The 288,358-nt window shown below is 45.7% G+C and overlaps 1 protein-coding gene across 1 annotated transcript; it reads left to right on the top strand.

The window, feature by feature from the left end:
- Nucleotides 1–108,307: 108,307 nt before the first annotated feature.
- On the top strand, nucleotides 108,308–243,221 carry LOC146867705 (glutathione S-transferase omega-1-like). Its single transcript, XM_085607080.1, has 6 exons — nucleotides 108,308–108,606; nucleotides 110,349–110,457; nucleotides 118,237–118,459; nucleotides 191,515–191,616; nucleotides 221,553–221,659; nucleotides 242,914–243,221. Exons 1-6 carry the CDS (start codon nucleotides 108,576–108,578, stop codon nucleotides 243,068–243,070), a joined length of 729 nt encoding a protein of 242 aa, XP_085463206.1. The 5' UTR covers nucleotides 108,308–108,575; the 3' UTR covers nucleotides 243,071–243,221.
- Nucleotides 243,222–288,358: the final 45,137 nt, after the last annotated feature.

The raw sequence follows: 288,358 nt of genomic DNA, 5'->3' as shown, positions 1-288,358 counted from the left end.
CAGTCTGCAGCATGTATAGCCCTATATTCACTTCACAATGGGATGCTGTCTGCAGCATGTATAGGTCTATGTTCACTTCACATAGGGACGCTGTCTGCAGCATGTATAGGCCTTTGTTCACTTCACATAGGGACGCTGTCTACAGCATGTATTGCCCTATGTTCACTGCACAATGGGAGGCTGTCTGCAGCATGTATAGGTCTATGTTCACTTCACAATGGGAAGCTGTCTGCAGCAATTATAGCCCTATGTTTACTTCACAATGGGACGCTGTCTGCAGCTTGTATAGGTCTATGTTCACTTCACATAGGGATGCTGTCTGCAGCATATATAGGGCTTTGTTCACTTCACAATGGGAAGCTGTCTGCAGCAATTATAGCCCTATGTTTACTTCACAATGGGACGCTGTCTGCAGCTTGTATAGGTCTATGTTCACTTCACATAGGGATGCGGTCTGCATCATGAATAGGTTTATGTTCACTTCACATAGAGACGCTGTCTGCAGCAAGGATAGGTCTATGTTCACTCCCAATGGGACGCTGTCTGCAGCATGTATAGGTCTATGTTCACTTCACATAGGGACGCTGTCTGCAGCATGTATAGGTCTATGTTCACTTCACATAGGGACACTGTCTGCAGCATGTATAGGTTTATGTTCACTTCACAATAGGACGCTGTCTGCAGCATGTATAGCCCTATGCTCACTTCACAATGGGACACGGTCTGCAGCATGTATAGGTCTATGTTCACTTCACATAGGGACTCTGTCTGCAGCATGCATAGGTCTATGTTCACTTCACAATGGGACGCTGTCTGCAGCATGTATAGCCCTATTTTCACTTCACAGGGACGCTGTCTGCAGCATGTATAGGTCTTTGTTCACTTCACATAGGGATGCTGTCTGCAGCATGTATAGGTCTGCGTTCACTTCACATAGGGACTCTGTCTGCAGCATTTATAGCCCTGCGTTCACTTCACATTGGGATGCTGTCTGCAGCATGTATAGTCTGTGTTCACATCTCATAAGGACGCTGTCTGCAGCATGTATAGGTCTTTGTTCACTTCACATAGGGACGCTGTCTGCAGCATGTATAGGTCTGTGTTCACTTCACATAGGGACACAGTCTGCAGCATGTATAGCCCTATATTCACTTCAAAATGGGACGCTGTCTGCAGCTTGTATAGGTCTATGTTCACTTCACATAGGGATGCGGTCTGCATCATGAATAGGTTTATGTTCACTTCACATACGGACGCTGTATGCAGCATGTATAGGTCTGTGTTCACTTCGCATAGGGATGCAGTCTGCAGCATGTATAGGTCTGTGTTCACTTCACATAGGGACACAGTCTGCAGCATATATAGCCCTATATTCACTTCACAATGGGACGCTGTCTGCAGCATGTATAGGTCCGTGTTCACTTCACATAGGGAGGATGTGTGCAGCATGTATAGGTCTGTCTTCAATTCACATAGGGACACTGTCTGCCGCATGTATAGGTCTGTGTTCACTTCACATAGGGACGCTGTCTGAAGCATGCATAGGTCTGTGTTCACTTCACAGAGGGACTGTTAGAATTGGGAATCTCTGGTTGGCACAGGTATGCACTTGTGACAAGCAGGGACTCTTACTTCTAAGTCAGAGTAAGGGGATCACCCTTTCAAATAACCCCTGCTCACCCTTTAGGTAGTGTGGCGCAAGCAGTCAAGACTATTCTCAGGGCGTCATAGGTTAAACATTTGTGAACGCATACAGTAATACAATGACACAACACAAATGGACACCAGTCAAGGTTGTATAAAAATAGGTTTCTTTATATAAGGCTTAGCACAAGACCAGAGTAACGAGTAAAAACGACCACAGTATTATTTTAAAGTTCATTGTTCTTGTAGAAAGGCTTAAAATACAATAATAGGCTTCTTAAAACACGCTTCTTTCACATAAGTCCGCTTTCTTTCAAGGCTCTGTACGGTTCGTACCTGGATGTGCGGCTCGTTGGTATTCAAAAATAAAGAAAGTGTGAGTCTAACAATTGCGGCGGACTCCGGGGTCCCTGGTGTGCACACTGCGGGGCGAACAGAACAAAGTACCTTGGTTTCGTGGGGTCCACGACGGACAGTGCGGGACAAGTCGAGGGGTCCGGGTCGTGGCTCGGCAGCGTATTCGAATGCTGGTTGGGTCGCGGCGTAGGTACGCGGCGTTGGTACGGGACCTTCAGGTATACGTGCGGATGGCCCGGATCGGCTTGCAGAGTCCGTGACGTTCGGCGTTCGAGCCGTACCTTCGGTGCGGATAGGCGGCGACACTTCTCGGCGAGCCGTACAGCGTACAGGGAGGATCTGTGTGATGCGGCTTCTCGGCTCTGAGCACGGCACAGTGCAGTACGTCTTAGCAGCGTACGGCCGTACCTGCGGGACAACGAAGCTTGTGTCCACGGTGTACAGGATTAGGCAGCCAGGGCTGTACGACTCAAATCGGCGGGGAAGGTTAGGTGCGATGCGGCCGGGAGGGACACAGTGCGTACTAACGCTTTCAAATCAGCGTAGACCCACGGTGCCGGGCGGCAAAGACACGGCTTCGCGGCGGATGGGGTACGGGTCGTACTGGGGCCAAATCCAGCAGGAAACAAGCAAGAATTGTCCAGGCAACTCAATTTGGGAAGGCAGATGAGTCCAATGGTCCTGGGACTCAGTTCAGGGGGCCAGCTCTTCTTCCAAGCCCTTGGAGATTGGTTGAAACAAAGTGGCAAAGTCTCTTTTAGTCCTTTCCTCTCCTTTCCCAGCAAGGCACCAACTGCATGCCAATCCCCCCAGGTGTAGGGAACGTTACTCCTCCTTCAGCTTCTTCCAGGTCCTTCTGGTCAGGCAGGGTTTCTTCGTGGTTCAATCAGGATCTGATTTCTTAGGAGCAGGGCTCCTACATTTGTACCAAGTTTCTTTTGTCTTTACAGGCCAGGGGGGCCTTTGCCTAATCCCAGCCCAGTTCTTTTCAGTGAGGAGCACTTTGTTGTTGGGACTCTGGCTTCTTCTTTCAGCAGGCAGGGCAGAGACATCAGACGCTCCCCAGGGGGTGGAGCCAGCATTGTGGTGGCCGAGCACAGCCCTATTCAGAGTCAAGGTACACTCCTCCCACCCATCCTGGTGTAATCTCTCTATTCACCACCTGGCAGCCCCAGCCTGTCTCCTGGAACTTCCCAGCCCTGTCACTCAAGCTACACACAAAGAAGACAGCCCCTCCCAGCAGAGGCGGACTGAAATGGTTAGGCACGCAAAGGCTAATTTTCTAAAAGTAGCATTTGCAAACCCAGGATATTAAAATAACCTTTGCTAAAAGATGTATTTTATTATTCTGAGTTCAGGCATACTAAACATAAATTTCTACCATGCTTCCTGAGCCTGCTAGGATTATAGAGTGTTATAATCTAGCAGCCCATTCTGGCCTATGGAGAGCAGGTAGCCTTACAATAGTGAAAAACGAAAATGGCTGTAATTCACTATTAGGACATGCCACACACTTCAGGGCATGTCCTACCTTATCCTTACAATGCACCCTGCCCTAGGGCCTACCTTAGGGGTGACTAACATGAAGGTAAGGGAAGGTTTAGGGACTGGCAAGTGGGGACACTTGCCCAGTCAGCATGACAGTACCAGACTGCATGCAGGTTCTGCAATGGCAGACCTTAGACACATTTTACCAGGTTGCTTCTGTGGGTGGCACAACCAGTGCTGCAAGCCCACTAGCAGCATTTGGATATACAAGCCCTTGGCACCCCTGGTGCACTCTACTAGGGACTGATAGTAAACCAAATAAGCCAAATATGGAAGTCAATTCACATAATACATTTTCCCCTAGGGAGCACTTGCCCTGTGGCACTGGATGGCAGTGGCACAGGGCCCTGAGCGGCTAACACCAGCACAAAAATACATTGAGGCACAGACAAAAATGGAAGGGTGACCCACGCCAATGGTGCCAGGTCTAACAGGGACGCTGTCTGCAGCATGTATAGTTTTGTGTTCAGAAAATTAACAAAAAGAGGGAGTAAAGAGGATTATCGGTAGAACCTTCCTCCTGTCAAGCTTTTTATAAACAATGTGGTTCTACCCTATAGTGATATAGAAATTATTTTTATATATTTTATTACTTTTTGAATTGTGAATAATAAAGCAGTGCCTCATGAAATGTCATGAAAAGCACTAAATGTTTTTAAAATACCCCTCACACACTATGAATCCCATGGTGTCATGCTTCATCATAGGGGTCTTCCCGTCCCTCTACGGAGCGGGGCGTGCTACGACCAATAAATATATGGGAGCACTGTTGTTAGGTGAATGAATTAACTATGTGTAGGCTATGTGCTAAGTAATAGTGAGTGTGGTAGGGTTAGTGAGTGAATACAAAAAATTAAAAATCCTCTGGCTAGTGGAAAAAACAAAATTTTATTCAATTCCCTAGCTGAGAATGTTAAAAATGGGGTTACGTAGGGGGTGTATATCAATTAAATACTCCCTACTGGGTCAACATGTTTTGTAAGCAGTCCCCACTGCTTTACTCATCAGGACCTAAATATGTCCCTACTGCACTCGGAAATTAATTGAATTGTGTGCCTATTTGCTTGAATTCAAGACCTTCAAAAATTGTGGAAGGCGATGAAAGGTACATTGACCTTTATTAATTAGAAATAGCGCTTCTTTGGTATCTGAAAAGATAAAAGCATAAATGAAAATAAAACAACTCGAGGGTCGTTCATGTAAACACATCTCCATACTGTGGAAGTATATTGGCTGGAAAAAAAGGGTGATATATTTTGCTGTTGCCATAACCAAATAGTCCGCATTGCGCGGAATTTACTGGCTTATTGATCAAAAAACCAGCACATGCACTCACACATTTGCATTCCTACTGATTCTTTTGAAAAAGAGCGTGATATATTTTTCTGTAGCTAAATGCTGGGTTTATTAGGCCAACAAAATTATGAGAGACCAGTTCGCAATGTGCGAAATATACTCGCTTTTCAGTTTAAAAATTGCCAACAAACACGTTCATACACATACTTTCATGGGAGCTCATCGTTATTGTACGCGCATGATGATCGTCATCTGAATCGACCGCTTTGTAAATGTTCGGTCTTCTCGCAATGTGGTAGCATATACGAGTAGGTATATAGACATGCCTTTGCTATACTACAAAAGCCAGTGGTAATGTGATGTTAATAACCGTATTCTGAGGAAAAACAACTCGTTACGTGTAATACATTTACGTAACAGAAATTGAATACATACTTTGTTTGGAATGATTATCCGACTTCTTAAGCTCGCATCGGGGAAGGGGGGGGCACCTTATACCAATCACTGTGGGTGAGGTGGAAAGCATTTAGAAATCAGGAATTTCCGATGATGTCATGTTATTGTAGCGTTTGTTGAAAAAGAGGGGGGGGCGTCTCATTCGGTGCCTTCTTTAGAGACTTAGGCTGGTCGTACTTACATTTTGGAAGGTTTCTCCTCACCTCAGCCTACCGCCATGCTGCTCTGTTTAGCACCCGCTTGGTACTGAGGTTTTCAAAAGCGTGTTGCCGGAAGCGGCGTGTCAAAACAAGAAAGTGCTGGTGCGCATTCTTCATCAAGATGGCTACTTGTTTTGTCCATCTCGGGAGTGTTTTACCCAAAGTATACTCACTTCCTGGAGTGTCTCCGTTATCCACACTAATGTACTAAAAAAACTGTGAAACGGGACTAAACTAATCAAATGGAGCTAAAAATTCTCTACCGAATATTGAGGATGTTGCTTTGCTCACGATTAAGGAAAGAGGCTGAAAAATGTTAGAATTTTTGAAACAATAAAGTTCATACGAGATGACTATTGGCAAAAAAACTAGTGTGTGTTCTTTTTCAAAAAGGCCACATGTTTTATCCACATTGGGAGTGTTCATAAAATAACTCTTCTTGGATTGTCTCTGTTGGTTGGCTGGATAATAAAAAAGAGAGAGGGGAGAGGGAAAACCGCATGTTTCTCATGAGGCAAAAAACTGTAATGTGAAAGAGACCAGGCAATTTTCACGAGGTAGCTTATGAAAAAAGGGGGGAAAAAATAGAGAAAGTGATCTTTCTCAAGCCTAAATTGTTTTTATCAGTGGGGGGCGTGGCTTGGACTCCACCAAGCATGGACGCGTGAGCTCTGAGCTCCGTGTCGGCCGTTAGTTTTATCCTGCTTTAACATCCTCCTGGCGGCGTCGGGGTCTCTGGTGTGAACCCCCCCTGACGTGGAGGCACCTGCTGGCGCGGCGGACCTCGCGCTGATCTGGCAGGGGCTGCCTGGATTGACGACGACTGTTGGCCCGGCTGGCGGGGCTCGGCCATCTTGCCTGTGGCCTGAGGAGGGACCCGCATTCCCGGTGTTGTGTGGGAGGCGGCCCGGCCGGAAGTGGACGGAGGCCCGGCTGGAGCAGACTGTAGGCGGCGCTGTGGGCCTCTGGGCTGGAGGTGTGCCGGGTGAGCGGTGCCGGCCTGAGCAGGGCCTTGGAGACCGCGAGTGGAGGACGGCATCGGCGGAGCCCACCTGGATGGAGGGGACTCAGTGGAGGCGATTGCATTGCTGATGGTGGCAGAGCGGGCCCGGTATTGACGCCCAGGGACCGGAAGGAGGAGCGGCCTACAGTCGGCGACGGGGGTGGTGGAGGTGAGGCGGAGGGGGCTCCAGGAGGTTTCGGAGGCGCTGGACACTGTTTCCCTCCCCATAGCGGCCTCGCATTCCCGCCCCCCCGCGTCTTGGAGTGGGGGCCCGCTGGCCCTTGGGAAGATTGGCAAGGCCTGCGAACTTGGTGGCAGCACGGGGGCCGGGGCGTCTCCTTCGCGCACTCGGGGAAGGTGCATAACTGTTGATGTCCAGCTCTGGGGCACTATTGACAGCACAGGCGCAGAGTTGAACGCGCGACCACGGGTGCCCCCCAGCTGCTCGCCCCGTGTTCCGTCCACCGCGTCTGGAGAGCGGGGCACGGAGCGCTTGATTCGCATCCATCCACGGCGGAAACCTTCCTACAGTCTCCCGTGTTCACTGGTGCTATCTGGGGCCCTAGTGGTGACCGGCGCGCCCTGTAGATCGGATCGCTGACGGACGGCGGCGGGGGCCCGCGCAAGCGCGGCTGCTGCGGTGGCCCACCAACCACGGGAGCAGCAGAGGACGTAGCTGGGTCTAGTGGCACGGACCTGAGGGCAGACCGGACTCTGAAGGCGTCTGCCTTGCACCCCTGTGGCGACCTCGGTCACCTGGCACTGGTGCAGCGGCGTGGGGAGATCTGTGCCCGGCCTTCGCTCTCTGGGGAGCACGGAGGAGGACTGTAATCCTTGGCACTGGCCGGTCGTGGTAGGGGCCTGGTCATGGGGAAGCCGCGGCGCGGCCCGGGAGCGGCGCAGTCCGAGTGCAGGGAGGAACCGCCTGACGCTCAGGTCCGGGACCCGGAGGGAACCTTGGCGACGGGACTACAGCAGAGGCAGATGGACCAAATCCTTAAGGCCATATCGGACACGAGGGATGTTCTGTGCCGAGACATAGCGCAGGTGTCCACAAGCCTCGGATTGCTGCGCGCGGATCACGGTAAGCTGGCTGACCGCGTCAAAGACACGGAACTCAAACTTGAGGCGCTGGAACCTGCTCAGAAGGCGACGGGGGCCTCACTGGGAGACTTGGCGTGCAGGGTACAGCTGTTGGAGAGGCGAGCTGAGGAGGCGGAAGGGCGTAATAGACGCAACAATGTACGGGTGGTGGGCCTTCCCGAGAGACTTGAAGGAGATGATATGGTGGCGTTCCTGGAGAAGTGGCTGCGGGAGGTGGTGGCACCGGAGGGCTTATCGCAGTTCTACACGCTTGAGAGGGCCCACCGGGTGCCGTCTTGCCCCCCGGCTCTGGGACATCCCCCTCGGCCAGTGGTCGCGCGCCTGCTGCACTTCAGGGACCGTGACCTTATACTGCGGAATGCTCGGACGTCGGGCCCATACAGAGTGGACAATGCATCGGTCTCCCTCTATCCTGATTACTCCCGGGAGATCCAGCGGAGTCGCTTCTCCTTCATGGCTATCAAGCGGGCATTGCGGGCGGAGGGGATCCAGTATGCTCTGTTTTTCCCGGCACGGCTGAAGGTGATGGCGGACGGGGTCTCTACCTTCTTCGACACGCCAGAGGATGCGGGGCACTGGCTGGAGCAGCACCGTGCAGGCGGAGATGGTGCAGGTCACCGGGAGCCGGGGGCTGGGACCCAGCCGGGGCGTCGTTGGGGCCCCCGCAGCAGGAAACATGTGGCGAGCGCCCGGTCACCGTTGGCTTCTCAGACGGAGATGGAGAGACAGGCGGCCTTGCAGGCGGTTTCCGCCATCTCTGGGGCGGCGGCTGTGGCTTCACCGGCGGCGTCTGAGTCTAGACGGACATCGACAGAGAAGGACTCGGCAGAGGGGGAGGCCTCTGGGGAGGACATTGAGCGGTTGCCGGAGGTCACGCCGGGCACGGCAGATGGCATGCTGGATGAGTGACATCGCCGGCCTACAACTGGTTGCATTGGGGGTTGGTGTTCTGTGGGCTGCTCTGTGGCTCAGCGGGGAGTTGTAGCTCTGCTGACAATACTGGGGGATCTGGTTCCTGGTGGGGCGGGGGTGTGGGGGGGGTTGCCTGACTGGGGGGGGACGCCGGGGACGGGGCGCCGCCGGGAGGTGGGGGACTGTGCTGATAGCGGCCTGACACACTGGCTGAATTGGTGGGATCGCTGTCCGGCTTGTGCTGGTGCTGGGTCACCCCCTCTACCTCACACCTATTGTGAGTCTCTGGTAGCTACCAGGGTATTTTATTTTGTTGGATTTGTGTTTGGATGGGTAACTATGGTTTAGAGCCTGTTCTGGGGGAGGGAGGGAGGGGGGTTTGTTGGGGAAGTTTTGCAAAGGGGGGGTTTGTCAGTGTGCCTGCTAGGCCGTTTTGGTCTGTGCTTTGTTGTATCCTTCTTTATGGCGACCCGACTTGAGTTACGCTGTGTCACTTGGAATGTGCGAGGGCTGAACTCCATGAGAAAGCGTTATAAGGTGCATGCCCATTTGGTCCGTAGGGGGATTCAGGTAGCCTTCTTGCAGGAGACGCACATTGACCGGGCGGAGGGGCAGGCGTTACAGAAGCGATGGAGGGGACAGTTGTTTTACACTACCTATTCAGCTTTTGCTAGAGGGACCTTGATTTGGGTTAGGGCCGGGATCCCTTTCCAACCCTTGACCACACTCATAGACCCAGAGGGGAGGTATGTGTTGGTGTTTGGCCGCTTGGACGGCAGAGATGTGACCTTCTGCAGCGTGTATGCCCCGAACTCCAAGCACTCCGCATTCTTTGCGCGGCTTTCTGGGAAGTTGGCATCGTACTTGGCTGGCACGGTGTTCCTTGGGGGGGACTTTAATTCGGTTACTGATGTGGAGCTGGATCGCTCGCATCCACCGCTGACCCAATCGGTGGTGCGCAGGGTAGCCAAGGTGAGACGGGATTGGCAGGAAGCTTGGGGCCTCCTGGATGCCTGGCGGGTGCAACATCCGTTAGACAAGGATTACCCCTTTTATTCGGCTCCGCATGATTTGCATGTCCGGCTAGACGGCTTTTTGTGTACTCCGGGGGCCCTGGAGCTTACGCGACATAGTGAGTATCTGGCAAGGACGATCTCGGACCACAACCCTTGCCTTATCATGATACTATGGTCGCAGCAACGGCAAGCGATCCCGACGTGGCGTTTGAATCCGGTGACGCTGGAGGACCCGGTGTTTCATGCGGAGTTGGGGGAGGGTGTGGAGCGCTACTTCCTAGGTAACTCGGGGACGGCGACGTGTAGAGCTCAGGAGTGGGACGCGCTTAAGGCGGTGGTGAGAGGGATTTGCATTTCGTCCGTCGTTGGGACGCGTCGGGTGCTGCTGCGGGATGTTGACCGGGCTGAGGTACGGTTGCGACACGCGGAGCTAGAGGGTCATGGGGTTGGGGGTGTGCGGGAGGAGTTGCTGGCGGCGCGCGAGGAGGTGGCTACTCAGGTTGAGCGGCTTCGTTGCTACGACTATAAGGAGTACTTGGTGCGGGCCCATGCTGAACGGGACAAAGTCGGGACCCTCTTGGCCTGGCTGGCTAACCCAGCGGCACGGGGATCCCAGGTGGTGTCACTGCGACGTCGGGGTCCCTGGTGCATTCGCAAAAGGAGATTAATGACCAGTTCCTGGGTTACTATTCTTCGCTGTACCGGAGCAGAATGGGGGGCCTCCCCGACGATCTGGACGCCTATTTAGAGGCTGCGGGGTTGCCCCACCTGGACCCGGAACAGGGTTCTGTGTTGGGAGCAGCTATATCTGTGGGGGAAATCAGGGCGGCGGTTAAACACATGGCCAGAAGAAAGACTCCGGGGGCTGATGGACTTCTGGTGGAGTTCTATGCCGCTTATTTGGATGTGTTGGCACCGCGGCTGCAGGCAGTATATAGCGAGGCGTGGGAGCTGGGCAGGTTGCCGGCCTCCATGAGGGAAGCAATCATAGTGCCGCTGCTGAAGAAGGGCGGGGACCCCACCTCCAGGACGGCGTACCGGCCGCTCTCCATGCTTTCGGTTGACTATAAAATCCTTAGCAAAATCCTGGCCACGCGACTCCTGGGTCACATGTGCTCCCTGGTGCATGCGGACCAGTCGGGGTTCGTCCCTACTAGGAATACAGCGACGTGCATTCGGCAGTTGGTGATGATATTGGGGGTGGATAGGGAGGATATGCCGGAGGCAGTGGCACTATCGGTGGACATCGAAAAAGCATTTGATAGTGTGGAGTGGCCGTATCTGTTCCGAGTGCTGAAGGAGTTCGGACTGGGCGATAACTTTGTGCGGTAGACCAAACTGCTATATAGCTCCGCCACGGCTAGGGTTCGTACGGGGCGCACTATTTCGGCGGCCTGTCCGGTGACGAGGGGCACTCGCCAGGGCTGTTCATTATCCCCGCTGTTGTTCGCGCTGGCAATTGAGCCCCTGGCGGCTTATGCCAGAAGGGGGCAGTGTTACGGGGGCGTCCGGCTGCGGGATGAGCTGCATTACATATCGCTATATGCGGATGACCTCTTGCTGTATCTGGCAGATGCAGGGGGCTCTCTACGGGGCGCCAGAACCCTACTTGGGGAGTTTGGGCGATTGTCGGGGTTGCAGGGGAATTGGGCTAAGACTTGCCTGTTTCCTCTGACCTCTGGCACCCGACCGCCTTTGGAGTCCACCGACTTGCGGTGGGAGCCTGCCTGCTTGCCATACCTGGGCGTCCGTATATTCCACGCCCCAGCTGACCTTTTCGAGGGGAATGTGGGTGCTGAGCTGCGGGGGTTCAAGGGTAGCATGGCATTCTGGCGCACTCTTCCTTTATCGGTGGCTGGGCGGGTCGCGCTGCTGAAGATGATAGCCCTGCCGCGATTACTATACTTTTTCCGTACCTTGTCGATATGGATCCCGGTCACCTTTTTTAAGATGCTTTGGACTTTGCTGACAGGATTTATATGGGGAACGGGGAGGCGGCGGGTGGCCCTGTCCACTTTGATGAGGCAGAGGGAGGAGGGGGGACTGGCGGTCCCGGACTTCGAATGGTACTATCTGGCGGCGCAGCTGCAGTGGCTGACGCAGGCCGTGGCGCGCGAGTTTCGGGGCCCAGAGGGCCCACAGGGTAGGGTCATTCCGCGGCATGTGCTGTCCTTTATTGTGCTTCGGCAGAGTCTCCGGCTGGATCAGCTTACCCTCGAGGAGCGTACAATCCGCTTGTGCTGGATTCGGAGTCAGAAGCGAGCAGGCTTCGTAGCCCCGTATGCCCCGGAGATTCCGCTGGGCATGTGTACGGCCCTCCCTCATGGCGGGGATTGGTCGGCGTTGGCTGGTTGGGAGGAGCGGGGGGTTCACATGATGGGAGATTTATATAGGGATGGCGTATTGTTGCCGTTTCAGGAATTGCACGAGGCGTACGATTTACTGAGGGGGGATTATCTTCTGCACACTGCATTGGTGGCGGCGATCCAGCGACAGTGGAAGATGGGGCTTTCGGAGCCCCCGATTTCTTTGGGGTGTCAGTATGTCTCGATGGCGGCGGGTACGTTCAAGGCTATCACTTGTTTATACAAGCGGCTGTCCACAGAGAGGGTACCACCTCTGGATGCCCTGAGGGGTAAATGGGAAGGGGATCTAGGTAGGCCTATTCCCGAGACGACGTGGGCGCAGCTAGTGCGGCGGGCCTGGAAGGGCATGCGCAATGCCAGATTCCAACTGGTCCAATTTTATACCTTACACAGGGCTTACTTAACTCCGGTCAAACTCCTGCAGTACTTCGGAGGCTCCCAATCGCCGTGCCCGCGGTGCAGAGTGGAGGGTGCTGATTTTGGTCATATGTTTTGGTCTTGGGTGGGACTGGGCTCTTATTGGGCGGATGTGGTGGCGTGCCTGAACCAAGTGATGGAGCGAGAGCTGGAGGCAGAGATGGGGACTTGCCTGTTGTTGTGGTTTCCGCACACCTCCAAAACCAAGATTACCAGCAAGTTTTATGATCTAGGATTGATAATGGCGAAGAGGGAGCTCACTATGCATTGGAAAGCTAGATCTGGGCCGAGCTTTCGGAGATGGCAGGCGAGCTTCTTGTCCTGGGTGGTAAGTGAGGGGACGCTGCGCCTGCAGATAGCCAGACGCGTGGCTAATGACAAAGCGCTGGAGGCGGCAAGGGCGTGGGGGGCTCTGGTGGAAGGGCTTAGATCCTTGGAGGAGCTGAGTACGGAGGATAGGGATCCTGTGGACGGGGATAGGAGTGTGGAACCCGGGGTGGGGCCCCCTGGGCCGACTGGAGAGTCCGCACTGACTAGAGACACTTAGGTACATTTGTGGAGGACTCAGCGTTCGCACAAAGTACTAGTACTTGCCGAATAGTCGTGGTGGGTGTCTGGGGTCTGGATCGGTGGCGCGGGGGGGTGGGGTCACTGGTGTCCTGAGAACAGTGGACATGCTCTTTGGATTGCCTTGGGCTCGGATTTCCCGGACCCCGGGCCACTCCCACCAGAAGTGAAGAAGGGGTTGATGCGGGCACACTAACGGGGGGGGTTGGGGTAGAGAGGGTGGAGGGTTGGGGGCTTAGGGGGTAGCGGGGGACACACGGATTTCTCCTTATATGTGCATTGAGGATTGAGTCCTCTTTATTCTTCTCTGTAGTTGGTTTCACTGCGCTGATGGAAAACTTTAATAAAAATATTTAAACAAAAAAAAAAAAAAATTGTTTTTATCAGTGATGTAATTTCCAGCAAAATTGTATGAAAGTTCCAGATTATTCATGATGTAGAATGGATAGTTTTCATATTGAAAGAGTCATTTCTGAGCCTTGGATGTCGCGCTGACATTGAGTTCCTTTTACAATTGGCCCCAAGGGATGTCGTCATTCAATCCTTTTATATTTGTTTTAAGGCGGAACACCCATCTTTGCTCCTTCTCAAGAAGATATTTTTCATTTGGTATTTGTTCAATCACTGTCCAGGTTATGTCATCTGGTTTGTGGCCTAGTTCAAGAAAATGTGATGCCATTTTCGTGGTTCCTTTCTTGCACTTGATGTTGCTCTTGTGTTCACCAATCCTTATTTTTACTGGTCTGGTCGTCATGCCTATGTATTCAAGCAGACATGGACAGGAAATGAGGTACACTACGTTGTTGCTGTTGCAGGAAGTACATTTTCTCTGTTCCCATTTCTTTCCATTTTGGAAAATGATTTCTTTACTTTTCTTGGTGAGTGGGCACACTTTGCCTTTCCCACACGGATGATGTCCATGTATGTTTGTCATTGCTGTTGATTGGTGTGTATACTCAATTTTACGGGGTCTTGTGTGTATGATCATATCTCGAATGCTCTTTCCTCTTCTATGGGAAAAAACTGGTTTCTGTAGATTCAGATCTGCACTGTTCAAGATGCGCCAATGTTTATTGATGATCTTGTTGACCTGATTGGAATTGGTGTTATATGTTGTGATACAAAATGGTCTTTTTTCATCAGGTTTTGGATTGGTGGGTTCTAGAAGGCTTTCCCTGCAGTTGTTTCGTGCTCTTTTGTAGGCTTTTTCTATGACTCTTTTTGGATATTGTCTTTTCTCGAGTTTTTCAGTAAGATCTTTTGATTGTGTTTTGAAGTCCTTGACTTCTGTACAATTCCGTCTGAGTCGTAGGAATTGTCCGTAAGGAAGGTTGTCACGCAAATGTCTGGGGTGAAAACTTTGGTACAAAAGAAGCCAATTTTTTTATGTAGTTTTGAAATGTGTTGTGGTCATAAGTCTGCCATTCTTTGGTGATATGTTGAGGTCAAGAAATACTAATTCTTTGTTAGAAATGGTGCTGGTAAACTTCAAGAAGTCATCTTGGAAATTTAGCCACGTGATGAAACTGTTGGCGGTACTTTCATCACCATCCCAAATGATCAAAATGTCGTCGATATATCGTTTCCAAGTATTGATTTGTTTGTAAAATGGATTACTTTGATGTAAGATCTTGGTGGTCTCGAGATGGTGTACATAGAGACCAGCTATGCTAGGAGCAAATGTGCTCCCCATGCTGGTCCCGTGCTTCTGGAGATAGAGGGTTTGGTTATATTCAAAGAAATTTTCTCTAAGTGCTAAATTGCAGCACTCCATTACGACATTTCTAGGAGTTTGATACTCCCAATCTACATCAAAAAGGACTTCTTCAATGATGTTAAGCGTCTCGGTGTGGGGAAGACTGGTGAACAAATTCTCAACATCACAACTAATTAATATTCATTATTTTGGTCTTAATCCTTTCCATTAAGACCAAAATAATGAATATGGTAGAAGAAGCTCTTGCCCATGGATGGATAACAAAAAAAGAGGGAGATTTTCTAGTCCAACAATCCCCCATAACACCATACCTGTATACCATCCCAAAGAGACATAAAAAACTGGAAAATCCCCCAGGTCGTCCCATTGTATCAGGAATCGGATCAATTTTAGAACCTGTCTCGAAATTTGCTGATGCATACCTAAGACCAATGGTGCAAAAAACATCCACCTACCTGAAAGACACCAAAGATGTCCTGGTATTATTAGAAGACCTTAGTTTTGATCCACAACAACAACTATTAATTAGTTGTGATGTTGAGAGTTTGTACACCAGTCTTCCCCACACCGGGACGCTTAACATCATTGAAGAAGTCCTTTTTGATGTAGATTGGGAGTATCAAACTCCTAGAAATGTCGTAATGGAGTGCTGCAATTTAGCACTTAGAGAAAATTTCTTTGAATATAACCAAACCCTCTATCTCCAGAAGCACGGGACCAGCATGGGGAGCACATTTGCTCCTAGCATAGCTGGTCTCTATGTACACCATCTCGAGACCACCAAGATCTTACATCAAAGTAATCCATTTTACAAACAAATCAATACTTGGAAACGATATATCGACGATATTTTGATCATTTGGGATGGTGATGAAAGTACCGCCAACAGTTTCATCACGGGCTAAATTTCCAAGATGACTTCTTGAAGTTTACCAGCACCATTTCTAACAAAGAATTAGTATTTCTTGACCTCAACATATCACCAAAAAATGGCAGACTTATGACCACAACACATTTCAAAACTACATCAAAAAATTGTCTTCTTTTGTACCAAAGTTTTCACCCCAGACATTTGCGTGACAACCTTCCTTACGGACAATTCCTACGACTCAGACGGAATTGTACAGAAGTCAATGACTTCAAAACACAATCAAAAGATCTTACTGAAAAACTCGATAAAAGACAATATCAAAAAAGAGTCATAGAAAAAGCATACAAAAGAGCACGAAACAACTGCAGGGAAAGCCTTCTAGAACCCACCAATCCAAAACCTGATGAAAAAAGACCATTTTGTATCACAACATATAACACCAATTCCAATCAGGTCACCAAGATCATCAATAAACATTGGCGCATCTTGAACAGTGCAGATCTGAATCTACCGAAACCAGTTTTTTCCCATAGAAGAGGAAAGAGCATTCGAGATATGATCATACACACAAGACCCCGTAAAATTGAGTATACACACCAATCAACAGCAATGGCAAACATACATGGACATCATCCGTGTGGGAAATGCAAAATGTGCCCACTCACCAAGAAAAGTAAAGAAATCATTTTCCAAAATGGAATGAAATGGGAACAGCGAAAATTTACTTCATGCAACAGCAACAACGTAGTGTACCTCACTTCCTGTCCATGTCTGCTTGAATACATAGGCATGACGACCAGACCAGTAAAAATAAGGATTGGTGAACACAAGAGCAACATCAAGTGCAAGAAAGGAACCACGAAAATGGCATCACATTTTCTTGAACTAGGCCACAAACCAGATGACATAACCTGGACAGTGATTGAACAAATACCAAATGAAAAATATCTTCTTGAAAAGGAACAAAGATGGGTGTTCTGCCTTAAAACAAATATTAAAGGATTGAATGACGAAATCCCTTGGGGCCAATTGTAAAAGGAACTCAATGTCAGCGCGACATCCAAGGCTCAGAAATGACTCTTTCAATATGAAAACTAATCATTCTACATCATGAATAATCTGGAACTTTCATACAATTTTGCTGGAAATTACATCACTGATAAAAACAATTTAGGCTTGAGAAAGATCACTTTCTCTATTTTTTCCCCCCGTTTTTTCATAAGCTACCTCATGAAAATTGCTTGGTCTCTTTCACATTACAGTTTTTTGCCTCATGAGAAACATGCGGTTTTCCCTCTCCCCTCTCTCTTTTTTATTATCCAGCCAACCAACAGAGACAATCCAAGAAGAGTTATTTTATGAACACTCCCAATGTGGATAAAACATGTGGCCTTTTTGAAAAAGAACACGCACTAGTTTTTTTGCCAATAGTCCTCTCGTATGAACTTTATTGTTTCAAAAATTCTAACATTTTTCAGCCTCTTTCCTTAATCGTGAGCAAAGCGACATCCTCAATATTCGGTAGAGAATTTTTAGCTCCATTTGATTAGTTTAGTCCCGTTTCACCGTTTTTAGAGTACATTAGTGTGGATAACGGAGACACTCCAGGAAGTGAGTATACTTTGGGTAAAACACTCCCGAGATGGACAAAACAAGTAGCCATCTTGATGAAGAATGCGCACCAGCACTTTCTTGTTTTGACACGCCGCTTCCGGCAACACGCTTTTGAAAACCTCAGTACCAAGCGGGTGCTAAAAAGAGCAGCACGGCGGTAGGCTGAGGTGAGGAGAAACCTTCCAAAATGTAAGTACGACCAGCCTAAGTCTCTAAAGAAGGCACCGAATGAAACGGCCCCCCTCTTTTTCAACAAACGCTACAATAACATGACATCATCGGAAATTACTGATTTCTAAATGCTTTCCACCTCACCCACAGTGATTGGTATAAGGTGCCCCCCCCTTCCCCGATGCAAGCTTAAGAAGTCGGATAATCATTCCAAACAAAGTATGTATTCAATTTCTGTTACGTAAATGTATTACACGTAATGAGTTGTTTTTCCTCAAAATACGGTTATTAACATCACATTACCACTGACTTTTGTAGTATAGCAAAGGCATGTCTATATACCTACTCGTATATGCTACCACATTGCGAGAAGACCGAACATTTACAAAGCGGTCGATTCAGATGACGATCATCATGCGTGTACAATAACGATGAGCTCCCATGAAAGTATGTGTATGAACGTGTGTGTTGGCAATTTTTAAACTGAAAAGCGAGTATATTTCGCACATTGCGAACTGGTCTCTCATAATTTTGTTGGCCTAATAAACCCAGCATTTAGCTACAGAAAAATATATCACGCTCTTTTTCAAAAGAATCAGTAGGAATGCAAATGTGTGAGTGCATGTGCTGGTTTTTTGATCAATAAGCCAGTAAATTCCGCGCATTTATGCTTTTATCTTTTCAGATACCAAAGAAGCGCTATTTCTAATTAATAAAGGTCAATGTACCTTTCATCGCCTTCCACAATTTTTGAAGGTCTTGAATTCAAGCAAATAGGCATACAATTCAATTAATTTTCGAGTGCAGTAGGGACATATTTAGGTCCTGATGAGTAAAGCAGTGGGGACTGCTTACGAAACATGTTGACCCAGTAGGGAGTATTTAATTGATATACACCCCCTACGTAACCCCATTTTTAACATTCTCAGCTAGGGAATTGAATAAAATTTTATTTTTTCCACTAGCCAGAGGATTTTTAATTTTTTGTATTCACTCACTAACCCTACAACACTCACTATTACTTAGTACATAGCCTACACAGAGTTAATTCCTTCACCTAACAACAGTGCTCTCATATATTTATTGGTCGTAGCACGCCCCGCCCCGTAGAGGGACGGGAAGACTCCTATGATGAAGCATGACACCATGGGATTCATAGTGTGTGAGGGGTATTTTAAAAACATTTAGTGCTTTTCATGACATTTCATGAGGCACTGCTTTATTATTCACAATTCAAAAAGTAATAAAATATATAAAAATAGTTTTGTGTTCACTCTACATAGAGGCAATGCTGCATTACGAAACATTTTCTGTGTCAGCATACTAGCATAATATTGCTACATAATCCACCTAATAACAGATTCCAAAATCCATTTCTTACCTTACTAAGCTATGCCTATTGTAAGCACCTTTGAGTTAATTTAGTCTTTACATGAAGGCCTTTAATTCTTTAAAAGTCCGACAACAATCATGAAACTGAATGGGTAAATTTATAATCGTGAAAATTGTCAATTAACCAAGCCAATTCCCTATTATCTATATTCAGCTGAAAGAGGGGTCGGGGTGTTCTGCAGGTGCAAGAATCTCAGAAAACTCTGAATGTGAATTTACGGCGGCTAAACTTACTTGGATATTTAGGCCTGCAGAGTCTCTATCTCTCAGAATGCATCAGTTTGTTTCATGTATTTATTTATTTTATTTAAGAGTTTTATATAGCGCTGGCCAGACCCGAAGGTATCGGAGTGCTTTCCAACATTTATCATGATGGATCGAACACAAAGTATATCAATAATCAGCATTGTCTCGTGTCAAAAACCTTTTCAGAATGGGGGGGCAAGGAGCGAGTCAAAAGGCGGGTGGTGTAGATGCCTTATTATCGAAGCTTCTATATTCTGTACCGGGCAAGATTCCTGTGACAGAGGGATTGCGGCAGATATCTATTCGAATGGGATCTGTTGAGGAAGAGGTCTTTGAGCTGACATTTGAAGTTTATGAAGGAGGGGTTAGTCCTGATGTGGACTGGGATGGAGTTCCGAATTTTTGGCGCATTTCCAGAGAATGAGCGTGATGAGGTTTTTGTTTGCGAGTTTTCGGGGGGATGAGAAGTAGAGTGTCAGTACTCCTGAGATTCCTTGTCTGGCCTGCCTTATTAAGTTTGGAAGCCAAGTAGGCAGGTTTACCTGTGGAAAGTGCTTTGTGTGTGAAACAAGCAGATCTGAAGTTGGAACGCATTCCAATTGGGAGCCATTTTAGCTCTCTAAGAGAGGGAGAGATGTGGTCGTATTTCTTTACTCCGGTGATCATCCTGGCAGCTGTATTTAGAGTTGTTCTGAGGGCAGCTAAGTGGGATTTTGCCGTGCCTGTGAGGGTTGCATTCCCGTAGTCCAGTCTGGACAGAACCAGGGATTTTGTGGCCAGTTTGAGGTCATTGGGAGGGATTTAGGGTTTTATTTTATAGAGTAGTTTTAGGTTGAAAAAATGTGCTTTTTGCAGTGTTCTTGATGTGTTTGGCCATGTTTAGGTTTGGGTCCAGAGTGATTTCCAGGGATTTTACAGAGTCGGCCAGGGTGAGATTGCAGTTAAGAGCATCAATGGTTTTTAGTCATTCTGTGACTTGGGGGTCTGCTCTTTGTTGGATATGAGGAGGATCTCTGTCTTGTCATAGTTTAGTTTTAGGTGATTGTGGGATAGCCAGTGTTGGACTTCTCTTAGAGTACGACTTCGGCTGTAACGCTGCTGCGATTTTACCTCTAGGAGGTGTCTTCTGCAGACTAACTAGGACAAGGAACTCACCACCAGGACCAATCATGAAAGGGTTCTCTTTATCTACGCGCTTGTGCAAACCCTTCGGAATGGTCTCTGAATGATGTACTGGATAATGAGGCCCACAGGCTCACAAGGCTCTTAGTGCTCTGGAAACAGACAATATTTGCATTAGGGATCCACAGTTCCCACAAGTCTGACAAGCCTGCTTCTCGTTTGCATTCTCAGACTCAAAAGGAAGAAGGAAGATCCCTTATGAGCTGTTGAACTCCATGTGATAGCCGTAGTGCTTTTCACCCAGAACTTTCATTTTAGCGGAAGGTATTTAAGCAGCAGTATAAAAGCACTGCTTTTCTTGATTTGACATTGTTCCACACCAGCTGCTCATCGAACCACATTATGCCAAAACCTGCTTCCTCTTTCACCATGTTTTGCCAAGACCTTCAGCTCTCTACATCCAGCATTTTCTCCCCTCTTTGTGAATTTAGCCTATTGGCTGTAGCCTTTCTTGATATTTAGGTTGAGTATTCAAGACTTCTTGTGCATATATGTGTATACATATATATATATATATTCACTGAAAAAACCATAGGTTTCACACACGTTATAGTTAGGAATTAGCATTTAAAAAACCTTGCAAATTCAGTGAAAAAACCATAGGTTTCACACATGCTATAGTTAGCTGGAGATTTTACTCATAAAAAACCAATGAAATTCCCCCGTTATAGTTAGTGCAGGCAACTATAACTCACGCGACCGCAATCCTCTGCTGATGCTAATACTGTATTTAGACACTTATTTGCCCATGTCTTCTTCCATTAAATTTTAGCTATACATATATTACAAATATTTTTTTTTCATAAAGACACATATGTCATCAGCAGAGGATTGCGGTTGCGTGAGTTATAGTTGCCTGCACTAACTATAACGGGGGAATTTCATTGGTTTTTTATGAGTAAAATCTCCAGCTAACTATAGCATGTGTGAAACCTATGGTTTTTTCACTGAATTTGCAAGGTTTTTTAAATGCTAATTCCTAACTATAACGTGTGTGAAACCTATGGTTTTTTCAGTGAATTTGTACGGTTTTTTAAATGCTAAGTTACTTTACGCCGTTCGTGGCGTGCGCGCCCACTTAACGCAGTTCGTTCCGTGCGCGCACGGTGCGCTTCCCGCACGGTGCGCGCACAGTGAGCACGCGGTGCGCGAAGCGCACCGCGCGCCCACTTTACGCAGTTAGTGCCGTGCACGCACGGTGGGCACGCGGTGCGCTACGCGCACCGCGTGCCCACGTTACGCTGGATGGGCAATGTACGCACGATGCGCTTCGCGCACCGTCCGCTCACGGAGGACATATTATGCGCTTCGTTATGGATGGTAATCAATTAAAAGTTCTTTTGTAATTTATGGCATGCACAAAATGTGCCCTACGGTCACCTTTTGCACACGGGGGTGGGAAAGTGTGGATAATGTTTTTTTTATAATTGATTTTTACCGTACGCGTACGGTAAGCGTAATCGGCGTTTTTTCGAAAAAAAAAAAAATTAAATTTTTGGCCTTGGGGGTTCTTTTGGGACACCATAATCAAGGCTAGGTGGTTGGGAGTTGTCAAACCTGCCTCTTATATGTTTTTACCCTTTGTTTTTCTTCCCCCCTTAGAGTGCGAGAGAGAAAATGGCGGCCGTCGCTTCCTGGTTTCGACCGATTCGAATGTTTACTAAGATCTAACAGCCAATCAGAATCGCGCTCGCGCACGTCACCGTACGCGTACGGTAAGCTTACCGTAAGCGCACGGTAAGCGCACCGTAAGCTGCCACAGATATATATATTGATTTAAATGCTATTTTCTCAGGAACTACTGAACAGATTTACACCAGACCTACAAAAGGCACTTCCTTGACCTGTAGACTACCTCTCTGCCAAATTTCAAGTAACTCTGTTCAGCCGTTCGGGCTGTAGCTGTGTCTAAAGGTCCTATGGAAAAATGCATGGGAAAAACGCGTTTTGGGACCCCCCTTTTTTCTCAGCCCCCGCTTGACGAATCCCCCCGAGACTTTCAGGGTAGGAGCGGAGCGTAGCGCCCCACCTATTTTGAAAATTTCGCGAGGATTCGTCGACCGGCGCCAAAGTTATTCCAAATAGAATGTTGCGGTTTTCCTATGGAAACAGGGTCCTAACTATAACTACCTACTGGCGACCGCCAGTAGGTAATATATACATATATATATATATATATATGTTTATATATATATATATTCACTGAAAAAACCATAGGTTTCACACACGTTATAGTTACGAATTAGCATTTAAAAAACCTTGCAAATTCACTTAAAAAACCATAGGTTTCACACATGTTATAGTTAGCTGGACATTTCACTCGTAAAAAAACAATGAAATTCCCCCGTTATAGTTAGTGCAGGCAACTATAACTCACGCGACCGCAATCCTCTGCTGATGACGTCAGATATTACATCACTGTATTTAGACACTTATTTACCCATGTCTTCTTCCATTAATCTTTAGCTATACATATATTACAAATATTTATTTTTCATAAAGACACATGTCATCAGTGATGTAATATCTGACGTCATCAGCAGAGGATTGCGGTCGCGTGAGTTATAGTTGCCTGCACTAACTATAACGGGGGAATTTCATTGGTTTTTTACGAGTGAAATGTCCAGCTAACTATAACATGTGTAAAACCTATGGTTTTTTAGTGAATTTGCAAGGTTTTTTAAATGCTAATTCGTAACTATAACGTGTGTGAAACCTATGGTTTTTTCAGTGAATTTGTACGTTTTTTTAAATGCTAAGTTATGTATTTATTAAATTTTTTTTTTTTCATGTTTTTCACCGTGCGCACACCGTGCGCTTCGCACACCGTGCGCGCGCTGTGAGCACTCGGTGCGCTTCACGCACCGAGCACCCACGGTTCGCAGTGCGTGGCGTGCACGCGCGGTGCGTGGCATGCGCGCGCGGTGCGCGCACCTCGCGATTTTTGAAAAAAAATTTAAAAAAAATTCTCCCTTGGGGGTCCTTCTGTGACCCCCTGACCAAGGCTAGGGGGTCAGGAACTGTCCACTCTGCCCCCTTTTCACGTTCTCCGCCTTTTTTTTTCACCCCCTCAGACTGCGAGAGACAAAATGGAGGCCGACACTTCCTTGTTTCGACCGATTCGAATGTTTACCGACATCTAACAACCAATCAGAATTGCGCTCGCGCACGCCAGGGTGCGCGCACGGTGCGCGCACGGTGCGCGCATATAGATATTGATATGCTTTTAAATGCTATTTTCTCAGAAAATACTGAACAGATTTACACCAGACCTGCAAAAGGCACTTCCTTGACCTTATGGCTACCTCTCTGCCAAATTTCACGTAATTCTGTTCAGCCGTTCGGGCTGTAGCTGCGACTAAAGGTCCTATGGAAAAATGCATGGAGAAAACGCGTTTTGGGACCCCCCCTTTTTCTCGGCCCCCACTTGACGAATCACCCCGAGACTTTCAGGGTAGGAGCATTTGTTTTGAAAATTTCGCGAGGATTCGTCAACCGGCGCCAAAGTTATTCAAAATAGAATTTTGAGATTTCCTATGGAAACTAGGTTGTAACTATAACTATCTACTGGCGACCACCAGTAGATAATATATATATATATATATATATATATATATATATATATATAGATATATATATCCAGCTCGTTGGGGAGTGTCAACAAATTGAGCCGCACTCAAAAGCAAGGTACTTTACCCACAAAGTCTTTTATTGGTACAGGGGGAGTGCTGTCCGATGATTACAACACCTGACAAACCACCGGACGCGTTTCGATTTACATCTTCCTCATAGGCTAACGTCAGAAGGGTGCAAAAAGCTTCCTCAATCCCGATTTGGCAATATCGTTTGCCCAATGGGCTGCTTTGTAATGTAGCACGTAGCCTTCTGGGAATTAGAGTCCTTGACTTTCCAAATGGAATGCACCCTCAATACGATGTCGAATAAAGGCTCTCCCATGAGCCCCGAACAGCAACGTCCCCATTAATTAATCCTTGCGCTCCACAACTGAAACTCACCGCTTTTGTAAGCTCTGTGGTCCCCTGTCATGGGGTGGTGCAGGCCCAGCGGCAGGATGGCCATTTATACATCCAGCTCGTTGGGGAGTGTCCATAAATTGAGCCGCATTCGAAAGCAAGGTACTTTTCCCCACAAAGTCTTTTATTGGTACAGGGGGCGTGCTGTCCGATGATTACAAAATCTGACAAACCGCCTGATTTTTTTCTATTTACATATTCATCATAGGCTAACGTTGTCAGAAGGGTGCAAAAAGCGTCCTCAATCCCGATTTGGCAATATCATTTGCCCGAATGGGCTGCTTTGTAATGTAGCACGTAGCCTTCTGGGAATTAGAGTCCTTTGACTTTCCAAATGGAATACACCCTCAATACGATGTCAAATAAAGGCTCCCACATTAGGCCTGAACACCAACACCCCCATTAATCCATGCTTGCGCTCCACAACTGAAATTCGCTGCTTTCGCGAGCTCCGTGGCCCCTGTCATGGGGTGGTGCAGGCCCAGCGGCAGGACAGCCGCTTATACATCCAGCTCATTGGGGAGTGTCCACAAATTGAGCCCCAATCGAAAGCAAGGTACTTTTCCGACAAAGTTTTTTATTGGTACAAGGGGCGTGCTGCCCGATGATTACAACACCTGACAAACTGCCTGACGCGTTTCGATTGACATCTTCCTCATAGGCTAACGGTGTCAGAAGGGTGCAAAAAGCGTCCTCAATCCCGATTTGGCAATATCGTTTGCCCGAATGGGCTGCTTTGTAATGTAGCACGTAGCCTTCTGGGAATTAGAGTCCTTTGACTTTCCAAATGGAATGCACCCTCAATACGATGTCGAATAAAGGCTCTCACATGAGCCCCGAACAGCAACGTCCCCGTTAATCCATCCTTGCACTCCACAACTGAAACTCGCGACTTTTGCAAGCTCCATGGCCCCATCATGGGGTGGTGCAGACACAGCGGCAGGACGGCCGCTTATACATCCAGCTCGTTGGGGAGTGTCCACAAATTGGGCCACACTCGAAAGCAAGGTACTTTTCCCCACAAAGTCTTTTATTGGTACTGGGGCCGTGCTGCCCGATGATTACAACACCTGACAAACCGCCTGAGGAAGATGTAAATCAACACGCGTCAGTGAAGGATTGCACAGCCTGGGAGATTGTGTGACAGGGACTGTTACTGATTGAAATGCTGATGCTGGTTCCATTAATAAAAGCTCGTTTGAACTTTCCTCTGCAGGAGTGGCGTCCTTGAAGCTCTGGGGCTTTTTGGAGGAATATGGACACGGCGGCTCCGGCCATGAAGGATTGCACCGCCTGGGAGATTGTGTGACAGGTCTGCAGGGCTGTAAAGGAAATGGCAGCCTATTTGCGGCACAGAAGAACCAAAATTAGGAACCGGACAACATTTCTGAGGCCCACTAGAGGACTCTAAAACATTGTACGAAACATTGGGGGTAACAAATATTTGGCAAAGACACTGACCCCACCAATGGGGAAAACTTTGCACTACAGCGCCCAGCATGCAACGCACTGGAGTGTGCATGCTATTAAGGGAAGATAGGTTGTAGCGCGTTCAGGTACTGCCTCTTTTCCCGCCCTATGATTAAGGTGCAGTGCACCGAAACGCATCAGGGACTGTTATTGATTGGAAATGCTGATGCCGGTTCCATTAATAAAAGCTCGTTTGAACTTTCCTCTGCAGGAGTGGCGTCCTTGAAGCTCTGGGGCTTTTTGGAGGAATATGGACACGGCGGCTCCGGCCGTGAAGGATTGCACCGCCTGGGAGATTATGTGACAGGTCTGCAGGGCTGTGAAGGAAATGGCAGCCTATTTGCGGCACAGAAGACCCAAGATTAGGAACCGGACAACATTTCTGAGGCCCACTGGAGGGCTCTAAAACATTGTATGAAACATTGGGGGTAACAAATATTTGGCAAAGACAATGACCCCACCAATGGGGAAAAATTAGCACTACAGCGCCCAGCATGCAATGCACTGGAGTGTGCATGCTATTAAGGGAAAATAGGTTGTAGCGCGGTCAGGTCCCGCCTCTTTCCCCGCCCTATGATTAAGGTGCAGTCTACCGAAACGCATCAGGGACTGTTATTGATTGGAAATGCTGATGCTGGTTCTATTAATAAACCTTGTTTGAACTTTCCTCTGCAGGAGTGGCGTTCTTGAAGCTCTGGGGCTTTTTGGAGGAAAATATATATATATATATATATATATATATATATATATATATATATATATATATATATATATATATATTCACTGAAAAAACCATAGGTTTCACACACGTTATAGTTAGGAATTATCATTTACAAAACCTTGCAAATTCACTTAAAAAACCATAGGTTTCACACATGTTATAGTTAGCTGTACATTTCACTCGTAAAAAACCAATGAAATTCCACGTTATAGTTAGATCAGGTAACTATAACTTGCGCGCCCACAATAAACTGCTGATGACGTCACATAGTACATCACTCATGACATGGTCAGTGACATCACTCATGACATCAATGATGACATCTGAAATTACACATTGTGGATTGCGGTTGCGCAAGTTATAGTTACCTGATCTAACTATAACGTGGAATTTCATTGGTTTTTTACGAGTGAAATGTACAGCTAACTATAACATGTGTGAAACCTATGGTTTTTTAAGTGAATTTGCAAGGTTTTGTAAATGATAATTCCTAACTATAACGTGTGTGAAACCTATGGTTTTTTCAGTGAATTTGTACGTTTTTTTAAATGCTAAGTTGTGTATTTATTTTTTATTTTTTTTTCTGGTTTTTCACTATGCGCACACCCTGCGCGCACGGTGCGCTTCGCGCACCGAGCACCCACGTTGCGCAGTCCATGCCGTGCGCGCATCGCCTTTTTTTACGCAGTAACATTTGTTTTTTTCTCCCTTGTGGGTCCTTTAATTTATTTAATAAATGTGATTGTTACTTCTTTATTTTTTTTTTTTTATTTTTTTTGCCGTGCGCGTACGGTAAGCTTACCGTACGCGTACCCAGCGATTTTTTTTTTTAATTATTAAATTTATTTTTTGTACTTTTGGGTCCTTCTTGGACCCCCTGACAAACACTAGGGGGTCTGCAACTCTCTTCGTTGCCCCCGTTTCACGTTCCCCACCTTTGTTTCTCAGTGCGAGAGACAGAAAATGGCGGCCGACACTTCCTGATTTCGACCGATTCGAATGTTTACAGTCATGTAACCACCAATCAGAATTGAGCTCGCGCACGGCACCGTACGCGTACGGTAAGCTTACGGTAAGCGCACGGAGCGCGCTTACAGATATATATATTGATTTAAATGCTATTTTCTCAGGACCTACTGAACAGATTTACACCAGACCTATACACCAGATATATATATATATATATATATACCTTTCCACATTTGTCCCCAAACAAGCACACTCCTCGCCAGGACAATGATAATGGCTCAGCAAGGCAAAGGAAAGCATGTTTCTTCATAATAATTCTCTGCCCAATGCGTTTCAAGATTTCCATCCCTTGTTCACGGGCAGCAGCAAGGCATAAACTCTATCAAGAGACTGTGACTGCTTCCGCATTTAAATCCTTTTAATCATACTCAGGTGAGTGTTAATGTCACAATGCATGCCGGTAAACACAGTCCATATTGCTTCAATAGCTTGCAGTGCCTGCTAAATATCATAAAATTATAAGTTCAATACCCTTGATAAGGTGTAAGAAACAAAGCGCCTCTGTCTTGCCACATGAGAGCGTCCTGGCGTTCTGCATGGTTTCTCCTCACAAAGCCGCAGACCCGCCCTTAGTAGCTGGTGGTGGTGCGCTAAACGGCTGGACCCGCCGTAATATATGCCTTTCCACATTTGTCCCCAAACAAGCACACTCCTCGCCAGGACAATGATAATGGCTCAGCAAGGCAAAGGAAAGCATGTTTCTTCATAATAATTCTCTGCCCAAAGCGTTTCAAGATTTCCATCCCTTGTTCACGGGCAGCAGCAAGGCATAAACTCTATCAAGAGACTGTGACTGCTTCCGCATTTCAATCCTTTTAATCATACTCAGGTGAGTGTTAATGTCACAATGCATGCTGGTAAACACAGTCCATATTGCTTCAATAGCTTGATAATGCGGACTGCGAAATGAGTGTTGAACAGTTCCAATGCGTGCATATGTCAAAGGTTTGAAATAGTATTTTGTATCGTTCAACCAAGTGAGCCACATCCTCCCATGATTCATTAGAAACTTTATTTATGTCACTTGGGACATCTTGCTATCGTTTTCACCAAACAGCAAGGTAAATAATAAATATGTTATGCTTTAGCTGCAAAGTGGTATGGGAATGTGAGCCTGCCTTAAATGATCTCATCAATGCCTCCTGGTGCCTTTGCTGCTCTGCCCAGACTCCTCCCTCCGCTCCCGGAGTTCTCCAGATATTGACTCGCTAAAAGCCCAGCTTGCCCAGTGCGGTATGTCTACTGACCTCAGAGACATTCAGTGCCTACCACTAATAGTCCAACCCCAGCACCAGAGCCTAAGCTAGTGTTCTGCACACTTGTGAGTCAGTAGCTCTTTCTTGATCACCAACAAACCACCGTTGCCACCATCAGCACTGACGGAGTCTAAGTCGGGAATGCATAATTTAAAAACCAAGAACTTCACATGCTATCAAAACATTCCCACCACACGAGCCACATTCAGAGAGTAACCCAACTTAAAAGGCAGGGAGCTACTCTGTGCGACAATGTTTGTCTGCACATCTCCAGCACCACTGTGTTAAACATGTTTCTCCACTTCCCCTTCTTATCCCAGTAGGATAGCATTAGAACTAGAATGGTAAGGACGTTTCTAACTAACCCCTTCCTCCCCACGTCTGTTTTTGTTCATTCCTTCCAACTCACCCCCCTCCAAAAACTGTACATTAGCACCATCTGGTACTGTGCTTGGCTACTGGCTGAGAAGTTCCAACTCTCCCCTTTTTGGTTTGGGACTAAGGCCAATATGTTTCCTTCTGCTGGAAGAATGTCCCCTATAAATGTGCTTTGTTCAAGCCCCCGTGGAGTTCATGAACTTAAATGTCGCTGGGAAAGGTTTTGTAAATTTGTGCGCAATCAAAGTTCGCCTTTCTTTGTAATTATGTTTAATCATTTTAAAACTTGGTAACACAAACCACACAATACACTCCACATCATGCCACATAATTCCAGTCAGCATAATTTCACTCAGCTTCACACACTTCTACGCCACACAATTCAACTCTACACATTTTCATTCCACATCACATAATTTGACCAAAAAAACATATTTCAACTCAACAACACAATTACACAAAACACCACATACATCCAATCTACACCACAGAATTTCCCATCATGCCACATAATTCAACAGCATACCACATAATTAAACTCCTCAACATACCACTACACCACACAGAATGCCATTCCACATAATTACACACTGACACACACTCCTACTACACATAATTCCAATACACTCAATACTACATAATCACTATCCACATATTTCCATTACACACCATGCCACATAATTCCACTACACAAATTCACTCCACATAATTCCACCACACACAATTCCACAGCTAACTATTCCAAACCACATAATTACACTCAACACCACATACATCCACTCCAATCCAAAACACATGGGTAAAACGCATTCTCATTTATAGCGCTAATACCTCTAACTCTCACAATTGAGAGACCAATTTGCATTGCAAATGCTTGTCTTTTTAATTTGGCATGTTGCACATTTTAGAAGACCTCGTTTTAGTTATGTTATTTTTACATATTTTGTTAACACAATATTATTTTAAGAAACAATGTACATTCTGTTTTTAGAAAGCCTTTCCTGCATCATAATCTGTACACTTTGTTCAAGGATAAGGAACAGAACAAGACATACTAGTGCTGCTTTGCCCATTCGAAGACAGCTTCTAACATCTAGAGACATTATTACATCAGAACTGTACCTCTAAAACTGTTGTTTTATCATATAAACAGTGCACTGTCCATTTATGGGTCAGAGGGGCACTCCAGCCACAATGGTCCTGGAACTAATGCTATGTTCAACAAGTAGCTCTGCTAACGCTGATCTTTCATCCTGATCCTGCAGAGACGGATTGCCAATCCTACTCCAGACCAAGTCATCCAAGTATGGGGTCTCAGGCTAACCTTAGAAATCAGGGGGAGGGTGCACCCACAATGCTCTGAGTAAGGGTATAGGTAGGGATATAGAAATTAGACTGCCATGTTTGGACAGTTTATTCTTTTCATCATGTTCATAATGTTCTTTCTATAAAAGATTAGGATTGTTCAAATAAATGTATTGAAAACTTCTTTCGTATCTTTCTTATGTTTACCAAGGGATGCATGGGTTAACAACGAAAGGGGTAAGATCTGTTTCCATAATTCCTTTGGGGATCAGAGTGTCATGTTCAAGGTTTCCAAAATCACCTGGCACCCCAGAAAAGTTAGGGGGTTAAGGTAAGGCACTATGAGTTAGCCTGGATATTGGGCAGTTTCTGGTGGTGTAGATGGACTCAGTCCCAGCATTCTGAAGTCCTGTTGTCCTAATATGCAATCCCAACTTCTCCAGTGGGAACTGTATAACATGCCTACTCTGACGGCAGCCTGGCTCAGGCTGAGAAAGGCTGACTAATCAGAAAAGGTTGCTATACAGCTGCTTTAGGTAACTTCAGGATTGTAAACTCTACAACTTATTTCCTGTAATAGTTACAATAAATCCGACCTTGACAAGTTGTTGTAACCATTATTTTGAAACATTGAATGACGCTGCTAGTTAGCTCCAATCAAAAGTTACAATTCATTAAGTTTAAAAAAGCCTTCTCATGCTAACCTATGGGGCTAGCAGCACCACTATGGAAAAAAACTACTTTATCTGTTTTTCCCCACCAGGGCATATACAACATATTTTATAACATCCCTGCTTTTTTATAGCAAGGCGCCCTCCCTTGGAACACCTAGGCCAGACTACGGGGGTGACTTATATGTAATAAAAAGGAAGTTTTGGACTTTGAAAGTACTTCTAATTCGAAAGCAGAATTTGGACACAGTTTTATTTTAACTCCAGCCTGCAAGGCAGGCCTGGCTTTAAAATGACACCAAACACCACAGCAGTGCACACTTAAGTGCACTAAGTCCACTTGGGTCTCTAAGCCTACATGCCTTGTCATATACTAGGAACTTACATGAAACTAAGACAGTGGTTCTGTTGGGAATAACGTAACCTTAGTTTGAAATGTACTTAATACATATAATCAATGTTTCAATCATCGTTCAATAGAAATACAAACACACACATATAACAATTTAAAAGATGCAAGAAACGAATTCTTTTTTTACTGTATATAAATCGAACAAATATTTTTTAGAAGGTTATTTACAGGACTGACCAACAACAACATAAAACAATTAGTGACTGATCGTGCTTAGTGACGTGATATTTGAACACAGATTCACATGTATAACATACATCTATTTACAATGACGAACACAATTTAAACACAATAGTCCAAAATCAGAGGCATAAACCACAACATAATATATTATTCAATATTCTAATGGTGGAATTGTGTGGACAAGTTGAACAGGCAATGTCGACGTTTCGACCCTAAGGAGAAATGCAGCTTTAGAAGCATCTAAAACGGGTCTTCATCAGGACAGACAGGGGGGGATGGCAGCCTGTAAGTGCGAAAATTAAATCACAACTATGTGTGTGTAGTATGGTTTAAAATGAACTAAATATTCCAAACAGTGGCAGAATGCTCACCTGGTAACTAGGAAATATACGATTTAAATTCCTAGGGTCACATATAAGGAGATGTTAGCCGACACCTCTCTCAATCGTCTGTTCTGTAATAAATATGGAAGATTAAAATAATACAAAACCTTCCCTGCAGATCTACTCAATGTAATATGAAGCAAGTGAAACACGTACCTTGAAGGTTATTTACTCCAGTCAAAAAAGTGGTGCCGTCGTAACGATCACCACAAACTGTGAAGGGAACAACATGATTTAGGGCACTTTGCATAAGCGGAGCATATTATATAATTGACTATGAATCCTGCATCTGACAAAGATGGCAGGGAAATAGTTTATTCTCCAAAGGGGAGGTATATGCAAGTTGTTGAGGCACAGGAAAACATAATAAATCGTCCGAGGCAAAATCGATTGTTTGTATGTACATGCTTAAGTTATGATTACATTTAAAGCGTTAAAGAAAACAACGGGTGTATATCCCGAAAGAATCTAGCAAAAGCTGAGATTATTTTGGCAATGCAACGTTCCTCACGAAGAAATTTAAAAATGCGTGTAATAACAAGGACACATCGGGTCCTAGAAGGCCGCCGGTCTTTCTACACCGAAAGCAGGCCGAACAGTTCACAGGACGAATCTAATGGAACGCTTAGCCGGAAAGTGAAAACATGCGTTCGCTACACAAATAGTTGCACGTATAATGGGCGATTATCGTCGTAGTTGGTGTTCTAACGAGTGATTTCAATATCTCATATGGCGATTCCCAAGTTGGAATTAGTCGACAAAACTTACTTAATGCACTCCAGAAAGACATCCGAGTTCGTCAATTATTCCGCAAATAATGACAGCGAGCGGGTTGTAAAGCACGCTATTTAACGTAATCCTGCGTGGCGTGTACAAGCGTGAAACTGACACGCCTCTACCTAGTGCAAAACATGGTTAGGATTCTACCGTCACCATTGTCCTTAACAAGAGAAACCTAAACACCGCAGTCTTTATTCAAAGCCTACGATGTAGGCTAGGCGAAAAAGGGGCTCATGGTGAAGGAATTTTTTTTTAAAACAGTATATAACGGGGATGTCTATCATCGTTAATTGATCACGTACGTGAGAGCCCTAAATAATACATAGATGGTGTACATTTAATATATTACAGTTGTGTAACCTAATCCTATGTTATGCGTTAACATGCTTAAAGACCTTGATTTCACGAGAAAGCATGTAATGCAGTAGTACATAAATTACACAAAAAGAAAAGCCCTTCTTTTTATATATAGAAACGGTTCAACACATCATTATCACTAATGTAGTACATTGGAATAGTATAGCTGAGTGTAGAAATATACAGTAGCCCACATAAGCATATTTTTATCACATTAGTACATAGGCAGCCAATGAATAATTGACGAACTCGGACGTCTTTCTGGAGTGCATTAAGTAAGTTTTGTCGACTAATTCCAACTTGGGAATCGCCATATGAGATATTGAATTCACCCGTTAGAACACCAACTACGACGATAATCTCCCATTATACGTGCAACTATTTGTGTAGCGAACGCATGTTTTCACTTTCCGGCTAAGCGTTCCAATAGATTCGTCCTGTGAACTGTTCGGCCTGCTTTCGGTGTAGAAAGACCGGCGGCCTTCTAGGACCCGATGTGTCCTTGTTATTACACTCATTTTTAAATTTCTTCGTGAGGAACGTTGCATTGCCAAAATAATCTCAGCATTTGCTAGATTCTTTCGGGATATACACCCGTTGTTTTCTTTAACACTTTAAATTTAAACATAACTTAAGGATGTACATACAAACAATCGCTTTTGCCTCGGACGATTTATTTTATTTATTATGTTTTCCTGTGCGTCAACAACTTGCATATACCTCCCCTTTGGAGAATTAACTATTCCCCTGCCATCTTTGTCAGATGCAGGATTCATAGTCAATTATATAATATGCTCCGCTTATGCGAAGTGCCCTAAATCATGTTGTTCCCTTCACAGTTTGGGGTGATTGTTACGACGGCACCACTTTTTTAACTGGAGTAAATAACCGTCAAGGTACGTGTTTCACTTGCTTCATATTACATTGAGTAGATCGGCAGGGAAGATTTTGTATTATTTTAATCTTCCGTATTTATTACAGAACAGACGATTGAGAGAGGTGTCGGCTGACATCTCCTTATATGTGACCCTAGGAATTTAAATCGTATATTTCCTAGTTACCAGGTGAGCATTCTGCCACTGTTTGGAATATTTAGTTCATTTTTTTTTTTTTGTCCTCATCTCACCTTTAAACCTAGGCAGATTTTACAAGCCGAAAATTAAGAACCTGGGCGCCCTTCGACTCACTGCCTTAGTTGCTGCCCCCTTGGGCTTCCCCACGCTGTTGAGGATAGGTGTAATCATTGGACCAGGATTCAGCCTTCATAGCACTAGCGATTAATCAGTTGCAAGCGACCTCCCCACGCTAATAGGGGGGACCAGATGTTTCCGTCTACTTCTGTCTTGTCTTCCTGATTCAAACAAGCCATATTCAGCGCGGCTTTTACCCAGTCTTCTCTATTGGGAGGAGTCGGATCCTTCCACCTTAGGCATATCTCTCTCCTAGCCAAAATAATTAGATATAATAGTAATCCCTTTTCTAATTGGGACAGTGCTTCCTTTATAGAGTCGTTTGAACCAAAGAGTACAAGGTTGACATCAACTTCCAATTCTATATCAAAAATGAGAGTCAAAATATCCCCCACATTCCTCCAAAATGAACACAATTCTTTACATTCAAAAAACATATGTGTATCATCCGCTTTGTCATATTTACATCTGGGGCAATGTGGGGTCGGGACCGGGGCAAACCTAGCAATTCTGGCGGGGGTATAATAAAGCCTGTTCAGCACAAAAAAATGATTTTTTTTCAGCCTAGCAGGCCTTATGTATCTATAGAGTAACTTAAAGGAAGATTCATAACGTGCTTCAAAGGGGTGGACTTGAAGGAGAGGGCTCCACACCGATGCTTGGGACGGGATCTCTCTTTCCTCCGCCTCAAGCAGATTTATATACCATTGGGATATTTCTTTTTTCCTTACGTGAGGGTCCTGAAATAGATGTTCCATGTCCCAATTCCCTTTGATTTCACTCACTTCTGCCTCATACCATGATCTTAACTGAAGGTATTTGAACCTCGAAAGGGTGGAGCCAATCTTGGCCTCTAGCAGCTCCCATGAGAGTACCCCCTCTGAGTCCACCAGGTCGGACCATCTCCCCAAACCCGCCCTTCTTATAGGGATAGCAAGGCCGTCCTTCAGACACTCTGGGGTCCCTGGTGAATCCCAAATTGGTGCAAAGTGGGAGTAATAGCCTATACCCAGAGTTCGCCTTATTTTATACCAGTTTGATAAAGCAGTTTTTAAAACTTTAAGGCGTACACGTTTAAAAAATCTGGGGGCCCCGAATTTATACAGAAACCCACTTTGTCCAAAGTCCCCCTCAGCTGAAATCATTTCCACCAATAGCCCGCCCCATCTAGATTCTACCGGGGTTGTTAATAGCATCCTAGTGCCCTTGAACTGGAATGCAACTAGATACCAATTAATATCTGGTAGGGCCAGGCCACCCTTCAGAAGCTTTCTTCTTAGTTTTTTCCACGAAAGTCTTGCACTCTTCTGTGCCCATATGAAGCTTCCTATTTTGCCCTGAATTTTACTGATACTTTTTGGTGGAAAAGTGAGGGGGATCGTATTGAAGAGGTAGGTCAATTTTGGAAGAACTGACATCTTTACTAGGTTTACTCTTCCATATATCGTCATAGGAAGGTTCTTCCACCTAGCAAAGAGATAATCTATGTCTTTTTCAATTTTGGCTATATTTAGGAGAGGTATTTTCTTCAGGTCTTTCACTATTTTAATTCCGAGATATTTAAACTCCCCACTCTCAGAGCCTAAGCTATATGTAGTATTCCAACACATAATTTCTGTTTTATCCGGATTTGCTGAGTATCCTGACAATGCACCGAACTCTTGCAGCAATATCTCAATCCGGGGAATCGCTATATTGGGGTCACTGGTGTAAATAATAATATCATCGGCGTAGAGTGCAATTTTACTTTCATAATCCTGTGATACAAATGGACTTATATCTTTGTCGTTCCTAATTATTTGCGCCAAAGGTTCAATATATATATTGAACAGGAGAGGGGACAAAGGACATCCCTGCCTTGTTCCTCTCCTTATTTCAAAGCTGGGGATCAGGGAACCATTTAGTAAAATTTTCGCCGATGCCCCAGCATAACAATTTTTTAAAGTCTGGATAAATATCGGGCCTATACCTGCTGTCTCTAACGCTCCCCATAGGAAGTTCCAACATACTCGATCAAAGGCCTTAGCGGCATCTAAGGCCACTACCGCCAAGGGGTCACCTCTGATCTCTACCAAATCTATATTCCCAATCAGAATTTGGGTTTGCTCCTGGATAAATCTCCCGACCATAAAACCCTTCTGATCTATATTTATTAGATTTGGTGCCAGTTTTGCCAATCTCTCTGCTAAAATGCCCACAAAGATTTTATAGTCGGCATTCAGCAGAGAGATTGGACGATAAGAATCTGCCGCTAGAGGATTCTTTCCTGGTTTCAATATTAAAACTATTATGGCTTCTTTCCATGATCTAGGGACCACCCCGGAGGTACTATAAACTGCATTAAAGAGTGTATGGAGAATTGGGAGGAGTTCTTCTACTAACATTTTATAGACCTCATTAGGGAGAGAATCGAGACCTGCCGCTTTCTTATTTTTTGCCCTCTTGATTTGGGCTCTTATCTCGTCAATAGAGATAGGTGCTTCTAAGCGGCCTTTGGCGGCTTCTGTTAACATAGGTAAGGACCTATCCTTTAACCATGCACAGATTGATTCAGCGGAGGGAGTAATGTCTTCACTATACAACTTTGAGAAAAGAGACCGAAGACATTCCTGCATTTCTACTTGTGTGCTAGATTTAGTACCACTACTGTCTATAATAAGTTCATTTATATCGTTTTTTGCCCGATCTAATCTAGCTTTCCAGGCCAGTAGTGCTCCGGCTCTTTCCCCATATTCAAAATTCTCCATATTCCGTACACGCCACTGGGCCTTACATTTCTCATCTAAAAAAATCCTGAGATTCTGTCGAGCGTCCTCAAGTTCTTTCTCTAACTTATCCATATCCCTAATCCTCTCAGGGTTAATACAGTTCCTTTCTTTTTCAAGGGCAGATATTCTTAGCTCTAATGACTGTAATTCCCGGATTTTATTTTTATTTTTGATTCCAATTTGACTACCCAGCACCCCTCTCAGATATGCTTTATATGCCTCCCAAACCTGGTCAATTGGGGCAGAATCAATATTAAAAACAAAAAATTCAGTTGTAGCCTCTTTAGCAGCCTGGATGATCCCTGGATCTGAGAGAAATACTCTATTCAGGGTCCACCTTGATTGCGGGCGTGTGTTACTCATGGAATATTGCAAAAGTAAGGGTGCATGGTCTGAAAGATGACTCGGAAGGATGGAGATATTGAGGACCCTGTCCAGAGCCTCCTTATTTATCAGTACATAATCTATCCTGGCCGAATGACGATACTTTTTACTATAAAAGGTAAAACCCTGAACACTCCCCATCTTGGATCTCCAAACATCCACCATATTGATATTTAATAGGAGGCTTTTCATAACCCTTCGAGATCTTGGAGTGCCGATAGTATGACTCTGATTAGACCTATCCTTAACCGGGTCCAACCGCACATTAAAGTCACCTCCGACGATCAAAGGAGGGGGTACTGAAATAAGATTATCCTGTAGTTTGACCAGAAAAGAGGGATCATCCACGTTGGGACCATAAAAGGAAGAACAAGTCAATTTTTCCCCTCCGAAGTCCAACTGGGCTATAATCCATCTTCCTGTTTGATCTGTTAAGACTGATTTTATTTCACAGGACATTCCCCTCTTAACCAAGATTGCTACCCCGCGGCAGTTCACTGATTGTTGGGAGTGGCAGAAAGATTGTATCCATGGGAGTTTGGAAAAAATACTCTTAGACTCTTCTTGGTTGAGATGAGTTTCCTGTAGTAAACAGACCTGGACTGGTAGCATCTCTAAGTACTTAAAAATCAATCTTTGCCTCCTCGGACATCTTAAACCATTTATATTCCATGAAATGACTTGAATCTTACTACCTCCCTTTTCTTTTATCATTCCGGAGTTGATTCATTACTTAACAGACAGCATTTACAATTTATTCTATATACTCGGTGAATTGAGGATTTTTCATTTTTTTCCTTTTTTTCATTTTTCCTGTTTTTCCTGCCATCCGGTGCTCCCCTTTTCCCACCATCTCCCAGGACCCTCCCCTTCCACCCTTCGTGACCCGCTACCTCCCTTACTCCCTGAGGAACCCTACCTTCCAAAAGGCAAATGCCTATTCGGGCTAATTTCCTCTCCGGGCTACCTATTTGATTAACTTAGCAGCTTGACTTAACTGAGGGACCTCACGGACCTCACAAACCTCCCTGTTTGTCCTGCTGAATTTTTGCAATTAAGGTGTCAACTTCTTGCGATGAACGTATCATATGCATATGGTTGTTCCACATCACCCTCAGTGTAGCTGGAAACCTCAATTGGGCCTTAGCCCCCAATCCATTCAGTTCTGGGAGTCTTTTTCCCAATTCCCATTGTCTTTCCGCTGTTATATGGGAAATATCAGATCTTATAAAGAAGGAGAAGGGGGCTTGTTCTGAGAATGGCGAGGGGATGGCACCTTCTTTTAAAGCGGCGGATAGGATCAGTTCTTTCACAGAGTAAGATAAGAAGTTAACCAAAATTTTCCGGGGTTTTAACCGACCGGGATTTCTTTTAAATGGATCCCTGTGCACTCTCTGGATTTCATAACTTAAATCTATACCAGTATGGTCTTTCAAAACGGTGCACTTCAATAGGGAAATCAAAAAGTTCTTGATATCATCTCCTTCCATTGCCTCAGGCACATTCAAAATTTTCAAATTATTTCTCCTTGAGTGGTTTTCTAACCTCTCCAGATCGTCTTTGAGATCTTTATTCTGGATGGATATTTTCTCCAGTTTTGCTGCCGTGGCCTCCATTGTGTTCTTGATCTTTGGGATCTCCTCCTCAATTACATCTATCCTTGCGGTTGCAAGTTCCAATTTCTGGGCCAGCAACTCGCAAGATGACTGGATAGCAGCCTGATTCGCCTCAGAGATCAAGAATCTATTCGCCAAATCCGCTTGGTTAGCCTCTGAGACTGTGAACCTATTTGCCATTTCATCCTTCAGTGCTAAAAGAATGTCGGCCAACGAATGCGTGCTTGTAACTGGACCGGTCTTGATATCCATAAGGAGGGGTGGAGACCCTTTAGGAGACTGGGTAGTGAAACAGCCCGTATCCTCAGATTGCCCTTTTGGCTTTTCCTTATTTTGACTCTCCGTTAATGCCTCTAATAGTTCTTGATTATCCATTCCTTGCTCTCCTTCCCGACCTTTAGCTAACTGCGTTCCCTGTACCTGCTCTTCCTCATTCTGCGAATTCAAAATGGAGTATCTGTTGTCCAAGGTAATAGCAGGATGTACTTCTAAATGTGCATCTGAGTCTCCTGAGTCTCCTGACGCCGATAAAGTATTTTCACTATTCATACTGTTCTGCTCAGAGTTGATAGCCTCTAATCTTTGCCCTTTGTTCTCTTTTGTGGGAAAGGGGGAAGGAGAGCTAGTAGGTGGATGTAATATAGTGGACTCTAATGATGATACTTTTTTGGAGCCACTACAAATTTGTGTCTGAGGTCGGGGATTCGCTTTTGCAGAAGCTTGAGACATGACCTGATAGTAAGATTTTAAAGAGGGGGTGGTTCTTATCTTGATACCCGCAGGCTTCTTTTCTTTTAATTTCAACTTGCCCCGTTGGGGTTTTGGAAAATAAGCGGATATCTCTGAGGCCTCTGAGGGTCTTTCCTGCTTAAACTGCTTCCCTTTCCTATCCGAAATACTTATCTCGGCCACAGGGGGGGGGTAACTGCTGCGTAAAAATTGAGTGAGTAATTAATTTGTTGGAGTCCAGATGTGCCGCCCTGGCCCTTAATGAATATCTGGTTAGTTTAGGGGGGGAAGCACCCTCCTGCACAGGGATCCTATTCTCCATACATTCGGGGGGAAACTGAACCAATATTACCCCCTCTGTATTCCTCGACGTATGATTCTTATAGGCGGTAATATTAGCAATAGTATTAGCGAGTAATGGCTCACCCCTAACTGAGTCCGAAACAGTCTCCCCCGTACTCAGGGATAATCCTCCCACCAACGAGAAAATCAACCTAGGTGTTACCACAGGAGGCACAGCTCTCACTCTCAGAATCTCCGCGGCATTCCCCCACCTCCAGCTTGGGCGTTCAGCAGCTCCGAGTTCGCCCCTCCCCGCCGGAATTCCGTGCACGATCCAGCCTCCACAACAGCTGAACCAACCGCAGGAATCAGGAAATCGGAGAGAATCTGTCCGTGCTGGGACTGCTGCCGCCGATATCTTCGTTGTTGGGGAGGGCTTCGGTAAGTACAAAAAAGGATTCTGGAGACAGACCATAATTCACGGACAAACAGGGTAGCATTAACACCTCGCTTTCACCTCAGGATCAGCCATTAGCACCGGTAGCACGGAACCCGGAGAGGAGCGCCCGCGGCCGTTCAAACAGCGGCCGCCATGTTCCTCACACCCGGAATATTTAGTTCATTTTAAACCATACTACACACACATAGTTCTGATTTAATTTTTGCACTTACAGGCTGCCATCCCCCCCTGTCTGTCCTGATGAAGACCCGTTTTAGATGCTTCTAAAGCTGCATTTCTCCGTAGGGTCGAAACGTCGACGTAGCCTGTTCAACTTGTCCACGCAATTCCACCATTAGAATATTGAATAATATATTATGTTGTGGTTTATGCCTCTGATTTTGGACTATTGTGTTTAAATTGTGTTCGTCATTGTAAATAGATGTATGTTATACATGTGAATCTGTGTTCAAATATCACGTCACTCAGCACGATCAGTCACTAATTGTTTTATGTTGTTGTTGGTCAGTCCTGTAAATAACCTTCTAAAAAATATTTGTTCGATTTATATACAGTAAAAAAAGAATTTGTTTCTTGCATCTTTTAAATTGTTATATGTGTGTGTTTGTATTTCTATTGAACGATGATTGAAACATTGATTATATGTATTAAGTACATTTCAAACTAAGGTTACGTTATTCCCAACAGAACCACTGTCTTAGTTTCACTTATATACCCAGGTTCTGAGGGTTACTGGGTTACCCCATTATCTTTAATGGCTATCTAGTGCAGGTTCTTTCCTGCGAGGGTTTTTTTGAAACATTTATTGAGATTCTTTAAAGAATTATACTATGTCAGAGAAGGAAACATTGTCCTACAGTGAGGACTACATTAACAAATTAATTCAAGAACAAGCTGAATTTGATTATTTAGGTACTGGCCTAACTCCCATAGACACCACCTTGAATGATAAACTATCACGCTTAGAGAGACTTGAGAAGAAACTTATACGCACACGTTTGCATGGCCACATATTAACCAAATATCTACAGGCGAATATTATTCCGAAAGGACTACAGGTTCGAAACGAACCAGCAATTTTCATTGATTTGCCCAAATTCCGTGAAGGGTTTAGTTTTGTGGCCAATAACTGCTCCTGGCACTGGATGGTGTTGGGTGTTGAAACAGCCCTGAAATACGTAAAAAAAACTGATACAAGAGATAGCGGACCTGAAAAGAGAGATCTTAGAGGACAGAGGTTTAAAAAACGCGAAAGAGGCACTGGAGAGAGCCTATAAAGCCACAGCAGAATTCAATACTACGACATTGAATAGAAAGTTGGAGAAATTGGCTAAAGACATCAAGGCATACGATAAAAAGATCACATACCCTTATATCTGTGACGACTACTATATTCAAGACTCACAAGGATATTTCAGTAATCGTAATAGACAGAACTCGAGGAGATTTGCCACTTTCTCGAACTCCTCCTTTGGTAGTGGGTCTGAGAACGAATCTGAGAGGTCTAGTACAAGCTCTGATCCACGTGCATACCCACAAGGACCAGCTTTCCAACCACAAGAATCAATTTTTCACAAAGGACAGTTATATCAACCGCGGACTTCGTATCAAGACAGTTTTGGACCATCCACCTCTTCGTCTTTTTTAGGGGAACCTATATGGACCAATCGGGATCAGAATTGGGGGAGACCACCCAGATGGAACCAAGGGAAGGGCAATCAACGAGGGAACACAAGAGTTCGATTTCAGACACAGCCACAACAGAATCACGGCGAAATTCAGACCAGACGTCAGACTTACCGATAGTAACTTCCGAGCCCATTAGTGCGTCCACGTCAGGAATGAAACCACGAGCCATAACGCAAGGATTGCCAGCTGGTATCACGGATATGAAAGATCCTATACTCAATATTTCTAAATACACCCTAAATAAGGCTGAACATGATGTCTTGTCGAGAGGATTGTCTTTTGTACCTACCTCCACTCCTAATTCCTTGAACATCAAATTAGAATTGCAGCAATTTTTCAGAAAGATTCGTCTGAAGTATTTCTTCGCGAAGAATGATGGTTATAATAATAAAAAAACAGCAGCAACAGAATTCCGTCTAGCATCCACATTTACACCGGCTGCATACCTTATGAATGAAAAAATTATAGCCTATGAGAAAATAGTGATGAGCGAAGTCATGAAATTGCTGAATAACACCAAATATATTAGACATAACATCACGAAAGAAGAAAGACTAGCTCTGCATACATTGAATGATAACAAATCCATCGTGATCAAGACTGCGGACAAGGGTGGTGCGGTGGTGGTACAAAACACAGAAGACTATATTGAGGAGATTAACCAACAACTCAACTGCACTATCAGCTACACCCGGATCCCATGTGATCCAACCAAGGAAATCGGCAAATTGATTAGAGACCTTACTAGCCATGGAATAGAAGAAGGATTCCTCTCAGAACCCGAATGTAGGTTCCTCAACAAGGTAAACCCAAGGATCCCCACGATCTATACAATTCCGAAAGTACATAAGAATCTACAAAAACCTCCGGGAAGACCAATTGTGTCCGGGTGTGGATCAATTTTGGAACCTTTGAATCAATATTTGGACAGCTTCCTACAGCCATTTGTTCTTGAGACCAGGTCATTCATCCGAGATACAATGCATACTATTCAATTGTTTGAAGATCAACCCTTTGATAGATCCACACAGCTATTTGTCACACTTGATGTGTGCTCATTGTATACGAGTATACCGCAGGAGGAGGCCATTGAGGTCATCAGGAATACATTAGACACTCGTCCCACACCTCATTGGATTCCTACTGAATTTCTTGTACAATTGCTACAAATTGCGATGACAAAGAATTATTTCATTTTTCAAAATGTTTTCTTCTACCAATGCAGAGGAGTAGCCATGGGAGCTGGGTTCGCGCCGTGACTAGCAAATCTATTTATGGATCACTTTGAGGATAAGAATATCTACTCTGATCAAAATCCTTATATCGATAATATATCTGCTTGGAAGCGATATATCAATGATATTCTTATGCTATGGTCGGGCACAGTTGATCAATTGATGTCATTTTTGACGTGGCTGAATTCCCGCAGTGTGGATATCCAATTTACCATAGCTCACAGCAATGACTCAATTCCCTTCCTTGATTTGACACTGGAAGTAGAAGATGGAAGAATAGTGATGAATCTATATAAAAAGCCTACAGACAGGAATACCCTGTTACAATATAATTCTCATCACCCCAGGAATCTTAGGGATAATTTACCGTATGGACAATTCTTGCGATTGCGTCGCAATTGCACTAGAAGAAAGAATTATTTCAAAGAAACTGACATACTCATCACTAAACTAAAGGAAAGGGGGTATCCTAGGGGACTCCTCAAGAGAGCCAGAAAAAGAGCCTGGTATAGACCACGTGAAATGTTACTTGAAGTACAACCGAGAGACCAAAAAATGGACAAACTGATATGTGTAACAACCTTCAATACCCGAAGCAATGAGATCAAAAAGGTTATTAAAAAATATTGGAATTTGGTTGGATCTGAAATCTGCATGACCGAGGCACCTATGTTCTCATTCAAGCGTGCAAAGAATATCAAAGACTTTGTAGTTTCTTCGTACTTAGAATCTTCTTCCAAGCCTGATATTAGATCACAACTCAGTTTGCCACCCATCACTGGACACCATAGATGCAGTCACTTTAAGGCTTGCCAATACACCATATCTGGAACTATGTTTATACACCAGGGAAAGACATATGCCCTTAATCAGTTTACTAATTGTAATAGTCAGAATGTGATTTACGCAATTAGATGCCCATGCCAACTGATCTATGTTGGCCAGACGACCCAGAAAGTTAAGAACAGGATTCTGCAGCATCAAAGTAGACTTAAATGTAAGACGCAGGGAGCTCCCCTAGTAGAACACTACATAGGGGCTGGACACACCCATGAACATCTTGAATGGTGTGTCGTAGAAAAAATTGTAATGCACCGAAGGGGAGGGAATATTGCCACTTCCCTTAACTACAAAGAATGCCATTGGATTCATACCCTTGAGGCTGTTAGTCATGGCCTCAATGAGCATGAAGAGACATATATTCAAATGAGCAAATTGTGATTACTCTAATGTTGGGTTCTCGATACTTGACCTGTAAAAATACAATATTGTCTGTATTCTATGCAAACTGCCAATTAGATGCTGGAGTTGTATTGATCAATCACACGATTTTATAATATGTATATTTCTTTGCATTTTGAATGGTTGCATTATTCATTGGCTGCCTATGTACTAATGTGATATAAATATGCTTATGTGGGCTACTGTATATTTCTACACTCAGCTATACTATTCCAATGTACTACATTAGTGATAATGATGTGTTGAACCGTTTCTATATATAAAAAGAAGGGCTTTTCTTTTTGTGTAATTTATGTACTACTGCATTACATGCTTTCTCGTGAAATCAAGGTCTTTAAGCATGTTAACGCATAACATAGGATTAGGTTACACAACTGTAATATATTAAATGTACACCATCTATGTATTATTTAGGGCTCTCACGTACGTGATCAATTAACGATGATAGACATCCCCGTTATAGACTGTTTTAAAAAAAATTTCCTTCACCATGAGCCCCTTTTTCGCCTAGCCTCCATCGTGGGCTTTGAATAAAGACTGTGGTGTTTAGGTTTCACTTGCTACGGACAATGGTGACGGTAGAATCCTAACCATGTTTTGCACTAAGTAGATGCGTGTCAGTTTCACGCTTGTACACGCCCCGCAGGATTACGTTAAATAGCGTGCTTTACAACCCGCTCGCTATCATTATTTGCGGAATAATTGACGAACTCGGACGTCTTTCTGGAGTGCATTAAGTAAGTTTTGTCGACTAATTCCAACTTGGGAATCGCCATATGAGATATTGAAATCACTCGTTAGAACACCAACTACGACGATAATCTCCAATTATACGTGCAACTATTTGTGTAGCGAACGCATGTTTTCACTTTCCGGCTAAGCGTTCCATTAGATTCGTCCTGTGAACTGTTCGGCCTGCTTTCGGTGTAGAAAGACCGGTGGCCTTCTAGGACCCGATGAGTCCTTGTTATTACACGCATTTTTAAATTTCTTCGTGAGGAGCGTTGCATTGCCAAAATAATCTGAGCTTTTGCTAGATTCTTTCGGGATATACACCCGTTGTTTTCTTTAACGCTTTAAATTTAAACATAACTTAAGCATGTACATACAAACAATCGTTTTTGCCTCGGACGATTTATTTTATTTATTATGTTTTCCTGTGTGTCAACAACTTGCATATACCTCCCCTTTGGAGAATTAACTATTCCCCTGGCACCTTTGTCAAATGCAGGATTCATAGTCAATTATATAATATGCTCCGCTTATGCGAAGTGCCCTAAATCATTTTGTTCCCTTCACAGTTTGGGGTGATCGTTACGACGGCACCACTTTTTTGACTGGAGTAAATAACCTTCAAGGTACGTGTTTCACTTGCTTCATATTACATTGAGTAGATCTGCAGGGAAGATTTTGTATTATTTTAATCTTCCGTATTTATTACAGAACAGACGATTGAGAGAGGTGTCGGCTGACATCTCCTTATATGTGACCCTAGGAATTTAAATCGTATATTTCCTAGTTACCAGGTGAGCATTCTGCCACTGTTTGGAATATTTAGTTCATTTTAAACCATACTACACACACATAGTTCTGATTTAATGTTTGCACTTACAGGCTGCCATCCCCCCTGTCTGTCCTGATGAAGACCCGTTTTAGATGCTTCTAAAGCTGCATTTCTCCGTAGGGTCGAAACGTCGACGTTGCCTGTTCAACTTGTCCACGCAATTCCACCATTAGAATATTGAATAATATATTATGTTGTGGTTTATGCCTCTGATTTTGGACTATTGTGTTTAAATTGTGTTCGTCATTGTAAATATATGTATGTTATACATGTGAATCTGTGTTCAAATATCACGTCACTAAGCACGATCAGTCACTAATTGTTTTATGTTGTTGTTGGTCAGTCCTGTAAATAACCTTCTAAAAAATATTTGTTCGATTTATATACAGTAAAAAAAGAATTTGTTTCTTGCATCTTTTTAATTGTTATATGTGTGTGTTTGTATTTCTATTGAACGATGATTGAAACATTGATTATATGTATTAAGTACATTTCAAACTAAGGTTACGTTATTCCCAACAGAACCACTGTCTTAGTTTCACCTATATACCCAGGTTCAGAGGGTTACTGGGTTACCCCATTATCTTTAATGGCTATACTAGGAACTTACAGGTAGGCTGTCTTGGCCACTTAGAATTATACCAATTACCATATACTTTTAGGGACAGAGCACTGGTCCTGGGCCTGGTTACCAGAGCACAGGGAACTTTCAGAGTCAGTAACCACCAGCCTCAGTCAGAAAATGGGGTGATCAGGAAAAAGAAAGAATGACTTTCCTACAGTGAGTGTGTGTCATAAAAAGTTCAGAAGCAGTTTAAAGTTGGTATTATGAGGAGCTGCGGGTTGCAGGTGAAGCATCGTTGACTTAATGAGTTGAAAGAATTCTAGGGAAACCCAAGGAATTGTATCTCTTCTTTAGACAACCAGATTAACACCCACCAAAGGTGCAGAGAAGGTTCTACCATCCATTTGAGCCACTGGATATCTTTCACGAAATAAACAAATAGGCCTAGAACATAGTCAAGAAACAGCTATCACGAGCTGAATACAAACTGCTGGGTCAGAATAGTGTATGGCTGGAACTCTATGAAGGGCTCTCTGTCAGACTGAGAGGGTCGTTTATTCCACCCCCTAATTTTAAGGCCAAAGGTTTGAGCAGCATAGTGCTTACTCTATCGAGAAGATGACAGAGATTTTCCATTGAGACATCGGTCGATACAAATAAATATGTGCTTCCACGCATAAGTAAAAACACAAAACAGATTTGATGGTTCACAGCCATCTACACACAGTACATCTTTGGTTCTTCCTCGTAGCAAAGTTTCCCTGCTTTGCCCTAACATGAATCAGGAATTTTAAATGGGCAAATGTGAGGAAATAATTGGAGATTTTTTTATTACTTTGCCCTTTAGAAAAAAAACCTCACTCAATTAGATAAATGTATCTTTTTACAAATACATGTTTTTTCCCATTGCATTTTGGTACTTGCAAGTTATCTTCTCTTGCGTTTTGTTTCTGTTAATCACAAAAAGATCTTTAGGAAGTGTCCGTGAAAAGGCAAAATGGTTTGTGCTTAAGCACATTTTAAGCATGGAATACATTTCTTTCCTCTGAGCTTTCCAACTTGGCCACAGGGACTGGGAAAACTATTGGAAGACAAGCAGAAAAGGGAATCTTTTCACCAAACACCAGAAGCTAATATTAAAATCCCTTACAATTTGTGGAAGGTAGTAAAAAGTCTTAGAGAATCTAGGAATAAAAGAATAGGCACGAGGCATGAAATTCATGTTGGAAAGAAAGCATTTATATTTTAAATGGATTTATATCAAGTTGGTGTAAATCGTTCAAAGTGTGAACACCTTTTCTTGAGTTGGACGCCTTGTTGGCCAAATATCTAAATAAGACAACTGAGATAGGGTTCCAAAAAAAAACCAGCCTCATTTTATTAGCTTAAGTGAATCAAAGTACTGCGACTGAGTTCCTTTTTTTCTCAACAGCCCCAACAATGCACACATTAACATGCTCAGGACAACCTTCCCCAATTTTCAGGAAAGACTGTTGTGCTCAAACAAGCCATTGCTACCTATAATTGGTAATGTTCCAGAGAACTTCACATGTTTCGGAGATTGGTATGAACTTGGGTAGAAGGATGAATGTAAGGAAATGGTCCTTTTTGTATGATCACCCCCCAATGTTTTCGACTGATTGTGCAGTTTTTTCGACTCTGAGAGTGCACTGATGCCTGCTAACCAGACCTCAGTGGCAGGGTTCTTACCCCTTACAAAATGTATGTTGAATTGGCTAACCACATTTGGCATTGGCTGGCTTACTTATGAGTCCCTAGTACATAGGGCCATGGGTACCCAGCGCATGTAAGTTGGAGTGTCAGCCCAGAGTTGCAGCACTGCTTGTGCCACCCTGAGTGTATCAAAGTACAAAATGTCTCTCAGCATGCAACTGCAGCATGGAAGAGAAATTGTAAAACTGCTTGTTTGACTTTGCCATTTAAATCTATGGCAAATCCCTCACTTCGCTTAACAATATATATGTCTCCCCAAGGAAGGCCTGTCGGGCCCTAGGGCAGGGAGTAGTATATCATCAAGTAGGACATGTACTTTCTAATGTTCTAACAGTTAAGCTTCCAAATTGTCATTTTTACTATAGAAACATCAATAGCCCCATTGGCTAATGCAGGGTCACAGGCGGGCATTCCATCCCTTCTAACTTCTGAACGGGACTACAGAAATCGGTCCTTCAAGGTATCAAATTAATCATGGCATTAAACCCCAATATATGCCCAAGTGGAATTCAATGCCACTAGTGGGGAAAGGCTACTTTTAGAAAGTTTCCCCTCTGTTGCCCAGTTTATCCAGTGGCCTTTCACAGTTGCTTGCCACCAAAGAGCCTTTTGTCCTTCTGGGTAGATGTGCCAATGACTCCCAGGCATAGCAACAATAGAGGCCTTCCACAGAAACAGGTGTTACCTCCCACTTGCAGGAAGCCACAGAGGATGTTGGCACAAAAGGCGAGCTTCATAGGGGAAGTCATATTTGGTGTCAAATGGTGAACACACTCTGGGAGGGCTACCCCTTTGTTCGGGTAGACCAGCTGGCAGCAGGAACAGAGAGGAGAAACCATTAGTCTGTGGGTAGGTAGTCCACAGGTAGCCACGCTTCTAGGGTGGGGTACCAATCTCTTCACAACCACGTAAGAGTTCAGACATCTTGAGAATGGGCTGAATAGTGCACTCTGTGATTGCTAGATGCCACACATAGCCGTAAGTCTTCAAATGGCGAGAGGAATCCAGGTAGCCCATTGGCTAGTAGCTGCATCATTCCCCAGGGCACTTTCTATCATAAATATGGCACCCCTGGCATTTTGAACTTTAGATCACATCTGGAATGGGGAGAGGACCAAAGAAGGACTGCCCTGCTGCCCTGTGGACCTGGCAAGAGAGGTTGGACCAACAGCTGGACTGTACCTGCTGCTCCTTGGGCTTGTGAAGAGAAGACTGTGTCTGTTGTACCTGGCTCATAAAAAGTTGCTCCAGAACCCAAGAACGAAGTAGTGATTCCAAGGGTCACTGCTGACCTCTCGTTCCAGCACAAGGACCACAAAAGCTGGAGTAGCCTGTTCTGGCTAGTTAGTAACCATCTTTAAGGAATCACCGCTGACCGCCGACGTGCAGCCAAGAAGACCTCCACCCAAGACTCAAAAGTTACACCTGTGTCTGCTGGATCCAGGATAGTTGCCAGAGTGTGGTTTGGTTGCCCAAGACGGACACTAGCCCTCACCAAAAGAAACCACTGGACTCGCTGTGTTCGGAGATCAGTAGCCCAGTTGCTGCTGGACTTCTACTGACCCAAAGAAGATTTCAAGAGACACTGAGTCCGGTGGCCAAAGTCGCCCCACCTTACCCGTGGATCAAGGAATAGCCACAAGGAGACCCCCGTCAACCGCACAGCATTTAGAACATATTTCAGCATCCTCTATCCTCAGCATTAGGACTACTCCATTTAAGTCCATTGCAGTTTTGATGTAAAGTGTGGAACTTGACTTGAGACGGCTATGGTGAACAGGTAACTTTCCAAATATTCCTTACTGGCCTTCCACCTGTCGGAAATAGTCGTTCAGTTCAGGATTTCAAATGTTTTCAAACTTTATGGTTACTAATGCTTGTTTGCGCTTTGGACTATAAACCTGAGATTTACATACTCTCTAAAATCTATATCTACGAAACCATCTAGTGGATTTTTCTCATCTTGGTGTCTAAACATTCAGGAAAATATAATCAATTTTTATAAATTAGTGTCGGATTTCTTTCATGTTGTGTGACTTTCATGTTTATTCTGTTGTTTGGTGCTTCTAATTGCTTAACAATAGTTCCCTTGTCTTGCTGCTTGGAGTTAGGCTACTTAGGGTTGTGCAAGAGGTTTTGAAAACAAGCCTAGCTGGATCCAGGACAGTTTTGTGGGTGTTTTACACTGTGAGGTAGCACAACCAAACCATACAATACACCAGAATCCTCAAAATGAACTTGGGCTTGGCAAGAAGGAGGGATTCCCTACAGAGAAGCTAGAGAGCCATTTATTTACACTTACCAGAAATTAGCACCACCACAAAAAAAAAATCTGATAGATGTTCCGTGGTCTATACATGATCCCAGCTGTATGTCCATTTTGTGTCTTTTCCTCCTTCTCAGAGTGTGGAAATGTACCCAAAAGTGAGCACACTGGTGCAGGGTCACCCTCTCGTCCATGGGTCCAAACACTAACAAAATAGAGATCGGCACTGGAGTTGAAGTAAAATAAATCACGTTTAGTAATCACTCTTGAGTGGGATCACATCAAAACAACACTCTGAACTGCTTCAGAAGTTAGTACACTGAACACACTAACCATCATCCTTATATACTGGTTTTCTGCAATGTAAGCATATGGACAGAAATGGAAAGAACAAGTTTAGAAATAGCTAACAGCAAACAAGGGCAGATGGATGACTACGTGGTCAGCAAATAGGGAGGGGGAGCACGAATGTTTATGGCAGCAGTAAACAGTCAACAGATAACATCTAAGACCAGGTGCACCGGCAGCTACAAACCCCCAGCATGTTCATTGCTCAGCCATGTCAGGAGGTCAACTAAAATAGATGACACAAGCGGAGTGAAAAGGCGAACAGCAGAGGACGAAAGAATTACGAGGGAAATGAAAAGGACACCACAGCCAAAAAATATGCTAATGAAAATATTACACGTTTCCACAAGAGCACTATAGCATCCAAGATTGTAGGGGTTATGATGGTCAAATGTCATGAAGTGATGTTAACCTACCCTTCACTATGAGATCTACACTGCTGAGGCATTGGCATATCTAATCTTACTTGCCTATGAAGTAGATGGTCTCTGTTGTTTATGCTTCTAAGTGCTGCAGGATCCCACAAAGTATTATTTGGTGACCTCTGTATCAATCAATCAATCATGGTATTTGTAAAGCGCACTACATACCCACGAGGGTCTCAAGGCACTAGGTGGGGGAGCTGCTACTGTTCGAAGAGCCAGGTCTTGAGAAGTCTTCTGAAGGTCAGAAGGTCTTTGGTCTTCCGCAGCCAGATGGGGAGGGTGTTCCATGTCTTGGCGGCGAGGTGGGAGAATGATCTGCTGCCGGCGGTCACTCTTAGGAAGCGGGGGACGGTGGTGAGGGCGAGGTCTGCGGAGCGGAGCTGGCGGGTGGGGGTGTAGAGGCTGAGTCGGTTGTTGAGGTACGTTGGTCCGGTGTTGTGGAGTGCCTTGTGTGCATGGGTGAGGAGTTTGAAGGTTATCCTCTTGTTGACAGGGAGCCAGTGTAGGTCTCTCAGGTGGGGTGTGATGTGGCTGCGGCAAGGGATGCCGAGGATCAGGCGTGCAGAGGCGTTCTGGATGCGTTGAAGCCGTTTCAGGAGTTTTTACAGGGGCTCCTGCGTAGAGGGTTTTTCCGTAGTCCAGTCTACTGCTGATGAGGGCCTGGGTGACCGTCCTTCTTGTTTCGGTGGGGAGCCACTTGAAGATCCTGGGAAGCATGCGGAGGGTGTTGAAGCAGGAGGAGGAGATGGCATTGACCTGCTTCGTCATGGAGAGGGTAGAGTCGAGGATGAGCCCTAGGTTGCGTGCGTGGTCGGTGGGTTTTGGGGTGTTCCTAGTGCAGTCGGCCACCAGGAGTCATCCCAGGCCGAGGGGGTGGATCCGAGGATGAGGACCTCCGTCTTGTCAGAGTTCAACTTCAGTCGGCTGTTCCTCATCCAGTCGGTGACGGCCTTCCTTCCTTCGTAGAGGTTGGTTTTGGCGGTGTGGGGGTCCTTGGTGAGGGAGAGGATCAGCTGCGTGTCATCGGCGTAGGAGATGATGTTGAGGTGGTGCAGTCGTGCGATTTGGGCGAGTGGTGCAATGTAGATGTTGAACAACGTTGGGCTGAGGGATGAGCCTTGGGGTACGCCGCAGATGATCTTGGTGGCTTCGGAGCGGAAGGAGGGGAGGCGGACGCTCTGTGTTCTGCCGGAGAAGAAGGAGGAGGTCCAGTCCAGGGCTTTCTCTTGGATTCTGGTGTCGTAGAGGCGTGTTCGTAGTGTGCGGCGGCAGACCGTGTCGAAGGCGGCTGACAGGGCCAGGAGGATGAGGGCGGCGGTTTCTCCGTTGTCTAGCAGGGACCTGATGTCATCGGTGGCGGCGATGAGGGCAGTTTCCGTACTGTGGTTGCTGCGGAACCCGGACTGGGACGGGTCCAGGATGCTGTTCTCCTCAAGGAAGCTGGTCAGTTGTTTGTTGACGGCCTTTTCGATGATCTTCGCCGGGAACGGGAGCAGGGAGATGGGTCAGAAGTTCTTGAGGTCCTTGGGGTCCGCCTTGGGTTTCTTGAGTAAGGCGTTGATCTCTGCGTGCTTCCAGCTCTCTGGGAAGGTCGCTTTATCGAAGGAGATGTTGATGGTTTTCCGGAGATGGGGTGCGATGGTGCTGCTGGCTTTGTTGAAGATGTGGTGTGGGCAGGGGTCATCCGGGGATCCGGAGTGGATGGTGTTCATGATCTTGATGGTGTTGTCGTCGTTGATGGTGGTCCAGGAGATCAGGCGGTTGGTGCGGGTGGTGGTCGTGGGAGCGGGGGTCTCAGTGGTTGCCGGGGTGGTGACGGTGTTGAAGCTGTCGTGGATGTCTGCGATCTTGCGATGGAAGAAGGTGGCCAGCGAGTTGCACAGGTCTTGTGAAGGTGGGATGTCGTTGGTGTTGGAACTGGGGTTGGAGAGTTCCTTCACAATGTTGAAGAGCTCTTTGCTGTTGTGTTCATTGTTGTCTAGGCGGTCTTTGAAGGAGGTCCTTTTGGCGGATCTGATGAGGTGGTGGTGTCTGCAGGTGGCGTTCTTGTGGGCGGCGTAGCTTTCCGGTGTTCGTTCACGGATCCAGGTTTTTTCGAGTTTTTGTCAGGTTCTCTTGGAGGCCTGAAGGTCTTCTGTGAACCAGCTGGCTTTCTTGCTAGTGTGGGTGTTGGAGGGCTTCTTGAGGGGGGCGAGCGTGTTGGTGCAGTCGTTGATCCACTGTTTCAGGTTGCGGGTGGTGGTGGCGGGGTCGGTCGGATCTGCGGGTGGGTTCCGGGCGAGGGAGGTGGAAAGCTGGTCTTCGGTGACTTTGCTCCAGCAGCAGTCCGGCATCTGTTGGGTGCGGTGGTGCGTGGTGGGTTTCCGGAAGGTGAAGTGGATGCAGCGGTGATCGGTCCAGTGGAGCTCGGTGGTGTGGTTGAAGGAGACGTGGGAGCTTGCGGAGAAGATGGGGTCAAGCGTGTGGCCGGCGGAGTGGGTGGATGTAGTTACGAGTTGTCTGAGTCCGAGGTTGGCGAGGTTGTCGATCAGGGTGGAGGAGTTGGTGTAGTTGTTGTTCTCGAGGTGGAAGTTCAGGTCCCCGAGGAGAATGTAGTCCATGGAGGCGAGGGCGTGTGTGCAGATGAGGTCAGTGATGGAGTCTCTGAACTGTGCTCGTGGTCCAGGGGGTCTGTAGATGAGGGTTCCTCTGAGGGTGGTGTTGGGATCGGTGTGGATCTGGAAGTGCAGGTGTTCAGCGGCGCTGAGGGTGTCGTCGGTGTTGGTTGAGACTTTGAGAGAGCTCCTGTGGACGATGGCAATTCCTCCTCCTAGTCCATTGGTGCGGTCCCTGAGGGTAATTTTATAGCCTTCTGGGATGGCTATGGAGATGTCGGGTGCCGAGGAGGGGTTCAGCCAGGTCTCCGTCAGGAAGGCGACGTCTGGGGTGTTGGAGTCCAATAGGTCCCAGAGTTCCACAGCATGTTTGCGTGCAGAGCGGGTGTTGAGAAGGATGCATCTGAGGTGGTTGGGTTCTTTGGTAGGTGGGTTGGCGGGCCGGATGCTGGTGAAGCTGCAGTTCCGGCAGGAGAAGGGTCCTTGGGTGTGCTTCGGGGCGGCCAGGCAGCAGGTGCGTGATCGCCCGGTGTTGAGTGCACGGAGGGTGCTGGAGTCGTAGCGGAGACGGGCGTCGTGGCGTTCAGGGGTCCTGGCGCTGGGCGCGGTCCAGGCGCGGACGGGTGCAGACGGGCTTGCCTTGGGTGCGCCTTTGGCGTGCCAGCGGTACGGCCGCGCAGCAGCCGCCATATATGGAGAGGAGGGAGGGAGGAGCAGCTGGGAGGCGGGAGGAAGGGGCAGCGAATGGACAGTCAGGGGGCGGGGCCGCAGGGGATGCAGCGGCGGGAATGGAAGCGGTGGACGGCACGGGGGCAAGGGCACAGAATCACGGGGCACAGAGGACAAACGGGGCATTGATCAAGGGGGCACAGAAAAAACGGGGCACAGATCACGGGGGCACAGAGAAAAAACGGGGCACAGATCACGGGGGCACAGAGAAAAAACGGGGCACAGAATCACAGGGCACAGAGAAAAAATGGGGCACAGATCACGGGGACACAGAGAAAAAACGGGGCACAGAACGGGGCACAGATCATGGGGGCACAGAGAAAAAACGGGGCACAGATCACGGGGGCACAGAGAAAAAATGGGGCACAGAGATAAAAAAACTGGGCACGGATCAAGGGGGCACAGAACTTACCTCAGCAGCGGCAGCTGGGGCAGGGACAGGACGCACAGGCAGTGCTGTGCGGAGGGGGAGTGACCTACCTAACAAGGTCAAGGGTCGCTGTATCTAATGTTTCATTCTTGTCTCTGTTGATGTCTCCACTTTTTGACCTCGGACACTTATTCTCTCTTAAAGTCTTGACAAGCAAAGTCAACTATGATTAAATCTTTGATCGCACACAGTAGGTAGTACACAAATGCTTCAGGCTCTCCATCTAGCCCCGGGTAACCGTGGAACCTCTTTCTAAGGTCAACAGCTCTTATGTTAAATATTGCTAGGAGTTTCAGGTTTCCCAATCCAAAGTTGCTATTACGAAAATACTAAAAATGTATGAGGTTGGACCAGACAATCTATTAATACTGTCCCCTTACCACATGATTAAAATATATGGATTATCCACATTCAAATCCTTCTTTCCTCAACATGTTCTGAGCTCATCAATTGCTAGAATTAGTCTAATATATTCATCAGGACGTGAAATGGTCTTAGCTCAATTCTGTTGACACTATAGACATTCAGCCACTCAAGAAGAGCAAGCAGAAATGGATATTGGGAGTCAGGGTCGGACTGGGACAGAAAATAGGTCCAGCAACGAAAAAAAAGTGTTCCCCATTAGTTAATTAGAGAGCTAAAAAAAGTGGCCCATGTTTGCGAACGGGGTAGTTTTGAGTTTGTAAAGAAGCTGGATAAATAAATGTATGGAAGGCTGCATGGATTTGAGCTTGCTGCAGGCAATGTTTGTTTTAATATCAGGGAAATCAACATTAAAAACCGGTCCAGCGAACTATAAAAAAAGTCCCATAAACATCGCGTGCTGCCTCATTGCAATATTGGCCCATCCGACCGTGAATGCTATAATTAATCCTCAATCTTTATTCAATTAAATTCTCAAACATTCTGAAATGAGAAGAAACAGAAGTGAGAAAAGCGGTTCCGAAACCTTAGCACCTTGTTCACCTCTCACCCATGCGAACAACAATGAAAGAATTTATCATTTAACAACGCCCAGCACTCTGGAGTTCTATGTGAGAGAGGTTGTTTTTTTAAAGTCGCACACACCATTCATTTTTATTTTTTTGTTATCATTTTCTGGGGCTACAGCCGATAACGAAAGCGTACAAGTTAGACATTGCCTACGCACTCGAGCTTAAATATGTAACTCATTAGCAGTGACGCAGCACAAATGCCCAGCTTGACAAACAGAAAGAGAATTAAGACAATAATCACTTTGTAAGGACCACAATGGAGAAGGGGCAGTCCTGCTGTTAACTTAAACGTGCCCTTTTCTGTCTGGTTAGTGAAATTCATGGTCCCAGTGGGGTAATGCATACCCCGGGAGCCCCTGGGGCGCGGTGGGGGGGGGGGAGGGGGGAAGGTAGGGGGGTGCGCTGGGAGAGGGTAAAGCCACCCGGGAGCCCTAACCGTTCAAAGAGGGCCCCTATTCAGCCAAAGGCCAATAGATATCTCCAAGATATAGGAGACTCAGGGGCACTCATCACGTGCTGGTGGAGGTGGGAGGTTATTTTTTGCTACGTCACTGCATGGTACCTTTTATTTTGCTCTAGTGCTCTAGCTATCGCACTCTGCTTCTACGAGTATGATTTTTGTAATGAAAACTTTTCTTCCCCGTGTTGGCGCAGTATAAGACACAGAAGCGCACAAATAATTACAACGATAAAGAACCTAAAGTGCCAACGGTTTTTGCGAGCGCAAACGGTGCGATTTGCAAAAATCAGCCGTTTGCGCCGGCAAAAAGGCCTTTTGCGATGCATCAAAGAGTAAGGCACTTGCAATTTAAGTAAACACAATTTATTGTGATTACTTAAGTTGCGATTGCTTTAAGGAATCGCAATTTGCGATTCCTTAAATGCAATGCATGTACCCCTTAGAAATAGCGAATTCGCAAAATACAGAGAAATTACTCTGGTCTGTATTTTGCAAAAACCTTGCACTAAAGTGCATTTTTCAAGGTTTCAGGTTACACACACACATGCCCTTGGGGCATGTGTGTGCGCAACATGGGTGCACATCACAATTTTAGGGATGCAACAGGTCGTCATTTTGACACCTTTGCACCCTTAAAATTGATGCGCAAATTGCGCATGCAATTTCCCATTCATTCCTATGGGCCTGTAGGCCCATAGGAATGAATGGGAAGCTATTCCTTAATTGTGACTCGCAATTTGCGAGTCGCAATTAAGGAAGGTTTAGAAATCGCTATATTAATAGCGATTTCTACATGCATAGGCTTTTCAGAGTCCCTAATTGCGATTCCTTAATAATCGCAATTAAGGACTTGCAAAAGCCAACTTTGATGCATGTGCCCCTAAGTTCTGTAAAATAGACAAACACTCTATGGCACCATGTGCAAGAAAACTAGCAGCGCAAGTAGAGAGGTGAAGGAGACAAGGTAAGCAACAACCCAAAGCACATGGATAAACACACGTTCATCAGCATACCAAGAAAGTCTCCCATCTCCTCAGAATCACATGCTTTGATTAAACAAAATACCTACTGAGAACTAAAAGTTAGTATACAATCAACTATTCCATTTATTTCCCACGCAACCAACTTGATAACTAGAGGTCAACACACAGCGCAAACTGTTGGCTGCCCGTGGTCCACGAAGCGGACCCTCATAAGAGGGCGGCCGCCTTAGTGTCACATGAGGGAACACAAGACAGTCCAGCATTGTGGGACCCCCTAGGGGTCCGCGCGGAGCATCACTTATAGTAGGGGGTGGGCGGGGGATGAGGTATAAGTGCCTCTCCCTGCCCACCTGGCGGCCTCTTTGTCGCTGCCTTTGATGCCGTTTGGACAAGTCTCCCTGGAGCTGTACCTCATTGCGGTGAATCGGTGAACTCCGTCCCCCCCACTTTCTTAAATAGGCATGGCATCCTGCGCCCGGCCATTGCCGTGGCTGCGGACCGCCAGGGGGGGTTGGTACAGCTCCACGGGTCCATGTGTGGTGTCCCTGGGCGTGGGTTGCGGCTGGCGAGGTGTCTCACGGGGTTACGAGGTCTCATTTGCCCGGTACTGCGAGCAGGGATTTAACCCTGTTTGTTGGGCCCGGGAGCTCTTCGCTTGCGGTCCCTGGTTTGGCGTCGGTTTTGTTTGCCGCATCCCCCCACACATTCATGGTTTCGGGAATAATTGGAAGAGTGCTCTGCTCCTCGCGGAGGCCCCGTGCATTTGTCTGTACAGTGGGCAGGGATACATACTCTGTCTGGAAGATAGAGCTGTAAATTTATTGTTTGGTTCCAATTTTGAGCCCCTTCGCACGATTGCCGCTAATGTGCAGCATTTTAAAGAGGCAGTCTGGCAAGATCAGTGTCCGGGCAGTGGGGTTGCCATCCCCGGACACGGGCTGGGTTTGCCTGTGCTCCGGTACAGGGTGGGCTCAACGGGTGGCCACTTAGTTCTGCACAGCCCCGCAGCTCCCCCTGCTAGTGCTCTGCTCCTGGTCGCTCAGACCATGGTGATCATTCCTGCGAATGCGTGGTTGGCGCCCCCCATTACCTTTCTTGACAGGCATATTGTTTGTGAGGTGGGGCTGCCTGCTGCGCACATGGAGTGGGGTCGTTGGTTGGCAGGATGGCAGCAGGGCCAGCAGTTCCCCACGTCCGGGTGCCAGGGTGCGTGGTATTGGATAACAATTTGAGAGTGGGTTGACTTGCCGACCAGGGGCGGCCCCCGAGGCAGGGCTCTGCTTGGTTAGCATGGGGTTTCCACTCGCATGCCATTCCGCTTTTGGTTCGCATTCAGCCAATCCTATGCCTAGCACATATGCTAGGAGTGAGTCGCATTGTGTGGGGTCGGCTAGTATTGGAGCACTGTATGTTCCTCAGCCTATCCAAATACTTAATTAATTTCCCGACGTTCTTATTGGCTGTGGTATCCGCACGTAGTTCTTCAGTGTCTGCGATGCTGCTCAGCACCAGTTGCCGGGCGCTGTATGCAGCACGCAGGATGGGAGAGCTGGCAGTCTGAGGTGAGCCAGTCAATGACCCAGTAGTACAAGTTGGGTCGGGTGGGGACAAATGGTCACAGCCTTTAATTTGGTTTGGTTCGTGACATGCATCTCAGCTTCTAGAGGCCACAAGGTGGGGTGAATACTGGAGCGGTCACCATCCGTGGCGCTGCATCGTGATATCGGTGACCTCGTCATGCTGTGGGCTCATCCGGGACGCTGCAAGTCATGTGGAAGGAGCCAGACTCCCTGTTGCTGGCTCTGTTTGGACTGGGCGCCGCATTGTGGTGGTTGCAGCCTGCGCAGGAGCTCCACTGGGGACGGCGGGCGGGTGCGGGTCACCCCGCCATGGTTGGCTCCGGGAACTGAAGGGGTTTCTCGGGTCAGGGGAGGGACCAGACCGAATGCTGCCGTTCACATCCTCTTCGCCGCTGTGGGGCATTCCGCCAGTTGCATGTTGGGCATTGGGCGGGCGGTCAAGTTGGTCGGCCTCTCGGCGCGTGGGGTTTCCTGTAAGGTGCATGCGGCCCTCACCGCTAATGTTGTTTAACCTGTTTAAATGTCAGTTGTGGGGGCAGTCGTGATGACTAGGGGCATGTCTCCTCCCACACACTGTTGCTATCTTTCACCTTGGCACCGGGTTTTCTCTTCTCCTCTGACTTCTTCACGGTCATCCCACGGGGTGACCTGGACAGCGGACAGACGGGGTGCTGGTCTCAGGGTCTGCTTCTGGGGGTTCCTGCTCATTCCCGGCCCTGGTCTGCTCTAGCTGGAGTCAGGATTGCGGCCCATCTCAAGTTGCTGCCTATTTAATCTTGCAACTAATAACAATTGGCAAAGCCATCTGTCCTGACTTGTTATAGGTATGATGTTACTGGTTATAGCATATATCTGGATGCAATGAAAGAAACAGCCCAATACAAGTTGGGCGGCACACTATTTTAAGCACAAATTTTAGCTTGCGTGTTTTAAGCCACGCCCTTACCCACATTGGCCACGCCCCTCGAAGAGACCCCCCAGTTTTCATCTCAAACGATGTGGCATACCCTCCAGAGCTGCTGTCTTTGGTCGAGTTTCGGCATCGGCTCACAAACCTGTAATTCTGGGCAAATCCCTTAATCTCCCCAGGTCTACAATAATTGACCGTGCCCTTGTATAATACAACTGGTCCTAATGTAAGCGCTCCAATACCTGCTGGTCGAGTTTGCGCTATACTAAACTGCAACAACTATTGCACAAAGGAAATTAGGCAGAACACTGATTAAAAGAAAAAGAAGCAAAGTAAAAACATCAAGTTCAACACACCCATGGGGAAAAATGACTCTTTTCAAACCCGTCATGGCGCCTGCCTGACATGTTCCTATTTTCAGTGTAATAATGTGACTGTTCACGACCACGGATGACACTTTCACCATTACAAGATGGGCACGCAGGACTGGTTAGCAGTCCAGGCGTAATCTGCTTTATTTGCTAAAATGGTTCCGCCCAGGGTTTATGACAGGGCTTCCGGTGAAAGGGCAGGTCTCCGGAAGTGACTTTTGATTAGCCATGGAAAGGGTGTCTGGGCATCCTCTGGGGCTTCTAAGCATGGTGGACCAATTTAACAGGTGAGGCCCGGCACATCCTGGCTCAGCGCTGACCCATGGCAGCCATCATTAGGAAACCAGGGAGACAAGCCGGCAAAGCAACACAGCAAACTAGCTAGTGGGTGGATTGTCAGGTAAGACTGGCAGAGCAAGGGGAGACAATTTCATGGCCAGGTAACCGTGTGGAAGAGGAAGTGAGACTAGAAGGTGCTATCATGCCAGGCGCGCTCCCGTCTCAGTGGAGACAGTGCATATGATTGCAAGGGTAATGTTTTGCAGGGTAGGGCTGGCCAGCGCATATGAAACAGATGCACCCATTCTCAGCAGACCAATGTCAGGTAAAGAAAGTATTCACTCCTGTTCGCCACGCAAATTAACCCTTTCGTGTGGGCTGGGGTTTGGTAGAGGTTAGGACCAAGGGGGTTCCTTTGCTGAGGTAATGGGATACATATTTACTTTAGGCAACTTGCAACCATTGACTATATCAAGGGCTCCAGTTTCCTGTAGGTGTAAGGTTATGGGTGGACCAGATATATGGATACAATGACGGAAAAGGGTGAACTAGGCAGCACGCTATGCTAAGCATAAATTTCAGCTCAATATTTTAATTCAATGACCAAGACAGAGCAGGTGTTTGGGTCAGAATCAATAGGCCATAGGGTGGCACGCCAGGATACTTTTAAACCTGCAGGTGGCACATTTGAATAGGTGCATGCTATTTATGCCATCCAACAATGCGGTACCTGGTGTTTCATCCACCCTCCACCCCTCGCTATCCTCGTAAGTGAGTTGCAAGCTAATAGTGAGATAGAACAGAGACGGTTCTGGCTTTCTTTTGTGGAATAACAGCAATACTCTAAAGTAGCATTGTCTAGTTGAATTTGGTAGTCAGGATCGGTTATTTATGACATACGGAGAGCCTTGCACATGGATAGGCACAGGTTGGTGCTGGGCGCGTTGAGAGTATTGTTTCGGTGGATGCCGTGTTGGTTTGTTAGGTGCGAGTGGTTCAATTCACAGCACTGGTGATACTACAAGGGCATCCGACGTCTGATAGGAAGTCTTCCTTTTGAGACATTCTCATTCATCCAAGGAGTTATGCGAGTTGGCAAGTTATTTTGACCAAGCGCTCAATGCAACACGAGGGCAGCATTAAGCTGTGCCTGGTGCACAGTCATTGTGTTTACCCCAGGGGGTGGCAAGCGAAGGCAATGCTCTTTTCAATTCTGGCACCTGAACAGGGACAACTTGACTGTTGGGTGACTTGTGCAGGCAAAGACTCATTACAGCTCTTGCACAGCCCCATCATTTCAGAATTGATAGCAGTGCTATAGGTATATCAAGGCATAAGAGGAAGGCCAGACAAGAACCTAGAGGATACACAGCAGGTACACTCTATTCTGAGCATAGGAGATGCAGGCTAAATAATGTTAGTAGCAGCCAGCGGACATGTGCATCACCACATCAAGAAAGCCGACATGTCCTTAAGTGTTAAGTAGGACCAATACAGGACAGGACTGGAATGGAAGGAATAATTTTACTATGCCAACTTGCCAGTGCAGATGATTATTTTTATTATTCGGGACCAATTGTGCACTGCACCTTAATGCTATTTTGTCGTGGCTCTGTATGTATATCCTCTAACCCCCGCAGGCTCTCGGTGCACACCTTGGGGCATGGGGCTTGATACTGTCCATATGAAGCAACATAGCCGGGCTATGCCGACAGTTTTGTCATTTCACATAGCTGCAGGACAAAGCCATTCTATATGCCCCCCCCCCAGTCTGAGTACGGTTGACAGCATAGAGCAGGGTGCAATAGATTGCATCAGAAACTGCGTAGGCACATATCATATGGGCCCAGCCAAGTAGGTCTACCCAGCCCCTCAGCTTCCCGAGGTCGACAGTGTTAATATCACCTAGTTCAGTAACAGACACCTGCCATCCAGAACCAAGATACCTTCGGGGTGGGGCACGCAAATACAGGTTTGGGTTGGCACAACTAGGGTATACCTCAATGCTTGTGGATGGGATGAACTAACATAGCTCATAATAGACAACACAGGGGAAAGCTTTACACAGTGAATATCCGGTCCACGTGTAGTGCAAGGTGCCCTTAGGTGCGGGGTACACTGGGGATAGGATGCTTGCGGACAAAGTGTAGCAAAGCCACCTGCATTTTCCTCTCCTGCATTCCAGCATTACTTCCAATCTGGGTGCTGGGTAATTCACACCAGGGTGGGGGCGCCGGTCGGCTACACATAGTCCTGCTTCTATCTGTAGTTAGACTAGGATGGGACTCTGTCAGCTGAGCAGGACCTCTTATTGCTGGGTTCTGCGGGCTCAGCGACTACAGAGTCCACTGCGGCGACCTGGGGTCAACCTCCCGATCACGGTCCCCCATGGGGTGTCTCTCAGCCTGGTACCTCCCTCTTCAGCTCCAACATGCCCACAGGTTCAACCACCCGGTTCTTAGGAAAATGCTACTGGCGCTGGGAGTACTACAGCTCAAAGAGCAAAGGCTACAAGTTATTGGACTTTGAGCATTCACATATTTTGAAGGGGCAGGTAAACTGCTTGATTGTTGGCTCCACTCCAGTAGTTTTCCACACACAGGTCTGCATTCTGGTATATTTCAGTAGGAGTCTGGCCATGTGTTAAATGGTAGCGGCAGTTTCAGTCGATAACCTTTCAAGTATTGCCCGGCGGTAATCGCCTCTCATACCATTCGATAATTTACCAATGAAAGAGGCAGGCGCCGGAGACTGGAAGGCAGGAAACAAAGTTTTTATTCCGTCGGAGCAGAACACATCAGATCAGACAGCAAGGTATCGTCACGAGGTGCTCTAACTGCATCTCTGAGGCCTGGCCTCTTATACACAGGTTTATGACTTTATTGCAGGTTTATCATACATGGCACATTCTTGAGATCACTTTGATGCATGAAAGAACGTCTTCAGAATCCTTGGCTCAGATCCGATCCCACGCATAGCTACAGTAGAAGTTCCCACCCCACCCGCAGTAGGAGATGGCTATCACACAGCAGGATATTCCGCCAATTCCCGGGGGGTGTGTGTGACCGGTCGGGTCTCAGGGGGTGGGGGGCCTTGATCTACTGTAATCCCTTTGATGTGGGGCGTTTTCCTTACAGTAGGGACAATAAACTGCATCCGCAGGGCTAGGTGATGGCCTGGGATCGGTTCGGACAATGGGGCGCAGAGGAAGGGGGTTATCAAAGAGATGCATGACCATGTATGGGATGTCGGTCAGGCGTGGGATGCGGTTCCATGGCAGGGTCGCGCAGAAGGAGAGGGTTTATGGCCCGTGTATGAGAGAGCGGGGGTGACCGGCGCGCGGGGGATGCTTGCAGCGCCAGGGGGACGCGCTGGCGATCGGCAATGAGCAGGGAGAGACCAGGGTGCCTAAAATGGCTGCCGTGCGCTTTCCTGTGTGTCGCGCTGGGGAGAGACAAGATGGCGCAGATAATGTTCAGTTTGCAAGCTAAATTTCCACACATGGGCTACTCACGTGAGGGTGGGGACCTGGGCCAGCAAATGGGGACAACTTGCTCGGCATGCTCCATGTAGTCGTTTTCTCTGACCAGGGTGATACAGGGGACAGGTTGCAAGCATGAGCTGAGGGATGGGTCCTTAGACATCATTCATATTTTAACCTGGTTGGTTTCAGGCCAAGGAGCGACTGCATGACCCCCGGATGCCGGGGAAGGTTTTGGGGCGGCAGGCTTTCCCGAAGCTTGCACAGGTTGTTGTTTCCACAGAGTGGGGGCAGGTTAGCAGGCCTCATGTTGTCGGGGTTTGAGGTGTCGGTCGGGTACAAATAGGTTCTATGCAGTCAGCTGGGGCGTGAATTTGCCATTCCCAAAAGGGTGCTGTACCCCAATAGTGTTGGAATAGAGGGTCAGAATCACAAAGACGGACTACTATCAGAGCAAATTTTGCTTTTATAGTTAAGAGGGTACAGGTACATTGCCCATAGGTTTACTCCATGTTCTCAGATCCAAAAGCTGCATGATACAGGCTGCTTCAGTTAAGCAAAATATCCTTGGGAGCGGTCAGCTAACAAGGGGACTACTGTCCCAATTTTGGCCTTGGATTGCAGCCTGGGGTGCTACTTACAAGAGGTAGGGAGAAGGGCACATTCCGACCAGGCTCGGCTGAAGGGTTTTCTGGTTACACCAAGCTGGGAGATAGATGTATGGCCCAGTGGGTCTGGTCGCTGCTTACCTAGCCCTTCGGGAGAGGGGTACTCTCTGGTTCAGCTGACAGCACACCCCTTACCAATTTAGGGTTGAACGGGTATGGAAGGCATGATTAAATGTCAGGCTATGTGGGTCCTGGCAGGCAACTTTCCAATCACTCTTTTGCAGGGGCAGCAAGCCCAGCGTTCTGGGCAGGCTTGTCAGCGGAGCGCATCATGCAGGTGGGACGATGGGAATCCCAATGTGTTAAAAGGTACATTCATCCGCAGCCACCCAGGGGAGCGTGGCCGGAAGACAGGTTAAGTATTTTATGTACAGGCGAATGGTGAGTATACCATAGGCACCCCTGTGAGGCACCTGAGGTTTGTTGGGGTGCAGTGTTATTAGGCAAATTATTTGCAAGCTGGATTAGTTGTATGGAATGGTGTGCAGTGCTCAGCAAAGGGTGTTTAGCAATCTAGCATTTCTTTAATTTGCCAGGATCAATGGTCTGGGAGATGGGCCTTCCGGGCGTTCTGTGAGTGGTTCGACGGGCGGAATTCAAGAAATGGAGGCATTGGTTTTCCACCACTGAGTTAATTTGGTTGGAACAGCTTGCAGAAGAAGTTGTGGCACACTACTGAGATAATTGGGTTGGGGGTCCAGGCATGTGCAGGAACAGCTTGCTATAGAAACTGCGGCACAGACTAGGGGGGTGTCTCCCCTCCCAATATTTTGGCCATACACCTGGGAGGCAATGATTTGTCTTTCCTGGGTTGGAGGGCACGGCTGCCGGACATGAAACCCTCCTGGTGTAAGTTAAGCAACCAATGTGTGTAATGATGGTCAGAGATAACCCCACTGTTAGTGTGGCGAGGGACCAGCCAGGGGTTGCAGCGGAAACCTCTCGCAGGAAAGTTAACAGTACCAGGTGCAGAGTCACTGAACAAGGGGGTTTGGTTGATCAGGCATGGCCTGCTGCATGTTAAAGTCCACAGGGAGTTTTGAAGAGGTTGGGGTGCACTTGTCCAGACATGGCATGGACGTGTTTTGCTGGACCTGGGAGAAGCCCTGGAAAACATGCACCAAATGGACACAATTGCTCAAGCGTTGCACATTGACAGCAGCTATATGGCACTTCACAAGATGGCTGGCTTGGGATATACATAGCGGTCTGCACAAAGAACCATAAAAACATAGGCAACACCCTTTAAGGTCTGTTAAACTTTTTTTTAAAACTGTTCCTCATGCGGGAAGCTGAGCCATCCTGCCCCTGTATAAATCTTTCTGAAAGGCTTATGTTTTTCCTACCACAGACTCCATGTCCCAAATCCACTGGAAGTGATCCACAAGTTTTTGTTAGCTATGCAGAAGAGCACAATGTTCTGTTTTACCAGGACTGTATCAAAGTGGTAGCCCGTCGATGGTGGGTGACTACTAGCCTCTCCCGCAGCTATAGGAAGACTGGTGTTGATAGTGGCTGACTAAATATGCAGGTGTCTATAAACCATACGGGATAAACGTAGGGGTACAGGGCGACCCAGTACCACTAGGAACCCGGGTAGATATATGTTAACTAAAAAAGTAGGTTCCCGTGGGGTAGGCTTCTGCCTTATCTTCCTAGGCAGAAAGAAAAGTGCAAGGTCAAACAAGTGTTGGCAATGGACCATCTATTTAATGCATACTCATATACACATGTACACATTCCTGTGCAGATTTAGGGTATACACATTTGCATATGGTGCAAATAACCACAATTATAACCTGTAACATACTGTAGGTGCTCTTTGTGAATGGCACAGTGTAGGTGATTGATGTGATATTTGGTGAACAACAGGTGAGCAGTGGAACATAATTATTAAAAACACATGTTAACTTCAGATTTGAACACATTTAATGTCATAGAAGCCCTGAATTCAGATTGCTCCAATTGGGTGCGTTTCATCATGTGAGTGCAGTGCTTGTAGGTGCCCTGTCACTCCTAAATCAAGAATATAGCCAGGCTGTTCTATGTACAGTGGTATACTGGAGTTACTACTACTTCCCTAGTCTAATAACGCTCATTAGCAACTCCAAGCTTGGTGGCCCCTGTTCACCTGGCATACCACTGAATCAAGACCTAATGCAATTTCTGTCTGCCAGCCAATAACACACCCTTTCTGTGATTAAGGATTTCCACTTTCTACGATAGGCAATTGGATGTTGGACACAATATCTGCAGCAGTTGTTCAGGCACATTGAGATGTCACGCTTCACTGCTGAGGTACAGAGGAAAATGCAATAAAGTAGGGACAGAGCATACATTATAAACATCAGGGGCAGCTCATCCATAGGAGCATGGGGGTATTGACCCCCTACTGCGAACCACAACACCTCAAACAGACTCCATATCTTGGTGCATGTCTTTCTGTAGGGTAGGGGTGGGGTTACAGAACAATGTGCTGATGATTGACTGAGGCTGTCTTAATGAACTGCGCATGTCAGACTGGCCGTGTTATTGCTGAGGCCAGCCTGACATGCACATTTGTGGCTTCCATATTTAATGCTATGTGAGAGCTGGAAGAGCTATAACACAGCTCCTTCAGTCTCTGACAGAGCGTTGTGTTTCCCCCACCCAGCCAATCCTGCCACTGTTCTCATGCTGTTAAAGCACCATGACAACAGTGCTTGGATTGGCTGGGATTCTATTACCCAGCATGCACAGCTTTGCCTGGCAGCGCAAGTCCGAGGATCAGCTCATCAAGTTAAGGATATTTTTCTTTATGTTTATTTATTTTAATTAAAGTTACATTTGTATTGCAAAAGTGATCCGTGCATATTCTATATGAATGATTTGTACCTATATATAGAATGTGCCCCGATCACCTCTGCAATACAAATGTAAGCATGTCTGTAATTATTTTACTTGTATGTGCTGTACATGCCTCACCGCTTTTAAAAGTCGCCAGCCGCTGCTGATAAACACTTTTATTAAGTGTACATTAATACGTAGGGAAGCAAGTCTGCTGCTTATCTACATATAGAGAACTAAACTGCTAGTCACCAAAATAACTGACTGAGGGGATCAGCGCATATTGTATTAACAGTTATGGAGAAAACATTAGTGCTTGCAGTTAAAACACGCAGTTGCTTCACAGCCAGAGATGTTCTATGTCATAGGCAAAGTGGGCATGTGCCCAGGACCCTCAACTTCCAAGATGTTTTTTTGTAAAGTGATCTGGAAAATCAGAAACAAAGTCCCTGAGAATCAACCTCATTAGCGGCTGCTGGGGGAAGGTTTTCCTCTATGCCAATACCATTCTCTCATGTTAAATAATGTAATTTCTCTTTATGGCCATAATCTGGAAGATTCATGACTGGAATGAGGGGTGGGGCTTAGTTCTTTTAGAGAAGCCAAAAACAGTGATTACGCATGGGAGAGTAGGATAAATAATTAACATTGGATTAGAAACAGAAGTGAGAGAGGCAAATGAAGAGAAAGTGTCATAGAAAGAACTGGATCAAGTAGAACAGATGGATACATCGAAGAAGGAAAGACTGTAAAAGCAGATCACGAAGAAAAAGCTGCAAAGGGATGGAAAAAATAACGATGAAGGAAAGACGAATGGAGTGAAAGATAGAAGGAAAAAGAGCAGACAGACAGAAGGAAAGGAACAAAAATAAGAAATAAGAAAACACAAAACGATGGAAAGATTAAAGGAACCATATAGAGAAAATGGAAACGAAGAACTAAACAAAGGGGGAAGGAAATATATTACGATAGATGTTAAGAAATATTGGAAGAAAGAGAGATGTAAATGTGGAAATGGAACCCCGTACACTAAAATTCAGGATACATCAAAATTTAGACCACCCAAAATCTACCTCTAGCAGTTCCACTCTGGATTGATCTTGTGCTAAAAGGCACCCTCCCCAACATCAGACCCAACATAAATTTAGCAGAGTAGTAAATAAGTAACTGGGACCATTCAATAATTGAGTTCTAAAATTGAAAGACATTAAAGGAATTTATAGCAAAATCTCAAAATCAAGCTTTACAAAGTAATGCAAAGATGTCATGAAGGCTCAACTGAAAAGTACATAAAAATCAGAATTATTCTAAGTCCCAAATGAACAGCAAAATCAAAAGTAATGAGGCAGCCTCCATGGAGGAACAGGAAAGTCTTCAAAAAACTCTCCCCCCCCCAAAAGCAAGGATTTCTTATACACAATTCTTGCATACATAATTAGAGAAACCTGCATATTCATCATGGCATCACTCATCCATCTCTCCATCCACAGTTTCCCTCATCCATCCATCTATCCATTCAGTCATTCATCCACCCATCTATCCCCCTTTCACTCCATCCATCCACCGCCCTTCTCCCTATTCATCCATCCTCCATTTCACTCATCCATCCATCTACACTTTCAGTCAGCCATCCATTCATCCTTTCACTAATCCTTCCATTTACCCTTTCACTCATCTCATCGATCCATCCACTTACTCATCTATCCATCCACTCATTCCTCCATACATGCTCTCACTCATCCATCCATCCATTCACCCTGCCTTTCGCTCATCCATCCATTCTTTCATTCATCCATCAATCCACCCTTTCATCCATCCACCCTTTCATTCATCTATTCTTTCACTCATCCATCAATCCATACACCCTCCCTTTTACTGATCCATCCATTCTTTCACTCATGCATCCAACTTTTCATTCATCCATCCAGTCTTTTTGCTTATCCTTCCATTCACACTTTCAGGTCATCCATCCATCTACCCTTTCACTCTATCCATCTGTCCACCCTCTCTTTCACATATCCCATCCATCCATCCTCCCTTTCACTCAGCCACCCATCCACTTTCACCCACTCATCCATCCATCTAACCTTTATCACAGCATCCATCCACCCTCCCTTATCCCATCCAGCCATCCACTCTACCTTTCACACAGCCATTCATCATTTCACTAGCTCATCCATCCATCCTTTCTCACAACATCCATCCATCTATTCATCCACTCTCCCTTTCACTCAGCCTTCCATCCTTTCACTCACTCATCTCCCATCCATTGTGTCTATTATCATCCATCCACCCTTTAACTCATCCATCCATCATTTTAACCATCGATCCACTCTGCCTTTCACTCATTCATTCATTCTTTTAATCATCCATCCTTACATCCATCCTTTTATTCATTCATCTGCCCATCCATCCATACACCTTTTAACTCACACTCCCATCCAGTCATCCTTTCACTCACTTACCTTTGTCAGCCAAGTTGCAGACAGGAGAGGCCCATCTGGAACTCCACCCCCACTGTAGCTGCTAAATTTGGGGGTTCACAATGCCGCAGCATCCATCCTTTCAATCGTCCATCCATCCTTTCACTCATCCATCCATCCTTTCACTCATCCATCTATCCACCCTTTCATTCTGTCAATCCATCCACCTTTTCACTCCACCCACCTTTTCACTCATCCATCATCCTTTCTCATCATCACCCACCCATGCTCCCTTTCATTCACCCATCCATTCTTTCACTTATCTGTCCATCCATCCCCCTTTCATCCATACATTCACCCTCCCTTTCACTCATCTGCTAATCCATCCATACATCCATCCATTCCTTCACTCATCCATCCTTAACATATTTTCACTCATTCACCCATCCATCTACCCATCCACCCTTTCACTCACCCATTCACCCTTTCACTGACACATCCACCCCTCCGTCCTTTCACTTACAGTGCTGCTGAAGGAGGGGACTAAGGTTATTTATGAGCCTTTGTCTGCCGAGTTGAAGGCAAAGGAGGCCCATCAGGAACTCCACCTCCACTGTGGCTGCTAAAGCGGGGGTTCACCACGCCCCTGAGTGGAAGGACCATGGGCACTTTGCAGCATTAGCAACACTGGAACGTTCATTCGCAATACATGCACATTTAGGAAAACTAGTAGATAATATAATTTTGTCTTTGCTTCGGAGAGCCTGTGAGGAGAGAAGAAGTGCAGGGGAATGGGAGGGGAAGAGACGGGAGTTGGATGGCAATGCAGCATCACAACAGCATCCATTGAAACTCAAAATGGAGTTTTCAGCAACATGTGGCCTAACTCAAATACGTTAATAATCACACTTCTATGCATTATTTTAAAGTTGTTTCAACTTTATTCATATAATTTTATATTTTCGTATTGGATCTGTTCTTAAAAACATTATCTAGCAACATTTATTTTCACAAAAATACAAATCTAAAATATACGAAGGGAGGGAGGAGGGGAGGAAGAGACAGAAGTGAGGGAGCGAGGAAGGATGGAATGAAGGATAAACGAGGGAGCCAATAAGAGTGATAATGTGAGAGAAAATAGAAAGCAGAAGCAAATAAATAAACCTTAATAGGGGAGGCTGTGGTCATTTGCTTCTGTGAGTTTCTTTGATTGCTCACTCAATTGTATTTAGGATATTGTTCAAAGTGGGGGAGTTTTATTTTGATGTCTTCTATCATGGTCAATGGTCCCACAGTAATAAAGATGTGTATAAAGACCAGGTTCATCTACTAATTGCCATCCACTGCCAGACAGCAAGAGGGTTAAGGATGGAATGGATGGTCATGCACAATTCTTGCAGTTCATGTACCTTCCTGCCAAGGTCATCAGCCTGTGCTTTTTAGCCAAAGCACAGCAGCAGGACTATGTGAGTGATTCACTGCCTACGCTTAGTGGCTCGTACACTGTTACATTGTCCAAAATGTGGGGTGTGGTCTGCTGGTCCGTGTGCAAATAGGACGTGGTCAAGCTCACTAGTGGCACTAAGCTTCCTCTCAGGCTGGATAGCTGCTGCAAAAAGATGGCAGGACAGCAGAATAAGGTAATATCTGTTAAATTGTATTTACTATCACTGTGGCCCTGTCAGCACCAAAAGGGCTCTTATTTATTTATTTATTTATGGGTTTGTACCGCGCTGGACTCGACTCCCGAAGGAGTATCTCCGCGCCTTGAGACGGCCATATTACAGCAGAAGAGGAAATCCAAGCAGTATATCTTAATAGTTCTGAAATAGGAAGGTTTTTAATTGTCTCCTAAAAGAAAGATGATCGTCACATAGCCTCAAAGATGTAGGTAGGCTATTCCATAGGGTTGGACCAGCAACTGATAGGGCTCTGTCTCCCTGTCTTGCTTTTTTTACTCTGGGTACACATAACAGAGCCTGCTCACTGGATCTCAGAGAGCGCATGGGTACATAGGGACAGAATTTGCTAGAAAGATATACAGGGCCTCTCCCATGTAAGCATTTATGTATAACACAGCAGATTTTAAACTTCACCCTCTGTTTGATAGATAACCAATGCAGCTTGTTAAGTAAGGGTTTGGAAGGAGTACGAGGGGGCCGATTTAGGACAAGGCGAGCAGCGGTGTTCTGGACTACGTGTAGTCTAGAAGTAACTCCTTCATTTGCTGCCAACAACAGTCCATTACAATAGTCCAGCCTACTTAGTACTAGAGCCTGTATCAAAGTTTTTCTAGTGGAATCTGGCAGCAAAGGGAAGACTCTCCGCAGCAAACCAATAATGTGGAAACAAGAGCCCACCACTTGGTTGCCGTGATGTTTTAGGGAAAGCTCCTGGTCCAATCGGACCCCTAGATTTTTCACAACCTGTCTAGGTTCAGGGACTGGGCCAAGGTCGTGAGGCCACCAGTCAGGAGTCCACAGGAGTTTGGCCTCCCCGAACAGCATCACTTCTGTCTTTGCCACATTGCATTGCAGGAAGTTGGATGCCATCCAGTGAGCCACTTCTTTCATCCCCTGGGCAAAGTCATTCCTAACTTTGGCAGTAAGGGTTTTGAAGGGGAAGAGGAGTTGGGTGTCATCTGCGTATGACACTGGGATGAATCCATGGGATCTCATGATGTCTGCTAGGGGGGCCACATAGATGTTAAAAAGAGGAGGGCTCAAACAGGAGCCCTGTGGTACCCCCTTAGAGATCTTTCTCTCCTCTGATCGATATATCCCCAAAGTGACCCTTTGAGTGCGGTCTGTTAGGAAGCTCCTCAACCAGGCTAAAGCCTTGTCTTCCAAGCCGATGTTAACTAGCCTGGAGGTCATGATGTTATGTGACACTGTGTCGAACGCCGCGGACAGATCCAACAGGACCAGGATAACAGAGTAGCCTTTATCCTGGAACATGTGTAGATCGTCCGCGACAGACAACAAGGTGGTCTCAGTGCTGTGTCTTGGCCTAAAACCTGACTGGGAGGAGTCTAACCCACCTGTCGTTTCGATATAGTTTGACAGGTGTCGGTTTACAAATTTCTCTATTATTTTACCCAAAAGGGGAGAAGTGAAATAGGTCTTAGATTAGACAATTCCGTCCAGGGGATTGCAGTGTTTTTCCTCAGCGGTCTTACCAAAGCCCTTTTCCAATCTAAGGGGACCTTCCCTGTACTGAGAGAAATGTTAACCAGATTCTGAATTTGCGGTCCTAGAACGTCTGCAAGCATGGGCATAATACGTGCAGGAATGGAGTCTAAGGGGCTGCCACTCTTAATTTGAGTAATCAATAAGACTACCTCTTCTAAGGAAATAGGGGGAAAACTTGTAAGGCACTGAATAGGTTGTACCTGTCGTGTGATCTCATGAGAGATATTGTTTCCTCCTGCAGCGCTTATATTTGAAGCCATTATCCTGTCATAGATCCCATCTATCTTCTTCATAAAAAATAGAGAGATCTCATCACAGAGATCCTGGGACGTAACCTCTGCAGTCTCACAGGCCACTGGCTTGGTAAAAGTTTGTAAAATATTATACAACACCCTAGAGTCTTTCCCAGCCGCTGTTAGTTGCGCTGCAATATGATTTTTCCGGGCCGTTCTAATGGCCTTGTGATATATCTTAAGAGAAGTTCTATGCTGTTCTTTATCATGAGGTCTTTGGGACTGCCTCCATAACTTTTCCAATTTTCTGTTTTTTTGTTTCAAAGATCTTAATTCCTCAGAGAACCAAACTTCTTGCTTATTCGCCATGCGCGGTTTATGTACTTTCTCCGGGATAATGGCATTGATTACTGCTCTGACCGTCTCCTCAAATCTGTCAAGGGCAATTACTACGTCCCCTGTGGAATTCTCAAATAGGAAGGTTTTATACTTCTCTCTAAAAGCTTCCATGGTGAGTTTATGCCAAGGTCTCCTCTTACTAGCTAAGGCGGTCTGTGTTCGTGGCTTATACCTGGAAGCAGTATAACATTTTAGAATAAAATGATCAGTCCACTCTACCTGTGTAGGTGTCATGCATTTAATGAAGGATGAGTTCGACAGAACTAAAACCAAAGTGTGACCTGCCTCATGAGTGGGCCCATGGTTAATCTTTTTAAGTCCCAGGGAATCTAAATCCAATAGAAGAGTTTTAGCCTCTGTACATGTCTCGGACTCACTATGTACGTTAAAATCCCCCACCAATAGGAAGTCACTAAGGCACTAAGGCCTCTATGAGTGCAACAGAGAAGTTCCCACTTGGGCCTGGTGGACGATATACCAAAGCTCCCTTCCTCTGTTCCCTGGGTATTGAATTAATTTTAAAGATTAGTACTTCCATCTCGGGTGTACATATTTCATCAAGGATAATGATGTTCACTTCCTCCTTATGAACAATCGCCACTCCCCCTCTTGTTTTATTAGGACGATCTAGCCTGACTATTTTATACCCCACCGGGATACCCAATGTAACAGCTGGAACCGAGTGTGGCTTAAGCCATGTTTCTGTTAAGAAACAGAGATCGGGTTTCTCAGTAGATATAAGGTCCCATACGTGAGTGGCATGCTTCGCTAATGAGCGAATATTACAGAGCAGATTTTTACTACCCCAGGGGGTACTATCCATTTTGTGAATCATCGGGACAGTTTTTTGCACTTTAGAGTGTGAGCCGTCTAGTTCGTTCAATTGGTTACATTCCTCTCCAAAATGTGTCTGACATACCTGACAGGTGAATGGGCCTTCTAACGTTAGTTCCCTGACTACATTACATGTCTTCGGGAGATGATTACGCATATCTCTCAGTACCTGAGAGCTGTAGGTTATCCGGTGACCGGACATGGTCTCTGAGGTGTGTAAGCAATTCTCCATAGCCCCCTGGCCCTGGCCCCGTCCAGTCGCGGACGGGCGCAGACGGGCTAGTCTTTGGCTCGTCTTAGGCGCAGGAATAGGCGCCATGCTGCGCGCCCACGCTGCGCGCGAGGGACGACGAGTGGCTAAATAGCCCTCGAATAAGTGGAAGCTAGAGCGCTAACCGCTCGCCTTCCTGTGTGGGCCTGTCACTGTCCCGCCCTCCGCACCCGTGATTGGCTGATGGGTCGGACCGGGCGAGTAAGCACTTTTTAAACTTTAAAGCAACGTCTGATCCCTCAGTGCGTGCGTGAATGTATTTTAAAACAGCGTGACACTAGATATCTGACAACAGGAGGTCCCTACAACAGATTCACCAAATTACAATTTACAAGATAAAAAATTTTTGTTTTAAAAACGTTTCCTCTTGTCAAAACAAGATACACATCAGACAGTTAATTAATTCCTCTGCAAAGCTGGCGCCAAGCGGGGTCGGGACTAGCTGCCACCTATGCCCTTACCCTTCAAGACAAAGGATGAGGTATACACTGTTGACATGGAATACCATATTCCCCAATGCACTATCAGCCTCAGAAGGATGAACACATGAATTAGCTCTGGTGAGATTTAAGGCTCTGACCTTTATGTTATCAGTCAGTTACGTCTTCTCTAGTTTTGACGCCATACAAATCCATTAGAGGCACTATAACCATTCCATAACTGTACTTAACATTGGGGATAGATTATACCATGGTCACAAGTTTTAACGAGAGCCTGGCTGGAGGTTTTCTTCTGTCGAGCCAGTGTACAAAAATACTTCTTTCTCAGCCAACCATATGTCTATAATTTCATGGTTCACATCTTTCAGCCTATGTAAAATATATATTGATATATCAGTTTATTTTGTATGTAACATTGTTTAAAATTATACTGTACTATGAAGACTTTCCCAACAATTATTTTTAAACTAAAGTCCCATAGTTTCTGTAGGTGATTTCTTTGAAATTTGTTTTGGAGGTGGTATCTTAATTCCTGCAAATGCACCAGCTTTCGCATTTGTAAGAGAAACATGAGTGTTGTGGAATGCAGTTATTGAGTTTCAGTGGGCACGTTTACAGGACCTGTTTCATCTCATTCCATATCAAACCTCTCAATGTCAGAAGCCCCTAGAGCCTAATACATATATTCATTGGAATGGGGAGGCTGGGGAGGAGAAATGACCCCCTGTTTGAATAGTATGGGTCTTTATGAAGTGTCCACTAATGATAACAACTCAATGTCCATCCGTTGGATGTCCATCTGATGAAACTGCCCCGCAACTGAAACAAATATTGTGGAATTACTTTTTACAAATATTAGAAGATAGGACAGAAAATGGCCCAAACTGTCCTTTTTACCTCCTACAATATTATACTCAACAGAACAAAACCTACTTTGTACACGCTGTAACAAAAGGTGTGCCTCGTTTATTATGCTTACACTCTACCTCACTTTTGTTGCTACCTCACCTCTTCCTCTCTCTGAATAAACTCTTTGTCTCTAATTTAGTTTGTCGGTTAAGTTCTCTGCGGGGTTGGGGGGGCGTGGCTAGCCGCCTGTCATGGCGGATGTGATTTGAGGGAGCTCCGGCGTCCGAGCTTGAATATACTGTTTTTCAGGATGAATCCTGGTCCCTCTGTGGCATTCTGTGAGGGCAGGATACCATGAAAACAGAGCAGAATCCATCCTGGTGCTGGAATCGCACCAGCCCATGGCACGGACGAAGATCCAGACTGCGGCCTGCGAGGCGGCCGCGTACTGGGTGCGGCCGCAACACTACGCCAGAGGATTGTGAGGCCTGTGCCGGGACCTGCGTCATCGCTAGGCCGGCTGAGAAGACGGGACCTGTGGGAGCCGGAGGATCGACAGCAGTGGCGTGATTGTGGAGCCATTGTAGGCGCTACCCCCTGGGGCCCGGTCTGTGCTGTTCTGGGCTGCGAGCCACGACTACAGCGGGTTGGGGCCGAACTAGCGTGGCTGAATGGCGGAAGAGGCCAGAGAACTGCCCACGCAGCACAATAACCGTGAGGACGACTCTAACTGCGATCCCCGACGTGGTGAACACTGAGCTGCGTCACCGTTCATCCGTGTTGCTGAGCCCGTGATCCCTGGGTGTTGGTGCTCAGAGTGACACGTACAACAGCAGTGAGGAGTAAACCCCCCCTAGGCCCGATCCTGGACCTATGTTTTTGTGGCCAGTGTATACGGCTGGATAAGCCTGACAGAAAGACACTAGGTGGTGTTGGAGACTAGTGGACCGCCTGAGTGAAACTGTGACATTGGAGGCAAGAGTCTATCCTGGTAGGTTGCTGCTTGGCGTGCCTGTGGCGGGGGGCGGCCGGAGCGCTCGTCTGGCACCGTTGCTGATACGGCCTGAAGCCCAGGTTCAGCGGGGGAGAGCTACGCCATCAATCGCTCAATGGGCAGGCAAAGTTATGGGCACTAGTTCAATATATAGCGGACTGCCTGGGGTGCGATTTGCTTGTTAAGAGCGCTGCATTCGCTGCAGCTTGTTTGAGACCACATATTTCCCCTGTGTTGCTGTTAATGCTGTTGCCTGGGGCCCCTACTCAGCGGGAGCGTACTGCGCCGTTGACCCCTCGTTGGGCCGACAAAGTCAAGGATACCAGGTGATACATTGCGGATTGTCTGACGAATAATTTACTTGGTGAAGTGCCACATAATCAGGCACTGTGCATGGAGTAGATACGGGGAAGAGGTGCTTGCCCTCCGTAGAAGCTCCTATCCTGTGGTTTCACGGCGGGTCTCGGCAACTGCACAATAGGGAACATGTACATTGGGCACTGTGGCATTGAAACACTCCTCACTGGAGCTAGATCACTTGGGCAGCGCAAAGTCCTAGGCACTGAACGGGAGGTGGCCGGTGAGAACGATCAAAGTGAGTAATGGGTCGCCCAAAGGGAAAGACGCAGGAGGCAGCTGCTACTAACTCTCAGGACACGGAGGACAGGGACCCCAACACTAATATGCAATCACTCAATACTGCCCCGCACGTGACTGAAACGGGGGCCCCAGATAAGTTCGATCTGATATTAAGGGAGGTCCGGGAATCCAGGAAAGCTATAGAGCAGCAAATAGGACATCTCACCACTGGCTTTACCCTATCTAAGGCAGATCATGACAAGCTAGCCACTACGGTGAAGGATCATAGCTCCACTCTGGACGACCTAGTGCCCCAACAAAAAGGACACACGAAACAGCTACAGGCACTCCAGAAGCAAGTCACATGTCTGATGGACAGGGTGGAGGATGCAGAGGGAAGAACGAGACGCTATAATATCCACGTCATTGGGGTTCCGGAACGAAGTGAGGGTCCGGAGGTGGCAACCTACATGGAGCAATGGTTACGCACGTATGTGGCCCCCGAGGGCATCTCAGACTTCTTTTGTGTTGAGAGGGCGCACCGTATCCCCACAGGTCAACCGAGGGTGGGTACACAGCCGAGACCCTTGATAGTTTGAATCCTCAACTACAGAGATCTTGACGTTCTGCTCCAGAAGGCGCGAGAGAAGCCACAGATCCAATTTGAGAACTGTCAGGTATCCCGACTACACACTCATGGTCCAGCGTCGTCGCTCTTCTTATCAGGCGGTAAAGAAGAAGTTACGTTCCCTGAATCTCAAATATGCATTGCTCTTCCCGCTCGTTTGAAGATTATCTACGATCAAAAAACATACTTCTTCGAAAGCCCGGAGGACGGAGAGGAGTGGATTGAAGTCACGGACCCAACGCAGTTATCAGGTCAATCTCTCCAGAAGTCGCCGCGCAGCCCTGGGGGCGTACGAGGATGGCGTTCGCAGCGTGTGGTTGGGCCCACACAGGAACAGGTACGGAGGCGCCGGGAGATGGCCCTGGTGGCTGTGAACGCTTTCAGAGACAAATCCTCTTGCCGAGATTCGGACTCATCCGAACATAGCACAGTGCGTTCTGATTCTGAGAACAGTTTAGCACTCTTTCCTACTGTGACGCCTCAAACCGCAGATGATCTACTGGGATTGTAGATACACCATAATCTTCTAGCTGCGCTAACACGCCGCGGAGGGGAGCGATGATAGCACACTCAACCTAGGACACATCTATCCTTTTGTTCTGCTTGTTTGTAACTTACTTTGACACATGCAATGTTGTACATTATCTGCTCGGGCTTGGAGGAGCTCCTGATTATGTGTTATCTTAAATGACAGGTATGGCTACCGGTCCCCACTTTGCGATTGCTACAGTTTATTATGGAATAGTTCCATGTGTGTTTTGTTTGGTTTGGCCTTGTTTAGTTTGTAGGCGAGACCTGGCATTCAGTTTAGTTTGGGGGTTCAAGGGCTCTGGCATGATGCAATCGATATGTCTCACAAGGATGCACGGTCCTTTACCCAGAACAATTCCGTTCCAGTCATCTGATAATGCTCACACCAGACAAGTATAATTTCATTACATGGAACGTCCGTGGGTTGGGCTCAGTATACAAAAGGCACAGGGTACATGCGCAGGTTCTGTGTTGCGGAGCACATGTGGTCTTTCTCCAGGAATCACATCTGACGGAGGCCAAAGTTGCAAAGATGCGGAAGAAGTGGAGAGGGCAGGTAATCTCCACAAACTACTCTTCCTTCGCCAGGGAGATGACGATCTGGATAAGAGGGGGGTTCCTTTTGTTATATTGGAAAAAAGGGTGGACACACAGGATAGGTATATCTTTCTATGTGGCACACTGGATGGAGTCCCGGTTATCCTGGGAAACATTTATGCTCCAAATTTTAACCAACACAAATATTTTATTGGTCTGAACTAGATTTTGGCGGGGTGGGAGGCCTACCCATGGATAGTAGGGGGAGACTGTAATGCGGTTATGGATATTACCCTGGACCGATCGCATCCCCCCCTGAGAGGTACAGTGGCCAGTAAGCAGGCAAAAGCCTTGCGTAACTGGGTAGAGGGCTGGTCCCTATGCGACGCATGGAGGCTTAAGAACCCACAGCACAAGGAATACTCTTTCTTCTCCCCAGTACATCAACTGCATACAAGAATAGATAGACTCCTGTGCTACGCCTCCATTGCAGACCAAGTCACAAGCACCTCTTACCTGGCAAAGACATTCTCTGATCATAATCCCCTGGAGATTGTCTTTACTTGGGGTAGAGTAACCACCCCGATCACCACATGGAAGTTATGGCCCTAACTACTGGAAGACACAGCATTTCATAGTGCGCTTTCCAAAACACTCCAAAATTATTTTACAGAAAATAAAAACACTGCCTCCACAATATTGGTCGAGTTGGATGCATTGAAGTCAGTTATAAGGGGAACAGCAATTAGCGCCACGGTGGGCACGAGGCAGGAGACACACAGGAAACTGAAAGACATTGAGGACAAAATGCTAAAGCTTGAGCAAGAGGCAGTGCACGATCCCACGAAACAAACCCCACTACAGGATGCACGCGTTCAACATGCAGAGTTGCTCGAAACTCTCAGACTAATGGACTACAGGTCTTATACTCAGCTGAGAAACTCTGACACGGACAAATCTGGCACTCTCTTAGCAAAATTAATAAGGAATGATCCACCCACCACCGTCATCAGTCATATTAATCTCCCTGGGGGAGGCACTGCGAACACACAGTATGACATTAATGAAGCCTTTAGTATATACTATGAAAGGTTGTCCAGTAAACCGCCGTTATTAGAAGGGTCCCACACTGACGAATTCCTCGCAAATTTACCATACCCACAAGATCCAGAGGGCATGCAGGACGCCCTGGTAGGACCGTCTGCACCTGGAAAGTATTAAATTTGGGAGGCTCACACTACTAACTGCCCCACACACATTTAAATATTTGGGCATTAATGTCTACTGCTCGCAAGCGGATATGTTGGAGGGTAATCTCAATAAGGCCATTCGAGGTATACGCTCTCAGGTGGCTTTTTGGACCACACTTCCTTTATCGGCTATTGGCCGTGTGGCATTATCTAAAATGGTGGTGCTCCCTCGTCTCTTATATTATTTTACGAGCCTACCATTGCTGGTACCCCCGACCATTTTCACCGTATTCTATTCTGCTAGATCTCACCTGGGGTACAGGTCGTCGTAGAATAAGTCTTAAGAAACTCCAAATTGATATGAGGGGAGTTGGCCTGGGGGCTCCTGACTTTAAGGCTTATATTATGCATGCCAATTGCAGTGGCTGTCCTACTGGATGGCAGGACGCAATTTGCAGGAGATTGGCTACACTACTAGACACATCAAGCAGGGAATGCTCCACACTCTCCTCTTGCCGCACAGTAAGTCTCCCCCGGGAATACCACCTCTCCTACACACCACATTATTATGCTGGAAGAAAGCCTTAAAATATACTTTCGCCGGTGGTCTTTATGCTGGCAATATTCCGCTAATGGGGATACTACAGGTGGGCGATAGGTTGACACAACAGGCACTTGGGCCCTGGCTGGATGTGGGTGTGGAAACTGGCGGAGCACTCTTTGGTGGAGGGACACTAATGGATCACGATAATTTTACACGGGAAACAGGGGCACCCAACACGCTATACATGACACACGCAGCATTACTGCACTATGTTAAAAAACAGTGGTCTCCAAACCAGGAGGAACCCCAAAAGAACGAATTAGTCAAGTCTCTTTACTATATGGGACATGGTAGCCATCTTATTAAGTGGCTATACATTAGTACCCGGACAAATGTAAAACTTTCCTTAGATACTTTCCGAGCGCAATGGGCAATAGATATGGGACGGGACTTCAGCGATAAGGAATGGATTGATATTTTGGAATACCCACGGAAGATATCCCGAAACGCCAAATTCAAGTTTATTCAATGTGTGATTTTACACAGAGCTTACCTGACCCCACATAGGCTACAGAGGATGCACTCGGCCACAGCCCACCAATGTCCCAGATGCAGATTGCCAGAAGCTGATTTACTCCATATGCTGTGGGCGTGCCCGTGCATTGGCGATTTCTGGGGAGGGGTAAAGAGAATGATAGAGGAGACTTACCATATCTCTATAGGGGGCGCAGCGTTGGAGTGCTTATTAGTCATCTGCAGACGTAAAAAGTCACACAAGGTTCAACTGTGCTTTCTGGACTTGGCGCTCATAGTTGCTAAGAGGTCTATCACCATGCTCTGGAAGTCAGCCAAAGCTCCTGCATGACGGATGTGGCACAGCGAACTGACCAGATGGGCGGGGGCCGAAAGCGCAGCTCTGCGTAGGGAAGAGGCCTGTGGTCTACAGAAAAACCTAATCTTCCTGGAATGGGACGTAATGTTAGAAGCCCATAAAAGTATTGATCCTGACGATACCCTTGACGTTCCACATACACACTAGCAGAAGTAGTAATGTTTTTACATACAGTTATTCAGCGATAGATGTGGGCAGGACAATGTGGTAATTTATCATAACAGAAGGGACTTGTTCGGAAAGAGACGAATACTCAGGATTTTGAATCACACAGCCAGAGCCAAGGGAGGGGGCGTGGGTTGTAGGAAGGGAGGAGGGGGGTGTTAATGGGTCATATTCAAATATTATTTAATATACAATTGGTTTATGTCGTGACGCATGGAAAGAATGTTATGATGGGATACTTTCTCTTTGATTGTTCACATTGATGGATACAATATTTTTGTATGGCAAACTTATATGCAGATGCTGCCTACTTTTGTGACAATTCATATTGTATTGTAGATTTAATACATGGAAAAATCCTAATAAAGATTGTTTTGAAAAAAAGAAGTTCTCTGGGGGTTTATGGCTGACCGCGTCAATGCGCAAGTCTAAGGGCATGTCTTTTCTTGCCTTCGGCAATGCACAGGGGGCCGGGGGCTCCGGGCGAAAAAGTGAGTATGTGCGAGTGCCTGGGAGAGCGGGAGCGGGGCGAACGATACGAGGCGGCAGCTGCGATAAGAATGGCAACAGTGGTTGAGGGTGTGGCGGAGAGTATCGCTCACCCGCGATAGCAATTCCTAGGCAATTACTGATGCGGTACCGATGCGTGCAGATCCCGAGTCACTGTGGCCTAGTGGTTAAGTTCTCTGACTCTTACTATGAAGGTTATGAGTTCAATTCCTGGTGTTTCAATGATTGTAGTGATGCATGAAATGAATAATGACAATAAAGTGGAGGTATGTATTCCGGCGCTAGAGGCAACAATCAGCGCGCAAATTTGCGGTGTGGGTAAACAAACCAGCAGAGTATGGGGTCACGCATGGGGGCATTGCATGGTTAGCACATGATAGAGGAGTGGGCCTAACCAGTAGTGCATGGACTGGGGACGAAAACAGTGCATTTACAAAGGCATGGCAACCCGGGGCGCTCGGCTAGTGAGTAGGCTGAGCGCCTCTGGGGGGGATGTAATGCATGATTTGGCGGGCCGCCAGGGGGTACCAAGCTAGATGAGGCACGGGGCACTGGGATAGCGAGTATTTCCAGTGCCCCAGGTAATTTGAGTGAATTGTGGGCAAGCATTTAACTCTCTTTTGCTTTCTTTAGTGAATTGGCACGGAGGTAGGCTTGGTCCATGCGTTAGTTAAGCAAGATGCCACCAAAACGTGCACGAGGCAGCAAGGAGGCCATAGCTACTGTGTAGGAATTTTGATCACTGTGGGAGGTCGCAAAGAAAGGAGGCCTTCAGTGGGCCCCTCTGGAAATTATCACAAGGGGCCGGAGCGAACCTACAGCAGGAGGCCCCATTACCCAAACGCACAAGATGAACTCCGGAATGTTACAGGGGAGCGCAGCAGGAAATGCTCAAACATGTCGCAGAAGCACAGGCAAGCACCACAGGTGAGGCGGTGGCGGCGGGCCAGCCCCTGTTGACCATAGACAATAATCAGGCTCCTGGCACAGTAGCACAGAAGGGTCAGGCGAACATAGAGCCGCTCACAATAGGAGGGCATCCGCAAGGTAATACACCCAATACAGCGAGTGGGGCCTCGCAGAACGCTGCACTCCCTATAACGCCAATCCCAGTAGCAGCAAGTGCACTCCAAGCCCCAGCAGCGCAGGGGGGGGTAGCTGCTGCAGCCCCACTTATTACGCAAGCTCTGCACCTTTAGTAGCGCATCAAGGCAGCGGGGTAGCACAAGTATGGGTGAAATCAGGTGGGGTGGCACAATCTCCCGTGGTGGTCGCCGCTACTTCACAAGGGCCAACCAATAATCCGGGTGTCGCATGGCCGGGGATACTCCCAGCAGCGCCCCTAGCACCTCCGGTGGCAGTGGTATCGGTGCAGGCTCCTCTGTCACAGAGCCCGGTGCTCTATGGTTCTGCCGCATTAGCCCCATCGGCAGGTATCACATGGCACGTACCGGCAGAAACCAGAGAAAAGATTTTCAGGGGGGAATTTATTGATGTTTTCGACCTGATTAATGCCGGCGTGGTCCCAGGGAAGAACAGGGCAGGTAAAGAAGGTGAATTCAAGCAGAAGAAAGTGTGGGTGGAATGGTCTATCAAGAATTGGGTTACTGGGTTTGCTATTTACGCAGCAATCATGGTAGAGAAGATCCCAACTGTGGCGGCCCAGATAATTAGCTACATGTCAATGATCCACGGAGCAGCATCAGAATTCCCAGAAATTGCCTGGCTGCAATTTGACAACAAATTTAGGCAAATAAAGGCAGTAAGGCCAGAGATGGCATGGGATCAGAGAGAGATCAACATATGGCATGCTGAATTCTACTCGGCACCGCCAGTTAACAAGACAGTTCACTCCTTTCATGGGGACAGAGGGGCAGGGAACAAGAAGCAAACTTGCTGGCAGTTTAATAAAACGGCCGTCGCGAGCACTACCTCGGTAGTGCCGCGCACGTCCGTTGGCAGACGCGGCCCCGCCCACTCAATAGAACAACCAGCACCGCGGCGGAAGTACCGCCGCGGTAAACGGGTTAATGCACTGTATTGAAAATCACTTATTTAAAATGTGATAGGCTTTTGCTTCAGTTCTATTGACAGTGAACAGCTAGCACTGGAGAAAGCTTGTGTAAGACGTCACTTCCAGAAACAAAAGCCCTCATGTAATAAAGACGTGTGAAAGTTATGGGCATACAAAGGGGACTGCCTGCTGAGTATGTCACAGTGGAAAAAGTTAATTGTAATGATGGTTTGCAATGAGCAGTGCTCAGGCAAACACGCGCTTAAGCTTCTAGGGGCTTGGCGAGCATGTAACAATCGGTTAGCAGTTTAAGGCGCCTGTGCTCATCACGATATGCGATATTTGGAAATAGTTGTACTACAATTTCCTCTGACTTTACAGAGACATTTGCCATTCTTACCCCGACCATGACTGTGAGGCCAGCACTCCCAGCTGCTGCAGAAAAAGTTATAGAGGCCCTCTAATCCTCCCTCTGCAGTGTAGGCGAAGCAGTGCTGGCTGGGGTAGGAGTTTATAAAGCAAACATTTTGGAGTGTAGTTAGTGTAAAGTAAACAGATCAAAAAGATTCAACCTTAATCAAATTTTACTTCATTTTGACTCGAACAAACAGAACTTTAAACATGTATTGCGACTGTTTTGGTTGATTTTATACAAAGATTAAACTTTCAAATAATTCATATTCTCTGACAAATAATAAAAATATGCTTTAAAATATAACTACGCGGTACAAAAGAGAGTGGTGATGGACGGAGCATCAGAGCCAATCAAACACTCACACCCAGTCAACAGATCCGGGTTTGATCCATCACCGTTCTTTAGCCCACTCTGCCACCCCAGTTCAGACATGGCCATATGCAAATCAGTCTGACCCTGTGCCTCATGGGAACAGTCCAGCCCGAACTGCCAAGCCATGCCTTCCCTGGACCGGAAACAAGCTTCCTAGGACCGGTTTCTGGCATTTCAGCCGTCTTCAGCCAGGCTTGCTTGAATCCAGTGACAAAGTGAGCAAGGGACTCACGTCTGAGCATACCCTGCCAACTTATGGCGAACAAAGCAGTACAAAAGGGGGTGGTGATGGACGGAGCATCAGAGCCAATCAAACACTCACACCCAGTCAACAGATCCGAGTTTGATCCATCACCCTTCTTTAGCCCACTCTGCCACCCCAGTTCAGACATCGCCATATGCAAATCAGTCTGACCCTGTGCCTCATGGGAACAGTCCAGCCCAAACTGCCAAGCCATGCCTTCCCTGGACCGGAAACAAGCTTCCTAGGACCGGTTTCTGGCATTTCAGCCGTCTTCAGCCAGGCTTGCTTGAATCCAGTGGCAAAGTGAGCAAGGGACTCACGTCTGAACATACCCTGCCAACTTATGGCGAACAAAGCGGTACAAAAGGGGGTGGTGATGGATGGAGCATCAGAGCCAATCAAACACTCACACCCAGTCAACAGATCCGGGTTTGATCCATCACCGTTCTTTAGCCCACTCTGCCACCCAGTTCAGACATGGCCATATGCAAATCAGTCTGACCCTGTGCCTCATGGGAACAGTCCAGCCCGAACTGCCAAGCCATGTCTTCCCTGGACCGGAAACAAGCTTCCTAGGACCGGTTTCTGGCATTTCAGCCGTCTTCAGCCAGGCTTGCTTGAATACAGTGGCAAAGTGAGCAAGGGACTCACGTCTGAGCATACCCTGCCAACTTATGGCGAACAAAGCGGTACAAAAGGGGGTGGTGATGGACGGAGCATCAGAGCCAATCAAACACTCACACCCAGTCAACAGATCCGGGTTTGATCCATCACTGTTCTTTAGCCCACTCTGCCACCCCAGTTCAGACATGGCCATATGCAAATCAGTCTGACCCTGTGCCTCATGGGAACAGTCCAGCCTGAACTGCCAAGCCATGCCTTTCCTGGACTGGAAACAAGCTTCCTAGGACCGGTTTCTGGCATTTCAGCCGTCTTCAGCCAGGCTTGCTTGAATCCAGTGGCAAAGTGAACAAGGGACTCACGTCTGAGCATACCCTGCCAACTTATGGCGAACAAAGCGGTACAAAAGGGGGTGGTGATGGATGGAGCATCAGAGCCAATCAAACACTCACACCCAGTAAACAGATCCAGGTTTGATACATCACCGTTCTTTAGCGCACTCTGCCACCCCAGTTCAGACATGGCCATATGCAAATCAGTCTGACCCTGTGCCTCATGGGAACAGTCCAGCCCGAACTGCCAAGCCATGCCTTCCCTGGACCGGAAACAAGCTTCCTAGGACCGGTTTCTGGCATTTCAGCCGTCTTCAGCCAGGCTTGCTTGAATCCAGTGGCAAAGTGAGCAAGGGACTCACGTCTGAGCATACCCTGCCAACTTATGGCGAACAAAGCGGTACAAAATGGGGTGGTGATGGACGGAGCATCAGAGCCAATCAAACACTCACACCAAGTCAACAGATCCGGGTTTGATCCATCACCGTTCTTTAGCCCACTCTGCCACCCCAGTTAAGACATGGCCATATGCAAATCAGTCTGACCCTGTGCCTCATGGGAACAGTCCAGCCCGAACTGCCAAGCCATGCCTTCCCTGGACCGAAAACAAGCTTCCTAGGACAGGTTTCTGGCATTTCAGCTGTCTTCAGGCAGGCTTGCTTGAATCCAGTGGCAAAGTGAGCAAGGGACTCACGTCTGAGCATACCCTGCCAATTTATGGCGAACAAAGCGGTACAAAAGGGGGTGGTGATGGACGGAGCATCAGAGCCAATCAAACACTCACACCCAGTCAACCGATCCGGGTTTGATCCATCACCGTTCTTTAGCCCACTCTGCCACCCCAGTTCAGACATGGCCATATGCAAATCAGTCTGACCCTGTGCCTCATGGGAACAGTCCAGCTCGAACTGCCAAGCCATGCCTTCCCTGGACCGGAAACAAGCTTCCTAGGACCGGTTTCTGGCATTTCAGCCGTCTTCAGCCAGGCTTGCTTGAATCCAGTGGCAAAGTGAGCAAGGGACTCACGTCTGAGCATACCCTGCCAACTAATGGCGAACAAAGCGGTACAAAAGGGGGTGGTGATGGACGGAGCATCAGAGCCAATCAAACACTCACACCCAGTCAACAGATCCGGGTTTGATCCATCACCGTTCTTTAGCCCACTCTGCCACCCAGTTCAGACATGGCCATATGCAAATCAGTCTGACCCTGTGCCTCATGGGAACAGTCCAGCCCGAACTGCCAAGCCATGTCTTCCCTGGACCGGAAACAAGCTTCCTAGGACCGGTTTCTGGCATTTCAGCCGTCTTCAGCCAGGCTTGCTTGAATACAGTGGCAAAGTGAGCAAGGGACTCACGTCTGAGCATACCCTGCCAACTTATGGCGAACAAAGCGGTACAAAAGGGGGTGGTGATGGACGGAGCATCAGAGCCAATCAAACACTCACACCCAGTCAACAGATCCGGGTTTGATCCATCACTGTTCTTTAGCCCACTCTGCCACCCCAGTTCAGACATGGCCATATGCAAATCAGTCTGACCCTGTGCCTCATGGGAACAGTCCAGCCTGAACTGCCAAGCCATGCCTTTCCTGGACTGGAAACAAGCTTCCTAGGACCGGTTTCTGGCATTTCAGCCGTCTTCAGCCAGGCTTGCTTGAATCCAGTGGCAAAGTGAACAAGGGACTCACGTCTGAGCATACCCTGCCAACTTATGGCGAACAAAGCGGTACAAAAGGGGGTGGTGATGGATGGAGCATCAGAGCCAATCAAACACTCACACCCAGTAAACAGATCCAGGTTTGATACATCACCGTTCTTTAGCGCACTCTGCCACCCCAGTTCAGACATGGCCATATGCAAATCAGTCTGACCCTGTGCCTCATGGGAACAGTCCAGCCCGAACTGCCAAGCCATGCCTTCCCTGGACCGGAAACAAGCTTCCTAGGACCGGTTTCTGGCATTTCAGCCGTCTTCAGCCAGGCTTGCTTGAATCCAGTGGCAAAGTGAGCAAGGGACTCACGTCTGAGCATACCCTGCCAACTTATGGCGAACAAAGCGGTACAAAATGGGGTGGTGATGGACGGAGCATCAGAGCCAATCAAACACTCACACCAAGTCAACAGATCCGGGTTTGATCCATCACCGTTCTTTAGCCCACTCTGCCACCCCAGTTAAGACATGGCCATATGCAAATCAGTCTGACCCTGTGCCTCATGGGAACAGTCCAGCCCGAACTGCCAAGCCATGCCTTCCCTGGACCGAAAACAAGCTTCCTAGGACAGGTTTCTGGCATTTCAGCTGTCTTCAGGCAGGCTTGCTTGAATCCAGTGGCAAAGTGAGGAAGGGACTCACGTCTGAGCATACCCTGCCAATTTATGGCGAACAAAGCGGTACAAAAGGGGGTGGTGATGGACGGAGCATCAGAGCCAATCAAACACTCACACCCAGTCAACCGATCCGGGTTTGATCCATCACCGTTCTTTAGCCCACTCTGCCACCCCAGTTCAGACATGGCCATATGCAAATCAGTCTGACCCTGTGCCTCATGGGAACAGTCCAGCTCGAACTGCCAAGCCATGCCTTCCCTGGACCGGAAACAAGCTTCCTAGGACCGGTTTCTGGCATTTCAGCCGTCTTCAGCCAGGCTTGCTTGAATCCAGTGGCAAAGTGAGCAAGGGACTCACGTCTGAGCATACCCTGCCAACTAATGGCGAACAAAGCGGTACAAAAGGGGGTGGTGATGGACGGAGCATCAGAGCCAATCAAACACTCACACCCAGTCAACAGATCCGGGTTTGATCCATCACCGTTCTTTAGCCCACTCTGCCACCCCAGTTCAGACATGGCCATATGCAAATCAGTCTGACCCTGTGCCTCATGGGAACAGTCCAGCCCGAACTACCAAGCCATGCCTTCCCTGGACCGGAAACAAGCTTCCTAGGACCGGTTTCTGGCATTTCAGCCGTCTTCAGCCAGGCTTGCTTGAATCCAGTGGCAAAGTGAGCAAGGGACTCACGTCTGAGCATACCCTGCCAACTTATGGCGTACAAAGCTGTACAAAAGGGGGTGGTGATGGACGGAGCATCAGAGCCAATCAAACACTCACACCCAGTCAACAGATCCGGGTATGATCCATCACCGTTCTTTAGCCCACTCTGCCACCCCAGTTCAGACATGGCCATATGCAAATCAGTCTGACCCTGTGCCTCATGGGAACAGTCCAGCCCGAACTGCCAAGCCTTGCCTTCCCTGGACCGGAAACAAGCTTCCTAGGACCGTTTTCTGGCATTTCAGCCGTCTTCAGCCAGGCTTGCTTGAATCCAGTGGCAAATTGAGTAAGGGACTCACGTCTGAGCATACCCTGCCAACTTATGGCGAACAAAGCTGTACAAAAGGGGGTGGTGATGGACGGAGCATCAGAGCCAATCAAACACTCACACCCAGTCAACAGATCCGGGTTTGATCCATCACCGTTCTTTAGCCCACTCTGCCACCCCAGTTAAGACATGGCCATATGCAAATCAGTCTGACCCTGTGCCTCATGGGAACAGTCCAGCCCGAACTGCCAAGCCATGCCTTCCCTGGACCGAAAACAAGCTTCCTAGGACAGGTTTCTGGCATTTCAGCTGTCTTCAGCCAGGCTTGCTTGAATCCAGTGGTAAAGTGAGCAAGGGACTCACGTCTGAGCATACCCTGCCAATTTATGGCGAACAAAGCGGTACAAAAGGGGGTGGTGATGGACGGAGCATCAGAGCCAATCAAACACTCACACCCAGTCAACCGATCCGGGTTTGATCCATCACCGTTCTTTAGCCCACTCTGCCACCCCAGTTCAGACATGGCCATATGCAAATCAGTCTGACCCTGTGCCTCATGGGAACAGTCCAGCCCGAACTGCCAAGCCATGCCTTCCCTGGACCGGAAACAAGCTTCCTAGGACCGGTTTCTGGCATTTCAGCCGTCTTCAGCCAGGCTTGCTTGAATCCAGTGGCAAAGTGAGCAAGGGACTCACGTCTGAGCATACCCTGCCAACTTATGGCGTACAAAGCGGTACAAAAGGGGGTGGTGATGGACGGAGCATCAGAGCCAATCAAACACTCACACCCAGTCAACAGATCCGGGTATGATCCATCACCGTTCTTTAGCCCACTCTGCCACCCCAGTTCAGACATGGCCATATGCAAATCAGTCTGACCCTGTGCCTCATGGGAACAGTCCAGCCCGAACTGCCAAGCCTTGCCTTCCCTGGACCGGAAACAAGCTTCCTAGGACCGTTTTCTGGCATTTCAGCCGTCTTCAGCCAGGCTTGCTTGAATCCAGTGGCAAATTGAGTAAGGGACTCACGTCTGAGCATACCCTGCCAACTTATGGCGAACAAAGCTGTACAAAAGGGGGTGGTGATGGACGGAGCATCAGAGCCAATCAAACACTCACACCCAGTCAACAGATCCGGGTTTGATCCATCACCGTTCTTTAGCCCACTCTGCCACCCGAGTTTAGACATGGCCATATGCAAATCAGTCTGACCCTGTGCCTCATGGGAACAGTCCAGCCCGAACTGCCAAGCCATGTCTTCCCTGGACCGGAAACAAGCTTCCTAGGACCGGTTTCTGGCATTTCAGCCGTCTTCAGCCAGGCTTGCTTGAATCCAGTGGCAAAGTGAGCAAGGGACTCACGTCTGAGCATACCCTGCCAACTTATGGCGAACAAAGCGGTACAAAAGGGGGCGGTGATGGACGGAGCATCAGAGCCAATCAAACACTCACACCCAGTCAACAGATCCGGGTTTGATCCATCACCGTTCTTTAGCCCACTCTGCCACCCCAGTTCAGACATGGCCATATGCAAATCAGTCTGACCCTGTGCATCATGGGAACAGTCCAGCCCGAACTGCCAAGCCATGCCTTCCCTGGACAAGAAACAAGCGTCCTAGGACCGGTTTCTGGCATTTCAGCCGTCTTCAGCCAGGCTTGCTTGAATCCAGTGGCAAAGTGAGCAAGGGACTCACGTCTGAGCATACCCTGCCAACTTATGGCGAACAAAGAGGTACAAAAGGGGGTGGTGATGGACGGAGCATCAGAGCCAATCAAACACTCACACCCAGTCAACAGATCCGGGTTTGATCCATCACCGTTCTTTAGCCCACTCTGCCACCCCAGTTCAGACATGGCCATATGCAAATCAGTCTGACCCTGTGCCTCATGGGAACAGTCCAGCCCGAACTGCCAAGCCATGCCTTTCCTGGACTGGAAACAAGCTTCCTAGGACCGGTTTCTGGCATTTCAGCCGTCTTCAGCCAGGCTTGCTTGAATCCAGTGGCAAAGTGAACAAGGGACTCACGTCTGAGCATACCCTGCCAACTTATGGCGAACAAAGCGGTGCAAAAGGGGGTGGTGATGGATGGAGCATCAGAGCCAATCAAAAAACACTCACACCCAGTCAACAGATCCAGGTTTGATACATCACCGTTCTTTAGCGCACTCTGCCACCCCAGTTCAGACATGGCCATATGCAAATCAGTCTGACCCTGTGCCTCATGGGAACAGTCCAGCCCGAACTGCCAAGCCATGCCTTCCCTGGACCGGAAACAAGCTTCCTAGGACCGGTTTCTGGCATTTCAGCCGTCTTCAGCCAGGCTTGCTTGAATCCAGTGGCAAAGTGAGCAAGGGACTCACGTCTGAGCATACCCTGCCAACTTATGGCGAACAAAGCGGTACAAAATGGGGTGGTGATGGACGGAGCATCAGAGCCAATCAAACACTCACACCAAGTCAACAGATCCGGGTTTGATCCATCACCGTTCTTTAGCCCACTCTGCCACCCCAGTTAAGACATAGCCATATGCAAATCAGTCTGACCCTGTGCCTCATGGGAACAGTCCAGCCCGAACTGCCAAGCCATGCCTTCCCTGGACCGAAAACAAGCTTCCTAGGACAGGTTTCTGGCATTTCAGCTGTCTTCAGCCAGGCTTGCTTGAATCCAGTGGCAAAGTGAGCAAGGGACTCACGTCTGAGCATACCCTGCCAACTTATGGCGAACAAAGCGGTACAAAAGGGGGTGGTGATGGACGGAGCATCAGAGCCAATCAAAGACTCACACCCAGTCAACCGATCCGGGTTTGATCCATCACCGTTCTTTAGCCCACTCTGCCACCCCAGTTCAGACATGGCCATATGCAAATCAGTCTGACCCTGTGCCTCATGGGAACAGTCCAGCTCGAACTGCCAAGCTAAGCCATGCCTTCCCTGGACCGGAAATAACTTCCTAGGACCGGTTTCTGGCATTTCAGCCGTCTTCAGCCAGGCTTGCTTGAATCCAGTGGCAAAGCGAGCAAGGGACTCACGTCTGAGCATACCCTGCCAACTAATGGCGAACAAAGCGGTACAAAAGGGGGTGGTGATGGACGGAGCATCAGAGCCAATCAAACACTCACACCCAGTCAACAGATCCGGGTTTGATCCATCACCGTTCTTTAGCCCACTCTGCCACCCCAGTTCAGACATGGCCATATGCAAATCAGTCTGACCCTGTGCCTCATGGGAACAGTCCAGCCCGAATTGCCAAGCCATGCCTTCCCTGGACCGGAAACAAGCTTCCTAGGACCGGTTTCTGGCATTTCAGCCGTCTTCAGCCAGGCTTGCTTGAATCCAGTGGCAAAGTGAGCAAGGGACTCACGTCTGAGCATACCCTGCCAACTTATGGCGTACAAAGCGGTACAAAAGGGGGTGGTGATGGACGGAGCATCAGAGCCAATCAAACACTCACACCCAGTCAACAGATCCGGGTATGATCCATCACCGTTCTTTAGCCCACTCTGCCACCCCAGTTCAGACATGGCCATATGCAAATCAGTCTGACCCTGTGCCTCATGGGAACAGTCCAGCCCGAACTGCCAAGCCTTGCCTTCCCTGGACCGGAAACAAGCTTCCTAGGACCGTTTTCTGGCATTTCAGCCGTCTTCAGCCAGGCTTGCTTGAATCCAGTGGCAAATTGAGTAAGGGACTCACGTCTGAGCATACCCTGCCAACTTATGGCGAACAAAGCTGTACAAAAGGGGGTGGTGATGGACGGAGCATCAGAGCCAATCAAACACTCACACCCAGTCAACAGATCCGGGTTTGATCCATCACCGTTCTTTAGCCCACTCTGCCACCCCAGTTCAGACATGGCCATATGCAAATCAGTCTGGCCCTGTGCCTCATGGGAACAGTCCAGCTCGAACTGCCAAGCCATGTCTTCCCTGGACCGGAAACAAGCTTCCTAGGACCGGTTTCTGGCATTTCAGCCGTCTTCAGCCAGGCTTGCTTGAATCCAGTGGCAAAGTGAGCAAGGGACTCACGTCTGAGCATACCCTGCCAACTTATGGCGAACAAAGCGGTACAAAAGGGGGTGGTGATGGACGGAGCATCAGAGCCAATCAAACACTCACACCCAGTCAACAGATCCGGGTTTGATCCATCACCGTTCTTTAGCCCACTCTGCCACCCAAGTTCAGACATGGCCATATGTAAATCAGTTTGACCCTGTGCATCATGGGAACAGTCCAGCCCGAACTGCCAAGCCATGCCTTCCCTGGACAAGAAACAAGCGTCCTAGGACCGGTTTCTGGCATTTCAGCCGTCTTCAGCCAGGCTTGCTTGAATCCAGTGGCAAAGTGAGCAAGGGACTCACGTCTGAGCATACCCTGCCAACTTATGGCGAACAAAGCGGTACAAAAGGGGGTGGTGATGGACGGAGCATCAGAGCCAATCAAACACTCACACCCAGTCAACAGATCCGGGTTTGATCCATCACCGTTCTTTAGCCCACTCTGCCACCCCAGTTCAGACATGGCCATATGCAAATCAGTCTGACCCTGTGCCTCATGGGAACAGTCCAGCACGAACTGCCAAGCCATGCCTTCCCTGGACCGGAAGCAAGCTTCCTAGGACCGGTTTCTGGCATTTAAGCCGTCTTCAGCCAGGCTTGCTTGAATCCAGTGGCAAAGTGAGCAAGGGACTCACGTCTGAGCATACCCTGCCAACTTATGGCGTACAAAGCGGTACAAAAGGGGGTGGTGATGGACGGAGCATCAGAGCCAATAAAACATTCACACCCAGTCAACAGATCCGGGTATGATCCATCACCGTTCTTTAGCCCACTCTGCCACCCCAGTTCAGACATGGCCATATGCAAATCAGTCTGACCCTGTGCCTCATGGGAACAGTCCAGCCCGAACTGCCAAGCCTTGCCTTCCCTGGACCGGAAACAAGCTTCCTAGGACCGGTTTCTGGCATTTCAGCCTTCTTCAGCCAGGCTTGCTTGAATCCAGTGGCAAAGTGAGCAAGGGACTCACGTCTGAGCATACCCTGCCAATTTATGGTGAACAAAGCGGTACAAAAGGGGGTGGTGATGGACGGAGCATCAGAGCCAATCAAACACTCACACCCAGTCAACAGATCCGGGTTTGAACCATCACCGTTCTTTAGCCCACTCTGCCACCCCAGTTCAGACATGGCCATATGCAAATCAGTCTGACCCTGTGCCTCATGGGAACAGTCCAGCCCGAACTTGTAGCCATGCCTTCCCTGGACCTGAAACAAGCTTCCTAGGACCGGTTTCTGGCATTTCAGCCGTCTTCAGCCAGGCTTGCTTGAATCCATTGGCAAAGTGAGCAAGGGACTCACGACTGAGCATACCCTGCCAACTTATGGCGAACAAAGCGGTACAAAAGGGGGTGGTGATGGACGGAGCATCAGAGCCAATCAAACACTCACACCCAGTCAACAGATCCGGGTATGATCCATCACCGTTCTTTAGCCCACTCTGCCACCCCAGTTCAGACATGGCCATATGCAAATCAGTCTGACCCTGTGCCTCATGGGAACAGTCCAGCCCGAACTGCCAAGCCTTGCCTTCCCTGGACCGGAAACAAGCTTCCTAGGACCGTTTTCTGGCATTTCAGCCGTCTTCAGCCAGGCTTGCTTGAATCCAGTGGCAAATTGAGTAAGGGACTCACGTCTGAGCATACCCTGCCAACTTATGGCGAACAAAGCTGTACAAAAGGGGGTGGTGATGGACGGAGCATCAGAGCCAATCAAACACTCACACCCAGTCAACAGATCCGGGTTTGATCCATCACCGTTCTTTAGCCCACTCTGCCACCCCAGTTAAGACATGGCCATATGCAAATCAGTCTGACCCTGTGCCTCATGGGAACAGTCCAGCCCGAACTGCCAAGCCATGCCTTCCCTGGACCGAAAACAAGCTTCCTAGGACAGGTTTCTGGCATTTCAGCTGTCTTCAGCCAGGCTTGCTTGAATCCAGTGGTAAAGTGAGCAAGGGACTCACGTCTGAGCATACCCTGCCAATTTATGGCGAACAAAGCGGTACAAAAGGGGGTGGTGATGGACGGAGCATCAGAGCCAATCAAACACTCACACCCAGTCAACCGATCCGGGTTTGATCCATCACCGTTCTTTAGCCCACTCTGCCACCCCAGTTCAGACATGGCCATATGCAAATCAGTCTGACCCTGTGCCTCATGGGAACAGTCCAGCCCGAACTGCCAAGCCATGCCTTCCCTGGACCGGAAACAAGCTTCCTAGGACCGGTTTCTGGCATTTCAGCCGTCTTCAGCCAGGCTTGCTTGAATCCAGTGGCAAAGTGAGCAAGGGACTCACGTCTGAGCATACCCTGCCAACTTATGGCGTACAAAGCGGTACAAAAGGGGGTGGTGATGGACGGAGCATCAGAGCCAATCAAACACTCACACCCAGTCAACAGATCCGGGTATGATCCATCACCGTTCTTTAGCCCACTCTGCCACCCCAGTTCAGACATGGCCATATGCAAATCAGTCTGACCCTGTGCCTCATGGGAACAGTCCAGCCCGAACTGCCAAGCCTTGCCTTCCCTGGACCGGAAACAAGCTTCCTAGGACCGTTTTCTGGCATTTCAGCCGTCTTCAGCCAGGCTTGCTTGAATCCAGTGGCAAATTGAGTAAGGGACTTACGTCTGAGCATACCCTGCCAACTTATGGCGAACAAAGCTGTACAAAAGGGGGTGGTGATGGACGGAGCATCAGAGCCAATCAAACACTCACACCCAGTCAACAGATCCGGGTTTGATCCATCACGGTTCTTTAGCCCACTCTGCCACCCGAGTTTAGACATGGCCATATGCAAATCAGTCTGACCCTGTGCCTCATGGGAACAGTCCAGCCCGAACTGCCAAGCCATGTCTTCCCTGGACCGGAAACAAGCTTCCTAGGACCGGTTTCTGGCATTTCAGCCGTCTTCAGCCAGGCTTGCTTGAATCCAGTGGCAAAGTGAGCAAGGGACTCACGTCTGAGCATACCCTGCCAACTTATGGCGAACAAAGCGGTACAAAAGGGGGTGGTGATGGACGGAGCATCAGAGCCAATCAAACACTCACACCCAGTCAACAGATCCGGGTTTGATCCATCACCGTTCTTTAGCCCACTCTGCCACCCCAGTTCAGACATGGCCATATGCAAATCAGTCTGACCCTGTGCATCATGGGAACAGTCCAGCCCGAACTGCCAAGCCATGCCTTCCCTGGACAAGAAACAAGCGTCCTAGGACCGGTTTCTGGCATTTCAGCCGTCTTCAGCCAGGCTTGCTTGAATCCAGTGGCAAAGTGAGCAAGGGACTCACGTCTGAGCATACCCTGCCAACTTATGGCGAACAAAGAGGTACAAAAGGGGGTGGTGATGGACGGAGCATCAGAGCCAATCAAACACTCACACCCAGTCAACAGATCCGGGTTTGATCCATCACCGTTCTTTAGCCCACTCTGCCACCCCAGTTCAGACATGGCCATATGCAAATCAGTCTGACCCTGTGCCTCATGGGAACAGTCCAGCCCGAACTGCCAAGCCATGCCTTTCCTGGACTGGAAACAAGCTTCCTAGGACCGGTTTCTGGCATTTCAGCCGTCTTCAGCCAGGCTTGCTTGAATCCAGTGGCAAAGTGAACAAGGGACTCACGTCTGAGCATACCCTGCCAACTTATGGCGAACAAAGCGGTGCAAAAGGGGGTGGTGATGGATGGAGCATCAGAGCCAATCAAAAAACACTCACACCCAGTCAACAGATCCAGGTTTGATACATCACCGTTCTTTAGCGCACTCTGCCACCCCAGTTCAGACATGGCCATATGCAAATCAGTCTGACCCTGTGCCTCATGGGAACAGTCCAGCCCGAACTGCCAAGCCATGCCTTCCCTGGACCGGAAACAAGCTTCCTAGGACCGGTTTCTGGCATTTCAGCCGTCTTCAGCCAGGCTTGCTTGAATCCAGTGGCAAAGTGAGCAAGGGACTCACGTCTGAGCATACCCTGCCAACTTATGGCGAACAAAGCGGTACAAAATGGGGTGGTGATGGACGGAGCATCAGAGCCAATCAAACACTCACACCAAGTCAACAGATCCGGGTTTGATCCATCACCGTTCTTTAGCCCACTCTGCCACCCCAGTTAAGACATAGCCATATGCAAATCAGTCTGACCCTGTGCCTCATGGGAACAGTCCAGCCCGAACTGCCAAGCCATGCCTTCCCTGGACCGAAAACAAGCTTCCTAGGACAGGTTTCTGGCATTTCAGCTGTCTTCAGCCAGGCTTGCTTGAATCCAGTGGCAAAGTGAGCAAGGGACTCACGTCTGAGCATACCCTGCCAACTTATGGCGAACAAAGCGGTACAAAAGGGGGTGGTGATGGACGGAGCATCAGAGCCAATCAAAGACTCACACCCAGTCAACCGATCCGGGTTTGATCCATCACCGTTCTTTAGCCCACTCTGCCACCCCAGTTCAGACATGGCCATATGCAAATCAGTCTGACCCTGTGCCTCATGGGAACAGTCCAGCTCGAACTGCCAAGCTAAGCCATGCCTTCCCTGGACCGGAAATAACTTCCTAGGACCGGTTTCTGGCATTTCAGCCGTCTTCAGCCAGGCTTGCTTGAATCCAGTGGCAAAGCGAGCAAGGGACTCACGTCTGAGCATACCCTGCCAACTAATGGCGAACAAAGCGGTACAAAAGGGGGTGGTGATGGACGGAGCATCAGAGCCAATCAAACACTCACACCCAGTCAACAGATCCGGGTTTGATCCATCACCGTTCTTTAGCCCACTCTGCCACCCCAGTTCAGACATGGCCATATGCAAATCAGTCTGACCCTGTGCCTCATGGGAACAGTCCAGCCCGAATTGCCAAGCCATGCCTTCCCTGGACCGGAAACAAGCTTCCTAGGACCGGTTTCTGGCATTTCAGCCGTCTTCAGCCAGGCTTGCTTGAATCCAGTGGCAAAGTGAGCAAGGGACTCACGTCTGAGCATACCCTGCCAACTTATGGCGTACAAAGCGGTACAAAAGGGGGTGGTGATGGACGGAGCATCAGAGCCAATCAAACACTCACACCCAGTCAACAGATCCGGGTATGATCCATCACCGTTCTTTAGCCCACTCTGCCACCCCAGTTCAGACATGGCCATATGCAAATCAGTCTGACCCTGTGCCTCATGGGAACAGTCCAGCCCGAACTGCCAAGCCTTGCCTTCCCTGGACCGGAAACAAGCTTCCTAGGACCGTTTTCTGGCATTTCAGCCGTCTTCAGCCAGGCTTGCTTGAATCCAGTGGCAAATTGAGTAAGGGACTCACGTCTGAGCATACCCTGCCAACTTATGGCGAACAAAGCTGTACAAAAGGGGGTGGTGATGGACGGAGCATCAGAGCCAATCAAACACTCACACCCAGTCAACAGATCCGGGTTTGATCCATCACCGTTCTTTAGCCCACTCTGCCACCCCAGTTCAGACATGGCCATATGCAAATCAGTCTGGCCCTGTGCCTCATGGGAACAGTCCAGCTCGAACTGCCAAGCCATGTCTTCCCTGGACCGGAAACAAGCTTCCTAGGACCGGTTTCTGGCATTTCAGCCGTCTTCAGCCAGGCTTGCTTGAATCCAGTGGCAAAGTGAGCAAGGGACTCACGTCTGAGCATACCCTGCCAACTTATGGCGAACAAAGCGGTACAAAAGGGGGTGGTGATGGACGGAGCATCAGAGCCAATCAAACACTCACACCCAGTCAACAGATCCGGGTTTGATCCATCACCGTTCTTTAGCCCACTCTGCCACCCCAGTTCAGACATGGCCATATGTAAATCAGTTTGACCCTGTGCATCATGGGAACAGTCCAGCCCGAACTGCCAAGCCATGCCTTCCCTGGACAAGAAACAAGCGTCCTAGGACCGGTTTCTGGCATTTCAGCCGTCTTCAGCCAGGCTTGCTTGAATCCAGTGGCAAAGTGAGCAAGGGACTCACGTCTGAGCATACCCTGCCAACTTATGGCGAACAAAGCGGTACAAAAGGGGGTGGTGATGGACGGAGCATCAGAGCCAATCAAACACTCACACCCAGTCAACAGATCCGGGTTTGATCCATCACCGTTCTTTAGCCCACTCTGCCACCCCAGTTCAGACATGGCCATATGCAAATCAGTCTGACCCTGTGCCTCATGGGAACAGTCCAGCACGAACTGCCAAGCCATGCCTTCCCTGGACCGGAAGCAAGCTTCCTAGGACCGGTTTCTGGCATTTAAGCCGTCTTCAGCCAGGCTTGCTTGAATCCAGTGGCAAAGTGAGCAAGGGACTCACGTCTGAGCATACCCTGCCAACTTATGGCGTACAAAGCGGTACAAAAGGGGGTGGTGATGGACGGAGCATCAGAGCCAATAAAACATTCACACCCAGTCAACAGATCCGGGTATGATCCATCACCGTTCTTTAGCCCACTCTGCCACCCCAGTTCAGACATGGCCATATGCAAATCAGTCTGACCCTGTGCCTCATGGGAACAGTCCAGCCCGAACTGCCAAGCCTTGCCTTCCCTGGACCGGAAACAAGCTTCCTAGGACCGGTTTCTGGCATTTCAGCCTTCTTCAGCCAGGCTTGCTTGAATCCAGTGGCAAAGTGAGCAAGGGACTCACGTCTGAGCATACCCTGCCAATTTATGGTGAACAAAGCGGTACAAAAGGGGGTGGTGATGGACGGAGCATCAGAGCCAATCAAACACTCACACCCAGTCAACAGATCCGGGTTTGAACCATCACCGTTCTTTAGCCCACTCTGCCACCCCAGTTCAGACATGGCCATATGCAAATCAGTCTGACCCTGTGCCTCATGGGAACAGTCCAGCCCGAACTGCCAAGCCATGCCTTCCCTGGACCTGAAACAAGCTTCCTAGGACCGGTTTCTGGCATTTCAGCCGTCTTCAGCCAGGCTTGCTTGAATCCATTGGCAAAGTGAGCAAGGGACTCACGACTGAGCATACCCTGCCAACTTATGGCGAACAAAGCGGTACAAAAGGGGGTGGTGATGGACGGAGCATCAGAGCCAATCAAACACTCACACCCAGTCAACAGATCCGGGTTTGATCCATCACCGTTCTTTAGCCCACTCTGCCACCCCAGTTCAGACATGGCCATATGCAAATCAGTCTGACCCTGTGCCTCATGGGAACAGTCCAGCCCGAACTGCCAAGCCATGCCTTCCCTGGACCGGAAACAAGCTTCCTAGGACCGGTTTCTGGCATTTCAGCCGTCTTCAGCCAGGCTTGCTTGAATCCAGTGGCAAAGTGAGCAAGGGACTCACGTTTGAGCATACCCTGCCAACTTATGGCGAACAAAGCGGTACAAAAGGGGGTGGTGATGGACGGAGCATCAGAGCCAATCAAACACTCACACCCAGTCAACAGATCCGGGTTTGATCCATCACCGTTCTTTAGCCCACTCTGCCACCCCAGTTCAAATATATAACTACATCGGCTTACTTTGGGTTGCTTTTCATTATATTTTGTAATTTCCTAAGAGTCTTTCCAACAATATGATTGCTAAAACAGTCTGAAGATGGAAGTTGGGTGAGGGCAGGGGGGTCTTGTATCGCCCAGTGTCTGGTCTCAGGACCCAGCCCCATGCCTGCCGCCTGACTGCATGAAATGCAGGATATGGCAGGGGCGCAGGGGGTCACAGACGGCTGCCTAGATAGGCGTCAGAAGCACTAGCTGGAGAGCACCTGGGGTGGAGGCGCCTCTGGAGCCCACCGCCGATACTTAACCTGTAGAAAAGGCTTGCACCATGCGAGAAGTGGCGGCAGGGGACTAGAGCTCTGGGCTTGGGGACTGGAACAAACAGGCCGAAGAGGCAACATGTACTTCCTGAGCGGGTGGCCCAAGTGACTGCTGTGCCCACTTAGGAACGTTTAGCAGCCCAACCCACAGCACGCACTCTTCGCCGTGATCCCCTGCAGCCAGCTGAGTGTCTGGAGCAGCCGGGTGAGTGGACAGTCCCGGGGGGACCACAAGCAATAAACGGCAACCAATACAACAAACAGTGCAAGACCAACATCTAAAAAGATGTACGTATTGCCAACGTGTTTATAAACTAAAGATGCCATAAGATGAGTGCATATTAGTCGTAAAGATAAAAATGAAGGTGTATTAGTTGGAAAGACAAAAAGAAACAACGATCCAAAACCACGAGCCAAGCCTAAAAAAAACAAGCGCTGAAAGACAAGCGCAGCCCCAAAAGTTAAAGCGACACGCACTCTGGTCTTTCAGGTACGTTTACGTGCTTCTAGGCAAACCCAAGGGGGTTTAAGTGGAGCGCATCCAGAAACGCCACGGTGGGGAACGGGGCGTGGCTTCCAGGCTCAGTCCATCTACAGTGTTTACCTTACAGGAGCGAACAGCCGCAGGCGCGATAATTGCAAACAGATGGAGTCGCTGCTCGCTCCCACAAGGTAAACGCCATAGATGCGCGAGGGCTCATTGGAAACTGCAGTACATGCACGAGTATCCAAAAAAGTACGGAGTGACTCCAAAAGGTCACTCCAAAGTAGCGCTTGCGCACTGCATAGGCAAGACCTAAAAATCATGAAGGAGGTAGAACTGGGGAGGGTGGCTGGCCCTTTTCAGCAAGCGTCAAGACAAGACCTGATTTGTTTATCACTGGGTTTGGTACCTAAAAAGGAGGCGGGGAAATACCGCCTGATACGTAACCTATCATGTTCTCCTGGGTCGTCAGTCAATGACAGGTTAGATCCGGAACTGTGTTCAGTGTGTTACACCACATTCGATACGGCAATTCATAAGCTACAGAGACTAGGAGAGGGCACTCTGATGGCCAAATCCGACATAGAAGCCGCCTTTCGCCTCTTGCCAGTGCACCCAGAGGACACTAGGTTGCTAGGTTTTACGTTTGAGGGGGGTTTCTTTGTAGCCCTGTGTATACCAATGGGGTGTTCCATTGCGTGTATGGCATTTGAAACATTCAGCCGCTTCTTGGAATGGGCGGGGCAAGATCTGTTCTCATCACGAGATGTGGTGCACTATTTAGATGACTTCCTATTTTTGGGCCCTCCTGGCTCGCCGGCTTGTGGGAAGGCCCTGCTGGGCTTCCAACGGTTAGCGGAGGCATTGGGGGTGTCACTGGTGGAGGAAAAAACCGAGGGTCCAGCTACCTGCCTAACCTTCTTAGGCATCGAAATAGACTCCAGAGCAGGGGTATGCAGGCGCCCACAGGAGAAAGTAAGAACATTTGAAGCCTCCATTGACGAATGTTTATCGGCGAGTATGAGAGTGCATGGCGGTTATACTTGGCGGTCATGAAAAGAGCAGGGTGGACAGAGAAATATACATAATAGGAGGTGCTGTTCTTCATAGTCCAGCAGAAAGGGAACGGGAAATCACTATCCCTTGTTAGGAGACAGCGGTCAGAGATTGCCTTCTTTGCAGGGTTGGAGGGGGTGGCAGACCCTACCAAGGACCCAAGGGCATGATGGGCTTTGAAGGGCTGGTAACGCTTGGCCCGGGGGAGAAAGATGGTAGGAGACCTATAGACGCCAGTAGACTATCAAGGATTTTGGGGATATAACCTCAAGTCTGCATATCCCCTTATGAGACACAGCTGCTGAGGCTAGCATATTCCCCGGCATTCTTTGGGGCGTTCCGAATTTCCGGACTCATACCGGCCTCAAAGGCAGATAGAGAGGGAGGAATTCGCCTAGCGGATGCGATAGTATCAGAAGACATGCTGCAAGTCAGAGTAAGGAGGTCAAAGACAGACCCGTTAGGGATAGGAGCATGGGTGCAGCTAAGAGCCGCTTACTGTCCCGTGACTTTGATGCAGACCTTCAGTTTGATGCACCCTGGGGGGGGGGGGGGTAGATGCTAGGATGTTGTTGCATTCAGATGGTAATCCCTGACAAGATTGCAGTTCTCGCGCATATGCAAGCGTTCCCTGATTCTGCTGGGGGAAGAGACGACCCATTTCACGGCTCATTCGTTTCGCATTGAGGCGGCCACAACAGCAGCTGCGTTAGGCCTCCCAGCTGAAACCATCAAAAGAGTAGGCAGATGGAAGTCATCCTGTTTTGAGCGGTATGTGAGACCACAGTTATCTTAGACAGCTTCTGGGTCACAGTGGCGCGAGGTGTCTCTGGCCTAATGACGTTTTTTCTCTTTCTACTTTTTAACTTCCAGGCAGTGGTCAAGAGGCAATGGACGCAGGTATGCTGGTGTGGCCATTCTTTTACACGCAGAGCAGGGCAGTTTTTTGGCAAGTCCAGGGTGGAGAGATCGCAGAGGGCAAGGGGAATCGACTACCACTGGATAGGGATTGGAGGGCAGCTGTTGAAGGATCTCACTTACAATTTACAGAGTGCATTGGACAAGGGCATGCCCATCCCGGACGTGCTGGTGATTCATTCAGGGGGCAACAACATGATCCCTGTGGGCCAGAGGGGGGTTAAGGAAGCACTCTTCTCTATGCTCTCATGGCTGAGGAGGACACAACGATATTCTGTTCGGAAGTGATTCCACGCCAGGTTTGGGCTAATAACGCTCCCTCAATAGCAGTGAACAGGCCGGTGAAGAAATTAAATCAGGCAGTGGCAAAGTTATTGGCGGGCTCACCCATACGTCCCATCAGGCATAGTTTGATACAGGTCTCAAAGACGGAGTTGTACCTGGCGGATGGAATACATCTGTCCAACACAGGGCTGGAACTATTCATTCAGAACATTTTAGGGGCCATCACATTAGAACTGGAGGGTCAAGCGTTGGTGGGGGGGAGTGCGAGAGTGCCAGTAAGCTCCTCGTCCTGTGGTGGGGTCCCGGGCAAGAGAAATGTTGGGTACTCCTTTTTGGCAGGGACTGTCTGGTCCAGGAACAGAGCGGACAGTCAATGGGGGGTTCCGGGCTGGCGGGAGAGGGGACTGATCTGCTGGTGGTCCTGGACTCTCCTGCCCTACCCAAGATCCCGGCGCATGAAGTAAGCAACTGTGGAGAGGGTATCTGGTGCGCAGGAACCCCCATGGGGGGCAAGGTGTTAAGCAGTGCCCTGTGGTAACGTTTAGGGGATGGACGACTGGTAGTTACCCCAGATGGGGACAGTACAAAATGGTTGTGGCCTGCTGGCACAACCCGCATCAAAGTGTGTCTCTGGAGATCCTGAAATGTAAATACAATCTCAATCTGTGGCTGAAATGTATACTTCACAAGCCTACTTCTTTTATAAAAATATATGTTGGCTTTGGTTTTATCATAAAAGTTTGGTCAAGTGTTGACAGTTAGTCAACAATTAATGATTGCGGTATCTGAAGGTTTAATAAAGACTACGCAGTGAAGACCAACTCTTTGCCTAATGTATTTTTGTGGGGCAAAGGGGAAGGGGGTGGAGGCTGGCAGAATCTGGCTGGGCGAATCGCACATAGTATGCCCACTAAGTGTCATCTTAAGGATTTTGGGAGCCTCAACCCAGACATATTTTAGGGGGCCCCTGTTTGGAACAAATGTGACTTTTATTACACATTCGCTGCTAATCCAGCCTGTGTGATGCCAAACAATACTAAATTATATATTTTAAATTTTATTATTATGCATATGCATCTTAAAACTTTGAGATTTTATTGGGAAATTGTTAATGTAAATTTTGTTGCCGTGTGCACACGACTGTTAGTTGTATTTTGCACTGTATCCTGCATGGAGTTAACTGCACTGATCTTCCTTGTACTGTATCTGCCAAATTGCTGCTCCCAAATTTTCTAGGATGCTGTTATTGATGTAACATCTCACTATGAAATTGGAAATGTGTCTTGTATAGTTTTTTTTATTGATAAGGATATAATTATAATTTTTACGTATACTTCCTTTGGGGAAGGACGAAGTACGCATGAATTGCTATTGTACATTTGATGTTTTTATGTCTTATTTTTATAGTGTCTTTTTATTGTGTGTGTATACTTTGATGGTTTTTGAAAACCGAATAAAGTATTATTATTATTCTTATATATACTAAATTATATGTTAAACTTTAACAGAGTCACAATAAACAATTGAAATATGTATTTCTGGGACCTCAAAAATCCTTAAAATGACATTGGGAAGAGAAACAGTCAGAGGGAGAGAGGTTTAAATAGAGAATTAGACTTGACAGAGGTCTAATAGAGAGAGACGGTTAACTTTCCTAGGTGGGGCCTTAGAAGGTGGGGGCCCTGGGAAATTGCCCACTTTGCTATGCCTTAAAACGTCTCTGCTCTACCCCACTTCTCTATCTCACCTTCTCACTTATCTGCCTGCCTTTCCATTCTCTTTTCCTCATCTATCTAACCCTCATCCATATCTTTTTCTGTCTGGACCTCTTTCCCTCCTGTTGCTTTCCACTGTCTCTGACCCTGTCTCTAATTATCCCTACCTCACACCTCTCTACCCTCTCTCTATCACCACCTCGCCACTCTCTACCTTTCTCTCTCCCATTCTTTCTCTACCTCACCTGCCTCTTGTTATCATCCATCCACCTGACCTGTTTAATATCTCTCGGATTTCTCTATCTATCTCCTTCTAACTTCTCCTTATCCTTCTCTGCCTATCATGGTTCTTCTCTGCCACTTCCCTCTTTCTACACCACCTTCTCTGTTTCACATCTCTTTTCTCTCTATTTATCTTTTTGTACTTCATCTCTCTGCCTTACCAATCACTAAATGTAGCCTTTTGTCTCCCACACTTCTCTATCTACCCCGCCGTCTCTGTCTATGCCTGTCTCCTCTCTCGGCCCTCCTATCTGTCTTACTCATCTCACTGTCTCATGTCTCTCTCCTTACTTCACTTCATCGCTTCTGACTCACTCCGATCAATCTTTCAGTCTCATCTTATATACCTACGCTATCTCCCTATCTCTACATCACAACCTCTTTCACTACCTCGGCACCTTTTTCTTTATCATTACCTTCTCTCTCCTTTCTCTGTACCTCCTTCTCTATTGAAACTAGTCTTTCTTTCGGACTTCTCTCTCTACCTCTCTTTCTTTCTGGCTACCTCGCCTTTTTCTTTTTGCCTTACATGTCTCTGTACATTACACATCCATCTATCTCATCTCTATCACACTCCTCCCCCTTCTTCTCTTCTTTTGCTGTACAACTCTCTTTACCCCATGTCCTTCTCGTGTTTTCTGCCTCTCCGGTTCTCTTACTGAACAAAGCTGTAGGTCACTCCTTAGTCTGAGAAGTGTAGACATAGAAAGAGAAGAGGAGGGAAAAGGCAGGGGAAGAAGAGGACCTGATTTCAAGGAATGGAATGACAAACATCCTTGGCACAGGGTTTGGATTTTCGCTGTTGCTGAGAGAATTCCAGTTGTGAAGGGAGATTTATTTTGGTGATTACAAATGCCCCGTAATTTAAGCTACAAATTACTATTTTGTGCATCACAGAGGAAATACATAATAAATCTCGAATCCGTTCCAAACAGCGGGCCCAAAATAAGTATTGTCCAGGGTCCCAAAAAACCCTTATGGCGTCACTCCTCTTCCCTCCTTGGTCTTCCAAAAAAAGTTCACTTTCTTTTCATTGCTCTTAAATATGGGAGAAGAGTTATCTGGAAAACGTGAGAAGAATGGATGATGGCCGACCTTGTCTGTCGTCCAGGCGTACATATTAGTGAGCAAAAAAAGTTATTTGCTTTATTGCATAAAAAAATGTGAAAATCCAATTTAAAGCAAAAAAAAACCACACGACGCGTGTTATGTCCAAATCCAAATACATAGATAATTTCCATACTGTTAAAATTATACAAAATAATTAAAATTCCCCCTAAAAAGGAGACTTACTTTTATAAATTCTGAAGCTCCTCAGTGACTCAGCAATTTCTGAAGAAGTGTTTGCTCTTTAACCGTAGAGGGCAGGGGAGTGTTTTGTGTGTATGCTTATCTGATAAATGGAGTGTTGCTGAGGGAGGCCCAGCAGTTTACACCAGAAAGGTCTTCAGGGAACTGCAGCCTCAGACTTCAGAGCAGAGCTCCTCCGGGTTCCTGTCGTGAGAGTTAGGAGGCAACTGGCAGTGTGACGTAGCTGGACGATGTTACACCACCAACCCTAATTCCTTCAGAAACTTCACATCACAAGGACTCGCAGTGCAAAGGAGAAGGCTTACAGACCCATTTGCAACATTCGAGAGGGATGGCTGCGTCTGCAAAGACTTTGCGGGAAGGTAAAATGTCCTTCTTTTTATTGTCGTTTCCGCGACCAGTCTTACTTAGAGTCATGGCATTCTCTCATATTAAACCGGATATCACACTGGATGTTCCTTTATTCACTTTGAAAATGTATGACATTACTTTAAAAAGAATAGGCTGTCGAACTGTCAACTCTTGTTTTATGTAGGTCACATGAACCGTAAATAGGGATATATATATATATATATATATATATATATATATATATATATATATATATATATATATATATATATATATATATATATATATATATATATTATATTTTATTTTTTATTTTTTTATTGTACAAGGAGTGGTCAAACTGTGACTAAAAAATGAATTCCTATAATTCATTCCATTTGGTGTAGTCCAACGCCCAAACCCATCTATGCCTCAGTGGCTCGACTACTTCACAGAAGGCAGATTTGAAGTTCGTCGGGGAATGTGTATATTTCTTGCGGTAGACAGGAATGACAAAGCAGAGGAATTATTATTGTACAGATCAAAGGTCGTCAGTGGAAATATCATAGAACAGACCGGGAAAAGCCTCAAAATTCATGGGTAGAGGACAGTGGTTGAAGTGCATTGAAATAAAGTATACGAACTGTGATGCAAAGGCATCACGTTAAAAAACAACATTCTGTAACTTTTTTCACTGTCTTTCATCTTCAGTTAACTACACATAAAAAAGGCGCAGGTTAACTGGTAAATAAACGCGTTATGTTAATCGGTGGGGAATGCACTATTCTACATTAAGAGACCTCTATTAGTTAATGCCCTGGAGAGTTCTGTGTCTCAGACAGCCGAATCTTGGTTGGTGCAGTGGAGAATAGTGACTTGTGTATGATTAGTGCTAGGAGGTCCCAGACTGTGACAGAAAGCACTGTGAATAAGTAAGTGATTTTTTAAAAGTTTAATTACACACTGCATAAGAAAAGCTGCTACGAAATGTACAAAAAGGCTTGAGAAAAAAAGGGCTTCCAAAATATAGAATTTAGTAATGCCCAGACTGTACATAGTACAGTTTTTATAAGCGTCCTTTAAAAGCGCACACTTCACAGCTCAGATGGTAACTCCAATGCAATATCACTCAAAAAGAATAAATCTGTGTCATCAGGAGGCTTAAAGTTATTCCATCCATTAAAGCCAAAACCGGTTCCAAGCACCCTTTACAACTGCAGATTAACCAGTTGTGCATATTTACATTTCTTTCAGGCAAGCAGGCACCCTGGCAAGAAGGCTTGTTTAGCTTTCTGCCCTTTCCTTGGGTTCACGGCATAAGAGACCCCAAGCTTTACACTTCAGCTGAAGCATTTCAATTGTAGGAAATAAACGTCCCCGGGATTGTTGTGTTTTCAAAAAAACGTAGGGGAACTGTTTTTCTTAAATTAAAAAAGTATGGTCACGTCGTGCCCCTCAGATCTCACCCTCGTTGACCACTGGTAGAGGAGAACCAGATCATCACCTGGAGTCTCACTTGTAGGACCAGAGGCCTCAACAAGCTGACCATGAATTACGCAACAGCTGACAACTATACATTTCACAACACAAATATGTAATTATATGTTGATATTTTATTTCAAAATATAACGACTTACAGGTTGTATGTGGAAGATCTTTGTAAATTGTTCTTCATCATTAATGTCTAATCTTGTATTAAGAGAGAATTGTACTGTGAAACATGTTTTTACAAGGCTATTAAACCCTGTTCTCTTGAACCCCATCTTTATTCTAGGAAGCTCTGCTCCTGGTCCAGTTCCGGAGGGACTGATCCGCATCTACAGTATGAGGTTCTGTCCCTATGCCCACAGAGCACGAATCGTCTTGGCAGCCAAAGGAATCAAGTAAGAATTAACACAATTTGAAACCTTTGTATTACTATGGTAATGTGCAGGGTATCAACCCTAGTTATATCCATTTGTAAATATTTTAATAGGTTTTACCTAGTTTAAACTATTCAGTTTTATTTATTTATTTTTTAAAACTAAACTTAATTCTGTTTAAACATAATAAGCAGATTTTGAGTCGGGCAGACTCGCAGTGGCAGTACATCGTATTACAACTTTGAAAGTCATTGTGAAGGAAGACCACCGGCTGTGCCACAATGTAACATGCTCAGTCCCGCTGAACATATTACAAGTTCCTCCACCGCCAGCCATTTCATGGTGGTTGCCCCGCCATGAAAATGTTGACGGTGGAGGAACAAAGGGGGCCCTACAGGGCCCCCATGGTCCACCCCGCCATGAGGATACATTCAGGGGGCACAACATGTTCTCCAGTTTTTAAGGGGAAAGCCAACAAATCTTTAACACAGTTAGGAGTTCCTGGACTATCCCACAAAGGAGCTAGCCTTGCGTAATATTCAAGGCCCATTCGTTTTTTAATTCTGGCCCAAATCTGAGCTGCACTGCTTAGGACTTTCAGTCTAACCTTCTTAAAGAATTTTTTGTCCCCATATTTGAATAGAAAACCTTCATATGGAAGTCCCGATTGTTGTAACATAGCTAAAAACATTTTGCCTCTCCCTGAAGAATCTGGGGATTTTAGCAGCATTCTAGAGTGTACTAGCTGAAAGGCCCAAGCATAATACTGAATATCGGGGAGAGGATTGTTGGCAGTCCCCTTAAAAACAGCTGGGCTATTAGTATGAGGATATCTAGCGGGAGATGGATCGCTTTTACCTTGGGTGGAACTAAATGATAAACTGGAGGATGGTATGTCTAGATTTAAATACTTGCAGCTAGAAAGCTGGTCCCAGAATCTAAAAAGTCAGTTAGGGCTGGGGAACCCCTTGGGAGAACATCTGGTTAATAAACCAGCAGGGAAGAAAGAGATCGCATTCTTTTATTGGGCAATCGAAGAAGCTATTGATGGAGATTTTAAGTTAGCCGGAGAGCTGTGGGGGGAATCCTTCCCAGGGACACACTGGGTGGATCTGTGGCAAACTTCTTATAACACTCTCTTCTCGGTTGTTAAACCAGCTTGGCTGAGGAGGAGCCACTACTTCACCTCACACAGAGCCTAGCTATCCCCGGCGAGGCTCTCCAAAATGTCTAAAGGCCCACCTGCTAGATGTAAAAAATGTAATTTGGAGAGTGTTCCAGATGTACATATGTTTTGGGCTTGCCCATCTCTTTCCGTATTGTGGGAAGGCGTTGGAGACTCCTTAACGTCTATTTTGGGTCACATAATACAAATTTCCCTTAAGCTCATTATCTTTGGCATATTAAGTAACATTACTGGCTGCTGTAATAGAGATTTTCTATTTTTTGCTATACTATTAGCCAGACGGGAAATATGTAAGAGATGGGTCGAGACTATACCCCCCACACATACGGACTGGCTATCCGCCCTGTATAAAACATCAAAGACAGACCTGGCCAGATTGAAGAACTCGAAGAAGAGAGCTATCTGGGACTGTTTGTTAAATTGGACTTTAGTTTAATTTATTTTCTTTTTGTTTTGGTTTTGGTGCACAATACATTATCATTTTTTGTTTTTACTTTTTGTCCTATGATTAAGCCTCAGGGAAGCTCTCAGACTGTGCTGGATTGTGCTATTACCCTAGGGGCCCCAGCTTTCGATAAAAGGTAGGCCAACAGCATCAGCCATCGGTTCTAAGAAACTTGTAGAGAGCATGACCACCCTCTCATTAACAACGCGAGGTCAGTAACTGGAAGGAAGTCGGTACACCACTGGTAGGTGGGGGACAAAAAGGGCGCAAAGGATCACCCCAAGGCCTACTTCTCCTAACAGAGGAACAGTGGCGACCTTCTGATTCCAAGTTAGCTGGGGTCGGAGGCGAATGAGGAAAAAAAAACATGTTCCCCCGTGTCTGTATTCCCCCAAAGTTCCTGCACGGCATGGAGGTCACCGTCCATGTCTTGCTGGAACTTTTTTGCTGTTCCCATTGTGTTGCCTGTTTTTCAGGCATCGCCATGGGAAAGGCGAAAGACCGTCTGCCATACATGAGTTAAACTCCTAATATGGTGGTCGGTCATTGCGCGGGTTTGTTGCAGCTGTGCCGGCGGAAAGCCGAAGCAACTGCACCTAACTCATAATCAGGCCCTTCATTTCCAGGCAAGTTGTATACAGGGCAATATTCGTTGAGAAAAATAATTTTAGCAACGTTACATTGCTTCGCTGTGGAGTTGTAGGCATAATTGGTTTACTGTAGGAAGCATCCATTTTCCTAAAAATTATACTATTAAAATGCATGAAGTCACCGTCCTTTGAGTTGCTCAACCATTGTGCTTCCTTTATTTGGATTGCATTGCTAGCTTCTTACTAGGGCCTGTACAAGTGCCGCACAGCGGGAAGCACAGCCAACCGATATATAAACTTGGTGCTGCTAATCGTCAAACGGGTTTTTGCAATATATTGGAAGGTCCAGACTCTAGCAAGACGTGACTATCCAGTGTGGCAGGGCAGGGGCCACTGCGCCCTGTCGAGAAGTACGGAGATTAACAAAGCACCCCATCGCAACCACGTTGAACTAACTGTTCTCCGTCCTCTAAGGAGCTCCCAATGGCGGTGGCAGCTATAAATAACTTGACAAAGTATGCGCAGGTGAGTAGGTAGGTAGCTCCAGATGGGGGCAGTGGGATTGGGTAAGAAGAAATAGTACCTCAATCACAGCATGAGATGAGCAGCAGATGGGCATTAATTAAATTGAATCAATCTGCTCTCTTACAATGCTCCACAGAAAGGAACAGAAGTGACTCTTGGCATGGACTGGCCAATTAGGAGGTAGCAAAGAAAAGTGAAAATGAAACCAGCAAATGTTAAGCAATGGGCAGGCTCCATGCCCTTTATAGTAAACAAGCAGAGTGCATGCAGTGCATGTGCTGTCATAGGCCCAACCTAAAAAGAGTTGGTTCAGGTGGCCTTTTAAATAAAGTGAACCTGCAGAGTGGGCAAGATCCCCGACCACTCTGAGCCCTGGTCCTGTTGCACCACTGAAGCTACAGCTCTTCTTGGGCAGAGGAATTCCTTTATGGAAATTTGTAACTCTGCTTAAAGTATCCCAGGACTTTTGTTTCTCTAATACATTCAAATGTGTACTGTATTAAATAGTAAATGTGAAATGTAGCCCACAGAGAATTTCTTGCACTGTTCATGAGCGGCTGCAAAACTCTTATTTCCTTAAACATTGATATTATCATATTTTGGAGATTGGAATCCACTCCATAAAGTCACCACTCTGCTGACAAATACTAGAGTACCCTCTCTGTGACAATTAGGCTTCGATTGCTTAGCATCCCATTCTCTTGGTAAACTCTCCCAGGTTACACCCTTTTCTCATGGAATCTCCAGTTGGTATGATCCACCAGCAAACTCCATTTGCTAAACGCCTCTGGGTTCAGCGCCGGACTGAGAACAGAAACCGACCCTGGCAAACTGCTCAGCCGGCGCCCCCTGGGGTGAGGGGGAGTGCAGGTGAGCAGTTTGCGAGGGCCAGTTTCAGCCGTTTTTGTTACCGGGGGCCGATATTGTCGCCCCCGGTAACAAAAACGGCCCCCCAGGGGCCCAAAACCGGCCCCCACCCTAGCAGCCTACTGGGGAAACGCCTGGTGCCTGCTATGGCCAGTCCGGCCCTGTATGGGTTGGATATATCACTTGTGCACCCTCACTATTTAGTGCTTGATTTGTGCTGGGGCACTCATTTACTTTTAACTTGAGCCAACGGTTTCCAGTTCTTGGCACAGGCACTTAATTTTCGGTACTTGCATTTAATTATCAACACCAGTACTTATGACAGCAGCCACATGGTGGTACTGTTTGTATAATTTAGAGATGAGCAGACCAGCAATTATTTATCAATTCAGTTAGCATTAAAAACAACTAATACCTGCTGCCCAAGCTATTTTTATAGCTTTGGGGGCCTGGAAATAGTCTGAAAAGTCACACTTGTGGCAGTGTGCTGGTTAGTAATTGTGTAGGTACTGTAATTGAACAAACGCTAACAGCGGCAATATGGGTCTGGCATGCTGCGGAGGCCTCCCGACTAGAGCCCTGGCACCTATTCTTTTTGCAAAACTGCCGTTCTTGTTCATGAAAGTACACCACATGGTGACTCTGTCAGCCTATTTAATGAGCACAACAGGAGTGTTTAGCAAATCAATGCATCAATAGCACTTCCTGGCCACCCCTACAGCTTGGAATGACCTGCAATAGTCCAAAATGTCACACTTCTCCAAGTCTGATGGTTAGTAGAATAGACCTAGTGGATGGCTAATAGCTGTTTGAAGCTTAATGCTAATAAAACGGGGATCCTCATTCTATTTCTTTCAGTCCCCCCTTTCTCCACTTTACCTCATGACACTCTCTTTTGACACCTTCAGCTCATCTTTTTATTTCTTTAACTCTGAAAATGTAGTGGGCAAGGGAGCCGAACTGTAGGAAAGATAGGGGTGACTGGCAGCATGCTGAATAGGGCTCAGTCAGAATTAAATATCTTATCACGCTAAAGCAGTGGGTGCTGAGGAGGTGTCATCACTGAGCGGGGTGACAAAATGGCAAAAATATGTGTTTTAAACACATATTTTGCCATTTTGTCAAGTCGGGGGTGACAAGAAATTTTCCGCACCGCGTACCACCTGACCTTGCTACGCCACTGCCCAAGAAAGGTCAACAAGTTAACCTCTTCTGGCAACAATCGTGGTCATACATAAAGACGGTAAGCCCAGGAACAGGTGCAGCTCATATAGGCCGATCTCGCTCCTTAATGCCGAGCCGAAGATCCTCGCTAAAATCCTCGCTAACCGTTTGGTCAGGGTGATCGGCGATCTGATCCACCCTGACCAATCCGGTTTCATCCCGCATCGTAACACCGCGTTGAACCTTAGGCGCATCCACGGAGTGATCGCAAGGGTGGGGACGATGCGGGAGCCGGCCATTGTGGCAGCGCTCGACGCAACGATGGCTTTCGATACGGTAGAGTGGGAATACCTGTGGGCTGCGCTTGCGAAATTCGGCTTCGGACCCGGATTTGTGGGCTGGGTGAGACTATTATATGAAGGACCTCTCGCTAAAGTTGCGGTCAACGGTAGGGCGTCCCGTCCCTTCGAGCTGGGGAGGGGTACCAGGCAGGGCTGTCCTCTGTCGCCGCTGTTGTTTGCTCTTGCTCTCGAGCCGCTGGCGGCCTGGATACGATGGCACCCAGATGTGAGGGGGAGTCGCTGGTCACCTGACCACGAGGACCGCATCTCCCTTTATGCCGATGATATCCTGCTCTATCTCACTTCACCCCGGAAGTCCCTCATAGTTGTCTGCGACATTTTGACTTCCTTTGGGAGGAATTCGGGACTAACCATTAACTGGGGGAAGTCATATCTGTATGCCCTGTGTGGAGACGTCCCGGTTCCCCCGCGGAATTGCCCGATCCAGATCGCCCGGGAGGGTTTCATGTATCTTGGGATTTATATCTCTACCGACCCAACGGTACGGTACGAGAGGAACCTGGTCCCTCCGTTGGCGCGCTTGCGGCGGGATGTAGCGGGCTGGCGGCGGCTGCCGCTTTCCCTCCTTGGCCGTGCTGTGCTATTCAAAATGATGTCTCTTCCCCGCTTTCTCTATGCCCTGCAGAACACCCAGGAGCTGGTTCCGGCCAGCTACTTTCGGGAGGTTGAGAGTCTCCAGCGCTCGCTGCTGTGGGACGGCCGTCCGCGTATAGCGATAGCAAAACTAACTCTTCCTTGGTACGATGGGGGTATCGCGCTTCCCGACATCAGAAGATACTATTGGGCCTCACAACTGAGTGCGATCAATCATGGAGTCTACGGCCCGGCGCTTAGCCCTGGCTTTGCTATGGACCGGTGGTTGCTGCGTGGGGGTGGCTACTATAGAGCACTTTACTCGAGGCCCCCGGCTGGGTCCCTCACGGGGCCGACCGGGGTGGCGGTGAATGTGTGGAAGACAGTCACGAACTCGTTGGGCTGGAAAGATAGGCTCACCCTCGCCACTCCGTTGTATGACTCCGATATGCTGGGGAAACTTTGGCACTCTAAGGGATTCGAGAAATGGGATCTGATTGGCATCTCCAGGGTGGGTGACCTGCTGGCCAAGGGGCGGATTAAGTCGTTTGACGAGCTACGGACGGAATATGCGCTGGAGGGCACGGAATATTTCCGGTATGCGCAGGTGCGCCATGCGCTGCGGTCGGTACTCGTTGAGGGGGAAAAGGTGCCTGAGTCCTCTCCCTTGGAGGACCGGATCCTGGACAGCCATATGCCGGAGAGCACAATCTCCCTAATCTACAAAAAGCTTGTGAACGTCCGGACCGACCTCCTCCTGGGGGTGCGGGATCAGTGGACTAGGGACGGCCTTGAGCTGGACGATGAGGATTGGCAATACGCCGTCTCCTCTCCTAAGGAGGTCGCGATCCCCGCCAGACTACGGCTGGTCCAGCTTAAGATACTGCACAGAGTTTATGTCACTGGGCCCCGGCTGGTCCATATGGGTTTTTCCGAGGATGGGCTATGTAAGAGGGGCTGCGGGATGGTGGGCACCTTTCTACATATCATATGGGAGTGTGGTGTGATTGCGGACTTTTGAAAGCGGATTCACGTTGTGATGCAGGAGGTCACGGGTATTGTACTGCACCCAGAGGCGCGGCGGTGTCTTTTGAATGTGTGGGGTCCTACGGATTATGACGCAGCGCAGACTCAATGGGCGACCCTAGGCAATATGGTGGCTAAGCGAGATATAGCACGACTGTGGGGCTCTCATAGCCCGCCCACCCTGGCTGCATGGAAGGACAACATGGACTGGAGCATGTTGCGGGAGAAAACGGTGTATAGTGCACGGGGGAGGCCTAAGAAATGGCATAAGGTATGGGGAAGTTGGAACCAATATAGGGGGGGCATATGTCTGCCTCCTGCCATTGAACCACCAGAGGAGCAACTTTCCCCCTAGCCTCACTTCCGACTTGGGTCTTTCTGATGCACCTCCGTTAGAATGTTAGCGCCTCTGCTTCTCCCTCATCCTCCCGATCGGTGGCTTTGATTTGACGTTGGAAATGGGGCCGCGCCCCCGCTGGGAACTGGCACGAATTTGTGGTGTATACTGCCTTGCTTGTTGTGTTTATTGTAGGTAGTTTTCAAAAATGAAACCTTTGTCTTTATCCTGCATTAGAGCTATGGAGGACTTCATGTGTTGACTGATTAGCTGCCGAACCTCCGGGATGTCGGCTGAATAGCTGTGTATCTGACTTATACGAATAAAGGTTTTAAAAAAAAAAAAAAAAACAAGTTAACCTCTTGTCGCCGAAACTTGCCTGATCTACAGGTCTCGGCTTGACTACCAGGAAGGGCAAAGCAGGTTTACAAACTTAGTACGTTTAAATTAGGCAACAATAACACCAGTCATTTGCGCTCTTTAGGAACAGCAGAGGTGTGGGATACAATGTAATAATTAAGCATAGGGTTTTTGTCTGCTCCAGCAAGTTTCATTCATCACATTCTAACAGTCAAATATACCTGACCATGCCACTATACATGTTGAGAGGTTCTAAGTAACCCTAAATAATAACAATGTAAACATGCCAATCAATTTTCTTAAGTCAGTTCAATTTTAGTATTGTCGTCTTTTTAATTATTTTCTTTCACCCTCCCATCCATTAGGTTTGAAACCATCAATATTAATCTAAGAAGTAAACCAGAATGGTTCTTGAAGAAAGTTTCCTCTGGCCTGGTGCCAGTTTTGGAGACCAGCAAAGGTGACATCATTTCAGAGTCTACAATCATAAGTGACTACCTTGATGACGCATACCCCGGCAAGAAGCTGACGCCTTCCGATCCACTGCAGAAAGCACAGCAGAAGATGCTCCTTGAAAGTTTTTCGAAGGTATGTCTAGCAAAAAAACCTCAGCACTTCAGCAGGGAACCGGATTTGAGATAGACAAAACAATTCACAGAAAAACTATTGGCACTCATATCATAATAAACAAGCATTGGTATAACCAATAGGTCTCGCCTTTGGGGCCTTACAAGTGTTTAACCATGCAGCACATTATCCTGGGTGCTGTGCCGCTAGGCATTGAATGGCTATACAATTACCACACACTGGCTCATGCAGTCTGATTAAGGAATACTGGCTTGGCTGTGCCACCCGCTTCTTCTTCCTTGCTGGCATTAGGGTAGTAAAAGCAACAACAGGAGGGGAGGGGGGGGAGGGGGTAGATTGAAAACAACTAAAGGAGGGTGGGAGAGAACTAAAAGCAAAGTTGAAAGGATGAGGGAAATTGAAAGTAGCAATGGGCAGAGGTGGGAATTATAAAACAATGATGGGAGGGTGGGAAGGGTTGAAAACATGGTTCTCAAAACTAATGTTACCAGCCTGCAGCAGATCACACCTGCATTAAGGCAACCTTGTGATTGGCAGATAATGCTTTACAATTAGCGCAGGGTATATATTATTAACAAAGACGGATGCAATGCAACATATATACTTTTAAAATGTCGTGGCCTACTTATGGAAATCCTCATATGAAACTGCACCTACCAAGTGTTGATATTTATCTACAGTACATGGAATCAGATTTGTGGGTGCACTCAAAATCCATTTAAACTGCACCCATAAGCACACACAAATGCAGTTAAGTGTACAGCACACATGAGATGTTAGATTTTAGCATACAGTCAAATTATAGCATTAATCTGTAGATTATCAAAACTACAATGTTGAGAGGGTACATGTGCATCACTATAAAATATGCAGTTAATATAAAAGGATCACAACCAAATTAAATTAAAACAAGCATATGTGAGTTACAAACCATAAAGCCAATGGTAAGCATTGGGCAGAAGGAATTCCTAGGGTAGTTTTCTGAATGTCCCCAAGATGGTTTTAGCTGTCTGGTAGGCTTTAACCTAAAAAAGGTGTGGAAGACAGAAGTAGAAAAGAGATAAGTGAGTCAGAGGGAGTGAAGAGAATGATATACCGAGAAGCAGAAACCCCAATAGCTGAAAACTAAAAGCTTAACGTTGCAGTGAAACAAAGGCTTTAAAATAAAAAAGTCCTCCTAACCGGAAATAAATGTATTACTAAATTTAGTGCTGGTGCTAGATCTACCTTATTAAAAATGGGACAGCACTGTATAGATGGTTTCAAGTTGTTGACAGATCCAATTAAAACAATTATACTTTTAGGAAGCTTGCCATCACTGTGCAGCCTGAAAGCAAATAACATAAGGAGTAACGTGGTCATATTCTAGAAGAGAAAAAATGCAAGTCCCCCCCAACCCTCCTCCCTATTTGCCTGTAGTCCTTGGCACATAACTGCGCACAAAGCTCATTGGCTTATGACCATAAATTATTTGTGCTGAACACATATTTATCAACCCTTAAAAACAAGTCGTGGAAAAAAACATATTAACATATAAACAAGTTTACAGAGCAGCTGTAGTCAGACTGAAATTAACATACTCGAATCTCCGCAAGTGGTCCTTCCTCCACCACCACTACACATGCAGTTCAATTTTAAACAGGCCTGAAGCCCAAGCCCACGGTACAGAGGTAAGGGAGGCGAGATTTGAGTTATTGCTGCTGTTACATTCAAATAAAAATAAACACCCAAGGTTCACTGCCATGCTGAAATGAAGAAACAATTGAAAGGTTCAGAGGCCAGCAGTGTTAAAGGTAGCTCACTTTACCAAACAATCAACTGAAAATGCATATGAAATGTGTATGCACGAGGGATATCCGGATCTTTGCAGCATTTAAAACGTCTGTGTCTGTTTTTCTATTTTGGGCTGTGCAGGCACGTCAGCTGACTACGAAACACTGCCTAGCCCCTTCGCTGCTAGGCCCTTTCTCCCCCCGTGCTAAGCCTTTTTTGGCTATTTGGGGTAGTTTGCGCTTAGGCCCCTGTAACTTTTTGACCACATAAGGTATCCACGCCAAATTTGCGCCCTTTTCTTCCAAGATCATGGGGATTCTAAAGGTTCCCAGGGTTTGTGGATTCCCCTGGAGGGGATCCAGAACGTAGCCAAAATACAGCAAAATTTAGTTTTTTTGGGGAAAAATGGCGAAAAAAGGGCTACAGATGAAAGCGTCTGTTTTTTTCCCTGCAAATGGTATCAAAAAAGGGGTTGTAGTGCTGAAATCACCATCTTCCCAGCTGTCAGGGACAAGCAGACTTTTGTCAGAAAACCAACAGTTTTTTACACAGTTTTGGCATTTTTCTGGGACATAGCCTATTTTTGCTATTGTTTGTGCTTTCAAACGCCTTGCAGTTAATGGTAGAAATGGGTAGGAAAGCAATAATGGGTCCTGGAAACCTATACATTTTAGTAAAGTAGCCTAAATTCTGAATTTAGCAAGGGGTCATTTGTGTAGATCCTTCAAGGTTTCTTTATAGAAACTAACAGTTAAATATAGGAAAAATTGAAAATTAGTTGAAAAAAACAGCCATTTGTATCAACGTTTTCACCTGTAACTTCTTCTAATTATGACAGTTCTTTGAAAGCAATATACCGTTACATCTGCGGGACCTTACTGGTTGTGGGGATAGAAAGAACTTGTAGGTTCACCAAGAACCCGACGAACCCGGACTGAGCAGCCACTTACAATGTTTTTTTATTATGTACCGGGTATATAGCAATTATTCTGGGAAAATGTATACATGGAAAAATCGGTATGAAAGACACCTATGTATTTCTGAAATGAGAACAAAATATAGAGTTTATAAACAGTAGATATTTGCACATTTCAAAAATTGGGAATACTCATACCAGCATGAGAATTATCTGGCATTTTTCAAAATGACTTCTTTTTTACATATTGTCTTTCATTTGGAAGGCAGAAATGCATTAAAAGTCAATAGGTAATAACAGTTACTTTACAAATCTGAATTACCCTAAGCCTCCCGATAAAAATGGTACCTCACTTGTGTGGGTAGGCATAGTGCCCACGACATCAAACACCTCAAAACGCAACGTGAACACACCACATTTTCACAGTGAAAAATGACCCTTTTTTGTCAAAGTGCCTAGCTGTAGTTTTTTAACCCTAGCTCTGCCGGCTCCTAGAGAAACCTAGCAAACCAAAACATTTTTGAAAACTAAACACCCAGGGGAATCCAGGATGGGGTGACTTGTCTGGCTCTCACCGGGTTCTGTTACCCAGAATCCCTTGCAACCCTAAAAGAATGTAAAAAAACCCACATTTTCCTCACATTTCTGGGGTGGAAAGTTATGGAATCTGTGTGGATCCACAAATTTCCACCCACCCCGTGTTCCCCAAAGTCTTCCGAGAAAAATGGTACCTCACTTGTATGGGTAGGCCTAGTGCCCACGTCAGGAAACGGCGCAAAAGCAACGTGGACACACCACAACTTCACAGTGAAAAACGACCCTTTTTTGGCAAAGTGCCTAGTTGTAGTTTATGAACCCTGGCTCTGCCGGCACCTATGGAAACCTAGCAAACCTAAACATTTTTGAAAACAAGATACCCAGGGGAATCCAGGATGGGGTGACTTGACTGGCTCACACCAGGTTCTGTTACCCAGAATCCCTGCAAACCTAAAAAAATGTCCAAAAAAACACATTTTTGAGGTGGAAAGTTCAGGAATCTGTGTGGATCCACAAATTTCCACCCACCCCATGTTCCCCAAAGTCTTCCGAGAAAATAGTACCTCACTTGCATGGGCCTAGTGCCCGCGACAGGAAATGGCGCAGAACGCAACGTGGACACACCACAACTTCACAGTGAAAAGTGACCCTTTTTTGGCAAAGTGCCTAGCTGTAGTTTTTTAACCCTAGCTCTGCCGGGACCTAGGGAATCCTAGCAATCCTATACATTTTTGAAAACGATACACCCAGTGGAATCCAGGATGGGGTGACTACCAGGTTCTGTTACCCAGAATCCCTTGCAAACCTAAAATTGTCAAAAAACCCACATTTTCCTCACATTTCTGTGGTGGAAAGTTCTGGATTATGCGTGGATCCACAAATTTCCACCCACCCCGCGTTCCCCAAAGTCTTCAGAGAAAAATGTTACCTCACTTGCGTGGGTAGGTCTAATTCCCGTGACATGAAACGGCACAAAACGCAACATGGACACACCACAATTTCACAGTGAAAAATGACCCTTTTTTGGCAAAGTGCCTACCTGTAGTTTTTTAACCCTAGCTCTTCCTGCACCTAGGGAAACCTAGCAAACCTATACATTTTTGAACACTAGACACCCACGGTAATCTAGGATGGGGTGACTTGACTGGCTCCCACCAGGTGCTGTTACCCAAAATCCCTTGCAAACCTAAAGAATTGTCAAAAAAACAAATTTTCCGCACATTTCTGTGGTGGAAAGTTCTGGAATCTGCGTGGATCCACAAATTTCCACCCACCCAGCGTTCCCCAAAGTCTTCCAAGGAAAATGGTACCTCACTAGTGTGGGTAGGCCTAGTGCCCGCGACTGGAAACGGTGCAAAACGCACTGTGGACACACCACAATTTCACAGTGAAAAATGACCCTTTTTTGGCAAAGTGCCGAGCTGTAGTTGCTTAACCCTAGGTCTGCCGGCACCTAGGGAAACCTAGCAAACCAATACATTTTTAAAAACTAGACACCCAGGGGAATCCAGGATGGGGTGACTTGTCTGGATCTCACCAGGTTCTGTTACCCAGAATCCCTTGCAAACCTAAACAATTGTTTAAAAAAACACATTTTCCTCACATTTCTGTGGTGGAAAGTTCTGGAATATGCATGGATCCACAGATGTCCACCCACCCCCCATTCCCCAAAATCTTCCAAGAAAAATGGTACCTCACTTGTGTGGGTAGGCCTAGTGCCCGCAACAGGAAACGGCGCAAAACACAACGTGGACACACCACGATTTCACAGTGAAAAATTACCCTTTTTTGGCAAAGCGCCTAGCTGTAGTTTTTTAACCCTAGCTCTGCCGGCACCTAGGGAAACCTAGCAAACCTATACATTTTTGAACACTAGACACCCACGGTAATCTAGGATGGGGTGACTTGACTGGCTCCCACCAGGTGCTGTTACCCAAAATCCCTTGCAAACCTAAAGAATTGTCAAAAAAACAAATTTTCCGCACATTTCTGTGGTGGAAAGTTCTGGAATCTGCGTGGATCCACAAATTTCCACCCACCCAGCGTTCCCCAAAGTCTTCCAAGAAAAATGGTACCTCACTAGTGTGGGTAGGCCTAGTGCCCGCGACAGGAAACGGTGCAAAACGCAATATGGACACACCACAATTTCACAGTGAAAAATTACCCTTTTTTGGCAAAGTGCCTAGCTGTAGCTTTTGAACCCTAGCTCTGCCAACACCTAGGGAAACTTAGCAAATCTATACATTTTTAAAAACTAGACACCCAGGGGAATCCGGGATGGGGTGACTTGACTGACTCCCACCAGGTACTATTACCCAGAATCCCTTGCAAACCTAAAAAAGTGTCAAAAAACATTTTCCGCACATTTCTGTGGTGGAAAGTTCTGGAATCTGCGTGGATCCACAAATTTCCACCCACCCCGCGTTACTCAAAGTCTTCCGATAAACATGGTACCTCACTTGTGTGGGTAGGACTAGTGCCCGCAACAGGAAACGGCGCAAATCGCAACGTGTATACACCACAATTTCACAGTGTAAAATAACCCTTTTTTGGCAAAGTGTCTAGCTGTAGTTTTTTAACCGTAGCTCTGCCGGCACCTTGGGAAACCTAGCAAACCAATACATTTTTGAAAACTAGACACCCAGGGAAATCCAGGATGAGGTGACTTGTCTGGCTCTCACCAGGTTCAGTTACCCAGAATCCCTTGCAAACCTAAAAAATTGTCCAAAAAAACACATTTTCCTCACATTTTTGTGGTGGAAAGTTCTGGAATCTGCGTGGATCCACAATTTTCCACCCACCCCGCATTCCCCAAGGTGTTCTGAGAAAAATGGCACCTCACTTGCGTGGGTAGGCCTAGTGCCCGTGACATGAAACGGCGCGAAACGCAACGTGGACACACCACAATTTCACAGTGAAAAATGACCCTTTTTTGGCAAAGTGCCTAGCTGCAGTTTTATGAACCCTAGCTCTGCCGGCACCTAGGGAAACCTCGCAAACCTATACATTTTTTAACACTAGACACCTGGGGGATTCCAGAGAGGTATGGCGTGCGTGGATCCACCAACGTTTCCTTACCCAGAATCCCCTGCAAACCTCAAATTTAGCTGAAAAAAACACTTTTTTCGCACATTTTTGTGTGGGAAAGTTGTGGCATCACCAGGCTGACACAAATTTCCTACCACCCAGCATTCCCCTGGGTCTCCCAATAAAAATGGTGCCTCACTTGTGTGGGAGACCCAAGTACCCGCGACAGGCAAGGGCCCAAAATGTATTGAGGCGACCTCAAAATTGCCTATCTCAAAACGACCTGGTTTTGCAAGGGGGTCACCTTAATTTTTGGCCCTGTGCTCGGCGGCCATCTGGGGAAACCTACCAAACCCACACATTTCTGAAAACTAGACACCCAGGGGATTTCTGGGAGGTATGGTTTGCGTGGATCCCCCAAAGTTTCCTTACCCAGAATCCCCTGCAAACCTCAAATTTAGCTGAAAAAATCACTTTTTTCGCACATTTTTGTGTGGGAAAGTTGTGGCATCACCGGGCTGACACAAATGTCCTACCACCCAGTGTTCCTCAGGGTCTCCTAATAAAAATGGTGCCTCACTCGTGTGGGAGGCCCAAGTACCCACGACAGCAAGGGCCCACAATGTATTGAGGTGACCTCAAAATTGCCTATCTCAAAATGACCAGCCAAGCACACGCACACCGACAGCCAAGCGCCAGCTCACTCATTGCCAGCCATGCACTATTCCACGCACACTGCCAGCCAAGCGCCAGTCCACGCATACTTCCAGCCGATCGCCAGTCTACGCACACCGCCAGCCAAGCGCACGCACTTTGCCAGCCAATTGCCAGCTCACTCACCGCCAGCCAAGCACCATTCCACGCACACTGCCAGCCAAGCACTAGTCCACACACACTGCCAGCCAAGCGCCAGTCCACGCACACTGCCAGCCAAGCGCCAGTCCACTCACCACCAGCCAAGCACCAATTATGCAAGCTGCCAGCCAGGCACCAGCCCACGCATACCGCCAGCCAAGCACCAGCCCACGCATACCGGAAGCCAAGCACCAGCCCACGCACACCGCCAGCCAAGCGCCAGCCCACACACACCGCCAGCCAAGCGCCAGCCCATGCACACCGCCAGCCAAGCGCCAGCCCACGCACACAGTCAGCCAAGCACCAGTCCACGCACACTGTCAGCCAAGAGCCAGTTCACGCACACAGTCAGCCAAGCACCAGTCCACGCACACCGTCATTAATTTTTTTTAACTAGAATAAAAACACAAACAAGTTGTAACTAGATACAAAACTATAACTACAAAAACAACAGCAGTAACTAAAGACATCATTCTTATGCCAACAGTGAAACTGAACAACAACTATATAAAACCATACAGACCAGGCAGTACACTATTATACTCATGGTTGCTCCCAAAAACTCTTTCGAGTGTGATACAATCTGAAACATGTGGGCACACACAGCCCAGGATTAGAAGGACAAGCGGCACAGTGCATACGACTCTCCTTCCGCATACCTCTTCGCAAACAGACTCTACATCTCTTACCTGGATTGTTTTTTTGGGGCGTGGGAGGAATTAAATCAGGAAAGTGGCGCTCTTTCAATCTAGCCACATCCTCCACCACTCCAACACTTGCCTGTTCCACAACATCAAGGCTGCCTATCACAGACTCCTGAAACTGAACAAAAGTCATCTTTGACGCAGGCGAACACTCCTTGAACACAACAAAAGCATTAAATTGAAGAGATGGATGGCCAACTTCTTATACCAAATGTAAGCCTTACGAACAGCAGTGTAAGGTTCCAACCTCTGATATACTCTATCGACACCACCCATTTTTTTTTTTGAAAAACCGTTTTTATTGCAGAACAATAGGATAAGCAGCTTACATACATAATGACCCTGCACCGCAAATGCCAGTGCCGTTTCCTTTCTTGGCCATGAGGCTTCCGTACACAGCTTGTGAGCCCACATCCCAGAGGCCGGGCAGCGCTAACATATAGGTCATTATACTTAACCATATTTCAACCTGTACATTTGTTTATATCATTATAGGATGTCTGCGTTCCGCTTTGAAGTTTTCTCCCCCCTTCCCCCCACCCAGTCACTCCCCCTCCCCAGTCCCTATCCCCCTATCCCCGTCCCTCTCCACCCTCCAGTGCCCTCGCCTACGACTGGTCTCGGCCTTAATATGTAGTCTTGGGTACGTATCAGAAGTAAATGACTATCTACTGTGTATGTGTGGTTGGGACGTTCCGGGGATCATCATCAGGATCAGAGGGCTCCTCTTCCTCCTCAACCGCGCTATTGCGCAGGGCCTGCACCAACACCTCCCACTCTGTGGCCGCCTCTAGTGCCCCATCATCAGACCTACGACTCGCCAGTTGGTATCTAAGTGTACTTTCACTCGCCGCCCATTTCTGCAGTTCCTTAATCCACCTCCCATGCGTGGGGCCCACCTTCGACTTCCAGAGTGTCGTCACTTCCCTCTTTGCCAAGAGGAGGCCCATATCTATAAATTTACTTGTGGTCTTGTTCTTGGGCGTGTGAGGAAACCAGTGCAGGACACAGACCGCCTTGCTATATTGCAATTCCCTGTCCGTTACCTCAGCCAGTGTCCCGCCCACTTCCCTCCAGTATTCGCGCAGGTGAGGGCAGTCCCATAGCATATGACCTAGCTCTGCTCCTATTGCGCCGCATCTAGGGCACGCCGCATCCTCCACTCCGAAATATTTTCCAATTTTACCTGGTGTGAGGTAGGCCCTGTGGAGGATATAAAAGTGTATCATCTGGAAGCGTGCGTTCCTTGTGCTCTTCCTGGCCCTCCTCACTATACCCGCCCATGTGGTGTCAGGGATCTCTGTTTGTATATCCAGCTCCCATTTCGCCTTCAGCGCCGCCATCGGCTGTAAGGTTTCGCGCATCATTCTGGAGTACAGACAAGCCACTGCTTTGTAGGTGCCAGCAGACATCATGGTGTATTGGCAAGCCGCAGATGTGGTAGGCTCCAGGAGCCCCTCTCCCCAGTGCGCCTGTATCGCTCCAGTCACTGCCGCGTGCATCAGAAAATCTCCCCTCGGAAGACCAAACCGCTCCTGCAGAGTTTGATAAGGGATCAACGCACCCTCCTCGTACAAGTCGCCCAACATTTGTAGGCCCGCCTCCTCCCACACCTGTAATCCCGACCAATCTCCTCCGTGCGGGAGCGCCGTCACCATTCCCAGCGGTATCTCCGGCGCATACGGGCGCCGCACTCCCGCTCGACGCTGCGATCGGTTCCAGCATTGCCTGAACGTCTGTTCCTCCATGGACAAGTCTCCGACAACCAGCCTCTGCTGCAGCGTGATATACGCCAGCACATGGCGAGGGGTGCCTCCCTCTCTGTCTTGCTCCGGCCCCCGGTATACTCTTGCCACCTCCTGTGTAAAGATCTGTAGCTGCGCCGCCAGATAGTAAAACTCGAAGTCTGGGACCGCTAGGCCCCCCTCGTCCTTTGGCCGGGTCAGAGTCGCCATCGCAATTCTGCGCCGTCCCGTGCCCCAGAGGAACGAGACTAATAACGATCGCAGCTGCCGGAAAATAGAGCCCGGTATCCACACCGGGAGCGTGCGGAAGTAGTATAGGAGACGTGGCAAAGCTATCATTTTTAATAATGAGATTCGTCCTGTTACCGAGAGCGGGAGTGTGGCCCAAAATGACATGCTGCCCTTCAGTGCTCGTATACAGCGTCCCACGTTGCCTTCCAGCGTATCTACAGCAGAATGGTATATATGTACTCCTAGGTATTTAAGGCAACTAGGCTCCCAGTTGAGCAGTGGCCGGATGTCAGGTCGCGGTTCGCCCTGGCGCAGCGGAAACAAACAGGTCTTGGACCAGTTGACTTGTAGCCCAGATATCCTGCCAAATCCCGCAAGAAGCCTCTCCGCGCCTTTCAGCGCATCTGCGGCGTCCTCCAAGAACAAAAGCAGATCATCTGCATATAGTGAGATAAGTTGCGGGGTCCCTCTGTAGTCCAACCCCCTGTAGTAACGGCCTGTTCTGGCCTCCGCCGCGAGGGGCTCTATTGCCAGCGCAAACAACAGCGGGGAAAGTGAGCACCCCTGTCTGGTGCCCCGGCTCACTTGGTACTGGCTCGATATGAGGGATCCTACCCGCACCCTCACCACTGCTGAGGCATATAGGACCTTTGTCCAACCGATGTATCCTTCACCGAGGCCAAAACGCTTCATGGCTCTGTACAGATAATCCCACTCTAGGCTATCGAATGCCTTCTCTATATCGATTGATAAGACGAGTGGCGCTCGTGCGCTCGCCATCGGGTCCCCCAGCAAGCGGATTAGTCGGCGGATATTAGCGGTGGTGTTCCTCGTAGGGATGAACCCCGACTGCTCACCATGAACCAGTCTCGGCATGTGCTGCAGCAGTCTGGTCGCCAGTATGGTGCTCAGGATTTTATAGTCTGTCAGCATTGACAGCGGCCTGTAAGAAGCCGGGTCGGTACCCTCCCTTCCCGGCTTCAGCAGTGGGATCATCAGTGCCTCGCACATAGATTGTGGCAGTCCACCCCTATTCTTGGCCTCTTTATACACCTCCTGGAGCCTCGGGGCCAGTTGATCCAGGTATCTACCATAAAATTCTATGGGCAAACCGTCCAGGCCCGGGGTTTTGTTCCGAGCCATTCGTTTCACTGCCCCCCTGATTTCCGCTAGGTCTATGTCTTTGCCTAAGGCCTCCGCTTCTTCCTGGTCAAGTCGTGGCAGCTGCAGCCCCTCCAGAAAGGCGTCAATGTCCCCCTCCAGCCCCTCCAGCGCGCTTTTGTAAAGCGTCCCATAGTACGAGCAGAAACTATCCAGTATATCCATCTGGGCTGTGACCATGCCGCCTCCCCCCCTCTCTATGGCCAAGATCGGTTGGCTACGTTTAGTGGGATTGGCCAGCCAAGCTAGCAGCATTCCCGCTTTGTCCCCCTCTGCGTGTGCTCTCACCAAATAGTTCTTGTAGTCGAAGCTGCGGAGCCTCTCCACTTCAACCGCCACCGCCTCCCTAGCCTCGCAAACTGCCTCCTGGACCTCGGGGTGACCAGGTCGCGCCACCTCAACCGCCCGTAACTTCCCCTCCGCCTTGTCCAAGTCCTCCAACAGAGTCTTGCGCACTCCGGCATATTTCCCTATACAATGTCCCCTAACAACTATCTTGAAAGCGTCCCACTCCATCGCTCTGGTCGCCGTGGATCCGCTATTCTCGTTAAAGTATTGAGTAATCCTCTCTCCGAGTGCCTCCCGGTATGGTGGGTCATCTAGTGTATCAGGCCTCAGCTGCCACGTTGGGACCCTCGAGATCTCGGTCATCCAGTCTAGCGTCAGTAGTAAAGGGTTGTGGTCGGACAACGTGCGGTTTAAATACTCTGTGTGTGCCACTGACTGGAGCACGGCCGGGGAGCACAAAAAAGCATCTAGCCTGACATGTAGGTCATGCAGTGTTGAGTAATATGAGTAGTCCCTCGTTGTTGGGTGTTGTGCCCTCCAAGCATCCTCCAGGCCCCACCTCCCCTGCCACTCGAGCCTACGCTTCGCTAGCCAGTGTACCGGGGATGTCCCTAATGGCGGATGGGACCTATCTAGTGCAGGGTCTGCTATTGAGTTAAAGTCCCCTCCCAGCAGGATAGGACCTGCCAGGTAACCGGCCAGTACTCCTGAAAGTTTCGTGAAGTAAGGCCCTTGGTCCATATTGGGTGCATACACACTACATAGCACAATGTCCCGGCCCCTGAGTTTGCCCTCAACAGCCACATACCTACCCTCTGGATCTATTGTGTGCCTAACTACTTGGAAGGGGGTCCCCGCTCTTATCCAAATCAGAGTTCCCCTTGCAAAGGCGGAGTATGTGGTGTTAAATATTTGCCCTCTCCACCTACGCAGCAGCGCAATGCCCTCTTGCGTCGTTAAGTGCGTCTCCTGTAATAGCGCAATCTGAACACCCCTGCGCACCAGATAAGCGTGAATCTTATGCCTCCTTGCCATGGTGTGGAGTCCCCGTACATTCCATGTCACACATTTCACCATTCCAGCATTAGCCATAATCCCATGTCAGAGGCCAGGTTGCAACACCCTTCCATGTCCAGTCGCATTCGGTGACACTGTCCCACCCCTCCCCTGAAGAAACTGTTTCCCCCCCTCCAACTTCCCCGCCTCGAGCCCCCCCAACTACTCTCGGCCCCTTCCCCCCCAGAACAGGACCTAACTTCGGAAAAGCAGCTCCCATCCAAACTAAGGAAGAGCAAACTTGCTCAACCGCCCACCTAAGCCGCAGTCTACACTGCGGTGGCCTTACGGGCCTCTAGGGTGTAACCCGGCCCCAAAGGCGGCAACCACAATCCCGTCCCCCCGCTCCCCAATCCCCCATTGTCACTCACGAAAATCCGAACAGTTCTTCTGCATGCGTCATCCTCGGCAGGAGCCGGCTCCCCGGCTCCCTTGCGCTGTCTGCCCGGCAGGACTTCTCCATCAGCCTTCAATAATTTCTCCCAAGGTCTGCGGGGTCACAACCGGGCCGTTGGCCCCATTAAGTTCTGAATGGTCCGTTTTCGAGCTCGTGACGTGGCTTTCCGAGCCCGACCAGCGGGTTGACTGGGTCGCTACAGTTCCTGACAGTTCCACCAGCGCTTGCAGTGCCGCTCTCCTCTCTTCTTCTGCTTGCAGCTTGGCCGGGAAGAGGAGCGACTATTGTATACCCTCAGTTCCCAGCTCTCGTTTGAGTGATAAGAAGGAGGCACGCAATTTCTGGGTTTCAAATGTGTAATCCGGGAACATTGTGACGTTACTGTTATCCACTTGAAATGGACCCGCATCCCTGGCTCGCTGCAGCAGCCAGTCCCTGTCCTTGTAGTGCAGCAGCTTCATCACCACCGGACGCGGTGGTTGTTCTGGTTTGGGGGGCCTTGCCGGCACTCGGTGCGCCCGCTCCAATGTAAAGAAGGGCGAGAGTCCCTCTGGTGCCACTTCTGACCGCAGCCAAGCGTCCAGGTATCCCACCATGTCGTCCCCTTCTTTTTTTTCCGGCAGACCCACTAAGCGAACATTGTTACGCCTACTGCGGTTTTCAGCATCCTCCGCTCGCCGCTCCAGGACCTGTATGCGATCTAACGCATTGACCAGCCGCCCCTCCAGGGATTTGTGTGCCGGCATCAGTTCCTGCAACGTGTCTTCCGTAGTTTTAACCCTGTCCTTTAGTTTCCCATGGTCCGCTTGCAGGATCCCCAAACCCGACGCCACTTGGGCTATGTCCTGCTGCAATGCATCTTTTGTGGCCGCTATGGCCTCCAGGATACAGTCCCGCAACTGCTGCAAGTCTGCGGGGCCCTGGGTGGCTCCGTCTTGTGCCTCCGAGCCGGGTGCTACTTCCCCTCCTTTAGCCCTGGGCTTGCCCATCTTTCAGGCGTGCCAGTTGGTCGCGGTCGTCCCGCAGCCCGGGTATCCTCCTCCAATCAGGGCTCCTCCAGACTCCTCAGGGATGCTCGAGGGCGCCGACCGCCAACCCCCAGTCCCGTTGTGGTGCTGGCCTCTCCCGTCTCGGGGGCTCTACCTACTCGTAGGCCGCTCCGCGTCCCCGTGAAGTGTGTCCTCCAAGCGCGTGGGCAACCGCAGCCCAGCCCCAGCGGCGCACCTCCTCAGAGCCCGCTCCCTAGCGGATGCTTCCTCTCGCTCACCCGGTGCTGGCCTCGTAGCTACATCCAACCGACCTTTCAAGGGCTGTAGGTCGTAGATCTCAGCCGTCAGGATGTTCTTCCTCCGTCCGGCAGACCCCTCTCGCTACTCGCAGCTCGAGCCTACGCTAGGAGCTCCGCCGCTCGTAAAAGGTGCAATCCGGCGCCCCCTCGCCACCGCGCCCAGCCGCTCCCGCGCCTGTCGATTCTCGGCCCAGTAGCTGCAGCGCCGGTAGGGCCCCAGGTCGCATCCTCACTTAGGTCTCCTTCATCCGATTCTCCCGCAAACCCTGTAGGCACTCCCAGGGGTATGGGCAAACTCTTCGAGTCCCCGGGCCTCTCACCTCCTTCGTGCCGCTGATACCGCGGGCCGCCCCTCTCACCATGTATCCATCGGGGCCCTTCACCAGCTCCTTTAGGGTCGCCGCTGCCTGGGTCGTGGATCCTTTGCCCCGTCGCTCGGCTGGCGGAGGCGTCAGTCCCCCCTCGGAGCTTCGGCCAGGGCCCGCCGACTGCCGCTCTCCCAGTCTATCTCCCCGCTGCCTCGTCCTGCAGCGCCGTCAGTCACTGGGCTTCAGGGCGGCCGCCAGTGTAATCCCTGGCCCCCGACGGTCGATCCACCGCCCGTGCAATCCTTGCCCACGGCGTTCAAGATCGTGGCTCCACTCGCCGCCCGTGTTCAGGGCAATCCCGGTAGGGTCTTCTCGCTCTCCGTTTGTTCCTACGAGGGCTCCGCGGTCCAGGCCTCTTTCAGTTGTGCTGGCCCTTGGCCGCGGCCGCCATTTTAGGCCGCGTTACTCGCTGGACACTCTGCTCTCTTCGGCGGGCCGATCTTCATGGAAGCAGTGCTGGTTTACGCCCTGTGTGGTGCCGCCACCCGTCCCACGCACAGCGCTGCTTCAGTGGCACCGGTCGCGTCGGATTCCGTGTATTTTATCAGGATTCTCGTGGGGATCGGGCGCGGAGCTCTGAGCTCACGCCACCATTCCCTTCAGCATCCAAGCCACGCCCCCATCGACACCACCCATGTGCTTATTATAGTCTACAATGCACACAGGTTTGCTCACTTCAGCAACCTGACCCCAAACATTCACAGGTAAAGTACTCTCATCATGGATGGTAGAGGGCATGTACACATCCCTCCTATCCACAAGTTTCACAGCTAGCAGTTCCTCACTACGCAAGGCACTGCACTGTCCCCTCTGAAGCTTTTTGAAAACAAGCTCTTTTGGGTAACCTTTACGGTTAGAGCGGATTGTGCCACAAGCAAAAGTGTCCACTTTTAACAATTCCTTAAACAATGGCACAGCAGTGTAGAAGTTATCAAGGTACAAATGGTGACCTCTGTTAAACAGTCCTCTAGCAAGTTCCCACACAATTTTCTCTGAAACTCCTAAAGTGGACGGACAACCAGGGGGGTCAGTAGTGGAATCCTTACCAGTGTACACCCGGAACTTAAAGACATATCCTGTCCTACTCTCAGGCAACATATACAGCTTAATTCCATAACGTGCCCTCTTGCTAGGAATGTACTGCCTAAAAACCAAACGGCCCTTGAACAGGACCAAAGACTCATCAATAGATATTTCTTTGCCTGGAGTATAGATCTCTGAAAATCGATCTACAAAGTGATCAAGAACAGGCAGAATCTTAAAAAGACGGTCACAGTCAGGGTGATCTCAAGGCTACGCCAAAGCATTATCAACAAAATGCAGCATCCGAAGCAAAAGTAAATACCGATCACAACTCATAATTGCAGAAAATATGGCTGCTCAACTATCTCAGCCAAACACACATCATCCATAAACAACTGAAAAAAATGTATGGGCAAAACAAATTCACTATTCACTCTACACCCTGCATCACCACTAAAGGCAGGCAACACTGGCTGCACCATGTTTGGATCAACCCAGAGTCCAGCACTACCAATGGGAAGCCTTACAGCCCCAGGCTGCAATCCAGATGTCTCTTGCACCATCGGCACATCAGTGCCCCCCTCTAAAACAGGCACTTCATCCACACTAAGAGTAGCTTCATCCACACCGAGAGTAGCTTCATCAGCACTGAGAGTAGCTTCATCCGCACTGAGAGTAGCTTCATCTTCCGATGATTCCACGTGGAGAGAAAACTCACTGCCTGAATCTTCCCCTCCCTCCTCTCCCTCAGACTCACTGTCAGTCTCATAATCATGGTCAGTGGAAGATTGAAAATCATACCAACCACCTGCTGAGCAGTAATTCTACGGCTAGCCATAATCCTTACTAATAAAGGTAACTGGTCAAATAAGTCAACAACGACAAACACTTTGTAAAATAGGTAATAAACAAAATGCATCTTTATCACAAAGACCTATATACCTCAAAAATATACCACTCACTTGCCAGAAGCAGCTAGACTCACCACCACCTACTCTGCACAGACACAGTAAGGATCAACAATATCCCACTAAAAAATGAAAAAGAAAAAAGAAAATTACACATAAGACAATGCAAAACACATCGCAAAGAATTTCATGCTCAAAACACTAAATATGCTGCCATCATCACACCCCTTACAAAAAAATTCATTCATGCATGACAATAATACTCATTTGGAGTAAACACAACAAAAAAGTTTTTCTTACCAAATAAATGCAACTATGCAAAACTGCAGAACAACCACTGCCGAAACTGCAAACAAGTATCAAAAGCTTTACACTAGAATAAAAAGGAGAAAAAACATTACAATCACATATGCAAATATGCACCAGCCAAGCTAAGGGATAGGTGGGCCTAGGAATATAAATAAAATATTCACCCCCGTAAAAAGGGGAGCAACCCTTGCCCAAGGGGCTTACTCCCCACAATTAGTCCCTGGTGGTCTAGTGGGCATCTAAAATAACATTACATGGTGAGATCTGCCCCCCCAGGGGGGCAGACAGCCAAAAACATTGCCCCCAATGGGGAGGGACCCTTGCCCAAGGGGCAACTCCCCACAGTTAGTCCCTGGTGGTCTAGTGGGCGTTTACATTTTTAATTATTGGCAAGAACTGCCCCCCCCCCCCCGGGGAGCAGGCAGCCAAAAACATTGCCCCAATGGGGAGTGACCCTTGCCCAAGGGGTCACTCCCCACAGTTTTTTATTCCCTGGTGGTCTAGTGGGCATCTAAAATAACATTACTGTCGAGATCTGCCCCCGCAGGGGGACAGACCGCCAAAACATATGGGCCCCGAAAGGGGAGCAACCCTTGCCTAAGGGCCCACTCCCCACATGCTGTTTAGGCATTTACATTTAAAAAAACATTGCCCCCAATGGGGAGTGACCCTTACCCAAGGGGCCACTCCCCACAATTAGTCCTTGGTGGTCTAGTGGGCTTTTAAATTTTAAATTATTGGCTAGATCTGCCCCCCCCAGGGGGGCAGACCGCCAAAACATATGGGCCCCAAAAGGGCAGCGACCCTTGCCTAAGGGGCCTCTCCCCGCACGCTGTATTGGCATTTAAATCAAACAAAACCTTGCCCCCAATGGGGAGTTACCCTTGCCCAAGGGGCCACTCCCCACAGTTTGTCCCTGGTGGTCTAGTGGGCTTTAAATTTTTAAATATTGGCAAGACCGCCAAAACATATGAGCCCCAAAAGGGAAGCGACCCTTGCCTAAGGGGCCGCTCCCAGCACGCAGTATTGCCATTTAAATAAAAATATAAAAATCCCTGGCGCTAGTGGGCATTCCTGCTGCACGATCGTGCAGCAGGAATGCACAAAAGAGGCATCGGGGGAAAGGAAAACCCTTTCCTTTCCCCCGATGCTTCTTCTGTTTAAATCGCCCCCCCCTCCCCAGAGTCAAAACTCACCTTTTTTCCCCGACACGATGGAAGCAAATGGCTTCCAGCGCGTTGGGAAACAAAAGGCAAACCTCCAATGACGTCAGCACGCCTCGCGCACTGACGTAATTGATGACGAGGAGGGGTGGTGCGGGGGAGGCAGGGGAAGGGCTTCCCCTGCCTTCCCCGGTAGAATCACGTAGGAGGGCGGCCCACGGGGGAAGCGCCAGCACTTCCCCCGTGGGTGGGTGCTTGGATGGCTGGGTGCCGTCCGACGCACACGCCCACTGTGACGTCAGACGGCTCCCAGCCGTCCGACCCACGGAAGGAGTTAAGGATTCATCAACAAATAGTTACTGTTTTTAAAAAGACCCAATACACACTATCGAGCAGCAGGAACGTGGGATCATGTAACTCAAAGCACTTAAAGCTGAAATAGGCGTGCCTTTCAGCTGTTCGAAGGAAAGCGGAACTGTCAATGAACTGTGGAAAAGAGTAAAATGAATAAATTTAACGTAACTACAAATTGAAACAGTGGAAACGGTGCAGAGTAGTGACCGAAGCTTACCCATATGTACGAAATCCGATACAAAACGCTATGTCCCAACCTCGGAAGGAAAAGTGGATGAAGAATCCGAGTGTTTTTAATTGAAGACACCAGGACACACAGTGCATTCAAAATGGTAGTAACAGAAAACAGACTACCGAACTTTGAAAACGGTGCACTAGAATTCAGACTGAAACTGAAATGTGTAACGTAGCTGGTGCTTTTGGAAAGCACTTCGGAATGAAACAAAAAGCCTGAGAGCGAGCTGCTGCTAATGCGTGGCTTGAGGCAAACAGAGAGCGACTCCAGTAGGGATCCCCAGAGCTTGAGGACATGGCTCAGCAGTCAGAGCTGCAAGACTTCGGAGCTGGGGATCCGTGTTCGATCCTCGGCAGTGGGTTTAACATCCTGTGAATGATCTTGGAAATGTTCTATGCACTAAATAAAATAAACTTTTAAAGCTAACACGCATCTCCAAACAGCTTAAATAATTTAAAAAGGCTGCCGGTCCAAGCACCCTGGCTGAGAGGGAGTGGCAAGTACCTTAAACAAAACCAGGCAGGCCTCCTCCTGCAGGTCAACCAAAGGAAACCATTAGTGAAATCGCCATGGGAGGAAGGAGCCACACAAAGGAGGGCCAATTGCCTTAATAGACCAACAAGAAACCAGCATTTCTGAATGCTGCAGCTAACAGTCAATAATAATGGGTGGGTTTGCCAAAGCCACACAGAGAGATACAACAGGTCATTGCTGATGCTCGACCTAAAAAGACCAAAGAGCAGAAAATCACCGGAACCTTCAGGAAAGCTTGCTTCAATCACTGTGTTTCAGGCAATTCATGAAAGTAAATATGTAAGACATGGAACTGCAAGTACATTTGGAATCTGTTGTGTAGAGAAGGATCTGAAAGAAAATGGCTTCACCTCTCTGTGAGGAAGTTGCAAACACTGGAACATGTATTAAAAGCAGTGAAACTAAATGGATGTTCCTGCTTTCATGTAGGTGACTATGAAGATAAATCTGGATGAAAAAGGGACCACTTTCTACCAAGTCCATCCCCCCACCTGGCTCACAATTCAAATACTGCTGACAGTCACGGCCACAGCTGCAGTTCCTCCGTTAGGGTGGAGGAGCACCCCCCAAACACACACACACACTGCTGCAAGCATATCAAATGTGAAAGTAAAATGGTAATAAAATGATTTTATTAAAATATACTTTTTTATGCTGTCAGACCGAGCTGACCCTGAGGACAAGGAGAAGCCATTGCTGATTATTGGCAGCTGAGAGGAGTGGTGGCGAATTCAGTTTGAAGAGTTCATGCCACTTTAGCCAGCTGTTGTGCAATGAGCACTTAAAACCTCTCCAGCGTGATTTGTGTTACACAGCTGGGTGGAGAGCAGACACAGGCCCTCCAGGGTTGCACAGAGCAGCGAGCCACCGGCTCCAACCAATTCCGGTGCTTCTCTCATACTGGTTAATAGTATTAAAAGCTTGAGAGCAGCATCTGGATCATTAGGGGAGTTGACTCTCGGAGCCAAGGACTGCCGGGACTTGAGAGGAACACCGAGACAGTGCGTAGGTACACTTTCGAACTACCTTCAGCCTCAACTCCAGAGCTCTCAATCATGCCCAGTTATAAACACTGTTTAAAACGGACCGCGTTGAGAGCTTTGACGTTGAGCCTAAGAGCATTGCCAGTTTCTAACAGTGCCTGTCAGTGGGTCAAAATATTTGACCCACCACTTTCATTTGTCCACAGTCGCCTCAGCCTTTTAATAAATATTTAAAATAATGTAGTCAAACTGTTACACCAAACTAAAAAGTAATCAAGAAAATCCTGTTTAGGTTACCACTTAGTCAAACATATTCCACAACAACCTGTTCCCAACTTGTCAATAGTACACAAAAGAGCGTCATCCTTGAAAATCATTCAATTTCAATAATATCATCATAAGCAAATATCCCATACATCCACTTCCACAAATAAATATACCCATGGTCAGTGCAATGGATCAATTAACTACAGGTTTTCTCAATAAAATGCTTACGTTCATGTCTGGACACACTTCAGGTCCTAAGAAAGGAAGCACCCTAAATCTATCCCCCTTCTCATGTCACATCTTTCACAATGAAACAACATATAAAACAATAGCAACACACTTTTCCGTGAAGTCTTTTCATGTTTGCAGAACCACCGCATCAGGACTGAAAACCGCATTTTCTTTGGCAACAAGAAATGTAGTACATCATCAAATATTCGGTGTCTCTGTTATAAAGGATGAACATAATAACCATCCTTTATAAACACATTCTAAAAACAGACAAGAGGTTCTGAGATATGTCTAAGATCATTAACTCGAAAACGTATTCAAAAATAGCACATCAGTTCAGATACTTATAATAACCTACCAGGAATTTCAAAAACTAAGGGGCTGATTATGATGGTGGACGGACTTCAGGGTAATTGGGACCACCAGTCTACAAGGCGGCGGTCTCACAGGGCTAATTATAATGTAACGACCACAGTGGCGGTCGCATTGACCATGTTTTGTATTGCGGCGAGTGCTGCGCTCTGCAGCACCCGCTGAAATACTAAACAGAGACCCCACACATATCCCTGCACTACGTGGCAGGCACCATGTGGTGCCTTCCACATAGTGTAGGGATATGTAGGGGGGCACCATAGGTGCCCCCAGGTCCCTTCTCTGTGGGCCAGGGAGGAAGGGGGGCCCACTACGGGCTCCCAATGTTCCTTTCTGCCAGCCTTTTCATGGCGAGTAACCCGCCATGAAACAGCTGGCGGAAATGGACATCGTAATCCTAATAACCAGCTTTGTAGAGACTACGAGCCCCTCTGCCACACCGGCGGGCTCAAGGTGCCCGTCGGATGCATGTCGGTTGGTCTTTACGGCCGCCACACGTCCGTCCGCCATCATAATATGGCGGCCGGTAAAGTTGGTTATGATGGCGGGTAGAACGCCACCGAAAGCCTGTCGGTGGTGGTCTCCCCGCCATTGTGATCAGTCCCTAAGATACACAGATAGCACAATTAAACTCTCTCTCTCTCTCTCTCTCTGTATCGCTCTCTCTCTCTCTCTCTCTCTCACTCTCTCATTTCGTTATATACATTGGGCCACCAATCAGATACAGAACATATAGACATGCTAGATTGCAAATTATAAATTATTGTATCAATGTGTTAGTTCTAAGGATTAAAAATACAAAATGTTACTCTATCCTGACACTATTTCAGTTCACTGAGTATAATAAATCCTTGTTTAAAATCTAACTTATTTCTGAGTAAGAGTGTCAGTGATCCTAATTTGAAGAAGTACAAAGTTAAAGTAAAATTATTCCTTCACAGTTTCATCATTGTGTGAAAATGTCTGGGGCCAAAACGGTGGTTTCTTCAGCTAGGGGGGCTTAAGTCACCTAATAGTGAGAATACCAGTGACATGAATATCGCTATTGCCTTAGTTTGCTTTGTGAATATAGAAGCCCAAAGCGCATTAAACAAATGTAATTAAAAATACTATAACATACTATACCTCTCTTCTCATTCGCAGAATGTGGCTGAAAAATGATAATGTATACATTTCTGCTTGTGTGAAATACTAGCTTCCAGGCACTTAATTTGGAGACAGATAATAAAAGACAGGAAATATGGTGTAAGCCTTAAATCTATTTCAGTGCTGACCGTATGGAGCTCTAGAATTATGCGGTATTTAACCTACCAAAATGGCTCAGAATGATACATCATTAAATAAGTAGTATTGCATGAGCACAATATAAAAGAGTCTTTTACTCCATCTGAAAGATGTGAAAAACGAGTTTAGGTATTGTGTGCATCTTACAAAGGTAAAATAGACCTATAAACGGCATTTTAGCAGCTAAGCATTGACAGCAGCCATGATGGAAATATACTAACGGTCTGCTGTACCAACATACATTCACATGATAAAAAGTAAGCATCTTAGAGAGGCAAAACAGACATATATGCATCAACACATCAAAATAAATGGATGGGGTGGCCATGTTCGAAGCACCTTCAAATAGATGAAAACTACCATAAAACAGTGTCTGCACGTAAATGTCCTACAAGCAAACCATATGCATAAGGGCCATAAATGGACTACAATTCTTCTCTATGTGTCAATAAAGGAAGCTTTAGTTGCCTCAGTAGTGATCACATTCAAGGCAGCCATAATCCAGCCATGTATTGACAGTAATAAAGTATATTACCATAGAGCATTAGAAGATAGCCATTCACATTGAATTCTACCTATGATCAGCTTTTATAAGGTATGGATATGCCATACAGGTCTAAATGATTATAACTAAATGATAATGTATATTATTATTGTTTGACCTGGCCCTCTCTGCAGGGTCACCCCCAAATGTTTTGTCTATGCCCCTCCTGTTTGAATCCGTGTTTCTTTGCTTTTCGGACTCCGTTCACTTTACCATTGATAATCAGTGCTAAAGTGCTTGTGCTCTCTTCTTTAAACATGGTGACACTGGCTTTCACCCAGGTGGCACATTTACTTTACTTATAGGTCCCTAATAAAGTGGTACTACTTATACCCAGGTCTGTAAATTAAATGCTACTAGTGGGCCAGCAGCACTTATTGTGCCACCCTTTTTCTTATTTAAAGCCCTTTTAAACCATGTCTCAGGCCTGCCACTGCAGACTGTAGTGCAGTTTTAAACTGCTGCTTTGACCTGGCAAAATTTGCCAGGCCTAAACCTTCCTTTTTAATACATATAATACATGTAAGTAAACCCTAGGGTAAGCCCTAAACAGCCCATACAGCAAGGTGCATTGTATTTAAAAAACTGGACATGAACTTTTAAGTTTTACATGTCCTGGTGGTGAAAAACTCTTACATTTGTTTTCACTACTGCAAGGCCTACTTCTCCCATAGAATATTGAGTTCCCTTATTACATTTAATAAGCAATACCTTTTGATTGGGAGCAGGTAGAAATGTCATGTTTGGTGTCTCTGGAATAGTCATTTAAAACCTTCTTTAATGGCTACGTTGGATTGTAAGTCACAATTCTGAAAATGCCACTTTTAGAAAGTTGCTATTTTCGTATCCTAGCTATTTGGTGCCTGCAGGCTGGTTCTTGGGTCACATGACTAGGTGTAGTTGGCAGTTGGACTTTGTGTATTCCACCTCAACAGTATCAAAAGGGGTACTGAGTGTTTGCAGGATGGGCTACCTTGACCCGATGGGAGTGGCAGAGCTGTCCCCTATCACACATGCACGTCAAAGGAGCTGTCTCAGCACACACACAAATAACGTCACATTAGCCTTTTGGGACTCCAGACATCCTAGGACCAGGACAGGGAAGAAGACATTCCAGAACCAGATGTGGATGGAAGTCTAAAAGTTTATCTCACTTCAAAGCTGGCACTAGGCATAAATACAGGACCCTCAGACCAACTCTTTAGTACCCTTCTGGACCTGTGGATACTGTAGAAGGGCGGCCCTGTGGCCAGAGGACTGTCCTGCTGCCTGAAGCCTGCCTTACTGTCTGAGAAGGAACATTGGACCTGTTCCCTTCATTCCAAGCTACCTGAAGTGACTGACACCGTGTTTAGAGCCACAGGGATACAACCTACTCCAGAAACCTCCATGCAACTGCCCAGCTGACATGATACCACTTGACCTGACTGGACCTTCAATCAGACCTGCCTGAGCCCACTGGCCTCTGCATGAGTGAGTCCCTGATATCTTAGAGGTGCCTCCCCAGGTCTTGGGCCCTCGGTTGACATCAGAGTGCACTCTTGGGAACACAAAGGAGAAATCCTGAAGATGTGTGCTCTTTGCAACTGCAAACGTGCTTGTTTGCATCAAGATCTTGCTGCCCACGCTGACTGCCAAGGTGAAGCCCCGGTGAGCCCAACTCTTCACAATACAGCCAGCGACAACTGGCAATGCGAGATCTGCACTTTGCGCTACAGCATTGACATCCCTCGGTGTTGAATGCCAACGAGAAGCTCCAGCAACAACGGTCTCTGGCGCCCAACAGGATCTTCACACTACAGTGATGACTATGCCTGGCCTGCACTTTGCACAACAGCGATGACCATCCATTATGCTCTCACTGCTCCTCGTGACCTCCTGCACCGTGACCTGGACTCTTCATGCCATACTTTGAGTAGGTAACTCTTTCAGCGGGACAAACCTGGTCCCTGTATTCAGCCTACATTCCACTGTGGTCAGCATGAACTTGTGACTTTCCCCCAATCTCACATGACCAGGTACTGCAAGTGGCACTTTGTGCTTTTAGGCGCTATACTTAACTAAATTATTTTTTTAATTGTATATCAACGGTTCTACCAATTGGATTTTGGTTGTTTTGGTGCCAAATAATTTGTTACATTTTAGTCTATTTTCTAAATTAGTGTGGGATTTTTCTTGCGTTGTGTTTTCATTTTATTACTGTGAAAGTGTTGCATAAATACTTTGATAATTGCCTCTAAATTAAGCCTAACTGGGGTCAAGCAATGGTTAATTTAGTGACTTTTGTGGCTTACCCTAACAAGGATTATGGCTGTTGTCTGAGTAGGGCTCACATCTTCCTTTACCAACAATCCCATTTCCCACAATTGCATATCTATTAACTTTAAAAACCAAAGGCTACAGGGACATTATAGTTAGAAAATAGAGTTTAAAAAAACGTAGAAATGTGAGTGGGTGTGTGAGTGGTTCTGTGGATGATGTCATCAGTGATGTCATTTAAGATGTCATCAGAGATGTCATCAGTGATGTCACTCACCATGTCATGAGTGATGTAATATGTGAGGTCATAAGCAGTGCATTGCAGAGGCGTAAGTTATAGTTAGCTCAGGTAACTATTACTGCTGAATTTCTATGGTTTTGTATGAGTAAAATCGGAGCCTATAACTTCTCTGTAACCTTTGTTTTTTTCAGTGATTTTCTAAGGTTTTAAAAAAGAAATTCTGTTTCCTAACTATAACGTCCCAATAACCTTTGTTTTTTTCAGTGAATTTCTATGGTTTTTCAAATTCTATTTCCTATCTATAACGTTCCTATAACCTTTGGTTTTTTAAAGTGAATTTCTATATTTTTTGAACTAGTAGTCATGTTTGCAGAGTCGGGGAGAAAGGGGGCTGGCCTCCAATGAGCTCACAGCAATCCCGCTGTGTGTGACTTATTGGAGGTAACAGGAGGGGTTCTTGGCCCCCAAGGACCCTCAGCATCCAGGGGGACTTCATTCCCCAACCAGTTGTGTGCCAGGAGGCGTGTTTGAAGAGTGGTGCAGAAAGGGGGCGGGCCTCCGAAGCCCTCTCAGCAATCCCACTGTGTGGGACTAACTGGAGGTAAGAGGAGGGCTTGGTGGCCCCAAAGAACGATCAACAGCCAAGGGGACTTCATCCCTCAACCAGCAGTGCACCAGGAGGTGCATTTGCAAAGTGGTGGAGAAAGGGCGCATGGCCTCAGAAGACCTCTCAGTAATACCACTGAGTGGGACTTAATTGAGGTAACAGGAGGGCTTGTTGGCCTCCAAGGACCCTCAGCAGCCAAGAGGGCTTCATCCCCCAATTAGTAGTGTGCTAGGAGATGTGTTCGTAGAGCGGTGGAGGAAAGGGGTGTGGCCTCTGATGACCTCACACCAGTTCCACTGTGTGAGACCTACTGGAGGTGACAGGAAGGCTTGTTGGCACCCAAGGACCCTCTGCAGTCAAGAGGGTTTCATCCCCTAAACAGTAGTGGACCAGGAGTCGTGTTTGCAGAGTGGTGCAGAAATGGTGTGTGGCCTCTGACGACCTCAGCAAAACTGCAGTGTGGGACTTACTGGAGGTAACAGGAGGGCTTGTTGGCCCCCAAGTACACTCAGCAGCCAAGGGAACTTCATCCCCAACCAATAGTGCATCATGAGGTGATTTGCGTAGTAATAAAGAAAGGTCACGGGGCCTCCGGCAACTTGCTGGCTAGCTTTTAAGAAAAAAAATATCTTTAATTAGGGGAGGGAGGCCCCCCTTCCCTTGGCCAATTTATGCCCGGGCCTTTCTCAAATGGCAGAGGTGGCTATGTGAATCTGCACCTTCTACTGATTTTGCCCCCGTGGAGCCTATCTCCTAGGGCCCAGCCATTTCTGCTAGGTGCCCCAGGGCACCCAGTCTCCAGCGAGACTGCGGGGGGAGCCTGAAGGCCTCCATGGCCCTTGTCGGCTCCTCACCTCCTTTGTGAGCCGGCATTGCTTACACAGACATGGAGCTGCTGAACATTCAGCTCCCTCTCTGTGAAATCAATTCTGCTTCATTTCCAGCAAGCGAGAGCTTTTTCAATGCCCAAGGGAGATGGTGGTCCTGGGGCAAGGGGTGGTCCAGGAGGCCCCTTGATTTTATTTATAGGCATGTGGCCACAGGGAGGTGGTGGTCCCCGGGGTCTGAGGAGCTGGAGAGACCCCCCTTTTAAAATGACTAAGCCCCGGGGAGGTGGTGGTCCCTGGGGAATTAAGAAGCTCCAAGAGGGGGGCCCATGTGACCCCCTTCCTTTATTAGCTACTTGTCCTGGGACCTGGCCCACCGGGGGGGGGAGGGCAATTGTTAGCAAAGCTTATTTTAAAAAAAAGTTCGGCGGTATCCGTAGGATCCAATGCAACTCCCACCTCAATTGTTTTTGTTTTTAAAAAAAAATGCTTTTTTGACCCCTCAAAGTCCCAATGGGACCCCCCAAGAAGCCTAGGGGGTCAGGGTATTTCTACCCTGCCCACTTTGTTGTTTTTAACGTTTGTTCTGGGACTCGGCTCAAGCTGAGTCCCAAGATAGCTGCCAACTCTTCCTGTTTTGAAGTGTTGCCAGCCAATCAGATCTCAGCATGAGATCTGAATGGGTCACAGATGCTCTGCGTCCCTATATATACAATTGAAAATGTCTTTAAATAACTCCACAAATACGTAAACAGGCGAGCTTGACAGTGGAGCCCTGTGATTGACAGCACCTAACCTGCTATCCCTCCACTAATATTAGCCCCTCTGTCCTTACTGGGGTCTGTGTGTACACTGAATCGCACCCACTGTCACAGTGCTAGCTCCCGTAGGAACCTGACAATTTAAAACAAAAGCATAGGTGCACCACATATGAATTTCAAAACAAGAAGAACAATTATATGGTCCAAATCCAATACTGATGTTCTTCAAGATTTTCTTTTTATTCCATTTTCAATGGTTTAAAAGCGAAGTCAAAATATAGCTTTTCGCAACGATACAGCCGACGCGTTTCGTCCTAATACAGGACTTCTTCAGGGCACTAGGAATTGAGTGGGTTAATCTCATCCAGAAAGAGGCCAGTGAATAGCAGGCTTCATTGCTTGTGGGATATTCCCCGTCAATGTTATTCAGTATCACATGTGTGCAACTTCTTTATCATGACTGAAGAAATAAGAGGATGTGCCATTCAAGCCTAGTATGAAGATCCCGAAGAAAGGCTCCGATAGAAAAGGTGACCCAAGCAGGGTCACTTGTTTTTTAAGAGAAGTGAAATCAATTCCGTAGGGAGCAGGAGACAAAGTACATAAAGGGTCATGTAGGTCAAAAGAAAACAGGTATTTATTTAAACAAAGTCAATTTTAGAATGCTCACATAATAAGAAAGCGTGATGTGAAATAGTGATAGTAGTTTTAAAAAGACATCGCATTGACAACAATAAAGTAGTTGAATTCCATAATTGATCTTGACAACTTATAAGGAATTCATGTTGTGGGGTGGTCGACGGCGTTTCGAACCCAATTATTGGGGTTCATCTTCAGGACAGTGGTGAGCATGTATTTTGAAGTTAAACTGCCCATAAAGTTCCTAGAGTCTCCAAAGTGGGAGGCAGGGGCTTCAAAGGTTAATGATTTGAAAACAAGCAGCTTGGCAGTACATAGATCCCCCTGGAGAATATAATTTTCTTTAGAGGGGCGACAGGGCAGTGAATGGGAGCCTGAGACCGAGCAGTCAGAGACGTCCTGCAGCTGTTGGGGCTGGCTGATCCATTCATCAGCCAGCCCCAACAGCTGCAGGACGTCTCTGACTGCTCGGTCTCAGGCTCCCATTCACTGCCCTGTCGCCCCTCTAAAGAAAATTATATTCTCCAGGCGGATCTATGTACTGCCAAGCTGCTTGTTTTCAAATCATTACCTTTGAAGCCCCTGCCTCCCACTTTCGAGACTCTAGGAACTTTACGGGCAGTTTAACTTCAAAATACATGCTCACCACTGTCCTGAAGATGAACCCCAATAATTGGGTTCGAAACGCCGTCGACCACCCCACAACATGAATTCCTTATAAGTTGTCAAGATCAATTATGGAATTCAACTACTTTATTGTTGTCAATGCGATGTCTTTTTAAAACTACTATCACTATTTCACATCACGCTTTCTTATTATGTGAGCATTCTAAAATTGACTTTGTTTAAATAAATACCTGTTTTCTTTTGACCTACATGACCCTTTATGTACTTTGTCTCCTGCTCCCTACGGAATTGATTTCACTTCTCTTAAAAAACAAGTGACCCTGCTTGGGTCACCTTTTCTATCGGACCCTTTTGGGCCATACTTGAACCATTGTTCTTAACTCTTCATTATCACCCCAGGTTCACATATCGGGGTACCCTTGTCTCCTAAAACCTAGTATGAAGATCCCAACATCAAGACTTTCAGGACAGCAGCTGAAGTGAGTAGTAAACTCGTTTTTAAATTTGTGCAAGGATTCTTCAAACAATGCCAAAGTTGTTGCCAAATGAAAAAAAGGAAATTTGTAGGATGTGTAAATCAGAAGCCCTCCGACTTTTGCCGAATGTTTAAAGAAAATCATTTACACTAGCAAATCAGATATGGCTTGTGATCAAAGAAGTAAAGTTAAGATCTGGGCTGCTTTGTTGAACTGGAGGGAGAAGGAGCGTGGGTCCAATGATTAAGCCACTTTACCATTGGGCCTGGCCTCCTTAGTAACATACCGGGGCCCCAAGAAAGGTGAACAGGAGTTGGAGAAGGTAACTGTATCATCTTGGAGGGAAAGCTCCCTTTCTCTCCCTTTGCTTCTCCCAAGGGCCGGTAAACGTTGGCATGGAGAGATAGGAGGAATCCCAATAAGAGTCTTGGCAGTATGAGGACAATAATAAAAATAATTAAAAAAATAAATAATCTGGTGTAATTCCGTTCAGCAGTTCGGGCTGTAGCCGTGTCTAAAGTTCCTATGGAAATTGACATGGGGAAACGTGTTTTGGAACCTCCCCTTTTTCTCATCCCTCGCTTGTCGAATCACCCCGAAACTTTCAGTACAGCAGCTGAAGTGAGTAGCAAACTAGTTTTTACATTTGTGCGAGGATTCTATAAACAATGCCAAAGTTGTTGCCAAATAAAAAAAGGCTCTTCTTATAGAAACTACATCCTGACTATAACCACCTACTAGCGACCGGCAGTAGGTAATATATTACCTACTGGAGGTCTCCAGTAGGTAGTTATAGTTACAACCTAGCTTCCAGAGAAAAAGCATTTTTTTGATTTGCTAATAACGTTGCCGTCGTTTGATGAATCATCGCGAAACTCTCCCAAACAAATGTCTATCCAGGTCAGCTCCCATCCTGAAAGTTTGGGGGTGATTCATCAAGCGGGGGCTGAGAAAAAAGGGGGGTCCCAAAACACGTTTTCCCCATGTTAATTTCCATAGAAAAGTTTGCGACGAGGTACAGCCCAAATTGCTGAACGGAATTACCCCAAATGTGGCAGAAAAGTAGAGCTTGGTTCAGAAAGCGACCTACTCACATATTGTTATGCTTTTCACTTAAAAAATTTCAGGATGTTGGCTAATAAAACAGATTCCTCATCATTAGGCTTATTGTTCGAGGTTATGTTAAAAGATGTGGCGCAAGGGCAGGAACACTTTCTATATAAATATGGAGACCTGAAGTTCTACAAAAAATTCAGGCTAAACATTTCGGGGGCAGCCTTAAAGATCTGGATGCATATAAGAAAAAGAATGAACATTCCATATTATGCAGCGCAGGCCCCAATTTGGGATTCCCCCGGCACCCCGGAATGCCTACAAGATCAACTTAGTCAGCCTCTAAAAATGGGAGGTATAAGGTGCTGGGGTGATCTGCAAGAGGAATCTAATTTAATAAGTTGGGAAGCGCTCAGCAGATTAACTGGAGGAACATTGACGAGGTTTAAGTTTTACCAGATATCCTCTTGGTGGGCAACACAGAATTGGCATAAGGAGGAGGAAAACTGGAAATTGGATTTAGTTACTAGGACGGACACATGGAAAAAGGAAGTTTCGTTCTGGTATTGGGCCTTACTGGATGCTGAGGATGATGGGGAAACTGAAGTTATAAGTCTGTGGGGCAAAGAGTATGGAGAAAATGATACTGATATATATAAAATATGGTCTGACTCTTTTGGTATGTTGCAGGCTATAGTAAAACCAGCTGCACTTAGAAGAAACCATTTGTACACTACCTACAGAGTTTACTGGTCTCCAAAAAATTTATTCAAGGTGACAGGAAACACGTATAGTTGTCCTAGGTGCAAGTATCCTGCAGCAGACGATATACATATGGTCATGGAGTGTTCAAGAATTAAATCTTATTGGATGGAGGTATGTGAATTTTTGGAAACTGTGCTGGAGAAACCAATAGAAGTAAGTACCAGCTTGATTTTCTTCGGTCTATTGAATGACTATCACGTGAATGCACCTGGATCTAACTTCGTGTTTTATGTGGTGATTTTAGCTTGGAGAGAAATTTGTAGGATTTGGAAATCAGAAGCCCCTCCGACTTTTGCCGAATGTTTAAAGAATATCATTTACACTAGCAAATCAGATATGGCTTGTGATCAAAGAAGTAAAGTTAAGATTTGGGCTGCTTTGTTAAACTGGAGGGAGAAGGAGAGTGGGTCCAATGATTAAGCCAATTTACCGTTGGTCCTGGCCTCCTTAGTAACATCCCGGGGGCCCAAAGAAAGGTGAACAGGAGTTGGAGAAGGTAACGGTTTCATCTTGGAGGGAAAGCTCCCTTTCTCTCCCTTTGCTTCTCCCAAGGGCCGATAAACGTTGGTATGGAGAGATAGGAGGAATCCCAATAAGAGTCTTGGCAGTATGAGGACGATAAAAAAAAAATATATGGTGCAATTCCGTTCAGCAGTTCGGGCTGTAGCCGTGTCTAAAGTTCCTATGGAAATTGACATGGGAAAACATGTTTTGGAACCACCCCTTTTTCTCAGCCCTCGCTTGTCGAATCACCCCGAAACATTCAGAACAGCAGCTAAAGTGAGTAGCAAACTAGTTTTTAAATTTGTGCGAGGATTCTTTAAACAATGCCGAAGTTGTTGCCAAATGAAAAAAAGGCTCTTCTTATAGAAACTACATCCTGACTATAACCACCTACTAGCGACCGGCAGTAGGTAATATATTACCTACTGGCGGTCGCCAGTAGGTAGTTATAGTTACAACCTAGTTTCCATAGGAAAAGCATTTTTTGATTTGCTAATAACTTTGCCGTCGTTTGACGAATCTTCACAAAACTCTCCCAAAAAAAAAGTCTATCCAGGTAAGCTCCTATCCTGAAAGGTTGGGGGTGATTCGTCAAGCAGGGGCTGAGAAAAAAGAGGGAGCCCAAAACACGTTTTCCCCATGTTAATTTTCATAGGAAATTTTGCGACGAGCTACAGCCACAACCGCTGAACAGAATTACCCCAAATGTGGCAGAAAGGTAGAGCTTGGTTCAGAAAGCGACCTTTTTTTTTAAATGGTGTAAATCCGTTTAGTAGTTTTTGAGAAATTAAAAAAATAAGAGTCAAAAAATCAATTTCCCATAGGAAACTTTGTGCAAGGCTACAGCCAAAACTACTGAACGGAATTACCCCAAATTTGGCAGAAAGGTAGAGCTTGGTTCAGAACGCGTCCTTTTTTTAAAATGGTGTAAATCCATTCAGTAGTTGCTGAGAAATTAGAAAAATAAAAGTTTTGATATCTGGGTGGAGCCTAAGTCCTGTGCACAAGCTTCATTGTGAATGGCTGCCAGCACTCCAAATCAGGAAGTGTTGGCAGCCATCTTGTGGCTCGGTAGAAGCGAGTCACTATAAAACAGAGAAACAAAGGTATAAAATAAGAGAAGGGGGCAGGGTAGAAACACCTTGACCCCCTAGGCCTACTCAGGGTGTCCCAGAAGGACCACAGGGCCCCAAAAAGTATTTAAAACAATTAATAAATCGGTGCAATTCGCGCGGGGGTCGCGGGTTCCAGCGTTTTATTTTAATGAGGCCCCTGGGTGGGCTAGGTCCCGGGGGGCATTTCTTAAAAAATAAAAGCGGGGGCTCGCTGGGGCTGCGGGGGCCCGCTGGGGTCCCCGCAGCCCCGGGGCTTCACTCATGTTGGGAGGGTAGTTGAGTGGCCCCTCTTCTGGAGCCCTCCATGTGCTTATAACTTTGGCGTAGTTTGATGAATCTTTACGAAATTTTCCCAAAAGTTTCTCTTTTTCAATCAGCTCCTATCTTGAAAGTTTGGGGGTGATTGGTAAAGGGGGGACTGAGGAAAAAGGGGAGTCCCAAAATGTGTTTTCTCAATGCATTTTCCATAGGAAACTTTAGAGAAGGCTCAGGTCAAACTTCTGTACGGAATTACGTCAAATTTGGCAGGGAGAAATGTTGTGGTTTAGAAAGCGCGCTTTTATTGAAATGGTGTACATCCGTTCAGTAGTTTTTGAGAAATATCAAATTTTACAGATATCGATATTTAAGAATTCTGACATCTGATTGGCTGAGGGGTTACGAACACGAGCTTGCGGCTCATTGGCTGTGAACGGTTGAAACTAGGAAGTGTTGGCAGGTATTTTGTGACTTAGCTCGCATCTCTCCTTGTAGAAGCCATAGGGTGTGTAGTTTTACCTCTGCGAGGCAACACTGGCATCTGTGTCTGTGTGAGATACCCGTTTCACGCTGCCTCTAGCGACATCACCAGGTCGCGGCTATGCTTTTAGAGGCCAGTCAGTTGGCTTCAAGCTCTGTGAGTCAGTCTGTCGGCATGACCCTCTACACTACCCAAACACCACTGCACTACCTAACTAAACACTAAACCACTACTGCCAGCACGACCTCCTACACTACAGAAACACCACTGTACTACCTTAAACCCTAAAATACTACCCCCAGCACAACCCCCTACATTTCACAAACACCACTGCACTACCCTAAAACCCTAAAACACTACCCCCAGCACAACCCCCTACACTACCCAAACACCACTGCACTACCCTAAAACCTAAAACACTACCCCAGCACGACCTCCTACACTACCGAAACACCACTGCGCTACCCTAAACCGTCAAACACTACATCCAGCACAACCCCCTACACTACACTAACACCACTGCAATACCCTAAACCCTAAATCTACCCCCAGCATGACTTTCTACACTACCCAAACATCACTACACTATCGTAAACCCTAACTCTACCCCAGCACGACCCTCTATATTTTCCAAACACCACTGCACTACCCTAGACCCTAAAACACTACCACCAGCACGACTCCCTACACTACCCAAACACCACTGCACTACCCTAAACCCTAAAACACTACCCCCAGCATGACCCCCTACACTACCCAAACATCACTGCACTACCCTAAACCCTACAACACTACCCCCAGCACGACCCCCTACACTACCCAAACATCACTGCACTACCCTAAACACGGCCCCCTATACTACACAAACACCACTGCACTACCCTAAACCCTAAATCTACCCCAGCATGACTTCCTACACTACCCAAACACCGCTACACTATTGTAAACCCTAAATCTACCCCCAGCACGACCCCCTATACTATCCAAACACCACTGCACTACCCTACACCCTAAAACACTACCGCCAGCATGACTCCCTACAGTACCCACACACCATTGCACTACCCTAAACCCTAAAACACTACCCCAGCATGACCCCCTACAGTACCCAAACACCACTGCACTACCCTAAACCGTAAAACGCTACCCCCAGCACGACCTCCTACACTACCCAAACACCATTGTACTACCCTAAACCATAAAACACTACCAGTCCGTTGGCTCACAGCTCTGCGTTTGCGAGTCGACAGCCCGTAGTTCTCTCTGTGCAAGCCGAGCCCAGGGGCTGAAGCTCTCCCTCTGCGAGGCTGCTCGACGGCCCGCAGGTCTCCGTGTGCTAGCCCGATCGCAGATGTCACTCTGAGAACCGATATTGGAAATATAAGGCGGCTCTAAAAAGAGCCTTTGTGTTTATTAGTTGGAGTTACATATAAGTGCGGATGCACAGTTTCAGGTTATTCAGAAAAACTTGATTTCCCTGATCTGTGAAGTGTATTCCATCACTTCTGTAGATATCAGCCATATCAAAACGTATGTTGTTGTTGTAGATCGACCCCATTCTATGGTCTCTGAGGTATGCAGACACAGCTTTGTTGACATTTTTCCTAGATTTTTCAATCTGAGGAAAAAGTTGGTTTGACCATTTCCACTTCTGTCTTTGGCATATATTGGAATATACAAGGACAGTTTGAGGCAAACGCAACATCAATTGTCTAAAGGTGTCCTTCATTAGCATTTCCAAACCTACCCCAGTCAATGTTCCTAGGTCGTTACCACCACAGTGCCCAATCATGAGGTCAGGGTGTTGGAGATGCAAGCAGGTTTTAACCAAAGGGAGCAATTGGTGCCACTTCGGTCCTCTCTGTCCAAACCATTTAATGTCCACATTTTGTAAATCTAGGTCTAAGTCAATACGTCTCTGTTCTGCATACCTCTTGCACCAGAAAACATAGCTATGTCCTACGATCCACACTATCATTTTGAAGGTCTAGCTGGAAGATATGGATAGATGTCTGTAGCTCATGCAGGCCGTTCGTAGAATAAGAGATATGTTTAAAGATGGGGAACTGCTTTTTTTTTTCATACAAAACGATAACTGATTGGGAGAGGAGAATCATTGTTTACTTAAATGTAGGGTGCATATTAGTTTGTCAAAAAGCATCTTTGTCATTGGTTAATAAAAAGCAATTTGAACGTGGAGTACATATGATAGGATAAAATTTGCTCAGTTCAACCACACCTGCTACTTGCATTTGGAAGGCACTGTTCGAACTTAAAACAATGGTGAACTTTTAACCTGCACGTGTCGTAGAATGTTCTAGAAAGTGTGTTGCTAGAATACGTTGAAATTCTCACCTGTATGTGTTCTTAAATTTTTTAAAAAACTGTTTATATGGAAAGTTCCAAAATAACCAATAGAGAGAAGTTTTGCAATTTGAAAAAATCAAGGAACTATTCTGATTTGTTCTTTACATGTATTTATGTGTGGAGCAACAGGGAAATTGTGCCATTACTGGTTCCATTCTTGATGAGAGCGGTGCATTACATGTACTGTGTGAAAAAGATAGATTTACATGCGTTTGTGACATTTGGAATCTGCATACCAACTACGAAGGTAAGTTAAATTATGCTTAGTGTGGACATAGTGGGGAAGGGGTAAGAATAGAAAATTCATGTGTTATTAACTTAACAGAGATGGAACAAAAACCAGAAATGTTATGTGGACAATTTGTGGTATTTTTTATAGTGAGAGGTAGATTTCAATATCAGTGAAGACTGGTGTGTTACTGGGAGGCTTTGGATTTTGGTGTTGTTATCAAATGGAAGTTGTTGGGGAGCATTTCTTCAGAACACATTTTTTATAAATATGTGAGAGATAAAAAACAAATGAAAATGTTCTGTGTATATTTTCTGTATGATTTTGTTCACAGTGGTAAAGTAAATGTGATTATTAGTGAAGGTAATTGTCAGAGTGTGTTTGTCTGCCGAATATACGCAGGCCTTTAAGTGGTCAGGGTCTTGTTGGTACTGAGCTCCGCCACCCGTTTAAGACAGTTGCCAAATTTTTCATTCCACTTAAAGCTATTAATATATGTATAGTAAAGGGACGATACATAAAAAGTTTGGAAATTACACCTTTATTTACTCTGTCCAGCCCTCTCCACCATTTTGTGCCCCCAGCGGTACTGTTTATAAAAATAATCTAATACAGCTCTTTGTATTATAAAAATAGCACTTCTAAGTTTATTGCCATATTGGTAGGATATGTACTATATAGAGAATGGTGTAATCAGTTTCATTGGTATAAAACTGCACTGTGTTATGTTGGAAATATTACATATGCATTGGTTGCGATATATTTCACACTGTGAGGTATATTTGAATATAAGTGAAGACAGGTGTTATACTGCGAACCTGTTGAAAATGTGCACAGATTACATGGAGAGTAAATGGACAAAGTAAACGTACATTTTGCTTTCTGTATGCATGCATGGTTAGAATCATTTGATGATGTTTTAAGATATAATCTAAATAGTGTTTGTGCTTTACAATTGGGTGTACTGCACCGTGTTAGTAGTTAGTGACTAGATGCTGCTAAAGGGATTATTTATTGCTCGTTCTTACGAAATAAAGGTGGAGAGGAGCATTTCTTTACAAGAGATATTTTATCAATGTGTGATAGATAAAAAAGATTTTTGTTTTTTTGAATATACGTGTATTAAAGGAATGGTATAACTAAAGTTTAGGAATTACACCTCCGTTTACTCTCCTCATCTCATATTCTTTATTTTGTGCACCCTATAGTAGTGTTTATAAAAATTAAGTAATAGAGCTTTATTTAGTATAAAAATAGCACTTATACTTTTTTTGGCATGTTCATGGGATCTGTAGTGTATAGAGAAGGTGGTTATTAGTTTCAATTGTAGGAAACGGACATGACATATGTTTGAAAGATTACATGGTTTTAGGAATAAGCTCTTGCTCTGTGAGTTTTTGAGCCTGCAGTTGTACCTCTGCAAGCCAACACTAGAAATATACCACAGCTCTCTCTCTGCGAGATACCCCCTTCACGCTCCTTCTCCCTACATAACTGTCCCGCAGCTATCCCTTTGCAAGTCGACGGCGCACAGCTCTCCCAATACTACTTAGCCCGCAGTTGTTCCTCTGTGAGCTGGGTCGCAGCTCTTCTTCTGCAAGCCAGCCAGTCAGCAGGCAGGTCTTCCTCTACGAGCAAGCCCGCTGGCATGCAACTGTTCCTTTGTGAGGCAGCCTGTAGCTCTCTCTCTATGAGATAGCCAGTCGGCTCGCAGGTCTTTCTCTACGAGTCAGCCCACTGGCTCGCAGCTCTCCCTCTGCAAACCACTGGTGAGCTCGCAGCTCTTTGTCTGCGAGGCAGTTCGTAGTTGTATCTCTGCAAACCAACATTGGAAATATACCGCAGTTGTCTCTCTATGAGATACCCCCTTCACGCTCCCTCTGTTCACATCATTGTCCCGCACCTATGAGTTGCAAGCGGATGGCCCCCACCTTTCCGTATAGCAGTTGGCCCGCCGCTACTTCTGTGCGAGCCGGCCGCAGCTCTCTTTCTATGAGCCCACGGGCCGCAGCTGTTCCTCTATGAGGCAGCCAGTCAGAGAACAGCTCTTCCTCTATGAGCCAGCCCGCCGGCCTGCACTTCTCCCTCTGCAAACTATCGTTCAGCTCGCAGCTCTTCCTCTGCTTGCTAGCTCGCAGTTTTACTTCTGCAAGCCACACTGGAAATATACCGCAGTTCTCTCTCTACAAGATACCCCCTTCATGCTCCCTCTCCCCACATCACCGTCCTGCATCTATGCCTTTGTAAGCCGACGGCCCGCACCTTTCCCTATTGCAGTCGGCCCGGAGCTGTTACTGTGCGAGCCAGCCCGCAGCTCTCCCTCTTCGAGCCGACGGGCCGCAGCTGTTCCTTTACGAGCCAGCCAGTCGGCTCGCAGGTCTTCCTCAACAAGCCAGCTCGATGGCCCGTAGGTCTCCCTCTGTAAACCACAGGTGGGCTTGCAGCTCTTTCTCTGCGAGGCAGTCTGCAGTTGTACATCTGCAAGACAACACTGGAAATATACCGCAACTGTCACTCTACGAGATAGGTGTTGGCATGCAGCTTTTCATGTGTGAGTCGGCTCGCAGCTCTCCTTCTGCGAGCCCACGGGCTGCAGCTGTCCCTCTACGAGCCAGTCAGTCGGCTCGCAGTTCTTCCTCTACGAGCCAGCCCGCTAGCTCGCAGCTCTCCCTCTGCAAACCATCGTTCGGCTCGCAACTCATCATCTGAGAGCCGTCGGGCCCGCAGTTGTACCTCTGCAAGCCAACTCTACAAATATAGCGCAGTTCTCTCTGCGAGATATCCCCTTCATGCTCCCTCTTCCGACATTACCAGTCGTACCTATCTGTTTGCAAGGCGACGGCCTGTACTTTTTACTGTAGTATTTAGCCCGCAGCTGTTTCTCTGCTAGCCGACCTGCAGGTGTCCCTCTACGTGCCATGTAGTTTAGCAGTCATGCTGCCAGTGTCATGCACTTCTCCAATCATCCATCCAGCACTATCTACTTACCCTATTACTCCGCCAATACCTAAGCACTTATAAATTCACCCTGCACTCTGTTTGCAGCACTGTAATCATTCCAGTTAGTAGTTATGTACTTATGGAATGGCCTAGCCACTAACACAAGTAGAACCACAATATTCTGTGCACTATCCATGCAGACCTTTAATCAGCTACATAGTATTGGTACACTTCTCTAAATATCCAGTTAGTACCTATGCAGTGTAGGAATCCTCCTGTCAGTCCTATGCACTTCTCCAATCACCCATCCAGCACTATTTACTTATCCTATCACTCCGCTAATACCTAAGCACTTATAAATGCACTCAGGCACTCTCCTTGTAGTATTGTAATCTTTTAGTCACTAACGATGTATTCATGGAATGATACAGGTTGTAACCATGCAGTTCTACAATTAGATATGTACTACTAATGCTGTGCTCTAGTATTTTTCACACTACTCATATACTACTACAATTATGCAGGTAGCACTGTTCCATTGCTGAAATTATTTATCTAGTTTCATTGTATGTATTTTTATAGATATACATGTGAATATTTATATATAATTATTTTAATTATAATAAATTGTTTTCAAAACTTTTCTTATTTTACAGATATTTTGCATAATTATTAAGAAAGAGTAAAACTGACAAGAAAAGAGCAAAGAAAAAGAGAACAAAGAGGTTTATTTTTAAAAAAAGGAGAAGAGGAATTAGATCAACTACAACATGGATCTTTAAAGAAAAAGTGTTCTGGTAAGAGAAGTAAAGATTTTTTTTTAAACTTGCTAAAACAGTTTCCAATTTTAAAAATAATGAACAGACAGAAACAACAAGGGCAGTGAAACAAAAGGAAAAGAAAAATGTACAAAAAAGTGGAAAATTGGATTTTCAGAAAAAGAATTATGTTGGAAGCAGGAAGAAACAATTTTCAGAAATTCGAAAAAGAATCTATAAATGTAGAGTACTCAAAAATGTACTAAAAAAATGTAAAATATATAAAAGGAGATCAGCATTTTACAGACAAAAAAGGAGATTCTAAGTGTAATTGAAAATGCATTTCAATTGAAAAGAAAATTGTTTATCTTAATTTTAAAAAGATTGAAGACTTTAAATACAATAATGCAGCGTATGAAGGACAAATGTAAAAGAAAAAGAATTGTAAGTAGAACACATTTTTGTAAAATATTTTCCAGGGAATGGAAGTATACTTCTAGTACAGAACCTTTTTTTAATGTAGAAAGTTATTTTCAACAAAATAGATTACTGCATGCAGTTGATACCTGTGGTCGTTGCTATGAAGTGAAAAATGGTTGTTCAATTAAAAAAGAAAAGATAGTTCCTAGAAATGTTGAAGAAGTAATAGCTGAGGAAGTTCTAGGGAGATGTACCCACGCTCCAGTGTTTACATGGGAATGTAGTAGTATTTGTAGTATACGTCAACAATCTATTGATATTTACTAAATTTCTTAAGAGAATATGGAAGAAAAACTGTGAAATAGAAGATTAAGATATTACAAGGACTGGATCCTTGCAAAGTGAGAAAAAATACAGGGTTGCACGATCATTCTCTGGCTTGTCTTTCCAGGAAAGTGTGTCAAAGTCATTTTTAAAATTTAAGAATGTTAGCAGTACATCATTCCGAAATGCAGAAGTTAGTTATTATACTATGTGAAAAGTCCTGCATTATATCTAAACGAAATTAATACAACTCTTTTGCATTGTTCAGTGTTGGATGTAAAAAAAAATTGTGATGATATATAGTTACGTTTCTTTGCTGGTCAAGAGGAGTGCAGAGAAAGTGAGAGTTTGATAAGTGTAGGTGTAGAAGAAAAGATGGAAGATACACTGATGTGAAGTTTGAAAATGAAATAACAAAGATTAAAGTAGTTTCTGGTGAAAATCCCAACTATGTTTGTATTTGTTGTCGACGTACTCACTATAAATTTCAAACTAGGAATGTAGATGTGTTTTTAAAAAGTGAAAAGGAAAATAATGATAAATGGAGAGAATTTACTGCTTATCTGTTTGTGGAAGGTCGTTTTGATTTAAGTATTGTACAATGTATTTCTAAATATTGTTACAATAAATTAGAAGAGAACAAAATGCCAGCTAGAGCTGTCCATAATGACTTAGAATTAGTAGCTATACCTCCTGAACTTAAAGATTTAAATACATATGAGGCCATCCTTATACAATCTGTGCACCCTTTTCAGGCTATAATTCATATGGAGCCTAAAACAGGTAAGCTGCCTCCAACAGGTCTACAAAGAGGTTTAAAAGGAAGAGTTGTGTATTTACCTTTAGGTTTTAAGAAAAATGTTGAAACTGTTGGTGTAGAAAGAGTGGATACTGAACCTGTAGTCGTTCTTGTTAATGGTGTACCCACAAAGAGTCGGAAAATATGGCAAGAGTTAGTAGATGTCACGAAAGTCCAAAAGGCTACATCATATCTGGTGCAAAACAATATTTGCTATAAAAGTGTATATGTAGAAGAAGAAGAAATGAATTTAGAAGACGTGGACAAATAGAAAAAGTAGAGAATTCCAGAAAAGAAGAAATTTATGAACATTATACTATACACCCTCTACATTCAAAAGAACTGATAGGAGATACTATTGAATTGTTCCAGATGAAAAGAGCAAAAGGAACTCCCATGAGTGTGTGGGAAAAAACTTTGGAAGCTCGTTGTTTTCCACAACTGTTCCCTGCTGGAAACGGTGGACAATATGATGAACGACCAGTTCAGATTCCAGCTTCAGAATATCGTACTTTACGACTGTACTCAGAAGAACCAAGATTTTGTCAGTGTATTCCATATTTGTTTCATCTTTTATTTGAGAGTGATCTGTCTGCACTTTCATATGCAGTCAACCATATAATAAAAACTGGAACGCATCTTTCACATGTTTCTGCAAAGGAATTTATGGACAAAGTTGAAGAAAGAGACAAACATTTAGAATCACAGTTAATTAACCCCTTGTGTGCCCATGACGAGCTGGACTCGTCATGGGCCGCGGTTGCGCTGTGCCCATGACGAGTCCAGCTCGTCATAAACCCCGCCCGCTAATGTAACGGCCGGCACAGGGCGGGGAAAGGGCGTGGCACACAAGGGGTTAATTTGATCGCATGTCAACGTGGCACTAATGAATATTGGTATCGACGTCATGGGGAACTAAAGTGTATGTTAAGAAACTTAGGAACCCCTATGTGGTTTGTTACACTTAGCTGTGCTGAGTACGCATGGGATGATTTACTGGATTTTCTACGAGAAGCAAATTCAAATACAGAAAATATTGAATTGAAGACACCTGGAGAACTGTGTTCCCTAGATCCTGTAAATGTCTGCAGATATTTTAATCATAGATTTGAAGCTATGATGTCTTTCATTTGTAATAAAAAAAAGTCCACCTATTGGCGAAGTTATTGATTTTTTGGGGAGAAAAGAATACCAAGCTAGAGGTGCTCCTCATATACATATGCTTTTATGGATCAAAAATGCACCCAAATTTGGAACTGATTCGGATGAGACTGTTTTATTTTTTATTGAAGAGTACTTTGCCTGTGCAATTCTGAAAACAGGAGGTGAAAATATCTTAAGACAGCAAGTTTTCCGGTTTCAGAGTCATCGATGTGGAAAATTATGCAGTCAGAAATATCAGTCAAAGGATAAATTTTACACAAAATGTCGATTTGGCTTTCCACGTCCAGTAATTTCCAAAGGAAGAGTGAACAGTTTTATGTCAGCAGTGAGGCATACTATCACTCGAAAATCACCCCAAAATACTTATAGTATAAAAAGAACAGAAGAATCGAAGTACATTAATGATTACAATCCGGTGATTTTGAAGATGTGGAATGCAAAAATGGACATACAATATGTTGCAGATAACTCAATTGCTGTTGCTCGCTATGTCACGTCCTATATTACCAAGCCTGAGAAGACAGAATTGAAAGACATGTGGGAGGAAATTTCACAGGAGAAGACACTTAGCAAATAATTGTACAGCTTCAGCTTGAAGATGCTTTCACATCGAGAAATTGGATCCTACGAATGTTCAGACCGATTGACATCTGCAAGTTTATATTCAAAGTCAAGAGGAATCATCTGGATAAGTCTAGGCCTTGCTGCAGCATGAAATCGAGTTTTGAAATCTGTACAAGAAATACTTACTGAATGAACCAGAAAGTACAGATATTCTGAAATCAAATATGTTGGATATATACTATCCAAATAGAAGTCCATACCTGGAAAACATATGTCTATATGAAATACTACAACATTATAGTTTTTAAAAAAAGTTACAGAAAAAACAAATGAAAGAAAATACGCTGTAATTGGATCTGAAGGATGTTTGGTAAAGCATGACAAAGGAAATTTGATAAATCACAGGAAATTAAGTTGTGATACTCCAGATAAAAGAGAGTTTTTCTATTTAGCTCTTCTGCAACTCTTCAAGCCTTGGCGGACTGAAATGGAATTACTTGGAGATTTTGACTGCTTTGAAGATTCTTTCAATGCATGTAAAGATAGCATTGAATGTACAATTTTTCCAAATTATCTACAAATGTTGAACGAAGAGATTAATCAAGAAATAACTATTGCAGCTGAAATTGCTAGAGATAGTTCTCAAGATAGTCAGAGTTATGCTCCACAAAGTCAAGATCCACTAGGAGAAGCCACACTTGAAAATGAAGCGGCAATAGCAATGAGTGAAGTGGAAACGGTGATGCAGCAAGCACAGCAGGAGAATATTGATTTGGAAAATTTGGAGGAACGTTTGAATACTGAACAGAAAGAAATATATCACCATGTTCTACAACAGATACAACATAGACTACTGCATGTAAAGAATGATTGCCAATGTACATTCATATTTATTTTGTGTTGTAAATGCTCCAATTGGGTTAGCAGCACACAACATTAAATGGATTACATTACATCGTCTACTTATGTTACCAGTAGAACATGAAAATAAGTTGGAATACCACAAGCTATCTGGAGAAGCTTGTTTCGAAGTTTCAGGAGTACTGAAGAAAATGAAACTTCTGGTAATTGATGAAGTAAGCATGGTCTCAAACTTAATGCTTGCGTTTGTACATTTGAGGATGCAGCAGATTTAAAAAACAAATTGCGATGTTTTATTTGGAGGAAAACATGTAATTGTATTTGGTGAGCTACTACAGCTCACACCTGTGACAGGCCTACCAGTTTTTAAAACCCTTCTTCATAAAGACACTAAAAATCTTTGGGAAGTATTGGAAATGTGAACATTTGGACTTATTTTGAATATAAGGAAAATTATGGAAGTATTCTTCAAAATATAGGAATTGGTGTCTTAACAAAGGATGGAAAAAATGCTTTAGAAAATCGCCTACTAAGAAACTTGTTTCCAAAAGAAAATCTTGCAGCTGAAACAATCCATCGAAGAATTGCAGAAAATAAATCTATAATTTGCCTTATGCCAACACTGAAAGAATGCTCTACATTCAATGAAGAACTGTTGAAACTGGAGAATGAACCGATAATGAATATGGTAGCTATTGATAAAATTGAACATGAAGGAGTAACTATTCTTTTGTCAGAGAAATTGCAGTTAAAATTAGACTCTTTGGAAAAATCAATATCTAAGACTGCTGGTTTGGAAAAGACCTTTTATTTATCTCTAAACTGCCGGGTAATATTACGGCGTAATTTAGATGTTGAGAAAGGATTAGTAAATGGAGCAATGGGGAAAGTTGTTGACTTTGTTAGTTATGCAAATAGAACTGGAATTTTTGAAGATTAAATTTGATTGGATTGAAAAGGTGAAACAGATTGGATGCTGTTCTGTTCGTTTCTTGCTTGTAAAAGATTTGTATGTTCGTAGAAAACAGTTTCCTGTTTGTTTAGCATATGCAGTGACTATTCATAAATCTCAAGGTTTAAGTGTAGACAGTGCTTTGGTAAATATTGGAAGTTCTGTGTTTAAGGAAGGTATGGCATATGTTGCATTATCTCAAGTAAGAACGTTATCTGGATTGTATTTGATTGATTTTGATGAAGAAAAGATTAGAGCAGATGTAAATTGTGTAGAAGAATACAATAGGTTAAGAAGACTCTATGCTCCTAGCTTAGGTGAATATCCTATTTATGAAAAACGTTTAATACGTCCAAAACAAAAATATGATAAAGATTTTACAGAGGTTGCAAAGTAAAAAAGAATTGAAAAGAATGATGAGTCTGGAAAAAAAATAGAAGGGAACACGGTTGGTAATATTGTAGGATATCAGTTTGAAAATAGTTCAGGTATCAACTGCTATGCTAATGTAATCCTCAATGTTGTGTTTTTTTTTAGAAAATCTACAGCATGCAATTATAGAAAATCGAGAAAAAAGATTTTGTTCTTTGTTACATTAATTTTTGAGAAGTTGAAACCTGATAAAACGAAAATCCATACTGCTTTTGATGTGTGGAATCTTCTGGATATATGTTGTGGATCTTCACAATTTACACAGAATGTACAGCAAGATGCTCAGGAATTTCTTATGTTTATGCTTGCAGTATTAGAAAATCTGTTTGGCCTATGTTACAGATGGGTTCATGCATGTGACAGCTGTTCATTTTCATCTACTACTATAATAGACACTGAACGATTCATATATTTGACAATGCCAGATTTGAAAACAGTGTCTTTCAACGATTTAGTAAAATCAGTTAATCAACATATGGAATGTACTCAGTGCAAATCAGAAATGTTGTCAACATTATTTATACAAAGATGTGGTCAATATATTATTTTAATGCTGCAACGTTGTAGAGCAGATGGCTACAAAATTGGAAACCAAAATTAAAAATGTTGTGGCAGGTCAAGTTTCAATTTCAGGAAGAACTTTTAAAACAGTGGCTATTGTTTTCCACGATGGAACTACTTCAACATCTGGACACTATACTGTATATTTAAAATGCAATAAAGGATGGACACTATGTAATGATGCACATTTAGAGTATATGTTTCGGTTGCCTAATGGATTACCGAATTCATATTTAATATTTTTGATGCCAAAATTCTGAGAAGATATCAACATGAATTACTGACTATATTTTGAATATTTCCACTACAAATGATTTTAGATACATCATTCACCTTATTGAAAGCATGTGAATATGATTTTAGAAGTCTATCTGGGATATCCTCATTGCAAGTGTTTTCAGAAACACCATTCGACGATTGGGAAGGTGTGTATATGATTTCAAAAATTTATTTTCGATATACTTAATAGAAATATTTTCAGAAACATCATTCGGCCAGTTGGGAAGATTCAATTATTGATTCTGTTCTTTCATATTGCATTTAGAAAATTGTGTTCAAAAGAAGGTGGTCATATATTTGATCTTTGTATTATATACTATGTTATTAAGGATGTTCATTTGTGAAAATGTAAATAACAAGCTGCGTTTGTTGTAGATATTTTGATGAGAAAGATGTTTTTTTAAACAATCTTATTGATTGTATTTTTTTGCCCGCTGCCATCTGATGATTAACATTGAAATCACTGTTTATGTGAAATTCAATACAATCTGAAGACAGCAAAAAAAGGCAAATTGAATATGTGATGTAATTGTATACCTCTGTTGTGTTGCAAAAACGATAAAATTATATGTAATAACAGAATTTTTCTTCTCTTTTTCAGATCTTATTACTAAAGTTTAAAATATTTTAAATTTGCATTAAAAAAAGTGAATATAATTTACTTTTAATTTGATATCTTCTTGAAAACAAGTAAGATTAATTCACCCAGGTACTACCCTTGCAGTCTATCAAAGACACTGTCATTCCCCATGCCCATCTCCAGTCACCCAGCCAGTACTATATACTAATGCAATCTGTCCACTAATACCCAAGCATTTATAAATACAGTATGCATTCTCTTTACATCACTATGATCATCTAGTTACTAGTCACGTAATTATGGAATGGCCTAATTACTAATGCAAGTACAGCTACAATATTCTGTACACTATCCATGCAGATCTCTAACCACCTATATACTATTAATACACTCCTCTAAATACAAAGTTATTACCTATGCAGTGTAGGAATCCTCCTGTGAGTCCAATGCACTTCTCCAATCACCCATCCAGGCAATACGTAAGCACTTATAAATTCACCATGCACTCTGTTTGCAGCACTGTAAATATTTCAGTTACTAGTCATGTACTGATGGAATGGACTAGTTACTTACACAAGTATCGGCTATTATTATTAATAGTAGCTTTCAGTGAGAATATAGTTAGAAATTACCATTTAAAAAACCTTTGAAATTCACTGAAAAAACCATAGGTTTCAGGGACGTTATAGTTACAAATTAGCATTTAAAAAACCTTTGAAATTCACTGAAAAAACCATAGGTTTCAGAGACGTTATAGTTAGTTGGACATTTCACTCATACAAAACCATAGAAATTCCGCCATTATAGTTACTTGAGCTAACTATAACTCGCGCCACCGCAATGCACTGCTGATGACATCAAACATTACATCATTCCTGACATGGTCAGTGACATCACTGATGACATCTCAAATGACATCACTGATGACATCACTGTGTGACATCATCCACGTGAAAATCTGGTGCACCTCCTCACACCCTAATATAAACTTTGAGACATCCCTGTAAAATACAGACTACCATTTTCAAAACCATCGACCCACCAATACCAGTTACTACAAACGCACTCACTGATTCCTAGGTCTACACACACATCCACTCATTCACCCATACAACCATTCATACATGTAGTCACTGATCAATACAACACTATCATATGCACTCATACACCTATACAGACAATCACACAATCACTGACTCTCACATATAGTCATTTATATACTCCAACTCTCCATTACACTGCCTTTTACTTTTGCACTTACTTGGACATCTACCATTGAGACATCCATTCACTCACCAACACATCCATACACACACTTACTCACCCATACAACTGTTTCCACATGCACTCTTAAAATCATACACCCAGTCAATCAATCACTCACACATCTATGCACAGAGTCATGCACCTACATCCAACCACACATACACAGAGTCTCCCATACAATTACTCAGGCAACTAATCAATAATCCATATAGACACCCGTGGAGCTACTGACCAACTAATGCAGCAGGTTATACAACAACAGACAGACTAATACAGACATTCACACAGTTTAGTCACTAACCCATGTATTCAGTAAGATACATTTAATCACTCACTTAAACAGTGACTCACACACCTACTAAATCCTCCATCAAGACACTTATACATCCACTCATTCTTCAATACAGCTTGGTATATATATAATACATATTTAAATTTTAAAGAAACGCACATTCACTGGATGATGTCATCAGTGATGTCATCAGTGATGTCATTTGAGATGTCATCAGTGATGTCATCAGTGATGTCACTGACCATGTCATGAATGATGTAATATGTGATGTCATCAGCAGTGCATTGCGAGGGCGCGAGTTATAGTGAGCTCAACTAACTATAACGGCGGAATTTCTATGGTTTTATATGAGTGAAATGTCCAACTAACTATAACGTCCCTGAAACCTATGTTTTTTTCAGTGAATATATATATATACAGATATATATATATATATATATATATATATATATATATATATATATATATATATATATATATATATATATGAACAAGGCAGTAGTAACTGCCAAAATGTGTCATAGCCATCAAAATAATAAAACACTTGAGAAAAGACTTCAGTGATGTCTATACCTACTTTGCAGTTTGGAGCAGGAGTGGGACCCTGTTTGTTGGTTTTGTGGAAGCATTAAGGGCAGTTGGCAGCCGCAAAGGATTGAACTTTAGTTAGGACTCCTGCATTCTGAAAAGGGCATGCTATGGAGCCACAGTAACTAGCAGCAAAAAATCAGCATCACCCACTGGAGGGTAACTATTTTGAAACAAAAACGCACCACAAGTACCAGCATTCCTGGGCTTAGCCCATAGGGGTGCCCACCAGGGTGCAAAAACTATAAAATCAGCAATTGTTTGTTTGGTGTGTTTTTCTGTTTCCATGATGCCTTGGCTTCCCTTTGAAAAAGGTCAATGTGACCGAAATTCATCAAGACTGCCAGCGCATATATCAGAGCACAAGTTGTCCGTAAAGCGCCGGTCACATCCACCAGGCGGGGCTGCTGCAGCATCACGGATACGGATCCGTGTTAATAATCAAGCAGGCACGCCTCCCCATGAAAGGAAGCACAGAACCGCACTCAAAGTTTCCAAAGTCAAGTGAACTTATTGTGGCGACGCTACCTAAGGAGGTCTTTGTCACAGCCATTTTTGACTTTGGAAACTTTGAGTGCGGCTCTGTGCTTCCTTTCAAGGGGTTAGGCATGCCTGTTTGATTGATATATATATATATATAATATGATCTGTAATAATAGCTCTTTATTGTTTGATTTTAAAAACCATTTACAACTGAACATGCTAATAATTGAATAATCTGGTTTAACTATAATAAAAATTTAAAAACAATTAATCAATAAAATAAAGTTCAGTGATCGTGAATATCTGGTAATATTCTGATGCAATACGTCACCCTCGGTTTCATGTAGTTTTAGATAAAGCATCTTTTAGGGCAGAATCTCAACTCTAACTGAAATGGAAGTTTGGCTTCAAGAAGTCTTGACGCTTTATGAACAAATTTCGCAAGCCCAATATTTAACTTGGTGTTAACAGGGTTAAGGGCAGCCAATATTGCTTGACGGCAGGAACGTACACCCAAATTAATACATTGGCCTCTCAATAACTGCCGTCTGGCTTGAAGTAGTACTGGGCATGCACAAACAATATGTTCCATTGATTCAGTGTGATAACCGCACAACCTGCATGCAATGCTACAGCCCGACCGGCGCCATGCCGGGAGATTCTTCAAAAAGGGCCATTCTCCCATCCTCAACGCTAAAAACTTGCGTTTCCAATAAAGTGCATATGTGCTAGACAGATAGGGCAACTGGACACCCACTTCGTAGTTGGCAATTACCGCCCAGGCATGTCCCCTCTTCGATAGTGTTGCCCTGTCTGAATGGAAGGACCACAACCTGACAGATTTCTTTATGACAGATTTTAACACTGATGGGGAGAGATTTAAGTCCCATAGGTCTTTTACGCCTAACAGCTGTAAGCTGTGATCCAAGTATTGTCGGTGCTTTTGACTGGTAGGCTTTTTCTGTATTTCCTGCCAGAGTCGGGCCTCCAAAGAACCCTCCCGGGCCTGACGCAGTCTATGGCACAGTTTAACAAAGGCACCTGCCTCCACACCGAGGTGATCTTGGAGTCCCAGTTCTAGTCTCACCTGGGCTGGCGATGCAATAATATGATCAAGACCACAGGCTTGTGGTCAAAACGCGTCATCATGACATGTTAAGGCAATAAACAATTCATTGCATCTTCAACTTGAGTCTGTGTTTGACCCGGCGTGGTCGTTCGTTGGGATCCTGGTTTCATATATATATATATATATATATATATATATATATATATATATATATATATATATATACATATATCTATATATATATATATATATATTCACTGAAAAAACCATAGGTTTCACACACGTTATAGTTAGGAATTAGCATTTAAAAAACCTTGCAAATTCACTGAAAAAACCATAGGTTTCACACATGTTATAGTTAGCTGGACATTTTACTGATAAAAAACCAATGAAATTCCACCGTTATAGTTACTGTAGGCAACTATAACTCACGCGACCGCAATCCTCTGCTGATGCTAATACTGTATTTAGACACTTATTTGCCCATGTCTTCTTCCATTAAATTTTAGCTATACATATATTACAAATATTTTTTTTTCATAAAGACACATATGTCATCAGCAGAGGATTACGGTCCCGTGAGTTATAGTTGCCTACAGTAACTATAACGGTGGAATTTCATTGGTTTTTTATCAGTAAAATGTCCAGCTAACTATAACATGTGTGAAACCTATGGTTTTTTCAGTGAATTTGCAAGGTTTTTTAAATGCTAATTCCTAACTATAACGTGTGTGAAACCTATGGTTTTTTCAGTGAATTTGTACGGTTTTTTAAATGCTAAGTTACTTTACGCCATTTGTGGCGTGCGCGCCCACTTAACGCAGTTCGTTCCGTGCGCGCACGGTGCGCTTCGCGCACCGCGTGCCCACGTTACACTAGATGGGCCATGAACGCACGATGCGCTTCGCGCACCGTGCGCACATGGAGGACATATGATGAGCATCGTTGTGACAGGTAAAATATATGTTTTGTTTAGCTCTAATAAGCCATGCACAAAAGGTGACCTTCGGGCACCTTTTGCACACGGGGTGGGGAGAATGTGGATATTTTTTTTTTTTTTTTATTATTTCTTACCGTACGCGTACGGTAAGCGTAATCGGCGAAATTTTCGAAAAAATTAAAATTGCCTTTTTTCACTTGGGGGATCGTTGGGGACTCCCTCGACATGGCTAGGTGCTTGGGAGCTGTGTAAACAGCCCCTTTACATGTTTTTGAACTTGGTTTTTCAACCCCCTGTCAGAGTGCGAGAGAGAAAATGGCGGCCGCCGCTTCCTGGTTTCGACCGATTCGAATGTTTACTAAGATCTAAGGGCCAATCAGAATCGCGCTCGCGCACGCCACCGTACGCGTACGGTAAGCGCACCGTAAGCGCACCGTACGCTGGCTCAGATATATATATTGATTTAAAGGCTATTTTCTCAGAATCTACTGAACAGATTTACACCAAACCTACAAAAGGCACTTCCTTGACCTGAGGACTACCTCTCTGCCAAATTTCAAGTAATTCTGTTCAGCCGTTCGGGCTGTAGCTGTGTCTAAAGGTCCTATGGAAAAATGCATGGGAAAAACGCATTTTGGGACCCCCCTTTTATCTCAGCCCCCGCTTTACGAATCCCCCCGAGACTTTCAGGGTAGGAGCGGAGCGTAGCGCCCCACCTATTTTGAAAAATTTGCGATGATTCGTCGACCGGCGCCAAAGTTATTCAAAATAGAATGTTGCGGTTTTCCTATGGAAACAGGGTCCTAACTATAACTACCTACTGGCGACCGCCAGTAGGTAATCTATATATATATATATATATGTCAGACACAAAGGTTGCCCCATTGGAAGGCCTCACTCAAGGGGGTTTCACACTCGTTTGCCGCCGGCAGTGGCACCGCAGCCCGTCATGCTTTACTCCATCTCGTGCCAAACGTGTTTCGGGCGTACCTCCCGCCCTTGATCACTGGCTGAAACAACAGGAGACACTGGCTGATTACATGGACATAATTTATTTGGAAATTCAGTCCCGCCCAAATAGGCGTCATCAGGGAGCATTATGGTCTTTGCAGTTCCTTGTTGGTTTAAGTAAAAGGTATGCCTTGTGTGCTAGAGCGCAAAACAATGTTATCTGCACATATTATCCTATGCTAAGTTAAAAACATTCTTATTATCACAACCAAAAATTAGATCAAAATATATTTTTATTGCATTTTTTTCATTAAAAAGCTACTCACATGAACATGTAGTACAATTTTCTTTAAAACCAAAAATTAATTTTTCATTAAAAACACTACATCAATAGTATAAAAACATTACAATATTATTTGATAATCACAATTTTAACACAGAGAAAAACCTATATCAAAAGACACTATAATTTGTCATCAATTTGACAGATCACATGGAATGGTATATACACTCGACCTGGATGAGTTCTATAATTTCAACTGCAGGTCAGAGTGGTTCCACAAATTCTGCCACACAGAAACAAAGGGCGTCGACGCGTTTCGATGGTATTGAATTATTGTTCCATCTTTATCAAGACTAGCAATTTGGATCTCTCTGTTAGTCACTTGATTGATTATTACAGCTACCCTGTAATTATAGTTGTAGCTTTAATTTCTTTATAATAATCGATGTTAATATACACTTGCTTCTCACATTACATAACCTTTCAATGATGCTCCTGAATTTTCGATTTATAGAGAAAATAATTTGGTAATCCATCTATTTGATTGTCTTTTAGTAAACGTACTAATTGTACGCACAAGTATGCCTTTTTATTTTGGGTATGATGGAAAAAAGGAAGGAATGTATCACTTTTCTTGTGGGGACTCTGCAGCTTCTTATGGGGAATCAAACGATACTCATCCCCTTGTTCTCTTGAGTTCATAGTCTTCCAATATGAAGAAAAAGGGCGCAGTGCTGCATGCGTCTCCTCGCGTCCGTACGGACGCGAGGAGACGCATGCAGCACTGCAGGCGGAAAACGAGTGCGAAACCCCCTTGAGTGAGGCCTTCCAATGGGGCAACCTTTGTGTTTGATGTAATATGCGGCTAGTCCGGTCGCGGAAGGCCCCGCCGCTTTAAGAGGAGCGGATCTACATTGCCCGTGATTTTGAGCAGTGAATTGAACGAGCGGGGCCTGAGCCGCAGGTATATATTGGTGTCATTGCGGCTCTCACCGCGCTGTACTCTGCCCACTGGGGTTTGACATTTTTAACAATGGGAAATACTGGCAACCACTGGGTAGTTGCACTTTGTCCAACAAGGAACTGCAAAGACCATAATGCTCCCTGATGACGCCTATTTGGGCGGGACTGAATTTCCAAATAAATTACATGCAAGTAATCAGCCTGTGTCTCCTGTTGTTTCAGCCAGTGATCAAGGGCGGAAGGTACGCCCGAAACGCGTTTGGCACGAGATGGAGTAAAGCATGACGGGCTGCGGTGCCACTGCCGGCGGCAAACGAGTGTGAAACCCCCTTGAGTGAGGCCTTCCAATGGGGCAACCTTTGTGTTTGATGTAATATGCGGCTAGTCCGGTCGCGGAAGGCCCCGCCTGAACGAGGGGGGCCTGAGCCGCAGGTATATATTGGTGTCATTGCTGCTCTCAGCACGCTGTACTCTGCCCACTGGAACTTGACATTTTTAACAATGGGAAATACTGGCAACCACTGGGTAGCTGCACTTTGTCCAACAAGGAACTGCAAAGACCATAATGCTCCCTGATGACGCCTATTTGGGCGGGACTGAATTTCCAAATAAATTACGTGCAAGTAATCAGCCTGTGTCTCCTGTTGTTTCAGCCAGTGATCAAGGGCGGTAGGTACGCCCGAAACGCGTTTGGCACGAGATGGAGTAAAGCATGACGGGCTGCGGTGCCACTGCAGGCGGCAAACGAGTGTGAAACCCCCTTGAGTGAGGCCTTCCAATGGGGCAACCTTTGTGTTTGATGTAATATGCGGCTAGTCCGGTCGCGGAAGGCCCCGCCGCTTTTAGAGGAGCAGATCTACATTGCCCGTGATTTTGAGCAGTGAATTGAACGAGCGGGGCCTGAGCCGCAGGTATATATTGGTGTCATTGCGGCTCTCACCGCGCTGTACTCTGCCCACTGGGGCTTGACATTTTTAACAATGGGAAATACTGGCAACCACTGGGTAGTTGCACTTTGTCCAACAAGGAACTGCAAAGACCATAATGCTCCCTGATGACGCCTATTTGGGCGGGACTGAATTTCCAAATAAATTACATGCAAGTAATCAGCCTGTGTCTCCTGTTGTTTCAGCCAGTGATCAAGGGCGGGAGGTACGCCCAAAACGCGTTTGGCACGAGATGGAGTAAAGCATGACGGGCTGCGGTGCCACTGCCGGCGGCAAACGAGTGTGAAACCCCCTTGAGTGAGGCCTTCCAATGGGGCAACCTTTGTGTTTGATGTAATATGCGGCTAGTCCGGTCGCGGAAGGCCCCGCCGCTTTAAGAGGAGCGGATCTACATTGGCCGTGATTTTGAGCAGTGAATTGAACGAGGGGGGCCTGAGCCGCAGGTATATATTGGTGTCATTGCGGCTCTCAGCACGCTGTACTCTGCCCACTGAAACTTGACATTTTTAACAATGGGAAATACTGGCAACCACTGGGTAGTTGCACTTTGTCCAACAAGGAACTGCAAAGACCATAATGCTCCCTGATGACGCCTATTTGGGTGGGACTGAATTTCCAAATAAATTACGTGCAAGTAATCAGCCTGTGTCTCCTGTTGTTTCAGCCAGTGATCAAGGGCGGGAGGTACGCCCGAAACGCGTTTGGCACGAGATGGAGTAAAGCATGACGGGCTGCGGTGCCACTGCCGGTGGCAAACGAGTGTGAAACCCCCTTGAGTGAGGCCTTCCAATGGGGCAACCTTTGTGTTTGATATATATATATGTATCTATATATATTTATTTATTTTCACTGAAAAAAAACACAGGTTTCAGGGACGTTATAGTTAGTTGGACATTTCACTCGTACAAAACCAGAGAAATTCGGCTGTTATAGTTAGCTCAGCTAACTATAATGCGCGCCCTGCAATGCACTGCTGATGACGTCACATATTACATCATTCATGACATGGTCAGTGACATCACTGATGACACATCCAGTGGCAGTGTGTTTCTGTAAAGTTTAGATATGTTTTTTATATATATGTAAATATATATATGCCAAGGTGTATTGAAGAATGAGTGGGTGTTTAAGTGTCTGAATGGATGATTTAGTAGGTGCGTGACTGACTGTATAAGTGAGTGATTAAATGTGTCTTACTGAATGCATGGGTTAGTGACTGATACTTACATTCACACATTTTAGTTAGTCAGTTAGATTGTAAGCTGTTGAATGGGTTGGTGAGTAGCTACATGACTCTCTATATGGGTTATTGATTGGTTGTCTGAGTATCTGCATGGGTGCCTGAGTGTCTGTGTGGGTGGGTGGGAGTGTGTGACTTTGTGTATAGATGTGTGAGTGGGTGATTCACTGGGTGTATGGGTTCAAGTGTACATCTGTGAAGGGCTGTATGGGTGGGTGAGTGTATGTTTGGGTGTGTTGGTGAGTGTTTAGATGTCTCAGTGGTACATGTGTGAGTAACTACATATGTGAAAGGCAGTATATGTGAGTATTGGAGTATATAAATGACTATATGTGAGAGTGAGTGATTGTGAGAGTGGCTGTATGGATGAGTGTGTGCTTGTATTAGTTATTGTATGAGTGTAAGTATGTGTTAGTATATGTTTGAATAAGTGAGGTGGTGTGTGTATAACTGTATAGGTGAGTAAATGGGAGTGTGATTGATTCTTTGCATGACTGACTAGGTGCGTGAGTAACTCTATGGATGAGTGGCGGTGTGTGATTGTCTGTATAGGTATGTGAGTGCATATGATAGTGCCATATTGATGGTTGACTGCATGTATGAGTGACTGTATGGGTGAATGAGTGGATGTGTGTGTAGACCTAGGAATCGGTGAGTGGGTATGTAGTAACTGGTATTAGTGTGTCTACGGTTTCGAAAATGGTAGTCTGTATTTTAGAGTGGGTGTATCAAAGGTTATATTAGGGGATGAGGAGGTGCATCAGATTATCACGTGGATGATGTCATCAGTGATGTCATTTGAGATGTCATCAGTGATGTCATCAATGATGTCACTGACCATGTCATGAATGATGTAATATGTGACGTCATCAGCGGTGCATTGCGGGGGCGCGAGTTATAGTTAGCTGAACTAACTGTACGAGTGAAATTTCCAACTAACTATAACGCCCCTGAAACCTGTGGTTTTTTCAGTGAATTTCTAATGTTTTTTAAATGCTAATTTCTAACTATAACGTCCCTGAAACCTATGTTTTTTTTCAGTGAATTTCAAAGTTTTTTTAAAGGCTAATTTCTAACTAAAACGTACCTGAAACCTGTGTTTTTTTCAGTGAATTTCAAAGGTTTTTTCAATGCTAATTTCTAACTATGCCTACAGCGGTAGGACATGTGTGGAAAGAGGAAGAAAGGCGCATAAAAAAGCAAGAGAAAGGCAGAAAAAGGCAACAGAAGTCCAGAAAGAAGAAGAAAGGTGCAGAAAGAAGCAAGTGATGTGCACAAAGAACCAACATAGGAGCAGAAAGAGGCCTTGTTGCAAAGTCATCCTGTACCCCCAATGTTTTGCTAATGGGTACAGGTGGTAACTGACTCTGACTAACCAGGCCTAGAGCCAGTGCTATGCTAAAAGACACTTACAATACAGTGAAAACACCTACATACACTAGAGAACACTATGCGTTGGGGTACCCCTGTGATTGGAATGACCTCCTCTGTAAGGCCATAGTACATAATAGGGCAGGGGGATTAATACTACCTCTAATTCAGAGGTGCAGAAAGATGCTTTTTTAATTAAAAGTCACATTTGCAAAGTGGTGGAGAAAGGGTGCTGGGCCTCCGACCAGCGCTCAGGAATTCTGCTGCATAGGACTTAGAGGCGGTACCAAGAGGGCTTCTTGGCCCCCAAAGTCCCTCAGGAGTAAATTGGACTTCATCCCCCATCCCGTAGTCTGCCAGGAGGCGCGTTTGCAGAGTCTTGGAGAAAGGGGGGCATGTCCTCCTTAGACTTCTTAGCAATCCTACTGTGTGGGACTTACTACAGATAACAAGAGAGGTAGTTGGCCCCCAACGACAACCTTGGGGGCCAACTACCCCTCCTGTTACCTCCAGTAAGTCCCACACAGCAGGATTGCTAAGTTGTCATAATAGGCCACGCCCCCTTTCCCCACCACTCTGCAAACACGCTCCCTGGCGCTCTCTTGGATGGCGATTGAAGTCCCCTTCCCTGCTGGGGGTCCTTTAGGGACAACTAGCCTACCTCTTACCTCCAGTAAGCCCCACACAGTGGAATTGCTAAGAGGTGGACACAGGCCACGCCCCCTTTCTCCACCACTCTGCAAATGCACCCCCATGCACATTCTAAGTTGGGGGATTAAGTCCCCTTGAATACTGAGGGTCCCTGGGGGCCAACTATTCCAGAGAGGTGGTCCCAGGCGAAGCCCCTTTTTACACCACTCTGCAAAAGCGCCTCTTGGCGCAGTGTCGGTGGGGCGATGAGGTCCTCTTGTGTCCTGAGTGACCCCATCCCTGGGGCATGGCCTTCTTTTTAAATGTATTCAATGGCTAGGGGGGGCCGCGTGGCCCCCCTTGCCTAGGCCACTGTTGGCCCCTGGGACCCCATCCCCCGGGACCAGTATGCATTTTTTTAAATGTTTTATTTTTATTCATGGGAGGGGGGCCATGTGGCCCCCCTCCCGGGCCACCTTTGGCCCCGGGGACCCTATCCCCCAGGGCCTGGCCTTACTGTTGGGGACCGTGTGGAGAGCCCCAATGCCCCCACGGTCCCACCAGCTCCCCGCCTCCTGCGGGAGCCGGCATTGCTTTTGAGCAAGGGGAGCTGCTGACATGCAGCTCCCCTTGCTCAAAAGCAATCTGCTTTGCTTCATTGAAGCGAGAGCAGGTTTTCCTGCTCTCGCTTCAATGAAGCAAAGCAGAGTTTGCTATTGCAGAGCGGGAGCTGTACTACCGCCCTGTCATAGCAAACGGCAATGTCCCGGGGGTGGTAACCCTGGGACATTGCAGGAGCCGGCCCAGGGGGGTGGCGGTCCCCAGGACCATCAAGGGGGGCCTCGCAGCCCCCTTCCCAATGTTTCTAAAGCCCCGGGGAGGTGGTGGTTCCCGGGGCTTGGGGGGGGTCTGCAAATAATTGTAGAAAGCTCCGGGGAGGTGGCGGTCCCCGGTGCTTAGGGGGGTCCATGAGGCCCCCACACACACATTTTTTAATGGAAATTTTAGCCCTAGGGAGGTGGTGGTTCCCGGGGCAGCCGGGGGGGCCTATGAGCCCCCCTGCATCTTATTAAAACATGCCCCAGGGAGGTGGCATCCCTGGGGCTGCGGGGGGTGTCCTCCGCATATAATTAGTATAGCTCCGGGGAGGTGGCGGTCCACAGGGCTGTGGGAGCCCCTGAGGGCCCCCGCTATATAATTTGGCATTGCCCCCGGGACCTGGCCCACCCGGAGGCTTACAGATAATGAAGCGTGGAGCCCGTGCTTCGTTTTTTAAAATTTTCTTGGCAAGATTCGAGCACCCAGCGCAAATTCTGCTGATTTTTTTTTTAATGGGTTTTTTGGGACTGGGGGTCCCTGTGGGACCCCCTGAGCAGGCCTAGGAGGTCAGGGTGTTTCTACCCTGCCCCCTTCTCTTGTTTTTTAACCTTTTTTTCACTGATTTCTTGTGACTCAGTTACCGAGTCACAAGATGGCTGCCAACACTTCCTGGTTTGGAGTGTTGTCAACCAATTAGAATGAAGCTTGTGCTCGGGAGGGGTCGCGACTCCTTCTAGGTGTTCAGATATCGAAAGTTTTCTTTTTTTAATTTCTCAGGAACTACCAATCAGATTTACACCATTAAAAAAAAGGTCGCTTTCTGAACCAAGAGCTACAGTTTTGCCAAATTTGGTGTAATTCCATTCAGCAGTTCGGGCTGTAGCCTGTTCCAATTTTTCCTATGGAAATTAACATGGGAAAACGCGTTTTGGGACCCCCCTTTTTTCTCAGCCCCTCTTGACGAATCACCCAGAAACTTTCAAGACAGGAGCTGACCGGAGCGCCCCATTAGTTCAGAAAATTTCGTGAAGATTCGTCAAACGGCGCCAAAGATATTGGCAAATCAAAAATCGCTTTTACAATGGAAAATAGGTTCTAAATAGAACTACTTACTGGAGACTGCAGGGTGTGTTGAGTAAAGATGAAATGTTATTTCTCAAAATTGACTGCCCTACCATTCCGGTCTTATACCTTATACCTAAGGTGCACAAAGATATGGCTAATCCCCCTGGCCGTCTGATCATCTCGGCTATAGGGAGTGCTTTTGAGCACACCTCTAAATTTGTTGATTCCTTTCTATGCCCTCTTGTCAAAGCTCTTCCATCGTTCATTTTGGACACCAGTGATTTTTTACGTAAAGTATATGATGTCCCTTGGGAATCGGATTTGTTATTGTTAACTATAGATGCAACGACGTTATACACCAGTATCCGCCATAAAGATGGCATTAACGCTTGCAAACATTTTTTGGGGACTCGTCCGGCAAAATTTTGGCATCATACACAGATGCTACTTAAGATGATCACCATCTGTCTTGAGAGTAATTTCTTTTTGTTCAATGGGGAACTATACCAGCAAATTTGTGGGACGGCGATGGTCACCTGCTTCGCCCCCAGCTATGCTAATTTGCATATGGGCTGGTGGGAGGAGCAGGTGGTCCAGACGCGTTGGCATGCAGAGTGGCACAACAATGTAATGCACTGGAGTCGTTACATTGACGACCTTTTTATAATTTGGAAAGGTACTATGAAAAGTGCTCAGGATTTTGTTAAAGAGCTGCAAATCAACGATCTGAACCTGAAACTCACTAGTACTATTAGTGCTTCTGAAATTAATTTTTTAGATCTAACTGTTTATGTGAGTGATGGCAAACTGCAGACTAAACTGTATCGTAAGCCCACGGATGGGAACACGTTACTACACGCTACGAGCTTCCATCCGACAAAATTAGTCAACAGCATTCCGTATGGGGAATGCCTTAGAGCCAGGCGTAACTGTAGTAATGAGCACGATCTGAATAAAGAACTTACATGCCTAAAATCCCATTTTCGAGCTAGAGGATATTCGCAAGCATGCCTCAACCAAGCTGTCTCTAAAATTGAAAAGACCAACAGAGAACAAATTCTTTTTAATAGAGACAAAAGACCAGCCAATGGCTCGCAACAAGATACCAACCCATGTAGGTTTATCACCACGTACAATAAACAGCAAGATGAACTAAGAACTATTTTTAACAGGCATTGGCACATCATTCGGAGTGATCCGGTGCTTGGTAAACGTGTCCAAAGGAGACCACAATTCACCTTCAGAAAGGCTAGATCTTTGCATCAAGCACTAGTCAGCAATGTGTTATCCAGCAGCACTCAAAAGAAACCATCAGGCTCTTGGTTAAGTAGGAAGGATAGTTTTATTAAATGCCATAAAAGTAAGGCTTATGTGTATGGAAAGAATACCACCTGTTTTCCTGCAGGTTTTTCCCATAAGTCTATACAACAGATCAAGGGCCAATACACGTGTAAGACGGACTATGCAGTCTACATATTGCAGTGCCCATGTGGCCTACAATATGTGGGTTCTACCATCTTGCCTGTACACAAGAGAGTGCTACAGCATTTTTGGCCATTAAAAATGGGGATAAAACCTACCCCGTGGCACGGCATTTTGAGAAATACCACAATAAAAATGCTGAGGGCCTCCTTTACTACGTCATTGATACTATCCCAGTCAGTAGCCGGGGTGGCAACCGGGAGAAGAAATTGCGCAAGCTAGAATCTTGCTATATCATCAGACTTAATACCAAAATACCACATGGTCTTAATATGGAAGAAGACTTACATACTCACCTATAGGTTCCTCTCGCTCTTTATTAACTTGTACTTTAGGTTTTGTTTTATGTTTATTGTTTTGATTTTGTCACTTACTGGGACCATGAATAGTTATAGACAGACCGTTGTACACACATTGTTGATGTATATTTTGGCCCACTTGGGCAGTACTCGTTTGGTGAAGCGGTTGCTCGCTGGTTTGCTATTTTGGCTTACCTGCTAAAATTATATCCAGTAGTTTTGATCACTCGATCAACCCACTATTACATCTATGTTACTCTGGTCAACCGCAATTTGGTTGATCATAATGGGTTAATGATGAAGGCGGTACCACTACGGCAATCTTACTTCGTCATATATTGTTTATGAGCAAACTGCAAACGTGACGCTAATTTCAGATTAACTGAGTTAAACAATGTTTCCATTTTTTGCATCAACTTTAATGAATTGTTGTTTTGTATATTATGTGGCACTTGCCTGAAACTCGTTTGCGTACCACCGCAGTTGGTTGAACTACGAGTCTGTTGTCTATTTCATTTGTTGTAGTTCACCATGTGACTTGATCGTACTCACTGTTTTAAATTGCCATGAAAACTTTACCAAATCGCTAGTGAACAAGCCTGCAGGTCAGGCGAAACGCATCTAGCTTTTCAGCTGGCAATAAAGAATTCTGCACAGACACGGCGTCGATTGCTTTTTCTAGAAGTGCACTTGCACCTTAAAATGTTATCAGCAGAAACTGTTTTGATAAATGTATATAGTTTTTTTATCTAGAATGTATATAATGAAGTGGTTGTTTGTTCTGTTTGAAATATAGGAAAAAAACTATAGTATACTATGTAGACTAGATACCTATATATAACGGAATAGGGATTTGTTGCATAATTTGCACAATAGGCACTAGCACTTTAAATTATTAATAAGTGTGCAGGAAAATTATTCCCTATTTTTTTTTGTATATTATTATTTTTTGTATGATATTTATTTGTGCCAAGTGGGGAATATAAGTAAATTGGCATTTTAGTTGATAAATGCCTGAGTTTACATAAGCACTTGCACTTTAAAAACATTATGATAATTATTATCAGAAGAAACTGTTTTGACAAATCTGTACAGTTTTTCATTTGGAATGAATATAACGTAATGATAGTCTGCTCTATTTTCAATAGAAGACAATCATAATATACTACACAGGCGTAATATTTATTTACAGTAGAATAGGAATATTTTGCACAATTTGCACAATAGGCACTAGCACTTTGAATTATTACAGGGAAAGGTTAATAAAAAGGCACTTGCCGAGTGTACTTGTTGAGAACAAATACCTTCTGCACCAGCACTGTGGGGAAAAAAAACCTCAAATCCTGTATAATTATGGGGATAACCCCGACCGTAATTAGCTATCAAATAATATATGCAAGGATGTTTTCTGCATGATTTATAAATAATAGCCTTAGTTACGGGGTCATGAGCAGGAATATATGCGGAAAAAACGTAATGTACATTGTGTAAACATGTGAAAGGATTAGGAATGAACATGTTAAAAGATGGCGGCCAAAGTGCACTAAACAGAGCTGGGTAATGAATGAATTGAGTCCCTCTTTGTTGTCAATCCCCAAATGAAATGTATTTTATTGAAAAAAAAGTGGTGCACAAAACATCGTGAACAAGGCAGCGCGAGTCTGCTGAAACGCGTTGATGTTACACCTCGTTCATCAAAAATAAAGACCGAGTGCCCATTCTTATTTCGGAGTGCTGGGTGTTTGTTTCGCAACAGAAATACACCTATATTTGTATATATATATATATATATATATATATATATGTATATATATATATATATATATATATATATATATATATATATATATATTTATTTAGTTATGATGAACGTCCATACAGTGTATTAGAAATTGTTTCTATGGGAATACGTTATTGGTGTATATTGGGTACCTTTTTACCTGGGTGCATGTATGAATTTGGGCTATTAGTGAGACATTGTATCATATGGTTAATTGACAATATTATAATCTCACATTGTCGGATAAATTCATAATATAATTGAATGCATAGCATCATAATCAGCAGCATGTTTTAGAAATTACCAGGGTTTGTTGCGAATCTTGCAAACATACCCAATTGAAATGGTGAAATTGTGGAGTTCGATAGTATTTTTTCACTATCTATCATTTAGTGCACTCGGGGTACATGAGTTTGAGTTACCAGTGAGACATTATATGAAAATGTTAATTGATTATTTTCCGTTAATTGATGGACTTGTGAATAACTATATTATCACTAATATAATGCGTTATTTTGATCAAAATTACGAAAATGTACACAAATGAAATGTTTGATCGCGATAGTATTTCCTCACTATTCATTAACTTTGACCTGTATTTCTAAGGGAATTTGGGCAGGGGTCACCAACTTGACAAAGGCTTCGCCGAAACGCGTAGTTCTGTTCGTTTGAAACAATAATAAAACTTATTGTTTTGTCCTGGGTGTGCCGCTGGATTATTTACTGAGATTGCTCGGATTATATCCACACTGAAATACTTAAAACGGAGTTGCGACTGAGGCTGGCACCGGCGTCGATAGGAAGGAGAGCGGAGGTTCGCAACAATCTTCTCGTAAACATATATATATATATATATATATATATATATATATATAATATATATATATATATATATATATATTTCCCAAAGTTGTTCTGCAAGTGAAGACGCACTCACGGCAAATCCGATTCACAAGAATCCTTTATTCAGAGGGTCCGGTACAGTTGTGTTCTCGATTAATGACACCTACGCGTTTCAGAGCCCCCTGCTCCTTCTTCATGGGTGAAAGCAAACATGCAGGCAAACTACAAAGTCTTTTTACAGTTCCATGCTCCAATCATTGCCCTCTGGTGGGTTTTACAGGTGAGTACCTTTGGTGATGCATGACGGTATTTGTAGTATGGCAGCCTGACCAATTCAAACCCTTCGGTGGGTTGCCTGCTAACTGCTTGCTGTTAATTAGTATATTTCACAGCCCTCTGGTGGGCCTCAGGAAAACAATTGTCCGGTAATTTTCAAGGAAATGCCATGCCTTTTGAAGTTAGAACAATCCCAACTCCTGGCCTCATATTCCACACTGCATGACGGTGCGATCTTCCGCGGCCAGAACATGCCGCGTAAACATTTCCCAAAGTTGTTCTGCAAGTGAAGACGCACTCACGGCAAATCCGATTCACAAGAATCCTTTATTCAGAGGGTCCGGTACAGTTGTGTTCTCGATTAATGACACCTACGCGTTTCAGAGCCCCCTGCTCCTTCTTCGTGGGTGAAAGCAAACATGCAGGCAAACTACAAAGTCTTTTTACAGTTCCATGCTCCAATCATTGCCCTCTGGTGGGTTTTACAGGTGAGTACCTTTGGTGATGCATGACGGTATTTGTAGTATGGCAGCCTGACCAATTCAAACCCTTCGGTGGGTTGCCTGCTAACTGCTTGCTGTTAATTAGTATATTTCACAGCCCTCTGGTGGGCCTCAGGAAAACAATTGTCCGGTACTTTTCAAGGAAATGCCATGCCTTTTGAAGTTAGAACAATCCCAACTCCTGGCCTCATATTCCACACTGCATGACGGTGCGATCTTCCGCGGCCAGAACATGCCGCGTAAACATTTCCCAAAGTTGTTCTGCAAGTGAAGACGCACTCACGGCAAATCCGATTCACAAGAATCCTTTATTCAGAGGGTCCGGTACAGTTGTGTTCTCGATTAATGACACCTACGCGTTTCAGAGCCCCCTGCTCCTTCTTCATGGGTGAAAGCAAACATGCAGGCAAACTACAAAGTCTTTTTACAGTTCCATGCTCCAATCATTGCCCTCTGGTGGGTTTTACAGGTGAGTACCTTTGGTGATGCATGACGGTATTTGTAGTATGGCAGCCTGACCAATTCAAACCCTTCGGTGGGTTGCCTGCTAACTGCTTGCTGTTAATTAGTATATTTCACAGCCCTCTGGTGGGCCTCAGGAAAACAATTGTCCGGTAATTTTCAAGGAAATGCCATGCCTTTTGAAGTTAGAACAATCCCAACTCCTGGCCTCATATTCCACACTGCATGACGGTGCGATCTTCCGCGGCCAGAACATGCCGCGTAAACATTTCCCAAAGTTGTTCTGCAAGTGAAGACGCACTCACGGCAAATCCGATTCACAAGAATCCTTTATTCAGAGGGTCCGGTACAGTTGTGTTCTCGATTAATGACACCTACGCGTTTCAGAGCCCCCTGCTCCTTCTTCATGGGTGAAAGCAAACATGCAGGCAAACTACAAAGTCTTTTTACAGTTCCATGCTCCAATCATTGCCCTCTGGTGGGTTTTACAGGTGAGTACCTTTGGTGATGCATGACGGTATTTGTAGTATGGCAGCCTGACCAATTCAAACCCTTCGGTGGGTTGCCTGCTAACTGCTTGCTGTTAATTAGTATATTTCACAGCCCTCTGGTGGGCCTCAGGAAAACAATTGTCCGGTAATTTTCAAGGAAATGCCATGCCTTTTGAAGTTAGAACAATCCCAACTCCTGGCCTCATATTCCACACTGCATGACGGTGCGATCTTCCGCGGCCAGAACATGCCGCGTAAACATATCCCAAAGTTGTTCTGCAAGTGAAGACGCACTCACCGCAAATCCGATTCACAAGAATCCTTTATTCAGAGGGTCCGGTACAGTTGTGTTCTCGATTAATGACACCTACGCGTTTCAGAGCCCCCTGCTCCTTCTTCATGGGTGAAAGCAAACATGCAGGCAAACTACAAAGTCTTTTTACAGTTCCATGCTCCAATCATTGCCCTCTGGTGGGTTTTACAGGTGAGTACCTTTGGTGATGCATGACGGTATTTGTAGTATGGCAGCCTGACCAATTCAAACCCTTCGGTGGGTTGCCTGCTAACTGCTTGCTGTTAATTAGTATATTTCACAGCCCTCTGGTGGGCCTCAGGAAAACAATTGTCCGGTAATTTTCAAGGAAATGCCATGCCTTTTGAAGTTAGAACAATCCCAACTCCTGGCCTCATATTCCACACTGCATGACGGTGCGATCTTCCGCGGCCAGAACATGCCGCGTAAACATTTTTGTTCTAACTTCAAAAGGCATGGCATTTCCTTGAAAATTACCGGACATTTGTTTTCCTGAGGCCCACCAGAGGGCTGTGAAATATACTAATTAACAGCAAGCAGTTAGCAGGCAACCCACCGAAGGGTTTGAATTGGTCAGGCTGCCATACTACAAATACCGTCATGCATCACCAAAGGTACTCACCTGTAAAACCCACCAGAGGGCAATGATTGGAGCATGGAACTGTAAAAAGACTTTGTAGTTTGCCTGCATGTTTGCTTTCACCCATGAAGAAGGAGCAGGGGGCTCTGAAACGCGTAGGTGTCATAAATCGAGAACACAACTGTACCGGACCCTCTGAATAAAGGATTCTTGTGAATCGGATTTGCCGTGAGTGCGTCTTCACTTGCAGAACAACTTTGGGAAATGTTTACGCGACATGTTCTGGCCGCGGAAGATCGCACCGTCATGCAGTGTGGAATATGAGGCCAGGAGTTGGGATTGTTCTAACTTCAAAAGGCATGGCATTTCCTTGAAAATTACCGGACAATTGTTTTCCTGAGGCCCACCAGAGGGCTGTGAAATATACTAATTAACAGCAAGCAGTTAGCAGGCAACCCACCGAAGGGTTTGAATTGGTCAGGCTGCCATACTACAAATACCGTCATGCATCACCAAAGGTACTCACCTGTAAAACCCACCAGAGGGCAATGATTGGAGCATGGAACTGTAAAAAGACTTTGTAGTTTGCCTGCATGTTTGCTTTCACCCATGAAGAAGGAGCAGGGGGCTCTGAAACGCGTAGGTGTCATTAATCGAGAACACAACTGTACCGGACCCTCTGAATAAAGGATTCTTGTGAATCGGATTTGCCGTGAGTGCGTCTTCACTTGCAGAACAACTTTGGGAAATGTTTACGCGGCATGTTCTGGCCGCGGAAGATCGCACCGTCATGCAGTGTGGAATATGAGGCCAGGAGTTGGGATTGTTCTAACTTCAAAAGGCATGGCATTTCCTTGAAAATTACCGGACAATTGTTTTCCTGAGGCCCACCAGAGGGCTGTGAAATATACTAATTAACAGCAAGCAGTTAGCAGGCAACCCACCGAAGGGTTTGAATTGGTCAGGCTGCCATACTACAAATACCGTCATGCATCACCAAAGGTACTCACCTGTAAAACCCACCAGAGGGCAATGATTGGAGCATGGAACTGTAAAAAGACTTTGTAGTTTGCCTGCATGTTTGCTTTCACCCATGAAGAAGGAGCAGGGGGCTCTGAAACGCGTAGGTGTCATTAATCGAGAACACAACTGTACCGGACCCTCTGAATAAAGGATTCTTGTGAATCGGATTTGCCGTGAGTGCGTCTTCACTTGCAGAACAACTTTGGGAAATGTTTACGCGGCATGTTCTGGCCGCGGAAGATCGCACCGTCATGCAGTGTGGAATATGAGGCCAGGAGTTGGGATTGTTCTAACTTCAAAAGGCATGGCATTTCCTTGAAAATTACCGGACAATTATTTTCCTGAGGCCCACCAGAGGGCTGTGAAATATACTAATTAACAGCAAGCAGTTAGCAGGCAACCCACCGAAGGGTTTGAATTGGTCAGGCTGCCATACTACAAATACCGTCATGCATCACCAAAGGTACTCACCTGTAAAACCCACCAGAGGGCAATGATTGGAGCATGGAACTGTAAAAAGACTTTGTAGTTTGCCTGCATGTTTGCTTTCACCCATGAAGAAGGAGCAGGGGGCTCTGAAACGCGTAGGTGTCATTAATCGAGAACACAACTGTACCGGACCCTCTGAATAAAGGATTCTTGTGAATCGGATTTGCCGTGAGTGCGTCTTCACTTGCAGAACAACTTTGGGAAATATATATATATATATATATATATATATATATATATATATATATATATATATACATATATATATATATATATATGAACTTCGCCACATTAATCCAAATGCGCAGAAAAGACGAATACGTACCCAAATCTTTGTGCAAGGTATTTATTAATTCAGACACCCAGCACTACCGCCATGACATGTTTCGGCCTTCGGGAGGCCTTGATCACATGACGCCAAGAGGAGTGACCCTGTTTTTAAAGTAACAGTGTGACAGCACGTGACAATTGAAACAAAGTGCAATGAACATAGAGAAGGTATGTGTAACTGTGTATACCAGTCACGAAGTTACAAGCGTGCAGCAGCAATCAAGTATTATGTACAAATATAGCAATAAATACATTGTAATACTTTCAAAATGTACATTCATTCATGAACATTTAAAATCGTGTTTTTGTTAAAACCAATACCATGTGTAGACAGACTGAATAAAGACCCAATTATCTATAATCATTGTTCATTGGTAATTTGAAAGATGACCCCCAAGTGGGTGTACATACTTGCTGTTTGCCGTGCAATATTAAGCAGCTACTTAAGACCATATTAGATATTGTAAAATGCGCATTAATACATGAACATTAAAAATAACAATATTGAAAGCCTAGTTTGCCGTGCAAATGTACAAATATAAAAACTATTTTTGTGAGTTTAACATCCAGTAGTGAAAATACTAGGCAATATGTCCCAAGTGGGTACAATGTTATAGTAAGTATCCTACAAGCAAATGGGCTAGCCTAAAGTTTTAAAACTCCATAATATTTATTACTTCATAAATAATTAAAATAGTTCATAGTGCAAATAGGCAGATCATGCAGGAAAAAATAAATTTCTGATAGCTGCATGATATCGGCAACCTGTGATGGTTAGAGACTAACCCGATTAGCTAAAATTACCTCACCAATTGGATGCTACTACCAGCATGAGTGCTAAATTGGTCTCTACATTTGACTGTTGCTGCATTTGGAAATGAGGGATATAGCCCTAGTGGGCTACAGTTGCCTCTCTATGTTGGTTAAAACAAAGTGTAAGTGCATATATTAGTGCTACCAGAAATATACAAAAGTGTTAAAAAATGTGTAAAATATTATCGTTGGAGGCAGGATGCGAAATGTTACAAGGGCATCAATAATCAATATAGTTAAAAAGCCTGATTGGAAGCATTATAAACATGTATATAGGTCATCACTGGAGTTGAGCCCATTGGGCGCCTTGGTATCCACCTCCAGGATGTACCTAGTTTCCAATTTTCTAAGAAGAGCATCACGGTTGCCACCGCATTTGAGTGATGGAATCATATCCACCACAAAGTAGCTCAGGATGTCCAGGCAATGGCCATGGACCTCCTTGAAATGTCTCGCAACTGGGTATGATGCGTCATTGTTATTGATTGCCCTTATGTGGTGGAGTATCCTCTTGTGAGCCTGCAACTTGGTACTGCCCACATATTGCAGGCCACATGAACACTCCAGCAAATATACAGCAAATTCTGTTTTGCAGGTGAGCCTCTTTGATATGATGATGGGAACATCATGGAAAGGAATATTGTAAGATGTTCTACTTTTGCCATATTTGCACGCTTTGCACGTGGGGCATCTTTAAAATCCCTTCACTGTTTGTAGCCATGTTTTAGAGGTGACAACCTCTCGACTACTCTTAACCAGCATGTCACTCATAGAGCGTGCTTTTCTGAATGCTATACTAGGAGAATCAGCAAGAGTTACGCCTATTACCAGGTCATTACGTAATACAACCCAATTTTTGTTGATTATTTTGCACAGGGCACAGTGTTGATGATTATAGGTCAAAATTAATCTAAGCGGTTCTACAGTAGAAGCCAACGCGGTGTGCAGCTCCCCTGACTTTTTAGCGGTCAAGGCCATTGATCTAGATATTGATTCAGTTTTTCTGATGGCTTTGTCAATCATGTCTAATGAATAGCCTCTTGCCGGGAACCTTGTCTTGCTTTCATTTTGGGCTTTGGCACAGTCCTCATCCACGCTACAAATGCGTCTGATTCACAGCATTTCCCCATAGGGAACGCTGCGAATCAGGTGCTCAGGATGGTGGCTGGTAGCGTGGAGCACTGTGTTACCTGCATTTGGCTTACGGTGTAATTTAGTCTCCAGTTTCCCCTGGTCAATGTACACTTCTACGTCCAGAATGTTGACTGCTTCTTTACTCAAATGTGCTGTGAATCGCAGATTCAAGTCATTGTCATTAATCCGCTGAATGAACATGAGAGCCTCATTTTCATTACCTTTCCAGATGAGAAATAAATCATCAATATAATGGTACCATAGTATCACATGTTCATCTAACACTTCAGCAAATGTAACATTGAGGACCTACTCCTCCCACATTCCCATGTGGAGACAGGCATAGCTTGGGGAGAAGCAGGCCCCCATAGCTACCCCTCTTATCTGCTGAAAGACTTGATTCTGAAAAAGGAAAAAGTTATTGTTCAGACAGATTGAGATCATGTTCAGTAACATTTTGTTGTGGTTCAACATGCACATTGGTTTCATACTTAGGAAATGATCTACAGCTTTGATACCATCCCAATGGTGTATGCTGGTATACAGCGAAGTGATGTCTAAGGTGATTCATATATAGTCTTTTTGTCACACTACATCCTTAATCTTCCTCAAAAAGTCACTGGTATCCTGTAGGTGGGAGGGCAATTGTTTGACATGATCTTGTAAAAAGTAGTCAACATATATATATATATCTATACACATCACTCAGGCCATTTATATGAGCCAAACTCAAAAATCCAAAACTGCTCTGTAAAAAGTATCTTCTTATTCATATGTCTTGCCCTGCTGTAGACACTGACACAGATCTTTTCCAGATGGTCCTTTTCAGAAGTCGAATATGTCTCACTCTTACTGTGCAATGGTAGATAGAGTACCTTTTGACACCCTATACAGACTTACTTCTATGCCTGCATTTGCTCTAGTCCGTCGCGGCTGGCATTAATCGCGGGTGGGTGGGGCACGCTGGGAGAGGTGGTAAATGTAATAATACATTTAAAAAACGTACCTGTCTGCCAGCCGGCCGTGTCCCATATTTTCTCGGCTCCTGCTTCTGCTCTCCTGCCTCCGGCAGGAATAGGAAGCAGGCCACCTCCCTCCCCTCCCCAAAAGCCAATCACAATGTTGCAATGGCAGCATTGTGATTGGTCGGGATGGCACCCAGCCAGGCGCCTATGGGGAGGCGATTTTCTCCATGTAGGCTGCATTGCATGTATGAGTTAAACTGCAGTGAATTGCAGGAGCGGCTGGTGACCTTTCAGAGTGGTGGGCGGGCTAAGTGCCCACCACATTTACCTATGAAAAAAAAAACACCCTAAAAAGCCCAAATGAAAACATCCCCTCCCTCCAAAATATAACAATCTACATGCATTACATTCATTAAATAATACGAAAATGTACTTACCCGTGGGCTTTGTGTCCTCCTCGCTGTCTTTCGAAGCCTGTAGAATGAAGGACCCCCCCACCCCCAACCAATCCTGGAGCTGAATGAGAGCAGTGCCAGGATTGGATGGAGCAGGTTGGCTAAATACTCTTTCAGGGCCTAGAGGTCTGTGCTTGGCCTTCACCCAGCTGGGTGGAGAGGTTCAAAGAGTGCATGTCACATTGGCCGGCACAATTTTAAGTGCGTGGCCACCACTACTCCAGTCCTCCTGCTGCCAATGGGAAGCAGAGAACATGCCCTCCTGGCTCGGAGGCAGGCTCGTGGCTGTTGCACACCTTGGTTAAAAATAAAATGGCAATGAAATAATTGTATTGCTTTTTTATTTTTAACACTTTGCGCTGTACGCAGAAGTTGGGGGGGCAACGCTACCCCACCTTCATAAAGAAAAAGCTGCTGCTGAATTAGGAATTCAAGGCATTTTACGCCCAAAAAATAGATCCCACCCAGTAATTCTCTAATTAATGGCATTTAACTTGTAAATACACTGTACTGGGGTAGATTTATCACACGGTAACAATACAATTATTTGATTTTACCATACACCTAGTAACGAGCAACTCGTAATGAGGGCCTATCTGGTATGAAACTTATAGAATAAAGAAAACATTTACAAAAGCAAAGATAATGGGTGGTATGTGACAAGCCTCAAACAACTTTTCTGCCAACTTTATTGAATTCAAAGTATCTAAGCTATGTGTTGATGTTTTTTGTCCATTTTTATAAATTGTTTTAGGCATGCAGGATTTCCTTATGTATTAGAATAATATTCCCACTTAGGTGATTAGGATTGGAATAACTCTACATCCGTTGCTTTAGAATTTTCAAGGTTTAACGTAGTGAACAGCAGTAGCATCAAAATGTGCACCGATAACCAAAGCCCTATTGCTATCAATTAAGAGATTTTAACATGTTAATAGCACATACACCAATATTAAACTGAGAATCAAAGACTTGGTTCAAAAAGATTTGTAGAAGACAAAATTAAGAGATATTCATATGTAAATAAAATTCACAAACATTTGCTCAAGGGCATATTAAAGATATGTCAGGCATCTATAGATCTGTCCAGCGCAAATCGGTTTTACTTCAGTATAACATGGAAAATGTACACCTGAGATCACAATTTGTCCCAAAAGAAACCTCTGTGAATCAGGCCAAAACATCCAAATATGCAGTAGCAATGGGGGAAAATCAGGGACTTTCTGCAGTTATGAACATTTGTTTGTCTTTGTAAACCATATTTTCTGTTACAACATGTCTTCTTTTTAAAGCATTTGTATTTTGAGAGCAGTGCATGATGTTTATAGTTGGTGGCTTCTGACACTTCTGTGTATGTGTAGGCAGAAAGAGATCTTTCAAGATACTGCATAGAGGCTATGACTTTAAAGAAACTGATTTTTGGTGTTTTCATTTGTTTAGTCCTAAAACTTTAACAGTTTATCTTCTTCATGGAATGCAATGGATCACCATAACATGAATCTTTCTGTTTGCAGCTAAGCCCTCTGATGTATAGTATACTCTTGGCAACAAAAAGGGGAGAGGATATTTCTGGCTTTAGAGAACAGTTCGACAAAAAGATCCTTGCATTTGAAGAGGTAAGCAACACACCCAAGTGTGAGAGATCTTTATAATGCAATTTATGATAGATTGAAGTTCCTGCCATGTTCACCTTGTGTTAGGATCTTGGAATGCACAGATGCTAGTGGTCTATGTGTGAAATGTGAGAAATATATCCTTAACTTTTTCTATATGTGCCCATGGTGATGATGTCATCAATGGGGGGAATTCAAGTTTTCCATGTAGTAATTAAAATATTTTACAGCACATTTAGTGGCTTTGAAGAATTAAGTATTGGAAGGGAAACGTATATTTTTTATTGTTATACATGTAACTGATGTAAGTGGGTTTGAATGCCATGATTTAAACATTTCTCCATATACCTTGTAACATTAACTGAAAGAAAAGATATTGAAGCTAAATATGAAACATTTGGTTGAAGAGCAAATACTTGTGACTATATTGAATCGCTTAGCTGTTTGGGAGCTGATGGAGTAAGTGTGATGGTGCCTGCAGAAAGAGAATCGGAATATAACCTTGAAAAAAAGATCTTAAGAAGTCCCCTTGCTTGCTATCAGGGAGTCTCTTTGAAATCCTATTGATAGTGACAAGAGAGGAGGATCTTGCTCTCAGAATTATGGTGCCAGAGGAGACCATGGACTCAAGGCTGATGCTAAAAGATGCAAGGCAGAATAAACCATTTTACATCTTTGGGAGTGTTGGTGGACTGGTAGCCCCTCCCCCTCATGAAGCGGTAGCAGTAACGGTAAACAATGTTTACCGCAAAACTTTTTCCCCGCAGGGAATCACAAGGCAGTCGTTACAACGACCGCGTTGTGATTCCGCATACCATTACTTCGCAAGTTGAAACAACGACTTGTGAGGGGGGGGGTGTTGGATTTAAAATCCAACACCATCCATAGTGACCGCACAGACTGGAGTTGGAATAGTAAATTATACTATTCCAACATCCAGCGCCCCCCTCCACAAGTCGTTGTTCTGACTTGCGGAGTAATGGTATGCGGAATCACAACACGGTCGTTGTAACGACCGCCTTGTGATTCCCTGCGGGGAAAAAGACTGCGGGATGACGACATAGATTCAAAAGTTGCAAGGCAGAATAAACCATTTTACACCTTTGGGAGTGTTGGTGGACTGGTAGCCTCTCCCCCTCATGAAGCGGTAGCAGTAACTCCTAAATGGAGTGAGTATAAAGATGGTGCCATAGTAAAGTGGTTGATTGTTGCACATGAGGTTTCAACTAATACTATTGAGTGTGTCCTTGGAGGTCAGTCATTTAAATTGACATAATTTATTTATATAAAGTCCTACTGCACGATGATGAGATTGAGAAGGACCAATTGTGAACCTACCAGCGACTTATAAGGATATCGATGGGGGACAGTATGTTCTTCCTTAATAAACAGAATTTCATGGATCTGTGCAATAATTGTTTTTCTTCTGTTTCTTCACCTTCTCGTTTCCCTACCCTTTTAACAGTGAATGGAGAGAAGGGCATAGAAAATTAGATGCTGGAGTATTTCTATCAAAGACATATGTTTTATTTGTATAATTAGGAAATGAAACAAGATTGGGGAGTTTGTAGTTCAGCAAATAATTTTTTTACATGGAATTAAGTGAGTCATTACTTTACTGAATGTAGTGAAGGATCCAGCTGACGACTTGGCCAAAGAGGCATTGTATGCCAAGAAAGGAGAATGGTTGTCAGTGAAATGCCATGTAACAAGTTTGATTTATGAGCAGAACAATTACATTTGGGTATGGAGGAGTTGTAAATGTGTGCGTATTCACACTAGAAGACTGTAGCAATGATGTGACACTTCATGGTGATATAAGGTGTTGTTTTGCAAAGTTGCTTTCATGGTGCTATATCTATGAAGATAAACCAATGTTTTCAGTTCCAGAACTATTGGCACAAGTGCTTGGTGAGAGAGGTAATCTTTCCTGTAGATTTAGGCAAAAATTGTGAATTGCAGTGGCTTCTATTGTGCATGATTTATGAGTAATTTGAAAACCAATGCCTCTAAAACATTGTAGAGGGAGAGGAGAGGTACATGCATTTGTTGTAGACTACTGAGGGATCGGATGAGGTATTTTTAAAGATTCGTCTGGCATTGCAACCTAGATCTTTGAGGTTACAGGATATTTGGTAGACATTAACTAAAGAGCTGTGCTGGGGTAGAAGACAAAAAGGAACTTAAGCTAATTCAAAGTTTCAGTTTATTGACAGTTCCAAAAGTGCATTTTCATCATCAAACAGATATAAGATCAATAAAATCAGTATCTTAACCTATTTTATGTTTAATGTAATAGGTGCATACATTTCATTATAGAGTTACGTAATAATGTGGTAACCCGATAGGCCACTGGACCTGGGTAGAATGTGTTACAAAAAATAATGTCACAGTGGAGAACATTCACAATACATAGGGGGCCAGAACATACCTGCGGGTTGCTTGAAGGCATTCGTCCAACAGCTAATACCGTGGCTGTATCACGGGTGAAGCTTAAGTACTGGGAGTCAGCATGCACGCTGGGCACGTTCGTGGGAAAAGGTTTTACGACCTATTCATTACCGGCTGCTGAAGAGGGGAAGTCAAAATTGGCCCTCTTTCTTGCCCACAACGTGACAAGTCCTGACTGCAGGTTGCAGCGCACAATAAAAAACGGCACAAAGTTTGCAGTTCTATATAGGGGTCGAAACATCAACTGTGTTTTATTTGTTTGTCAAACCAGGCATCGTAGCACAACCAGGGGGCACTCGGCCACCTAGTTGAGACCCCAATGATGAAGCATGACACCAACTAAGTTGGTGCGTGAGTGGTCTTTTAAGTACACCTAATGGGTCCATGTACTTACCACACATAGTGATTGTAACACATAAGCATAGTGGGTTTGTCCACATTGTTTAAGTCTAGCATTATATTGGGGAGCAGGACGTACCCCATCCTCTTTCCCTCGCTCTCTCCTTGTTCTTCCATCCTAAATAATTGTACAAATAGTCTGGTAAAATGACCTTGCTTAAAATAAGCAAAGTAATCTATTTTATTAAAGCCATCAAGCACTTTGGTGAAAAACAGGGACTGGCACAATTTGAATCACAATGCTGCTGGACATTGGCATTTTTTTTTATGTCAGTGGAGGGGATAAAAAGAATGGTGGAGGTGAGGACCTTCCTGAACTGAAAAAGTGTTGTCTAGATTTATCTGTTAAAGGTTTGTTTATATTGACAAAGAGCATCCCTAGGGAAAAGATCTGCTGGATTGTATTAGTTATTTACCCAGAGGCTCTAAGCCTTTGAATATGTCTCATTATACACATCACTACTAATATGATCATTCATTCACTGAACTAACTAAAAAACAACTGTATAGTTACTGTCCCAGTGTTCAATTTAGCATAGGTGGTTCAGGAGTCATACAAAGGCGCAATGATTACAACTTCAAGAGGTTTCAGGAAGCATAAGGTTTGGGTTTAAAGCTGCACTATTTATGCCCAGAATATAATATAACTCTTGCAAAGCAAGGTAGACGTGTATTTGCATTGAGGGTGTTTTGATTGACTAGATATGAGAACATTAAATTGTTAATGGACAGATATAATGCTTTTGGCACATAATTGTTTAGTTTTCGTCTAAATTGATGACCATGCTATAGAGCGAGTGAAATTTTACGTATGCAGTATAAATATTGGTTCATCGGGAGGTGTAAACAATAACGTGCTTGGAGAGTGAAGTAAAAGAAGAGCAGCAAGCAAACCTCTCCATCTGCCCACTCAATATTTTCCTCTCACATACTTCCTTCTTTTATCTGTGGATATCACCTCCACAACACACTACTCCCTCACTAACTCCCACTCTCTATCCAATTGCAGGCCTGCAGTCATCCTTCACTTGAACTCCATATGGTTCTCACAACCATAGATTCATCCTCTGATTCACGTGACCATAATCATCTTAACTCCAATCTTCCTTTTTTAGGTCGCAGCCTACCAGACAGCACAGCTGTCTGGTTTGCTATAGACTTCTTGGGGACATTCAGAAAGTTGACCTAGGAATACATTCCACCTATAGCTTACCATTGGCTTTGTGGTTTGCAACTCACATTTTCTGGCTTTCTATTTGCTGGCTTTATTGGTCTTACGCTGTTCAGCTCGAATTTGTCCCTCCTGTTGCCAAAACGTTTTTGCTGTGTTCTTCCATGAACTCGCTTTCTGAAACCAGGCCTTTAAATCTTGTTATTATCTTGTCACATTTGTTGTGCATTCAAAGGCAGAGGTCAAATGTCAGGCTGTCTTTTCCAGGAAACTTGGTGTTCCTGTTTCTTTCTCTGACTTCAAAGTGAGAGGATTTATGTGACAATCATGCTGGCTGGTGGGGGTCTGCTTAAGGAAGGCTGTACAGATGCTACTTTTTTCTAGCACACAAAAAAATGTAAATGTCTGTAAATAAATTGTGCCGACAATCAAACTACTCGATTGGATGATGACATTTCCACACATTATCGTTTGTTCTCAGTACACCTTCATCAGTAAAACTGTATGTGAGTGCACATGTAATGGTCATTTCAATTGAAGATGTGTTTGTCTGTAATGACAGTACACTACCATATCATGCATACTCCACATTGCCCCACTCCACTCTATTCTGCACCACGCCGCCACTGCACTCTACTCTGCACTACTCCATACTACGCCACTGCACTACTCCATGCCACTGCACCACTCCACACTATGCCACTCCACTCCACATTGCATCACTGCACTGTACACCACACCACTTTAGTCTACACCCACACTACTCTACTATGCGCCAGTGCACTCTTTGACACTGCACTCTACACCATTCTGTGCCTCTCCACTCAATTTCACCCTACTCTGTACCACTCTACTCTATGCCTCTGCGCTCTACTCTGCAGCACTCTAAGCCACTCTTCTGCACTCTACCCCAATGCTCTCTACACCTTACTGTAACGGACATTGACATCGCTGGCTGTCTTTCTGCGCATACGCTACATGTGCTAATTTTTCAATTTTAACGTTGTGCTGGTTCATATTGTAAAAATTCTCATTTATTTTTAAAGCTTATTTGTGCTGTACCTTTTTCATAGTGTTTCTTTGTGTAATTGACTGCCTTGACTGTTTTAAGTACATTGTGTAAAGGAAACAACTTACTTTCATCGCATTTCCTCCCCGTTCCACCGCAGCCTGTGCTGATTGAGTGGAGGGAGCCTTGATGCGATAGAGTTCTTCTTTCTCCTCACTTCCGGTGGCATACTTTGTGGCAGCCATCTTGAGAAGTGATGGACTAGTCTACCCCCGAGCTCCCGCCAAACAGCTATAAATTTAGTAATGACGCTGACGCGCAGCAGAAAAGCTGCTAACTGACATTGAGATCGCTGGCTGTCTTTATGCGCATACGCTACGTGTGATAATTTTTCAATTTTAACGTTGTGCTGGTTCATATTGTAAAAATTCTCATTTATTTTTAAAGCTTATTTGCGCCGTACCTTTTTCATAGTGTTTCTATGTGTAATTGACTGCCTTGACTGTTTTAAGTACATTGTGTAAAGGAAACAACTTACTTTCACCGCATTTCCTCCCCGTTCCACCGGAGCCTGTGCTCATTGAGTGGAGGGAGCCTTGATGCGATAGAGTTCTCCTTTCTCCTCACTTTTGGTTGCATACTTAGTGGCAGCCATCTTGAGAAGTGACGGACTAGTCTTCCCCCGAGCTCCCGCCAAACAGCTATAAATTTAGTAATGGCACTAACGCGCAGCAAAGGCAAGCCTGTCTGCGCCCATCCACGCGCCGATCGTGCACAGCGACAGCCACTCTGCTGATTTTGGGAAGGATCCACCTGCCGCCCCAATTCTTAGGTACTCAAGTACTTTTCTACGGGCAATAGATGAGCAGGGTGGTGTTGGGGGGGAAGCTCAACCAGTGGCTTCGGCAGGGACTGTAGCCAACCTTACTAGAGGGAACTCCTTAAGATGTGGTCTGCTTAACGTTAGGTCCCTCTGTAAACATCATCTGGAGACGCAGTTGCTGTTAAAGTCTTATGACCTAGATGCCTTGGTGGTGACTGAGACCTGGACTCATCCCGGCTCTGACTTAGAGCTGGGTTTGGCGTATCCACAGGGTTATAAAGCCTTTCACAAGCCATGTCCTAGCGGTAGAGGTGGAGGGGTTGGGATTTTATTTAAGGAGGTGTGGAACTTCTCTCCTGTGGATATCGACATGGTCCAAGGGGTCGAGCTTTTGGGATTTGCTCTTAAAGACCATGGGCACCAGGTGTTGACGGGTATTATTTGCTACAGGCCCCCTGGGGTGGCCAGCCTCCATCAACAGAAATCCCTGATGGATGTGTTTAGTAATATGGCTCTCTCACATGCCAGACTCCTCATATTAGGGACTTTAACCTATGGGCCAACGGGAGTATGTGCCCTGGGTACAATAATCTCCTACACTCGTGTATGGACCTACTCCTTCCACAATGGGTGGTAGAGCCAAAGCAACGCCGTACCTACACCTTCCAGGCCAGCATACCGGGGTGCCCACGCTGTGTGTCTCCCTCGCCGCAGGACAACGCTACCGGACGCAGCGAGGGGAGACTACAGCTCCCGTGAGCCACTGCGCCCCTGTCGACTTCCGCCAACAGCACGCCCGAGGCGCTTAAAAGCAGTACTTCCCTCGGTGGAGCGGGGGACAATTCTGCCAAAGCAACGCTGTACCTACACCTTCCAGGCCAGCATACCGGGGTGCCCACGCTGTGTGTCTCCCTCGCCGCAGGACAACGCTACCGGACGCAGCGAGGGGAGACTACAGCTCCCGTGAGCCACTGCGCCCCTGTCGACTTCCGCCAACAGCGCGCCCGAGGCGCTTAACAGCAGTAGCTCCATCAGCGTCGCGGGACGCGCGCGGGCGGCGCCGGGCTAAGCCCGGGCAAAGGGCGGGCCGTCTGTGGCCGTCAGGGGCCGAGGGAGGCCGTGCTGGGCCGCATCTCTTGGTTCTTTTTTTTTTTTTTTTTGAAACCGTTTATTACAGAATCCAAAAGATATACAAAGATGGGCCTACAACCTTCAGGCCGGCCGCTAGCAGACAGAAAGAGCATATAATACAAACAGTAGAACACACGCTGCGGCAGAAGGGAGATCACAGGAGTTAAAGAAGCGTTGGCAGCCACATCATCCGGACCCCACACAACGGTTTCATTTTTATATAAATAACGAAGAAAACAAGTCCACAAGGCAATCCACAATCGGAAACAATAGCATGTGCTCCCTTGGGAGGGACCCTACCGGTCCACAGGAATATCAAGGGGGGGGATAGGTCGGGACGGAGACAAAGTGAACTCAAGCCCAGAACCAGGAGGACAAGCAGGCTAAGGAGACGGGGCCGGTGACGGATAAGGCATCAGCGGCGGGGTACAGATTCCCCCACGGTAGGCGTTCCAGGGGCCCCACACTTTCACCCCTTTCCCAGGCTTACCTCTCGCAACATACACCACCTTTTCCCGGAACATACACCAATCCATGTTGTCCTTCCACGCCGAGACAGTCGGTGACCTCTGGGAACCCCACAATTGCGCAATGTCACGCTTGGCCACCATATATCCCAGAGTCACCCACCACGTTGCGGCACTGAATAGTCGGTTGGCTCCCACACATTCATGAGACATCTCCTCGCCTCGGGTAGCAGCGGCACATGCGTAACTGCCTGCAAGACCTCGTGCACACCACGCCAGAATCGCGCCACCTCCGGGCATTCCCACAATATATGGAGAAAGGTCCCCAAAGAACCACACCCACGCTTACACAACCCGTCCACAGCATAACCCATACGCATCAGACTTGACCCCGTAACATAGACCCTATGGAGTATCTTGAGCTGGACGAAGCGAAGGCGAGCCGGTATGGCCACCTCTTTCGGGGAGGCCACCGCAGACACCCAGTCCTTGTCATCCAGCTCCAATCCATCAGCCCCCCACGCCTCCCGAAGGCCAGTCAGCAGTCCCGAACGATCATTGATGAGTTTTTTGTAGATTAATGAAATCGTGGCGTCCGGTACATGCCCATCTAGCACTCTATCCTCCAGAGGGGAGTACTCCGGGATGGAGGCAACGTCCGGGAATACGGAGCACAACGCATGACGGATCTGCATATATCGAAAGTACTCCCTGTCCTGCAACTGGAATTCCGTCTGCAGCACATCGAACGTTTTGAATCCCCCCCTCGTCCAGAGATCGCCCACCCTGCTGATGCCTATCATGTCCCACTTCTCAAAGCCCTTCGAGGTCCACAGGGAGCCCAGCCGCTCAGATGCGTATAGTGGCGTCGCCCGGGTCAAACGATCCTTCCACCCCATCGCCAAGTTAGCCGCGTGCCACACTCGCACCATGACCCGCGTGGGGCCCGTCAGACGTGCATCGAGCGAGCTAGAATAAAGCGCCCGATTATAGTCGCCGCCCGGCAGTAACATTTTATCCATCTCAAAGGCCGGGTTTAGAGCGGACCCGTAAAGGCCGTGATTTATCGCAGCCAGCTGGGAGGCCCAGTAATATCGCTTGATGTCTGGGAGGGCAACCCCCCCGTCGTACCACGGGAGCGTCAGCTTCGCCAGGGCGATACGCGGTCTACCCTCCCAGAACAGGCGGCGCTGCACACTCTCCACCTTGCGAAAGTAGCGCGCCGGGACAACGTCCATTGTGTTCTGTAAGGCGTACAGGAAACGTGGCAGCGACATCATCTTAAACAATGCCGCCCGGCCGAGCGGCGAGAGCGGCAAGCGCCTCCAACGCGCGACGTCGTCCTTCAGGCGCTGGAGGGGGGGAAGCAAGTTCTGTTTATACCGGGCCTCCGCGTCCAGGGTAATGAAGATACCCAGGTACCTAAATCCCCGCGGGGCAATCTGGATAGGACAACCCCGCGGAAGGATAGGAGCCTCCCCAGAGAGGACATACACACAAGATTTAGCCCAATTGATGACTAGGCCGGAGTTGAGGCCAAATGAGTGCAATACATCAACCAGCACTATCAGCGATTTACGCAGGGAAGCCAGGTACAAAAGAATATCATCAGCGTAAAGAGATACGCGGTCCTCATACTCGGGGGTCCAGCGGAGACCACGGATAGAAGGATGCCACCGCAGCCACTCCGCCAGGGGCTCCAAGGCAAGCGCGAAGAGGAGCGGCGATAACGGGCAGCCCTGCCGCATGCCCCTGCCCAGCTCAAACGGAGCCGACACTCTACCGTTTACGGCCACCTGCGCCAGCGGTCCGGAATACAACAATTTCACCCAACCAATGAATCCCGGGCCAAACCCAAACTTCGCCAGCGTCGCCCAAATATATGGCCACTCAAGTGTGTCAAACGCCATAGTGGCGTCCAGGGACGCCAAAATGGCCGACTCCCATATGAACGGGACACGCGCGAGCACCCCATGCAAGCGCCGCAGGTTGAGCGCAGTGTTGCGATGAGGGATAAAACCGGATTGATCCTGGTGAATCAGATCGCACACCACGCCAACCAGCCGATTGGCCAACACCTTGGCGAGAATTTTGGGTTCCGCATTCAGCAGCGAAATGGGCCTGTAGGACGTGACCCGGTCCCGCGGCCTCCCCTCCTTGTGAATAACCACGATAGTAGCCAGACGCTGGTCGAGCGGGAGGGAACCCGCCGAACGGGCCGCGAGGAACATAGCACGGAGATGCGGCGCCAGCGTATCCGGTCGCAGCTTGTACAATTCGATAGGAAGACCATTAGGACCCATGGCCTTGCCAGAAGCGACCGAACGTATGGCGAGGGCAATTTCCTCAGATGTTGGGGCGGCGTCCAACGACACCCTGTCCTCCTCCGAAAGGAAAGGCAGCGCGATATCCCTGAGCAGGGCATGGGAATCATCTTCCGAGCGGGAGGACACCGGGGAATACACCCCACGGAAATATTCTGCAAAGCAATCAACAATTTCTTCCGGTTCAGTGACACACACACCATCCAGTTTCTCAATCGACGGGACAACTCGACTCGCTCTCTCCTTTTTATCCAACCACGCAATCAGTTTCCCAGCTTTATCACCCACATCATACAGTCTCCCCTGTTGCTCTCTACTAAGGCCCCTGGCCGCCTCCGTAACGAGGGCCTTATAGGCCGCCTGCTTGAGTCGGAGAACATGTAGTTTGTCATCCGTCACCCCACACTCCAGGTCACCCTCCAACTCGGTTATCTCAGTTTCAATACGGGTCACCTCCTCCCGCTCGCGCCTCCGGGAATGGGAAATAAGGGACAGGGCCTCCCCCCGGAGTACTGTCTTGAAAGCCTCCCACAGGGAGACCGCCGAGGACACTGACCCCACATTATCGTCAAAATATCGCTTAAGGGATTTAACCAACTCTGCGCGAATGGTGGGGTCACGCAGGTACCAGGGATTAATCGGGACCACCCTACCCTCCCCCCTAGGGAGAATGTCGAAGTGCAACAGGAGCGGGGAGTGGTCTGAAATACCCCGCGCCAAATGGCGCACCTCCCCGATCCTCCCCGCATGCGCCGCCGGCACCAGGACATAATCTAGCCTTGAGAGACTGCCATGGGCCCCGGAATGAAAGGAATACTGTTTCTGCGTAGGGTGTTTCAAACGCCAACAATCCACCAACCCCAAAGTATCCAAGAGGCCAGATAACCACGCCTGGGCACGGGGGAGATCCCTAGGGGGGTGACGGTCCTCAGTTCCGGAAACCACCGCGTTGAAATCCCCCCCAACCACTAGAATCCCCTCCGGAAGGCCGAGGAGGAGGCGCCCCAGATCCGCAAAAGTAGTCGTTTGCAACCCTGGCGGGACATAGACAGAAACAAAAACAATCACTCTACCCTCCATTCTGCCCACCAGAACCGTATAACGTCCCCTGTCATCATGGAGCACCTCATCAACTTCCAATGGGAGCAAGGTTTTAGCCATGATGCCCACACCCCTGGAACCAGACGTGAAGCCCGAATGGGCCAGAAGGCGGTAGCCCCGTCGATTCATAGCACGAAAGGAGTTACCAATGAGGTGCGTCTCCTGCAGAAAGACTATATCAGGTGAAATTCGTTTCAGAAACTGCAGGACCACACCCCGTTTTATCCTGTCCCCCAGTCCATTAACATTCCAGGACAAAAGACTCAGTCCCCTACCCCCCATCGTAACCGAAAGCGATCAATCGTCTCCCAGAGAGCACTTTATGAGTAACACAACAATACTTTTGCCTTGTGGTACAAATGAACAATACCCCACCCCAACCCAACCGCCCCAACAAAACTCCCCCCTCCCTGCACCCCTGCATGAGCCCAGACAGCCCCCCCAACTTGCAGTGTGCCTGTCGCCCCTATATAAGTGGAACTAGCTAGGCCCCCTAGAGGAGGAAAGAGCACCCCCTCAAGACCCCGCATAGCCTCCAAATGAGGGGAGACGAGTACAACAAACAAAGGACCCTAAGCTTGGCCGAAAGTGGCCGCGTCATCCGGAGTGAGCCCCGGCATCAGTACCTCAGACCCGGTCCGGTGGGCAATCTCCTCCCACAGCCCCCCCCCCGCCATCCCGATCGTGACCCCAGACAAAGTGTCCAGCCAGTCCCCGGCCATTTCAGGACGGTCAAAAAAGTGAGTGCGACCATCCACCTCCACCCGCAGCCTGGCCGGGAAGAGCATGGCGTATTTTAAGTTCATGCCTCGAAGCCGCCGCTTGACGCCCAGGAAACTCAGTCTCTGCTTCTGGACCGCTTGGGTGAAGTCAGGATAAAAGTTCACCTCCATGTTCTCCAGCTTAATCGGCCCTTGCAGTCTGGAAGCTTGCAAAATCGCATCCCTGTCCCGAAAGTTAAAGATACGGGCAATAAGAGGCCGCGGAGGGGCTCCAACCTTCGGTCTGCCCCCGGGAACTCTATGGGCCCTCTCCACGGCAAAGAATTTGCTCAGCCCTCGAGGCTGGAGATGGGTAGTGATCAGGTCCTCCACGAAGAGATCCGCCGCCGACTCCTCCCGTCCCTCGGGCACTCCGATGATGCGGATATTATTCCTCCGGGCCCGGCTCTCGGAGTCCTCCAGGCGCCGATCCATGAGCGCACTCGCCTGACGGAGCCGGTGCACCTCCGTTTGAAGGGCCGCCACCTCAGTCGTGAGGCCCGACGCGGTGTGGGCCAAAGAGTCGACCCGGTCGTTAGTCTTAGAGAGATCAGCTCTCACAAGGTTGACATCAATGAGGACCGCGTCGATTTTGTGCGCCAAAGTGTCGAACTGCTGGCCCACCGAGGCCTTCATCTCAGCAATGGCGCTCATGACGTCTTGCAAAGACAGATCCGTGGGCAAGTCCGGGGCATCCGGGGGGCACTCAGAGGACTTGTGCGATCCGCCGGGAGACCCCTTCGGGAGGGTGTAGCGGTCCATGATGTTGGCCTGATGTGCGGCGCCACGCCGGGTTGACTTGGCCTTCAACCGTTCCCCATCCTGCTTCGTGGCCATCGTCGCGGGTCTCACACCCGCACCCGTCACGCAGTGAAAAGCAAGCAATCAAGGCCACGAGCTCCGGGGGGCCACCCCAGGACGGCAGAGCGGGCCACAGCAGGCAGGCAGGCAGGGTCTCCCAGCGAGGCCACCCCGACACAAAGAGCGCCGTGATCCCACTGGCGAAAACGGCCAGGGGGCGCGAAAGTGAAAGTGAAAGTGTGGGGTACGCGACTCGCTAGGCCCAGCCCGCCGTTGTTGTTCACTTTGCCACTGGGTCTCCCCCAAACGCGAATCCGGGGTCAGGAGAGAAGTAGGCCGCAAACTTCAATCGGTGCTCACTCCGGCACCCGAGGTCCGATTCGAAAACGGGAAACGGGTACCACCTCGGCTCTGGCTCACCGACACAGTCCCCTCAACCGATGCAGGATGAAGACAGGATAAACGTAGGAGGTTGCAGAGGTCCTTGGGAGCCTCGCACCTACGCGGCCATCTTGGTTGCGCACTAGGCTCCTCCCCCCATCTCTTGGTTCTTAATACTGTTCCTGTCGCTGCAGTATATCATATTGACTGTGGGACTTTAGAGACACTGTGAGGGATGGTGTTCCCAGTTCACTGTTTGCTCCGTAAGTAGAGCCCCCTCGAAACGCACTCAAGGACTAACGACGGGCCTCGGTAAGGGATATCGTTCTTCTTATTAGGTTTGTCAGGGTGGGCTTGTAGTGTTGGTTAGTGATTTGTGTTAAAATTCTGTGTGCCCCCATTAACTGTCATTTGTTGTTAAAGAAGGGTAAAGGAATACATATTATATTATTACCTTATATTACTTTGCCCCTAAAACCCCTAAAGCCCCAACATGGGTAAAACAACAAAAAAATCCCTACCAAGACAGGAGGCGGAATTAAGGGAACTTTGGATGCCTTTATTACAAGAGCCGAGACTTTGCTGTCGCACGAAATACAGTTAACAGAACGAAGGCTGTCTCTCGACTCCCTTTTAGAACACAAACGCTCATCACTGGGGAAAATATCAAAGTGTGTCACGCCAGGTACAACTATCCCAGTAGACCAGGACCCCCCTGCTCATAGTGTAACCCAGCGAGTCACTATAGCACAAGTTCACGCTAACACGCCTCCGTTTGAGGAATTGGAATTGGAGTCAATGAATTCTGTGGGGCCTGAAAAGATTATGCATCAGCCCGAACATTCCCCTTTGAGATCAGAGGTAGAAGTGTTGGCAGATTTGTCTGGGAAAGGGGCAAAGGGAGTCCGAGAGCGGGGGGATGCCGAGTTGGGAGGGGTGAATGAGCCTAATGCACCAACGAGAAAGGATAGGGAGGTGGTTACCCGTTCTAAAAAATCATTACTCGTTCTAGCCTCTCCCACAGACGTAGGCGTTTTAGAGGCTACAAGTACTATGGGTAACCCACATAACAACGGGGTGTGCAAAAAAAGAACAGATACCAAATCCAAAAAAGGAGGGGCGAGAAAAGCATCCTTAATAGTAGAGGATGGGGTTAAAAGTTTAGTGTGTCAACATTGTAAAAATGGCTCCTCCAGAAATGGGGCAGATTGGTCTCGGGAGATAACAAAAACATTAGAGGCCAACCTGGTAGCACTCATCTCTAAACATCTGGGCCCCTTAGTCGAACACATCAAGTTAGTGGACGAGAAAGTCAGTAGGCTTCTAGAATCAAATAATGGAGGACCTCCTGCGCCTCCATCAAACTCGCAAAAGGAAGGGACAGGGATTGTACCTTGCTCAGGTAGTGCTTGTGTAAATAACAGTAGGAGGGAAGGAAATACAAGGGGAGTTAACTCCATTACTGGTAAGGATAAAGGTACTTTTATTACCCCTGTCTCCCACATACCACAACAGGAAGGCTGCACAAAAACGGCCGCAGCCCCTAATAGTATTACAAATGTGGAGGTGCACTGCACACCGGGGCTGCAGACGCTGGACTTACCTCCTGCTTCTTGTCCCTACACGATAGTTTTAGTGGGGGTCCCAGCACTCAACCAAGCTAGAGAAGAGACAACAAGCTCCCTGATAAACAAGGTCAAACATTGGATGCTTGATAACATGAAGGTGCCTAACTCGCAGAGTAGCCATATTCTTATGGCAAGGAGGGTAGCCTGGGTTGGAGCCTCCGAGAAGAAGTTCGCAGGAGACTGCATTATTGTTAATTTTAGGTACCCTGAGTTGGTGAAAGAGTTACTAATTTCCAGTTATGGGGTTTTTGATAGGGGAACGAACATAAAAATGCTTCCCCTGAACTTTTTTTATAGGGATAACTGAAAAGAGTCAGATCAAATGGCACTCAGGAGAAGGGAGATTACCCATGGAGGGGCTAATAGACTGGGTTTAACATCAAATAGGTTCACCCTGTTGTCTGAGGCGGCAGCAATGGACGAACTGGATTGACTGGCCCAAGGTGTAAATAAGAAGAGTGTCTTTGTTCCTGTTAGCTTAGTGTCAAGGGACATTGCCGGTTCTATGGGAAAGTCACCTTTACCTGCTATCCCCCACAATGAGGCTTTACACAACCCTTTAGGAAAGTGTATTGTATTATCATCAAGTAGTGTATCTAGACCCTCTCCGAAAGGGCAGATCAACCCAGCCAGGAGAGTGACAATACAAGTGGCCGAAGAACTCAGGGTAGTTTCGTGGAATATTGCAGGGATCGCAACCAAAATAAAAAATAAGGAATGGTTAGACTTTAGTCGACAGTTCCATATTATCTGCTTGCAGGAAACGTGGGAAACTGACAGTAGTGCCCCACATCTGGAGGGATATAAAATGTTTTTCGTTCCTGCCCAAAATTCTGTAATGGGTCGAGCAAGGGGGGGCTTAATAACGTATGTGTCTTTGGCCCTACAAGGGTCTTGGGAGGTCCTGGGCTGGAGCTCGGATAACATCCAAGGTATTGGTTATTGCAAGAAGGGCCTAAAATTTGTTTTGATAAATTTTTACAATGCGGGCCAATCAATGCAGAGGCTGAACGAGCTCAATGAAAGATTGGCAGGTTTACATGACATGGAAGACAGTCACCCCAATCTGATTTTATTGGGCGACTTTAACTGTCACCAATGCCCATATTTGAAATGGGGAGGGGGAAAATGGGATTCCTGTCCTGTCATAACAGACTGGCATCTAGAGCATACAAGGGAAGGTGGCGAGTTAAGTAAGATCCTGGGTTTGTACGATCTAGCCCCCACGATGGATATAATCAGGACCAGGAACTCTAATCTTATTAATCCCTCCTTTAAAGGCAGGGGGAGGGATACAATTATCGATTTTATTTTTGTTTCACATGTTTTTAAAGGTAGGATTATAGATTTTAGTATAGAAACCAGCATTTTTAGCGATCATAACCCTTTGGTATTGTCCTTGAGGGATACAGATTTATTTACCCAGCCAAGGAATTTGATGACGAGGGGAACATTGAAAGCAGTTGACCAGGGTAGGTGCATAAGATGGGCTAACATAGATGGGGAAGTATTTTATAAAAAGCTTATTACCCACCCGGAAAGTGGCATATGGAAGTGCTTAGACCAGGAAATCGAAGGTAGAGAATTGATAAGTGCTTTTGAAAGTACGGCAAGGGACATTGATAAGTTATTGAGGGCAAAACCAGCGTCCACATTTAATCTGGCACCAAAATGGTTCGATAAAGCCTGCTCTAGAGCTCAAAAAGAGCTGAAGTTGGCACTCAAAATCGAAGGTAGAGAATTGATAAGTGCTTTTGAAAGTACGGCAAGGGACATTGATAAGTTATTGAGGGCAAAACCAGCGTCCACGTTTAATCTGGCACCAAAATGGTTCGATAAAGCCTGCTCTAGAGCTCAAAAAGAGCTGAAGTTGGCACTCAAAAGGATAGGAGTAGGATAATGGACTGTAGGGCTCAATATAAATCGGCCATAAAAAAGAGAAAATACACTATCCAATGTGAGGCCTGGGAGAACCTGAGGGAGGCAGCCGATAATAGAGACATGACGAGATTCTGGAAGGTGATCAACGATCCCAGTTTTCAGGCACCAAATAATGAGAAGATGGCTTGTCATGTCTTGCCTGAAGCATGGGTATCCCACTTTATGAATCTGTATAATCATGGTAGCCCTATTGCTCGACAAATTGCAGCTGTTGGCTCTCCACCGGGTTCATTGCCGCAGTTTGAGGTGAGCGAGATCAAAGAAGGAATATATGCCCTAACACGCAATAAGGCCCCAGGCCCGGATGGGATTCCTCCTGACTTATTTTTGTCACAGGTTGATCTCTGGGCACCTATACTCACGCGAATTTTTAATACGGCAGTGGAAATGGGAATGCCCAGGTCATGGTTAACGGCTAGCATTGTACCCCTATTTAAAAAGGGCAACAAGTGTGACCCCAAATGTTACCGTCCGATCTCATTAATAGATGTGACCGTAAAAGTACTAGGGAAGGTTATCCTGAATCGTCTGACAGACTGGGCAGAGGAAAATGAGATCATTACTGACGTTCAGTATGGTTTTAGACCTGGTCGTTCTACCACGGACCAGTGCCTTAATCTGTATAACTTGGTGGCAAAGTACACCGTGGCAGGCGAGGGGACGGTCTTTTTGGCCTTTATGGACCTGACAGCAGCTTTTGACCGGGTGAATCGTGAGAAGTTGTGGGAGACTCTTGAGCTGCTGGGGGTCGATTCAGGACTAATATACATCCTTCGAACACTACACCTCAATACAACAGCTCAGGTCAGATACAGTAACGAGGGGAACCTTACTGAACATTTCTCATGTACTAGAGGCGTGAGACAAGGTTGCATTTTGGCGCCCTTTTTATTTACGTTATATATAAATGGTTTGGATAAAGCACTTGTTGATTTGGGGGTTGACTGTCCAAGAGTTGGCAAAAGAAGTATACCCGTCCTTTTATAAGCGGACGACGCAGTCCTCTTATCCCGTACAGGGAGGGGACTTCAGTCTCTCATCGACGGCTTTAGTAGGTTTATGGCAAATCTAGATTTATCTCCTAATCTCACAAAATCCTACATAATGGAAGCAGGAAAAAGACCAACAAAGAATTTTATCTTTAAAATTGGGGGACACAAATTAGAGAAGGTTGAGGTTTTTAACTATTTAGGGATATTATTTGACAAACACCTCAATTTTAATTCACTAATCTCAGAGAAATGTAAGCAACAAATGAGTACAATGGGCTCAATTATGAATCGAGCCTCGAGATTAGGCCGTTGGTCACCAAATGAAATATTGCATTTATATAATCCAATTTGTTGCTCTAAAACCATGTACGGGAGCGAGGTATGGGGATTCCGAAATACGTCCTTGATACAACTGGAGGAAAATAAGTTCCTTAGAAGGATTTTGCAAGTTCCTCAGAGTATACCTGCCCACATTGCCCATGAGGAGCTAGGGATTCCTTACATTAGTGACAGGATAAGCACTAAACCAATAATGTGCTGGATTAAAATCTGGACCAACCCTGAGGCTAGTCTAAGTAGACAAATAATAAAGGACTGCATTAACAGGGACAAAGGACTCCGGATACCTTGGCTTAAATATGTGAAGGAGACTTTGAAGTGGTTGGGATTCGCAAAATACTTTGATGAGCCCACGACCTTGATGCCCCAGGTAAAAGCTGCCATAAAAGCCGAACATCTTAGGCGCCTTGTTTGCGCACGAGAAGACAGTGAAATACTGAAAGGTTCAGTGAGAGCCCACATTTTAACAAAATCTGTAGCAGGATTAGAACCTTATCTGGTGCATTTATATAATAAAAATGACAGATTTTTAATGATCAGATTTAGATTAGATCTTTTACACCATATTTTAGCCGTTCCTGCAGGGTACACAAAAGATGTTTTGTCAAAGGGTCCGTGCGGCTGCGATCTGGGATCTCCGCAGGATACCCTTCACTTTGTATTTTTTTGTCCGTTATATGAGTACCCAAGGGCAGTCTTTTTAAAAACTATTCTAAGAAAGAACAAATTTACCCAGGTAAGGGTGGCACTCTTATACCTGAAACTTTCAGCGGACCCCCTCACGTTGTTCTGCACAGTGAATTTTTTAAGACTAGCTGCAAAACTAAGGAAGACTAGATGCGAGGTGTAAACAACTTTGCTCTAGGGTATAGAGGGTCGGGTATTATGATTAAAGTTGTTTTCTAAATGCCCCAATGCACATTTTGGCCCTTACTGCAGTCGTAGATAAGGTCCCAATCTAATTATGAAATGAACGGTCTATCGAACTTGGGAAGCGTTATGATGTTTTAAATTGATATAGTCAATATTATTGTCTCAATTTGGTTATGATTATGCATTTTTAAAATGTTATGTTGCTAGTGCCACCTGTACTGAATCTGTCAAAACTCTGCACTTTACAAATACAGCGTCTTGTTGCTTTGCCATAGGTATTTAGCTATTAAGGTCTCGGATAAAACCCGGATGAACTGTTATATTTTAAACATTTTAAGGATATTTTGCCATATTAATGTATTGCTGGAATTTGTAATTGTTATGTTCTTGCTTGGATGTTTTAATATCCGAATAAAAGATTATTGATAAGATGATAAGGGTGGTAGAGCCTACACATATGGGGGGCACATTTTTGACTTGGTCTTTGCTAGGGAAAACTCACTGGAAGTGGTGGATCTTCTACCAGTTGGCTGGTCTGATCACCATCTGATTATATGTGATGTGTTTAATTTCAAGCAGAATGACCATGCTATGAAGGAAACAAGATGTTTTCCTAGCAGGGACTGGAAAGGTCTCCTGAGGAAAGCTAGTGCTTCCCCAGTATTTCACCTTGAAAATTCCTTTGACCCTGAGAAACAGGTGGAGGACAACTATGCTACCTTCTGCTCACACATTAATGACCAACTTGACCAGCTTGCCCCTCAAAAGATGGTCAAAAGAGTTGGCAAACCCTCTGCGCCCTAGTATAATGCTGATTTACAAAAGTTAAAACTTGGCTGTAGACAAGCAGAACGGAGGTGGAAGAATGGGTATTCTGATATAGATAAAGCTATCTGGAAAGAGAAAATCCTTAGGTATAAGAAAAGTATTGTCTCTACTAAAGCTGAGTATTTTGCAGACGTTATTCTGAGGGCCCCTAGTAGTTCTAAGAGCATTTTTTAAATATTGAATGATATTGCTAGCCCCTCTTGTATTAAAAATAAGGTTCTCCCCACGCAAGAACTCTGCGATAGCTTGCCGGCCTTTTTTTGACAATAAGATCTGCAAAATTATTGAAGGGCTAGAGGGGGGTAGTACAGCTGTTGGGTCCATTGGCCCCTCACAGGATAGGCAGGTGGACTGGAGGGTGATGAGGAAGGTCTCGGCTCAGAAGCCTCTTCTAGATCACTTTGACATCTGTGGAGGTTTTTGATCAAACAGCTCTCGAGGTTTCCTCTTGTTCATCATTGGACCCTCTTCCCCATAGGGTTTGGAAAGCGTTAGGCTCCGAACTGTTTCCCTTGTTAAGGCAGCTATGTAATCAATCCCTGTGTAGTGGGGTCCTGTTGGAAGCGAGCGGTTGTCTCCCCTTCTTAAAAAAACCTTTGCTTGACCCTGCCTGTCTTAAGAACTACAGGCATATCTCACTCCTTGCATAGGATCATTGAGCGCCTTGTGAGCAGGGCACTCTCCCAGTTTCTGGAGGTAAACGATATACTGGATGACGTACAATTCGGCTTCCGCCCAGGACATGGGACAGAGACTGCCCTGTTGACTGTGTTGGACGATCTTCGTCTGCGTGCAGACAAGGGTCAACATGCCATCTTGATCCTGTTAGACCTGTCTGCCGCTTTCAACACAGTCAATCACAAGGTTCACTTGGAACGATTGGAAGGAGTGGGGTAGTTGGCCAGGCACAGAAATGGCTCCAATCCTACTTGTCTGACAGATGTCAGGCGGTGGCTGTTCCTCCTTTCCAGTCTAAGTTTACCAAGATCCACCATGGTGTGCCGCAGGGCTCTGCAATTAGTCCTATTTTATTTAACGTCTATATACGTCCCCTGGTGGATGTCATTAAATCTTACGGCATAGGCCTGGTAAACTACGCGGATGACACCCAGCTGATTCTATCTCTGGAGGGAGAACAGTCATCCACACTGGAGAACTTCCATGTCTGTATGCAGAATGTGGTCCACTGGTTAAGAAACAACTCTCTTCAATTTAAAGCAGATAAAACAGAGATGCTCTGCATTGAGGGTGGGAGAGTGCCCTACCCCCTCCCAGACGACTTTTGGCCTATTCCTGCCGATCCTCCATTGGTACCATCCAAGTCGGTTCGCAATCTGGGAATTTGTTTTAAACGAGAAGTTGACCTTGGAAACTCAAGTTAATAAAACCGTGGGGAGCTGCTTCTCCCTTATCAGGACTTTGAGGAAAATCCTCCTCCTGCTCCCTGCACATACACGCCCTCTGGTAGTAAGGAGTGTCATTATGAGCAGGCTGGATTACTGCAACTCTTTGTTGCTGGAGTCTCCTAAGTACCTAATTGAGAGACTACAGAGAATCCAGAATATGGCAGCCAAGTTGGCTCTGTCACACCCGCGCCAATCATCCTCCTCTCAGGCCCTCGTGGAGCTGCATTGGCTCCCTATTTTGCAGAGGATTCACTTCAAATCCCTCTGTCGTGTTTAAGGCACTGCACGGTCTGGGGCCTATACCACTACAGAATAAATTTAGTTGGTATGTCCCCACCCGTTGCCTTCGGTCCTCCTCAGCTAATTGGGTGGAAGTACCTTTGCCTAGAAGAGCTAAATTGGGGGGCAAGCTTTCAGTGTTGCTGCTGCAAGACTCTGGAATAAGCTACCCACGGAGCTGCGGCATATAAAAGATCTTTTGCAATTCGAAAGAAAAGAAAAACCTGTCTCTTTCCCAGACTTTAATGACTCCATGTCTCTGTTATAGGTGTCTTTTCCGTCTCTTTAAGGCCAGGATGCTCGATGTGTGGCAGTGCGCTTTATAAGTGTACATTACATTACTCTAATCTACTGTGCACCACAGCATTCTGACATCGCGCTCTATACCAATTCACTCTATGCCTCTCTACTCTACTCTGCACCACTCTATTCTATGCCTGTGGACTCTGTCCCACTCACTCTACTACGCACCACTGTACTCTTCACCACCGCAATTTACACCACTCCACTCTGCAGCACAGCACTGTACGCCAGTGCACTCTATGCCACTACTCTACACCACTCCAATCTACCCTGCACCACTCCACTCTATCCCACTTCACCCTACTCTGAAACAATCTACTCTATGCCACTGCACTTTACGCCACTCTACTCCACTCTACACCACTGCAATCAACGCTGCGCCACTCTACTTGACACCATTCTACTCTATATCACTGCGCTCTACACCACTGCACTCTATGCCACTCTGCGCCACTCCACTCTACGGTGTGCCACTCTATGCCACTGTAAGCTATGCCACACTACACTAAACCACTGCACTCTACGCCAATTCACACTACACCACTTTACTCAAACCCAATGCACCCTACGCTACAGTACCTAGGTCAACTACTTTGCACCACTGCACTTTGCGCCACTATACGCTACAACATTTTACTATATGCCATTGCACTCTATGTCACTGCACTCTACACCACTCTATTCTACTCTGCACCATTGCACTCTAGGCCACTCTACTGCACTCTACGCCACTGCCCTCTATGCCACTGCACCACTCTACTCTATGCCACTGCACTCTACATCAATCTACTCTGCACCACTCCACTCTATTCCACTTTACTCTGCATCGCTCCAATCTACACCTCTGTAATCTACGCCACTCCACTCTAAGCCACTCTAAACTATTCTATGCCACTGAAGTCAACGCCACTCTATTCAACTCTGCGCCAATCCACTTTACGCCAATCCACACTATGCCCCTCAATTTTATACTGCTGCACTCTATGCCACTGCACTCCACACTAATGCTCTCTACACCACTTTACTCAAAACAAATACACTCTACGCCACTGCACTCTATTCCAATCTGCACCATTGTACTCTAGGCTACTCCACTGCACTCTACGCCACTGCCCTCTATGCCACTGCACCACTCTACTCTATGCCACTGCACTCTACATCAATCTACTCTGCATCACTCCACTCTTATGCTACTACACTCTACCCTGCACCATTCCACTCTACTCTGCACCACTCCACTCTATGCCACTTTACTCTGCATCGCTCCAATCTACACCTCTGTAATCTACGCCACTCCACTCTACGCCACTCTAAACTATTCTATGCCACTGAAGTCAACGCCACTCTATTCAACTCTGCGCCAATCCACTTTACGCCAATCCACACTATGCCCCTCAATTTTATACTGCTGCACTCTATGCCACTGCACTCCACACTAATGCTCTCTACACCACTTTACTCAAAACAAATACACTCTACGCCATTGCACTCTATTCCAATCTGCTCTTTCCGCCACTATACTCTACTCTACAACATTGCACTCTACACCACTGTACACCATTGCACTCTGACAGACAATCATGACAATAATCTTTCATCAGTTAATAAAAACTAAAAAAGATACAAACACAATAAAAACACTTCATGGAATATAAAAATTAGCCGCAAAAGTTAAACAACACCAAAGGCAGGTTTGATCTTAACATAGTCAAAACACAAAAATGGTTAACAATACAGTGTTTAAGATAACACCAAAAAAGAATTCCCATATGTGCCTTTTAAAGAAGCATACAGTTCCTTAGTATAATCCTATTAAGCTTTAAATCAGGGTTAGACCAAATTGAAATCCATCTTGACAAAGGCCACACTGCCAGTAAATCTGAGATGTAACTCACCCCTAGCTCTCCATGGATCACTAATTAAGCTGTGGATTGGGGCACTGCCAGAAGATATCTCAAAAATGTATTCTTAATGATTTACAAGTCATGAGTTTTTATGTGGCCTCAAACATCTCTCCCTTATGAGGCCAGAGAAATGCGCTTGGATTGATAAATTTGAAAGAGAGCCTTAATTGGTTTTATCCCTAAAGGACGTGCAAAATCAAGCACAGAGGCCACTGACCTGGCAAAGACATTTCTTTTAGCTTTTATAAGTTGTGCCCAAGATCTTTTCACATCAAAAAGAACCCCTGCATAAATCCAGCCCATCCATAAAAGTAACAAAGGCATTTGGCATCCTTTAGAGGTCGACCGCGGTCCTAGAAAATAGGACGACATCAGCATACAAAAGAGCCAGAATGTTACAAACACCTGCACAAGGGATATCTGGGCTGACTGCACGAAGAGTCTCCCCCATCTCGTTATTATAGAGGGTAAACAATAGTACTGGGGCCAAAATACAGCCCTGCCTCACGCCATGCAGGACTTTAAATGGCGTTGTTATATTGCCTTCCTGATCGTATCTAATGCTAGCCTCCAGGTCAAAGTTCAAGTCGTGCAAAAAATGCAGTGTCTCTTTATCATGGCTCATGTTTAACAAAATTGACCACAGTTTATTCTTGTTGACCATATCAAAGGCTGACGATAGGTCCATGAATGCTAAATATAAACAACCCTGTTTAGCAATGATATATTTAGCAACGACCAGCTGCAAGTTTAGACATTGATCGGGGTACTTCTGGCTGCTATAAATCCATATTTCAGGTCACACAGGATCTGATTTTCCTCCAGCCATGCAGCCAACCTTGAGAGAATGTCTTGTTCCATAATCTTAACGTCATGTCTATTAAAGAAATAGGTCAATAACAAGGTGGATCATTTCTCGTCCTTTCTTAAATATCAGCCCAATTATTAACTTGGCTGGTGATTGTGGGATGCCATCCATCACAGCGGCATTCAACATTTTGGTCAAGAGCCCAGCCCATTTACCTGAGTCAGTTTTAAAAAAGTGTCCAGGAACCCTATCTGTGCCAGGTGCTTTATTATTGAACATGCTCTCAATGGCTACCTTGACTTCTCCAACCCAAAAAACCAAATTGGATGTGCCTGCCTTCATCACCCAGTCATGTTCTGACTCAGACAAATTATACCCGTAAATTCCCTTAAAAATGGCCAAAATACTCTAAGATATGGCTCATGACAGCGGACATAGTAGCCAAACACAATATAGCAAGGGAGTGGGGTCCAAGTCAGTCACCGAGTGTTGTGAAATGGAAAGAAGACCCAGACTGGTGTTGCAATGCTGAAAAAAGTGGTATTCAAGGGCAGGGGATGCCCAAAGCAATGGGACAAAATATGGAGAAAATGGACACAATACAGAAGACTCTGAGATATTTGCTGGAGAGCTGGGTAAAGAAACGAAGGGGGAACAATACATACTGTACGACATTGTAATGTACTCAAGATTGATTTTACTATTAGGATTTTGCCCTGTACACAACATGATACATAGATGTCAAGATGAATAACAATGCAAATGTATGAAACGTATTTGTTGACTGAAGCACTGTCAGGTTTTTTGTTACCCACTTAAAAAAATCTTTTTTTTAATTCCCTTAAAATGCTCAGACTATGATTCAGGGGAGCTATGACACATCAAGCTAACATTTCCATCATTGGCAGCCCCACTAAAATAAGAGTAATTAACAATTTTCCAGAAGTGGGGGCTGTTCTTCAGGACATCGACCTGAAGAAGTTGTTCTCACGCCTCTTGCTGAATAGATTTTTTCCTTGTAGCCACCACAGATCAATAATGTTTCTACACAGTGCCACTTCTTTAGTGTTGCTGGGATTCTTTATCGGGGCAATCAGCAAAATATGGTGAGCTTACAAACAAGCATGATTAAACCATTTGGAGACAGCAACCAGCCCCACTGACCTATTCTTTCCCAAAGAGAGATACCCCCTGATAAACTCACAAATATTAAGTAAGGCAATCAGAATTCCCTCTGCTGAGGAGGAATCTCCCATTACAATGGAGATGTCTGGCTCACAAGTTAAATCTAGGTTAGACGTAAGATTAAGGGGGACCAGCTTGGACCATGTCAAATGTCACCCCTGGTCTACTGGCTTAAGGTAGACCAGGGCAATCCTGCCCTTATTGGGTCCCATGATCTTCACCAAATCGTCATTAAAGGCCAGACACAAAGGGTTGTGGTCACTGAATTGGCTCCACACCTCACCATTCTGTGAAACAGAATTAACTAAGATAGGATAGTGCAGAATAACACCAATGGTGGAATTATAACCCCTGCTGGGCCTAGTCCCCCTATAATTCAAAAGTTGTAAATTATTATCAGCAATGATGATCCCCAGGAACTCCCCAGGACCTGTGTGTTCAAAATGGGGTTCCCCTCAAGGATCATCTCCCCCCAGGACAAGCCCCCGTACATAAGTGAACATTAAAATCGCCCAACATAATTACCATGGGCGGGACAAATTGCTTTTCCAAGTAGTCAACCAAAAACAAATTAGGTGCCCTCAGATGTTGATTCTGGGTATCCTGAGAGTGAGAATTGTAGAAGTTGATGACTAGAATTTTTAAGGTAGATGTAAACGTCAAAGTCATTGCGAGAAGAACTGAGAACTGGAGAAGTGTGGCTCAATGAGTGGGGAAGTGTGGCTCAATGAATAGAGCGTTACAACAAATAGAGCGGCAGACCCTGATGCAGAGGTCTAGCCCGGGACCAGGGTTCAATTCCCTGCCTCGACGGGTCTTGGGCTAAAAAATTCCACAGACCTGATAATTCTCGCCTTGGTGCCTATTCCAATCATGGAGTCCCACTCTGCAACTCTGGGCAATAGCTTGCTTAATCTCCCAACGGCCCCCACAACGCTAAGGATGCCTGGCCTCCACCTTGGGGGTGCCCAGGAGTGGACGCCTCACAGGGAAAGCCAGGATGGGTTCCACAGCGGTATTCGTACAAACGCCTTGAGACCCTTGCGGGTGAGTAGTGCGCTATACAAGTATCAAATTTACATTTTACAATTTTTACATTTAGAACTTGTGGGAACCTGAACCATATTACATGGGATATCCAAGCAGGTCAGAGTAATAAGACCACCCCTTGCTCTACCTCTAGAAGCTGGTATAGCTGGTAGAAAAAATGAGCAATACCCATTTAAGTAGAAGGTCATATCAGTATGCCAGGTCTCTTGCAGCCCTAAGATTTGAATATCGTTGACAAAACTCAACCAATTTGTGTTTGATTGTTTGTTGGGTAGACCTGCCACATTTCAACTACCAATATTACAATGAGAATCCTTAGAGGGGGTGCACTCTGTCATTTTAGTCACCACTCTATGCCACTGCACTCTTCACCAACGCACTCTACACCACTCTACTCTACACTGCTGCACTCTACATCAATTTACTCTGCAGCACTGTACTCTCTGCCACTGAACTCTATGCCACTCTACTCTGTGCTACTTTACTCTACTCTGCATCATCTAAGCCACTCTACTGCACTCTATGCCAATGCATTTCATGCCACTCTAATCTACTGTGCGCCACTGCATTTTACAACACTACTCTATCTCACTCCACTCTACCTTTCACCACTCCACACTACCCTGCACCACTCCACTCTACTCAACTTCACTCTACTCTGAAACACTCTACTCCACTCTGCACCACTCCACTCTATGCCACTGCAATCAATGCTGTGTCGCTCTACTTTACACCACTCTACTCTATGCCACTGTACTCTAAACTACACCACTATACCCTGCACCACTATACCCTGCACCACTGCACTCTATGCCACTCTACTCCACTTTACAGCACTACACAATATGCCACTTCACTCTTCATCACTCTACTCCACTCTGCGCCACTCTACCTCACTCTATGCAACTCCACTCTATGCCATTTCACTCTCCACAACTGCAATCTATTCTGCAATACTCTATTCTATGCCACTGCACTCTACGATACTCTACAACACTGCATTCTACGCTACTCTATGCCACTGCACTCTACGCTACTCTACGTCACTGCACTCTATGCCAGTGCACTCTACACCACTTTACTCAAACCTTATACACTCTGGGCCACTGGAGTCTACACCAATCTACTCTGCCCCACAGCACTTGTATGCCAGTTCACTCTAGGCCACTCTACTGCACTCCACTCTACAACTCTCCATGATACTCAACTCTATGATGCTCTACTCCATTAAACTCAACTCCATTGACACTCTACTCCACTCTATGCCACTCCACTCTACATCACTCTACTCCACTCTATGTCATTCTACGACACTACTCCACTCTATGAATCTCTATGCAACTCCTTCTATGTCACTTTACTCCACTCTTTTCTATGACACACTACTCCACTCTACTCTACTCCACTCAATGCCATTCAACTCTATGACAATCTATTCTGTTGTACGCTACTCTATTGTACAACACTCTACTCCACTCTACAAAACACCCTCTATGTCCCTTCACTCTGCTCTACACTACTCCACAACATGGTATGCCACTACACTGTACGACACGCTACTCAGCTCTGACATTGTGCTCCATCCTTCGCCACTCAACTCTATTGCCTTCCACTCTACGACACTCTACTCCCTCCATGACACTCCACAACTCCAAACGCTACTCCAAGATATTCCACCTTATTCCTTTCATCTCCACTGCCACTCGGATCTACGGTATGCCACTCCATGCCACTCTATGTCACTCCATAGCACTCCACTCCACTTTACAACACTCCACGCCACTCTCCTTTACCCTACTAATTTTTAGCCATGCTGAACATCAACCACTCTTGTGTACAGCATTACTAAACCATATTGGAAAAGCCAATAGCTCTTGCATAAGCAAGACCTTCTAGCTTTGCCAATGCTTTTTTCTCTAAAAGTCATGAACCATTAATCCTCTCCCCATATTCATCTACTCCTTCACCAACAATCTTTGCAATTATCCTTTCACAAATGCATTTGTTAGGGTGACCACCTTCTTCTGGTCATTAGTGACACAGTCTCTAGTCTGGAACATTAGTGTGGTCACCAGCTGCATTCTCAGTGGTGTCGTTTTGCTTTGCATCCATTTAACTTATCAGACTAACACACCTGAAAATATTATGCGAGGTGAAAAGTTCAGGCCTAGAGACACTTTCTTTAATGACCCAGAGTAAGTCTGTCAAACTAACACTTGTCTAAGTGGATCCAGGGTATAAGATGAGGATAATTGATGTCTCCTTTCTTTTCAGTGTAAAGTACCTCCTGGTGTCTGTGACCCCTAGGGAGGTATTGCTAACTGCAATCCAAAAGATGTTTAACTTCAAAATGGGTCCCCCTGTTCAGAAGAAAATATCCGTCCAAAGAAAATATCCGTCACTTACCTTATGATGCTCCGATGCAATGCGAGTTCTGAAACAAATAATTTTCAGTGTGTTCTTGGTGGGGTTTACATTTGTGTTGATAATTACACAACAGAGGGTTAACCTGTCAAGAAATTGACTCTTAAGGTCTAAGAGGTCAGGTATCTGGTCTCTATATGTGTTAAGATGGTTGGGGTTCAGCACCCAGGTAAATGTGGTGTCTTCCTGGCATCTCATGAATTTATAGTAGGATCTTCACCCACAGGCATGCTTCATTTTCGGATGCTCCCCCACTGCACATAGTGTGAGCGGGTGGGCTCGTCACTGTTTGTAAGCGGAGCTCTTTGTCTAAGGGATAACAAGTGCAAGTTAAAATCTCCTTCAGGATCCTAAATCCTGTTTACTAGCTAGGCCCCTTGGTGAGTATAAAAACAGTGAGACATTTAATGGGTATAATGACCCCTAACATCAATGGGTCGACATGTTTCAGCCTGTATTTAGTGCCACCAAGGGCCAATTGGCTTTCTTCAGGACACGGAAGTATACATAGTATCCGTAGATGTATAGCTGGTGACTATGAACTTTTGAGTAGTAGTTTATACAAACATAATGAAGCATCCAAACATACAGACTGAAGTGGACCTTTTCCTGTAATGGTCTATATCCTCTATTAAGTAGGACTTCATGAGGTAGTGGGGGTGAGCGATCAGAGGAGTGCGGGGAGCCAAAGTAGGTGTAATTCCTTGATGAAAGTGTGACTAGAGGGATTCCCTACCCACACTACCTCATGATGAGAAGCATGCCACCGGTGGTACCGTGGGTGAGGATCCTACTAATATATACATGAGATGCCAGGGATGAACCACTTTACCTGGGTGCAGATCCCAGACCATCGTCAGATATATTGAGACCAGATAACTGACCTCTTAGATCTTAAGAGTTAATTTCTAGAAAGGCTAACCCTCTCTTGTGTAATTATTGTTTCTTTCCAGGGAGGATGAGGGTCACCCCTTTCTAGCTTCTCATTCCCTCGTGATTATTTATATTTGTACTATCCATAAAAAGGGCAATGCAAAGATGACGACAATGTTTCAATCTGTTGTACTGTTCATGTAAGTACGTTTTATGTTCATCTTCAGGTTTTATTTACCTTATGACATTTCAAACATGAAACGGCATTGTTTGTCTGTGTATTGTAGGTCCTCGTTCATCAGAAGACTCCTTACTTTGGTGGTGTGTCCCTGTCCATGATCGATTACATGATGTGGCCCTTTTTTGAACGTGCGGAAGCATTTTGTTTTCAGGAGTAAGATGCCTTTGCTTTGTTTTATTCATACAATGAAGTGTTTTAACAATCACTGGCATAGATAGCCATTTTTACATCTATATTGTGAAAAGGAATTTGTGTTACCACTGTTGGGGGAAGTTCGCCGAACCTCAGAATGCAATGTGAGATTAGTTCAGTTTCAAATACTATCAGTAAAGCATTTAAATGAATACAGGATAAAAGCACAGGTTCATACAGGTTTTCGTGCTGCAGGCAGGGTAACAGACAGTTATCAGGCAACGCCACCTGGTGGCAGATGACAGAATAATGCTCTGTTTAGTGACAGCAATGAGGCTGCGGCCCAGATTTATCAAACTTTCACGCAACGCAGCAAGACACCTAGCTGCGCTGCGTGACAGGGAGAGAACAGGAATGCACTGTATTTAGCATTATACTGTGAATTCCGGTCCTTACTTAGCAGAGTATACTGTCTTACGCCAATGCAGGCACCCTTGCGTCATGGTGCAAGGGTGCCTGCATTGTAGGCAGGATTGTTTTTGTGCAGGAAGGGACACCATCCTGCACAAAAACAATCCTTAGAGGCATTTTCCTCTTTCTATGCATGCTGCAGAATGCGGCACATGTAGAAAGAAGGAAAAAAAAGGCAAATAAAAATGTTTCTCCTTGTTTCGCCTCACCTGGGGAGGAGTAGCATTTTGCCACATTCCCAGGTCTACCAGTAATGATGGACTAACTTGTCCGCCAAGATCTAAATCAGGACCCTAGTGTGGTTCATCGTGGACGCAATTACATGTCATCATTGAGGAAAGTTCACAGATACGTGAGGGTGAAAATGCAGCGGCAGTTCTATTATAGTATGTAGGACATTGCCTTTCACCCCTGAAGCGACCACCAGGGCCACAAGTATTAACTGTAAGTACCATTAAGTTTACCTTTACAGATTTCCCCCGACCGCTGCTCTGTGTTCCTTGGGTTTCTGTGAAGGGCGGGGACATCTCGGTGGATTTGCAGGCGAAAGGAATTAAATCAGATGTGCATGTCATGTTGGACAGGTCTTTTACAGTGGCCAACCTAAAATGCGCACTTCAGGCCTCTCAAGCCTGCGCTATGGTAAGGAACCAGAGAGAACACAGCACAGCCCTCCTGAGTCTTCAGAGCACTGGGTTTACCTGCAACAACCAATCTCTAAAGTTACTGCTATAGAACAAGGCAATAATTGGTTCTAGACAGAGTGGTTCAGGTTGGCTTGTCCCTGCGGGTCCACACTCACAAGGCGGTGTAGGCGTATTGTAGAACTTTGGCAATCATTGTCTGGCTTTATTTAGTAGCCATGTAGTGATTGATCATGTTTCTGTACCTTCCGCATTATGCAGGGCTGCTCTCCTTGCACATAGCAACAGTGATGGCATTGTGCTCAAGGTGAGTTGAAGAAACCAGTGGCTTTGTTGATTCATCCTTTTCAACCCAGAGCACGTGTCTTCAGGCCCTGCTGAGTGACAGTCCAGGCCTGTTCTTTGGATTTGGTGATAGAAAACTTGAATTACTCCAGTACTCAGCATCTTACACCACCATGTTATTCACGCTTAATTCAGAAAAAGTATTTTTTTTAATACTCAAGTGACTTCAGTTTTTAGTTCCCATGTGTATGTACTTTGAATCTCTTTCGGAGCATCTCATTATCCTGTGTCACGCGGGAGGAATAGAGCATTATCACTAATATGCCGAATGGGGATGGGCAGGTGAAAGAAAGATGCTGTCAAAGGGTTCATTGTAGGAAAACATCGGTTGACTTGTTTTTTTTGTTCTATTTGTCTGATATGTGGCATGAGCAGGCTGTTTCTAGCCATTGTTAAATAGTTCTTGGGTGTGAGTTAGAGTTTATCTTTTGCCAGCGGCATTGCAATCAGAACATTTACTTGGCGAGACTATGGGCCACATGTATGACCCTTCCATTTTGCGAGTCACAAATTGCATAATTTTGTGACTCGCAATTTGCAGGTCGCAAAATGGAATGTACAACAATGTCTCAGACGCTGTTTGCGATTTCCAATGGGGTCGCAAATGACCTAGAGCTACACTAACGGAAGGTGTGAAGTCCAAAAATACTAGACAAAAAGCCGCGTAATGCTACAAAAAACTGTGTGGAATATCTTCAAATAGTCAATGCATCACTGAGCTAGAAGATTAAGAGTCCATCAGCCCACCCTGATTGGCGGAGCTTCGTCATTTGAGACTCTAAGGAATCAAAGTCTAGGCCCACTCATTCAAGCCAGCCGGCCCGTGTTGTGTGCCCTAGTCAAAGATACCAGGATCGACAAATCTCCTGCCACAGTGTGCAGTATAACTTTTGAAGACTCAAAGAAAAAGTGCAGTGCTCTAACGTGAGAAGTGTTTAAAAATGATTACATGGTCAAAAAATATGTTTATTCAAAATTGACCAGGCATCATATCTAAAACCAAAATAGTCATAACAACTTTGACTATTCCCTGTCTTGGTCTCGTGGGGTCAACATGTTTCAGCCATCGGGGTAATCTGACCCGGCTTTCTTCAGGACCTAATTACGATGATATTAGAGGCTACTGCAGGATTTGTTCGGTGAAAAAAGTGTGAAAAAGAAACTGAGTGGAAGCAGTGTAATAAACAGTGTAACTATACTGAGATTCTCAAAGAAGATTTATGATATTCATCATAAAAAGTAAAAATGTGGCTGAAGCCACCCCACCAGACTAGCAAGATTTATGCTTAGGTATTTTTGCTTAATCTTCTTTCCCAGCTTTTTGTGGGAGGAAAGCCTCACCTCACCCGGCTGACTGCTCGGTGAAGGAGGCACCGCTCTGTCCGTCGATTCCTCTGACTGGACCGCAAGCAGTCTGCCTAACATAAAGCAAAAATCTTGCTAGTCTGGTAGGGTGGTACGGTACAGGGATGGTGAGGCAGCCAGGGGGTGGCATGAGGGGGCTGGGGAGAGTTGAAAAAGAAATTCACTTACCTGATCTTGCTGCGTCTCTACTCTGTCTCTCCCACTTCCTGTGTCTCATCCAGGAAGCATCTAGGCTCCCCACAGCCAATCACAACGATGCAATGCAGTATTGTCATCGGTAAGCATCCAGGCTCCCCTGAGCCAATCACAACGTTGCAATGCAGCATTGTGATTAGTCAGAGCACCTGGGCATGTTCTCTAGCCAGGCTGTAATGCAGCCTGAGTGGAGAACATGCAAAGTGCGAAAGACATTTTGGCCGGCTTAAGACGGCCAGCCAGAGCATCATGCACACTTTAAAGTGCAGCATCCACTCCTCCTCTCCGACGTCAGAGGAGCCAAAGCCCCGCCCTGCCCGTGACAATACTAAAATTAAAATAATAACTTCAGTTATTATCATTTTCTCTTTTCTTTTACACTGCTCCGTGAGCAGTGGGGTGACGCTCCTTCGCCTTAGCCACCCAGAGCATGTGCAAGCACACGCTTCATGCTGTCAACACCAGTGTCGGAATCAATCCACCAGTTTAACCCATAAAGGCGTGGATGCCTCACACAAACCGTAGAAAACCCGCAGCTTTAGAAAAAGATGCGGGTTTCTAAAATTATTGGGTACAGACATTATCCGCCCATGCGTAAACGGAAAAAACACGAGTGCCTAATGTGTGAAGAAGAAGCAGAATGGCAGGTCAGGTATAAATAAGGGTATAATTTGCTATCAGCACCTAAAACCTGGTTCTGTGGCACAAAAACTCATTCATGAAGGTTTTTTTCAGCATTTCACTGCAGACTCGCCACTGGTAACTGACATCACTTTGTAAACTCTTTGCTTTGCTGTGTCATCGTTATTGTAAACCGCATCAGTCTACAGTATCTGCGGTGGATGACATTACAGACTATTGCAGCAGAAAGGCCTTTGCATCTTTCAATCTTCATGTGTGAACACTTTCATCAACCATGTATTGATAGCCTTTTACATGCCTTTTACATGTAACACTGTCATGAATGAAAAAATGCATGCAGGGAATCCTACGGATTTCTGCAAAGTCAGCCTCCGAGTGTAGAAGTGGACCTCAGCTAGGCCTACCAGTGCAAGGGGTTCGCCCTTCTCTGCACAGAGTCCTCAGACCAATAGGAAGAAGTTGGCACAGAAACTGGACTAGAAAATACAAAGTTTAATAAACCTCATGAGGTGGAACTACATTCACACAGCACCCTTCGGTATTGAATGAAGTAGCACACCAAACAGAAGGCACATGGTCCTTTTATACCCACACAGGGGCTTAAAAGAGGGCGGTACAAGTACAGGAGAAGGTTTTATGTACATATAAGGTCATATAGAAATGCACAGTCGACAAGTAGGAGGAGTTAACAGTTTGCCAATGCTAGTAAACACATCCTGACAGTTACATACTACTAACAGCTGCAAGGACAGCTGAAAACTCACTGGGCATGTGCAAAGGTGGAAGATGCTAAATATAGTTTGTTTCTAGGGAGATTACAAGAGCAGTCAACACTGAGGGAGGACAAAGCACATGGTGAGCAGATGGCAGCACATTGCAAACAAAATGGCTGCCAGAAATACAAAATGGATTCCACAAAATGGACAAGATAGACTCTAAATACAAGATGGATTCCGCTAATGCTAAGCCAATCACTGCCAATTTACAACAGACGAACCTTTTAGCATTAGCTGAAGACATCTGTTCCTCTGGGGTAATCTAAATATGCATCCTGTACATCTATTAGCATTATTTCGGCCACCTCTTTATTCAACATTTGTTGGGCCTCTGTTTCTGCAACATTCCTTTTGACAGGTATACAGGCAGAGATGCAAATGGAGCAAAGCATTGGACCACATTGGATACATACACAGCATGTAAAAAGTATCGTAATCATTACACACAGGATAGTCAGTAGCTTCCAGCCCCAAGCAGAAACAAGAGTCCAAAACCATCCAGCAAAAGTCCAAGTACCAGTCTCTGGATGAATTTCTGCAGCAATCTTATGCAGTTTTGATATTGCGTCACATACTGAAGGTGAGTGATCCGGTATGAATACGCAACAGCTGCTACCGATGATGCGACATGCACCACCTCGATCAGCCAGAACCACATCTAGAACCATTCGGTTCTGGAGAGCTACAATCCTTGCAATTTTCAGCTCCTCCGTAATGTTCCCAAGTGCCATAGCTGTCTGATTGGTAACAGCTTCCACAACTCTAGTCAATCATCTTATTTTCCTACTGTTTAATGCAGCACCCACAAAGAAGAACAAACCTAAATTAAAATCGACATATTGTTGCAGAGTGGTATCAGTTTGGTCTACTTCTTCAGTACTCATTGTCCTTTTGTATCTATTTCTAGAGATATCGTTGAATAATTTAAGGTCCCGGTGGTATGATGCAGGTGCCAGAAACACAGGGGGCAATAGAAAGGACACATAGCACACACCTGACCACCCAGCAGGTAGTTGATAATATCCGTGGCTACCACAGATAAAGTAGGTATTATGTGAGGCTATAAAACTACTGTTATTTATACCTTCAATAGTCAGAATTACAGTACATTCGCTTTTCCCCTCTGGAATTCTCCCCAAACTGCTTACACATAGATCTGCTTTAGCTCTAGTAACAGAAATCACAAATTGTTCATTACTGGTAAAAGTTCTCATATTTGTGAAGACATATGGTGTTGAAATATTGTCCGGTTGATACTCTTCCCATTCCCATTTGGTCCCTTTGGCTTGAGGATAACCATCTTTATCTTGGTAGCATACTTTATTAAGGTGAAAAAGAAGCCCGCCTACTGTACGTCTTACAGATGCAAACAAAAGCGCATACCAAGCTTGACAAGAACCATTATGAGAAAAGGGAAGAGGAATAAAAGGTGTTCCTCCTTTCTTTTGATGTGCAGGTATCATCCCACACACCCAACAGTTGGTAGTATTTGTGGCATTATGAGTATGATGCAACATCTGGATAAAGGTATTATTTAAATATGATTGTCGATGCTTCTGCTCATGGTAGGGAAGCGTAAAGTAGTGGTGTTCAACTGATACTGGAGTAGTGGCGATCAAAAGCTCTCGAGCAGGAGCCACTTTCTCAACGAACCAGGTTATTACTGCTACAGCCACCATAGCAACAACAAACCCTGTAGCACAAATGATCTTTCTCTTAGCAACAGTTGATTTCATTGTGGACATGATCAGCTTGTCGTTGAAAACAATCGTTGGAGCTCTTATCCCTGGGCAGCCGTTGGTTTCTTCACCGAGGGTCAAGACGGTTGTCGCTACACTATACAGGACTGATCCCCCCCCCTTGCCACATCGGCATTCCGTTTCACTAACCCAGGGCGGTTGCTCAACCAGTCTATTTCGACGATGCAGGCTCTTTCCGTTGTCTCAGTTGGTATCGGGATATTCCAGGAATCGTGTGGTCCAGGAAGACTCCCTCAGGTTCGTCAGGTGATATGGCTTGGCCTTTTTCTGTATCCAGGATGTCCCGATGGTCGATTAAGGCAGCAGGATCCACCAAGGTAGACGGCACTTTCTTGCAGTGGGTGCAGTGCACCCAGTTCCTCCTGTTCCTCACTCGGACCGCGGTTCTCATTGAAAGGAGCACCTGCTCTGGGCCGCGCCACCTCGGTTCCAAGCTGCTCGACCTCTGGAATGATCGGATCATCACCTGGTCTCCAGGTCGAAGTCCATGGCCTTCACCTGCAGACCTATCAGGAAGAGCTTCTCGAACCTGTTGATGAATAGAAACCAAACTGTCAGTCAATTGTGATAGGTAGTCACTCATCAACACACATGGTACATCATGTATGGGACGTGGTTTAGGAATTCCCCAAATGGTCATAGGCCTTCCAAACACCACCTCATATGGTGTAAGACCAGATCGCGAATGTGGCACTGATCTAATGGACAACAGTGCCAAAGGTAATGCGTCTGGCCAATTCAAGGATGTGGAAGCCAGTATTTTCGCCAGTTTCAATTTAAGTGTGGCGTTATACCTTTCCACTAGCCCTGCTGATTGTGGATGGAAAGCAGCGTGAAATTTTTGCTTAATTCCTAGTCCCTTCAGGACATATTCGACAACTTGCCCAATAAAATGGGGTCCGTTATCACTCCATAAAAGTTTACAGACACCAAATCTAGGGAAGAATTCCTTCAAAAGTACCTTTGCTGTAGTGAGAGTTGTATTTTCCTTCGTAGGGTATGCCTCTATCCATTTACTGAAGGCACATACCACTACCAAAACATACTTTAAGTTATTACAGAGCTCAAGCTGGATGTAATCCATTTGCAAAACTTCAAAAGGTGCGGTTGGCGTAGCAAACCCTACAGTAGGAGTTCGTGTCCCTTTACCAGGATTATGCTGAAGACAAATCAGACAAGACTGCACCATCTTTTTAGCTGTGCCGGCAATTTCTGGATGCTCCCAAACTTGCGTGAGCAATTTTGTGATCGAGGAGGCTCCAACATGTGCCGGCCCATGTGCCATATGAATCATAGGTTGTAAATAGGCTGTAAGCAATCTCCACTTGCTCATCTCTTTATTCCTCCAACAGCCCTCATCGTCCAATGTTCCCTCCTTAGACCATTGCTCAATTTCTTCTGCAGAAGCAGATCTCTGCATATCTAGCACTTCCTGTCTGGTATCATGCCAGCGTTCAGCCTGTGACTTCACTACGTACTTAGACGTGGTGCGTCGCTGCATGGCAGTTACACGGGCTGTTTGGTCTGCAAAAGCATTGCCTTGTCCTATCTTATCAATTATTTTCTTATGTGCGCTACATTTAACAATTTCTATTCTCTTCGGGTATGTTAAAGCAGTCAAGAGATTATGTACTAATTCTCCATGCATTATTTGCATCCCGTGGGATGTAAGAAAGCCCCTCTCCTTCCAGAGTAGCCCAAAATCATGAGCCACTCCGAAAGCATAGCGCCTATCTGTATAAATGTTCACAGATAAGTCAGTACTAAGTTCACATGCTCGTGTTAAAGCTATTAGCTCAGCTGCCTGAGCTGACTTCTGTGGAATACGAGCTGTCTCAACTACCGTCTGAAATGTTGTAATTGCATATGCAGCTGACGTTGTACCATCTGGTAACTTCAAACAGGACCCATCAACCCATAGTTCCCCATCAACACTTGAAAGGGGCGTGTCTTGCAAATCGACATGACCCTTTGTCTGTTCCTCAGTAAGGAATATACAATCATGAAACTCCTGTGACTGAGAGTCACCGGGTATGGCAACAAAGTGGCTGGGTTTAGTATCGCACATCTCTTTAGTGTAATGTGAGGGGCCAACAATGTCAGTTCGTATCCTGTCAGACGAGCACTACTTAAATGCTGCGTCTTCGTATGATTTAAAAGGGCATCAACCGCATGGGGTACTAGCACCAACAGCTTATGTGACAAAACTATCCCTTCACTCTGACGTATTGACACAGCTGTTGCTGCAACTGAATGGAAGCATCTAGGTAATGCACGAGCAACAGGATCAAGTACTGCTGAAAAATATGCACAGGGACGCTGTTTGTCACCGTGTGTCTGCACTAAAACTGACAATGCGCATCCATCTTTCTCATGTACATAGAGTGTAAAAGGCTTCGTAAAATCTGGAGTACCTAACACTGGTGCTGAACAAAGCGCTTGTCGTAACTGTCGGAAAGCAGTTTCACATTCATCTGTCCATGGGAGGGGCATTGGAGTATCTTTAGTCAAAAGTGCTAGCAAGGGTTTAACAATGTATGAAAACCCTAATATCCATTGCCTACAAAAAGAAGTAAGACCAATGAATGCACGGACATCTTTCTGAGTACGGGGCACTGGTGTGTCTAAAATAGCTTGAATTCGATCTGGTGTGAGTGCATGGCCCTCCTTAGACAGAAGGTGACCTAAGTAGGTTACCTTTGGTCTACAATATTGCAATTTCTTTTGTGACACTTTGTGATGATGGGAAGCAAGAAAAGAAAGCAAGGACAAAGTACAGTTTTCACACTGTTCAGGGGTATCGGCTGCCAACAAGATGTCATCGACATATTGTATGAAAGCCACACCTTCAGGCAAAACGAAAGAATCAAGTTGTCTTTTTAATGCTTGACTGTAAATACTAGGACTCTCAGTATAGCCTTGAGGAACTCTACAAAATCTATATGATCGATTATTCAAAGTGAAACCGAACAAATATCGGCTATCAGGATGAATAGGGATTGAAAAGAAAGCATTCTTCAAGTCTATCACAGAGAATGTAGTTGCTGTCGGAGGAACCAAAGTAAGAAGTGTCGTTATGTCAGAAACCACGGGGTATTGTGGTACTACAATCTTGTTAACTTCTCGCAAATCAATAATGAATCGGTAAATCCTAGTGTCAGTATCTTTTTTCAGAATAGGAAGAATCGGACTGTTACAAACATTGTAAGGAACTTCCTCAACAACCCCCACTTCAATGAGATCATGGACAATATGTATGAGTGCTTCTTCACCTTCCTGTGAAATTTTGTATTGAGGCAAACGTGGCAGCACAGCGCCCTCCTTGACACTAATATGTACTGGTGGAATAACAATTTGCCCTACATCAGTGTCTGAAGTAGCCCACAAAGTACTAGGGAGTGAAGCTAATGCAATATCCTCTTTAACAAGACAAGCTCTCTCCTTCACAGGATGGTTGTCATTCAAGATAACATGTACACCTTCTGGAGAACATCGTATCGTAGCCCTGAAATACTTGAGCATATCAAGACCCACAATATTGTCTGGTGTATTCGGGGAAAGCAAAAATGGACATGGAGCAGTAAATTTATCCACATGGAATGCAAGTGGTTGTGACAGTGGGCTAAGGGAAGGGGTTCCATCTAAACCTATCGATGTAATGGTTAAGCCAGACAGGGGAGCCCTTGGAACCAATTGTTTAGACAAGGCGCTACGAGTAGCTCCTGTATCAACCAGAAACTGATCAGTAGAACCCAAAACATTTGCTGTAACATAGGGACCCCTCTGATCTACTGGAACTTCAACTGATTCCTTACCCCATCCTAGGCAATCCTATGCATAAGCAGAATCTTGAAAATCAGACGGCACATAGTCGGACATTTGATATTGGTTCCTTCTATCAAAAGTGTTAAACCCATCCTGCCCACGTATATTAGCATCAAACCTAGCACAATCACCTGTGCTTCCTCTAGGCCCTGAATATGCTGAACGATTTCTCATTTGTCCCCCGATCACGTGGACACTGCTGAGCACGCAGTGCTGGACAATCGGAAGCCCAATGCCCAAATTTCTTACAGTACGCGTACTGGTCAACAGACAAATTCGAACGAGTATAAGAAGGGAAAGACGAACCATAAGATCCACGTCCACCTCTATCACTACCTCTAAAAGGCGGACCATATGCCTGAGCCAACATAACCTTCCTTTTTAATTCTTTAGTCTTTTTATCCTCATTACCCTTTGCTTTTAATTCCTGGCGTTCATAATACTGAGCCATAGTCAAGAGAGAAACTGGAGAATAGGTAGTCCATGAACTCTCACTGGCTTTTAGGCGACTAGCTATTCCTGGCAACAGGTTAGCGACATATTTATCAACAAACAGATGTCTGCCCGTGTCATCTGTCAATGACTGGCCACTAAAATCGTGGAATGCTTCTTCAAAACATGTAAAGAAATCAGAGACCGATTCATCTGCCTTTTGCTTACAAGACGCTAAAACAGTCCAATCTATCTTTTTAGGGGGAATAATCGTTTTTAACGTAACTAATATAGCCGCGGGAAGATCTAAAATTAACTGACATAGCTTCTGTGCGGGTTCCCTTTCTACATCCATTTGTTCTAAGTCTTTCCATAACGCCCCAAAAGCTGCACGATCATCAATTTTACGAACAGTTCTCTACATATCAGGTGGTAATATCAATCCGAAAAATAAATCAATATCAGGCAAAGTCATAGTACAAGAGCTAATAGCACCCTCAACTTCCTAATAAAAAGCGGCTGGATTTTTCCGCGGATCAGGCAATGCAGTTTTAAGTGACATGACATCCGTCCTATTCCAAGGAGTGTAAACCCAATTATAAATAAAATAACCCTTTGCATCGAGAGAAGCCTTATCATCACTTGTACCCTGTCCTTTAGGAGGAACATACAAAGGCACGGCCTCCCGCTTAGGTTTCGCATGAACTATCATAGTCTGATCTGTCACGAAGATAGAAGCTTGTGCCATGCTGGTCTGAGATGTCTGTGCAGCTACGTCTGCAGCCTTTTTCTCCTCTCGCAAATGAACTGCATCAACACACAGTTTAACCAAACGCCTGATTGTATCAGTCACCTGGGAGAAAACAAAAAGACCATCACGCATTTGCTTACAATTATCTGCTACATCGTCGGGCTCTAACTCCTCAGAATATTTCCTAAACAGCTCAACGACCTCTGCAGCAAACACCTCAGTAAAATACAGCTGTTCCCTTTCCTACCACCCTTTCATACTATCTAAGAGTTCAGAGGCGGGGGCAGTGCTACGAACTGCTTTACAAGCAGCAGATCTAAGCTGGGACGCACGCTCAGCGGTCAACATAGAACGAGTTTCTCGTGCCTTGTGTTCCTCCGAACCGGAGTCCTCATCTGACTCATGAGGGGCAGAAGGAACAGTATACGGAGGTGGAGGACGATCTAATAATAAGAAATCATCATGTGGTTTATTAAGTATAGGATAAAGGGGCCGCCGAAAAGCGTATTGGCCAGTTACCTGTAAATTGAGCTCCCTATCTTCTCTCTCTTTTAACTCTTTTATTTCTTTGTTTTTCAGCTCTAATGCTTTCGCATAAATGTTCTTTCGCTGTTCTTTTTCAATCAAAGCTTGCTCACGCTTCATTCGTTCACGCACTTCTTTCTCCCACATTCGTACACAGTCAAACATATCTTGCCTAGTCTTTCGCTTAAACATACATTGTTCCACATACTCAATCTTTCGTAAATCAAATGACCCATGCATAGGCCAACATAACTCAGGATCCTTACGAGTGTATTTATTCCATAATGTGCTGTACATTATAGAAGAAAGACCATGCTTAATATACATATCCTTATTAGGCGTCCCCTCCGGGGGGTCGGTTGTGCTTCATCGAGTCTCAAATTGGAACCACTACAAAAGCAACACATCCTACGAAGTGTGCTAAAAACAGGCATGCCAAAAATAGTGCAGAATATGCAGTATTATAATCAAAGTAGCACTTAAGGTACCTTTAGTGCGATGTGCCGTTCAAATCAATTCAGATAGAGAAAATTCTCCTCATTACCTGCCTATATAAATTGCAATTTATATATGAATCTCATAGAAATCTAAGTTGGCCAACACAAATTCCAAAATACAAAAGCCGCAGTAAGTGTTACTAAACTACCTTACCAATCCCAGGCATAAAAACTAACAGCAAGCGCCACAGAATGACACTTACCAATCACTTGGTGTCCAGGTTCCAACTGCCAAGTTCTAAAATCGACCAAATGGTCACTGCACGGCGAATCAACAGAAGAGATCTCAGTCGAGGACCGGCACCACCTGGATGGTCAGATCAGAAAGAAAGGAAAAACGCTGTGGTTGCCAAGACTCGGGTCTCATCGGGCAGCGATCGCGTCCAGAGCGAGATTCCAATCCTTCGTCGCGACCAATCCTTTGGGCATCCGAGTCGCCGATGAGTCCCACTTGTCGGGCGGCAATTTGTAGAAGTGGACCTCAGCTAGGCTTACCAGTGCAAGGGGTTCGCCCTTCTCTGCACAGAGTCCTCAGACCAATAGGAAGAAGTTGGCACAGAAACTAGAATAGAAAATACAAAGTTTAATAAACCTCATGAGGTGGAACTACATTCACACAGCACCCTTCGGTATTGAATGAAGTAGCACACCAAACAGAAGGAACATGGTCCTTTTATACCCACACAGGGGCTTAAAAGAGGGCGGTACAAGTACAGGAGAAGGTTTTATGTACATATAAGGTCATATAGAAATGCACAGTTGACAAGTAGGAGGAGTTAACAGTTTGCCAATGCTAGTAAACACATCCTGACAGTTACATACTACTAACAGCTGCAAGGACAGCTGAAAAGTCACTGGGCATGTGCAAAGGTGGAAGATGCTAAATATAGTTTGTTTCTAGGCAGATTACAAGAGCAGTCAACACTGAGGGAGGACAAAGCACATGGTGAGCACATGGCAGCACATGGCAAACAAAATGGCTGCCAGAAATACAAAATGGATTCCACGAAATGGATAAGATAGCCTCTAAATACAAGATGGATTCCGCTAATGCTAAGCCAATCGCTGCCAATTTACAACACGAGGACATCTTGAACCTCCCAAACGGGAGGTCCCTAGAAGTCAGGGTATAGACAGTTATAAATAATTGGATTTATCTGTCACATACAAACATTAGTTATCTTTGGCTCTGGCCTACACTCTCTCCCTCCTCTCTCATTTATTTATTTCCTAGTTCTTTACCCCTAATTGTGTTTGTTGTATCTATCTCCTGTATTTTCTATTTCTCTCTCTATTATGCACACAATATGATCTCCTTTCTCTCATTTCTCTCTCTTTCTCTTGGTTCCTCATTCTCGATCTCTTTCTACCTCTCTGCTCTCCCTCTTTCTCCCTCTCTCTCTATTTCTCCCGCTCCCTTTCATTGTTTTTTTTATCCTCCTCCCTCGCTCTATTTACACACCTCCACCCTCTCACCTCCGCCTCTCCCTCTTTCCCCCTGTTGCATATTCCTCGGGCTTTAAGTGGAGAGAAAAAACTGGGGGGGGGGTTAATCTCAAAGAGGCATTGCAAATGCAATTAAGGATGGGGCTTAAAAACACGTAAGCTAAACATCAGTGCTTAGAATAGTGTGCTGCCCGACTGATATTTTGCTTCTTTCGTCATTGCATCCAGATATATAACACAAGTAACATTACACCTAAAACAAGCCAGGACTGTTGGCTTTGTCATGATTGTTAATTACATAAGATAAATAAGCAACAACTATGGCTTAGTTGTATATAACATTGAAAATGCTTCAGTTCTGACATGATGAGACTGTGAAAGTACTATAAGGAGTCTCTTGGAATTTGCATCAAAGGCAGTGCTGCAGAGTTAAGACGTTTATTACACCCTGAGGGTGAGGGCAAAATTGCAGTGCCGGATAGGTGCCCGTCTCAGCACCTGCTTTTTAAAACTGCCAATACTGAGCACTGGCAGGACCCTTCCCACTTAAAGCTCTGACTGGACCTGACATCCATAAAATGTGTCATTCATTATGGCTCTCTCTGAGAGTACCCCGTGTTTCTGCTCCATGGGGCTGTAATTCTAATACTGAAGTAGCTGACACTTCTAAAACCTCTATCATTTGAAGTCTTTTACGTAACAAAGACCACCCATAAGACAAACACTTTGGGGTATATTCTCAAGAACGTGTGATAACTACCGCAAGAGTAGCTTATCTCAACTCACCACATCGCAATCCATTGCGGGAAAATAACTCCGTGTCATCGTGGTATTCCCAAGCCGGCGGCAACATGCGATAGTCCCATGACAACGCGTCAAACCAACGCGTAAAAACCAACGCGATGCTGCAAAAATGCTAAACACCAACGCCAAAAAAGCGGCGATGACGCCAATCGCGATACAAAAATCAGCGAAAACCAGCCACAGGCCTGCAATCCCCACACGACAGCGGGAAAATGCACTACAAAAGGTGAAAAAAACACATACAAAAGCCAAACAACAGCGAAGCACAATGGAGTCAGCCGGAGCAAGTTCAGAAGACAACCAGAACCCCACATGCCCCCCGGAGGACCAGCCTGGGACTTTGGGGTCAGGGAAGGGCAAGGAGAAGAAGAGTCGGAAGAAAAGGTTCAGTCCGCAGGAAAACAGGATCCTGATAATGGAGGTGATAGAACACCATCAACTACTGTGAGTCACCTCCACTGTGTCACTGGCAACTAAAAATGGAATATAGCAGATCATCGTGGACAAGGTGAATGCAGTTGGAGTGCTGAAGAGGAAAATGGACGAGGTCAAGAGGTCAAGAGGTCAAGAGGCGCTGGAATGATGTCAAGTGCAAAACCAAGCAGAAGCTCACAAACAACTGGAAGGCAGCAATGCAGACTGGAGGTGGCAGTCCAGCGCTACAGGAGGAGCGCTGGATGAGATGGAGGAAATGGTGTCCACAGTCATCAGTCGGGAGATGGTGGCAGGAGTTGGGGGCCCGGACACTGCTCAACAGGACCGGACACAACAGCAACACGGTGAGTAATGACCAGGGTCTGGAGGGACGGGGGGAGATGGGCACAATGGCACACATGCACAAGTAAGCACAGCACATCATCAGACAAACCATGCCCCACACCCCAAACTCCCAACAAGATACCAATGCACCCACGAATGCCACATCCCAGCACTGTATAAGCACAGAAGGCAGAGGCACACCGAATGTAAGGGATCAGGGGCAGCCAATTCAGAGCTGCAGGGGCGACTCCCCCAAAATGCGGCACACACATCACATGCAGAGCACAACAACATTGACAACGATGTGGCACAATCTGCAACACGTCCACAACAGAACAGGGGACACAACTGGTCCCGCTTGTGTGCAGTAACTGGCCAATCACATATGACATCGCAGGGAACTGTGAGTTGACAATGCACAAGTACAAACACACATCTGTGATGTCGTCGAAATCTCCACTGTCCCACATCACACAGGCAGCTCCCCACAAACAGTCACAATGTACACTGTAATTCAGTCTGCATGTAAACATGTTCATTGTGTCAAGATACATGTGAACACAATGTTAAACTGCATCTCCCCTTCACATTGCAGAGGGAAATACAACACCTCCTGCAGAGCAGTTCCAACCTCTCTTCTCTGATGACGAAGAGGACAACCAGACCTTCAACTCTGACGTCCTCCAACAGCTCATGGACAGCCTCCGGAGCCCACTTCCAGGAGCAGGTCAGCCCAGCTGCTACGAGGAGAACCCACCCCCTGCACAGTACACACAGCAGGCAGCACCCACCACCACAGCTGATTCCCAGGACCCACACTACCAACACATGGCCTTCCAACTCCGTGTGTTGGGGTGCCAGGAGAAGTTGGCCGAACAGGTGCAGGTGGGGTTCAATGGCAGCCAAACTAGACGCCATACGTGGGTGTTTAAGACCCATCAGGGACCACTCACATTCCCTAACGGACACCGACAGTCCGCTCCATGCCCTCCAACGAACCATGGCTGTAATCGCCAGGGTCCTGACTCAGAGGCAAGAACGACTGTCCAGTCATAGTGGCTCCAGCGAGCTCGCCCGGAAGTTGGATGATGAAGGACAGGGAGCGTAACTGTGCGGAAACAGCGCTGACACGGCTGCACACCAGCGAGAGTTGGCTGGGTCCCTCAATGCCATAAAGACTATCCTCATGGCATTGCTGCCACAAGGCATGGCGCCGATGCATGCTGCTGCTACCACTCCATCCACATCTCCTGCCACTGATGTGTCAGTGCCACACAGTGCAGCAGACATTCCACCTCTGGTGTCACTTCTCATAAATGAGGCCCTTTGTATTTATCTTGCCTCATTTGCTGTGCTTCAGTGACATCGGTCAAATGTCAGGTATGTCTTCTGGCAAATTGCTGCTTGATTTTTTTAGCATGGGGAAAGGTGTTTATAAAATTGTCTCACTTTGCAGTCAGAGAAAGAAAAGTAAAGTGAATTATGTGATAATCTTGCTGAGGTATAGAGAGTGTGGACGGCCGTAGGATGTCATTTTTTTGTTGGGACAACAAAATGCTACCTACTGTAAACAAACTGTACACATTCAGCAGTTAAAATTTTTTTAATTAAGTATTTTATTAAAAAAATTCTTGATTGAAACAAAGATTTTTATAGTATCGAATCAAATTAAGACACTTTTTCTTGGTGGCGCACAAATGATAAATATGCACTGAAACCGTAGTTCCAAGCATCATCATTTATGTGCAGAATAATTTTATCAGCTAAACAGCATGTTCAAATTTAGTGGCCATTTCAATGGAAAATGTGCTGTCTGTAAATGACAGTGCGTTACCATACAATGCTTAGTTACATTAAAGCTAGATAGGTAGCAAAAGATTGTCGTGGTAAAATGTGGGTCGTGTTTGTAAGATGTTTGGGAAGCACTGGGTTAGAGTACAGGTGGCAGGCAAAACTACATGAAGGGGTGGCTCATTTTATGCTTTGGATTGCCAGAGCTGGGTATTTAGCTTGGGCCTTTAATGCCTCGTCCATCCTTATTTTATAAAGCTATGAAGCGTTGCACTTTTACAGGCCACACTAATATTCATGAATTTGGCAGGGAAGGCACTAAACATATCTTTGGAGTAGATTGCTCCCAGATTTCCATATCCAAATAAATTTTAAGTGAGGAAACAATATATTTACTGTGAACGTGTATTTTTAACAGAAAGGTGTGGGTCACTCTGCACAATTTGCGCACTACACTAACTAATGAAAATAATGCGACAAGATATGGAGAACTCATATTCATACTTTTAAAAATTTCAAGACTATTCTTGCCGCTAAGTCAAACTCATCCACAACTTTTACACACTTCCACTTTAAAAAGTCACCAGCCACCACTGCAAGAGAGGTAGACTGGATGTAGTAAATTATATATGAACTTTGGTTTGAAACAATGGAGCAAGACTAATTCCCAGTGTTCCATATTCTCTGGTCATTCCCTGAGATGGTACATTTGAAAATGATATTTTTTTCTGAAGGTGGAAACCTTGAAAGTAGTGTACATTTGCTTCTTAGAGCTCTTGCTTTTCCAAACAATTTCGGTTTCTGAAAGTATCTTGAGAAGTATTAGGATTATATCAAGTGCTCAACCTTGAATTTAGGCATGCTGTCTCACTGATTAAATAAACTGCAAGTGTTAGATATTTCACTAAAAGGAGTCAGCAATGAGGCCTTACTTGGTCTCATAAGGGTGGTGTAGCTTCATGGGGTGGAATGCACTCATTATAATTCCCCATTATTCTGGTTAATTCAAACCGGTGGTCAATTTTTTTTAAAACTATGTGCTAGGGATCTTGTCAAGAGGCTGCTTACACCACCCAATTTCTCCTATTAGCCCCACCTTTAAACAACCAACTACTAACAATGAAAGTGGAGAAAGGATGTGGTGTAATGGCCAGAGTTGCTGACTTTGGTGCTGGGGAACCAGGTCCGAGCTTCCGAGTCGGCTCACCATCCTGTGATTATGGGCAAATCACTTAATCTCCCCATGCCTACCATAAATTAATGTGTCCTTAACTGGTGCTCATGAAAAGTGCCAGTGTTGATGACTATGTGCCAGTGCTGAGCACTGGAAACAACCGGCTAAAATTAAGCACTGATTCAAGCACTGCAGATTTTTCCTTCTTGGTTTTTCAAGTGAGGCGCTTAGTGCCGCATGGCATAGACTGGGATTTAAGATTCGGGATTTGGGATGTGGTAATGGCATTGGATTAATATGGTATACTATCGTATGCCATGTTATGTTACATTATATATAGTGCATGCCTATAAATCGCTTAGTGGTTATGGAATCTGTGTGCCTTTTGCAGTACAGAGAATTAGGTTGACAAGAGTAAAGAAGTTCTGCTGTCTCTGCATTTGGTTACAGAAAAAATTGTCTGTCCAATGTGTTGTTTAAAAATGGTAGTACTTGATAATGGGCTAATTATGATTTGTCTGATCCAGTTTCTTTCCTGAGAAGTTGCCAGAAATGTAGCCTGAAAATTTACTTTTATTAAAACCTTCAATATCCCCAATAAACAACATTGCTTTAACCTATTTTGTTCAATGCAGTCTTAAAAATGCCAGTGATATAAGGCTTCTCTATGGGGTTGCAGCTGTAAGGTGCTCAGTGCCTCATGTAAATCAAGTAGCCAATGAGAATACGAAAATTGACTGCAATGGAGTACTTGTCAAATGTTCGTTTTGAGGAAATTCTCCACAACATGGCATAACACCATCAACCTAGACATCACCTTGAGTAATGACTGGTGCAGATTAAATTGTATCCATATTTACTCTTGGCTGGTTTAAATAGGGAGACCAAAGATTTTACTAAAAATTTACACTGGAAACAGTCTGAACAAAGGCCTAATTTCCATGGAAATGTCACTAGGCCATAATCAAGAGATGGTAGTAATTTTGCCTTTATGACTGTTAGTAAGGGTTATTATAGTTGTTATCGAAATAACAAATAGCATATGTCAAGGCAGAAGATTTAGTTCTTCATGAGGCTAGGTATTCACTTCTTGTCCCACGATTCTCGAGCAACACATCTGTATTTCCTGCTTTTCTCAACTGGAATATTTCGAATGTAGCAAAATGTCATTTTACTGAGTAAAATATTTTAATTTATCTGCATTAACTGCGAATTTGTTAGCCGTATTATAATATCGTCGGCCCCCTGAGGACCTTTATAGGCCCCTTGATGTGTGGTCTGAATGATGGTGTCATCAGCATATTCTTCCCCTCTGTATTAATGGCCACTGATAAGTTAGCTGTATACAAGTTAAAAAAGACTGGATTCAGCAAGTAGCCTTATTTAAGGCATTTCTTGGTCACACTCATAATCTTCATTGTTAAATGGCCATTGTAACCAATTGACAGGTAAGCAAATAAATTTTTCTTATTCAGCGCCAAGACACCCTTGGGTGAACGTGTGTTTTATAAATACATGTAACGTTATTCTAAATTGGTCCGATTGATCCAACAGAAAGGATGCTCCCAATATGTAGCAGGGTTTCCTCACCTCAATAATTTTGACACTAGTATAAGTCTATCCACCCCGTTTAAGGCCATACATTAACCTATGAAGCAAGCAAACAGGCTACGGTTCTTAAATTTCACTGGCTCATATCATCAGGGATAATACCAATATGTAGCAATTCTATTAGTGTCGGCTCTGAATCCAGTTTGCGTGAATGGGATCTTTTTTTTTTGTGAAGTGAAAATATCCGGCTTTGATATTTAGGTTTGTGAGAGGATAAAGATGCATCCTTTGGGTAGCAGCACTCAGACACTAAGTGGCTTCCGTGGAATTTATGCACCTATTGGTGCTCGGGATTGTGTCATCTGTGTTCTGCTTGTGGAGGCGAAGTACAAAGGTATCTCATTGGGATAGAGTAAGATGTCATGTAGGCTAACGAGTGTTATTTGGAGTAAGACTAGAATATGTCCAAGGTCCACTCAGAGGGGAATGTCAAGGAACACAGGAGATTACTTTGCTCCCTATGAAATACTTGTAATGTCCACAAATAAGCGCTATATAATTATTGTAGATAGCTACTCAGCTCTTAGGAAAAAAATCTTTATATTGGTAAGCTCTGGGAGGTCTGCCCAGAAAATATTTACAGATAACTAGAGAGTTACTCAGTACCTGGAAGATATTTGTGAAATCCATCCAAGGCGCAATGTACAGGCAAGCACTTGTGTACATTTACAGGGATGAAGAGAGTTTTCTGGTTCCCAGAGAATATTAGTGTATTTCACACGGTTGCAATTTATAGAAAAGTAAAAAGTTACTGGAAAGTATGCGGACAATTTTAAGATACAATTTACAGGAATGTAGAGCATTACTTATTTTCCTAAGAAGCAAATGTAAATTCACCCAGGTGCGATTTACAAGTAAAGTAGGGCATTACTCCGTTCCAAGGAAATATATTGGTGTCTCTGTGCCATGGGAATTCTGGCTGCACCTCGCCCACCAAGGTACAGTAAATCTGAAGCAGATCTGAAGTTGGGTGTGTTCCTCTTCCTGTTCAAGAGGATATGGCCAAGCAGTTAGGTCTCCACTTTACTTTCTTGGTTTGGAAGCAAAGACGAAGTACATGCATTTAGTACTCTTCCATCGTGGAAGAGAGAACAAAACTGATGGAGTGCAATGTGCCAGTAATTACCAAGAGTGAAAATTAATTCAAACATTTCTTACGTCACATTTTTGTATGGTTCAGAATCTGGGGGGCGAAGTATGTGTTGCTCTGTAAAAAGCAGGACACAAACGCAATGCAGGAGCTACCTCTGTGTTCTGGAGATCGCCAGGTTGACTGTACCCGAGTAAACTGGAAACATTGGGTTCTGGGCAAAAGCGAGGACTCATTGACCACTGTTCACAATAAAATAAAAACGCATGCTTAGTCTGGTGTGCTGCCGCCAAAAATGTAGCCCATGAATGTTTCAACCATACAATTTCTGCCTATTTCACAGTTTTTTTTTTATTTACCATTTATTTACAGTGGTCTGAAGAACACCCCAAAGATCAATTCCTGGATAGAGCTGATGATGCAGGATCCAGCTGTCAAGGCAACGAAAATGGATGCGACAACCATGAAAGCATTCTTTGCTTTATATGCTACTGATAGTTCTCCAGATGTGCTCGACTTCGATCTTTAGTCATAGGCAACACTGTGAACACAGTCCTTTGAATTAGTTTCCTAATGTGTGATGCTTCTTTACACTCTAATTCTGCCGGAGCAGGATGCTTGGTAGATCATATCTGTGTGATGACCTAATAAAGGGATCCTGGACACTGTTCTTCTTCAAACTGAGGTGTTGTTATCTTTAATGAACAGGCCTAGAAACATAACGTTTTATGTTTATTCACCAGAAAAATAAAAGTATACCAGGGAAAGATGTTTACAAATATCCCAATTATTTTATTTTGCTGAGGTTTAAAGATAGTAAAATGTCTAGAAAGCAAACCAACGAATATATTAAGTACAAATGCACTATAAATACACCTTCGTAGAGCGCCACCTCTGGTTTCTTCAGATTCATACTCTCCACCGCAGTGAAATGAAATGAAATGAAATCCAATTTATAACGCGCTACTTAGCCCAGTGGGCGTCAAGGCGCCTAGCCAAAAATACTAGTTAAATCAGAATAAGATAGAAATTACAGTGTCAATGCAAAACAATAATAGACATAGTGGAAGCACCCTCACACTGTTCCTGCCCTCCATTACAACAATGGAAGTGGCTGCATTGTGCTTTTGGAGGAAGTATTACATTGACAGAGCCAACAGAACACTTAAGTTCCGCAGATCACTAAATGAGGCGAGCAGAATGCGTGGTTGGCGGACAGGCTACTCTGCCGCATTTGTAGTGGAGTACCCTGTCTGCCAAACTCAAAATCAGACCCATATATTTTTAAATAGCAGCAGTCACATTAGTTAAAATACAGTGGTTCTAAGCAGCAACATAATCGTTGTAGTTGTCATCACTACCTGCTCTTAAATGATGACCCTTGGCATTAACTAAACATTCATTGCAATTGAATGCTCCTTTTATGGCTTAAATGTTATGTATAAACCCCCTAACATGCCACATTATATGAATTTTCTGGACACCATCACTTGCAAGGACAGTTTTTTTTTATAAAAGGAACAGCGAATACTGGGTAATCTGCTAATACATTATTTTATTAGTCTATTTGTAGAGGGCATCTGTCACCCAAAAGCATCTTGCCACCAGGACAGAGACAACGGCAGAGATGGGAATAAAAGGGAGAGTAGAAAAACTAATGAAGAGGATTATTTTAGTTTTTTTGTGAAATACTGCGAGCCGGACGGAGGAAGTTCCAGCTGTAGATTATTTCAAAGTGCAGGGTTTAAGATTTGAAAAGTTTGTACTCCAGTCTACGGTAGTGGGGGATTTGAAGAAGCAACAAAGAACCTGTTCTATGGGAGCTGTTGGGGCTTTAGTGAGAAATCAAGAAGTAGAGCAGATCACAACCTGTGTTATAGAAATCCAGGTAAATCAGGAAGAGAGACTTAAACTGAATCTTCTTTTTTGTTTGGAAGCCTATGAATGGCATGTCTCACCACTGAAACAAGATCAGTCTTTTGCAAGCCAGATGCAAACCAGATGCCATAGTCTGGATTTCTTGCAGCCTTGCAGTCTGGCAGTCCAAGAGACCAACATACACACCATTCCCATACTCCATACTCCAGACATGAAAGAATGATAAAGTAATGACCATGGCTTAGATATTACAAAGGAGAAAAGGGTGGGGTTCTTAAGGATCAAAAATTCTTACCTTTCTGTGCATTGAAGAAGAAATCCTGAGCCATTCAAAAGCACCAGCTTTTCATCTTTCCAACATAGAATGGAAAATTTCGCAAGAAGGTCAGCCAAAGAGACTTTTTCCATACGAAGGGATTGCCTCCAGAGTTACCAAAATCTCCATCTAATCTCCATTGAGCATCCGGTCTTGCAGAGCCAACCAGTCTTTAAAAGATAGCACAGAGTCATGGGCTGAGATATTAAGTTTAGGAAGGGTTTGGGTGCTGTCAGCACATGACAGCACCTGAAATGCAAAACGTAGAATCAACTCCACAAAAGGCTGGTGTTGATATTGATAAAATGAGGGCAATCTTTATAGAGTTAGATGTCTCCTTGCTGTCTATGCTGCTTCAGTTTGCTTTTCAGGCTCTTGCTATTTTCTGGAAATAACCATATGTTGTTAAACTATAGACACTTTATCATCTGATGGTCAGGGCCACTAGAATTATGCAATTCTGCAGCCGTTGCATTTTCCGCATAAATAAAGATTTGCCATACTTGCTACATAATTCATCATCTGCTACATAATCAGCAGAATTTGCCCCAAAAATTGTTTCTATCTCAAACAGATCAATATGGTGATGTGTGTTCCTACGCAGCGGAAGACCCGTCTTGAAAGTTGTCTAGTCATCTTTCAGTGGCCTATTGCTGTATTTAGATGTTAAACTGCTAGTAATAAGGTGAAAGCTTTTCCCAGAGTGTGTTACCATGTGTAAACATGTCAAACTAGTGATGCAATGCTATCACAAAATGTGGCGCCATACGCATCATAATTTGCTGTTTTTGGCCCATAATGTATTCAATCCTGCCACGTAATTCGTCCTCATCCGCCACATAATTCCAGTGCCCCTGCTTATGGTAGAAACCTAGTTGTTCTTGCCTATTAATCAGGGTTATTAAATGATTCATTGCCGCCCTAGGCAAAGTCTACCTTTGACCCCCACCCCCCATCTTGTGGAATGATGCCTTATTTTATACTTTATGGTCAGTCTGAGGCCCCCTTGCTTGTTGTGGTCTAGAAGCAGCCCTGATTGTAATTGCTAGTCTCATTTCGTATTTTCTAGTCCATCAGTTCATGGCATCACAATACAAAAGAAAGTCAACCCAGCGAAGCGACAAAAAAAAACGCCAAAAGAACCAATTTCAAATAGCAATTGAACACACCACAAGAAAAAAAGGTGTTGAAATATGAAGAAAAATATTGCTTCTGTAATAAATGTATCTTTTTTGTGCATTCCATTGTTTGTTTGGCATAGATTGCTGGTATTCTGATCTGTGGGCAGTTGATGTGTCCTAGCAGCCACAACTATGTTATCCTTCACTGAACATAGAAACTGGTTGTAACTATCAAATCGGTGGATCTGGTCTTCTCGACTACTTCTATAGAGATGTTGGTGCCTTTGCAGGTGCTATGGTCGGATCACAGGCTGGTCAAATACTATGTGTCGGAGGCAAAAAAAACATCTAGTGCTCCTCCCTGGCAGTCCTGCCGATGGTCGAGGGCGTACCACCGGGTGACTCCAGAATTGCTGGCACAGGCATGCCTGGCTCACCCATGCCTTATGACAGGGGACCTAGAAAGGGATTTAGAACTGTTACAATCATGGCTCACGGATAGGCTGGATGACCTTGCCCCGGTGAGGCCTCCTCGCAATACAGCTAAACGGGCTTCTGCCCCCTGGTTTACCGAAGCACTGGCGGCTTCACGGCGGCAGTGCAAGGTAGCAGAGAGAGCTTGGCGGTCGCAATATGATCCCGCGGCAAAGCTTGCTTACAGAGCCTCTGTCAAAGCCTACCATCGCGACATCCTCTCTGAAAAAAGAGGCTATTTTTCAAGGAGAATTGAGACTGCCTCCAATTCGTGCAAGGAGATATTCGCCATCGTGAGGGAATTTATGGCCCCTCGTGTTCCTTCGACTCAGGTACCCCCTACTGAGGCATGGGTGAGTGCCCTTGCCAATTTCTTCACCTCCAAGGTCAAATCGATTCAGGACTCCTTCCCCTTGAAGGGGGTTGAAGTATCTCACTATTCTGATGGTGTCTTCGACTTAACAGCTAGTGCAGACCCGGTTCTGGCAGACTTTTCGCCACTTTCAGTATCCTCGTCCCTGGACCTGATGGCCTGCCTTAAATCGGGATCACCTCTTGCCCTGCCAAATTTTTGGCAAAGATGGCCGAAGTCATTAATCCCATCGTGAATCCTATTCTGAACCGCTCTTTGAGTGAGGGTGTGGTCCCTCAGGCCTGGAAGCAGGCGATGATCATCCCTCTGCTTAAAAAGCCCGGCCTGGACTCGGAGGTGTTGGCTAATTACAGGCCCATTTCGCTTCTGCCCGCCTTTGCTAAGATCCTGGAGAAGCACGCGCATACGGTGCTCTCCGACTATCTGGAATCCCATGATCTGCTGCACTCCACCCAATCCGGCTTCCGCACCAACTTGAGCACCGAAACAGCGCTCCTGGAAGTCTCGGAGGCAATTAAGGAGGTGCTGGACTCAGGAGGCAAAGCGATGCTTGTGATGCTCGATCTGTCGGCGGCCTTTGACACCGTCCCCCACGAGGGTCTCCTCGCCAGACTTTATGAGATCGGTCTGAGGGGGACGGTGTTCAGCTGGTTTCGATCTTTCTTGGCTGGCCGTCGACAAACGGTCTGGGCCTCCTCCAGTTCCGCCGAGATGCCGTCACTCGGTGTCGGAGTCCCACAGGGCTCAGTGCTGAGCCCGACTCTCTTTAACATCTTTATGCCCCCTCTGGCGGCACTGGCGGAATCTTTCGGGCCCAGATCGTTTCCTATGCCGATGATACCCAGCTCCTCTTTACCTGCGGGAAAGGAGCAGATTTTGACGGAGAGAGTATCCGGGGTTGCCTTGGGGCTGTTTTTAATTGGTTCCAGCTTAACAGCCTCAAGTGCAACTCGGATAAATCGGAGGTACTCTTCTTCGGCTGCAGATCGGACCCAGATTGGCAGGAATGGTGGCCTGCTAATATGTTTCCCCCTGCAGGCTCTTCCCAGCTAGCCAAGAACCTGGGGATTAAGATCGATAATGGTCTGACGCTGAGATCCCAGATTCTTGGTCTTACTGGTACCTGTTTCGGCCTCCTCCGGATGCTCCGCAAGTTTCTTCCTATGCTCCCGAAGGATCACAGGAAGATAACGGTTCAGGCTATAATCGGCTCGAGAATGGATTACTCGAATATCCTTTATCTCGGCCTGCCGGAGTATCTGTTGCAACGACTGCAGGTGGTCCAGAATTCGGTAGCACGGGCCATCTTTGGATTACCCGGCCGAGCTAGAACCTCGGGCCTCCTGCAGTCACTCCATTGGCTGCCCATCCGGAAGCGGATAGTCTTTAAGGCCTTGACCTTGGCCCATAAAGCTCTACATGCTTCAGGAGCAAAATATCTTCAAAAAAGGCTAGCTTTTTACCATCCTGCAAGGTCCCTGAGGTCGGAGTCTTTGTTTCTCGCCGTGGTCCCTCGCATAAAAAGGGCACGTATAGGAGGTCGATCTTTCAGACTGCTGGCTCCGCAGCTTTGGAATACTTTACCAGTGACACTGCGCAGTACCTCCAATCTGTTGGCGTTTAGGAAGGGCCTAAAAACCTGGCTTTTTTCTTTAGATATCAGCCTTGATTGTTAGTTTAGGGACTTCTCATTTTTCTGCTTTTTCTTTTTCGTTATGTTGTGGTACAGGTTTGCATTAAAGCGCCAGGACACTCTTTTGAGTAGCCGTGCGCTATACAAGACAATTATAACATAACATAACATAACCTTTTGATTTTTATGAGTCAGCTGTAACTTGCACACAAATGGCTCAGTGTGCCTGAAAGTCAAATTTCAAATTTGAGCAAGCAGAGAAAGATTTCTTAACTAAAGTTTGGAACAAATCTTGCAAATGAGTCTAGAAACAGTGATGTGGCAGGTCAGGCTAAATGTCATAATTGAAAGCATACAGTTTTTTGCTTTTAAAATTTCAGATTTAAAAAAGTGTAACAAGTTATTGTGCCTCGAAAAGTTAGGCCCAGCTGCTCAACCTTACCTACAATCTGAAAGCTAACATGAGTTTACAGGCAAGAGACTGCAGCCAGCTGCAGTGCAGTCTGCTAAAACATATGTTTAACTAACTCGAGTAATGAAAGTTAGAAACATTGGGGCATATCAGCAAGGCGGCGCTATGAAATTATCGCCGCTTTTGCGTCCGTTTTCGGGCGAAAAGCGGCAATAATTTAATCGCCTTATCAGCAAAGACACGCTATCACGTGTTTTGCTGATTTAGCGTCCCTTACAACAACGCCCAGCTTTGCATCTCTAATGAGATGCAAAGTGGGCGTTCCGTGCCAAAATAACTGGAGAAATGTCGCTAACCGACATTTCTCCAATTATCAAGCTGCACGCAAACAAGAAGAGCGAAAAGAAAAGTAGCGCTAACCACAGTTATCGCTACTTTCCTTACGCCTGCTTGTAATCTGATTTAGTCATGTAATCCAATAGAAGGTGGATTACATGGCTAAGACCACCCTGCCCTATCAGCAAGGTATCGCTGGTCGCAGTGCGATTATCGCTGGATTTCCAGCGATAATCACACTGTTTTCCAGCTAACGCATGGATTCGTATCGCTTGGGAGATAAGCGTTGCTGATAGCACGCTATCTCAGCAATAGAATCCAGCGTTAGCCTGCTATAATTATCCTCGCGCTAAAAGCGCTGAGCGATAATTATCGCAGGCCCTTGCTGATATGCCCCAACGTTCTTGTACAGTACTATAATAATCTATTAATATATGCTTGCTGCAAAGACAACTTTTATAAAGTTGTTGCATTTATGCCATTAAAGATGACTATTCTGTGATGATAGCTCGTCCTGTAACTGGGACAAAGGTCTGACAAATGCGGCAAACCTATAATTATGCAGAAATTACAGTACAAACACATAATTCCGCTGGCCTTGAAAATTATACATGGAGCAATGTTGTAGACTGATTAATCCCCATGCAATTACAGCTATTCCCAGTGAATTACAGCCATTCACACCTCCATCCAGGTCGGATTTAATCACCATGTCTGCAATGAGACCAAAGATGGCCCTCCCATTCTATTTTTTTCTTTTTATTCAGCAGAATCATGTAACGATTGAATACAGGAGGAAGCTTAGGAAAACATTAAATACAAATAAATAATCATTGACACTGTTCCGAAGCGACCAAACTTTTAAAAAAACAGCAGTATTTTACATGCAAATAAAGGGCCTAACTTGCAAGCCAGAGATTTCTACATAGGGCGAGAAGAGAGACAATTCCCTAAAGTACCAAAACAATCCTTTTTTTTACTACATAACTGTATAGCTGTGTGGGGTTTGTGTTTGTGGGCTCAGCTCGAGCCACATGTTGGAACGTTAGAACTTGCAGGTAATGTGGAGTTCTCAGGTAGGCAGTTGCTGCCGGAGTCTCGGTGTTGCCTACTGTAAGAATAAACTGGTCCTCTCCTTACCTTACCTTGGTGAGGAGGGGCAACGTCGAGGAACCACAGGTGAAGGAACTGCCTGGACTGCATTTCTGTGTTCCTGGTACTCCTGCTTCTGGCAAGTTCCTGTATTCTGGTGCACCCGACCCGTGCCTCCGATGTTGTAGGCGGTGCAGACTCTTGAGGCAGATCTGCTGTGGCTTCCATCCTTAACCTGGTCAGTGCATTGTGGTGGATTTAGGGACAATTTGGCAGACTCGGTCCCGAGCACTCCTGGTCGTGAGTGGCGAACATCAGCATCGACGTCATCATGCCGATGTCCACCTCCATTTTGGATCCGGCAGAGTTAAAACAAACACGCTGTGAGCGTCGCATGTGCCATCACACGTCGACATTCACTGCCATTTTGATTTGGGAGTTTCTTTGTAGTCTCTGCATTTGTCTGTTCTTCATTTGCATGTACCAGAGACGAAGTGCACGTTGACAGGGACACCTCTTATTTGAATGTGATATTTTATATGGAGAACGGTGCGCAGAACCACGTGCTACACATTGAAGTAGCGGGATTACTACTACAGCTGATCAGCCTGTCCTGATAAATCAATCAATCAGGGTTTTGTAGAGCGCACTACTCACCCATTAGGGTCTCAAGACACTGAGGGTGGGTGTGGGCAGCTCCATTGGGGTCATTCAAAGAGCCAGGTCTTGAGGTCCTTCCTGAATTGGTGCAGTGTCGGGCTTTGCCAGAGGTGAAGGGGGAGGTTGTTCCAGGTCTTGGCTGCGAGGTAGGAGAAGGACCTTCAACCTGCTATGGTTCTGTAGACGCGTGGAACGGTGGCTAGGGAGAGGTCATCTGAGCAGAGATTTCTCTTGGGGGTATGGAAGGAGATGTGGTCATTAAGGTATTGGGGTCCGGTGTTGTGGAGTTCCTTGTAGGCGTTGGTGAGCAGCTTGAAAGTTATTCTCCTTTCGACAAGGAGCCAGTGGAGATCGCAGAAGTGTTGGGTGATGTGATTGTGCCATGGGATATTGAGGATGAGCCTGCCTGCGGCATTCTGGATGGTCTGTAGTCTGCGGAGGAGTTTTTTGTTGATTTCAATGGTAAACGGTGAGAGGCACACCTTGTGCGTAGTAATTTAGGCAATATATTTGGTGATTTTGGGACACAGTGTTTTAGCAGCAACCTTAACAAAGAAACTGTTTGGTGGTATGGAGAAGATTTCTCCACCTCACGCATTTTCATCAGTTCCAGGTACCCCAATGTTGAAATGGGAACGTTGGCATGGGGCATTTGAAGCCTATTTGGAGGCCATTGATGAAAATTTTGTGTGGAGCAATCAGTTCATTCTACGTACCGATCACAAGCCATTGGTTGAGCTATTCATGACTGGCCATGGTGGAAAAGCAGTTCCTCGCATTGCAAAGTGCCAATATCGCATGCAGGGGTACCATTAGAATTTGCTATTTGTTCCTGGTGTATGGAATTTTGCTGCAGTTTGTCGTGGATGCCAAGCAAAGAAGAGACGGAAGAGAGTGAGGATTGTGAGGATGATGTGGAGTTTGTGTGTTCTGTGAATCCTATCACTGATGGGGTGTTATCTGAAGAGAAATGGCGTTCTGCAACTTGTGGAGATGAAGTGTTGCAGAGAGTGATTAAGTATGTTGTAGGGTGGTGGCCATATGCACGTGACATGGAAGAAGCAATAATTCTGTTTTGGAAATCTGCCAATGAGTTGACTTTGGCTGGCGATGTCCTTTTGAGGTGTGACTGATTGGTAGCACCTGGTGCATTGAGGCCCAGGATTTTGGTATTTGCTCACAAGGGGCACATGGGCATGCGGGCAATGAATGAGATTGTTCAGGAAGATTTCTGGTGGCCAGGTGTTGACAAGGATGTGGAACAATATGTGAGGGAATGTAATGTTTGCATTTTGAGTGATAAGTCACAAGTTGTTGTGCCATTACCAGTACAGGCTGTAGACAGTATTGGGGTGCAGTGGCATAAGTTGGCTTTCGATATATCCTTTTGGAGTTCTTGAAAGTTTACCCAAGTATGCACTGGTGTTGACAGGTCTAAGTGGACTGAGGTGAAATTTGTCAATGGGTGAATTAAAGTGTGATCATTAATTTCTTTCAGGAGTTGTTTATCAGGAAGAGTTTTCCTGAGAAGTTGGTGATGGACAATGGTGTTCAGTTAGTCTTCAAAGAGATGAATCATTTCCACAAGTCTAGTGGTATCAAACACATTAGGACATCCTTGTATCACCTTTGCAGCAATGGCTTTGTGGAAAGGGTGAACTGGGTAATCAAGTATCAACTGCAGCTGGCATTGATTAATGAGTTCATTGAAAGGAAGTTATTCACGATATGTTGTGGCCATAAGAACGACTCCTTATGTTAGTACAGGAATGTTTCCATTTTCAATGTTGAGGGGCAGGGTGGCATGTAAGCGGTTTAACAGAGAGTGGATGGAGAGGAAAACCCTTGACTGTGAGAAGGTAGGAAAGGTGTTGGATGTGCGGAGACATGTGCAGGATAAATATTGCACCAAAAGAGATTGTTCTAAGAGAGATCAATGTGAGGGTTGGTGATCTGGTGAGGGTTGTTATCCCTCGACATGTGAGGAAAGGGCACGCTCAGTTTTCCTCTCCCATGGTGGTGAGGCTGGTCAAGGATTGTGTTTTGGTGTTGCAGAATGGTAAAGTGTGGAACAATAGTATGATTGTGGTGGGACCTGGTTCTAAGGCTTATTTTGTCTGTAAGAAAATGGTTGCGGATGTGTCACAGAAGGGTTGGTGCAGGGACATGGCAAGATTGCGGCTGTGTAACTGCAGTGGGTGCCACCCACCCACCACTCTGTGGTAATTCTCAGCGGTAGCGATATGGCTTAAGGAAAACTCAGGGAAAACCAAACGCCTACCTAGATGATTCCCCATCAAGGAGCTGGAGCTTGGAGGACGAGATGGATACAACAAAGGATTTTGGGAATCAGAGCCAACCAACTTGTGTACCTGATGGTCCATGCTGCGCTGAAACTCCTTGGCGGCCGTTACGGAAATGGGTGACTGACCCAGTGGAATGCGATGCCACCCAAGCAGCTCAAGCCCCCCCAGGGACCAAGCCGAGACTGGAGCTGTTGTAGGACTTCACGGTGCTCTTCCTGCCCTGAAGACGCCAGCCTGACGAAAGGCAGAGGACACAAGGAGGCGGAGATAAGCGGCAAAGCGAAACCCAAAGAGCAGCTTCCCAACGAGTAGGCCGAGACACCAAAGCAGCCGGTAATTCCTGGGATGTTCTCCGGACAGGTGGGGAACAAGAAAGCGGCAGCCACGGAGGTGTCTGGTGAGAGTCTGTTGAAAACAGCTGCTGGCGCTGGTGATTTTCCCCTGGTAAAAACTGTGAGTACAGGTCTGTTGACTCAAGCTCAGGGGGAGCCATCTAAGGGGCAAGGAAATGAGTTGTGTATCCTAATCACGCAACATAACAACAACAACAACAATGAGGAGGGGAACTTGAGGGTGATAACAGAAACAAGCATCAGCCAAATACCTGCCAAAGTAGGGGGGTCCCCAGATGGGGAGAAATTCTTCTCCCTCAATGATGACTCAGAGATATCTAGTGCAAGCGAGAATGGCAATACAGACTAGGATAATTCTGGTGCTGACTCAGAAGGCTCTTTACCTAACCCAGTTGCCCAAAAACTACTGTCCTCCCAAAAAAGGAGGAAGAATACAGGTGGAAAGAGGCCTGAGAATAGGGGATCCGAATCAGACCACAGCAGAACCAGCCAGTTTAAATGGGATTATTCATCTACTCATTTCTTGGTAGAGGATGGAGGACCAGGAGGGGACGGCAGTCTGCAAGATATAGCAAACATATTCCCTGAATCAGAGGCAGTAGCAGAACCACCCCCCTCGATGGGGCTAGTTTATTCTACATTAAAACAGATACAAGGGGAAGCACAGCAAAAGCATAAGAGGGCTCACTTGGCAACAAAGAAACTACAAGGGGCTATCCAAAAGGTCAGCAAGGCTTGCATTGAAATTTCAGAATGTACAACAGCATTGGAAGAGCGAGTTGTAGCACTGGAGGTTGGGGCCTAGGTTACTGGACTGCAAGTCTCTGCAAATGATACTAGGATGACGGATGTTATGTGGAAGTTGGAGGACTTTGAGAATCGCCAGCGGTGAAATAATCTGAGACTTTTGGGCATAGCAGAAGACGCCAAAGGGGATGACATCTGTGGATTCGTGGTACACATGCTGAAGGGGGCCCTACCTGAATTTGCTCACTGGGACTGGGACACAGAGGTGCAGAGAGTGCACCAGTTTCTGCTCATGTTAAGAAAGAGAAGGGGTCAGAGCGATCCCAATGAGAAACCCAGGGCAATTCTAATTGTTTTTGGGAACTTCCTCCTGAGTCAAGCAGTATTTGATAAAACGAGACCCGAGGTCAGACGTTCTGCTGAAGGGCATCCCTTCTTTCTTAGGCTGGATTTTTGCTATACAACCGTAGAGAGAAGGTGGAGGTTATGGCAATTGATTACGCCTTTCCAGAAGTTAGGATGGGAAGCATGTTTTTTTATTGAGCCCGACCCGGCTCAAGGTTATCTACAAGGATAGAGCACTGCTATATGATGAAGACTACATTAAACACATGACGAACTGGATTCCTAAATTTATAGCTGAGAATAAGGGAAGTACCAGGCTCAATGTGGTTTGGGATGCCCTTAAAGCAGGGACAAGGGGGGAGACATCAGCATACATCAGCATGGCAAAGGAAGGAAAGAAAATGTACAGGAATTTTATGGGGACCTATTGGAGGCAGAAACGCAGCTGGTGGGGGCAATCATAGGAAGGGGGATATCGATAAGGCACAGGCAAGAGTGGCAGTGGTAAGATCAACAATATTCGATATCTCAGCAAAAAAAGCTGCAGGGAAATACACGGCCTGGCAAGCAAAATGTACAAATGCAATGAGAGAGTGGGGCATTTGCTCGCAATGCATACAAGTCAGTAGATAGTTCAAGGGGGGTTAAAGAAATCGAGGATCCGATGGTTAGCTTAGTCTCTGAACCTACGGCTATACGCGCAGCATTTCAGTGGTTCTATCAGCAGCTGTATACTGCGGAGGCTTATTATGGGGAAAAAGAAATAGAGGAGTATTTGGGGGCTTACCAGGGGAGAGGCTATCTTTAGAAGAGACAGAGATGCTGGAGGCCCCAATCACAGAAGAAGAAGTAAGGGGTGTAATTCAATCACTTTCGATAGGGAAGGCGGTAAGAACTGACTCAATTCCTGGGCTTCTTTATAAGAAGTTACCCCTCTGCCTTCAGGAACTTATGAGAGAAGTGTTCTTAGAGGCACAATCAGGCAGGGTGGCTCCAGACTCATGGAGGTCGGCTAATATAGTTGTGTTCCCCAAGATGGGTAAACTGGTTAACGAGCTCTGGTCCTATCTCCCAATCACGCTGGTGAATAGTGATGTAAAGATCTATGCCAAAATCCTAGCTAGGCAATTCGCGGAGGTAATCAAGAAACTGGTTTCCCCGGTTCAACATGGTTTTGTTCCGGGTCGTAGTCCCATTGACCATGTTTGGCAGACTATTGCATTGTTTGATGCCTCAAAGATTGCTGGAGACCCTATGGAGCTAATTTTACTGGACGCTGATAAAGCTTTTGATAGGGTCTCCTGGCCTTTTTTGTGGGCAATCTTGGATAATTAAGGGTTGGGCAGGGGCATTATTAATGCTATTGCGATGATGTACATAAACCTAGTGGCCAAAATGTTGATAATGGGGGAAATGTCTGACCCAGTTACAATCACCTGGGGCACTCGACAGGGATGCCTCTGCTCTCCCCTATTGTTCGCTCTGTATATTGATCCGCTAATTAGGAAGATCAAAGGGAATAGCAATATTTCACAGATGACTTAGCAATTTTTACTCCCAATCCTGAAGATTTAGTAGCAGAAATTGAAAGAGAAGCCACCATGTTTGGGCATATCTCAGGTTACCTGCTCAATCAAAATGAAACTCAAATTGTAATTAGCAATGCGGTACAGTTGAACGATAGTCGGATAGCTCTGAAAGTGGTGTAACTTGGAGTGGAAATTATGGCAGACATGACTAAAATTGTCAAACTAAATTTGGGTCTGTTACTTCAAAAGTTTAAAGCTCATATGGATAATTTAAAACTCACATTGATCAGGAGAAGCAATGTTATCGAAATGTTATTTCTGCCTAAAATTTTGTAGGTTTTTTAGGGCTATTCCCTTGGAGATAGAAAGCTGCTGGTTTAAATCTCTTAATCCGATGGTTTCCAGATTCCTTTGGGCCAAATACGCCCCCAGAGAGCATTAAAATTCTTGACTCTCCCGAGGGATTGAGGCGGTTGGGCCGTTCTCAATTTCCAGCAATATTATTGGGCTTTGATCTTACAGCAGATGGCTGTGCTACTAAGAGGGGAGAGGATAATCTCAGAGGGGGAGGTCTACATCTCAATATATAAATTATTACGAGAAGCTAGAGGGTGTCTCCTGAGGCACATCGAGTCTAGCTATTTTAAAAAGGTCAGGTTTAAAATTGTGATCTGTGCATTCAAGGTTTGGACAGCGGTCCGGAATAAATTCGGATTAGGTTGTGTGAACGCTTACACCCCTTTGTACAACAATGGGTCACTCCCAGCTATTTTCAATGATGGGTACATACATGAAATGTTGGTATGAAAAAGGATTGAGGATGGTTGGGGATTTGATGGATGAGAGGGGGATTGTATCTTTTGACTTGATCAAGGACAGGTACGGGGTAGAGAACAGACAATTCTTTAAGTATCTCCAAATAAGAGACTTTTTGGTTAAAAAGGTTGGGGGTCGGGCGGGCTTTGCTAGGCTGGCATTGATTGAATTGCTGCTGAAGGGGGTCCCATCGATGGGCATAAATTGCTAAATGAGGCAAGGCCGGATGACCTGATCAAGCACTGCGATCGCTGGTGTGTGCTCTTACAAGCTGGGTCAGGGAAATGTTAAGAATCATTGCATCTAGCCCAGACATCGTTTATAGCCACCAACCTACAGATGCAATGTTTTAAAACCTGGTTCAACCTTTACATTACCTCGGTTAAGATTGCAAAGTGGGGAGGCCTGGCTGGCTCACAATGCCCCCTTTGCGGCTGCCATGCGGCTCATTTTGTTCACATGTTCACATCCTGCCCCATCCTTGACACTCTTAAAAGAGATATCTGCAGCATTTTGGAATCTCAGCTGGGGTGCCAAATAGATATGTCGCCTCAGTTGATCATGCCAGGGGTGGGCGACACCGTAGTGCCATGGCAGGTTCAGGTATTCTTATTTATTGCCATGACTGTACTAAGGCTCTGTTTTACCACTCACTGGCTGGACTTAGTTCCACCAACCAGTCAACAGTGGATGGGTAGACTCTTGGCGGTACACCGATGGGAAACAGCATTATATACACGGAGAGGGCGTAGAGTGCGGAAAAGAGGGGCAGAAATATGGGCACCACTAAGCATGTGGATTAATAAAATAGAGGAACAAAGAGTCAATGAGGCAGCGTGAGCCCAGGGCATTAGGGAAAGGCACGAGATATTAAGGGGTAGGTCAAATGGTCCCTCAGCACATACTTTATAAGAGGTTTAACCCTTGAATAAGAACTGATGCCCACCCACCGAACCCTCCAACACCGACGACGCTGCCCACAGCCTCGGACGCTGGATCGAAGACTGCGCTAACACCCTCACCCCACTGAAGGAACCACCCCACAGAGACATCAGCAAGAGGGCCAGCTGGTTCACCCCAGAACTCCTAGCCTCCAAGCAAGCCTGCTGGAAACTAGAGAAGAAATGGCACAGCGAACAAACTCCGGACAACCGCGCAGCACACACGGACGCCATCCGCAACCACCACCACCTCATCAAGGCGGCCAAGAGAACCTCGTTCAAAGACCGCCTCAACAACAACGCACACAATAGCAAGGAGCTCTTCAACATCGTGAAGGAACTCTCCAACCCCAGCTCCAACACCAACGACATCCCGCCGTCACAAGCCCTGTGCGACTCCCTCGCCACCTTCTTCCACCGCAAGATAGCAGACATTCACGACAGCTTCAACACCCAGACTGACCCGACAGACAGCAACACAACAAACCCTCCGCACACCATCGACCACGACCACCTGCTAGCCTGGGCCAGCGTGAGCGTCGATGACACCGTCAAGACCATGAGCACAATCCACTCTGGCTCTCCGTCAGACCCCTTTCCGCACACGTCTTCAACAAAGCAAGCCGCTCCATCGCACCCCACTTGCGCAACGTCATCAATCTCTCCCTCAAGACCGCAACCTTCCCAGAGAGCTGGAAACATGCTGAGATCAACGCCCTACTGAAAAAACCCAAGGCTGACCCAAGAGACCTCAAGAACTTCCGGCCCATCTCTCTGCTCCCCTTCCTGGCCAAGGTCATCGAGAAAATCGTCAACAGACAGCTAACCCGATACCTCGAAGAAAACAGAATCCTGGATCCTTCCCAGTCAGGGTTCCGCAGCAACCACAGCACCGAGACCGCCCTCATCGCCGCCACCGACGACATCAGGACCCTGATGGACAACGGCGAGACCGCAGCACTCATCCTCCTAGACCTCTCCACCGCCTTCGACACCGTCTGCCACAGCACACTACGCGCACGCCTCCATGCTGCAAGGATCCGAGACAAGGCTCTGGAATGGACCAACTCCTTCCTCTCCGGCAGAACCCAGAGCATCCGCCTCCCCCATTCCGGTCCAAAGCCTCCAAGATCATCTGCGGCGTACCCCAGGGATCCTCCCTGAGCCCGACACTGTTCAACATTTACATGACCCCGCTCGCACATGTCGCCCGACAGCACAACCTCAATATAATCTCCTACACCGACGACACTCAACTGATCCTCTCCCTCACCAAGGACCCCATCACTGTCAAAGCCAACCTCCAGGAAGGAATGAAGGCCGTCGCCGACTGGATGAAGACCAGCCATCTTAAGCTGAACTCAGACAAGATGGAGGTCCTCATCCTAGGCCACAACCCTTCAGCCTGGGACGACTCCTGGTGGCCGACGGCACTGGGAGCAGCCCCGACACCCACCAACCTCGCACGCAACCTGGAAATCATCCTCGACTCAATGCTCTCAATGACCAAGCAGGTCAACGCTGTCTCCTCCTCCTGCTTCAACACCCTCCACATGCTCCGCAAGATCTACAGATGGATCCCGACAGATACAAGAAAGACAGTCACCCAGGCCCTCATCAGCAGCAGACTCGACTACGGAAACACCCTCCACGCTGGAGCCCCGACCAAGCTCATCAAACGACTACAACGCATCCAAAACGCCTCGGCACGACTGATCCTCGACATACCATGCCACGGCCACATCACCCCCCACCTGAGGGACCTGCACTGGCTCCCCGTCAACAAGAGCATATCCTGCAAGCTCCTCACCCACGCACACTTTGCATTCCACAAGACCGGCCCAGCCTACCTCAACAGACGGCTCTCCTTCTACATACCCAACCGCCAGCTACGCTCCGCCGACCTCTCACTCGCCATCGTCCCACACATCTGAAGAACACCCACCGGCGGGAGATCCATCTCCCACCTCACCGCCAAGACATGTAACACCCTCCACTGAGCCTACGACAGACCCAAGACCTGCTGACCTTCAGGAGGATGCTCAAGACCTGGCTGTTCTATCAGTAGTGCCCCCCAGCGCCTTGAGACCCTCGCTGGTATGTAGTGCGCTTTACAAATGATTAATTGATTTATGCAAACTCACTTCTATGGTGGTGCTAATTTGCTTTTTGAGAGGCACTGGCAATGTCTCCCTGATCACAAGGAATTCCTTATTTCTCATTTCTGACACCCAGTGGGTGTCCAGCTGAAACATCTTCTCCAGATTGATGGCATTATTTCTTAAATGCATTTCCTATTTTTGGTGTCTCCAAATTTATTCAGAGCCTCCTCAAGCTTTGGTTTGTTTATACCAGAGCAGGTTTAGTACACTCAGGGTCCATTTCTCTTGCTGACTTATGTGGTTATGGTGAAGATGCCTTTCCTACATGCATTGTTTTTATTTTCTAAAATGATTCCCTACAGTTACTTTCATGCTATAGACCCCAAGCTACTCTGTTGGAAATGTCTGGTTTCAGCTACCCATTAGGAGAAGTGGCTTTCATCGTCTGTTACCTCTACATCCTGGGATTGCATCATGCTATGAAAGCAGTCTAACCCTCCTTGCAGTTTTGGTGTTGAAGTAGGTACTGATGGTCTTGCTTTGGAGGTTAATGGCTGCAGGTGCTCAGTGTAATTTACTGCTCTGAAGTAATGTCAGTTATATAGTCTAGTTTTTGTATGTGTTGTGTTGATGCAATCTTTTTCTGGTGTCTGCTGTTGTACATCATTCATTCGACCTTATCACTTGTTTGTAACCTCTACAGTTTTTGGGGATGTGCCACATTTCGAATCTGGGTTCCTGCCTGTAATATTATTCATATTTCTGGTATCTTCTTATTTTAGTACAATCAAGTGACACTTTGTTGTGTCTTGACTGCCTTCGCTGTTAGAGTAAGGTGGTGAATATTTAGCTGTCATTGTAGGGTTTCCATCTGGGTTAGGATCTGTCCCTCTGTCCAACTGTTTTTGTCTTTAATCAAGGCTGGGGTTTTAAACCAGCCCCTTGCATTTTTTTTCCGACTGACTTTATGTCCCATTTGATTCCCTGGTACAGTCTGGGAACTAGGGCATGGGTTAGTGGGCCTCTGTTCAATGGCAGCTATGTCCAATTTATCGAATGTTTCTTACTCTTCCTCCTTTTGATTTACCCATTATCGTGGTTTAGTCCTGGGGATTCTGGATTAAATGGGGTGCATGGCTAAGGTGCTTTACAACCTTTTAGGAGGAAGTGCCTTCTTGGCCTTTTCCAGATTTCTATCTCTTCCTTCTAGGTTGTTTCCTGCTTTATGATATAGAAACCAGTTTTAAGGGGTGTGCGCTGACAGTTAGTGGGCTTTCCTTTTGAGTCTGGAGGCTTGCCATTAAGTTTAAGAATCTTCTCTTTCCACTGTCTGGTAAAGGGTACGCGCCTTTTAGTCAGATTATCTGATGTTCCTTTGCCTTAGTGCTGAAAGTCCTCTGAGCAGGATTTGGTTCTTCTTCAGTACTGGCATTGCACTTGTCATGCTTTGTGTCTTTTACATATAGGCTATTCTGCAGTACTTGGATTTTGTCCCATCTGGTATTGGGGATCTGGTATTCCCTGGCTAGCTCTTTTTGGCATTGATTGGTTTATCTCTTTCTCTGTAATTCTTGGTCGGAGATCTTTTCATCTTGGATCATATTTTGCCTCCTGTTGCTGGTGTTACATAGGTGTAGGCTCTATAATTCCTGTATCCCTCCTTTATTTCCATGTAGGTGTTTATGGCTCTTTCTGGGTGGTGAATGCTTCTTTTTATCCAATGCTCAGTGTTGTTTTGACAATTTATTCGGAGCCTCCTCAAGCTTTGGTTTGTTTATACCAGAGCAGTTGTAGTACACCCAGGGCCCATCTGCCTTGCTGGCTTATGTGGTTATGATCGACTCATCTTGGTGAAGATGCCTTTCCTGCATGCATTGTTTTTATTTTATAAAATAATTCCCTACAGTTAGTAGTTTTGGTCAGATGGTCTGGGTCAGTTAGTCACTCTGTTTGTTGATGCTGAATCAATGTAGTTTTTCTTATTCTACTTGAAGCTTATCTTTTGGGGTTGTTTTCGACAGTTTCTTTATACTATGTAGGTGCCTTGGAGCAATGGCTCAGGATGCCCTGTGGGTGGTTTCTATTGAGCCAATCCCTGGGACCTCTCTCCGCTTTGTGCTTAGTCCTTCGGGTTGCGACCTCTTGTAGGAGATTTTTGTGTAATCTCCTTGGTTCAGTGGTGAAGTACTCTTTCACTGTTAAGTTACTATTGATTGGACTTGTGACTTTGGTTGTTCTATTGGATATTGATTCCGAAGTCTAGCTTTGGTTTTGGTATTCATCAAAAGTAATGACAGAAACGAATACAAAGAACATAGAGGTAATGTCCTGATTACTTACTAGCTATCTTCATTACTCTTATTCCTATTTGTCCTCGTCCCAATCATTATGACCTGCCCACCCAACCTTGACTAGTCTGGTTTTCTGTTTTGGCCTGGTCAAGTCAGGAGAAATGGTGTGAATGTCAGCTCTATATGGCTCCCAGCTGGCAGGGTAGAGCTTTCCTTTCCAGCATTTCTCCTGGAGCGCCTTTTGCGAGGTGGGATTTCCACTCATATGTAACAATGAATAGAATTTAAGAGTAATGAAGATTACTGGTGAATACGGAAATGAAATTAATCATTACTTATGTCTGACAATGAGAGCAGGGGAAGGGATGAAGGGCAGGGTCACTGTTGTTGTGAGTCTCTATGTAAGCCCAGTGGCAACCTTGGGAGGAAGGGAGAACCTGCTAACCCAAGGGTGTATTCCAGCCTATTATGGCTAATCATTCTGTACCTGCTGAAAAAATGAAAAGGTTCACAACGAAAGTTGGAAAATGTGGCAGAGTGCACCTGACTTAAAGATGGAACTTCAGCACCTACAATTGCCTACTTAGAGCTTTTAACTTTCAAGATTGAAGCTCCAGCTGGACTGCTAAAGGTAAATATTTGCATTGTGGAGAACTGCTCAGTTGCAGTCTGTTGTCTTACTTCAATGAGGACCTTTTGCTTTTGCAAAAGTTTCAAAGTCTAAAGTTAAAATCTTTGGCCTGGTCTTACTCAATAACAGATTATCCGGAAAGGATGCATGGGTCCTATCCTGAATAAGTCTTACAGGAACCAACTGCTTACTAACAATAATCAGAGATGTCACAAGAGGGTCAGGGAGTCAGAGGAGGCTTTTATGACAAGGGCCCTGCATTTTTCACAGACTCTCGTTCCTGCAGCAAATTGTGTTGTGCCCTCCTTGTTATTATTAAGAGACTTACACATGACCATACCACTAGATGGGGATAGATACCAGCAATGCAACCTTTCTCTATTTTCAGGATGATCACTGCCCTGAAGTGCCCCACACCTGTGATCCAAAACATTGCCCTCTTTAAGGTCACACTCAATGGTGAATAAACCAGGTCATGGGAAGACGAGGCAGGTGACTATGTGAGAAGAGGTGACCCTGGTCCCTGGAAAATCAGTCACTGAAGCCTCCATGATGAAAGGTGTGGGGAAAGAACAAAAACTGAATGGACTAACATGCCAGTCCCCCCAGTTGAAGGACGTTACGGACAGAGATATCACCTGTGAAGAAATTCTCAACCATCAGTAACGTGGCATTCTAATTCCTACACCGGTAGGATTGAAGTAGTGAATTCTAGTTATGTCACAGCATTCCTAGCGAGTGTGTCCCTACTTTCCGTGACAATTAATGGAATGGAATGACTTCAGTAGTAATGGTGAAAATAACTTGGCTGAAGTTTTCCTGATTAATAAATAAAGATGCTTTCAGAAGATAAAGCTGTAGCTTCATTACAGATTGGTGACGAGCACTCTACGTCACCCCATATCCACACAAATCAACTGTACATTTAAAGTTAAGCCTGAGGAGCCCATGTGCTCCTGAGGAACCAAGGATATAACGAGAATTCAAAGCTTAATCCATCTACAAATGATCTCCAGAGTGTACATTGTGACATTTTTTATGTAAAAGATTAAAAAGTGTTGCCGGCAAGTTCAGTCCATGTTCAAAGTCTTGTCACAAATCTACCTCTACCTTTCATAAGAAGTCGTCTCCAATTAATCCAAGATTCAATGCGCAAGTTTCTATGTGGAACATTATACGTGGGGTCAAACAATGCAACCTTGATGTGGCATCAATTATTAACAGAATCTCAGAAGGTATCTCTGTACAACAGTGGGATGCAGGGTATAGTTCTGAACCGGTATTGAGTGATGTACATAAGTACATGCCCAGTAGCTCCTCAGGGAATATTCAGGAACATTTTTTTGATATACATTCCATTTTGTTTTTATCCATTAACAGGGACCCCAGATTTAAATCTTTTTCAGTAGGGTACCCTAGTTAATTCGAATTAAACTCCCCTCCAATATACACATTTCACATTTAGCTTCTCACCAATAATTGTGTATCAATTTTGACAAAGTGAGAAAAAGAACTCCGGCAGAAAGTCTTTTGCAGAGGCCCATAGGGCATAGCTGCACCAGCCCAGCAAGGAACTACTCGATGATGAAGCATGCTACCTCTTTAGGTGGGTGAGGGCTTTTGCTTCTAATAGAAAACATTCTCACTGACCTCTGGTCTAGGTCAAACTCTCTCCCCAGCAGCTCCGCTGTGCCGTCGCCACTCCTCAGTCTTTTCACCTCCTCCTGGTGAGGTTTGCGCTTGCTGCCCGAACCTGCCTGCCTCAGCCCACTCCACGTCATTCCCCTCGCTGCAGCCCTTAGCCGTTGCCTGTTGTCCTGCATTTATTTATTTTAATCTACCTTGTTTTCTCCCGCTTATTTAATCTTTTTACTATATTTTCCCTGTACTTGTTCCTGCCGCTGCTGCCCCTGTGGCTACCGCCACCGGACAGCCCCCGCTCCCAGCCTCTCGTCCCCCCCTCCCCTATTCAATGGCGGCCGCTGTGGGGGAGCGCGAGTAAGACCTTGACCTCTGGTCTGGGTCAAACTCTCTCCCCAGCAGATCTGCTGTGCCGTCGCCGCTCCGCGGTCTTTTCACTTCCTCCTGGTGAGGTTTGCGCCTGCTGCCCGCTCCGCTGCCCAAACCTGCCTGCCCAGATCCTGTCTGCCTCAGCCAGATCCACGTCCTGCCCCTTGCTGCAGCCCTTAGCCGTCGCCTGCTGTCCCGCATTTATTTATTTATTTTAATCTACCTTGTTTTCACCTGCTTATTTAATCTTTTTACTTTAATTTCCCTGTGCTTGTTCCTGCCGTTGCTGCCCCTGCGGCCCCTCCCCCACGGATAGCCTTCACCTCCAAGCCTCTCATCCCCCCTCCCCTATTTAATGGCAGCCGCTGCGGGGGAGCGTGAGTAATACCTTGACCTCTGGTCTGGGTCAAACTCTTTCCCCCCCAGCAGCTCCGCTATGCCCTCACCTCTCCACAGTCTTTTCACCTCCTCCTGGTGAGATTCGTGCCTGCTGCCCGCTCCGCTGCCTGAACCTGCCTGCCCAGATCCTGCCTGCCTCAGCCCACTTAAAGTCCTGCCCCTCGCTGCAGCCTTTAGGCATCGCCTGTTGTCCCACATTTATTTATTTTAATCTCCCTTGTTTTCTCCTGCTTTGTCAGCTCGATGATTCCTAGGGAGCGGATTGATGCCAAAAGGGGTCCACCTCTAGACAGCCCCAACCCTGAATGCTATAAAAGCACAGGAGAGTGGGATGGTCAAGCGGGGGAAGGAAAGGATGGGAACAGCAGGGAGGGAGATCTGAAAAGGAAAAGACACTCAACACTTTAGCCACCGATTTGGTCACGGTTTGTTTAATCTAAACCTGTGAGTGACCCATACCTGTAAAGAAACTAAGAACAGCTTTCCCCAGGTGTAACCGTCCTGGAACCAGTATAAATATGAACACAGGTCTGTGCAATAGTCGAGGCTCTAATGATGGAAAGAAAGGCACCATGAAACACATACCATATCACGCTTTTGCTCAATGTGTCACCAACACCCTTCACACCTACAACCATACACACCATAAGATTTGTAGTGCTTCACCTCACAGGGGAAGAGCAGTAGGCCCCCTCTTAAACCCCCTGTTAAAACATAAAGAGTGGAATCAAAATACGTCTTTTGACTCCGGTTTACATAGCAAGGTATCCAATACACCCACACAAGGCCTTGTGGCACTGTAAGTAGTCCTGCACACCTAAACACCTAATAGTCCACAATGGGTGAGCAATGCACAGTGTCTCAAGGTCCCAGAACTTAGCACCCAATTAACATATAAAGAATAACAAGTGCAGGGTTCCCCACCGGAACGGCGGAAAATACTATCTGCCAAACATAAAGGAATTTCCTCTTTCAGGATTGAAGAAACGGAACACTGCTTCAAGGTTCTCGAGTGGTGCAGGTGCACCCTTAGCCTACACGGGTCGTAAGCAGGACAATGCTCCGTGTCCAAGGCTGCTTCGAAAAGGAATAACCAGCAGCGCTCGGAAGACTGGACGGCGTTTTTATGTCGTCTTCCTCTTCCGGCTGGTCCTCACGTGACCAGGAAGGCTTGAGGAGGTACCGCAAAGCGTCACAGGAGTTGTAGTTCGTTTGGCACCGCCGCGCCCGTTTGCCTCCAGGCTCCTCGCCGTCGCGCCCTCTCCGTCCCGACTCCACCACCCGACCAGCCACCACCAGAGTTCCTCGGCACCGACGCGCCCGGAAGCGCCCCCACTACCTCGAGGTGAGACTGGAACGGTAAATATCTCGTTTGTCGCTCGAGGGGTGGGGAGATGTGTAACAGCACATCCCTCCTCTGGGGATTTTCTCCGTGGACCGGGTTTACCAGGATTGGTTCTGTGAAAGAGTGACACAAGGCGAGGAGCATGCACGTTTATTGCGGGTTCCCACGAATTCTCTTCAGGTCCGTAGTTTTTCCAGGCAATAAGATACCATAAGGAATTTCGCTTCCATTTGGAATCCAATATTTTCTTCACCTCATACTCGGGCTCACCATTAATCAAGATAGGTGGTTGTTTTCTCCGGGCTGGTGTAGCAGACGGTTTTAACAGGGAGACGTGGAAGACCGGATGAATCCTCATGTTGGAGGGCAAGGCTAGTTTGACGGCCACTGGATTGATTCTTTTCAGTATTCGGTATGGGCCTTTGTATCTTGGATTAAAAATGCTGTACTTCCGGAACCTCAGGTGTTTTGTAGATAGCCATACGAAGTCCTCCTTCTTGTATTCCGGGCCTGGACGACGATGTTTGTCGGCATGTTCCTTGTATTGTTTTTTGGTTTTCAGTAGATTCTTCTGAGCTGTTTTCAGGGCCTCTTGTATTAGTCCAACACGTTCTCGTATATCAGGAACCTTTTCATCACAACTGGGTTGGGCTATGGGGAGGAAACGAGGATGAAACCCATAGGTACAAAAAAGAAGGTGTCATTTTGCTCGAGCTGTGTTGAGCACTATTATATGCCACTTCAGCCAACCATAGAAGATCCACCCATTTCTCCTTTGTTTGGTCTACATAGCAACGTAGATATTGCTTCAGTGTTTGGTTCAAACGCTCCGTTTGAACGTTTGTTTGCGGATGAAAGGCCGTAGAGGTATTGTTGGAGGTACGAAGGGTTGAGCACCATGTCTTCCAAAATTGGCTGGTGAATTGTGGGCCCCTGTCTGAGATGATGACCTTGGGCAATCCATGAAAACGAATAACATGAGTGAGTAGTAATGTTGCCAACTGGGATGAAGACGGAAGACCTGAACAAGCGATGAAGTGACCCAATTTAGTGAGGCTATCCACTACTACCAGTATCGTTGTGTACCCTTGATCTTTGGGTAAACACACTATGAAATCCATGGATATGTATTCCCAAGGTTTCTCAGGAGTGGGTAATGGTTGAAGCAAACCTTGGGGTTTTCTATGGTCTGCCTTGGCTTGATTGCACGCTACACACTGCTGGACTTGTTTTGCGATGTCTTGTCTAACTGTATGCCACCAGAACTGTCGCAACACCTTTTCCATGGTTTTGTCCGTTCCTGTATGTCCAGCACAAGGATCTTCATGGCACCAGCGGAAGACGTTTTTTCTTAAAACAGTCGTAGGTACTAACAATTGTTTTCTTCGCATCGGAAGTCCATCCATTATACGCCATTCAGAGTTGTTTTCCATCCAGGCCCTCCAAAAGGAACTCTTTATAGCTTTTTTCACCTGGTCCAAGAACAGGTCTGTTTGAACAAAACAAATAACTTTGCTTGAGGGAATGATGGCTTTCATTTCCTGTTTAGTCATGTCAGAGGAATTATCACGGCGAGAGAGAGCATCTGCCTTCTTATTCTCCACTCCAGGTCTATAGGTAACGATGAAATCGAACTCTGCAAAGAACAGCATCCATCGCAGTTGTCGTGGAGTGAGCAACGGAGCTGACTTCATAAACTGCAGATTCCTATGATCGGAACACACTGTTACAGTATGTTTAGCTCCCATCAGGTAATGTCTCCATTCCATAAAGGCATCTTTGATGGCTAGGAGTTCTTTCTCTGCTATGGTATAATGTGACGCAGCCGTATTCAACTTCCGTGACATGTAGGCCACAGGATGTAGTTGCCCACTCTCTCTATTTCTTTGTGATAAAATCGCTCCTATGGCTACATCCGAAGCATCCGCCTCCACTATATAGGGCACTTCACTATCGGGATGACCTAGAACAGGTGCAGAGGTGAAAGCTGTTTTCAATACAGTGAACGCTGTTTGGGCGTCTTCAGTCCACCTATAGGGAACGTTTTTTCTAAGTAATCTGGTGAGAGGAGCTGCGACCTGGGAGAACTGATGTATAAAACACCTGTAGAAATTTGCAAACCCCAAGAAGCATTGCATTTCTTTTACGTTCTTGGGAGGCGACCAGTCCGTAACTGCTTGCACCTTGCACACGGCCATCTCTTGTCCATCAGCAGATAGCATTACCCCCAGGAATTCCACTTTCCTCACATGAAACTCGCATTTGCTTATTTTACAAAATAAATGATGCTCCCGGAGAGTGAGCAGAACAGCACGTAGGTGCGCTATATGATCTTCTTCCCTGTTAGAATACACTAAGATATCATCAATATAAATGATGGCTGTGATATCCAGGAATTCACACAGCACATCGTTCAAGAAGAACTGGAACACTGCTGGTGCATTTCACAGACCATAAGGCATCACACGATATTCAAATAGTCCATATCGAGTGCGGAAGGCCGTTTTCCACTCATCTCCCTTTCGCATTCTTACCAGATGGTAAGCCCCTTTAAGATCCAAACGGGTGTATATCACGACTTCTCGTACTTGATCTAGCAAGACCGGAATGAGTGGCAAGGGGTAACGGTTCTTAATCGTGATATTGTTCAAGACTCTAAAGTCCACACAAGCCCTAAGCTCGCGATTCGCTTTTGCTATAAAAAATAAAGGCGAGGCTGCCGGTGATTTGGATGGCCTTATGAACCCATTCTTTAGATATGTGTCTAGATATTGCCGTAGGTGTTCGTTTTTCGGCTCTGTGAGGGCATATTTTCTTCCACACGGTACCACGGCCCCTGGTACAAGGTCAATTTGACAATCATAACTACGATGCGGTGGCAATACATTGGCTTGCTCTTCGTCGAACACATCCCGAAGATCATGGTATGGTGCAGGTAAGCCTACCTCCTTCTCCTCGGCAGTGGAAATCACATGCGTTTGAGATAGTTCTCTTGCAGGACTAATTCAGTTGCTGCTGCAATGTTCTAGGCAATATGGCGAGGTGAATTCTAACAACTCCCTTTCCCAATCAATAACCGGATTGTGTGTGCGAAGCCAAGGAAGACCCAAAATGATACCATATTGGGGCGCCTGTATAATATTGAAGGTAAGTGTTTCCCAATGTTGCTCTTCCCATGATATCTCAAGGTCTTTGGTACAGTAACGAATAGGGCCGGAAACCAGTTGTCGCCCGTCTACTGTCATCACTATTTCTGGTTTAGTTTTAGTAAGGAGTTCTATTTTTAATTTGTGAGGCAGCTCTTCATCCATAAAGAGTCCTATAGCTCCTGAATCCACCATTGCCCTGAGAGAGTGTCTTTGATCATTAATATATAGCTGTAGCGTTACAGGAAAGTGGGACGCCGGGCCTTCACATGCTTCCTGAACCGAAGGGACCACCTTTATGCCCAAGGACCTCCCTTCCTGACTTCTTGGGCTTTGGGGTTTTCCGTCTTCTGTGCTTCCACAACTGCACGAGACAGTGCCTCTCTGAATTTTCCCTTAGGTTTTGCTAAGCAATTTTTCACATAGTGACCCTTCTTTCAGCAATACAGACATAACCCACTTTTGCGTCTCTGCTCTTTTTCATTTGCTGTAAGAGATGCTCGAACTGAGCCTATTTCCATGGGCTCATATGCATTGTTATACCCTCCTGGGGCTGTTCTAGTACGTTCATATCTTGGAGCGTGTTTTTCCCCCCGCCTCTTGTCAAACCGACGTTCAGACAACCGATTATCCAATCTCTGAGTTAAACTAATAAGAGCCTTGCATGAGGTGGGCTGAGGGTCAATAGTAGCTAGCACATCCTTGAGTTCGTCCCTAAGGCACTGATAGAACAGTGCGCTTTGCTTACCCTCGGGCCAGTCTGTTTCTGCGATCAAACGCTGAAAGGTATTCACAGAAGCTACCAGGTCTTTGGTCCCTTGTTTTAATTCAAGAAGCTCACGGTCAGCTGTAAAGGTTGCTGCTCTACAGTCAAACACACGCTCTAATTTCTCTAGAAACGCGTCCCAATCATACAACAGCGGATCATCGCGCCGCACCAAAGGAACAGCCCACTGAGCCGCGTCGCCATTTATATAAGAAATGGTGAAGGCAACTCTGGATTGATTGTAAGGGAAGGCCTTCGGTTTACAAGAGAAATGAAGCAGGGTTTGAGTAATGAACACTTGAACCTTATGGTCTTCTCCTGAGAACCTTTCTGGCGCAGCCAGCGGGATAGGGACAGGCATTTCTACGCTAAACGGCGCAGCAGATGAAGAAAAACTTCCTGATGGAAACCTCTCGGTCCCTACATCAAAGGGATTCCGTTGCATCCCTTCTATTCTCTGTTTTAATGCTGCTGTTTCTTCACGAGAGGTGGCTAACTCCTGCTGTACTAACACTAAGGCACCTAGGACATCTTCTAACGTGGCCATGTTTTGCATCGACCCGCCCAGGAGGAATTGATACGTGGGCTGGTTATTCTGTCAGCTCGATGATTCCTCGGGAGCGGATTGATGCCAAAAGGGGTCCACCTCTCGACAGCCCCAACCCTGAATGCTATAAAAGCACAGAAGAGTGGGATGGTCAAGCGGGGTAAGGAAAGGATGGGAACAGCAGGGAGGGAGATCTGAAAAGGAAAAGACACTCAACACTTTAGCCACCGATTTGGTCACGGTTTGTTTAATCTACACCTGTGAGTGACCCATACCTGTAAAGAAACTAAGAACAGCTTTCCCCAGGTGTAACCATCCTGGAACCAGTATTAATATGAACACAGGTCTGTGCAATAGTCGAGGCTCTAATGATGGAAAGAAAGGCACCATGAAACACATACCATATCACGCTTTTGTTCAATGTGTCACCAACACCCTTCACACCTACAACCATACACACCATAAGATTTGTAGTGCTTCACCTCACAGGGGAAGAGCAGTAGGCCGCCTCTTAAACCCCCTGTTAAAACATAAAGAGTGGAATCAAAATACGTCTTTTGACTCCGGTTTACATAGCAAGGTATCCAATACACCCACACAAGGCTTTGTGGCACTGTAAGTAGTCCTGCACGCCTAAACACCTAATAGCCCACAATGGGTGAGCAAAGCACAGTGTCTCAAGGTCCCAGAACTTAGCACCCAATTAACATATAAAGAATAACAAGTGCAGGGTTCCCCACCGGAACGGCGGAAAATACTATCTGCCAAACATAAAGGAATTTCCACTTTCAGGATTGAAGAAACGGAACACTGCTTCAAGGTTCTCGAGTGGTGCAGGTGCACCCTTAGCCTACACGAGTCGTAAGCAGGACAACGCTCCATGTCCAAGGCTGCTTCGAAAAGGAATAACCAGCAGCGCTCGGAAGACTGGACGGCGTTTTTATGCCATCTTCCTCTTCCGGCTGGTCCTCTTGTGACCGGGAAGGCTTGCGGAGGTACCGCAAAGCGTCACGGGAGTTGTAGTTCGTTTGGCGCCGCCGCGCCCGTTTGCCTCCAGGCTCCTCGCTGTCACGCCCTCTCCGTCCCGACTCCACCACCCGACCAGCCACCACCAGAGTTCCTCGGCACCGACGCGCCCGGAAGCGCCCCCACTACCTCGAGGTGAGCCTGGAATGGTAAATATCTCGTTTGTCGCTCGAGGGGTGGGGAGATGTGTAACACGCTTATTTAATCTTTTTACTGCCCCTGCGGTACCTCCCCACCGAACAGCCCCCGCTCCCGCCTCCCAACCTCTCTCCCCACCTCCCCTATTTAATGGCAGCCGCTGCTTGGTCGCGCAGCGGCACCGCTGCTGGAGCTCCAAAGGTGTGCCAAAGGCAAGCCCGTCTGCGCCCGTCCGCAACCCGACCGCGACCAGCGCCAAGGACCCTGGATCTCAAACCACCCACCGCTACAACACAGCCGTACTCCTTGCACTCAACCCTGGAAGACACATCGACTGCCAACAGGCCACGCCAAACACAACCCACGGCCAGTTCTCCTGCCTCCACTGTTGTCAGACCTTCACCACCACCCCAGCCACCAACACCACCGACGCCAACACCGGCAATGCCCTAAGATGCATCCTCCTGAACGTGTGCTCTGTGCACAGACACGCCGTGGAGATCTGGAACCTCCTCGACTCTCTCTAGCCCGACATCGCCTCCTTCATGTAAACCTGGACCAACGCCTTCTCCGCCCCCAACATCAACACTGCCATCCCAGACGGATACAAGATCCAGAGAAGGACCTCCCCAACCACCCGGTAGGGGACCTTGCCATTATCCACAAGAACACCCTCCACCTCACTACCTCCAGCGAAACCTTCCCCTCCGCCGAACACCTGCACTTCCAGATCCCAGCCAGCCCCAACTCCACACTCTGCGGCACCCTCACCTACAGACGCCCCTGCCCCCGGGCCCCCTTCACCACCACCATGACCGACCTCATCGCACCCCACGCCATCACCTCAATGAACTACATACTAATCAGAGACCTGAACTTCCACCTTGACAACCCCAGAGACCCCACCACCCTCTGGGACAACCTTGCCAACATCGGACTTAAACAACTCGTCACCATATCAACCCACAGTGCAGGACACACCCTCGACCCCATTTTCGTAGCAGGAAAAAAGCACCCATTTCAGCCACACAACGCAACCCCCTTGGACTGACTACCACTGCGTACACTTCCTCGTTGACAAACTTAAGCTACCCAAATCAGCCCCACGCCCGCTGCGAAGGAACTGGAGCAAAGTCACTGATGAGCAACTCAATGCCACTCTCACCCGAGACAACCACATCACGGCATCCGATGCCAAGCTTGCAGCCAGGGAACTCCACACATGGATCTTCAGCGGCATAAACAAGCTCGCCCAGCTACACGACCCAGACAAACAGTGCCCCAGAAAAGCTGCCTGGTTCACCACCGATCTCCAATAAGCCAGACGCACCTGCATACGCATGGAGAAGAGCTGGAGAAACAGCAAGACACCTGAAAACTACGCTACCTACAAGGACACCATGAGGGACTACCACAAATGAATCAGAACCACCAAAAGGACCTTCATCCACAACAAAATCCTCGCTAACTCCAGCAACTCCAAGGAACTTTTTTGTGTCATCCAGGAATTCACCAACCCTGCAGCGAAGCCACGGACATCACCCCATCCCAAGACCTCTGCGACAAGCTCAGATCCTACTTCCAGCTCAAGATCAAAAACCTCTATGACAACTTCATCAACCATAAACATGACTCCGCAGCCGGAACGCCCTCCAGAAACACCAGCCAGCCCACCACCTCCTTCTGGACGCCGATCACGGCCGAAGACACTGCCTCAACCATGAAAGACATCCACTCAGGGGCCCCCACCAACCCATGCTCTCCACACATCTACCACAGAGCTGCCACCGCCATCGCACCCGAACTACAACGCACCAATAACACCACCTTTGAAACAGGTACCTTCCCAGACGACTGGAAACATGCAGAAGTTAGGCCCCTGCTCAAGAAGCCCTCAGCTGACCCCATGGACCTCAGGGACTACCGGCCCATATTGATTCTCCCCTTTTGCTGCCAAAATTGTGGAGAAAACAGTCAACGTGCAACTGACGAGATTGACCCGTCCCAATCCGGATTCCGAACCAACCACAGCCCCGAGACTACCCTACTCGCCGCCACAGACGACATCCGCACCCTCCTCGACCAAGGCCACTCCACAGCCCTGATTTTACTTGACCTATCAGCAGCTTTCGACACTGTCTCCCATCGCACACTCGCAGCCAGACTACACAACGCCGGCATACAAGGAACCGCCCAAGACTGGATCCGATCATTCTTCACCAGAAGAAGCCATAGGATTAAACTGCCACCCTTCCTCTCCGATACCATGGAAATCACCTGCAGAGCCCCACAGGGGTCATCAATTAGCCCGACCCTCTTCAACATCTACATGGCCCCCCTTGTTGCCATCGTCCAAAAACACGGCCTCAACGTTGTATCCTACGCAGACAACACCCAGCTCATCCTCTCCCTCACCAAGGACCCCACCACCGCCAGACTCAACTTCCAGAAAGGAATCCAAGATGTGGCAGTCTGGATGATCAACAGCTGCCTAAAGCTCAATGCTGAGAAGACAGAAGTCCTCGTCCTCAAAACCATCCCTTCAGCATGGGACATCTGGTGGCCCACCGCCCTCGGCAGCCCACCAACCCCCATGGACCGTGCCAGAAACCTCGGCATCGTACTACTTATCCCTCACCATGAACCAAAAGGTCAACTTCGTCGCCTCCAGCCGCTTCAACACCCTCCGCATCCTCCATAAGACGTTCAAATGAATCCCCCCGAGACAAGGAAGACAGTCACCCACGCACTCATCACCAGCAGGCTGGACAATGGAAACGTACTCTACGCCAGCATAAAACAAGTCCCTACTCCGCAAACTCCAGACGATACGGAACACCGCCGCAAGACTCGTCCTTGGCATCCCTTGAGACGAGCACATCAGCCAACACCTACGGAAGCTCCACAGGTTTCCAGTGGAGAAGAGAATCACTTTCAAAATCCTCACCCACGCCTACAAATGCCTACACAACATCGGATCCAAATACCTCACTGACAAAGTCACCCTCCACGTACCCAAAAGAAACCTCCGATGAGCCAACCTCATACTCACTGAAACCCCGCGCATCCACATAGCCAAAGCAGATGGAAGATCCTTCTCCTACATCGCAGCCAAGACCTTGAATGAGCTCCCGGAAGACATCAGAAAGACTCAGGAAGACTCCCAAGACCTGGCTCTTCGGCTAAACAGCTCTGCTGCCCCCTTCCCCCGCCAGCGCCTTGAGACCCTCACGAGTGAGTAGCACGCTTACAATTCCCTGATTGATTGATTAACTACTACTTATATTCCCAAGCGCTCAAATAGTGTTTCCCTGGCTCTGGGTAGGAACAGCATACTCTATGATTTTCTATTGTGGATCTTTTGCCACAGAGGTTTTCATACTGAAGTAGTTCCAACCATGCAGTAAAAAAGCCCACCTCCAAGACAGCATCGCAAAAGTTGGTGCTGGTGCTTATCTTTTTTTGATTCCCATATGTCTTTAGCCTTTTTCACCTCAACCTTTTCCTGGCAATCCCTCCATTGAACCTCTGTCCATCTTGTTTTTTATAACTTTTCAATTCATCCTTCTCCCTCTTACTTGCCTTCTGCATTCTGATGGTTACCTTCTCTTGTTCTTCACCCTTTTAATGTATTTTCTCTCCATCTTTCAGTCCAGGCTGTCCAGTTTGTCCCTCTCTGTTAGTTTACTTTCTCCTTGTTCTTTTCCTGTCTGCTGACTTTCTTTCTTTCCCTACTGTTTTCTCCTCTTTCGTACCTCTTTGTTCCCCATTCACTTTTATTCTTCTTACCCACTTCCTCTTTCGCTCCTTGCTTTTGTGCTTATATCCCTATTTTTGATTTTGCTCTCTGTTCTTCGGTGTTCTTTCTTTTTCTTTCATTTCTTTTTTCCTCCTGTTTGGATGCAAACTTACCATCTAACTGCCTTTCTCTCTATCTTTTGCTTTTCTTACTTTCTTTACATACAGTTCCCTTTCTCTCCTCTGTTGACTGCACCTTGAGTTCTTTCCTACTTGGAATTCCCATTATAATCTAGTCATTTTTTCTGTCATTGTCACACAGCCATTTTAGGTTGAAGCCTACCAGAGAGCACAGCTGTTTGGTTGGAAGACATATTGGGTATCTGCTGGAAGTTGACCTAGAAATGCATTCCACCCATTGCTTACCATTGGTTTTACCTTCTGTCTTTCACATTTGCATGCTTTCAGGTCACTGGCTATCCAGCTTGAGTTCATCCCGGGAGCATAGCCTGTTTACCACCTTCCTGCTTCGCTCCTTGTTATCTTCTGTGACAACGGCTTGCTTTTTGGGGGCTCTTTTTTCTTTTTTGTGAAGCACTGCATGAGAATGCATCTTTTAAAGATGTCTGTCCTTCATGCTTCCCCTCCCCTCCGCTCTCTGCATGGCTTCTCTTGGGCATTTTTTAAATTCTGTAGTCACTTTTAAAGGAAGCTGTTTTGGTTTTTGCCTTGGTTTTTTGGGGCACATTTTTATGCATGAAAGTGTATGATTTGTTTAGAGGACACTTTTCACAGGGCATGGCTCAGTAGCTGCCACAGCATCCCTTCCACTGAGATGCCAGAAGCGGTCATTTTGTTTTAGCAACTGCTAAGAATTTTAATTCAATTAGCAAATGAAGAGAGCATGGTGTTATCTTTATTTTTTTAACACGTTTATTTATTAGGGTTTTATACAGACATAGGCATATCAATTGACAACAGTGCACACCGTTGAAGCAAACAAATTAAAGAATAAGCTCATGTGCAAGCGTGTGAGGAGGCTGCAGGCAATTGGGGGCAAAAATGACCCCATGTGAGTGGGGGTAGTGGAGGAGGACGGACCCCAACTGAGTTTGTCTTCCGTTTCGTCAGGTGTTATGGGCATCTAATTCTAAACATAAGCAACAGGTCCTCCCAAAAGAATAATGTGGCATCTCTGGTATCTAGCACCATCTAGGGGTATGGTCACGTAAGTCCCTCAATAATAATAAAGCAGGCACAACACATTTTGCGGCTGTAGCAAGAGTTTTGAAAAATAATCAGGGTGTGCCTTAATACTTCTACCGCATCTGGGCAAAAAAATCAAATATGGAAACAAAATAATGCGGAGGTATAAATAAAAGAATATACATTTGGATAGGGAAAAACAAATTATTCCCTACCAATGAGTATAACATCTCTAAACCTTCCTTCATTGTTTCTGGCTCAGATACCAACTCTAGGTGTAATATCAATTTTTGTTATCCTTTAAATATATTGAAAAACACAAAAACATATACACAAACATATGTACACATATACATTTACAACTCCTTCCTACCCATTCTTACTTAATATGGTTGCTAATACAAAAGGTGTGTAATCAATTTTCTTATATATCAATTGTACTGTGTGGGAATCCTCTGTGCTGTAGGGTAGATGTGTTTTGGCCTATTAATTTGGGCGTCATCAGGACAAGGGTAAAAGGAATACAACACCTACAAAATAACATATATACATCAATATCGTCTCTATTACATAACTTCAATATAAATACAAAAATTGTTTGCATGACACCTCACTAATGAAAAATGCAGGGCCCAGGTCATAAAAGCCTACTTTGAACCCTGACGCCTGACCATCTTGTGACATCTCCGATTATTGTTAGTAAGAAGTAGGTTTCTCTCAAGATTTATTGAGGATAGGACCCATGCATCCTTTCTGGCTGATCTGCTATTGAGGATGACCAGGCAAGAGTGTGTGGTTCACCCTGGACAAAGATTTTAACTTTAGTCTTTGAAACTTTTGCAAAAGTCAAAGGTCCTCAAATAGGTAAGACAAAGGACGGCAACTGAGTAGTTCTCCACAAGGCAAATATTTACTTTTAGCAGTCCAGCTGGAGCTTCAATCTTGACAGCAAAAATCTCTGAGTAGGCAAATGTAGGTGTTAAAGTTGCATCTTCATCAGGTGCACTCTGACACATTTTCCCACATTCGGTTTAAACCTTTAAATGTTCGAGCAGGTAGAGAATGATTAGCCATGATAGGCTGGAAATCACCCTTGGGATAGCAGGTTCTCCCTTCCTTCACAGTGAATGAATACTTCACCACAAAACCAAAAACATAACACAAAGAACTCTTATAAGAGGTCACAACCCAGAGGACTAAGCAAAACGCAGAGATGTCCCATGGAGTGGCTCAATGGAAATCACCCAAAGGACATCCTGAGCCACTACCACAAGGCACTTACATAGCATAAAGAAACTCTACAGAAGAACCCCGAAAGGTAAGTTTCAAGTAGGAAAAAATCAAGCTACACTGATTCATCATCAACAAACAGAAAGGATAACTGACCCAGACCATCTGCCCAAACTATTTAGCAAGAATCAGATTATTGCCAAAACAATACTGAGCACTGGATAAAAGAAGCATTCACAGCCCAAAAAGAGCCATAAAAACCTCCAAGAAATAAAGGAGGGATATAGGAATACTACAGCCTGGACCTTATATAAAACCAACAAAAGGAGGCAAAGAATTATCCAAGATGAAAAGATCTCTGACCAAGAATTACAGAGTAAGAGTTATTCCAATCAATGCGCAAAATAGCTAGACAAGGAATACCAGAACCCCAATACCAGATGGGACAAAATCTGAGTGCTGCAGAGTAGCCAAAATATAAAAGGCACAAAACATGACAAGTGCACTGCTAGCACTGAACCAAATCCTACCCAGAGGACTTTCAGCACTTAGGCAAAAGAACAGCAGAGAATCTGACTATAAGGCAAGTACGTACATCCCTTTACCAGACAGTGGAAAGAGAAGATAGGTTCTCAAAACCAAAGGCAAGCCTCCAGATTCAAAAAGAAATCCCACTAACTGTCGTCCCACAACACCTATGACTGGTTCCTATGTCATAAATTTGGAAACCACCTGGAAGGAGGAGATAGAAGATCTGGAAAAGGCCAAGAAGGCACTTTCTCATAAGAGGTTGTAAAGCACCATAGGCATGCACCCCATTTGATCCAGAATCCCCAGGAGTAAATATAAGAAGAGAAATCAAAGGGAACAAGAACCACTGAACAAACTGGACATAGCTGCCTTCAAACTGGCATCCAGAGGTCCACCAACCCATTCCCTAGCACCCAGACTGTACCAAGGTATCAAATGGAACATAAAGTCAGTCAAAGAAAAATGAGGGGGTGGTTAAAAACCCCAATACTTCTATAAAGACAAATATAGTTGGACACAGGGATTGATCCCAACCCACTGCAGTGACATCTAAATATTTACCACCTTACTCTAACTGCGAAGGCAGTCAAGACACACAGCAGTGTCACTTGATTGTACTAAAATAGAAGGATACCAGAGGAGCAATAATATTTTAGGCAGAGCTGCAATAAAACCCAGATTCTAGCAGTGGCACACCCACACCAACTCTAGAGGCCAAAAACTAGAGCGGAGGTCAAATGAATTATGAACAACAGCTGATACCAGAAACAGATCGCATCAAGGGACCACCTCTCTACATACACAAACTAGACTATGTAAGTAATTAAATAAATAAAGCTATTTACCTTGCGCTCGCTGCATCGCCAACTTGGCAATGCAGCGAGCGCAAGGTAAATAGCTTTATTTATTTAATTACTTACCTTACTCCTGTCCGTCGTATGTCGGCCTCCACTAACCCCCCACCCTGCCCCGCCACCGCTCCGCAGCACTCCCTTGGCGAGCCACCACTGTGATAAAAGCCATCTCTCCGAGTGGGTAGTTGAGACCAACCATTTCCAACAGAGAAGGTTGGGGCCTGTAGCATGAAACAACTGTAGGGAATTATTTTAGGAAATAAAAACAGTACATGCAGGAAAGGCACCTTCACCAAGATGAGTCAAACATAACCACATAAGTCATCAAGGCAGAGGTCCTTGAGTGTACTAGACCTGCTCTGGTATAAACAAACTAAAGCTTGAGTAGGCTCAGAATAAATTGGAAGACGCCAAAAATAGGGAATGCATTTAAGAATTTATACCATCAATTAAGAGAAAATATTTCAAGTGGACACTCTCAGTGTCAGAAAGAAGAGACAGAGAATTTCTTGTGACCAGGGAGACATTGCAAGTACCTGTCAAAAAGCAAATTAAGCACCACCACAGAAGTGAGTTTGCATAAAGCAAGTATGAGACCGGCTGAGGAAGAAACTCACAAAGCTAAAGGATACCAGCCAGACCACGAGCTCGCACTTGAACCACCAAATATCTATATAGGTGAGAGAGCATTACCCTTCAGTAATAAAGAGGACCCACTAGTAGAATGAAATGAGAAAGAATTTTACCATCAATCGACAGCTGAACTTCCAGGACAAAAGGAGCCTGAATCAAAAAGCCAAAGTGGCTGAGAACTGATCATCAATAGGCCGGCTTCTGCCGAGCACCACAGACACCACCACAGCATTCAACACTTAGGCTGGCAAAACAAGGCAACCTGCCCAGCTAACATGTAACTGTGAATAGTCCACCATAAAGAACCTGAGGAGGAACTAGCCTCACGCCCTGCCCCGAACATCTGCCAGTCGAGGCTGATCGCATGCCAGCCAACAAATTGAAGGATGTAGTAAATAGTCCCATGACCAAAATATGATAGCATTTTGCCAAGGCACTAGCTCAGTGCCATTTTGATATCAGCATTTTTGGCTTGCGAGCTATGGTAGCTGACATTCCCCAGCAGTGCTCTTGCTGCTAGTGCTGTCCCATTGATGCAGTCCCGTTCCTTCCACTCCCCTCTGGTTATTGTTCCTGGTCCGACTCAACTTCATTACACAAAATTAGACACTGAGCACAGATAACTTGTGTCTGTGTGTCCCTAAGAGCCCGTCATCGGACCGCCTTCTGCCTCCCCCCATCCCTGGCCCTTGGAGAAGAGTTTGTTCAGTTCCTCCTTTAATCATCCACTTTCCCGAGTCAACCCTGCCTCCTGCAACAGACTTTACAAAGTCTCCTCTCTTTCTCAACCCTCACATGAATCCTTTCCTTAGGGCTCCATTATTTAGCACTAAGATGCCCTGTTCTTCAAACATACAAGAGTTGAAAAAAATATTCATTACAGTTGTTACTGTAGGAGATACGTTTTTAATCTGTACCATTTCTAACTCATCGAAGGGCACTCCCCTTCCTTTTACAGCTCTGTCTGTGCCAGTGGCAAGGTGGCCCTATATATTAACAAGGGAAAATATATTTATTGTGTTATCACACTATGGGACTTTCATTGATACTTCTAAAACAGATGTTCAATATATGTCACAGGGTAATCCCTCTAGCATTAAGGTCAATTTGGCCATTGATAATGCTGTCGATTTTGTTATTGCGCCTGATAAATCTGCTGTGGACCAGATTTTACAGGATTAAGTGCAAAAGACAATCTCAGCATCCTTGGGTCTGAGGGCCCAACAAATGAATACAATACTGACCCGCATTCCTGGATCTTCCTGCAAATTTTCTCCAGGGAACGCAGTATGTGTACACCAGAAGGGCAAAACAAAAACTGCTTAAAACACAGAGTTTAAAGATGACATTGGGGGGGCGTGGCTTGGGAGCCAAAGAAGATGGCCGCCGGATCACGGAGCTCCGTGATAACGTGAAGATCGGAGTTTCCTCCGGGCACCTTTCTCTGCTCCTGACATGATGCGGACGCTAGCAGGACAACATGAAGCATAGCGCTTCCATTTGATCTCAATTTCGGCTTCCAGGGTGAGCTGCTTCATACTATTTTGGCGCATTTTCGTACGTGCTCGTTTTTGCGGCCGCCATTTTGTTTTTTACCGCAACGCAGCAAAGAGAATGTTATCTCCTCAGTTTTGGCTCATGGATATGGCTTTTTTGATTTCCTATCGTTCATTGTCGCTCTTTTTGTCTTTTTGAAGACTCCTTTTTAGTTTTTCACAAACAACCTGTGCATCATACTTTTTTGAGTGACTTTTACCTCATTTCTTCCCTTTTTCACTGACTTTCGTTGTTCCTCACTGAATTTTTGTCCTTGCTTTATAGATTCGCCTATCCTCATTTTCTCCACACGCTCTACATTTTACTGTGTGTGGTTTACCATTGCAAAGGCTCGTGCACTTCGTACTGGTGCTACTCTGGGTGACAGTGTTACGCTGACTGATCCCAATCCTTTCAGTGTACTACAGGACAATACGGAAGTCTCTGAAAATGCGCAATTCAATACTACTAATATACAGACCACCTTACCTCGTGGTAACCCTGAGCAAATACCTAAAAATTAATCGACTACTTCTACCAAACAAGTCAAAAAAGACCCACCGTCCCCAACAGGGTCTACAGCGACTTTATCTGTGGAACTTCTTCTTCAAGAAATTCACGCGCTTAAGCCTCATATGGAGGAGACCAACATTCGTCTCCAGAATCTTGAGGATAAATGGTTTCAAATGGAGCAACAGTCCTCACTGCTTTCTCAACGCGTTGATTCCATTCAAACTGTCACTTCTCAAATCCCTCCTTTGCAGTTAGAGGTCGCCCATCTCAAGACTCAGATTGAAAGTTTGGAAAACCGTAATAGGCGCAATAATCTACGCATTTACGGCCTTGCGGAAGGACTTGAAGGCTCTGATGCGCTTTCTTTCTTTCAGTCATTCCTACCAACACTATTGGATCTTCCTGCATCCCCAAAATTGAACATCCAGAGAGCTCACCGACTAGGGCAAAATTCTAAGTTTGCCTCATCTACTTCCAAACCACGTGGTGTTATTCTATATTTTTTAGAATATACCGACTTACTTAAAGTTCTTCATGCAGCCAAACGTAAAGGGAGAGTGTCTTGGCAAGGTAATAATTTATTTTTTGCTCAAGACTATGCGAAAGCAACTGCGGATCGGCGGTAAAAATTTCTGGACATGAGACCTGCGCTACGGAATATCAATGCTCGCTATGGCCTGTTTCACCCATGTCTTATGAAAGTAACTTTTAACAACAAAACTACTTCTTACGAAGACCCAGGACGTCTACAAGTCTTTCTTGACTCTTGCACTGAGGACAACATGGAAATTCCTCGTACTTCAAAGACCTGAGGATATCTACAACTTATATTCTATCACTTTTAGCTAAGCAAATGTTTTTTCTATTTTAAGAATTGTTGTTGCTCTATTTTAATTTTGTTCTTTTGCCTTTTTCCATTATGTGATTATACGTTTTATGTATCCTTTGTAATTGGTCTTCCTTTCCCCTTTCTATTTTAGAAGCAGCATTATATCGTCCGTCACTTCGTGATCCTATCTCCATTGCCTGGATGATGGTGTCTCCGTTTTCCGTTCTGTATCGGAGTTTCCCGCCTTTGGTGTGCTGTTTTCCTCATGTGCTTCCACCATCCCCATCTGTCTATGTCTTTTCGTGGTATGTGCCTTAATCATTTTTTCATCTTGTTTTTCTCTCTCTCTATCTCTTTTGTCTTCTCCCTTTTCCCTTTTGTTTTTGCTTTCATTTTCTTACCCTATTTCCTATACTGGATTCCCTGTCATTTTTCTCATACTTTGTATTTTTTCCCTCAGTCTTGCTTCTTTTTTTTACTTCCTATATTTTTCTCTTTACTTTTCCTGCATCTCTGTATTAACCTATCACCTTTTCTATCATTTCTCCTTTTCGCATTATATTCTAGTTCCTGGTTTTTCAGTTACTATTTTCTGTCTTTTCTTCACCCCTTCATGTTATACCCTCTTTTTTACCTGCTTAACTCTGCTTATCCTTTCTCAACAATTTTCCATGATAATTCCTTCTTTTATTCGCTTAACGTGCATTGTACAGTTATTACTTAATATATGTGAATGTTTTTTATGGTAATTTTGGAGTTAGTACTTATATCTAAATGACGTTAAATATTGTATCATGGAATGTTAAAGGCTTGGGTTCCCCCATTAAACGCCAAAGGGTTCTATCTCATATTGCTAACTTAAAAGGAGATATTGCATTATTACAAGAAACTCATGTAACTGATGGTGAATTAACTAAACTACGTCGTCAATGGGTAGGTCATGTTTATGCTTCACCTGGTTCAGGGAAACGTAATGGTGTAACTATACTATGCCATAAACGTTTAGATATTCAACTTGTGAAGCAGGAGAATGATTCTGATGGTAGGTGGGTGGTTGTATCATTACTGATTAACAAAATTCCTTTAACCATATTTAATATCTATGCTCCCACCACCCTAGACAGGTCGTTTTGGCCCCATCTTCTTTCATCTTTAATGCAATATACTGATGATTACTTGATTTTAGGCGGCGATTGTAATATGGTTTTAGACCCCTTTTTAGACAGACGATCCAAATCTCGATTTTCTCCTTCCTCCATGCACAATCAATTCACTTCTGCTATTCAACAAAGATCTCTGGTAGACTCCTGGAGACTCTGTCACCCCACAATTCAAGAATACACGTATTTTTCCCCAGCGCACTCTTCCCAATCCCGTATTGATTATATTTTTATTTCCAAACCTCTCACACAGCATATTTCCCATTCTGATATAGGCTCTATTCTAATTTCGGATCATGCTCCAGTCTCCTTAAGTTTCGATTTACTCCCTCCCAACAAAGGCACTAAGCGGTGGAGATTTAATAACTCTCTACTATTAGATCCCACATTTTCATCATCATTTCTTGAATTTGCAACTTTATTTTTTTCTGAAAATGACACTCCCCATTTATCCCCCCAACTTATTTGGGATACTTTTAAAGCTGCCTCAAGAGACTTCATTATTTCATTCGTGGCCCGTAAACGACGAACATCTATGCAACCTATACAAACGCTTAATTCACAAATCAAGAAATTAGAACACTCTTATTATCTAACAGAAAATCACTCTACGCTTACTAATCTTATTAAAGCCAAATTCTCCTTTAATAAACTCTCTACTGAATCTGCAAACGTAATCCTTTTAAAGTCCAGTGCTAAATATTATAATGCTCAGAATAAAGCTGGCAATCTCCTTGCCAATTATCTTAAGGTTAAAAAGGAACGCACAAAGATTGAATCTATTATCACTTCTACTAACACTACTGTTCATATAGATAAAGACATTCTCTCAGAATTCGTCAATTTCTATCAAACACTCTATACCCCTGAGTTTTCGCCTTCTCTGTCTGATATTTCTCATTATTTGTCTACTATTCCCTCCCCGTCTCCTCTAGATGTTGATTTTTCTTCTATGGATTCAGATATACTTCCCAAAGACATTCTTAAAGCTATTCACTCGCTCAAAAAAGGCAAAGCTCCTGGGCCAGATGGCTTTACCATGGAATTCTACGCACATTTTGCTACCTTCCTCGTTCCTAAATTATACCAACTGTTTTTATTTTTCATCTCTTCTAATAAATCTGAAGGCTCTTTTCAAGAGGCTCTAATATGTCTTCTTCCTAAGGAAAACAAAGATCATACTCTTTGTAAAAATTATAGACCCATTTCTTTGATTAATTTGGACTATAAAATTTTTGCAAAAATTCTAGCTCTTCGCCTAGATGATATCTTGCCACGGTTAATTGGAAGGGAACAATCTGGTTTTATTAAAGGTCGTTATTTATCAGACAATACCCGTCTCTTTTTTAATGTCCTTAGTAAGTCCCAATCACATCCACATTCCTTAGCAGCTATTGCATTAGATGCTGAAAAAGCCTTCGACAGAATCAACTGGCAGTTTATTTTTTCCACACTCCGTTGGTTTGGTTTTGGTCCCAAATTTATTTCGTATATCTCAATACTATATTCTTTTCCTAGATCGTTTATTTTAGCCAATGGCCTTATATCTTCTTCCTTCCCTCTTCATAGAGGAGTTCGACAGGGTTGTCCGCTTTCTCCACTTCTATTCATTTTAGCGCTAGAACCCTTTTTAACGAAAATCCGTTTGAACTCTAACATTACAGGCTTCCCTTATGCAGACAACAATTTAAAACTCTCAGCGTATGCTGATGACATTCTCTTATTCATTTCGAATCCTCAATCATCCATTCCAACTTTTCTATCAGAGGTTTCTGCTTTTGCTCTAGTTTCGGGATACAAACTCAACACTGACAAGTGTGAAATCCTTCCTTTAAACAAATATTGTTTTCATGCTGATTTTCTAGACTCTTCTTTTCATTGGAACCCTTCTAAAATTAAATATTTGGGTCTATGGTTCACTCCTTCTCTTAAAGATACTGTGGCATTAAATTTAAAGAATTTACAGCTCACTTTAAATAACTCTACGTCAAGATGGCACCCTTTATTCTTATCTTGGTGGGGCAGACTTGATTCAATTAAAATGATGCTCGTTCCGATAATCCCATTTTTCTTATCTAACATTCCTATTAATATTCCTAAATCTTGTTTCAAAAACATTTATGGCATCTTATCAAAATTTTTATGGCAGAATAAACATCCTCGGATGTCTCTCTCCAAACTCAAGCAACCTAAACATATGGGTGGGGTTAACTACCCCGACTTTTCTTCTTATCACACATCCTTTTTTCTCAAACACTCTTCATTCCTGCTCTCTACAGATCTGAACACTGTTAATTCTCGTCCCTTGTGGGTAGAGTTAGAGTCTTCTTTTTTCCATCCTTTCTCCTTTGAAGAATTTTTATCCTTAACCCATATTCCAGCCAGGATGTCCCTTCCCATTCTCAAGAATACTCGCAAAACTTTTCAACCTCTTTTGTTTGAAGGTCTTGATGATCGTACCCGTTTTCTAAACTCCCCAATTTGGTATAATAAGCATATCACAATTAAGAATAGGACTCTTTTTTGGAAGGACTGGCTAGCACTTGACCTTAAATGGACTCATCAACTGTTTCAAGATGATGCTTGTGTTCCCTTCTCTATCCTTCGCACCCGTTTTTCTCTTCCCCCTTCCTATTTGTCGAAATATTGATTACTGGCTTCTACCGCTTTACAGTCTTTCAATAATTTATCTTCAGCTCCTATTCATACCACAGCCTCTCCTCTTACAATTTCTTTTCTACACACCCCCTCCTCGGCATCCTCTATATATAAAAAATTAAGATCTACATCTCTTTCCCGTACTAAATCTAACACGGAATGTAGTTGGGAGGCGGATTTGGGGTTAAATTTTTCCTTTTTAACATGGGAAAAGGAAGTCATCAAGAGCAGCTAATATCACACAAACTTTATTCTTTATTTACAATAGACACCTAATCACCCCGGCCAAATTACATCATATAGATCCTGCTGTTTCCTCTACTTGCTGGTCATGTCCTGCCCCTAATGCAGATCTTTACCACATGCTCTTCACTTGTCCATCTGTTCACACTTTTTGGATCAAAGTCTGGAACCAAATTAATAAAATTTTCCACACACATATTCCTTTCTCTTATGTTCATATTTTTCTAGGTAGTGTCTCAGAGGAATGGTCTTCTTTCAGCTCTTCCATTTCTATTGTTGACCTACTCTTGGCCGTTGCATTTCAACAAATTACAAAATCTTGGAAAAATGCCTCTAACATTTCTTTCCAAGCCTGGTGGTATGGCGTTTGTTACAACCATAGATTAGATCGAGCTTATGTTTACCCAATTACTTTAGCTATTAAACGAGATTTGTTGTGGTTACCAGTCACTAATTTCCTAAATGTTTCTGCTTGTGCTATGCCTTTACATACTCCTTGTACTGAAGAAGTATTCAAGCCTCCGTGAAGTTCATAGAAAAGTTTTAGTCTTTTTAATATTAATACTTTATTATACAATGTACGTTTTCTATTTATGCTCTTTCCATTGTTCGCAGAAATGTTTACATGCTGAAATTTAGTTAATGTTACCAGTGTCTATCATATGATCTCCCCCTCTTTCATGCCTCTCCCTTCCTTTCTTTCTTTCTTTCCCTTCCTTCCTTTTACCTTTTTGTTTTATCTTTAATTTTAGATTTTTTTTTTTTTTTATCATATTATATGTATTTCAAACTGTCACATTTCCCTGTTTATATCCAATAAACTTCTCTTTAAACTTAAAGATGACATTGGAATGTTTTCCTTAATGCTCCACTGGGGACGATGAGGAAGAGGAGATGGCAGATACATTCTGATACCGCAGAGGAGATAAAGGGCATCCCACACTAAAAAAGAG

This window comes from Triturus cristatus, chromosome 1_2 (genome assembly GCF_964204655.1).
Source record: "Triturus cristatus chromosome 1_2, aTriCri1.1, whole genome shotgun sequence".
In the NCBI taxonomy this organism is placed as follows: domain Eukaryota; kingdom Metazoa; phylum Chordata; class Amphibia; order Caudata; family Salamandridae; genus Triturus; species Triturus cristatus.
This window is presented reverse-complemented; position numbering and strand designations above follow the sequence as displayed.

Excerpts from the sequence above, each read along its gene's own strand:
- LOC146867705 (XM_085607080.1), top strand. The coding sequence starts at position 108,576 with ATGGCTGCGTCTGCAAAGACTTTGCGGGAAG. Across the intron at positions 110,458-118,236 it reads TTGGCAGCCAAAGGAATCAA|GTTTGAAACCATCAATATTA; the intron begins GTAAGAATTAAC and ends CCCATCCATTAG. Across the intron at positions 118,460-191,514 it reads TCCTTGAAAGTTTTTCGAAG|CTAAGCCCTCTGATGTATAG; the intron begins GTATGTCTAGCA and ends TTCTGTTTGCAG.